Below are 288,358 nucleotides of genomic sequence, written 5' to 3'. Positions count from 1 at the left end.
GAATGCTGCTAACCAACCTACAGTGCAACAGACAGCCCTACAACAAAGACATCAACAATCACAAGCCCCAAAACCATCCATCACAGTCAGGATCACCAATCACAGAAAAATTTCCCTCACTGAGCTAACAATGGGTTCTGAACACAGAGTGGACTCCCCCTGCTACAGAGGCTCTGACTCCAGCCCACTCCAGCCCAAGTGAGTGCTGTCTGATTTCTAGGATTTCAGGCTGAGAGCCCAGGGAAAGGCCAGCAGGCCTGGGGCATCAGAAAAAGGACTGTGCTCCCAATTACAATGGACCTGCAAATGCACATGGTGGTCTCCCGCCCGTGGAGGTGCGCACGGGTGGGCGGTGGTCTCCCTCCCGTGGAGGTGCGCACGGGTGGGCGGTGGTCTCCCTCCCGTGGAGGTGTGCACGGATGGGTGGTGTTCTCCCATCTGAAGAAGGCTGGGTCAAATGCAGGGGCAACGCTTTTTACAGTGCTGGTGAAGAATAGTGGAACAACTAATGTAGCAACCTATCAATTATTCACTAGGCACTTGCCTTGTGCCAGGCTCCCTTCTAGGTTCTCTGGAATCTTTGGGTAGGATGGATAAATGTCTACCTAAGCCAAGGTGAAACAGCTGCATTTCTGCCTCCATCCATCCCCTCTCAGCCACAGGGGGACCTGGGGCCTGCCTCCCAGAGCAGCTGCTCCCCATGGCTGGTGTCATGATGTGGGGAGGTGGGCAGTGGGGCCACACCAAGCTTGGGACAGCTCTTGTTGACTAGCAAGATGGGGACTTTCTAAGAGAAATCAGCAGGAGGTGTCACGTAAGGAAAGTGTTCCTGGGTCCAACCTAACTGGAGACTGACTGGGTTCAGCAAGGGTAACAGTTCTCCCGTGGGACTTCTCGGGAGTCTCATGTTGTGCTGCTGTGCTGGGAATCTCACTGTACGGCAGTTCACAAGCTTATTAACTCCCAGGTTGTTTGGCTGTGGGGCAGGGAAATCCTGCGGGATGGGCATTTGTGGGCATAGGCTTTGGAAAATGCTGCGCTAAGTAGAGACAGCAGCAGGATGGGGCAGGGGTGTGTGGGCCAGTGAGGGGCAGAAAGTAAGTGTCGGGGCTAGACCCCAGCAGAGGCTACCAGTGAGCCCCCGAAGATGAGGCCATTTCTGCCAACCCCTTCTTCTCTCCCTACTCACATGGACTAACACAGAGCACTGTGGCTGGGCAGGCTGTGCAGGGTCACGTGGGTAAGGAAGGTAGGGCCCCTTGACCTCAACAGAGGTTCAAATGCCCACAATGGAACCCTTGAGGCAATACGTCAGTCAGGGGACTGGAGAGGCGATGGAGGCCCAAGCCAGAGGCACATCCCCATCAGATGGGGAAGATGCTGCTATGGCCCACTCTTTTTGTTTTTTTTTTTTGAGACAGAGTCTCATTCTGTTGCCCAGGCTGGAGTACAGTGGCATGATCTTGGCTCACCGCAACCTCTGCCTTCCAGGTTCAAGTGCTTCTTCTGCCTCAGCCTCCTGAGTAGCCAGGATTACAGGTGCACACCACCATGCCTGGCTAATTTTCGTATTTTTAGTAGAGACGGGGTTTCACCATATTGGTCAGGCTGGTCTTGAACTCCTGACCTTGTGATCCGCCTGCCTCAGCCTCCCAAAGTGCTTGGATTACAGGTGTGAGCCACTGCGTCTGGCCTTGCCAGCTTTTTAACAAGGGACGCTTGCACGAGATGAAAACCACTTCACCCTAAAGAGATGACGGTGTTGAGCAAGAGGGTAATATGATCGGACGCCTGTAAGACACCTGAGTCCTTCCTGGAACCTGAAGGGTACAAATAAACAAGACACAACCAGAAAGGCCACTTCAGGTCCCATGTGACAAATGACCAGCAAGGTAAGAGCTTTAAGACCAATTAGGAAATGTGACATTAAGCCAGGCGAGAACTGTGGAGAGCCTGAACAAACACAAAAACAACAGCAAGGTGGGCAGGAGGGGAGGAAGCTCCTTCCGATCCCATAACCAGGCAAAGGACATAGACAAACCTCAGAGGCTTCCCAGGTGTTCCCTGGAGTGTCTTTCACTGAGATAGGGAATTCAGGAGGGGAGACCACCTGTGTGGAGGAAAAGCTGAGCCCGATTTGGACACAAATCTGGTGAACCTGTCATTCATGGGGAGGCCAGGAAGTCTGGGTTTGGAGCTCCGGAAAGGTCTCCGCTGATGGCCGGTCACAGCTCTACCCACTGGCTGAGTTATTAATACAAAGGTGTTTTCTTTTTTGAGACAGAGCCTTGCTCTGTTGCCCAGGCTGGAGTGCAGTGGCGTGATCTCAGCTCACTGCAACCTCGGCTCACTGCAACCTCTTTCTCCCAAGTTCAAGTGATTCTCGTGCCTCAGCCTCCTAAGTAGCTGGGATTACGGACGTGTGCCACCACGCTCAGCTAATTTTTGTATTTTCAGTAGAGATGGGGTTTCATGATGCTGGCCAGGCTGGTCTCAAATGCCTGACCTCAAGTAATCTGCCTGCCTCAGCCTCCCAAACTGTTGGGATTACAGGCTTGAGCCACCGCACCCAACCTACAAAGTTGTTAAACCCTCTCATCACCAGGTTGGTCTGGGTATGCAACAGGCATTGGTATACAAGGTATAGCAGGGTCGGGGTGCTGGTTGGGAGACTCCTCAATACAAGGGCGTTGCACCAAGGAAGATGGCCTGGACACATGGCGGCAATGTGGGGAAAGCATAGGCATTTGCCAAGATGTAAGAAAATCACACTGGGGATAAGGCAAGGGCTGAAGATGCTGAGCTTCAGGCCAGAGCCATAAGCCACATAACAGGAAGCTGCTGACAAAGATGGCTGAAGTGGAAGCAGGTGCCTTACAAGACCCACATGTCCTGGGCCTTTTTACATTTAATGCTATAGCATCTATCACAAAATCAAAACCATTTTAATGCAAATTAAAATCACAAGGCTGGGCATGTTGGCTCACGCTTATAATTCCAGCACCTTGGGAGGCCGAGGTGGGAGGATTGTTTGAGGCCAGTAGTTCAAGACCAGCCTGGGCAACAAAGTGAGACCCTGTCTCTACAAAAAAAAATTTTTTTTAATTAGCCGAGTGTGGTGGCGTGTGTCTGTAGTCCCAGCTGCTTGGGAGACTTAAGGCAGGAGAAGCACCTGAGCCCAGGAGGTCGAAGCTGCAGTGAGCCTGGGCGACAAAGCAAGACCTTGTCTCAAAAACAAAAAAAACCTTGTATGTGTTGGTGGGAATGTAAATTAGTTTAGCCCCTGTGAAAAGCGGTTTGGAGGTTTCTCCAGAACTTCAAACAGAACTACCATTTGACCCAGCAATTCTATACCCAAAGGAAAATAAATCGTTCTACGAAAAAGACATATGTACTCATATGTTCATGGCAGCACTATTCACAATAGCAAAGCCATGGAATCAACCCAGGTGCCCATCAGCATGAACTGGATAAGGACAATGTGGTACATATATACAATGGAATACTATGAAACCATAAAAAAGAACAAAAGCATGGCCTTCGTAGCAACATGGATGTAGCTGGAGGCCATCATCCTAAGGAATTAACATGGGAAAAGAAAACCAAATACCACAGCTGTCACTTCTAAGTGGAAGTTAAACACTGAGCACTCCAGGACACAAAGATCAGAATAACAGATAACTGGGAACTACTGGCAGGGGGAGGGTGGGAGGGGCAAGGTTTGAAAACTAACTCTCAGGATTATGCTCACTACCTGGGTGATGAGATCATCCGTACCCCAAATCCCAGCGACATGTAATTTGCTCATGTAATTTGCTCATGCACAAACCCGCACATGTACCCGCTGAGCCTAAAATAAAAGCCAAATAAATAAAGTGTTTCAACTTTTATTTCCAATGGGGCCTTATCTGGAGTCATTGAAGAAAAAGAGCATTAATTCTCAAATGGGCCATCTTTCTAAATAAGGATGCATTTAAATGGAAACCTCCCCATCCAAGGAATCCACAAACCCAGAGGTGCCACTAGGTGGGATGTGGGACTCACTCAGGGGGCAGGAGCTCAAATTTCTACCTTAAGAGTTGGCACCAGACTCTGGCTCCTGGTCAGCCTCCCTTCTACCCACTCCTGCCCTGCCCTTAGGGCAGAGGCTTGGTGTGGGGTGGACGGCCCCCCTTCGTGGCACACCTTTTCTCCAGCGTCTCTGCATTCACGTTTGCCCAGGGGGAAGAGGGGGTGAAGAAGAGAAAGACCAACCAAGGCACTTTCAACTGCTCCTGGCAGGAAAAATGTGTACTACACCACTAGAAACAGCAGAAAACAGAAAAGCCACCTAAATGTCTGATGGAGGAATGCTGTTCTCAAATTAGAACTCTAAAAGATAAAGAAAATATACACATAAGTAAAAATTAATGATATATACTTAAAGGCTCTAGAAGGATGCACATGAAACACAGGCAACAGCTTCCCAAGGGAGGGCAGGATGCGCTGAGCGAAGGGAGGAGATGGATTTTGTTCCATTTACAGATAAAACGGTACACTTTCTAGCTAACACATTTGTGTAACGCTAGCCCTAACCTTAACGCTAACCCCTCGTGCCCAGGGCTGACTTTCAATACATCACAGCCAGGGAGCTGCTCTGCCACGGGCAAAACCACAACAGAAACCCCGACAGCAGAATGTCATCCAGGAACAGCCTAGCACTGCGTTTCCTGCAAACAAACACACCTGTGAGACTTGCGTAATCTTAGAAAACAAGAAACTCAGCCTCTTGTGCCCTGAGGGATAAGTTTCTTCCTTACTTCTTATCACTAAGTTGATGATAATATAAAATCTGATTTCTCTCCTATCCCAGCAAGCCACAGGCTCTGATAAGGTAAGGACTACAGTAAGACAAATGGGTTGGAACAGCAATACATGGAGTCAAACTCAAAAGGCCACCTGGGACAGCTCTTGCCTCAAAGAAATGAATCCCGTCATTACAAACCCTCTGGGAGTGCCTAGATACCTGTGCCAGCTTCGATAACATGGGCAGCTTTCTGAACACAGCTACCTGGGTGTGAACTAGGTGAGGGCAGAACCACACTTCTTTCCTCTTGTGGTGTTTCTACTGTGAGGTGCTCTGTCGGTGGGAGCCTTCCTCTCCAGAGAGGGGTGACTACCAGGACTTGTGAGGCAGGGGCAGAGCTGGCATCACTGCCCTGCCTGTCCTCTTCTGCTCCGGGCAGAGCCCACCAGAGAAGACGTGTCAACTCCGCTCCTCTGTGCCGCCCTCATGGCAGCCACAGCAATGGCAGCAGGCTAGGCTTGGCCAGAGCTGTCCAGGACTGTGCAAGAACGCTTCTGTAATTCCCAGGCACAAGAGTAGGACCCCACCTGCCTACAAACAAAATCCACATTCTCAGCCAAGTGTGGTGGCTCACACCCATCATTTTGGGTGTGATCCCATCCCATCATTTTGGGTGTGATCCCATCCCATCATTTTGGGAGGTCAAAGTGGGAGGACTGCTTGAGCCCAGGAGTTTGAGACCAGCCTGGGCAACATAGTGAGACCTCATCTCTACAAAAATAAAAAATAAAAATTAGCTGGACATGATGGTGCAGGCCTATAGTCCCAGGTACTCAGGAAGCTGAGGTGGGAGGATCACTTGAGCCCAGGAGGTCAAGGCAGCAGTGACCCCTGATCGTGCCAATGCACTCTAGCCTGGATAACAGAGCGAGACCCTGTCTCAAAAAAAAAAAAAGATCCACATTCTCCAATATAAGCTTTGTCAGCACCAACAGTGATATTTTCAGCTCCATTTTCCTTTCCTCTTTTGTCCTATATTTCAATCAGTTCAGAACTCAGGGGGAAAGAGGGGCTCTATTTAAGGGCCCTTTTGAATTTTGAACAGCAAGTAAGTTGGTAGGAGCCCAGATTCTTGTTAACTGCCAGATATAAAAACCAGTATCAAGTGTACCAAACTTTATAGACACCAACGGCTTTGTGGCAGGGCCCAGCCAAGCTCCTTTACAGTATGTAATTAGCAGTAACACTCAAGCTCAACAGAGCACCTGACGGCCAGCTGACCTGAGACCTCTCCGCGAAGGAGGCTGATCTGTGCCACGTATTTATCTTGAAATTGATGGTCTTCTGTTGGGCCCTAGAGTAGAATTTATCCCCTTAAAAACTTATTAAAAAAGCAAGCAATCTTCTCCTTCCAAATACTAAATCCTATCAGTCTAGTCACTGGACGTTGCATCTAAACTGTTTCTTAATTTCCTTCTTCATACATTGTAAATCTGAACTCGAGACAGATATCATAAATCAACTTTATATATGCATGCATAGTCAACAACAATATTCTGTTATATTTTGACAATGACCCCGCCATCCGCTTTTCATCATTTTGTTAGAGAAATCGGCTAGAATTTTTGCAGCTTTTATTGTGTGTTCCTAAGTCAATGATTCAGTAGAAGGAGAATGGTATCACTAAGCTAAACATAACTCATCCTCCCTTCCCTGGTTTCCAGTGGTTACACAGAGTCTGTATTTTGCTGCTAATGTAACAGTCAGGGGTGGTGGGACTGTCTCCTGACAGATGGCATTGATAACTTCTTGCAGGATAACCAGTTATGTCGTACTCCTGCTCCCTTTTAAACCGTGCTTAATAACATGTCATCAGTTTTTTCTTTCTTTTAAGACAGGTTCTCACTCTGTCACCCAGGCTGGAGTGCAGTGGTGCAATCTCCTCTTGCTGCAGCCTCCACTCCTGGGCTCAAGTGATCCTCCCACCTCAGCCTCCTGAGTAGCTGGGGTTACAGCCGTACACCACCAAGCCCAGCTCATTTTTTTCTTTTTTTGAGACGGAGTCTTGCTCTGTCGCCCAGGCTGGAGTGCAGTGGAATGATCTCAGCTCACTGCAAGCTCCGCCTCCCAGGTTCACACCATTCTCCTGCCTCAGCCTCCCAAGTAGCTGGGACTACAGGCGCCCGCCACTACACCTGGCTAATTTTTTTGTATTTTTAGTAGAGACGGGTTTCACTGTGTTAGCCAGGATGGTCTCAATCTCCTGACCTTGTGATCCGCCTGCCTCGGCCTCCCAAAGTGCTGGGATTATAGGCGTGAGCCACCACGTCTAGTCTAATTTTTGTATTTTTTGTAGAGATGGGTTTTCACCATATTACCCAGACTGGCCTCGAACTTCTGGGCTCAAGCAATCTGCCTGCCTTGGACTCCCAGTGTTGGGATTACAGGTGTGCACCACTGTGTCCGACCAACATCAGTTTTAAATAAACTGGATACATCACTTCTTCTATAGAAGATGGGAATATAAGGATGGCTTGTATATATAAGATACAATGGCTGGGCGTGGTGGCTCACGCCTGTAATTCCAGCACTTTGGGAGGCTGAGACGGGCAGATCACGAGGTCAGGAGATCGAGACCACCCGGTGAAACCCCGTCTCTACTAAAAATACAAAAAAATTAGCCAGGCATGGTGGCGGACACCTGTAGTCCCAGCTACTCGGGAGGCTGAGGCAGAAGAATGATGTGAACCCGGAAGGCGGAGCTTGCAGGGAGCTGAGATTGTGCCACTGTACTCCAGCCTGGGTGACATTGCGAGACTCCGTCTCAAAAAAAAAAAAAAAAAAAAAAAGATATAATCGGATTTTATAAACTGAACCTAGAAAACACTAAATATTTGATGAATTAACAAATAAATGGGAAGGAGCAAGAAAGGAGTGCTCCTAGTAGACACAGATCCTGCCGTGCTAATTGCTATGAGAAAGCCACAATTTTCGGTAAACGCACTCTGCGTCCTAACTGTCCGAATGTTAACTGGACAGTGGACAGAGGGTCAGCCATATTCTCGGGGATGTGGCTTAAAGTCCTTCTTCTGGAGGGCTCATGAGGAAGTTACTTTTCTAAGACTTGCATATCCAATGGTGACTTTACTGACCTTTTAAAAATGGCTGATTCTCTAAGATTTTAGCATGCTAAAATCACTGCGGCCATGTCCCAAAGACTCCGCTTCTACCATCTGTCTGTCCACGTGTGTGGAACAGCTGACAGAGCCAGCCATTCTGAGATATTTCTGTTAGGCTGGGAGGAAGTGGTCAAGGCCGCCTGCTCTTCAGCACATGACTATGTGCTTTCTATGAAGATCCATAGAAACTGCTGACTCAAGAGACTATCCCGGGGTCTTAGCACCAGGAATAACTGTGTGAAGCAGTTGTCTGACCATCCAGTTTAAAAAAAAAAAAAAAAAAAGCATTTAAACTTGTTTTTAAATTATATAGTAATACACCTACTTGGAAGAAGTCTGAAGGGTAGAAAACTTTAGCAGCACTGAAATGGTCTATTTCGGGCCACATGTGGCGGACTTGTGGGTGTTTGTTTTATTGTCATGGTTCCTAGCCTGCATATGCAGCACATATGTTGTTTTGGATACAGGAAATGTTACATAATAAAAGTTATGTAACTGCCCTCTCCTGCTTTATAAGCACTGGGAATCATATAACTGCTCATGTTTCCCTCTTTGCACAGACTGCTAGAAAGCTCAGAGCCTAATCTGCAGCCCACCTTTCCGGAGGAACAACTTGCAGCACGCATTTTTTGTACCAGTGTTAGTAGCCCTTGCTTACTTTCATTTTTCCCACCCTTATTTTCCCTTAACCACAATTTCTTTACTTATTTTTATTTTCTACATTCTCGTTTCTCATATTTATGTTTTCTCATATTATAATAAACTTCTTCAAATCTACCTGAGAATTAGGTAGGGTATAAATTTTCTTTAAAATACTAAAAAAAAGGCTTCTGTTTATTAAGACTCTAGTATTATATTAACGTGCAAACCCTTATTTAAAAGCTGTGGCTCTGACCCACAGGGGTACCTCAGGATCACACAGGAGCCTCATTCCAAATCTATACAGCCAGACTCCGTCTCAAAAAAAAATCTATACAGCTGACTTCATAGGGCTTCACTCACCCAGCCTGCGAATGCGGCAGCAGGTGGGTGTGAGCTCCTGGCCCGTGGGTTCCTGTACTTTGAAGAGTTTGAGAGACACTGGTGTCTCCCCTGGTTAAGAATGCCTGCCTCAAAACCATGGGCCTCCAGGTGTGCTAGCCTAAGGAGGACACACGATCACTGAGGTCACATTTGGCCTAGGTGATTCAGGGAACTTGACTCTAATTACAAGGACACATCAAACACAAAAGGAAAAATGTTCTATTTTTTTTTTCTTTCTTTTGAGATGAAGCCTCATTCTTGTCCCCCATGCTAGAGTGCAATGGCATAATCTCGGCTCACTGCAACCTCTGCCTCCCAGGTTCAAGCGATTCTCCTGCCTCAGCCTCCCGAGTAGCTGGGACTACAGGCACCTGCCACAACGCTCAGCTAATTTTTGTATTTTTAGTAGAGATGGGACTTCACCATGTTGGCCAGGCTGGTCTTGAACTACTGACCTCAAGTGATCCACACCCCCTTGGCCTCCCAAAGTGCTGGAATTACAGGCGTGAGCCACCGCACCCAGTGAAATGTTCTATTTTTTTTAAAGGGGGAAAATTATACTCTTCTAATATGTTAATGTTATGTAACTCAAAGAAAGGCTGAGGAAATGTTCGAGATTAGAAGAGGCTAGGAGCTGTGCCAACTCAATGTGACAATTGACCCTAGATGACCAGAGGACGGGAAATGCAATGAAGGACATTGTTGACTCAACTACCAAAATTGGAAAATGGACAACAGATAAGAAGGCTGTATCAATGTTAAATGTACTGAAGTTGGTAACTGCAGAGTTATATGAGAGAATATTCCTAACCTTAAGAAATACACACTGAAGTATTTAGGAGTAAAGAGTTTATCTTCAAATAGTTCAGAAAACAGATTGTGTGCCTATGTGTGCATATTCACGTATGTGTAGAGACACAACAAAGGAAGGGGCCAATGCTAACAGTTGGTGAATCTGGGTAAAGGGTATACCAGTGTCCTTTGTGCTACTTTTGTAATTTTGTAATTATTCCAAGTAAAAAGTTAGGGGGAAAAAAGTGCCCTTGCTTTAGACCACACAACTTCCACCACGGCAGTACTTTTAAAAAAGGAGAATAAAGTTTCCATCCATTCCTACTGATCCCCAACCCTGGGAGCCCCCACTGAGTGGCTGCAACTGGTAGCAGAACATGCCTCTCTCCTCACTCTCCCTAGGAGGCCAGCTTTCAGCTGTACCTTCTTCTAAAACAGATTTATTTTCCTTCTAGAAGTTTCTAGACTTCCAAAGGCAGCTTAAATGCAGTCTTTGGCATGTTATTTTCTCATGCTATTTTTAAAGTTACATTCTTTTTAAATTGGGGGGGATAGACCACAGGCACCCTGCCCTGAGCGCAGAGCCTCACCGTCCCAGGCCTCGTGAAGTCCACACTGTGCGCCAGGCTCTGCCGCATCTGGTTACTGAACAGGCGGACACAGACGCTCTGGAGGTACTCAGGGGTGATCTGCAAGGAGGACACAAAGACATCTGGTGACGGCATGAAATTCACCGAGGGACACCTGAGGCACGCTGGCAATTATTAGAGTGGTCTCTCAACAGCTTTCTGTAAGGCACGATGATGAGATATATAAGCTAGAAAAATACTGTAAGGCACGATGATGAGATATATAAGCTAGAAAAATAATCATTTGCTTTAACATCAGAGCTCTTGGGAGGAGAGAAAGCACTGGCCCTGACAGAACAAGGTGCTAACACACTGCAGGTGTGCTCATGAGACATCAGACGCAAATTATCTAACTCCACTTCAGCTATCTCCACTGTCATATAGAATAAACAGATCCTAAACCATTTTGGTAAATTACAAATAAATAACAAAGTCACTGGACAACCATAATGTGGGGGAAAGAGAGCCAAGCTTCATATCTGAAGATCAGGGCTCAAGTCCTGGACTCGAGAAGACCAACAGCTCTGCCTCTCGCTTTCCACACCGTTATTGTACAGTCGCAGTGAGCAGCTAAATGAGGTCACAGATATCCCTGGCACATGACAGGTGGCTCAGCCAGTGCTTGTTGAATGAGTGATGGAAACACTTTTAATCAACTATCCAGTGCTTGACCATGTGCGGCCAAGCTGCTGTTGCCATCAATGCTGCTGGATCCTGCATTCTCCTTTAGCATCTCTTGTGCCTCTCTCACCAGCTACGAGAATTCAGGATTGACCTACAACATCGAAAGTGGTCACCTTGGAATTTTTTTCATCTATTTTCTTTTTAGAAAAATAATGTATGCTCATTTCAACGTACAAGTACCACAACCTCTCCTGAATCCCACCCTTCCCCTACAAACCAATCCCTGCAGATAACGACTTCCACACTTTTTTTTAGGCATGATAATTGGAAAAGAGCCTCCTCTTCCGCATCTTCGTGATTCCACCAGGGGAAACTTCCACATGGCAGTAGAAGCGGCTGCTTTCCCACCCCTTGCTCATACCCTTGCATGGGAGGAAGGCCATCCCCCTGGCCTGCATGGGAAGCAGGGCTACTCCACCCCTGCGGAGCTGGAAAGGGCTGGGCCCTTTTCTCTCCTCCTGGGCCTCCTGCCTATCTGCTAGAAACTTCTGGTCTGCTTCAGCTACATAAAAGGCTCTGTCTAGCCGGGCGCGGTGGCTCATGCCTGTAATCCCAGCACTTTGGGAGGCCGAGACGGGCAGATCATGAGATCAGGAGATTGAGACCATAGTGAAACCCCGTCTCTACTGAAAATACAAAAAATTAGCCAGGCGCGGTTGCGGGTGCCTGTAGTCCCAGTTACTCGGGAGGCTGAGACAGGAGAATGGCGTGAACCCGGGAGGCGGAGCTTGCAGTGAGCGGAGATCGTGCCACTGCACTCCAGACTGGGCGACAGAGTGAGACTCCGTCTCAAAAAAAAAAAATTTTTTTTATCAAGATGTACAGTATACACACAAGGATGTCCACTGCAACATTTTTTGTTATAGCAAACAAAAAAACAAAAAATCCAAATGTTCATCACCAGAGATCTGATAATGATTCACCCTTATAATGGAATTGTATAAAAGAATTAAAAAGAATGAGGTGGATCTGGTCATGTGGAAAGATCTCCAAGATGTATTGAAAGAGAAATAGCAAGTTTCAGAAGAGTAATGAATCATATGATCCCAACTAAGTGTACAAATGCTGTACATGTGTGTGTACACACACACACACACACACACACATATGCAGAGAACTGTTCTAAAATAATATACAAGACAATGTCAGTCTTGAACATCAATAAGGAAATGAATCTACAACATTGTGGTGAAGGAGCTTTTGTTCCTTACTATACGCTTCTCTGAATTGTTTCAATCTTTTACTATGAGAACGCGGTTATCTTACATTAAAAAGGTTAGTAAAGAGTCCAGCTTTCCTCCTCTGACCCATCTTTTTTTAAATTAAATTAAATTAATTTATTTGAGACATAGTTCCACTCTGTCGCCCAGGCTGTAGTGCAATCTTGGCTCACTGCAACCTCTGCCAGCCGGGTTCAAGAGATCCTCCTGCCTCAGCCTCCTGAGTAGCTGGGATTACAGATGTGCTCCACTACACCTAGCAAATTTTTGTATTTTTAGTAGAGATGGTGTTTCGCCATGTTGGCCAGGGCTCTGGTCTTGAACTCCTGATCTCAGATGATCTGCCCGCCTTGGCCTCCCAAAGTGCTGAGATTACAGGTGTGAGACACCATGCCTGGCTAATTTTATTTTTAATTGTATATTTTTAGTGACAGAGGTCTCACCATGTTGACCAGAGTGGTCTCAAACTTCTGGCCTCAAGTGATCCTCCCACTTCAGCCTTCCAAAGTGCTGGGATTACAAGTGTGAGCCACTGTGCCTGGCCTGAATTATTTTTTATAACTGCAGTGTGAATCTACAGTTACTTCAATTTTTTAAATATCTGTATGTCCACAAATAGATTTTATCGTACTTTATAAAAAGACAGGAATGAGATAAAGATGCCCATGATGACATTATTCAATAATATCCCACAGGCCATAGCCAATGTACTAAGAAAAGTCAAGATAAATTTTAAAAGCAAAACACAAATACTATTTGATAACATGACTGTCAATCTAGAATACAGAAGAATCAATTAAAAAAACTCAAGATTAATGGGATTTAGAAAGGTAGCTGGATATGAAACCAATATTAGAAAATCAGTGGCTTTCCTATGTGACAGCAGGACATGTCCCCCTCATTTTTTTGCCAGCACATATTTTTCTGTCGCCAGACTTATCCTTTGCTAATATTAATAAGGTAGACGCTGGGTGCGATGGCTCACACCTGTAATCCCAGCACTTTGGGAGGCCAAGGTGGGAGGATCACTTGAGCCCACGTGTTCAAAATCAGCCTGGGCAACAAAGCAAGACCATGTCTCAATTTTTTGAAAAATATTTTCTCAAAAAAGGGCCAGACGCAGTGGCTCACACCTGTAATACCAGCACTTTGGGAGGCCAACGCTGGCAGATTACCTGAGGTCAGGAGTTCGAGACCAGCCTGACTAACATGGAGAAACCCCGTCTCTACTAAAAATATAAAATTAGCTGGGTGTGGTGGCGCATGCCTGTAATCCCAGTTACTCGGGAGGCTGAGGCAGGAGAATCACTTGAATCTGGGAGGTGGAGGTTGCAGTGAGCTGAGATCACACCACTGCACTCCAACCTGGGCAACAAGAGCAAAACTCCGTCTCAAAAAAAAAAAAAAAAAAAAAGAAAAAAAAGAATAAGGTAGAGAAATAAAGATATAGCAGACAGTATGTTAAGAAAAATGGATAAAACACTGCAAGAAGCTTGATAAAAACAGTAAAAAATATCGGCCTTATCTCCTTCATGCATGTTGGCTTTTGGAAACAGAGTGGCAGGTGCCAATGGCTTGGAATGGAGAGAGGCAGACTCCATCTGCCATATCAACATAGTCCATGCCCATAAGCCTTCTTCATTGCCAAACAGACATACACACAATTGGGGCTCTTCCTTACCATCTTGCCGCTGACTGTGGCCTCTAGAGAATCCACCAGTTCCGCTGTGACTCCAATAAGATTGTGGTAGTCGGCCTGGATCTTATTGTACCGTTTGAGGTATGTCATTGACCTACGTTCAGCTTCAACCAGCTGCTGGTGGAGCTGCTGCAACATTTCTAGGAAGACAGTTTATATTAAAATAAAACAAACAACATCAATACAAATCTACAATATGAAAAATAATTGTATTCTTCTCAAAGAACTATCATACTTACTGTCAGAATGTTTTGTTGTAACAATAAACTTGACACCATTTGTGTTTCACACTTACTTCTATTTTATGCCACATTTATTTACATAGTGCTGTAACCAACTGACTTAAAATTTCCTTTTCAGGAAGTTCAACTCAATCCTCACTGGGTTTCCTAAGAAAATCTATTCCCTTGACTGAACCTCATGCAATTTCTTTTAGTTCTTCTATGTCTAAGAAAATAAACATTTCTAGGGCTGGTGGTGGCTCACGCCTGTAATCCCAACACTTTGGGAGGCCAAGGTGGGCAGATTCCTTGAGGCCAGGAGTTGGAAACCAGCCTGGGCAACATGGTGAATCCCCATCTCTACTAAAAAAATACAAAAATTTGCCAGGCATGGTGGTGCTCGCCTATAATCCCAACTACTTAGGAGGCTGAGGCATGAGAATCACTTGAACCTGGGAGACAGCAGTTACAGTGAGCCAAGATCCTGCCACTGCCCTCCAGCCTGGGCAACTGGGCAACAGAGCGAGACTTTGTCTCAAAAAAAAAGAAAAGAAATGTTTTATTCTATACTGAGCTCACAAAATGCCTAAATCAAACCTGTGTCTTTTTCTCTGTTTTTGTATTATAAAGTCGTCTGGGGGACAATTCATATCTGCAGGACACTTCTTTATTTTAAATAAAATTTTGGACTACTTGACTCGTGCTAGGAAAAATAAGAATGCAGAAGAGATTCCATCATTCTGCCAGTTTGGTAAAGCATAAAACCACTCCCACCAGGCCTTAGAGCAGGTAGCTTGGAAGGCTCTAGGATTGTCAGCTTGGAAGCCCCCCGTGGGCAGCCCTAAAGACACTGAAGCCAAGCCGCCCTGGTCTCGGCAGAAACAGGCAAATCCCCATCGGTGTTAGCACTTCTTTGCCCATACCACCTGCTCTCTTTCTTGAAGGACATTTTAGACGAAAGGAGGTAGCACTGCCCCAAACCACAAGCCTGGCCAACATGGGGAAACCCGTCTCTACCAAACATACAAAACTTAGCAGGCATGGTGGTGCACTCTCTTAATCCCAGCTACTCGGGAGGCTGAGGCAGGACAATTGCTTGAACCCGGGAGGAGGAGGTTGCAGTGAGCCAAGATCATGCCACTGCACTCCAGGCTGGGCGACCAAGCCAGACTTCATCTCAAAAAAAAAAAAAAAAAAATTGTTTCAGATGGGGCATGGCGGCTTCATACCTATAATCCCAGCACTTTGGGAAGCCGAGGCGGGTGAATTGCTTGAAGCCAGGAGTTCGAGACCAGCCTGGCCAACATGGTAAAACCCCGTTTCTACTAAAAGTACAAAAATTAGCTGGGCATGGTGGCACGCCCCTGTAATCCCAGCTACTCGGGTGGCTGAGGCACTAGAATGGCATGAACCCAGGAGGCAGAGGTTGCAGTGAGCCAAGATCACACCACTGCACTCCACCCTGGGCAACAGAGCTGTCTCAAAGAAGTAAATAAATACAAATAAAGTTTTTCATATATATGCATAGTTCAAAATTAGATAAGCTAAAACTTCCAAAGATGAAAATTCTACAGAATAGTATTCATAATCCCATATTGCAGTAGTAAGTATTGGAGAACATCTATGCAAACTTTCTCAACACAGACCAAGTGGCACATGATGGATCGAGTACCAAAACCCATTAGCTAGGCTCAATGATCTCCCAAACCACCAATGTGAATGTCCCCAAAGCAGTCCCTCTGGACTGCACAAAGGAACCCTTTCCCCCAGAAGTTCATTCTGCAATTTACTAAACATAGAGAGATTATCTGTGGAACTTTTGCCTTGGGAACCGAGAATCAGAATTTACGACAATTTCAAAGTGTGGCACATCTCAGGGATAAAAGGCTGAACTGCCTGCAGCCTACTGGAAACAGAGAAGCAGGTAATAGGGCTGAAATGTTTGTGACCATTTTCAAATACAGTCAGCACTCCATATCCATGGGTACTGCATCTGTGGATTCAACCACCTCAGGTCAAAAATATTCGGGGAAAAAAGCACCTGTACTGAACACATACAGACTTTTTTTTCATATCATTTTCATGTCATAAACAAAACGGTATAACAACAATATACACAGCATTTACACTGCATTAGGTATAGGTAATCCAGAGATGATTTAAGGTATATGGGAGGACGTGTGTAGGTTGTATGCAAATACTATGCCATTTTATATAAAGGACTTGAGCATCTGTGGACTTTGGTTATCTGTGGGGGTCCTGGAAGCAATCCCTATAGAAACTGAGGGACAACTGTATACTCTTTAGGAGGACAGCCTGCTACCCAGAGACATCACCTCGCAGATACTTTAACTAGCTACAAACAAGACCTGTCCATGACTATAAGCTACTTGGGTGACAGCTCAAACACATCAGCTTTATTTCAGAGCATTAAACAGGACTTTCTATTTTCCCTGTCAAAAGTTTTATGAGACAAGAACAGCTAAGCCAAGATGCCTTGCCATGCAAGACCTCAACTTCCTCTCTTTTTTTTTTTTTTTGAGATGGAGTCTGGCTTTGTCACCATGCCAGACTTTGGTGCAATCATATCATAGCTCGCTGCAACTCCTGGGCTCAAACCATTCTCCCATCTCAGCCTCCTGAGTAGCTGGGACTTCAGATGGGCATCGCCGCACTTCATTAATTTTTTTTTAGTTTTTGTAGCAATAGGGTCTCACCATGTTGGCCAGGCTGGTCACAAACTCCTGGCCTCAAGCTATCCTCCCACCTCAGCCTCCCACAGTGCTGGGATTACGGGCATGAGCCACCACGCCTAGTGGCAAGACCTCAACTTTTAATGGAGATGTCTTATTATAACCTTCATGTTATTTTAATAAAACCATGTTAGTCATGCCAGTGAAATTTACTGAGACTCTTCATATCCCAAACTACTGACATAACAGTGATGTAAATATCTCCCCTGTCACTGAGACTTTCTTTTTTAACCTTTCTACTTCACTTAGGGCACTGCATTTTTTTTTTAAGGGTAAATGAGATTTTAATTGGCTGCTCAAGACAAAATGATCAACTTTTAAATATTGAATTGTTTTTCTCACCCACTGTGAAAAGCTAAAATTAACCCCTCTGTCTTTATAATGATATACTCTTTCCTGTTTTTATTCAGATAAAAATTATCTCTTTGCTACTTTGCTAATCCACAGATACTGGATGAAGAAAGTTACAATATATATATTATAACTTATGAATATGAGTCATTATTTTTTAAAATACTGTTTAGGGCTCCAAACTCCAGAAAAATGATCAACTGCTCATTTTCTGAAAGGGTTGAATCAATTCATGCTAGAAATGCCAAAAGATACTATTTCTGTATCCTTTTTAAGTGACTAGGTAAAAATAATAATCCGATGTTACTATATAGTCAACCTGTTTTTATTCCATACAACATTTCAAACGTAATTCCTTTTGAGACAAGTTTCTGCTGCAAGTACCTTTCTTTCCTTCTTTAAAAGCTTATGGCAATCTCACTTCAGGTATGAAAACTTCCTATCAAGATACACAGAACAATGATATCACGTAACCACTTCATTTAAAACAATGCCTGAGTCTAGAATTAAATTAAACTGGGGGCATGTCTGTGCCTTTGGTTACTGCAGCCTTAGCTGCAGGATGAAGAGACAAGGGGGTGACAAATGACTCTCATGCCTGGGCCCCAAATACGAATCTCCAATCTCCATAGCAACACCGCATTACAGAGTTCACTCTGCCACAGACGCACTTTGCTTGTGAGACTCAAATCCACAGCCATTCTGCTTGGCTTCCAGAAAACTCAGTTAAAATCAACCCTAAAGAAGGCTTAAAAACTGGTCTCCTTACTGAAATTCCAACATTAAAAACCTGTAGAGAAATACAGCTCTTTTATTTGCATTCCCCTTCCCATGTTTATTTGATCTGCAAAACTGGGCCACTTATCAGATGGACATAATGCTCCCAGAAAAAAGCTACGCTCAAAAATGCAGTGTATGCTAGCGGCACACAAGCGGCAGAAACTCAGGAACCAGGGAGAGTCTCTCACCACCTTCCCGCCCCCCCCCCCCCCCCCCCCCCGCCTGGGAGTCCAAAGGCTAGTTCAGAACAGCGACCTGGCAGATTCAATTAACAACTAAGGCAGTTCTCTAGGGTCCAGGGATGCAGAGTGTGGTGGCGGTTTTAAAATGCCTGCAGTCTTTGACACAACCTCCTTCCCATCAAGAAGAGGAATGTAATCTTTCTCTGAAGGTGAGGGGCCCTAAGTAATTCACTTGCATGAAACAGAATGCAGTAGAAATGACTGACTTCCTTCAGAGGCTGGGTTAGAAAAAGTGATACAGCTTCCTCCTGGCTCTCTCTGGGGACATTCATCCTTGGAACCCAGGCAACATGCCTGGAGGAAGCCCAGGCCACAAGGAAAGGCCACAGAGGTGTTCTCGTCAAGGGCCCCTGCTGAGACCCCAGGTGACAGCCAGCACCGAACACCACTCTGCGTGTGAGTGCCTGGAGTTGGCCCCACCCCGCTCCACCTGACTGCACAGGAGAGACATGCTGAGGGAGAACAGCTTCACTGAGCCCACAGCTCCCAGACCATGCAGGCTCATCACCACCATCATAAGTGAATGTCGTTGTTTTGTGCCACCAAGTCGGGATGGTCTGTCAGGCAGTAATGGAACAGTAGGCTGAGGTGCATTTCCAGGAGCTGCAGGGCGAGATCCAAATTCCCAGCCCAGTTGAAGATACTAGCTGTGTTGGATGTGAGCAAACTGGCCTGCGATGCACCCTGGCCAAGGCCTGGGCCCAGGTTAGAACTGAGAGAGCGGCCTGCAGGGCTGAGGATGCAGGCTGGGACTCTTCCTCCACATACTGTGCTGGGGACAGGGCAACCTTGGGGAGCTCCAAGACTCAGGGTGCTCCTGTGACCCTTGGAGCAGTCTAGGTTGATACTGTAGGGCCACATCTGTAGCCCTGCTCCTCCATGAAGGGTCAGCAGGGCCTGTCCCCTCTGAGGGACAGAAGGGTCAGCATGGCTGGCAGAACCAGTAGCACACTTAGAATGGCTGAGCTGGGGATACCTGAGGCTACCAAGAGCGAAACCAAGCATCCAAAGCCTTCTCAAAGGCTGATGCTGCCAAAGCCATCTTGAGTGACAAACCCAAACCCAAGCTCTCCCTGAGGTTGACAAACCCCACTGCTCAACTGCCAACTCCCTGGTGAGCAAAGAGCTAAATAATTTATTAATTAATGCTTCCTTTCTTTAAAAGAGTTTCATTCCCTAAAAAGAAACAGGAAAAAGCAATGGCAGGAAGTTCTGAAATCCTCTCTGACATGACTCTGCTTTGAAAGGGCAAATGTGCTGGTGCATGGAACAAGATCTCCTGTAATCACACTCCACCTGCTGGGAACTGAGGGTTATGCCATCAACATTCACCAGAAGGATGACACGCCATCACAGGCCCTTCCCAGCATCATCATTTAAGCAGCTTTCAAAATGTAGTATCAAAGGCAAAACTGAGGCACAGTGCCCCAGCTGTGGCCACCAACTTCATATTAACTATACTTTTTCTCACCTTACCCAAAAGTGAATAGTTCTGGTGAAAATGATTGACCATGGAAAAATAACACTTTATGCTACAAACTGAAGGCTGGAATTCCTACTTTGGAATGGAAAATGCTTGATAAGAATGGGTACTCCATATGTCTTCAAAGACCCCAGTTGACTAGTTCAAGGTAAAAGTTAAACATATTAAAATAATTAACATAAATTAAATTAAAAGAATTCTCTCCTTATCCATGCCGCCCTATGCCTTCTAGGGAAAATGTGTTGCTGTTGCAGTTACTTCCCTTTGGGACATTATTGGATTCTCTTCCTTTCCCCAAGGCTTAGCTATCTGATATATAAGGCGAAGATAACAATACTGGCCCTCCTGAAAATGGGCCTCAAGGAACTGCAGATCAATATGACTGCAAAGCCTTTCATAAATATTTAAACTCTTAAAGCCAAAATCATGAATTCTCTCCATCTTTGCACCGATTTTACTACTTAAAACCTGAACTGGTAAAGTTGTTTTTAGACAAATTTAAATCTAGATGATTCACCTTTGTTACTTTGTCCATTCTCCTTCTGGGATGAAAAAGAAGTTCAGGAAAACAGGCATTCAGGGAACAGTACTTGGGGTATCGGACATCCTGTGGCCAATGTGAGAAAGCACCTCAGCATGGTGAAACAGAGTTCTCGGGCCGGGAGGGCCAGCTCCACCTGTTGCTATAAATAGCTAAGCAACTTCTCCATACTCACCAGACTCACTCCCAAACAAGTCCTCTTCTCCCCATCTCAATTATCACTGTCTGAATTCAAGTCTTGCACTATTTCAAAAGCCTCCTATCCCCTTCCTATCCCCTTCCAAAGGCCTTCCCCACTGCTACCAAGCCATTCTACTAAAAATGGAAATCTGATTTTATACATACTTCAACTCTAACTTCAATTGAAAGCTTGATCCTAAGGAAACTGATATTGAGGTGAAAACAGCATAGCACAGTGTTGCTAAGACCACGGACACTGGAGCCAGACTGCCTGGGTTCAAATCTCAGCTCCCACATGTCTGGCTGCATGACTGAAGGCAGTTACTTAACATGTTTCTTTTCCCTTAATTTGTCTTAAACTTTTCCTCAATTTTTTGGTAATAGCTTTATTCACATACTGTACAATTCACCTATTTAAAGTGTACCTTTCAGGCCAGGCGTGGTGGCTCACGCCTGTAATCCCAGCACTTTGGGAGGCCGAGGCGGGTGGATTACCAGGTCAGGAGATTGAGACCATCCTGGCTAACATGGTGAAACCCCGTCTCTACAAAAATACAAAAAATTAGCCGGGCACAGTGGCTCACGCCTGTAATCCCAACACTGTGGGAGGCTGAGGCTGATGGATCACAAGGTCAGGAGACTGAGACCATCCTGGCTAACATGGTGAAAACCCATCTGCACTGGGAAAAAAAAAAAAAAAAAATTAGCCAGGCGTGGTGGCAGGAGCCTGTCGTCCCAGCTACTCAGGAGGCTGAGGCAGGAGAATGGCGTGAACCCGGGAGGCGAAGCTTGCAATGAGTGGATATCGTGCCATTGCACTACAGCCTGGGCTACAGAGTGAGACTCCGTCTCAAAAAAAGAAAAAATGCAAAAATTAGCCAGGTGTGGTGGCAGGTGCCTGTAATCCCAGTTACTTGGGAGGCTGAGGCAGGAGAATCACTTGAACCCAGGAGGTGGAGTTTGCAGTGAGCCGAGATCGTGCCATTTCACTCCAGTCTGGGGGACAAGAGCAAAACTCTGACTCAATAAATAAACAAATAAATAAATAAAGTGTACATTTCAGTGGTTTTCAGTGTTTTCAGAGTTGTGCAACCATCACTACAATCAATTTTGGAACATTTTCATCATCCTCCAAAAGAAACCCTGTACTCACTGGCAGTTACTCCCATTTTCCCTGCTCTCCCCAGCCCCTGGCAACCACTGATTTACTTTCTGTCTTTCCAGATTTGCCTCTTTTGGACATGTTATGAATAGAGTCATATAATGAACAGAGTCAGTGGCAGTGGTCCCTGCCACTGGCTTCTTTCAGTGAGCATAACGCTTTCAAGGATCATTCATGTTACAGCACGAATCAGTGCTTCATTCCTTTTTACAGCTGGATAATATCAAATGATATTCCATCATTTGGATAACACCACAGTTTGTTTATCCATTCATAAGACGATAGACATTTGGGTTATTTGCATTTTTTGGTTATTATGAATAATGTTACTATGAACACTTGTGTACACATTGTTGTGTGGACATATGTATGTTTTCATTTCTCTTGGGTATATAGCTAGGACTCCAATTCCTGGGTCATGTGGTAACTCTGTTTAAACCTCTGAGGGAACTCAACCTGCTTTTGAAGGCTATTTAATGATATGGGACGATGTTCTCTTCCTTTGATAAAAATACATAGAAATATACGCACACATACATTTACCTACATTTATTACAATTTGGGGGTATGTCTGTATCAAATACATTTCTGTACTTTCCAAATTTTGTATAAGTAATACAGTTGATTTTATAATCAGGAAGTAAAAAGTGATTTTTTGCAACACAACTATTCTCCTGCTTAAAATGCTTCAAAGGCTCCTTATTCCTTATAGGACTTTGCATAAACCTTTATGACCTAGGCCTTGCCTAGTCTCTGAGTTTGCCTACGTCAATACTCTGCTCCAGCAATATTAAATTATTTTAGTTTCCCAGGCACTGTCTCAGTGCCTTTGCACAGGCTGTTTCCTCTACCTGTAATTCCCATCCCTCCTGTGTTTGCCTCACAGACTCCCATTTTATTGTCCAAAGCTCCAATTTGGCTAAGAGAATTACACCTTGGCCTTTTCTTTATATCCCTAAATCCTAGAGCAATATTTGACTCATAGCAGAAGCTTAACGTATTGAACTGAACTGCAAATATTTTCATGTAACAAGGAAAATATTAGAATGTTATTTATAGTGACCTGCTATATTTCAGCATATGCTTCAAAGCATGTAGAACAGGATGAAAGGTGACAAGTACTTAAAAACTCTAATGCCAATAGCTAACAGTTATCAAGCACTTACTATATACTGGACTGTTTCACACAAGTTATATGTATTAACTCAATCTTCATAATCTTCCTATAAAATAGGTACTATGATTTTTTTTTATTCTTATTTTTTTGAGACAGGGTGTCACTATGTTGCCCAGGCTGAAGTTCAATGGCACGATCACAGCTCAATGCAGCCTCAACTTCCCAGGCTCAGGTGATTTGCCCACTTCAGTCTCCCCCGAATAGCTGGGACCACAGTCATGTGGACGCTACCAGGCTCAGCTAACTTTTTGTACTTTTTGCAGAGATGGGATTTCGCCATGCTGCCCACGCTGGGCTCAAACTCCTGGGCTCAAGTGATCCTCCCGCCTTAGCCTCCCAAAGTGCTGGGATTGTAGGCGTGAGTCACAGGGCCCAGTAAGCTACTGTTTTGAATATACTAATATATTATTAATATAACTAATATGATTTACCATGTAAATAATTTTGATTAGATTCTTAACATATTGGCACCCATAATTATTAAGCTGAGCTACTCTGGGCACACTGCCTATGGGGTAGCCCTGTTCCAAGAGGAGCAGTATCAAAAAAAAAAAAAAAAAATTAAGCCGAGAAACACTTTTTAAAAGCATGTTCAAATAATTATAAGTCAAATTGAAAAAGTTCTAGCTTCATTGAAAACCACTGTATATGAAACTCTAGGAAGAAAAAGGATTGGATACGCTAACATCATGGTATGTAGGTAAAGAGAAGAATTTAAACAAAAGCCTTAAGGATACAAAGGCAGAGAGGAGAGCTGTAGATCAGTCTGTTTGGCTCAGGCCAGGCTAAGGAATCTGAAGACGGGCAACAGGGAAGGCTTAGGAAGCTCAAGAAGAAAAGCAGCATAGAATCCTAGTGACAAAAAAACCTCAATTAGGTCAAGAAAGTCAAATGCTTTGGAGTTAGACACGAAGCAGAAGGTATTATGTGGCAAAGTAGCCTATATTTTTCATGAAAGAAAACAAAACAATCACCAATTTTATGATTCAAAACATTATATTCTTGTTATGAAATAACTGTGGCTACATTTTTCTTCCGAATAAAAGGAGACACTTGTCTTTAGAGACTAGTAACCTTTGGGAAACGAGGCTTCCATGGGTTGGGTGACCTCATGTTCTGCTCTTCCTGAAACAGGCTCTATTTACACCTGTCACCCTGGCACTTTGTCCAGTTAGTGCCCCATTTTACTCTCAAAAGTGTCCCAGTTTGAACTGGACTGTGGTGATACTGCACAGCTCTGTACATTTGCCAAAAAGCATTAAATTGTACACCTACCATGGGTAGATTTTACACCTCAATAAAGTTATTTAAAAAGAAATCCCAATTTGAATGACAAGTTAGATTGTTACCTGATCCATATGCCATGGCCTGAAGGCCTTAAAAGTGGTTAAGTGATATTTTGCAAATGGACAATTATCCCAAGGAGTTCTTTTACAAGAAGACAAACTTTCTTTTCTACCAAGACAGCTTCTAGCCACATGACATCAAAATAAGACCTCGCCATAAAGAAAGTCTCAGAGACCTAATGATAGAGAAGTTGATCTCTATAGGCCCTGCCACTAATGATTCTTTGATTTTGTAAATATGAAAGCAACACTATTAATTATCCCTATTTAATGAGGCAACCTAAGCCAGTGTGCTACTCTAAATAAAATCTGCTCTAAAACCATAGGTGGTCTCTATTTGCTTCAAAAGGATACATATATTGTTAAAAGCTTTGGCGTGTTGCTGGCTTTAAATATTAAAGCTAGAAACTTTTCCAACTTCAACTTTAACTCTGGAGTCCAGGAATCCTAAAGAAAAAAACAAGGGAACAAAAACACAAACATTAGATTACTAAGTACCAACAGTATCATCAAGTTGAGGTCATTAGGCCAAAAAACCCTGCACAGTGATTGAAACCAAAAGCAAAATGTCTTGCCAGTGATGTGAGGCTGTGAAAAACAGGTTTAGGACATCTGACCAACTCATTTATAGAAGATTCAAGTGTCCACAGTAGGAAGAAAAAATAGAGTTCTTTCATAAACAGGGAAAAAATAACCCTGAACATGATTTGAATATTTCACGTGATTTAAACACAATCGTGACAAGGAACCTTATTAGGCTGCATACCAAAAAGAGTTCAGTACAGTCTAGGCACGCACAGCACTGGGAGGCATAACATAAACAATTATCACTAAGTTACTGAGACTTTCCCCAAGAAAGGGACTCATTTCCACAAGCCTCATCTAGATAAGAAAAAAGGACAGAAGCTATTTTCTGCCACAAATACCCCATCATGTCAAGAATTATGATATAGTCTTAACATGATTTATCCTTTAAAAATAAATTATTTATCTCAAATAATGCTTATTAAGAAGAAAAAATTAATGACTTAAATAAGAAAAAAACATAACAAGTAACTGTCTTTGTCTCAGGACAATTTTCCTTATACTCTTTATACAGAAACATCTTCTACCCAAACCAAGAAGTTCCACAAAAAAAGCAGCTAAGCCACTAAAAATGCATACCCACCATCCTTTTGGATGCTGCCCTATGGCCCTTGGACCTTTCCATCCTTCTCCACTGTCTGCCTCTCCAGCTCTGTAACCTCCTCCACGCCTCCCACCCCCACCCAATCATTCTAGCCAGTATGTCATCTGATTTCTGGAAAAAATACTGCCAGATGAGCAGAAATTTTTTTTTTTTTTTTTTTTTTTTGAGACAGAGTCTTGCTATGTCACCCACGCTGGAGTGCAGTGGCTCAAGGTTCAAGCGACTCTCCTGCCTCAGCCTCCTGAGTAGCTGGGATTACAGGCGAGCGTCACCAAGCCTGGCTAATTTTTGTATTTTTTTTTTTGGTAGAGACGGGGTTTCACCATGTTGGCCAGGCTGGTCTCGAACTCCTGACCTCAAGTTATCCACCTGCCTTAGGCTTCCAAAGTGCTGGGATTACAGGCAAGAGCCACCATGCCCATTCACAGAGTTCTTACATTTTTAAAAAATTGTGTAATTCCCTTATACTGCATGATAACTTTGTTTATAACATGTGTGTCATTATGGATTGAACTGTGTTCCCTCAAAATACATGCTGAAATCCTAACCCCTGGTACCTCAGAACATGAGGTCGTTGGGAATGGGGTCATTGCCGATGTAATTAAAGTTAAGATAAAGGTCACACCGGAGTAGGGTGGGTCCTTAATCCAATATGACTGGTGTCCTACAAGAAGAAGAAAATTTAGACACAGACACAGAAGGAAGACCGCCACATGATGATGGAGACAGAGACTGGAATGATGCTGCCACAGTCACAGAACACCTGGGGCTACCAGAAGCTGGGAGGGGAAAGGAGGGATCCTCCCCTAGGATTCAGGGACAGCATAGCCCGGCCAACACCTTGATTTCAGATTTGTAGCCTCCAGAACTGTAAGACAATGAATGTCTGCTGTCTCAAGGCATCTGGCTTGTGGTACTTTGTTAGGGCAGCCCTAGGGAAATCACCCGAGTGCTACAACTCAAGGTAGTCTATGCTCAACCACACAGAGAAGAATCTCAGGAAAGGACTGCTACATCTCAAAAAACAAAACGAAATGCTTGGGACATGCAGACTTCCAGTTAGATTGCTCTGTTGTTGACTACTATTTTGTATAATCAACAAATATGTGTTTTCAATGTATTTACTAGCTTTATGATGCTCTGGTGATGACAGGGATGAGACTGAAATAAAGCCTCTCTGGACATGAGTCACTTATATTTTTTCTTGACCATTCTTACTTTTTCTGTGCTTTCAACTCTGAGAAGAAGAACATTTCTGAGCTGGGCGTGGTGGCTCAGTTTGTTAAATGAAGAGATGGTCAGAGATAGGAGGAAAATTAGAAGGAAAATTAGAGCAAGGAAGCCAAGGAGTTTTTTTTGAGACGGAGTCTTGCTCTGTCACCCAGGCTGGAGCGCAGTGGCACAATCTTGGCTCACCCCAACCTCTGCCTCCCGAGTTCAAGAGATTCTCCTGCCTCAGCCTCCGGCGTAGCTGGGATAACAGGCATTAGCTACCATACCTGGCTAATTTTTGTATTTTTAGTAGAGACGGGGTTTCACCATGTTGGCCAGGCTAGTCTGGAACTCCTGACCTCAGGTGATCCGCCCACCTTGGCCTCCCAAAGTGCTAGGATTAGAGGCGTGAGCCACCACACCTGGCCTAAATTTTTAATATGTTAAAGAAATAAAAGAGAGGAAGGAATGAGAGACTATAAAAATGTCCCAGCAAATTTGAATAAACAACAACAACAAAAAACTTCTAATAAAGAGTTAACTGAAATTACAAATTCAATGAAAAGGTTAAAGAATGGACTAAACAAAGCTGGAGGGTGAGTTTGTGAACTGGAAGGCAGATGTGAAGAGATCACCCAGAATACAGCCAGAGAGATTAAGAGAAGGAAAACATAAGATATTAAAATGTATGGCGAGCACAATGATGTGCACGTTCTTAGCACCACTCAGCTGAACCCTCGAAAATGGTCAAAATGGTGGCAGTGCATGCCTATAGTCTAGCTACTCGGGAGGTTGAAGTGGGAGGATCACTTGAGCCAAGGAGGTCAAGGCTGTAGCGAGCTATAATCATGCACTTCAGCCTGAGGGATAGAGTTTTAAGAGGCTCCATCTCTTTTTAAAAAAAAAAAAAAGTCAAAATGGTAAATTTTATGTTATGTGTATTTTATAATTTTTTAAATAAAAAAGACATGGAGAATATAATAGGTCTCATATACATTTAGTCAGATATCTAGGAGATAATAAAGAGAATGGTAATATACAGAGATACAAACTGAGCATTTTTCAGAGTTGTTGAAAGACACAAAACTTCACATCCAGGAAACCCAACAAATCCCAAGTAAAAATAGAAATCTATCCCTAGAAACACTGTAGGGAAATGATACAATCCCAGAGGCCAGAGAAAAGCGATGGATCACCTACAAAGGAACAGCAATTAGACTGACAGCCAACTTCAAAATAGCAGCAATGCGAGCTAGGAGACGGTGCAATCTAGCTAAGCTTTGTATCGTCAATGTACTAAGAGAAAATAACTGTAAACCTAGTATTCTAAATCCTACCTGAGAAAGCAATAAAGACACTGCAGTCAAACAAGAACTGAAAGAAGAGATCTTCAAGGAAAGGGGGTTTTAAAGACATGTACTTAAATAGGAGGAGACAACTATCCCAGATGGAAGGTCATTGACACAAGATGGAATGATGAACAAAAATACTAGTAGCTATAAGGGAAAATCTACACACACTGATTGCATAAAATAGTAAAACTTCCTAATTTGTACATTTTAAATATATAACTAAGATACTTGGCAGAAAAAAAAAAAAGCACATAAATTGCAAAGGGGATGAATGAAGTTAATGCATTCTGAGTTCCCTGAATGTTCTGGAAGAAAATAAAGATTAAATTTAGACTTTATGGCTGGGCGTGGTGGCTTATACATGTAATCCTAGCACTTTAAGAGGCTGAGGCAGGCGGATCATCTGAGGTCAGGAGTTCGAGACCAGCCTGGTCAACATGGTGAAACCCCGTCTCTACTAAAAATACAAAAATTAGCCAGGCATGATGGCACGTGCCTATAATCCCAGCTACTCAGGAGCCTGAGGCAGGAGAATCGCTTGAACCCAGGAGGTGGAGGTTGCAGTGAGCCAAGATCGAGCCATTACACTCTAGCTCGGGCGACAAGAGTGAAACTCCATCTCAAAAAAAAAAAAAAAAAAAATTGACTTTATTATGTATACATACTAAAAATATCTATGTTACCATTAAAAGAACATATGTAGACTAACAAAAGAAAAAAATGGGATAAAATCAATCTCCACGAATACAGATGGTCATTAAATTCCTTAAACCACCAGAAGCTGAACTCCATCTTGGAACACCAAACCTGAGCGAGTCAAGCTGCCAGCTGCAGCCTCTGCTAGGCCCCATCCCTGATTCTGCCAGCTCTGCTGCCACCTGGATCCAAGCTTTATCCATGCTGCTATGCCAGAATAGTCATGAACAGAATACTCAGGAACGGAAGTCTCACTGTGAGAAAATCTACCGTCCCCTTCCAAGATTATTTATTTTTAGAAATTTTTAAATTTAATTTTTAATTTTTTAAAATTTATTTTTATTATTTTCTTTGTTTTAATCCTCCAAGACATCTGAACCCTTCCAAATTTAACCACCTTCTTAATGTTTATTTCTTCAACTTTCTGGGAGAAGAAGTAGGTAAATCTAGAATGATCAAGAAAAAACAGCAAAAATTTCAACTTGGGCTACTCTACAAAAGGCCTGCTTTAATGAAAGCAGTCAACTAAGTAGCCTTCAGTTTAGCAGTTACTATTCAGGAGGGATGAAAGTTGTTTTACAGAATTATAACTGAACAGGATGCTGAAATGTACTGGGATTTGGAAGAATTGCATCAGTTGCTGTTGAGTGACAGAGTGACCTGGGTGACAGAATGAGACTCTGTCTCCAAAACACAAACAAACAAGGCCAGGCGCAGTGGCTCACGCCTGTAATCCTAGCACTTTGGGAGGCCAAGGCAAGTGGATCACCTGAGGTCAGGAGTTCAAGACCATCCTGGCCAACATGGTGAAACCCCATCCCTACTAAAAATACAACAATTAGCCAGCCGTGGTGGTGCGCACCTGTAGCCCCAGCTACTCAGGAGGCTGAGGCAAGAGAATCGCTTGAACCCGGGAGGCAGAGGTTGCAGTGAGCCGAGATTGCGACACTATACTCCAGCCTGGGCGACAGAGCGAGACTATCTCAAAAAAAAACCAATTAAACAAACAAAACATACTCGTGTTAAAATTCATGGAACTATACATCCTAAAAAGTCAATTCTATGTGTGAGAATGTAAAAAGTTTAAAGTTGCCATTCGAGCAGGTGAGAATCCTTGCTTGCTGTAATTTTTTTTTTTGAGACAAGGTCTTGCTCTATTGCCCAGGATGGAGTGCAGTGGCACTCTTGGTTCACTGCAACCTTCACCTCCCGGGTTTGAACAATTCTTCTGCCTCAGCCTCCTGAGTAGCTGGAATTACAGGTGCATGCCACCACGCCCAGTTAATTTTTGTACTTTTAGTAGAGATGGGGTCTCCCCATGTTGGCCAGACTGGTCTCAAACTCCTGGCCTCCAGTGATCCACCCACCTCGGCCTCCCAAAGTGCTGGGATTACAGGTGTGAGCCACCGTGCCCGGCCAACTTTCTGTAACATTTTAACACTGGTACACATATGCCTAAAAACTACTTTTGTTTGCTTTGATGTATATGTAAAGGGAATCACATAGCTTGTCCTCTCTCGTATCCAGCTTAAGATTTCATCATTGTGTGATTTAGTTCATTCATTCTCATTGATGTATAATATTCCATTGTGTGAATATAACACAATGTATTTATGCATGCTCCTGTTGGTGTACAATTGGGTTGTTCCTAGTTTTTGCTATTACAAAGTGTTAATTACTGCAATTCTTCCAGATTTAATGTATGTACAAGTCGCAAACCACTGCTAGTACAGGATGGCAAAAACCAAACCTAACTAACCATCTAATAGAAGACTGACTAAAAAATTATGGCTATAACTAAAAATAATAACAGAAGCAAATTTTAGTTTTTTAAAGCATCATTCAGAAACCCCCAGCTTATAGAAGATAAAACCACAATGTCACCCAGGACCTGACACAAGAGTTAAAAGCTGGCACTTGCCTGGAAGAGTTCTTTAAATGACGGGTGCACCATAGGGTTGGGAACAAAAGGAAGGGCATAGAAAGGAAGAAACTCTGTGGTCTGGCTCAAGGCTGCCCCTTTGGTCTCCAGGTAGGTTTTGAAGTAAGAAATCTTTTCATCCAGCTCCTCTTTGTCCTGGAGGAAGGGAAAGCATTTGTTTGAGGTCTCCAGCTCAATGCCCAGGCCATCTGCTCACCCCATCCTCTCTCTGAGGCTCCTTCTGTCCCAGTCATGTCGCTGGCATCCCCTATCTAGCCTGGCAGGTGCGTTGTCTCTAGAATTCTACCATCCACCCTAAATTTCCCCCTTAATGAAACTTAGGAAGATCAGAGAACTGTATATACAGTTCAATATGCTGCTTTTTAACTTTATTATTGCCATTTTCTCACATCCTTAAAATTCTTCATAAACATTTTCAATGGCAGGACAAAACCTCATCTTGTCTATCACATTTATTTAACTAGTTTCCTCATTATTAGACAGACACATGGCTTCTACTTTTCAGATATAAATAAGTATCTGTCTGCATTCCCATGCCTCCAGCAGGAGCGGTTTCTAAAGGTTAACAGGCATTTCTTTATGGTGTTTGGAAACAGAAGCTTCCATCTCGCTCCTTTCCTTTCTTGTGCTAAGGCCTGGGCTCGCTCCGTGTCACTATTCCATGTGTATCCCAGGCAAGTTAGTTCCCCTCTCAGGGTTCTACCTCCTCTTGGCCCTCAATGAGAAAACCAGAGTTGGTGAATGTGGGGCTTTGCTCCCACACTGGCTCTACCAGTCATGGCCTTCACAGTCTCGTACACAGACTAACCTGTTCCAGAGTTGGTGAATGTGGGGCTTTGCTCCCACACCGGCTCTACCAATCATGGCCTTCACAGTCTCGTACACAGACTAACCTGTTCTTACAGACACATCTCAGTTGACCTATACCAGGAGGCCCTCTTTTGACCCCCAGACGTAAAAGAAACAGAAACACAAACAGAAAATGAAAATCTCCTGTGATCTTCCCTGGAAGAGTAATAACCTGAGGAACAGCCTTCCAACAACTACTACAATGTACGGTCCCGCTGCTCCCTCCACCACTGTCCCCACCTTTGGTGTTCTGACATTCTCATGCGCTCACATTGGTCCACAGGGCAGTAATTAATGCACGGGGTCAAATGCCAGCTCGTCTCTGTTGCCCTTCTGTCATCAAAGCTCAGCCACCCCAGCAGCTTGACACTTCAGCCCTCTCCTCTCTTCCCATCTCCAACCCCATCTGGGAAAGGACTGCAGACGCTAAATTCAACCTATCACTCAAAAGGACTTTCCACAAAGAGACGTACCCTTTTCCACGACTTAAGTTTAAATGTGTGTTCTGGCCAGACACAGTGGCTCATGCCTGTAATCCCAGCACTTTGGGGGGCCAAGGTGAGAGGACTGTTTGAGCCCAGGAGTTCAAGACCAGCCTGGGCAACATAGCAAGACCCTTTCTCTACAATAAATATGTAAATAATTTTATGTTCTAATATAGGGTCTAATATGCAGCTGAAATATGGATTCTCTTAGACATACATGTCTACAGACGAAATTGCCAAATAAACTTAATTTTGATGAGGTTTCAAAAACTTGAGGTATTTAGGAAAACAATATAGCTTTGATTACAGAAATTATTAAGTCTCCATAGAAATTAGAATATAAGCTGCTGGGAATATGGTAGAAAATCACTCCTCAGGACAGAGGATGCCTGTACCTTGTAAGCAATATAACAAAACAGCCACATATAAACTCCACACCCATGTGGACAATGACAGCAAACACTGTTCATTAACACACCATTCAGACCCACCCGCAACACCAGGTAAACCCACCGGTCTCCCCACAGAGTGCTTCAGAAGATAGATGGCAAAATGGATGTGGAGATAGAATTCCAGCTTCTGGGCAAAGGAGTCCCCATCTCGGACGGAACTGGGAATGTGCTCCTCCCACAGACTGAAGAACACCTTCTGGTCTCCGTCGTCAAATGCAGCAACAAGATCCTTCTGTGGAGAAGACATCAGACTACACCTCGTTGTAAATTTCAACACCCAAAATTCTCACAACTCACAACACCACGGATTTCCCACATACTTCTTTTTAGAGGTAAAGGATAGAAAAACAGAGATCCCACAGGATTCAAGCTCCTGAGTCTGCGATTCCTGCAGACCAACCCTGGTTTCCCACACCTTTGCAATATCTAATCTGGGCACTATGAAGAACACACAAAACATTTAAGGTCTTTGAAACAGAAAGAATCAGGCATAGAACAAAGACTTGGGGCCAGAGAACTCACGGACACATAAATATACTGAAGTCACCCTTTGGACCTGCTGACCCACAGCATGCAACTGACAAAAACTATCCAGACCGAGTCTAGCCGGGCCTCCCAGGAACAAATCTCACGTGCACGGAAGGTTGCTGACAGCATTGCTCCACGTCCTGGAGTGGCCGGGAGCCCACACACACTGACCCAGTCAATCCTGGGCCTAGGCAATAGCACTGCCACTTGCCCCACTGCTAGAAGCACACCAGGCTGAGATGGAGCTGAAGGAAGACCCCAATATACCATAAGGTGACTGTCCATGCCTGCCAGCTGCAGCTGCAGCGACAGAGAAGGCTGGAGGTGGAGGAAGGAGCACCAGCTCAGTGCTGTTTGACCTGGGACAACGACAGCGTCATGATTTAGCATGCACTAGTTGAAAGAATTCTGGAGAAAGGAAGTGGCAATTATCACGTCACCTGTCTCACAAGGAAGATAATTCACCTGTCACAAATACCTGTGGCATAATTTTGTGGATTTAAGTAAAAGGCAGAAGTGAAAGAACTTCCTAAGAGTCTAAAACAATGCAGCTGCTGCTGTTCTTTTTGTATCGAATGCCCAAGATATTTGGACTTACATTTTATGCTCAACTGCAACAGTGTTTCTGAGATTGGATTTTCTATAGAATCCCCACTTCCGGCCGGGCGCGGTGGCTCAAGCCTGTAATCCCAGCACTTTGGGAGGCCGAGATGGGCGGATCACAAGGTCAGGAGATCGAGACCATCCTGGCGAACACAGTGAAACCCTGTCTCTACTAAAAAAATACAAAAAACTAGCCAGGCGAGGTGGCGGGCGCCTGTAGTCCCAGCTACTTGGGAGGCTGAGGCAGGAGAATGGCGTAAACCCGGGAGGCAGAGCTTGCAGTGAGCTGAGATCCAGCCACAGCACTCCAGCCTGGGCGACAAAGCAAGACTCCATCTCAACAAAAAAATAAATAAAAAAAGAATCCCCACTTCCCCACCCAATACCATTGTTACTTACCACCATTATTGGCCTTTGTTCTTTTATACTTCTAAAAATGAGTTCATGGGTGCAGTGGCTCACACCTGTAATCCCAGCACTTTGGGAGACCAAGGCGTGTGGATCATGAGGTCAGGAGTTCAGCCTAACCAACATGGTGAAACCCCGTCTCTACTAAAAATACAAAAACTAGCCAGGCGTGGTGGTACATGCCTGTAATCCCAGCTACTCCGGAGGCTGAGGCAGGAGAATTGCTTGAACCCGGGAGGCAGAGGTTGGAGTGAGCCGAGATTGTGCCACTGCACTCCAACCTGGGCAATAGAGCGAGACTCCATCTCAAAAAAAAAAAAAAAAAAAGTGAGTTTACATGGCCGAGCATGGTAGCTCACACTTGTAATCCCAGCACTTTGGAAGGTCAAGGCAGGCAGATCATTTGAGCCCAGGAGTTCAAGACGAGCCTGGACAACATGGTGAAACCCTGTCTCTACTAAAAATACAAAAATTAGCTGGGCGTGGTGACATGTGCCTGTAGTCCCAGCTACCTGGAGGCTGAGGTGGAAGGACCATCTGAGCCCTGGAGGTAGAGGCTGCAGTGAGCTGAGATTGCACCACTGTATTTAGCCTAAGCGACAGAAAGAGACCCTGTCTCAGAAAAAAAAAAAAAAAAGAAAAACGTTTACAGATAATTTTCCTTCAAAATTGTCATTTTTAAAAATTACTTGTTTTATCTGTTTATAAGCAAATTTTCTAACATAAAATGGAAACGTATAGAGAACAAATAATGTAACAGTGTTTGGTTACACATATGTCAAAGATGTTGATTGGTAAGGAATCCTCAAATCTGAATATTACAAAAATGTTCACTATGTCATGTGATCAAAAACTGTCTCTGAATACTGCCTGATGCTGGAAGGTGCCGGTTACATTTCAAGTAAACTCAGAATTTTTCTAATAAGCCCTACAATGAGCATCTACCTCCTCAAGGCTGGCTCTTCTGTTCCTCCTGGACACAGGCAAGGGACAGTCTGTTAGCAGCTGTGGGTGAGGGTTGCCAAAACAAAGCACAAGCAGCTGAATACAGCCACCTCTTGGAAGAATTTGGGGAAGCTGGCCAGAGACCTGCATGCTTGTTAATGACTGCCACAAAGGTGAACAGATCCTCCTGGGGCAGTGCTATGGGGCCAGGCTCACCCCCACGCTTGCCTCTGCCAAGGTCCCAAGCAAGCCCTGTGACCATTCCTGAGGAGGCCTTGCCACGAGAAGTGTGGTGACCAAGAGCTCTCTGACTGTGTGATTGAGGTGAGCGCAGACTCTTGTGAAATGTTATGGCTTAGAGAAAAGATATTTTCTTGGTCCGCAGTCCAGTGCTCTAACCCTGAGCTATACCCCCTCCTGAGAAAAGATATTTTCTTAACATGGCTTGGCAGAATCCACAAGTCAAAAGGCCCATCTACAGTTTGTTCTAAGGTCTCTATTTGTAGATCTGAAACCACAAACCTTTGCTGTCATCATAATCACCTCTATCATCCTTCCTAACTCATGACTCATATTCTGTACCTGGAAATGGTCCCTGAGCTTAAAATAATACCCACACATAAAAGAATCCACTATTATAACTTACAGTCACAAAATATTAGTGATGTTCTATAAACTATGATCAAAGCAGAATCAACAAGATGAGAAAATGTGTACACCATCAATAGTAACTTGTAAACACACATGCTTCTTACATCTCACAACAATGTAAACATACTTAACACTACTGAACTATACACATAAAACTGCTGGGGGAAACTCACTATTTTTTGAGTTCCACTAAAAATTAGCATATTTTGCTCAACCTCAGTTCTAGATGTATTTTTTTCTTCTTCTTTTTAAATTTTTTTCCCCACTCTTCTTCACTCAAACCAGACATTTCATTTGGGAAATCTACCATAGTGGGGGACACAGCTGTTGACTGGATGAGCAGAAAAGAAATGTTTGTGACAATCAGAAAGATTCAAGGTCTTTCAAGTTATATAAAAATGAACCTGAAGACATCAGAGAAATACAAATCAAAACTATGAGAAGATATCACTTCAAACCCATCAAAATGGCTAATATTTTAAAAACACACAGAGAGAAAATAACAAGCATTGGCAAGGAAGTAGAGAAACTGGAACGCTTAAGTACTGCTGGTGGGAATGGAAAATGGTACAACCACTTTGCAAAACAGCTTGGCAATTCCTCAAAAAGTTAAAAACAGAGCTACCATATGATCCAGCAATACTTCCTGGTATACATCCAAAAGAACAGAGAGCAAGGCCTTAAAGAGATACTTGCACACCCACGTTCACTGCAGCACTATTTTTTTTTTTTTTGAGAAGTCGTCTCGCTCTTGTCCCCCAGGTTGGAGTGCAATGGTGCAATCTTGGCTCACTGCAACCTCCGTCTCCCAGGTTCAAGCTATTCTCTTGCCTCAGCCTCCCGAGTAGCTGGGACTACAGGCACTGGCCACCACGCCTGGCTAATTTTGTATTCTTTTTTTTTTTTTTTTTTGGGTAGAAATGGGGTTTCACCATGTTGGCCAGGCTGGTCTTGAACTCCTGACCTCAGGTGATCTGCCCACCTCGGCCTCCTAAAGTGCTGGGATTACAGGCGTGAGCCACTGCACCCGGCCCTAACAGCATTATTCTTAATACCCAAGAGGTGGAAGCAACCCGAGTGTCCATCAATAGAAGAACAGATAAACAAGCTGTGGGGTGTGTGTGTGAATATGTACCAGAGAATATTATTCAGCCTTTAAAAGGAAAGGAAATCTTGTCATATACCGCAACATGAATGAACTCTGATGACATTATGCTGGGTGAAATAAGCCAATTACAGAAAGACGAATACTGTATAATTCCATTTATAGGACATATCTAAAGTAGCCAATTCATAGACAGAAAGTTAAGAATAGTGGCTGCCAAGGCCTAGGGGGAGGATAAAGGGAGAGTTGTTCAATGGGGACAGAGTTTCATGTTTGTAAGATGAAAAATTCTAGAGATCCGTTTCACAACAACGTGAACACATTTAACACTACTGAACTGTACATGTAAGAATAGTTAAGATGAGACATTCTATTTTATCTTTAATCACAATTTTTTAAAAAGACCTGAAGAGACATTTGAGTGTTCTCAGATGCAGCTGGAGCTGAAAGGCAATGGGAACCCAGTTGGAAAAGTGTACAGCAGCCGCCTCTGGAGGGACCTGATAAGCAAAGAAGCTTCACGACACAGGGCCTGTCGGCCTTACCCTGTATCATCACATAATCTGGTCACGTGTGAACTCCACAAAAGATTCTCACTGTTCTGCTAGTTAGGTATTGAGGATTTGCTACATTCCTCTCAAATGGTAGCTTTAATTAACAGATGCTCACACACACTTCCCACGTGTAGGGTAAAGGTCTTTTTTTCATCCAGAAAGAACCAGGGAAGCCAGGTGCTGGGGAGTGAAGCTGATTCCCCGAGGAACACAGTTCACTCTAAGAACCTGTTTTCGCCTCTAATAATGACCGTATTCTTCTATGTTCTGAACATATCTCTCTGGGGGAGGGGGTGCCAGGGAGGTCTGGCTCCTGTAGCATCCACAGAAGAGTCTGTGTTGACAGAAAGCAGCAGCAGCTCAGCATCCAGGGGCCTGCGGCCTGAAGGGGAGCAGGCAGAGGGTTCAGCCCTGCCTTGAGCTCCACAGGCCACTTCAAAAGAGCCCCTCTCTCAACAGTGCCCATGCCAGGCCACTAGGGAGTCAAGTACTGGGAGAAAACCAGCGGTGGCTGCCACCTGAACTCCAGCTACTCAAGGGGCTTGCAAGCCAAGCCTCAAATTATTTCTGGAAGTAGGTAGGTTAAAATTTAAAAATCTGTTGAAGTAATAAGGCCAGGTGCAGTGGCTCATGCCTATAATCCCAGTGCTTTGGGAGGCTGAGGCGAGAGGATCACTTGAGATTGGGAGTTTGAGACCAGCCTGGGAAACACAGCAAGACTCTGTCTCCACATAACTTTTTTTTTTTAATTATAAGAATAAAATAGACCAGGCATGATGGCTCACATCTGTAATCCCAGCACTTTGGATGGCTGAGGCAGGTGGCTCACCAGAGGTCAGGGGTTTGAGACCAGCCTGGCCAACATGGTAAAACCCTATCTCCACTAAAAATACTAAAACTAGCCGGGCATGATGGCGTATGCCTGTAATCCCAGCTACTTGGGAGGCTGAGCCAGGAGAATCGCTTGAACTCAGGAGGCGGAGGTTGTAGTAAGCCGAGATCCTGCCACTGCACTCCAGCCTGGGCAACAGAACGCAACTCCGTCTCAAATAAATAAATAAATAATAAAATCATCCAAAGGTGAAACATGCTGTCTCAGGAAATGGTCAGTGGAAATATTCTAGGTGAACTGATTACTTACCTGGCATATTACAAATGAGATCGAGACATCAAATAATGGTTAAAATAATGACTTTTTTTTTTTTTTGGAGACAGGGTCTTACTCTGTCACTACAGCTGGAGTGCAGCAGTATGATCATGGCTCAACGCAGCCTTGATTTCCTGGGCTCAAGTGATCCTCCTACCTCAGGCAACTAAGCAGCTACAACTACAGGTGCATGCCACCACGCTTGGCCAATTTTTTATTTTTTATAGAAACGAGGTTCCGGCTAGGCGTGGTGGCTCATATCTGTAATCCCAGCATTTTTGGGAGGCCAAGGCGGGAGGATCACTTGAGGTCAGGAGTTCGAGACCAGCCTGGCCAACGTAGTGAAACCCCATTTCTACTAAAAATACAAAAATGAGCCAGACACAGTGGCATCTGCCTGTAATCCCAGCTACTAGGGAGGGTGAGGCAGGAGTATTGCTTGAATTCCGGCGGCAGAGGTTGTGATGAGCTGAGATCGTACCACTGTACTCCAGCCTGGGCTACAGAGTGAGAGATTCCGTCTCAAATAAAAAGAAGAAGAAACGACGTACTACTGTGTTGCACAGGCTGGTCTTGAACTCCTGGGCTTATGTGATCCTCCTGCCTCGGTCTCCCAAAGCGCTGGGCTTACAGGAGTCAGCCACCATGCCCAGCCAAGGATTTTTAAGTTCCCTTCTAACCCTGAGAGTTGAGGTCTGTATAATCTCCCCTGCAGCCCACTGGTATTCACAGAGTTGCTCAGACTTCCTTTCATAGACCCACCTCGTCAGTCTCACTCTTGCTCCCTGTTCCCTCCAACCTCCCCAAGCTAGAATGCAAATGCTGTACTGGCAGGGGCTGGATTTCGTTTGTTCGCTGTTGGATCCCCAGCGCCTAGAATTAATAACCTGAAACTCCTCAGGAGGAAGGCTACAATTGTCTCAGTTCCTAAACATTGCATGTTTCTTCTTTTCCTTCTTCCCAAGAAATGTTTGTGAAAGATCTTATATAGCTACACATTCCCTAGGGAGGGTACAGAGATTTAAAATGACATTATTAGTTCATCTATAAACACTTGTGCAATCTAAAGTAACTCTGAGCAAGTGCTCAGAAACTATTCCAGCACTATCCAATGGCAGCATTTTCCACAAGCTGGGAGCATCTTGAATTATCTACAGGGATGAAAAATAAGCAAAATGTTACCTGAATTGTCAATGATTTGGAGTCTCTGAAAGATCCACCTACTGTTTTACACAATGGTTTTCCTTTTATTTTGCATTCTTTTGAAAATGTTTTCAAGGTGTCTTCAAATTCAGCAAAATCTAAATACTATAAAAAATAAATAATTCAATTAAACAGCAAAACAAACAAATAATCTAATTTAAAAACAGCCAAAGGATCTGAATAGATATTTATCCAAAGAAGACATTAAAAGGACCAGCAGATACCTGAAAAGGTGCTTAACATCACTAACAATCAGAGAAATGCAAATCAAAACCACACAGACATAATTCCCTCACACCCATCAGAATGGCTATTACAAAAAAGATAAAAGATAAAAAGTGTTGGCAATGATGTGGAGAAAAGGAAACACTTGCGTACTATTGGTGAGATTGTAAATTGGTACAGCTATTATAGAAAACAGTATGGAGGTTCCTCAAAAAAATAAAAATAGAACTACCGGCCGGGAGCAGTGGCCCACGCCTATAATCCCAGCACTTTGGGAGGCTGAGGTGGGCAGATCACAAGGTCAGGAGTTCGAGATCAGCCTGACCAACATGGTGAAACCCCATCTCTACTAAAAATACAAAAATTAGCCGGGCGCAGGGGCGGGTGCCTGTAGTCCCAGCTACTCAGGAGGCTGAGGCAGGAGAACTAACTGAACCCGGGAGGCAGAGCTTGCAGTGAGCCGAGATCACACCACTGCACTCCAGCCTGGTGACAGGGTAAGACTCCATCTCAAAATACACAAAAAAACAAAAACAGAACTACCAGATGATCCAGCAATTCCATTTCTGGGTATAGACAGAAAGGAAATAAAATCAGTATTTCAAAGAGACATCTGCATCTGCATGCTCATTGCAGCATTATTCATAATAGCCAAGATATGGAAATGATCTAGGTGTCTATCAATAGATGAATGGATAAAGAAAAAGTGGTGTCAGGTGCGGTGGCTCACGCCTGTAATCCCAGCACTTTGGGAGGCCGAGGTGGGCAGATCACAAGGTCAGAAGTTCGAGACCAGCCTGACCAATATGGTGAAACCCCGTCTCTAATAAAAACACAAAAATTAGCTGGACGTGGTGGCGGGAGCCTGTAATCCCAGCTGCTTGGGAGGCTGAGGCAGGAGAATTGCTTGAACCCGGGAGGCAGAGGTTACAGTGGGCCAAGATCACGCCACTGTACTCCAGCCTGGGCAACAGAGCGAGACTCTGTCTCAAAAAAAAAAAGAAAAGAAAAGAAAAGAAAAAGTGCTATAGACCAGGTGGCATGGCTCATGCCTGTAATCCCAAAACTTTGGGAGGCCGAGGTAGGATTGCTTGAGCCCAGGACTTTGAGACCAGCCTGGGCAACAAAGCCAGACCCCATCTCAGATAAATAAAATTTTAAAAGAAAATGTGTTACACAGGTAGGGTGCAGTGGCTCATGTCTGCAATCCCAGAACTTTGGGAGGCTGAGGCAGGAGGATTGCTTGAAGCCAAGAGTTCAAGACCAGGTTGGACAACAGAATGAGATCCTATCTCTACAAAAATTAAAATAAAACCTAGCTGAGCATGGTCATGCACGCCTGTAGTCTCAGCTACCTGGGAGGCTGAGGCAGGCAGACTGCTTGAGCCCAGGAGTTCAAGGCTACAGTGAACCATGATCACACCACTGCGCTCCAGCCTAGGTGACAGAACAAGACCTTGTCTCTAAAAAAAATTTTTAATGTAAATTAAAAAAAATATATATATATATATATATATTCACCATCACACCACCAAATTCCAAATCCGCATTTGCATGGTGGGTGCCTCATTCTTGCTCCAGACCCATGGCTCTCGCAACCTGCAGATGGTTACTCACACAGTTAAGCAGCAGCAAGCACCAACCATTTCTTTAGCACCAGAAAGTTTAAGGCCTGGGCCCTACTTGTCAAAGCTTTTAGTGTAGGAAACCTAGGCCATTACCAGACAATGAGTTAAAAAAATTATGATGCATCTACTCAATGAAACACTCTATGGCATTCAAATGTCTAGGGCAGATCATAGGCAGATGTTCATGCGATATTATTGTTGGCAGATAAAAAGCAAGCTACAGAACAATGTATCATCCCATTCTGTAAAACAAACTACAGGCATATGAACATATTTTTACTATTCATAGAAAAAAGTCTGGGAGGGAAATTTCCTTTTTATACTTCTGTAGTGCTTGAATCTTTTACCATGGACATGTATTGTTTTTATAATTTTCTTTCAAGGGACTTTTTAAGTGACTTTAAGATCTGTTTAGTTATAAAAACAAAATGTAAATGCATGGAATATTATATAATAGAAAAATAGCTCCAACATAACAACAGAAGAAACACTACAAGGCACTAAACAGTTGGTTGCATTTTAAAACACAAGTTTTCAAGATGTTTCTCTGTGACCTCTGTTTTGTATAATATACCTACCTCTCTCACTAGTCCAAGTAATTCAGATTCATGAGCCAGAATGTCCCCCATATTGAACTGTTACTGGTAATTAATTCTCACAGCAAAAATCTCTAGAAGGCAAAAATATAAGAGCTTTCATTTCAACCACCTGTGAAACCACAAAAAGGTGGTTGTGCTGAGCAGAATAATGGCCCCAAAGACATCCATGCCCCAATCCCCAGAACCTGTGAATACGTGAGGTTACACAGCAAGGGGGAATTAAGGCGCAGATGGAATTAAGGTTGCTCATCAGCTGACCTTTAAATTGGGGGATGATCCTGGATTACCCAGGTGGGCCCAAGGCAGTCACAGTAGAGGGAGGGGGGCAGACGGAGGCAAGAGCGTCAGTGTCAGGATGATGAGGTGTGAGAAAGACAACAGCCACTGCAGGCTTTAAAGGAGTGAAAGTGGCATAAACCAAGGAGGGTAGGTAGCCTCCAGAAGCTGCATAAGGCAAGGAACAGATCCTCCCAGAGCATCCAGAAATGATCAATCCCCGCAAACACCTTGGCTTTAGCTCAGTGAGAGCCATTTCAGACTTCTGACCTCCAGAACTAGAAGATAATAAATCTTTTTTGCTTTACACCACTCAGTTTATGGTCATTTGTTCAGCAGCACTAGGAAATACAATGGCTAAAGTCAAAAGAAACTCTTCCTACTCTTTCTACCAGCCCTCCCTCGAGGTGTACCCAAAGCAGTCATTCCCCACGGCCCACATCCCAGGCTCAGCCCAAACCAGTTGCCTGTAACCCCAGAGGAATTAAAAAGTCTGGACTCTAATGCTAACCATGCCATTCACTGGCACCCGATCTGGGGCAAATCACTGAAATGCAGAGCCTTTTTTCATCTATAAAATTCAGAATGTATCAGAACTCTTCCAATTTTTTTTTTTTTTTTTTTTTTGAGATAGGATCTCACTCTGTTGCCCAGGCTGGAGTGCAATGGTGCGATCATAGCTCACTGCAAGCTAAAACTCCCGGGCTAACGCGATCCTCCCTCCTCAGCATCCCCAGTGGCTAGGACTATAGGTGCAAGCCACCATACCCAGGTTATATATATATATATATATATATATATATATATATATATTTTTTTTTTTTAGGAGAGACAGGGTCTTACTAAGCTGCCAAACTCCTGGGTAATGCAATCCTCCAGCCTTGGCCTCCCGAAGTGCTGGGATTATAGGCATGAGCCACCACACCCAGTCAGATCTCTTCTAAGTCTGTAACCTTACATTTTTCTGGCAGTGCCTCCCCATCTCCTCTCTCTCCAATCCAATCCAATTTCTACACTTTTAACAATGAGCATTCTCCTCCTGCTTGGGACCCTCCTGTGGTTCCACCACCCTCCAGATGAAGGCAAGACTCCTTGGGCCCAACTCCCAAAGCCCTAGACAACGTGGCCTCTAACACACTCCCATTTGTTCTGTAAACCTGAGCCACAATGGCCACTGTGTGCTTCCTGTGGACAGCCACTGAACACCCAAAGCCCATGCCTGCCCTCGTGAACTCTGGCTCACTGCCCTTCCTTCAGATACTCACGTCTCATTCAGGTCTCTGCTTAACTGTCACCTCCTCAGTCTTGCCCTGACCACCCTTTCTAAGAGGTCAGCCCATCACTTCTCAGCCCTTTCTGCTGCTTGATTCTTCTCAACAGTACCTGGCATCCCCAGTGCCTAGACCAGTGCCTGGCACACAGTACGGACTCAAAAACACGGACAAAGTGGAAATTAATTCCAGACATGAAGAAAACAGTGCAAGGAAAGGGACAGAACCTGAAGGAGATGGGTACAGGGTTATTTTAGATGGAGTGGTTGACGGCCTCACTGGGAATGTGACATTTCAGCAAAGATTGAGCGCTTGGATCTGGGGAAGAGGGCTTTGCTAGGTCACAGGCCTCAGGCCGCAGACCTCTGCAGTCTTGGGTATTGGGATGTAGCTAGAGGTGAGGCAGAGAGCAGCAGGCAATGGGGGGCCGGAGCCAGGTCAGGTGGGCCTTGCAGAGCTGGTAAGTGGCTTGGACATTAGGCTGAGAGTAACAGGAGGCTCAGAGAGAATATGGAGGAGGGGACTGACACCACCTGTTTTTTTGTTTGTTTGTTTGTTTTCTTTTTTTCCTGAGACAGAGTTTCCCTCTGTTGCCCAGGCTAGAGTGCAGTGACATGATCATAGCTCACTGCAGCCTCAAACTCCTGGGCTCAAGCAATCTTCCCACGTCAGCCTCCTGGGTATCTGCGCCTACAGAGTGTGCTGCTATGCCCCAGTAATTTGTTTTCTGGTTTTTTTGTTTGTTTGGTTTTTGGTGAGGTTTTTTTGTTTTTGTTTTTGAGACAGAGTCTCACTGTTGTCGCCTGGGCTGGAGTGCAATGGCACAATCTCAGCTCACTGCAACCTCCGCCTCCCGGGTTCCAGCAATTCTCCCGCCTCAGCCTCCCGAGTAGCTGATATTACAGGCGCCCACCACCATGCCTGGTTAATTTTTGTATTTTTAGTAGAGATGGGGTTTCACCATGTTGGCCAGGCTAGTCTCGAACTCCTGACCTCATGTGATCTACCTGCCTCAGCCTCCCAAAATGCTGGGATTACAGGCGTGAGCCACCGTGCCCAGCCTTGGTTTTTTCAGAGACAGGGTTTCACCATTGCCCAGGCTGGTCTTGAACTCCTGGGCTCAATCCTCCCTTCTCTGCCTCCCAAAGTGCTGGGATTACAGGGGTGAGCCACCACGCCCGGCTGCTGATGTCCATTTTTTAACATGCATGTTGCCTGTTCTGCAGAGAAGACTGGAGGAGAGTGGGAAGAGGGAGATGAGTACCGCTCAGCCCATGCCATGAGCGTCATTCGGATAAGCAAAAGGGGCCATGAGTGTTGTGAGTCCAGATGGAAAAGGCAGAAGAGGCACAGTCTGCAGACGGGCTGGTTGTGGGACATGAGGGGAAGAAGGGAAGGAAGAACCCTGGGATCTGAGCAGCTGGCCGAATAGTATGTCATTTCATGAGTCAACGAAAACATAGGGAAGGACTGTTTTGAGGTCAAACCAAGAGCTCTGTTTTGGCTGTAAGTCTGAGCTGCCGGTTAGACATTCCAGTGGAGGTTCCGAAATGGTCAGTGGGTATTATAAGAACTAAAGAAAGAGGAGAGAGGAGAGAAACACGAAGGGTCACTCAACAGTCAACAGGTTTATTTCAAACCTGGGAGGGACTTCCAACCGAGTTAGGTCAGAGCCACACTCTCTTACAGACTAAGAGTTTTTAAGGATTCAGGGTGGGAGAGTTTATCAGAGGCTTGGACTGCTTCTGTCTCTTTGTTGTGCTTATCTGGGAGGGAGAGTTGTATGTCTGTTCCCATACATCTTTCTGCAGCTGGAGGCGTACCCCGCCAAGTCTGCTTTTAGCTTCCCTTAGTAGACCTGAAGGGAACAGAATGTCCTTATTAGGGCCCACTGTTATACTGAGGCCCATTGTAAGAGGGTGAAGTTTGGCAGGTACCCAAGAAACAAACCTGTTGACTGTCGAGTCACCCTTCGTGTTTCTCTCCTCTTTCTTTAATTCTTACAGATACATGAGCCTGGAGTTTAAGGGAGAAGCAGGAACGGCATTCAGAGGGATAGCAGAGAATATGGGTGCTGAGCAAAGACACAGATTTAGTGATTAGAAATGAAATAGGCTGGGTGCAGTGGCTCACACCTGTAATCCTAGCACTTTGGGATACCAAGACAGGCAGATCACCTGCGCTCATGAGCTCGAGACCAGCCTGGGCAATGTGGCGAAACCTCATCTCTACAGAAATACAAACATTAGCCAGGCGCGGTGGTGCATGCCTGTAATCCCAGCTACTGGGGTGGCTGAGGCAGGAGGATCACTTGAACCAGGGAGGTCGAGGCTGTAGTGAGCTGGGATCGTGCCACGGCACTCCAGCCTAGGTGACAAAGTAAGACCCAGTCTCAAAAAAAAAAAAAAAAAAAAAAAAAGGAAGCGAAACAAGAAATAAGGTGTGGTGGCTCACACCTGTAATCCCAGCACTTTGGGAGGCCAAGGCAGGCGGATCGCTTGAGGTTGGGAGTTTTGAGACCAGCCTGGCCAGCATGGTGAAACCCCATCTCTACCAAAAATACAAAAATTAGCCGGGCGTGGTGGCAGGCACTTGTAATCCCAGCTACTCTGGAAGCTGAGGCAGGAGAATCACTTGAATCCGGGAAGCGGAGGTTGCAGTGAGCCGAGATCACGCCATTGCACTGCAGCCTGGGCAACAGAGCGAGACTCCATCCCAAAAAAAAAGGAAAGAAAGAAACAAGGTCATCAGCTGCAAGTAAGAAGCAAGGTGACAGTTTGGAAAGAAGTGAGGGTGGGAACCAAAGTAACTACGCAACATGGCAGGGTTGCTGGTAGTAGAGTCCATTTAAGATCTCTGGACTGGAATCTAAAATAGAATCAGTCTGCACAGTTTTGCAGCTCTTCTCCAGGCACTTGCAGCTTTCTGAGTTTGGTTAACCAATGCGAGAGGTTCTTCTAGAAGAGAGAGGAAAGGGGAAACAGTACAACCATGATGGGACACTGGAACTAATCAGGTTACGAATGGGGGAGGGGAACACACATAAGGCGGCTGCAGGGCAGAGGAAGCGGTGGGGTCCGAGGCCTGCGGAAGGAGCCACATTCCAGTGAGCAGGAAAGATGGAAAGCAGTGGGCAGACAGTGGGACAGATGCCTGAAGGCAAGACTTTGAAGGTGACTAGTACTAAAAAGCTCTCAACCAAGGGAGTGGGTGGATGAGGAGGATGGAGGAAAGAGATGCCTGCAAGTAAGGAGGATGAAGAACTGGAGGGGCCAGGATGTGGAAACCCCCAAAAGTGAAGTAAAAGAGATGAAGGGACAGGCAGCCAGCCGGGCGCTAGAGGCTCCGAGGGAACTGGAGAGACTTGCCCTGGGAAATGGCTGCCTCGGGGAGGGCTGGCAAAGGGTACAGTGTCTGCCATGTGCTTCAAAGGAGCTGGGGTTTGTGAAGGAGAGGGCAGTGATCTGGAAGCAGCAATGAGGAGCAGGCAGGACACCTCCCCACGCACCAAACCAGCCCTGCCAGATGCAAAAGGTGACAGAAGAAGGCAGTTGCTGTTGGAGGACACCCACCTCGCCAGCCTTTCTCTGGACCTATGCCTCAAATCCATCCACCTTCCCCCTACCTTCTCCTGCTCCTTGCTCCCTTCCACCAATCCCACATTGGACCCTGCCAACAGCAAACTCCTGGCCATTTCCCCACGCAACAAGCTCTTCCAGGATCCTAAGCCTGTGGTTGATGTATGTTCTGAACCCCAGGTAAACATGACTCATGATTCCAAGCAAAGTCAGACTTAACCCCCTTCAAGAAGTCTTCCATGAACAACCCCTCCCTTCTTTCCCTACCAAGAATTTTTTTATATTTTTATTTTATTTTATTTTATTTTTTTGAGATGGAGTTTAGCTCTGTTGCCCAGGCTGGAGTGCAGTGGCAGGATCTCAGCTCACCGCAACCTCCACCTCCCAGGTTCAAGTGATTCTCCCACCTCAGCCTCCCAAGTAGCTGGGGTTACACACATGCACCATGACGCCCAGCTAATTTTTTGTTGTTGTTGTTGAGACAGAGTTTTACTTTTGTCGCCCAGGCTGGAGTACAAAGACGCAATCTCGGCTCACTGCAACCTCTGCCTTCCAGGTTCAAGTGAGTCTCCTGCCTCAGCCTCCTGAGTATATGGGATTACAGGCGCCCGCCACCAACGCCCAGCTAATTTTTGTATTTTTAGTAGAGACAGGGGTTCACCACATTGGCCAGGCTGGTCTCGAACTCCTGACCTCAGGTGATCCACCCGCCTCAGCCTCCCAAAGTGCTGGGATTACAGGTGTGAGTCAGCACACCTGGCCTAATTTTTGTATTATTTTAGTAGTGATGGGGTTTCACCATGTTGGCCAGGCTGGTCTTGAACTCCTGACCTCAGGTGATTCGCCCACCCAAAGTGTTGGGATTATGGGCATGAGCCACTGTGCCTGGCACTTCTTATAACCTGTTCACAAAGACAGGGAGCTGTATTTAAATTTCGTATCCCCAGAACCTAACAGAGTGCCTCGTAAGCAAGAAAGGTACTCAAGGCATATGATGAATAAATGAAGCCTGAGCTGAGGGGATGGCATTTTAAAGGCCCTGGAACAGGAAAAGTGAGTTTGTGAGAATTTGAGCTCCTTCCAACCTCAAGGCCTTTGCACATATTACTCTCTCCGCCTAGAACACTTTTCCCTCTCTTCACCTGGTTAACCACTGTGCCTAATAAACATCACCTCCTTAGAGTAGTCCTCCGTAAGCCATTTAAATAGCATCTGCTGTGATCAACTGTCATTGAATGTGAGTGCTGCTGGGTATCCTACTACTCTGACATTCTTAGAAATTACAGAATTGGCTGGGCGTAGTGGCTCACACCTGTAATCCCAACACTTTGGGAGGCCGAGGCAGGCGGATCACCTGAGGTCAGGAGTTCAAGACCAGCCTGATCAGCATGGTAAAACCCCATCTCTACTAAAAACACAAAAATTAGCCAGGCGTGGTGGCGTGTGCACCTGTAATCCCAGCTACTAGGGAGGCAGAGGCAAGAGAATCGCTTGAACCCAGAAGGTGGAGGTTGCAGTGAGCCGAGATTGCGCCACTCCACTCCAACCTGAGCGACAGAGAAAGACTCCATCTCAAAAAAAAAGAAAAAGAAATTACAGAATTTTCTCTAAACTTTCATATCATAATAGGTATCATTTATTGAGGGTATATTGTATGCCAGGCAATGTGCAAAATGCTTTACATTTAATCTTCATAGTAAACCTGAGAGGTGAATGTAGTTTGTATTTTCCCATTCCAGATGAGCCAATTTGAGGCTCAGGAAGTCTGACACACTCCCAACAGCCACAGTAAGTGACTAAGTGGCTGATAGGAACCACTACACAGTATTTCCCCAAAGTCTGGACCACCTAAATAAGAATCAGTTGGCACCCTTATGCAAATGAAAATCCCTGCCTCCACCCTGGTCTTCTGAACACCATGGCAGGCACCATGCCCAGAAATCTGCCTTTTAAACAAGCTCCCTGGGTGACTTTTATACACTCTCAAGTTTGAGAACCACTGCTCTCCTCCATGCAGAAACTAAGAAAAACTTTTCCAGTCACACTTGGGGACTGCAGTGGCAGCTTTTGAATTCCTACATAATAAAGATTTAGGGCCTACAAACGGGTGGGATTACGGGATTTGTATGGAAGCCGAATCTGCATAGCACGCATCCTGTTTTCCCTTAGATTAGGTGAAATCTGGACTTCACCTGGGTGCCTGAGAAACGGGGCTAGCAGATGGAGATTATGAGGGAGATCTAAACCCCGGGTAACCCGCTCGCACCGCCACCACCAGCTGGACGGGTTGGGGGTCCCCCTCCAAGTTTGGCCCGCTGCAGCAAAGATCAGGGACTACTGCTGCAGCAAAGATCAGAGAGTACTTGCGGGAAGCAGCTGCGCCTGTCCTTGCTTGGGATGTCCAGGAGGCCGCCTCGGCCCTCACCGGAGAAAGATCCCTGGACCGCAGGCGAGAAGTGGTAGCATCCGGCGGCGGCGGAGCGGGCGCGTCACGGTTTTTCTCGGAACAAGAGGTCCGCAGAGCCTCGGCCCTCCAACCCCACCGCTGCTCCTCCCAGCACCAGGACGGCGGGCTGAGGGTGACCCGGCTGCATCCGGGGACGCGCTTACCTGCTGCTCGGCCGCGGACACTCGCGCTCACCCAGCCCGGCCGCCACCTCGGCAGCTGTCACCCGGGCAACCGCTGCCGCCACCCCGGCATCACGTGGGGCGGCGCAGCCAATCGCGCGGAGCGCTGCCGGCGCAGAGCAGCCTGGGAGGGAAGGTGGGCGACCCCGAAACGTCCTGGCGGCGGAAGTGAGGGTCGACGGCGCAGCAGTGTCCGCCGTTCACGCGCGGGGTGTTCGCGTCTCGTGCGGTCCCTTCCACCACTCCACTTTTGTTCGTTCATTCATTCGTTCTTTTCCCCTTCGTTACGCCAGTCACTGTGCCGACTCTGGGGATGAGCCGGAGCAGGCTCAACCCCTTGCCTCAAGGAGCTCGTGGTCGCGTAGAGAACACAAACCAGGACCGTGTGGTGTCCGTGGGAAGAGTCAGGCGTGGTTATTCCCATCTTACCGGAGGGACCTGGGGCCACCTTAGAACCAAAAGTGACGCCCAAGATATGCATTGAAGCTCCGGGCACCAGGGTCCCGCCCCTTGCAGCAGTTTCCAGGGATTTCAGAGAAACTTTTTGTTTTCCATGTGACATGTGGGCTTCTAAAAATAAATCAGGAGCACCCGTCTTCCCTCTCTTTGCACTTGATGCTTTTGAACTGAAGTTAATCAGTACTGAATGAGCACTTGCTAGTCGCCCAACTTAGTGCTGGAGGGTGAGGAGGAGGAGGTGGCCATGGATGGAAAAGCCCTCCCCTCCAGGCGTTGAGGTTCTGTGGGAATCTCCCGTTGCCACCTCAGTGTTTCCACCTCCATGCTTCCAAGAAGGAGGAGGCTACCAGGGCCAGAGACAGGGAATGGGGCACGGAGAAGGTAGGTCAGCTCGCCTTTGAAGAAGCCCTAAGATGGGCTGTGGCCACCACCTCCCCAGTCCCCAGCCCTGCCAGTGGATTGTCTTCCAAAAGAGAAAAAAAGCTGTATTTAGTAGAAGAGAGCCCTACCTTCTGTCCAGGTAATATGGATTGAAAATAAATCTTCAATCCATGGCCATAATATTTATCGTCAACACAACTGTATGCCAGGAGTTGCCAGACAAAATACAGGACACACAGTTAAATGTAAATTTCAGATGTTTTAGTGTAAGTAGATCCCAAATACTGCTTCATTTTATTGTGCATGTAGGATGTTATATTGTTCTGTATTTTTGTTTGCAAAACGTGCAGCCTGTATGTGTGCCCAGCATTGTGCTAAGTGAATCATATGGATTGTTTTATTTAATTCTCACACCAGGCCGGGCGCTGTGGCTCACACCTGTAATCCCAGCACTTGGGAGGCCAAGGCAGGTGGATCACCTGAGGTCAGGAGTTTGAGACCAGTCTAGCAAACATGGTGAACCCCCCCATCTCTACTAAAAATACAAAAATTAGCTGGGCATGGTGGCAGTGACTATAGTCCCAGCCACTCGGGAAGCTGAGGCAGGAGAATCGGTTGAACCTGGAAGGTGGAGGTTGCAGTGAGCTGAGATCAAGCCACTGCACTCCAGCCTGGGCAACAGAGTGAGACTCTGTCTCAAAAAAAAAAAAAAAAAGTTTTTAATTCTCACACCACATCCATGAGATGAATAATATTTTCAGCATTTTACTGATTGACAATGTTGTTATTAACATGAGCCCTGTGCTCTTAGAAAATAGCCATATTAAGAAATCTCACCCACCCACCCTCAAACCTTTTGTTTTCTAAAATCCTCCACACTTTTGTGTTCTGGGAAGTAGCTTACCAGAAAGAACTACCCTTCCACATATGACTTCATCCGACTCACTGTCCTCTCTTTCTCATGCCTCCCGTATGATGCACGGATGACCCCCTTGTTTACCTGTGACAAGGACAAATGCAGACCTTTTCCTTTCTGCCCAAGCCTGCTGGCAAGGCCAAGTACAGACCTTTCAGCTTCTCACTCTTTGTCTCATAGTTGATTAGCTGAGATTACAGCTGTCTGTTTTGTCTTTGGCAAGATAAACAACATGAGGCATAGGGGATTAAGAAACTCCTCAAGTTTACACCGCTGAGGAGACCAGGACTAAACCTAGGTCTCTGTGTCTCTGGACCCTGGGCTCTGAGCCGCTGTGAACACCCCTCCTGCTTTGCTTTCCCTCCTGAGTGCATTTGCCTGACTGCTAGGATTATGGTCATTGTGGTGGCTATTGTCTTTGTCTGTCTACCTCCCCTCTCCCTTCTGGTAACATACTCCACTCACCCCATCCCTGACCACAGGATGGGCAGATGGTCCAGACTGGACCAATCTTACCCCATTCCTCTGGCCTCAGTGATGGGTCCAGGATGGGCATATGAGCCAAGCAAAGCCAATGACAGCCCTTCCCTGGGATTTTGCTGTTGAAGTGTGGTCAGGTTATTGTAAAATGAGACTCCAGGGCAGCCTACAGCCTTCACTACATGGGAAAGACTAAGAAGGTGAAGCCATTACCTAGAGAAATGCAAAGAAAGTGCTGGGGGCATCAAATCCCTGGTCCCAGGATCTGAGTTCTCTGGAGCTGCACTTGTTCTTATAGCTCCTCCAGCATCCTTCCAATCAACTGTCTTTTTTATTTTTTCTTTTTTTAAGACAGGGTCTTACTCTGTCACCCAGGCTGGAGTGCAGTGGTGCAATCTCAGCTTGCTGCAACCTCTGCCTCCTGGGCTGAAACAATCCTCCCACCTCAGCCTTCCTCATAGCTGGGATTACAGGCATGTGCCACCATGCCCAGCTAATTTTTGTACTTTTTGTAGAGACAGAGTTTTACCATGTTGCCTAGGCTGATCTCAAACTCCTGAGCTCAAGCCATCTGCCTGCCTCAGCCTCTCAAAAGTACTGGGATTACACATATTACTGCATCCAACTTCAACTGTCTTTTTAATTTCGACTGGTTTGGACCTGCATGGTGGCTCATGTCTATAATCCCAGCACTTTGGGAGGCCAAGGTGGGAGAATTGCTTGAGGTTGGGAGTTTCAGACCAGCCTAGACAACACAGCAACATCCATCTGTACAAAAAAAAAAAAATCCGTCTGTATAAAAAAAAAATTTTTTTTTTTTTTTTTTTTTTTTTTTTTTTTTTTTTCTTGCAACCAAAAGAGGCCAGATGAATATAAACTAATATAAACATAATTTCTATGTCTGAGATAGGAAAAATCAAACTGACTGTTTTTACTCTTCTCACACTCAACACTTTTTTTTTTTCTTTTTTTTTTGAGACAGAGTCTAGTTCCGGGCTAGAGTGAAGTGGCACAGTCATAGCTTGCTGCAGCCTCGACCTTCCGGGCTCAAGTGATCCTCCTGCCTCAGCCTCCCAACTAGCTGCTGGGACTACAAGCACGCACTACTATGCTCAGCTTTTTTATTTTTTTAATTTTTTTTTTTTTTAGAGATGGGGTCCCACTTTGTTGCCCAGGCTTGTCTCGAACACCTAGGCTCAAGCGATCCTCCTGCTTTGGCCTCCCAAAGTGCTGGGATTACAGGTGTGACACAACGCTTCTGACAGCAGATGTACGGAGGTTTTTCCCTACACACTAAGCAACTATCCAGCAGACACTAACTGATTGTCCTACAATTCAATTCTGATACTAGCTAATGACTGGAGTTAGAATCAGATCCCATAGGTCAAAGGCTCAGTCCCACAAGACTGTCCCCTACCTCAGATGCCAGTCAAAAGTAGCAGTTGTCATCTATACTTCTAGCCAAATGGCTATAAATGAGGGTTCCATTAATTTACTAGGATGGCTTATAGAAGGAAACACATGTACTGGCTCATTATAAAGAATGTGACAAAGGATACAGATAAACAGCCAGATGAGGCAGTACCCAGGGCAAAGGATGAGGGCGCAGAGCTTCTATGCCCTCTCCAGTTACCTCCATGGTTCAGCAGTCTAGAAGCTCTTCAAATGCTGTAGTTCAGGGATTTTTACAGAGGTTTCATAACACAGGCACAATCGATTGTTGTTGTTATTATTATTATTATTATTATTGAAACGGAGTTTCGCTCTTGTTGCCCAGGCTGGAGCGCAATGGTGCGATCTCGGCTCACTGCAACCTCCACCTCCAGGATTCAAACGGTTCTCCTGCCTCAGCCTCCCAAGTGGCTGGGATTACAGGCATGCACCATCATGCCCAGCTGATTTTGTATTTTTAGTAGAGACAGGGTTTCTCTATGTTGGTCAGGCTGGTCTCGAACTTCTGATCTCAGGTGATCCGCCTGCCTCGGCCTCCCAAAGTGCTGGGATTACAGTCGTGAGGCACCGCGCATGGCAGGCACAATCGATTATTAACTCAATCTCTGGCCTTTCTTCCTATCCCAGAAGATGGGGATGGGGCTGAAAGTTCCAAGCTTTTAACCATGGCTTGGTTTTTCTGGTGACCAGCCCACCAAGAGTCATCTCATTAGAATACTAGATGTTCCCATCACCCATGAAATTCCAAGGATTAGGATCCCTCATCAGGAGCAAGGGACAAAGACCAAATAGAACAAAAAGATCCACCTAGTGCCCCTATCACTCAGGAAATGACAAGAATTTTAGGAGCTCTGTGCTGGGAACCAGGGGCAGAGACCAATTATATATTTTTTTTTCTTTTCTTTTTTTTTTTTTAGATGGAGTTTTGCTCTTGTCATCCAGGCTGGAGTGCAGTGGTGCAATCTCAGCTCACTGCAACCTCTGCCTCTTGGGTTCAAATGATTCTCCTGCCTTAACTTCCCAAGTAGCTGGGATTACAGGCCCTCGCCACCACGCCCACCTAGTTTTTGTATTTTTAGTAGAGACAGGGTTTCACTATGTTGGCCAGGCTGGTCTCGAACTCCTGACTTCAGGTGATCCGCCCGCCTCAGCCTCTCAAAGTGCTAGGATTACAGGCATGAGCCACTGTGCCTGGCCTAATTATATATTTTTCTTATTTCACAATGTCATATCAACTAAAAGTGGCCTCAGCAATGGGGGGGGTGGTTCATTTTCTTATAGTAAATACAGAAGTAGCTAGCTTCTTACCAGTCGCTCAAGTTGTCAGGGATCTGGTTTCTGAATTGTATCATCCCTGTGACTAGGAGTGATATGGAACAAATAGGTATGGTTTGATACAGTTTAAAAATTATCAAACTGCTATAATTCCTTAGTTACAATTTAAGACTTTCTTCAAATCCTGAACAGTTGTGTAATGCATAATGCAAACATTAAGGTGGAAAAATCTCTGAATCAATCTCAGTCTATTTAACTTATTCGATGTGTTCTGGTGGGAGTACAAAGGATACTTTTGTCACAACAGGCAAAGCTGCTTAGATCTGAAGCTTCCTCCAGGAGGTCTCTAGGTTGGCTCTGCTGTGTACATTCCATGAGTTCATAGCAATACGTTGAACCAGCTGCCTCAACTTCCCCACTCTTAGGACCTGCCAAAGCATCGCATTTGGCCCAAATGTTCTTGTTTGAGCACCCCGGTTTTCCCAAAATAGGAAACATACTGCCAATGGGCCCAAGATGACTTTCTAAATTGTTTAATTATGAAAATTTCAAACATATGCAAAACCAGAGGATAGTTTAGTGAATCGCCATACACCCATCACTCAGATTCTAGGATTATAATGACACTGGTGCTGGGAAAAACTTAACCTCAAATTAAATACTTGGAATATGCAGAACGCTGTAGCCAACATCTTCAGCCTTGCATTGGACATCAAAGGGACTCACGGAGCTCTGCATTCCGGTGGGGGACACAGCTGATTCTTCTGCAGCCTAGAGCCCTCTGTGGGCCCCAGCCCTGAGCACTTTAGGGGCAGGAGGCCACACTCCTCTGTGGCCTGCTACACACAGTTCATGAATGAAGTCATCTTTGCAGGCATAGCAGGCATCTTCCTGGCTGCTGTCTTCATTGGAAGGCAGAGAGCTGAGACCACAAGCAAAGAGGGAGAGTTGGTAAACATTACTTTCCTGAGTTGCATGAAAGGGTGAAGCCACCTAAATCAAGCACAGTGAGCCCGACCCACCCAGGCAGACCAGCGGCCAGCTAGACTAAACACAGTTGCCTCGTCCGGGAGCTCCTGCAGGGGGAGTTCAGACCAAGAGTGTGTTTCTGAGCAAGCCCAGCGCCTGGATCTAATCAGTGGGTTGGAGGAGGAACGTACTGAAATGCCTGGCATAAATCAAGAGATGAATTACAAGACACTGCTTAAGCGAACAACGTTTCCTTCCAGGAAAGTTGGATCTTGGTCGCTGCTCAAAACTCATGACGTGTGGGGGATGCAGTTCCATCCATCTTCCCAGCCCGGAGTCCATGTAGAGGTGGAGGAATAGTTGTCTCCCAAAGGCTGCTTCTCCTCCCACTCCCCTTCCCAAAGCTGTTTATATCTGGAAGCTGAAGATTTCTTGGAAGGAGAGCACACCGGGTGGAAATATTCATCTCCCGAAAGAGCTCTCGGTGGGCGGTAAAGCAGGCAACCCCTGAAAGTCACTGAGTAGCCACCGTGGCCTCTAGTGTGTGTCCTTCCTCCCCTGTCCCAAGGATGTGAGCCGCATCACTGCCCCAGTTGTTCTGTGGCCTGGATGAGGTTGGAAGAAAAACTCAGGCCTCAAAATGAACATCTGGAAGAGCAAGACTGGATTCCCAGGTGGTTTCCAAGCAAGCACACTTGGAGAGATTGCTGGAGCTTTCATCAGTGGTGTTCATAGACATAGACACTTAAGACTTTTCATGAGGACTGTCACTTTCTGAGCAAGCTTAAAAAAGCACATCACAGGGCGCAGGATGTTAGCCCAGAGGGTGGCATGTTGGTTTAAGCTGGAGGAATAGATGCTAAAGTGACCACATTTGGGTAGTTTCCTGGCAGGTCAACACACCTGGGTGACCAGCAAGATGTGGCACACAGAAAGCGTCTTTTTTTTTTTTTGAGATGGAATCACGCTGTTGTCACCCAGGCTGGAGTGCAATGGCACAACCTCAGCTCACTGCAACCTCTGCCTCCCTGGTTCAAGTGATTCTCCTGCCTCAGGCTCCTGAGTAGCTGGGATTACAGGTGCACACCACCACACCCAGCTAATTTTTGTATTTTTAGTAGAGACAGGTTTTGACCATGTTGGTCAGACTGGTCTCAAACTCCTGACTTCGTGACCCACCAGCCTTGGCCTCCCAAAGTGCGGGGATTACAGGCGTGAGCCACTGTGCCTGGTCCAGAGAACATCTTTATTCATGTGGTCATCCCTTCCTTTCAGAGGCAGAAGGGATTTTTGCAAGCCACAAAGCATTTCCTGGCCTCATTGTCGACTTAGTCTAAACACTAGGCCTTCTTGCCCCAAACAAACGTTGCATTACGATGATTACTTTTGCAGTTAGACCCACATACGGTCTAGAGAGGGGGTGTGTATGAGACAAAGCGAGAACTTAGCTAACAAATGGTTGGTTAATCTTACCACTAAACAGAATTCATGCGACTAGAGGGTGCACATAGTAACCTTAACTCTCCCTTCACCCTTCTCCCCACCTACAATGAATGTCCCATGAGATCTGCTGAACCCAAAGTCAAGGGTACCCTGTAGAACTCCTTTCTGCTCCTGTCTTTTACTGGTGACAGAAATTTGAAACTGAAAGAGAAACCATAGGCCTGTTGAGGAGGGAGTTTGGAAGGACTGAACCACTACTGCCGCATTACCCAAGAACTTGCTAGAAATGCAAATCTGGGGCCAGGCGTGGTGGCTCATGCCTGTAATCCCAGGACTTTGGGAGGCCGAGACGGGCAGATCACTTGAGGTCAGGAGTTTGAGACAAGCCTGGCCAACATGGTGAAACCCCGCCTCTACTAAAAACAGACAAAAAATCAGCCGAGTGTGGTGGTGGGTGCCTGTAATCCCAGCTACTTGGGAAGCTGAGGCAGGAGAATCACTTGAACCTGGGAGGCAGAGGTTGCAGTGAGCCGAGATTGTGCGTCACTGCACTGCAGCCTGGTGACAGAGCAAGACTGTCTCAAAAAAAAAAAAAAAAAAGAAAAGAAAAGAAAAGAAACGCAAATCTTCTGGCTCAGCAGTCTGGGTGCCTCTGCTGGAACTCAAGGGTCCTAGGCAGGGCCCCGGCAGCATCTGCGGCCAAGAAAGCCCAGCTGCGGTCCCACTGGGTACCGCAGCCAACTCCAAGGACAGACCCGCAGCCAGTGCAGGCCGGGCAGCCTCCCCAGGGGATAAATGTCTCAGCGGGAGCAACCGGCCGGCCGAGCAGCCCAGGAAGCGGCCCAGACGCAGCCAGACTGGCGCGGGGGCCAGTTCCCGATCTGGGTCCTGGCGGGCGGGGGTGAGCCCGGTCCCGCGGCCTCCAGCCAAGAGGAGCGAGCGAGGGACTGGAGGGATTTTTACCCAGTAAACTTAACGAAGGGTGGGCCACTGCAGTGATCTCCGGCGTCGGAAGGATTGGGGTTGGTTGCCGCGGGGGACTCAGGTAGAGTCTTGGGGAGCAGCCAGCACAGCCCGACCCGGCCCCAGGTGCACCCCCTCCTCCCCTAGGCCGTCATTTCCAGGGACCCAGGTCCATCTCTGCCAGCCCAGTGGTCAGGAGGCGAGAGGTGCCCAGAAAACATACGCCCTGGAGTGGAGAGTCAGTCCCCATCCGGGCGTCCTAGGTTCACTGTTCTCCTTCCATCACCAGCCCCCAAGCCGCCCCCTCTCAGCACGCCCCGGCTTAGCCCCCAGCCCCTGACTGTGGAGCTGCCCCGCCGGCAGCCCAGGCCCACCAGAGTCCCTTATTGCAAGTTCTCTCTGGTCCAGCCCCTGGCCCTTTCCCTCCCTGCCTGAACTCCTTACAAAGGACAGATCAGAGCTGTCCGGTGTCTTAGGAAAGAAGAGATCCTCCATGTTCAGTGACAGGAACTTGTCTTGAAACAGCTTAAGCCAAAAGGGCCTTCCTTGGCTCACATCCCCGAGAAGTCAGAGGTGGAGCTGGTCCCGCTCTGCAGGGCTGGAAGTAGGACTTCACAGTGCCTTCGGCCCTTGGGCTTCCCTCGGGCTGTCTCCCTCTCCGCTCCGCTTTCAGCGCTGTGTGGGACTGCGACTGTATGTCAGCTCTGCCTGGGTAACCTTGGGTCTGCTGAGAACCAGAGAGGAGCCACCGAGGCCTTCCAGGGTCTTCCCTGGAGCCTGGTGACCTAGTCCTTACCCTGGCGTGGCTGCACCCTCTTGACTTTCTAAAATGCCTGTGAGCATATTGGGTAAAGGATGCCTTTTGACTTGAGCGCTTCACACTGATCACTTGCAAGGCAGAGTCTGCACTCTTACAGGCTCCCTGGCAGAGCCAGCCTCCATCCCAGGCCTCCCTTCCTGCCCAGGAGGCAGAAGGAAAGAACAAGTGGCTGCATCTCAGCTCTGGGGGCCCCCTGCTCCCTCCCTCTGTGATAGGGGAGCAGCTGTGTCCTCCTCTTTCTCCATGCCTAGACCAGGTCCTGGAAAGGGGCCCCGGGATCCTGGGGGAGGTACTGAAGGAGGCAGACGTGCTGAAGTTATGTGCAGTGTGGCGGCAGTTTGTCCAGGCTCAGACGCTTCTAGTAAATGGAGTCAAGTCACCCACTCCCCTTGGTATTTTTGGCCCCTGCTTTGAATCAAGGCTTAGAAGCTATCCAGAAAAAAGTGACATGAGCCCTGCCCACCCTTGAGATCTAAGCAAACCCTATCTGAGGGCTGGGGCTGTCTTGACAGAGGTTGGCCTGCAAGGGTCTGGTTACATCCGGAGGCTGACAGGAGAACACTGGCACAGACCCAAGGGGCAGCGTCATCAAATACAGACAGCTGAGGCTCAGAGAGCTGCTCCCTCGCCCGTCAGCGCCCCAGCCGTCAGGATGAACACATGGAGATAGCGTTCCCCACGTTGCGAGTTGAAGACCTGGCAGCCATCTTCCAGTCCCATAACTACAGGGTGCAGCGGGTCCCAGCTCCCAGGAGGCGCTCCTAGCACCGGAGTCCCATTTGGGAGCCAAAAATCTCTGGGATTCATCCTCCTAGAAGCAAGGGAGTCCCTGGGACCAGCCAGAAAACATGTGGAGAGTGAGAGAAGTCTGTGGGAAGGGCTTTGGGGAGGTGGAGACTCCCTGCTTTCAAGAAAGCCTTCAGGCCGGGCAAGGTGGCTCAAGCCTGTAATCCCAGCACTTTGGGAGGCTGAGAAGGGCGGATCACGAGGTCAGGAGATCGAGACCATCCTGGCTAACACGATGAAACCCCGTCTCTACTAAAAAATACAAAAAACTAGCGGGGTGAGGTGGCGGGCGCCTATAGTCCCAGCTACTCGGGAGGCTGAGGCAGGAGAATGGCGTGAACCCGGGAGGTAGAGCTTGCAGTGAGCTGAGATCCGGCCATTGCACTCCAGCCTGGGCGACAGAGCGAGACTCCGTCTCAAAAAAAAAAAAAAAAAAAAAAAAAGAGAAAGCCTTCAACCCACCCCTTGAGAGCTCTGAGGCTGAGGAAGCCTGCGCAGCTTGGACCTCACGGTGTCCTTTACTCCAGGCCCGTTAGCCGGCGGGGGTGGAGGGAAGAGACACTTTGAATTTGAGGGTTTTCTGGCTGTGGGCGGGGAAGCCCAACCCACCAAGCAGGCTGGAAAGGTAATGGGGTCCCATGGTAGCAGACGAAGGTCATTTCTTTCTCCAGATTTCCTCTTAGGAAGAGCAATGGATTCATTAGGAAGGAATACATCCATAAGTCCTCTAGGGTGAGGTGGGAAGAGGAGCAGGGTGAGACTCCGGGTCTCAGAACTGCCTTCAAGGAAGTGGGGTCCTCGTGCCTGGGAGCCTTTTACATTTCAGTGCCAAAGTGGGCGGAGGGTGTGTGGTCCCGTGGGGGCACTGGGGTTGACCTGGGGTGTCCTGGCCTAGGAGGGGGCCTAGAAGGAGCTTTGGAGTTGGGGAGAAAGGGAGCTAGCAAGGTGGTGAGCTGCTCATAGAGGTGCTGAAGGCACTGGCTCCATCAGGGGGTCTTGGGACTTGGGGGCCAGAAGCATCTAATAGAGGAAGGTTGTTTATTGTGGTGTGTGCAGTTTAGCACCTCCATCTTTCTTCTTCCCTTGTTCCAGAGGAGTAAAAGGAATAAAACCACATTTTGTGTGTGTGTGTTTTTGTTTTTGAGACAGAATCTCACTCTGTTGCCCAGGCTGGAGTATAATGGCATGATCCCGGCTCACTGCAACCTCCACTTCCCAGGTTCAAGCAATTCTCATGCCTCAGGCCTCGAGTAGCTGGGATTGTAGGCGCCTACCACCACACCCGGCCAATTTTGTATTTTTAGTAGAGATGGGGTTTCGCCATGTTGTTCAGGCTGGTGTCGAACTCCTGACCTCACGTGATCCGCCCACCTCAGTCTCTCAAAGTGCTGGGATTACAGGCATGAGCCACTGCGCCCAGCCAAACCAAACATTTTTAGCTGGGCACATACCACTAAGTGATTAATCTCTGGCCAAATTAAGGCAGAAATGATGTGCACAATTTCTGGGAAGAGTCCCTCAAGGGGGAGGTTGTGCCTTCAGCATTCTCCCTCCTCCCTCTCCTGATGGCTGGAACGCAGATATACCGTCTGAAGCCCAGGCGCCACATTGGACCATGAGGTGGCCTTGGGAAAGGAACCATGGCTGGTGGCTTATCAGTCTGCCGGGGCTCCCGTAACAAGTGAGCACAGCTGGGCAGCTGAAAACAGCAGCAATTGATTCTTTCCCAGTTCCGGAGGCCAGAAGCCTGACATCAGATCGGTAGCGTTAGCTCCTTCTGAAGGCTTGGAGGGAGAATCTGATCCCTGCGTCTCTCCTGGCTTCTGGTGCTGGAGAACCATGCTACTCCAGTATGACCAGATCTTAACTAATTACATCTGCAAGGGTCCTATTTCCAGATAAGGTCACCTTGTGAGCGCTGGGTGGAAATGAATTTTAGGGGGACATTTTCCAGCCCACATAGGAGCACAAAATAGTGGGAGCATGTCCCTGACATTGAGGTGCACGGGTGTCCAGCCACCTGTGGGACCCCTCAAGCCATCTGTGCATTTCCCCTGGGTGAGGGCACTTGCAGGGGAGTGGCATTCTTTTTATAGGTGGGCACAGCATAAAAAGTCAAGAGAGTTCACAGAAGGACAAACCTTGCACTTATTTGTGGGATCTGAAAATCAAAATAGCTGGGCGCGGTGGCTCGTGCTTGTAATCCCAGCACTTTGGGAGGCTAAGGCCGGAGGCTTGCTTGGGCTCAGGAGTTTGAGACCAGCCTGGGCAACATGGCGAAACCCCGTCTCTACAAAAAATACAAAAATTAGTCGCGCATGGTGGCACTCGCCTGTAATCCCAGCTACTTGGGAGGCTGAGGCATGAGAATCAATTGAACCCGGGAGGCGGTGGTTGCAGTAAGCCGAGATCACACCACTGCACTCCAGCCTGGGCAACAGAGTGAGACTCTGTCTCAAGATAAATACATAAATAAATATAATTAATAATTAAAAATCAAAGTGACTGATCTCATGGACATAGAGAGTAGAAGGATGGTTACCAGAGGCTGGGAAGGGTAGCGGGGGGCTTGGAAGGGGATGGGGATGCTTAATGGGTACAAAACATAGAATGATTGAATGAGACCTACTATTTGATAGCACAACAGGGTGGCTGTAGTCAATAACTGTACATTTTGGAATGACTTAGAGTGTAATTGGACTGCTGGCAACACAAAGGACAAATGCTCGAGCGGGTGTATGTCCCATTCTCCGTCATGTGCTTATTTCACATTGCATGCCTGAATCAAAACATCTCATGTACCCCACAAGTTGAAAATAATAATAACAAAATAGCTGATGCCTGTTGGCCAGAGCCTGGGGAGGATAGCTGACCCCCACCCAGGCCCACGGCGCTTCCTGTGCTGAGCACTTTGACTGGGGAGGTCCGGGCGAAGAACTTGAGTCTTCAGTGGCTGGGTCCAAGGGTGGTAGGACCTGAGAATGGCTCAAGGACTTGGCTGCCCTGGAGGTGGTGGCCATTCTGGGATCTCAGCTGTGTCTCTGCTGCTGGCCCTGGGCACACATGGCCCCCACACCATTCTCTGACCTTCTCCTGCACAGCCTGACCACTGCACCCTATCCAGAGCAGGTACCAGACCATCATCCCAGGCCAGTCCCACTCCTGAGCTGGAGGGACAGACTGGCAGCCTGACCCTACCTGTCCTTCTGTCCTGGCAGGTTGGTGAAGGCGGGTGGTCCCAGACACACAGATCCACAGGCTGGCTGAAGGCAGCGTCCCCTGGGGAGTCCACCAGGGCCCTAAGAGAGGAGGGGGTCCCGCTGACTGCTGGGACCCAGGCTCGCTTTGACATGATCTGGACCTGGGTTCCACACATGCCAGGGCTGGGCAGGGAGGCACAGGATGCCCCGGATGAGTTACCACCCTGTCCTGGGCCTCCATTTCCCCTTCAGCCTGCCCGTGAGCGTCCCTCCCTGCAGGAGCTACCACAAGACTGGGAAATAAACATTTTTGGTTCCAAGAACAACTGGGGAAGGAAGGCCAGGGCCAGCTTTTTCCCAGCCTCCCTGCAACCAGCCTGGAAGTGCTGGTGGGGCTGGGGACTGGAGCAAGGCCCTGGCCCTCCAGGGAGGTGGGGGCACGGTTGAACCCCCATTGCATCCAGGGGTCCCTGCAGACGGTGGTGCACTATGGGGGCCCCATCCCTGCAGCATCGAGGTAGGTCTGGAGCCCGAAGCCCCCTGAATCCAAGCTGTCTAGGCCTTCAGGTCTCAGGCCAGGCCAGCTGTGGCCTCACCACCCCCTGGGGAAGCCATTCGCCATCTCCACCAGTGACACCAAACCCAGAACACAGGTCTGGGGAAGGAGCCAAGACAAGGGACAGATTTCCCTCCTCTCCCCCCATTCTGGCCCCAGGAGCCTTCGAGGCTCTGATCTGTCCTGACTCACATTTTCTAGACCCATCTGTCCCGTGGGCATGTGTGTGCACCTGTCTAGAGGGAAGTAGCAGGGGTCACAGACAGGTCATTTTCCTTGCTTGCAGTTCAAAGTCTGGCTTGCCCAGCGGCAGCTATGGAGCCTGCCTCCAATCGGGGACTCCCAGGGCAGGGGTTGCTGTGGAGCTTCCTCTCCTGGGAGGCTGCTCAGTCCCAGCTCTCCACAGCCTTCCACTCCCTGTGCTCCAGGGAGCCGTGAAAGTCACCGGCCAGGGAAGCCCATTCATTCTGTCTGCTGCTCAGCCCTCACATGGCCTTATAGGGTAGAGGCTGAGAAGGGTGCGGTGGAGGCCAGGCCTGCGGGGAAGGATAGGCAGGGTGGCCTCAGAGGGGCTCCCCATCGAGCACGCCTGGCTGACCTGGGCGGTGAGTCTCCACCCTTCCAGACTCCCCCCTTAATAACATGTTTCGTAATATCCTCTTTCCTGTTCTAAAAGGAAATTCCCAGATATTTATCCACATGATTTAAAAATGACCCTTATAATGCCCTAACTCTAATGGAAAGAAGAAATAAAAGGCAAACAACTTATTTTAATAAATAAATTAATTAATTTTTGAGGCATGGTCTCTCTCTGTCACCCAGGCTGGAGTACAGTGGTGCGATCATGGCTCACTGCAGGGCTCAAGCAATCCTCCCACTTCAGCCTCTCAAGTAGCTGGGACTACAGGCAGACACCACCACACCTGGCTAATTTTTGTATTTTTTTTAGAGACAAGTTTTCGCCATGTTGCCCAGGCTGGGGAAAGCAATTATATATATATAATAATTTCCATGTGTAAGTGCTTAGGATGACTATACCAGAAAGCATAGAAAGATGCAGGTCTTTCTAGAAAGAAGCGAAGTCTGATGCAGGTGGCCTGAGGCAGAGTGGGTCATGCACACTCACACTGGCGTAGGTGTGTGGTGCTGGTGGTGACTTAGCAGAACAAATGGTGTGGCTGTCTTTGATGTGAGTTTTCAAAATGATGAACAGCTCTTGGTAAAGTTCTGAACCAACCCCAGGTCAGTCTCCGCCCACCCGCCACTGCAGGATGTCCAGCATGCCAGCTCCCTCCGGGAACGCTGGTTGGATGTCCCCAGCATTGTAGAAACCAAAAATGCCCCATCATTGTATGCGATGCTTCCCAGGGACAGTGGTGCCCACCCTGAGAATCTAAAATTTGAAAATGACCCTTAAATAGGCCGTGGAAGCTGAGGGGATATGAAAATAAAGGGATCCAAGTCCAGCCCCGGGAGCACATAATCCAGCGTGGAAAGAGGCACAGAGTGCATTGAGGACAGATCCAGGGAAGTTCACAGTCACCACTCAGTGCCCCCAACCTCCCTCCTGGTGGAGCCGACACCACCAGGCTCCAGGAAGAAGCCGATCTCCTCCCTACCCCGATGCAGTCAGCATCAGTGACCAAGTCTCAAGTCCATGTTCTCCCGATCACTCCTGCCTCCTCCTCAGCTCAAGCCTCACCTCTCCAGTGATGACTGCAGTGATTTCCTCCACCTGGCTCACCTCCTTCATGCCCCCTGCCCCCATTCAACAGCCCCACCTTTCTTCAGGTGAGCCCTCTGTGTTAGCCTGCTTGGGTGGCCGCAACAGCCACAGATTGGGTGGCTTCGATGACAGATGTTTGTTTCTCGCAGTTCTGGAGGCTGGAGTCCAAGATCAAGGTGCTAGCAGGTTTGTTTCTCCTGAGGCCTCTCCCCTGGGCTTGCAGGTGGCCACCTTCTCCCTGTGTCCTCACCGTGTCCCTCCATCTGCGTGTGTCTGTGTCCTAGTCTCTTCTTATAGGGACACTAGTCAGAGTGGATTAGGGCCCACCCTAATGGCCTCATTTTATATTAATCACCTTTTTAAAGGCCAGCTCCAAGTATAGTGACATTCCTTTTTTTCTTTCTTTTTTTTTTTTTTTTGAGACAGGGTCTGGCTCTTTTGCCCAGGCTAGAGTGCTGTGGTGCCATCCCAACGTATTGCAGCCTCAACCTCCCCAGCTGAAGTGATCCTCTGGCCTCAGCCTCCTAAGTAGCTAGGACTACAGGCATGCACTACCACGCCTGGCTAATTTTTTCAAAATTTTTTAAAGAGACAAAGTCTCAGTATGTTGCCCAGGCTGGTCTCAAACTCCTGAGCTCAAGTAATCCTGCCTTTGCCTCCCAAAGTGCTAGGATTATAGGCGTGAACCACCGTGCCCACCCAAATATAGTGACATTCTGAAGGTACTGGGGGTTAGGGCTTCAACATATGAATTTTGGGAGGACACAACTAAGTCCATGATACCCCCCATCAAGGCTCCTCTTAAAGTGCTCTTTTGGTATCAAGTGCCAGAAATTCACCTCCAAGTAGCCTGTGTTTTGCTTAAGCAAACAGAACTTGCTGCCTGGAACTACACAGTCTGGAAGTAGAGGCACAGCTGGATGTAGGGCTTAGGAGAGTCCGTCTGGATCTGCTTGTTAGCTCATCTTCTTCTGGGTTGGTGCCACATTCAGGATCTACATGGTGGAAGGAGCAGCTTCAGGCTACATCATCAGTGGAAGATAATAGATGGATAGATGATAGATAGATAGATAGACAGATAGACAGATAGATAGATAGATAGATAGGTAAGATAGATTAGATAGAGAGGTAAGACAGGTAGGTAGGTAGGTGGGTAGATCCTGATTGATAGAGATGGGTTCACAATAGCCAGAACAGATACCCCAGAATTGAGTCTTATTAGATCTGATTGGCCTGACTTGGTCACGTGCTCTTCCCTGAACCAATCATTGTCACCTGGTGGATGGAATGTGTGGGCTGGCATCTGGGCTGAGCTAGGAGGTGGCCACTTCCCTTAAGAAGAAATGAAGGTACAGATACCCGTTACCAGGAGTGCCAGTGGTTGCTGGGCTGCAGACGTTGTTGAAATTCACTACTGAATGTGCGAATGAGTGAAGGAGGCTCTTCCATCGCCTGTAACCTGATACAGAAGTTTGAGCTGGGTCCAGTCTGCTGACTGGATTCCCCACAGTCCGGTCAGGTCCGTGGGCTTTGCCCTGCGACGTGTTGCTTCTCCACGTTCATTATCCTTGTCAGTATCAGCTCCACCGCCAGAGTATGACTTTATCTTGAACCAGTGGCTTGAGAATGTTGAGGGACCAAGCACGGATTATGTGTCCCTGTTTGGGTCTGGATTAAGACATTTAAAGACTCTAAGCACTAAAAAGATTACGGTGCCTTCTACTCACCCCCCACTTCTTGTCCCTGTTAAAAACAACAACAGCTGTAAGCCACAGAATAAATACAAGGAAGTCTGATGACTTGTTCCTTTTTTCTCTTAAAGATTATTTCAATGACAGACAAATGTTGATCAAATTATTTTAAGAAAAATGAAATTATTTTTGTCGGGCCTCTGCTGTGCTGGCTCCAGCGTGTGCTTTGCCTGCTTATAGGAGTCTGGCCCTGCTGTCCTCACCTGCCCCTGGAGCGTGGCCCTCTCACTTCCCCCTGTTGCTGGCTTCCCCCTGTTGTGTGACTGGTGTGACTGAACAGAGTTCCCCTTGGAGAACCGACGAGAGGCTGAAGCACCTTTGTCCGGGCCACGATGGGGCAGGCCTGAGGCCTGGAGCTTCCAGGGCAAGGACTGACTCCATGGCACCCACTCATAGGCACTGTTTGCTTGCATCATCGGATGTGTATAGATCTCCTTGGGTTGCTGCAAGCCGTAGTCTCAGGCCAGGACACTTCCCAAGAGAAGTGGCGCGTTCTGGCTGCCCCTGCTGGCTCTTGTGGCCTCTGGGCTCCATGGTATGCCAAGCATGGGCTCCAGGAAAGACAGCCAGAAGCATCTCAAAATATGGGCTGCTGTTAGGGTCATATACACACAAAGCCTTTTTTTTTTTTTTTTTTTTGGGACAGAGTCTCACTCTGTCGCCCAGGCTGGAGTGCAGTGGCACAATTTCAGCTTACTGCAACCTCTGCCTCCTGGGTTCAAGCAATTTTCACACCTCAGCCTCCCGAGTAGCTGGGATTATAGGTGCCCGCCAGCACACCTGGCTATTTTTTGTATTTCTTTTTTTTGAGACAGAGTCTTGCTCTGTCGCCCAGGCTGGAGTGCAGTGGCGGGATCTCAGCTCACTGCAAGCTCCGCCTCCCGAGTTTACGCCATTCTCCTGCCTCAGCCTCCTGAGTAGTTGGGACTACAGGCGCCCACCACCTTGCCTGGCTAGTTTTTTTAGTAGAGATGGGGTTTCACCATGTTGGCCAGGCTGGTCTCAAACTCCTGGCCTCAAGTGACCCACCCACCTCGGCCTCCCAAAGTGCTAGGATTACAGGCATGAGCCACCGCACCCGGCCAGCCCAACGCCTTTTTGATGATGAACAGCAATTGCCATGGCGAGGTTAGCAGAGCCTGGAGATGGGGAATCTGGCAGGCCTGCTGCCATGTGTCACGTGTCCTACAGAGAGACCCGTCCAAGGGGCCATAGACAGCACTCCCACCTGCTCCCACTTGGCCAATCGGTTTTGTGGTTGGGGAACTCCCCTTGGGGAAGTATATTCTGTCTCTAGAAATGTCTTACTCTATTGGTGGTAAGACCCTGAGTACCGTCTGGAGAAAACCTGTTTTTCAGGGAGGCCTTTCGCTGATGTCTGCTGTCATCCATGCTGGTGGAGGGTCCTGGGGTGTGCACTATTCCTGTATCTGTGCTTCATTGAAATGGCCAGGAGACTCAGGTCTTCTGGAGGCAACTTTAGATGGGAGAGTTTTAGTGTGGAGGCCTCAGGGCCATCCTTCTCGGAATCATCTGAGTACCTGCTAAACTTGCCGGATCCCTGAGGTGGACTCCAAATCTGCCGAATCACTGCCATAGTGGTTAAGAAATAATTGAAAATAGGCCGGGCACGGTGACTCACGCCTGTAATCCCAGCAGTTTGGGAGGCTGAGGCAGAAAGACCGCTTGAGCTAAGGAGTTTGAGACAGCCTGGGCAACACAGTGAGACCCCATCTCAAATTAAAAATAAAACAAAAAAAGAAATAAAAAAAAGAGAAATAAGTAAAACAAAACCAAAAGAAACAGGTGTTATAGTTAGACAACCCTGTGTTTGAATTCCAGTCCTGTAAATTACTATGCACCCATAACATCTCTAAGCTCTATTTCCTTTATCTGTAAGATTTACCTCACTGTAGAATTGTGAGGATGAAGGGCGGCCAAGTACTGAATGCAGTGCCTAGCACACAGGAGCTAAATACATTTTCACCGCTATTGTCCATCCAATAACTATTTACTGAGGAGTCTACAATGAGCCAGAAACTGCTCCAGGCACTAGGAAAACAGCAGTCATCAAAAATAAACTCCTTATCCTCATTCGGTTTACGGGCTAATCAGGGGAGACAGACAATAACAGCTATGATGCCAGGTGGGTGTAAGCGCCATGAAGAAACTCAGTCAGGAACAAGGGCATCATCAGATTCCCCAGAGCTAACTCGATGATTTAATCTGGTACCAATAGGCCTCGTGTATCAAGCGCTGTGATGGGGACTTTGGGGGATACTTTGGGACTTGCCCTTCAGGAGCTTATTTATAGACTGGTTAGGAAACAAAAATTGTACAGACACAGGAAACCACAGGAGAACAAGTAATCAGCTTGCAAACCATGTGCCATATGTGCCTGAGAGCTGCTCAGACAAGAGATTACTGGGGACTGACAGTGAGGTGTAAGTGAATCCCTCCATCAGGCTTCTAATCCGGAACTAAGGAAGGAATTTCCCCAGGACCCATCCCTGTTGTTATTTTAGAGATGCTAGTTTATACTCTGCATACAGAAAAAAGGCTTAGACACTCGTAAACCTCTGAAATCTTTGGAACATGAATCAGAGTTCAAGAACTGCCAAGAATCAGAGGCTGCTCACACTAGGTCACGGGAATAAGACTTGATGGAAAACTCCTTATCTCTGTCTAACTCTTTGCCAAGTCCCAGCTCTATGTAATGCCCAGGATCTCTAAAGGTAATTATCTACCAGATATATATATCTATATAAATATAGATATTTTTGAGACAGAGTCTCACTCTTGTCACCCAGGCTGGAGTGCGGTGGCCTGATCTCAGCTCACTGCAACATCTGCCTCCCGGGTTCAAGCCATTCTCCTGCCTCAGCCTCCTGAGTAGCTGGGACTACAGGCAACCTGCCATCATGCCCGGCTAATTTTTGTACTTTTAGTAGAGATGGGGTTTCACCATGTTGGCCAGGATCTGTTGACCTCATGATTTGGTCTTGATCTCTTGACCTCATGATTTGCCCACCTCAGCCTCCCAAAGGGGTGGGATTACAGGTGTGAGCCACTGTGCCCGGTCTGGGATATGATTTTATTAAAAATAGGCCAGGCGTGGTGGCTCAAGCCTGTAATCCCAGCACTTTGGGAGGCCGAGGTGGGTGGATCACGAGGTCAGGAGATCGAGACTATCCTGGCTAACATGGTGGAACCCCGTCTCTACTAAAAATACAAAAAACTAGCCGGGCGTGGTGGCGGGCGCCTGTAGTCTCAGCTACTTGGGAGGCTGAGGCGGGAGAATGGCGTGAACCCGGGAGGCGGAGCTTGCAGTGAGCCGAGATCACGCCACTGCACTCCAGCCTGGGAGCACAGCGAGACTCCGTCTCAAAAAAAAAAAATAAAAATAAAAGTAAATAAATAAATAAATAAATAAATAAATAACTCACTGATTGGGAAAACACTGAGTACGTGCACCAAAGGTACTGCCCAGATTCCAGCGAACAAATGGCAAATGCCCATCACCAGTGGGCTACATTGTAGAGGGCAGTTGGAAAGAATGCTTTTGTTAAACATCTCTTTCTGAAAAGGCATACTGACTTAGGAGTATGGAGGCAGATGGAAATGTGGAGCAGAGTCTGGTATAGGATGAATGAGACACGGCTATTGGTGTGTTAGTTGATCCTTTGGATCAAACGATACCAGAAAATAAACAGACCAGAAGCCAGGTTAATGGAAAGATGAAGTAGAAACACAAATGTAAAAATGGCTTTTGATGTTGAACAAGGCACTTCAGTCTGCATGTTCTCACCTGCATGAGGGGTTAGGCCACATGATTCTTTTTTTTTTTTTTTTAGACGGAGTCTCGCTCTGTCGCCCAGGCTGCAGTGCAGTGGCGTGATCTTGGCTCACTTCAACCTCCGCCTCCTCCTGGGTTCAAGCAATTCTCCTGCCTCAGTCTCCCAAGTAGCTAGGATTACAGGCATGCGCTACCACACCCAGCTATTTTTTTTTTGTATTATTATTATTATTTTTTGAGACGGAATCTTGCTCTTTAGCCAGGCTAGAGTACAGTGGCACGATCTTGGCTCACTGCAACCTCCGCCTCCTAGGTTCAAGCGATACCGCTGCCTCAGCCTCTTGAGTAGCTGGGACTACAGGTGTGCACCACCATGCCTGGCTAATTTTTTTGTATTTTAGTAGAGATGGGGTTTCACCATGTTGGCCAGGATGGTCTCGATCTCCTGACCTTGTGATCTGCCTGCCATGGCCTCCCAAAGTGCTGGGATTACAGGTGTGAGCCATTGCGCCCAGCCTTTTTTTTTTTTTTTTAATATATTTTTAGTAGAGACAGGGTTTCACCCTGTTGGCCAGGCTAGTCTCGAACTTCTGACCTCAGGGGATCCGCCCACCTTGGTCTCCCAAAGTGCTAGGATTACAGGTGTGAGCCACCACGCCTGGCCCTTTTTTAAAAATTTGAGATGGAGTTTCACTCTTGTCACCCAGGCTGGAGTGCAATGGCGCAATCGGCTCACTGCAACCTCTGCCTCTTGGGTTCAAGTGATTCTCCTGCCTCAGCCTCCTGAGTAGCTGGGACTACAGGCATGCCACACGCCTGGCTCATTTTTGTATTTTTAGTAGAGATGGGGTTTCACCATGTTGGCCAGGCTGATCTTGAACTCCTGACCTCAGGTGATCCTCCCTTCTTGGCCTCCCAAAGTGCTGGGATTACAGGTGTGAGCCACTGCGCCTGGCTGGCCGCATCATTCTGATTCAGCTAAAATTTAGTGAATGCCTACTTGAGTGCAGGTTTCTTAATACAGATTTTCTCCATATAATAGCATCTACCTCTTTGAGTGGCTGTGAGGAATGAGGAACAATGCATGTGATTCTCATCAGTATTACATAGCCAGTGTATAATAACCAGCCATTCTTTAATCCCTGTAACAACCTTGAGGTCAACATGACTTCCTCTGTGCAAATGAGGAGCCCATGAAGGGATCCTCAGATGAGGATCTGAACTTAAATCTGAGGCCAAAGCCCATGATCTTCCCATTTACGTGGTTTGGCTTGGAAGGGCCCCTACAGCTTTAACAGTAAAGGATGAGAGGGTGGAACAGAAACTTGAACCCTAGAAACAGCAAAGTGCACTTGCCAAGGAAGTGGAAGTGTTTCATTTATAATCGATACAAGAAGGTTGGGTGTTGTCTGGGACAAAGCCACAGAATCTCTGCCCACGCTCATGTCTTCTCATCATCTCACGGCAGCTGGAGATTCCAGAGACACTGTTTGTCTGCGCACATAAAGAAAAACAAGGGTTTTTCAAAAGCAAAACTAATTGAAAAAGTCCTTAGCAGGAGCATTTAGTCACTGGAGGCGGAGTGAGAAGAGACATTTAGGTACTTGGGGAAGGCAGCCACTGTTAGCAAATGAATATGTGACCATAAATTATATGCTAGGGTTTATAATGGTGAATAAATGTGGGACAAGTTAGGCAAATAAACTAGGCGAATAATGAAAATATGGTGGGGCGGCAATGCGGGGCAACGTTGGGTACTGGGGAAACAGAGAACCTAGGTCAGCCTTGGTGGGAGAAATCAGGGAGGGCTTCTTGAAGGAGGTCTTTAAAAACCTCCTAAATAACTAGTAGATCTACCAGATCTAGGCAGAAAATGGCGAGAATCAAAAGAGGTGGGCATTTCAGGCAGAAGGAATGGTATGTGCAAAGGCCAGCTGACAGAAGGCCTGGGTCTTCGGAGGAAGTGAAAAGCAGTTCTGAGTGTGAGGTGGGAGAAGAATGAAGAGACAGGAGGCTGGAGAGGCAAGCAGCAGTTCAAGCCTTGGGCAGCCACGTGTACACATTGAAGAATTTGGGCTTTATTTGGTAACAAGAAAGCACAGAAGATATTTAAGACTAATATGCTTTTTTTTTTTTTTGATGGAGACAGGGTCTCGCTTTGTCATCCAAGCTGGAGTGCAGTGGTGTGATCACGGCTTACTGCAGCCTTGAATTCCTGGGCTCAAGCGATACTCCTGCCTCAGCCTCTGGAGTACTTGGGACTACAAGCATGCATCACCACACCCATTTAGTGTGTGTGTGTGTGTGTGTGTGCGCGCGCGCGTGTATAGATGGTCTCACTTTGTTGCCCAGGCTGGTCTTGAATTCCTGAGCTCAAGACTCCTGCCTCGGCCTCCCAAAGTGCTGGAATTACAGGTGTGAGCCATTATACCTGGCCTGATTTGCATTTTAGAGAGATCAATTTGGAGAATGGATTAGAACGGGTCAATTCTGGAAGTACAGCCCAGTTAAATGCTTCAGCTGAGGGTACTGAGCAGTGGGGAAGGGAAGTGGATGAACTGGAGAGATAATTGAGATGCCAAGCACTGAGTCAAGGTGAAGCTGGGGTTTCTGGTGTGGGCAACCAGATGGAGGGCTTGGTATTAGCCCAAAGTAGAGCAGGATGGGTGTGGAGTGTGGTTGGACATAATATTTTAAGTGCTTGTGCAGCAGCCCAGACAGGGACACCAGTGAGTTGTTGAATGTGCGTGCCAGCTCAGAGAAGGCCAGGTGCGGTGGCTCCCACCTGTAATCCCAACACTTTGGGAAGCTAAGGTGGGTGTTATCACTGGAGCTCAGGAGTTGGAGACCATCCTGGCCAACATGGTGAAACCATTTAATAGTGAAAACTATTAAACCGTGAGATTTAATAGTTTTAATCTCTATTAAAAACACAAAAAATTAGCCAGGTGTGGTGACGTGCACCTGTAGTCCCAGCTACTTGGGAGGCTGAAGTGAGAGGACTGCTTGAGCCAGAAAGCGGAGATTGCAGTGAGACGGGATTGTGCCACCGCACTCCTCTGCCTGGGTGACATGGGATGGATGAGGTTGCTTGGAGAAAGTAGACTGAGAAGAGGTTCAAAGACCAAATTCTGAAGGTTAGCAGTTAAAGGTCAGAGGGAGTGGGACTTGCCAAAAAACCAAAGAATCTCTGCACACAGATGCTCAAATAAAGATAACTACTATCGATTTGTCAAGTGAAGAGGAGGTCAGAGACAGGAGGAAAATTAGAGCAAGAAAGCCAAGGAGAATTTTTTCTTTTTTTTGAGACGGAGTCTTGCTCTGTTGCCCAGTCTGGCGTGCAGTGGTGCCATCTTGGCTCACTGCAACCTCTGCCACCCGGGTTCAAGTGATTCTCCTCCTTCAGCCTCCCAAGTGGCTGGGACTACAGGCACGTGCCACCACGCCCAGCTTTTTTCATATTTTTAGTAGAGACGGGGTTTCACCATGTTGCCCAGGATGGTCTCGATTTCCTGACCTCGTGATCCATCTGCCTTGGCCTCCCAAAGTGCTGGGATTACAGGCGTGAGTCACCGCGTCCAGCCCCAAGGAGAGTATTTTTAAAAGGAAGAGTAGGAAGTAGGCCAGCATGAAAAAGACTAGATTCTAGGATTGGTCCCATTTAAGAAACCAAACCATTCATTTATCACTTGCACCTGGTTTCAATGTTGTGCATCCCACTTACCTTCAACCCTGACACTGTGTGCCACAATGACACCATCTGGGAGTAATTGCTGCCACCCTCCCTTCTGTTTCTTCTATTGGTCGTGTCAACTCCAGCTCCTAGCCTGTTTTCGTATGACTTTCACTCTTATTTCACTGTAGACTTCCTTACTCCTTGGTTAGCTCTCAGTCCTATGCATTTCCCAGGACATCTAGGAAAAAAAATCTATCAGGAGGCCAGGCACAGTGGCTCACGCCTGTAATCTCAGCATTTTGGGAGGCTGAGATGGGCGGATCACCTGAGGTTGGCAGTTCGAGTCCAGCCTGACCAACATGGAGAAACCCTGTCTCTACTAAAAATACAAAATTAGCTGGGCGTGGTGGCAAATGCCTGTAATTTGCCAGCTACTCAGGAGGCTAGGGCAGGGGAATCGCTTGAACTCGGGAGGCGGAGGTTATGGTGAGCCGAGATCATGCCACTACACTCCAGCCTGGGCAACATGAGCAAAACTGCCTCAAAATAAATATCCATCAGGAAAGCAGATACTGACTGTCTCATCATAATCTGTTCCATGTAGATATTTTACTTTATAGCTTGTACTTTTTAATGCTATAACCTTTTTAAGATTTAAATTCTGAATTGCACTGCCTAATAGGAACTACTGCTAATTGCTCCCTGAAGTTCAGTCTATGATTTTGGAAGGAATGTGACAATGTTGGCAGGAGGCCAGCAAATGTACCACCTGTCCCAGACTACTCAATTTTGTACAGTGACATCCAGAGACTTCTGTTTTTTAAACATTTCGTATACTAGGGGAAACGTAAGAGAGAACTGTCTGAAATGCAAGCAACGTTAAAAGCTTGAACAGGAAGGACATAGCTAATGAGGCTAGGAAATGAGATAATCTCTTTTATAGAATCATCTGATACTGAGGAAACAAGGAATTTACAAAGGAGGGGATACAATGAAATTAACCAGTGAGTGGTTGATCCTTTGGGATTAGTAACCTTTAGACCTGGGCCTAAAAACAAGCCTGTGGTAGATGAATGTACTAGGGCTGATCTACTCAGGAATTTGTTTCCTTTAAGAAAAGTTTTCCCCCCCCGGCCCAAGACTCAGAAAACTATATCCTAAGTTAAGAAGTGAAAGAATCAAGGTAGGGGCAAAATGCCATTCCTGTATAATTTTCTAAGCTACCTACATAAAACAACACAAAACCCCTCAAATCCAGCGTTTTAATTCCATGTCCCAGTAAACCAGAAACATCCATTTCATATGCCAGAACATGAGGAGAAGGTGTGGTCGTCAGAGTATCAACCCTGACTGCTTATTCGAAAAGCCTAGCATCCAAGAAAGGCTTGATAATCTAGAAACCAAAATTGTACTTGTCAAAATTCATTATCCTGTATACACTTCAAATGTTTGCATTTTATTGCTTTTAAATTATACTTAATTTTTAAAAAACATGAAAAAAAGATTGGAAAATGAGAAAGGAATAAAAGGTACGTTATCAGATCCTGTGGCTAAATGAAACTAAATAATCTTCATCTATTGTCTTTAACAGGATCAAAAGCAAGAAACAATAAGCAAAGGCTTAACAAAAAAAGCTGCTGAGCTGCCTAAATACACAATTCCCTTGGATTATGAAAGGGACTTCAGTAAGTGGTGACGCCCCACCCTCTAATCGATTAAAAAACTGTAGTTCAGGTGGCTAAAGTGGGAGGATTGCTTGAGCCCAGGAGTTTGAGACCAGCCTAAGCGACAGAGTGAGACATTTTTTTTTTTTTGAGACAGGGTCTTGCCCTGTTGCCCAGCCTGTTGTGCAGTAGTGCAAACACAGCTCACTGCAGCCTCAACCTCCTGGGCTCAATTGATCTTCCCGCCTCAGCCTCCTGAATAGCTGTGACTACAGGTGCATACCACCCTGCCTGGCTAATTTTTTTTTTTTCAGACCGTGTCTAATTCTGTCACCCAGGCTGGAGTACACTGGCACGATCAACCCTCACTGCAGTCTCGACCTTCAAGCTCAGGTGATTCTTCCACCTCAGCCTCCTGAGTAGCTGGGACTACAGGCATGTGCCACTGTGCCTGTCTAATTTTTTTTTTGTAGAGTTGAGTTTTTGCCATGTTGCCCAGGCTGGTCTCAAACTCCTTGGTTCAAGTAATCTGCCCACCTTGGCCTTCCAAAGTGCTGGGATTACAGGCGTGAGCCACCCTGCCTGGCCTACCCAGCTAATTTTTCAATTTTTTATAGAGATGGGGGTCTCACCATATTGCCCTGGCTGATTAGACCCCATATTAAACAACAACCCACAACCACAACAAAACTGTAGAGAATTCTTGGGGGTGATGAGCAAGGTCTGATTTTTTTTCCCCCTTCCATTATTTTCAAATGGTCTATAATTTAAGAATACCTTGACTTTTTCATCAATATGAAAGTTGTGCATACTTATCCTAGCAAATCAAGACTCTGGCTCTTGGGATTTAGGCATTTCATGGTGTGGGGAGGATTAGATACATTTATTAAAAACCCAGGCTGAAAAACAAATGTCTTGTCCATCTGGAGATCTTATATTTATTTGAAAACCAAGTTCTGTGAAAGAGCACAATAAACAGTCATATATCTTCTCTTCAACCAAAGACTTGGAGACAGGGTTCTTCAGGTCAGCGCAGAGGCAACGATACATGCATTGAATAGCAGGTCTCAGCACGAATTTCCTCATAAGCATTCCCAATATGAGCCTGGACAATCTTCTTCTTCACATAAGCAAATGAGATGCTGGAAAAGGGAAGAGAAAATAGTAGTAGCTAGGGTCATTCTTAATTTCAAGACATTCTCTCTTTTCTCTTTTACCACTAATTGTTGAAATCTAAAACTAGGCCCCAACCCTGCCTCTGTAGTCCTAATATACCAGCTTCTGCCATTACAGATTATAGTTTCCAAACTCCTAATGGACTGAATACTTTACCCTTTTGAAAACGAGATTCCAGTTTCCAGCTAAAAGCCTCTAAGCCATTTTGTAGTTAACTGCCTTGAAAGCTGTAAACAAGGCTTTTCCATAAGGTATTGCCAAAGGCCGGAAGGGAGCTAATGTGAGTCACCTCAATTCTCCAACAGACTGAGTGATCATGATAGCCTACACTGTCCCGTGCAAGTTGGGTAAAGCTTAGGAAACCATCAAGGCTGAAAGATAATTTTCAAAAGTAAGTTTAGAAAACAGGAAGGTTAGTATAAATCTCCCTTTCTCTAAGGCCCAAACTAATAGTCTTCCTGAGGTATAAATATATTTTCCTACTAATGGCAGGTGTCTGCCTTAATATTTATCTGAGATTTCTGCAAAGCTTTTCCTCAAGTGCTGGTCAGTATCTAACACATAGCATGCTAGATTTGCAACCAGACCTTTAATATAACAAATGATACTGTCCTTATGTTTTTAAAAAAAGAGTGGAATGAATTGGCTGGGCGCGGTGGCTCACACCTGTAATTCCAGCACTTTGGAAGGCTGAGGTAGGCGGATCGGCTAAGGTCCAGAGCTCGAGACCAGCTGGACCAACATGGAAAAACCCTGTCACTACTAAAAATACAAAATTAGCTGGGTGTGGTGGCGCAGGCCTGTAATCCCAGCTACTTGAAAGGCTGAGGCAGGAGAATCGCTTGAACCCGGGAGGTGGAGGTTGCGGTGAGCCAAGTTTGCACCACTGCACTCCAGCCAAGAGCGCCAAGAGCAACAAAAGCGAAACTCCGTCTCAAAAAAAAAAAAAAAAAAAAAGTCTGAAAATGTGTTTTTGCTTGGGTGGAATTAGGAAACCTTGATTATGTCTCACAGTGTCTTCAAATATGTGAGGAACACTCAAAAGAAAATGGGGAAATGAAGAATAACAATTTCATGAAATTAGATTACTCCAATCTTTCCCATCTAAAGACTCCCTTTCAACAGTGTTAAGACCCTGGTATAGTAAATGATCTTTGTCAATGGACACAGGTTTGTGGTTAGTCTAACTGACTTCAAAGTCCCTATAAGCACTATGTCTTATACACAGATGTTCAATAGCACCATAGAATAAATGAATGTTAAGGCTCCTATGCCAAAAATACTGCCAAAGGAGATGGGGAGAGAGAAAAACCAGTGAGAAGCCTATATTTGTGCTACTCAAAAGTGTCACCTATGGGCCACTGCCAGTCCACAACTGTAACTGATCCACAACTGTAACTGATCCACAACAAGGAGCTTACATCAGAATGTAAATTAACTCTATCACTAAGCAAACTGCAGTTCAGCTGATGTTTTGGGGAAGACTTTCTTGATGAAAGAAGCATTGAGCAGATAGATTCTGGAGTAAGCTTCCTATCTCCTTATGGACCTATAAAAATTGTTCGCAGATCAGCCACTTTGAATAACATTAGTAGAGTACGAGTCAAAGAGGAAAGAAAAAGGAATTTGTGGTTATATATGCAGAAAAAGGTTGAAAGAGGGGGAAGTTTTAATACTGTTTAGGTAAACGAAGATTAAACACAAAAGGAAGGAAAAAAGTGAGATGATGTCCTGCAAAAAACATTTGTGAAGTATTGACAAAGAAGTTTCCCTTCATAATTCTGTTGCACACGCACCTCTGGTCCTTAATCATCAATATACTCAAATGGTTCTGGGGGTTCTGGCTCTTGTTCCTCCTCCTCGATTTTTGGGCCATGTGCTGCCACAGGTTCCACCAGCTCCTCAATGTCTTCACTGGTATCCTTCAGAATGATGATGCCTCCAATAGAGAGCTGAAAACACAGGGGTGTGCAGAAGCATAAGCTCCACTCATATTTCAAGCGTGCTCCACAATCTGAATACTTGTTAAATGGTACTTTAAAACTACTTAAATGATTTGGAAGTGAAAAACTGGAGTAGAACTTTACTGGGATAAAGATAACTGTGATCTATACGAGGTATTTGCAAACTGAACCCAGTAGTAGCTCTAGATAGTATAAGATGTGATGCTGTTCTACTTGGATGATGCATCCCAATTTAAGGATAGTTATTTCCCAGCCATAGCCATTGAGCCTATCAGCCTCAATCTCACTGCAGGGAGAATGCTTACTGTCCAAATACTGTATCCTAATTCCTTCCTACTCAAGATGTGGTCCTGGGCCAGAAACATCATTATCACCTGGAGCTTGTTAAAAACGCAGAAAAGCTGGCCCCACCCTAGATCTACAGAATCTGCATTCTAACAAGATCCCAGTCAATATGATGCACAGTGAAGTTTGAGAAGCACACCAGTCTAATGCATACTGTATTATTTGTGAGGTGATAATCATTTTGAACACAAGAGGAGTATATAAATTAAAAGCCAAATTTTTCTCCAGCAATTTCAGAATGGTGGAGAGAATAACATAGATATCCCAGATACCTGAGGGTTCTTCACTTTAATCTATAAATCCACGTGATGCAAGCTGATGAAAAAATACACGGGAAACAAAAGGGAAGTAGACTGTAGCAGCAATTCTATTAAGCCCTCTCCCAAACATATTACAGAAGGTAAATTCAAACACTAAACTATTCACCCCTCTCTGGTGTGCTAATCTTATTCTATTTGCTTGCCTGTGTCAAAGGAAATGGAAAGCTGCTCTATGTAATTAAATCAGTCAACAGTGGCAGGGCACATCTGGAAAAAAGCATATTTCTACCAAAGCACATTACTGGGAAGGAAAAGAAGCACAAGTACATTAGTTAAATGATTCACATATGTATAAGCATCTCTGCAGTTCAATCTAATCCGATTTTTACTCATCAGAACTCTGCCCTGCGATGCTGTAAAACTGGTGTGCTTTGTGAACTCCAAACTATTTCCCTTCTCCCAACACACACATATCTATATATTTTCCCTTCCCTTAAAGTTTGCTTTCCTTGAAGAGGATCCATTTTATGAATGGACCCTGCCTTTACTGCCAGTACTCCAAGAATGGAGTATAGGGCCACTGTCCTAATCCTCCATAGCCTAAAAGTTTACTTGAACCTAATGGACCAAATGGAGATGAATCTCCTACCAAACAGAAGAAAATACCCATGTTCACACGAGGACTTTCTATTTTTTGGAAAATGTGGATCCAGGTTATGCTATTTCATGCTTAACTGGAATGAAATAATCCATCTTAATCAAAGGAGGGCCTCATCATACAAAAACAATAACAACAACAAAAAATCCCAAAACTAATAATCCAAATCAATACATGGAAAGGGCTATTTATAGTTATACATGGTCTAGGTTTGTTAATGCTTTATATGTTGGTGAGAAAGTTCACACCCTCTATGCATAAGATACATGATTTTCTGTTCTCTGGGGAGGCTAATTACAATTGTAGATATAGGCAACAAAACATTTCCTCTTGCCTCATGGTGAACAGGAAGCAGGGTAGGAATGTTACATGTTTCCAAAACTATAGCTGCCTCTTTCAAATGCAGTGTCTGAGGAAGGGTCTCATGACCTTGCCACTGAGGGTAGGGGAGTGAGCCACTGGACACCCCTTTCTTCACTGCACATACACAGAGGCAGTGATTTCTTTTTTAAAATGAGATATATTAACATAAAATTCATTCTCTCAAAGTGTACAATTTAGTACATTCACAAACTTGTGCAGCTATTAATACTTCTGCTATCTAATTCAAAAATATCTGCCATCAACCTAAAGAAACTGTGCGCTCATTAGCAGCCACTCTTCATTCTCCCCTTCCCCTGTCCTTGGTAACCACCAATCTAACTCGTCTCTATAGATTTGCCTTTTCTGAACGTTTCACATAAAGGGAACCATACCATATGCAGTCTTTCATGTCTGGCTTCTTTTACTTAAAATAACATTTTCAAGGTTCACACACACTGTAGCATATACCAGTAAGTCTTTCCTTTTTATGGCCAAATAATATTCCATTTTATCTCACATTATTCATTCATCAGTTGATAAGACATTTAAGTTGTTTCCATTTTATGGCTATTATGAATCATGCTGATATGAGCATTAGTGTATAAGTTTTTGTGTGGGCACAGTTTTCCCTTCTCTTAGGTGTGGAATGGAATTGTTGGGTCATATGATAAGACTACATTTAACTTTTTGAGGAACTGCCAAACTCTTTTTCCACTGTGGCTGTAACTTTACTTTCCCACTATTACTCTATGAGGGTTCCAATTTCTGCATATTCTTGTCAATGATTATTATTGAGTGTCTTTTTGATTACAGCCATCCTGGTGGGTAGAACGTGGTATCTTCTTATGGTTTTGTGTTTCTTTTTAAATTAAGAGATAGGGTCTTGCTATGTTGCCCAAGCTGGTGTCCGGTGGCTGTTCATAGGCACAATTATATTGCTACACAGCCTCGAGCTACTGGGCTCAAGCAATCCTCCTGCCTCGGCCTCCCATGTAGCTGGGACTATAAATGGGAACCACTGCACCTGTTATGGTTTTTATTTGCATTTCCCTAATGAGTAATGATGTTGAGCATCTTTTCATGTGCTTATTTGCCCATCTGTACATCTTCTTTGGAGAAATGTCTATTCAAATCATTTGCCCATTTTAAAATTAGGTTGTCTTTTTATTGTTGAGTTGGAGGAGCTCTTTATATGTTCTAGATATAACTGTCTTATCAGACAAATGATTTGAAAATATTTTCTCCTATTCTATAAAGTTTGTATTCCCTGATTTGTGTGTCCACTAAAGTCAATGCTCAATTAACTTAGTAGTCAGCTAACAACTGGACAGGAATTTCCTTAAACACTTTGGAACATAAAGTCTCCCACTCTTTGAAGGAGTGTGTGTGTGTGTGCGCGCGTGTGTGTGTGTGTAGGGCTATAACTTCAACAGGACTCCTCACTTCTTCCTTGCACAGACGTAGGCAGTTTTTTAATTCATAGGTGGACCAACTGCTATAGCTATCTCTGACTTAATTTGAGCAAAGGCTTAGCAATCATTTAGTACTAATGATCACAGTACCACCTACTGTGGTACACCAGTGTGCTCATATGGCCTCATGGCATTGAGCATGTGCCTTACTATCTTACTTCATAATGATCAAAACCACTAGTTATTTCATGTGCTTAGAGTATGCACTAGTTGTGTCCTAATACATCTGTACTGGATTCCCATGCTACTGGCAAGATAAGTTTATAGACACAGTTAGAATATGTTCTCTGTAAAACCGCCACTGAGATGAACCAGGTTGCAGATGAGACAGTGACTGCATTAAAGGTATCCATTGATGATTCTGTTCATTCATTTAACACTACACAGCAACTACTATAGATCAGGCAGTGCTACAGATTAGCATTTACCATTGTTTTAGGTGCTTTACATGTAACAACCTATTTAATCTCCACAACATCAACAGAAGGTAGGTAGTATTACCATATCAATTTTACAGATGAGAAAACTGAAATACAAAGATTAAATGACTTGTCTTAGTCACACAGCTAACAGTAGAAATAAAAACCCAGTTATGCCAAATTCCAGCTCTAAACCACTACATACACTATCTTGCATCCCTTGGCTTTATCTCTTCTAGCTGATAAATTAGTCAGGTTAAGACCCCGGCTCACAATTATAGGTAGGAGTTGTCTTTGACCCACCATCAGGTTGATAAAAATAAGTTTACTCTTGTATAAGGATAAGGATCTAGAAACCGAATCTCTGACATTTTAGACAGATCTAGCATCAGGATGTCTTGGATGGGTCTACTGATGACCCCCTAGTTTTTTTACAAGAACCTGGAAGATAAAGGCAGTATCACGTGAGCTCATATTTCTGATAAGCATTTGTTTCTAACATGAAACACTCTGTCTTGGAATAAATTAGATTCCATGAAGATCCTTTTCTAACTAAAATGCAAGGCATTTATGACAATGGTGTAATAAAATAGAAAAAAAAAAAAAAGACAGTGGTGTAATTACCATAATAATCAACACTTATTGAGCAGTCCCAAGTCTTGTTCTCAGTGCTTGTTCAATCTGTGCCTCATTTCTGAGTCAGGGATGGTAATCTCTATTTTATACTAAAGAAAATTGAGGCAGAGAGAGATTTAGTACCTGGCCTAAGGCCACTTAGCCTGAACAGTATACTCAAGATTCAAATCCTGTATGCTTGGCTGTAGAGTCTATGTTCCTAATCACAATGCTGTATTAGGAACTCCTACATCGTATGTCTGTGGTAGAAGACAGGAGTTTGTAGGGTTACACAGGGAAAAGAAAAATTCTCCCAAATCTATATGAAATGGAAAATGACATGCTCTCTTTTGTTAAATAATTTCTTAGAACTAGTGAGCTTGCTCCAATGCTTTGGAGATTCATCATTCTCTATCGATATTCTATTGTCCTGTGGATTAATATCCCACTGGTATATACAGCTAAGAGCCACTGGTAACTTACTGGTTTGAAAGGCTGGTATCTACAGGTCTCTGGCATGGTTAGGACCTTAAGCTGGGCAGGCATAACTCGGGCTGGGTTATCCAATAACTGGAAGTTTGGCTCAGGTTCTTTTTTCTTCTCTTTTTCTTCCTTTTTCTCTGCCTCATCCTATAAAATAAAATTTAAAAAAAGCTCAATAGAAGTTCATTTCTGTTCCACAGAACTGAGTAACATCTGAAGTTTACTGAGCAGCTATACGGCACAAGAGGTAGTGGTAGGTAGTAATGGAAGTACAAGTAAAGTGCTATCAGACTCACAGGAGGGAAAAGTAACTCTGCTTAGAAATGAGAATGGTATTTGACTTGGTTTTAAAGGAAAAACAGGTTTTTCTACCAGCAGAGATCAGAAAAAGGTCTACCTAAACAAATGATAATCCCTTTGCTCGAAAGGGTCTGTCTTTCTCCTACCCTCATCATCTTGTCTGTGAAAAACCTACTTTGCCCTTCAAAACCTATATTTTAATTGTCATTTCCTCCAGGAACTTTTTACTGATTTGTACCCTTCTATTCTTCCCACAAATGGATATATTTTCTAGAGTTTCTTTCAAGTACAATTTGATGATTCTACATGCTGGGAGCAGGATAATTATTTGAAGGAAGCTAAGAGCAAGGTAGAATAATATTCAACTAAGGAAGAATCTTGACCATGACAGAGACAGAGATACTTCAATCCATATGACTACCAAGTTATACCTACCACTTCCATTTTCTCCTCCTCCTTTTTTTCCTTTTCTTTTTCCTTCTTTTTAGCCTTGGCAGTTATAGATAACACAGCAGTAGAAACCTAGGAGAAATGAACAGGGTAAATTGTTGCAATCCCTTATGGACATACAAACATGCAAGCCCTAGAGAACTCAGTCCTACAACACTATTCTACTTTCTAGCAGTAAGTATTTTTTATATATATATAAAAAAATAGAATATATATAAATATAAAATCAAATTTTATGTATATATGATTTTATATATATATATAAAATCAAAGAATAAAAGGGAAAACTAAACTAGGACATTTATTGAAATAATTTACTACTCTTGTCATCAAGTGAATCTTTAGTTCTTGGAGGCTTGTGTCCAATATAACTCTTCCCTTTTTTGAACTGTAGCCTACCTTGGATATGAATTTGCTATCATGTACTTCCAAAATTGAGATTTGAGGGTGCTTTTTGCTTTATGGGAAAGCAATGGGAAATAGAACAATTTCCTTCAGTGCTGGTTGTAGAGATATTCTCTCTGGACTACATGTCTTACAATGCCAATACACAGTGTGTGAGTGGTTAGTCTGTATTATTCTCCTTCATGGGTCTCACTGAAAACAAAGGTGAAAAGCTGCGTAATACTGGTGTAAAAGCTGACTGTTTCAGACCCAAAGGAGGGTCTGAAACATAGCTGATGAAACAAGATGCTGTCAAGGATATTCCTTAACTGCCACCCTCAAATTTGGTTAATTATCCTTACTTATACACAAAATTTACAGCAAATAATCAACAACTGGCCAATATGAAAATTATCATGAGAGAAAGAGCCATTTTCCTACATATAAGGTATCAAAAAAGTATAATTTTACTGAGTAAAACTTTATGGGCAAGTACAAGTCTTTAATGTATTATTCTTTGATTTAATACAGGAGTGTCCTCATACACAGTTGGTAGGAGTATAAAGTGATTATGTCCATTTTGAAAGGCAAATTAGTTAATAACTATGAACATAATGTGCATTACTTTTGATCCAGTAACCTCACATCCAGGATTCTAACCTACAGATATACTCACACAGTGCACAAATACATGTGTATAAAGACTTTCAATTTCAGGCTCACTTGTGTAGGGGTAACAAATGAGAAATAACCTTAAATGAACATCAAAGAAAAAACTGGTAAAACAAACAGTACTACACACAGTAAAGGCATTGTTTTGCAGCTCTGGGAAAAAATGGGATCTGTATACATTGAAAGTTTTAAAAATAAAAAAAAATATATGGTTAATGTGAAAACAACAAGATGCAGAAAAGTATGTAGAGAATAATTCTATTTGTGGTATAAAAAGTACTGACATGTGCAGAGAAAACCTTCAGAGGGATTCAGAAGTTGTGACTCCTGTGACAATGAGACTTGGATGACCAAGAGACAAAAAGGACTTTTACTGCATATTCTTGTGTAATGTCAAATGTTAGCATAAGAAGTTACTCTTAAAACATAAAACATATTCAAAGAAAAAGTAAAATACTCAGTGGCCTATATGTAAGTACAAATGCTGCTTAAAGGGAACAAAGAACCTACCTTTTCCTTTTCTTTTTCTTTTGGTACTTCCAGAGGGGCAGGATATGCAAATGTGGATGGTTTACAGTTCGATTTATACTGAACTTTCGGCATCTGAAGAAATTTCATTAAAATAACATTGGCTTTAAGTATTCTGTGCTCTCCACAAACATACAGATACAAAAGGAGACCAAAGTTTTAATGCAGGCGATAGGTTCTTTACAGAATTACCTGCAGTTCTCTACACTTTTCTTAATCTCTGTGCCTTTGAATGGGCATCCCTTTATCTTTCCGAACAAACCAACCTGCTTCAATGGGTAAGTCCTATTCATGGTGTGAGCATCAGATCAACTGTTCTCTCCTTTGTAAAGCATTTGATGGTCTATCCTGCATACAAACTGCCATTTCCCTTCTTTGTACCAGACTAATAACTTACACTAGCCTGTATAATCATGCCTTGTAAGAGTCTAACATGAGCCTAATAGAAAGTCAGCTTTACATTACCTACTGACCAGTTTTAAAGTTTTTTGGTCTGAATTTTTCCTTTCTTTCTTTCTTTCTTTTTTTTTTTGAGACAGAGTCACTCTGTTGCCCAGACTGGAATGCAGTGGTGCAATCTCAGCTCACTGCAACCTCTGACTCCCGGGTTCAAGCAATTCTCCTGCCTCAGCCTCCCAAGTAGCTGGGACTACAGATGTGCACAACCACGCCTGGTCTGAATTTTTCTCTATTTACCCAATCTGCATTGATGGAGGATGATAATAAACACCACCATAAGGACAAGGAAACTTATCTTCTCCATCCCATTTTCATTACAAAGAGTAAAAACAGCAATCATAAAACTGTTTGGCAGAGAATAAAATAGGTTATACAGGATGTTTAATTACAATGAGGGATTGGGAAACCAAGGGATTCTTGTTCTGACAATAAAGCTCCTCAATATTTACAAATGTGAGCAGTTTTAATATCAAAACACTTAACAAAGGATAACTGGCTGTACAGCTATACTGAAAAATCAATACAAAGAAATATTCTATTTTTACCAGTCAGTTTTAAGCCTAAAACTTTTCCACTCTCAAAATTTAGTAGAACATTTCAACAGTGATGACCAGATGTAAGAGTTATTTAAAGGTCAAAAAGCCTTTTGACTTTTAAAGAACAAGAAGATGAATCATCAAGTCACAGGACTAAGAAAGACCTAAACACAAACTCCATTAAAAAAATATGACTACAAATGTGATGTCAGGGCATGCAGTGCCTTAAATTTCTGACTTAAGTGAGCAGTTTCATTCCAACAGATTCCCTAGCTCTTCACTGTTGGTCTTGTTTTCTGCTTCTACCAAAGGGTCATCCTCCTATTTTGCCTTTTCCCTTTAGTAATAATTCTGTCTTCCATCAACCACTCGAGTATCAGATAACTCTGAAAAACTAAATCTGAAAGATTTAGTTTAGGTTCGCATTCTTCCTTGCCCAGATTACTACAATAGCATTGTAATGAGTTTCCACTGATACCAGAAAGATCTTTCTAAATGGAAATCTCATGTCCATTTATCATCTGAAATCCTTCAACAGTTCCAAGCCTTTAGTATTAAACAAAATTCATCAGATTGGTATATAAAGCCTCTTCATATCTTTATATTTAGCCCCCTTGCACACCATTATTTCTCAACTAATTACTTGAGGTTACACAGCTAGTAAGGAGATACGATTTTCAAAACTTTCAATGACATACTCCATTCAAAAAGTTGATGATTCAACTTGAAGGGAAAATGTTATTATAAGATGTTAACTCATCTTTAAAATTTAATGGAAATCCTTGCAAGTGGGTGGTAAATATGAATAAGATACGGTGAATAGGAAATACTACAAAGCTGAGGTCTCACAGACATACCTTTAAGTCCTTGTTAAGGCCAATGACACAGGTAGGGGTATAAGCCAATGACAGGAAGTGTGAAAGAGGAAACCAGAACCAGAACTGGGTAAATACAAGGACGCCAACCACAGAAGGCATATGAGTGTGACCAGTTCTGGACTGTAAGGAGATTGTGACATTATGACCACCTGTAGAAAAAGAGAGAAACCATGAACAATAATAATATTGTCCTATTATTATAGTAGGACAATAATAACGATATCTTTCTTTTTCTTTTTTTTTTTTTTAAAGAGACAGGGTCTTACTCTGTTACCCAAGCTCGGGGTGACAGAGTGAAACACTGCACCCAAGTGCAGCCGCACGATCATGGCTCACAGAAGCCTCGACCTCCTGGCCTCAGGGGATACTCCTGCTTTAGCCTCCCAAGTAGCTAGGACTACAGGTGCACACCACCACACCTGGCTAACTTTTAAATTTTTTGTAGAGATGGAGGTCTCACTATGTTGCCCAGGCTAGTTTCAAACTCCTAGCCTCATGTGATCCTCCCGATTCAGCCTCCCAAAGTCTTGGGATTACAAGCAAGTGAGCCACCACGCCCAGGCAATAATAAAGATTTGTAAGTGCTGCAGTAGGGAAACATCTGGTGATGATTTTAAAAGCACAATTCATATGTGCAGTCTAATATGCAGTTCTTGGAATTAGTGAGTTATCCAGGCTCTGCAAAATTGGAAGTACACTTTTAACTGGATTCAGCACACATCTAGACTTACTTTCTCTATAGGCAGGCGTTTTTCAAAAACTAGCCCTGAAGGGTATCAAAACTGTGATGCTAAATTAAGTATTAATCTGCATTATGTATTGGTTTTTCATGTGCTAATAAAAAGTAAAGTTTTAGTATATACTTTTTGCACACAATAGCAGAGGCAAGCATAGATATGTTTGCTTAGTTTTACTCTTTCTGCTTCAATCATATGCAAATACATATTTATAATATACTTACACATTTATAAAAATTTATATAAAACAGTAAAGAATATGTTCTGATTCTTGGTCTTTTAGGTGCTAAGCAGCATAAACATCAGATTTTTGAGAAATATCCCTTACAAAGTATGAAGATTTATATGCAGCTACATAAAAATCTAAGAAAGCACTGAGCATTACCCTGTGAATTATTAAACCACTTAAATTGGTGGGAGGAGCTCTGACATTAACTAGCCCTGTAACCACGGACAAAACACTTTATTTCTAAGTCCTTTTCTCCCATTAGCAAAATGAGGGGTTGAATTTGAACACTTGAACTAGAAAAAGAAAACTTAACCTCTAACCCTTGATTCAACTGAAAATTTTCTAAGGAAACACAGTATGTAAAAGAATGAAATCAGAGCTGCTTCTGTTTAATCAGAAGTTTGGACTGCTGGGAGAATATATGGCCTGGAACCAGGGGTCCCCAAATCCTGGGGCTGTAGACCTGTCCATGGCCTGTTAGGAACCAGGCCGCACAGCAGGAGGTGAGTGGAGGGCACGTGGGCATTACCACCTGAGCTCTGTCTCCTGTCAATTCAGCAGTGGCATTAGATTCTCAAAGCAGTGTGAACCTTATTGTGAACCGCGCAGGTGAGGGATCTAGGCCGAACGTTCCTTATGAGAATCTAATGCCTGCTGATCTGAGGTGGAAAAGTTTCATCCTGAAACCACCCCACCCTTCTCGTGAAAAAAACAATTGTCTTCCACGAAACCTGTCCCTGGTGTCAAAAAGGTTGCAGACTGCTGCCCTGGACTATTACTCTACAGAGTGATAAAGTTTGAAAGCCAGTGAACTAGAGCTAAGATCCAAGTCATCAGTTGGGGAGAGCTGGTGAGTCCTTGTAAGGCTGAGATTCTAGGAGGCTATGAGGGATTACAAACTCAAATGCCTTTAGGAACGAGTCAAGTAAACAAAGAAGGAGTAAGTGGGCTGGGAGCAGTGGGGATTGAAGCAAACTGGAAAGTACATGTCCTATTTAAAGGGAGCTTGTTACTAGGGGTGTAGGTCCAGGGTTACTAGGTCATTTTGTTTTTAAAATTGAAGCAAACTGGAAAGTACATGTTCTATTTAAAGGGAACATCTTACTAGAGTGTAGGTCCAGGGTCACTAGGTCATTTTGTTTTTAAAAGTAGACTCTGGATTTTGACCAAAATCTTGCAAATTTTGTTAGGCAGGCAAAACAAAATACACCATTGTCAGATTTGGCCCATGTGCTAGATGGTAACAGTGTTAGTGCTGGATCACAGAACTTTGAAATGCAAGTATCTTCATTTAAATAATATATCCTATAAAAATGGGGCTTGTCTGTGCCTAACCAGGGCCTTAACTTGAATTCCAACGTGGATTCCTGTTGCTCACATTTCTCTTCTCTTGATCTCAGTGTTTTACAGGCACCTTCACATTTTGCTTGGAGTCAAGAACCAAATACTGACTTGACTTTATTAAACCAAATAGCATTTTAATTTTTATAAGAATCAGGGTTCTACTGTTCAACCAAATAACCTAGATTTTCTTAATACTCCACTATAGATATTTAAAATTTTCATCTGAAAAAAAGGCCAGGTATACTTTAATTTTGTTTTTCCAATAGAAATGAATTATATACATTTATTGTCTACTTGTACTCTTCCCTATGCTAACCCCCATTCACTGAATGCTTACTATATATTGAGGATTGTTAATGACATACTGGAAAAGATCCTAAGGAGACTCCAGTCTCACAAAGAAGACAGATAATTCAATAATTAAAATAAGACATGAAACTATTATGATAGCTATAAACCTGGGTGCTAGTGGGAGCATTTCACTAAGACATAGTAACTAACCTGGGATGGAAGCTGGGGAGGGCAGAAGAGAGGAAAAGGATGCCTAGCTAACGTGCTATCTGATCTAACTTTGAAGCTGAATTTCCTTTTAGTTCAATGAAATCTATCTTCTTCGAACTTAGAAGCTAAATTAGTCCTTTGTTCTAACATTGTGAGATTTAATAAACAAGGTAGAGTTTATCATATTGATAATTTGCAGTTTAAAAAACTTCAATCATCTTCTTTATCTTCGGCTTTTCTCCCTGAAGAGACTGAATCACTGAGTGAGTTCTCATAAACTTCAACTTCATTCCATCCCTTGAAGTTGCTCTCTCTAGACTTTTCTCTACTACCAGTAATTTGCTTTTTCTTTTTTTCTTTTTTTTTGAGACGGAGTCTCATTCTGTCGTCCAGGCTACAGTGCGGTGGCGCAATCTCAGCTCACTGCAACCTTCACCTCCCAGGCTCAAGCGATTCTCGTGCCTCAGCCTCCTGAGTACCTGGGAATATAGGCATGCACAACCATGCCCAGCTAATTTTTGTATTTTTAGTAGAGATAGCATCTCACCATGTTGGCTAAGCTGGTCTCAAACTCCTGACCTCAAATGATCCACCCGCCTCAGCCTCCCAAAATGCTGGGATTACAGGCGTGAGCCACCAAGCCTGGCCTACTACCACTAATTTTACTGAGAGAAGATCAAGACTGTAAATTCTTCTAATGCAGTTACAGCATGGTGTTCTACAAGGATAGGTTATTAAAAAGTGAAAAAAGGACATGAGATTAATTTTATGCTCATAACAGTGAACACTACAGTATACAACTTTTATGTAGGGTTGGGTATGGTGGCTCACACCTGTAATCCCAGCACTTTGGGAGGCCAAGGTGGGTGGATTGCCTGAGATCAGGAGTTCATGACCAGCCTGGGCAACATGGTGAAATCCAGTCCCCACTAAAATACAAAAAATTCGCCAGGCATGGTGGTGTGCACCTGTAGTGCCAGCTACGGGAGAGGCTGAGGCAGAATTGCTTGAACCTAGGAGGTAGAGGTTGCAGTGAGCCGAGACCATGCCACTGCACTCCAGTCTGGGTGACAGAGTGGGGCCAAAAAAACCCAAAAAACAAAAAACTTTTATGTAATAAATGTCTAAAGCAAAAATTGTTATAAATAAAGAGAAATAGAAGCACCAAAACTTGATTGGTCCACAGGACAAAGAGATAAAGCAAAAAAGCCCCAAACAAAGAAAAAAAGAAGGAAAAAAAAAAAGAAGAAAAAGAAAAGATAAACAGAGGCTGAAAGAGGAAGGAAGGAGAACACAGTGAGATGACTTGTAGTAAATCTGGCAGAGAAGAGGCGAAACATAGAATTATGCTTCCCCAATTCTTTTTTCTTAATACGTAATTTCGTTTTTATATTTTTAATTAAAAATTTATTTTTCTTTTTTTTGTATTGTTCCTTGCAGAGCAGGGCTACCCTACAGGTAGTGTGCCCAGAGCAGACTCCTCCAATTCGTAACTAGTAACCCTAATATTGTAAAAACCAGCAAAAAACTGTGGTAGTGGTGAACAAACAAGTGAAGGGGTGCAGTCTAAAATCATACACTTTAAAAAGTGGCAGCTAAAAGAGAAAAAAAAGATTACAGAGCAGTAAAATGCTATCCCTAAATCTTGTTTTAACTACTCACCACCAAAAGAAGTAATCTGAAAAGGCTACATAATGTATTCTTCAAACTATGAAAATCTGGAAAAGGCAAAACTAAAACTGTGGAGACAGTTCAATTAGAATGAGTAGTAAGTTCAGGAGATCTACAGTACAGCATGATGACTACAGCTAATAATAATGTACTGTATATTTGAAAATTGCTTAAAGAGATCTTAAATTTTTTCATAACAAAAAATGATATGTATGAAAGGAGACAGATATGGTAATTAGCTTGATTTAACTATTTACTATATATATTAAAACATCATGTACACAGTATGTACAATTTCTATCAACCACACCTTAATAAAATAAATAAAAATAAATTTTTTAAAAAGAAAAAGAATGAAAAAGGGGACATCACTACAGATTCCACAGACATTGAAAAAGTAAGAGGATATTATAAAAAACTTTCAGTAAATTCATAACTTTATTTACTAAAACAAAATAAAATAAAACCATGGAGATAGTAAAAAGGTCAGGGGCTTATGGGGAGGGCAAGGAGGGATGAATAGGTTAAGCACAGAGAATTTTTAGGGTAGTGAACCTATTTTATATGACACTGTTATGGTAGATACATGTCATTAAAGATCTATCAAAACCCATAAAATGTACAACATAAAGAGTGAACTCCAATGTAAACTAGGGACTTTAGTTAATAATAATGTGTCAATATTGGTTCATTGATTGTAAGCAAATATACCACACTAACACAAGATGCCAACAACAGGGGAAATTGGAGGGGCAAAGGGGACATATGGAAACTCTGCATTTCTTACTCAATTTTTCCTAAAAATTTTTAAAAGCCCAATTAAAAAAAACTTAATTATTGATAAAATCCAGCCAATTAAGTGTCTAGACTTAGTATAGATAATCTAAGAATGAAAAAGCTGCAATAAAAGAAATGGGCACTGAATCCATTTAAATATGAAACTAAGACCATACAATTGTAAGATTATGATTTCTGAAGACAATGTAAATATCACAAACTGTTGACAACATAAACACATAATATAAAAATATTGGAAGGTAGTGAAGAATGAGAAGGGAGAAACTATGGATATCCATATATGTAGCTTGTAAATGGGAGAGAATCAATACCATCTAGAACTGAAATGGTTTTTACCTAAAATATTTCTAGAATATTTTCTTTATCTATAAACAGCTGCAAGGAAATATTTTTTAAATTAAAAAGAAAGAGAAAAGTAAACTATGCCTCAATATTAAAATTTTAACCAGAAAACTCTCAACTTCTTGGAAAATAAAAACCAACCAAACAAAAAACTCCATTAGACAAATAGGTTAAAAGAGAGGAACATTTGCCTCAAAAATTTAGAAAAGAACACCAAAGTTATAAAATAGCAAATAATAAAGATAAGATCAAAAATAAAGAATTTACAAAAAAAGAACAGAGTAAGTACACAAATAGAGAAATTACTGGCAAACCTAATAAAGAAAAAAGGATTAATCAAATTAGAAAGGAGATGTGGATTTTTTTTTTAAAGAAAGAGGCCATATGAGGGAGATTATCTAAAATTATAAAAGGACTCTGAAAACTGTAGTATGATTAAAACACTCTCAGCAAGTAGAAAACCCAACAACATTAAAAACAAAAATTTATGACAGTCATCAAATAACGGCAGCTTCTTTTCCTGATCTCCTTCACTACAAATATACACACATTCCTAGTTGACTGAGGAAAGAATGACTGCAACAAATAAGGCTAACAGTGTTTTTCTTAGAAGACAATGGCTAATAAATGTGGAAAAAATGCTTCCTTAATAATAGAACTACTATTAAAAACCTTGCAATGTTATTCCTCACCTTTCAAATTAGCAAAAATAAAAAGGATTATATTCACATGGATAGGGTACATCAAGAAAAAGAACTACATAGTTGAACAATGAAGTATGTATATGCTCTTCTCCTCTGATCCTATTGAAAGGTCACCAATAATAACGTTAAGGCATATGTCAAATGAACTCCAAGTCTAAGGAACTAAAGCACACCACTCTATCTTCTGAAACAGACTATGGTATTATAGTGGACAGTGAGAATTCTGGAGCCAGATGGCACAGCGTGCTCTGTATGCATTCATTAGGTAAATATTCAATTTATTTTATAAGTGATTTGGCTGCTAGAATTTATTTAAAATATGTTTTCCTCAAAAATGATTCAATGTCAACTTGTTTAAAATTCATATAATACTAAGAAAATTAAAGGAAAAATAAATTGGCTGGGCACAGTGGTTCACATCTATAATCCCAGCACTTTGGAAGGTCGAGGTGGAACACTGCTCGAGTGCAGGAGTTCAAGACAAGCCTGAGAAACATAGTGAAACCCTTAGTGAGATCCTATCTCTATAAGAAGTGTAAACAATTAGTTGGGTGTGGTGACATATGCTTGTAGTCTCAGCTACTTGGGAGGCTGAGGCAAGAGTATTGCCTGAGCCCAGGAGGTTAAGGCTGCAGCGAGCCATGCTCATGCCACTGCACTCTGGCTTGGGTGACAGAGTGAGACTCTGTCTTAAAAGAAAAAAAAAACAAAAAACCAACCAACAGTCACTTTACTAAGTGATAGGCACTGTCACCACTTTCAGTGTCACCAGGCTGGAGTGCAGTGGAGCAATCGCGGCTCACTGCAACCTCTGCCTCTCGGGTTCAAGTGATTCTCCTGCCTGTCTCCTGAGTATCTGGGATTACAGGCCTATGCCACTGCTCCTGGCTAATTTTTTTTTGTATTTTTAGTAGATGGGGTTTCACTATGTTGGCCAGGCTGGTCTTGAACTCTTGACCTCAGGTGATCCACCTACCTTGGGCTCCCAAAGTGCTGGGATTACAGACGTGAGCCACCGTTCCTGGCCAACAGCCTGCACTCTTTTTTTTTTTTTTTCTTTGAGACCAAGTTTTGCTCTTGTCCCCGTTGGAGTGCAATGATGTGATCTTGACTCACCACAACCTCCATCTCCTGGGTTCAAGCAATACTCCTGCCTCAGCCTCCCAAGTAGCTAGGATTACAGGCATGTGCCACCATACCCAGTTAATTTTGTATTTTTAGTAGAGACGGGGTTTCTCCATGTTGGTCAGGCTGGTCTCGAACTCCCAACTTCAGGTGATCCACCTACCTCGGCCTCCCAAAGTGCTGGGATTATACGCGTGAACCACCATGCCCGGCCTGTACTTTTTTTTTTTTTTTTTGAGATGGAGTTTCACTCTCGTTGCCCAGGCTGGAGTGCAACGGCACGATCTCAGCTCACTGCAACCTCCACCTCCTGGGTTCAAGCAACTCTCCTGCCTCATCCTCCTGAGCAGCTGGGATTACAGGCATGCGCCACCACGCCCAGCTAATTTTTGTGTTTTTAGTAGAGACGGGGTTTCTCCATGTTGGTCAGGCTGGTCTTGAACTCCTGACCTCAGGTGATCTGCTCACCTTGGCCTCCCAAAGTGCTGGGATTACAGGCGTGAGCCACCACGCCTGGCCAGGCCTGTACTCTTAAATGTACATGGTCTCTATGAACTGCAGGCTCCAAATTTTCTCCAGGAATAATTTGCCTCAGACTCAATTTCCATTATGTCATATAGTTAGAGCAGATAGTTATTTTATTAGATTTAGTTTAAATAAATAAATCATGAAGACTTAAAAACATTTACCTGCATCCAGTATGCCCTGGGCCAGAATAGCACCAAACTTGGCCATGACATCATCATGCTTATCATTGATGACTTTGGAATACAGCTGTCTGAACTGATTCACCTGAAGAAGCAACAGAAAGAATTACAGTCTAAGTCTATTCATTTGTGGTACCATTTTAGAACAGGGAATAATATTGCTCCAATGATAATGAGACTTAGTTCTGAGTTTTGTAATACTCAAGAGAGGGATATGGACCAGACTTGAAGGCAGAGCAGTTCCGTGGCTGAAATCACGGATGTTATGACCTTTTAGTGTGGGAGCACCAGCTCTGTCTTCAATCCTCATTCCACAGTGGATGTTTCAAAGTCAAAGGAATGTTGAATGCGATTTCATACATTACCACTGTTAGTCAGCAGGCCTAAAGAGTCCAGGCAAACACTAAGGCTTTCATTGCATTTTGAATTATAGCTATTCTGTTTACCACCAATCTTGCGGGTTTCCTACAAAGCATAGTCCTTCAGTTCCACCTTAAAGTAAATTACCCTTCACCAAAGCTGTGTGAGGTATCTTTTGGATTAAGTATATTCACATAAAGATCTCCATTATCTACTCACATTAATTTTCTGAGGACTTGTCAGAATCTGTACTCGTACCAAAAGGAGCGTATCAGAATGGAAAATGTGCTGACTCACTTAGGGTGGAATTACTGGTAATTCTTTATCCTTTCTGCATTTTCTAAAATTAATATGCATTATTTTTATGATTAGAAAATATATTTATAAAATATATTCTGTATGAATAAAGAGAATGATTCCTTTAAATCTGTTTGGGTGACAATAAGTAAACTATTTTATGCTTCTTCTATGTCTTACACTTCTCTGTTTTCCCAACAGTGCTTTTCAAATGGTAGGCACCCAGGAAGAAGTCGGCTTGTTCAAGAAGCACATAATCATGGAGCTCCCCAAATCTGCCAAAAGCAGAAAATATCAAATTTGAGTTTCCTAATATAATGACTTTATCTGCATTACATATTCTTTCAGAATCTTTTCCCCCTTTTCATTTGTCTTGGTCTGGGAGGCCACAATGTGATATAGTGGCAGAATAATAGAATCACACAACCCTGGCTTATAAGCTGTTCTTATAAGCGGTTTGGGTAAGTTACTACCTTTTATGAACCTCAGTATCTTCATCTCTACAGGGATGTTAGCACCTACCTTACATGGCTATTATAGGATTATATGAGGTAACATATATGTAGTGTAATGTATAAAGGGCATCTCATAGTTCAATAAGCATGACTGTTTCACCATATAGGGGAAGAATCCTACCAATCCCTCCTATTATCTCGGCAATCTAAATGCTACAAAGAAATAATATTCCTTGAACATGGTTCTCATTTTTTATTCACAGGCAGCAACAGAATATAGTGGGGAAATAATGAACTAACTACCACTACCTAGCACACAACCACTTAAACCACTTACTTCTCTAGGATTTAACTATAAAACCTAGCATGATTAAATCATCACTAAATTCCCCTTTGCTTTAAAAAATTCTCATGTGGCTGGGTGCAGTGGGTCACAACTGTAATCCCAGCACTTTGCGGGAGGCCGAGCAGGGTGAATCACCTGAGGTCAGGAGTTTGAGACCAGCCTGCCCAATATGGCAAAGCCCTGTCTCTACTAAAAATACAAAAAATGAGCTGGGCATGGTGGCGGGTGCCTGTAATCCCAGCTACTCGGGAGGCTGAGGCAGGAGAATCGCTTGAACCCGGGAGGCAAAGGTTGCAGTGAACTGAGATCACGCCACTGCACTCCAGCCTGGGCGACAAGAGCAAAATTCCATCTCAAAAAAAAAAATTCTCATGTTTGATGCTTTTATTCTGGTTCCACAAGTCAAATTTCTTTGATTCTGAACTTATTTTAGATGAACACTTACATTAGCTTATATAGGATGGAAATTTTATGTGCTAAAGGCTGAAGAAATATTTCATGAAATTATAAAAAGAAACATAGAAGAAAGCACTGAATGTACATTATAGGGAAGAATTTAAATATAAAATTACACTCAAAATAATGGAAAAGCATTCAGTAAAACTGAAAAATGGATAAAAAAAATCAGTGCAAACATATAATAGGCTTATCTAACTAATATTAAGTAGAATGCTTTAAAAAGCTAGTTTTTATCATTTTAAATTTTTTCTTACATTTTATTGCTTATGTATCAGTAACTTAATTTTCATTACTGTAATTCTTGGTAAAGAATTCCCTCTATTCACATCTAGTTACAGATATGAAGACTAAAGACAAGCAAAACAATTGGTTTGCTTGCTATCACAAGCAATTAATGGTAATCAGGGTGAGAATTAAGATTTTCCAACTCAATTTCATTGTTATGAATAGTATGGTTCCCCCTCACCAAAAAAACCAAAAAGTAGAATTTGCAGGAGAAAAATCATATTAGTTTCCCATTTTATTTCACGACAATCTCACAAAAAAAGACAATTAAAATTTTATGCAACTCTGTGATCCATGCATTGTACTATGTATGAGTATTTAAAATCTACCTTCTCAAAAAGCATGCATTTTTAACATTCATCAAGTTTTTACTTGTATACTGCTGGGAAAAAGCCGACTCTTAGATGTCAGGGAGGAAGCAATAACGTTCCTTGGAGTTGTTTCTGTTGGTACTTATCATCTGAATGTGACTCCTCCTTTCTATTTTTCTATCTTCCTGGTTATGGAAATGTAGCTGTACATCAAGGATCAGTTTTGGAGGTGTTTTTTCTTTTTCTTTATTTCTTTTTTGAGATGGAGTCTGGCTCTGTTGCCCAGGCTGGAATGCAGTGGCACGACCTCGACTCACTGCAAGCTCTGCCTCTTGGGTTTACGCCATTCTCCTGACTCAGCCTCCTGAGTAGCTGGGACTACAGGCGCCCGCCATCACGCCAGGCTAATTTTTCTATTTTTAGTAGAGACGGAGTTTCACCATGTTAGCCAGGATGATCTCGATCTCCTGACCTTGTGATCCGCCCACCTCAGCCTCCCAAAGTGCTGGGATTACAGGCGTGAGCCACTGCGCCCGGCCTGGAGGTGTTTTTTCTGTCTGTGAAATTATATTTGTGCTTATGACTTCAACTATACGTCTGTAATTCCTTCTATGAAATTCTTGAGGTGAGATGTATTTTGGAATTCAGAATTTAGAGGGCTAACATGATGCATATCTACATATTATACAATACACCCAGTGTAGTATTGCTCCATATATTATTATATCCCATAATAAATTATTTCTGAAGTAGCACAATATATGAATATTTATACTAAGTAGGATAAATGATAATGAATTAATTGCATCCAAATGAGTCTTTAAAAACAAACAAATCTCTTTGAATTTTCAGAGCTTTTTGGATTTTGCAATGGTAAAGGGCTATAAACACTCACACACACACACACACACGTTTTTTTTTCCGTTGAGACAGTCTCACTGTATCACCCAGGCTGGAGTGCAGTGGTGTGATCTCAGCTCACTGCAACCTCTGCCTCCCAGGTTCAAGTGATTCTCCTGCCTCAGCCTCCCAAGTAGCTGGGATTACAGGCGCCTGCCACCATACCCAGCTAATTTATTTTGTATTTTTAGTAGAGACGGGGTTTCACTACATTGTCCAGGCTGGTCTTGAACTCCTGACCTCGTGATCCGCCTGCCTTGGCTTCCCAAAGTGCTGGGATTATAGGCGTGAGCCACTGCGCCTGGCCTATATAATTTTTTTTATGGCTAGTTCCCAAATCTCCGTATTTAGCTTCTAATTTTTTTCCTATGCTCCCATGTTATTTCCAACTGACATGCTGTCATGTCAAACTGAATATGCCTGAAATGAATATTATCTTTATTCTTCCTTCAAAATATTCTTGTTGATGCTCTCATGACTTCCCCATTATCAGGATCCCAAATGAGTTTTCAGCTCCCTCCTCAATTTTATCAGCATTAATTTGCTTATGGCAGTTTTTGTAGCCTTTTTCTTTTTTATTACCACTGACACTGTAAGAGTTCAAGTCCCTATCTTAAAATGACAGTGTGGTAATAGAGATAGACTACTACTTACAAATGTGCTATGCTATAAAATTATATATACCGTGATTTATTTTAGAACTGCAGGAGCTTTAATTCTACTTCCAAAGAGGGTACTTGTCAATGATAGGAGAAGCTTTCCTATACCAGGCCTTAGGCCAAATAATATTGGTAATAGGAACATCAGATTCTATACTTACAGTGTAATATTTTGATGTGAGTTTATATATGATACTTAATATGTACATGTTCAAGTAACTGTTAATGGTGATTTTTTGTTTGTTTGTTTGTTTAGAGATAGGGTCTTGGGATGTTGTTCAGGCTAGCCTTGAACTCCCAGGCTCAAGCAATTCTCCTGCCTCAGCCACTGTGCCCATCTTAATGGTGGATTTCATTTAACAAGAATAACAAAAGATAGATAATTTAATAAAGAGGAGAGTTGGGTTCTTAGAGCAAAATAGCTCCAAGGACCTAAAAAAGAACATTACCCTTGTTAAATGTGAACCTTTGATCTAGGGATGTGTGCATGTTTCTGGGTTTATGTTTGTGAGCATGAGCTAGCGAGAAACTGAGAGAAACAAAGCAAAGATGTACTGGAAATACTTCAACTAAGAGGGCAATGTGTGGAGCTAAGTGTTAGGGATGTGACATATATTAATGGTTATATAAGACATTTCCTTTGGAAATTTCCATTGTGAATTTCACAAAATATCTGAGAAATTTCTCTTTTGAATTCCTTTGAGAGGGGTTTATAATTATTGATAAAATTTACATTTGATCTTTATTTTTGAGCCATTTCCACTTTATTTCATGGACTGGTTTTGCAACCTTGCAATTAAGACTCTATAGCCTTGAGAATCTACTCCTCTTCAGAGTTTCTCAACAGATTTTTCTTTTCGGCAACATGCTGTATACCATCCCCAAAATGTCAATTTTGTCTTGTTGGCAATTATCAGATAAAGGAAAGATGATATAAACTGTAGTCTATGAAATTCTTTATCACTTGCTTAATAACAGAAAACAATGAAATTAACTTTAAGAATTCTTAAGCTGAATAACAACTTCGCTCTAAAGAGTAGTGTTTCCTGAAATAATTTTTGAGTTTCATACTGTAAATTTTGCTTTTTTAGTCAGTGGCATATACATTTACATTTATCTACTCAGTTTATATTAATGGCAGAGGCTACTAGTTGTGACTTCACTTTGACATTTTAATCAGTGTCTAAGATTCTGGTACAACCTGAAGATGGGAGTGTGCCCGCGTATCTGCACCAGGTAAGACTTGGTTCAACAACAGTTCCTGGAATGATTATCCAACTCCCAAAGGACTCTGCCGCTTTTGGAACAGAGATAATAATTGTAAAATCAATGAAATCCTACAGCAGAGGATGGGAAGACAGAACATTTGTCTTGCTGACAATACAAGTAACATGAAAGCAACACGTGGGGTCAAAGTGAATAAATGTCTATGTATTACTGTTAGAGGAGGTGCATTCCATGACCAAAATTTGTTTCTTTAATGACACTACTCAGTGGATAACTCCAAAAGCTCAGTTGAAGATCAAAAGCAAAAATAAAAGATGTAAAAGCTACTTACATGATAGCTGCTATATTTAAAAACAAAAAGAAATGTGGTGTTTGGAAAGATGTTTATGTTCTAGAAGATGTAGTATATTAAGTAATACGTTATAAAAACAGGACGAGAAGTCAGATTCTATCTTTGTAATAATACAATTCTTGAAAGTCCTGAAAATGATTTTGAGACAGAAAGAGAAACACTAAATAAATGAAGCAAAGATGACAGCAACTGTTTAGAACTTGAAATTTATTAAACAAAGCTCAATAAAATTAGAATGAATAATCAATGAGTTCTGGAAATTTTTCTTTTCTCTACCTCCTCAAATCTACTTTGCTGAAAATGAGGGTGGTGTTCTATATTTGCTCGATTAGGCATAAGACTGAATGCCAATGGTTTTTTCTGTTATCAATTTTTCGACTACTTCTCATTATATGAGCAGAATTAATAAATGGATACTAAATCCCTAGCTTTAAGAATTAGAAGATCTGAAAATGTTGTGTAAGATATACATGTCTATTTAGTATATCAAGCATGCTAATTTAATACATGTATTAAAAACAAGATATATGCATTTTCTGTTTCTTAGTAGAATGAGAAGTTTTGGCTGAAGTGACGAGATACATGAGATATCAAACACTAACAACCTGAGGACTGAGAGATTGTCATGAGAGAATTTTATTTTATTTTTTGAGACAGGGTCTTGCTCTGTCACCCAGGAAGGAGTGCAGTGGCACAACCACGGCTCACTGCAGCCTCAGCCTCCTGGGCTTCAGTAATCCTCCCAACTCAGCTCCCAAATAGCTGGGACTACAGATGCATGCCACCATGCCCAGCTAATTCTTTTTCAATTCTTTGTAGTGATGAGGCCTCCTCCTATGTTGCCCAGGCTAGCCTTGAACTCCTGGGCTCAAGTGATCCTCCCACCTCAGCCTCCCGAAGTACTAGGATTATAGGAATGAACCACCGTGCTTGGCTCATCCGAGAATTTCAAAACAGGTGTTTCAAAACTATTATGGAGTCACCCACAAGGTGGGTGTGGATTGTGGAGGATATGTGAAGGGGATCTCTTTGGGGCAAGCTGGGTTGTGAGTCTTTCCCCCTCACTCCAAGTTTACAGAAAAGGGCTTCAGAGGGTCCACCTGGAGTGCACAATATGATCAGGGGCTGCTGTGCACCGAGGCATTAGCTATTAGCTGAGGTACTAGCACTGACAGCCTATTATATTCCTATCCAGAAGCGCAAAATGTGTAAGAGTATTTCTGTGGAGCAGATGTGGGTGAAGTCGAAAAGAAAGCTGTCTTGGAGCCATTTGGAACTCCACCCAAAAAGATCGCCTAGGAGGGCAATGACATTCCAAAAGAGAATGTGGATGTACTCATTTCTAAACTAAGATTGTATGTATGATACAAAGTGACTGCAGGCTTTTTAAAAAATTACCTTAGAAGGATAGATCAAAAAAGTCATGGACTGCCTAAGTTTACATCCTGTATTATCAGAGGAAAAAGTTATCCCACTGAATACATTTTTTTTTTTTTTTGAGACGGAGTCTCGCTCTGTCACCCAGTGGCCAGATCTCGGCTCACTGCAAGCTCTGCCTCCCGGATTTACGCCATTCTCCTGCCTCAGCCTCCCGAGTAGCTGGGACTACAGGCGCCCGCCACCTCGCCCGGCTAGTTTTTTTGTATTTTTTAGTAGAGACGGGGTTTCACCGTGTTAGCCAGGATGGTCTCCATATCCTGACCTCGTGATCCGCCTGTCTCGGCCTCCCAAAGTGCTGGGATTACAGGCTTGAGCCACTGTGCCCGGCCTGAATACATTTTAAAAGGATAGTGAAAGGCAAAAAAAGAGTTCATTTTATGATTTTAACACCCCAAGAATTCTAATTTTTCAAGCATGGTTATAAACTTAAATTAACAAAGGGACCATTAAGTCTGTAAAAAATATATTTAAAGAGCATAACATATTTAAATTTTTCCGATTCTCTTATACTCTAAAATGCTCTCTTTACTTTTACTTTCTGTGACTTCAGTGTTCACCATATTGAAGTAAAAAATGTCCTCAAAAGACGGTGAGTTACTAAAGAAAAGGCCAAACCATCTCTCTTCCAGGGAATTTCTTTGCTCACCTTTGGACAAGTGATTTCAGTCTGCTGGATCATGATGAGAGCTGAAGCTATGAGTGCCCCTTGCCTCACGTAGTTCACGGGGTCGTTTGTCATTGGTTCTAGCAAATTAATGGCTTCCTGAAAGAATTTAAAAAAACAAACACAACTTTTAAATAAAGCTGATATGGGTGAATTTTCAATTTATAGTCATATGCCATATAACAACATTCTGGGCAATGACACACTGCATATATGATGGTAGTCCCATTATAATGGAGTTGAAAAATTCCTATTGCCTGAGTGACTTATTGATGATACTGACCCTGTGCAGGCCTAGTATAATGTGTGTGTGTGTCTTAGTTTTTTACAAAAAAGTTTAAAAAATAAAAACAAATAAATCATTTTGAAAACAAAAAAACCTTCCAGAAAATAAAGAAAACATATTTTTGTATAGTGGTACAATTTTTTTTTGTTTTTTTTTTTTTTGAGATGGAGTTTCACTCTTGTCACCCAGACTGGAGTGCAATGGCACGATCTTGGCTCACTGCAACCCCTGCCTTCTGGGTTTAAGGAATTCTCTTGACTCAGCTTCCAGAGTAGCTGGGATTATAGGTGCATGCCACCACCCCTGGTTAATTTTTGTATTTTTAGTAGAGATGGGTTTCACCACGTTGGTCAGGCTGGTCTCGACCTCCTGACCTCAGGTGATCCACCCACCTTGGCCTCCCAAAGTGCTGGGATTATAGGCGTGAGCCACTGCGCCCACCCACGTTTGTGTTTTAAACCAAGTGTTATTACAAGAGTCAAAAAATTAAAAATAATTAAAAATTTATAAAAAAAGATAAGCTAGATCAATTACTGGAGGAAAAAATGTATACATTTAGTAGTCAAAGTATACAGTATTTATAAAGTCTATTACAGTGACAATAGTGTCCTAGGCCCTCACATTCACTCAACACTTACTCACTGACTCACCCAGAGCAAGTTCCAGTCCTATAAGTTCCATTCAGGGTTAAGTGCCCTATATAGTTGTATGATTTTTTATCTTTTATACTGTATTTTTACTGTACCTTTTGTATGTTTAGATACAGCAATACCACTGTGTTATAACTGCCTATTCAGTATAGTACCATGATGTACAGGTTTGTATTCTGGAAGCAACAGACCATAACTACCTATGTTTGTGAAAGTATACTCTATGATGTTTGTACAATCGCGAAATCACCATTTCTCAGAACACATCCTTGTTCTTAAATGATGCACGACTATATCTACTCTCACTCTAAGTCACTCAATATTTTCATCCAACTGTGTAGTAAGAAGTTAATTAACAACTACGTGAATGGAATAGTTTAGAACTGGTTATGCTTTACTTAAATTTCAATATAACTGAGGGTAAGTAAAAAGGAAGTTTTAGAAACTGAGTGCTCTTGTCTTGAGGTAAGAGGTCATAAAAAATTAAGAGAAATGGGATTAACATTTGATAAGCACCTATTACTTTTCAGACACAGTAGTAGGTATTTTATATATTATCCTATATAACCCTCTTACTCCTAAAACAAACAAAAACCAGCACAAAACAATCTTTATAAACAAACAAACTGAGAGTTAGGAAGGTTAAATAACTTGCCCAAAGTCGAGTAAGTACTGATAGCAAACCCAGGCCAGTCTGAATCCAAAATTTGTATAATTCAACTTCCCATCAGGCTGGGTGGGCGTGGTGGCTCATTACTGTAATCCCAGCACTTTGGGAGGCCAAGGTGGGCAGATTAATTGAGGCCAGGAGTTTGAGACCAGCCTGGCCAACATGGTAAAACCCCTTCTCCACTAAAAATACAAAAATTAGCTGGGCGTGGTGGCGTATGCCTGTAATCCCAGCACTTTGGGAGGCCAAGGAGGGTGGATAATCTGAGGTCAGGAGTTCGTGACTAGCCTGGCCAACATGGTGAAACCCTGTCTCTACTAAAAATACAAAAAAAAAAAAAAAAAATTAGCTGGGCGTGGTGGCAGGTGCCTGTAGTCCCAGCTACTTGGGAGGCTGAGGCTGGAGAATCACTTGAACACAAGAGGCAGAGGTTGCGGTGAGCCAGGATAGCACCACTGCACTCTAGCCTGGGCAACAAGAGTGAAACTCTGTCTCAAAACAAAAAAAAACGGAAATAAACCTCTTTCTAATATTAGCGTAAGGTTGGTTGCGATGGCTTATGCCTGTAATCCCAACACTCTGAGAGGCAAGGTGGGAGGATTGCTTGATCCCAAGAGTTGAAGACCAGCCTGGGCAACATAGTTGATCCTGTCTCTAACATAAAAAAGAAAAAATAAAAATAGTAATAAAACAAATATTAGAGTAAAGTAACATCTCAGATGATTTTGTAAGACCTAATTTTAAAAATTAAATCAAGACAAAAAAATTTAAACAAAAAACCTCAAATTTTCCAAACAAAAGATTTTACTAGCTAGAATAGCAAAACAAATGAAATCATAGACTAGAATTGATTTCATGGTTGCACTTCCTAAGACCACAGGTGACGAGATTTTCCAAAATATTTATCAGTATTTCCCCAATATCCTATTCTTCAGAATGTCAGTTCTATGAAAAAAGAAGTCCTTTATTAAATAAGTTTGAGAGTTCAGGCATACTGTATATACATCACCTCCTCTTGCAGACACAAAATATATGTATACACTGTATCAAAGGTTCTAGGAATGTACACATCATAACAAAGGTTCTAGGATGCCCTATTATAAACCACTCAACTATTGTTTATACCAGCATTTGTCCAATGTATTTGACCAAACACTCTTTTGCCCCATATAACTTCTATTCTCACTCTGCAGGACCTTTGGGAAGAGCCACTTTAAAACACAACGTTCCTGGCTGGGAACGGTGGCTCACACCTATAATCCCAGCACTCTGGGAGGCCGAGGAGGGCGGATCACGAGGTCAGGAGTTCCAGATCAGCCTGACCAACATGGTGAAACTCTGTTTCTACTAAAAATACAAAAATCAGCTGGGCGTGGTGGCGGGCACCTGTAATCCCAGCTACTAGGGAGGCTGAGGCAGGAGAACCGCTTGAACCCAGAAGGTGGACGTTCCAGTGAGCTGAGATCGTGCCACTGCACTCCAGCCTGGGCCTGGGCAACTGAGCGAGACTCTGTCTCAAACAAAACGAAACAAAACAAAACAAAACCCACAACGTTCCTTTAATCTGTCATGAGATTAGAGTTAAAACAAAAAAGTACAAAACAACAAGAAAAACAAACAAAAAACACCACAACATCCCTTACAAGGTCCTTAGGTAGGTATAAATCTGGGAGGAAAAGAGTAATAGGCTTTTAAGATTATCAGATATTTCTTAATTTGGTAGGATGTTTCTCAAGTATCCTTCATTCTAAGACCAAGGAAAAGAATAAACCGAATCCTTTGTTGGAAAGTGACTTTGGATTCCTCTACATGTAAACTTACATATATATATTAAAATGAGAGCTATTAACAGATAATACACACAGCAGATATGGGTATCCTTTCTCCCTACATTACTAAAAAATGTAATGACACTGTGCAGACGGAGTATATTTTTCAAACATATTGTCAATATTCTTTATGAAGTAGTCATGATAAAAATATAACCAAATTTCCAACTTAGAAGGTAAAAGACAGTAACTTGGCCTTTGAGGTATGTAATACAACCTCAATGGTATATTTTAGAATAAACAGATGTTTCAGGTTTTTAAGAAATAAAAAAAACAAAAACAAAGCCCCAATCCACAGTTAGACAGGTACTGATAACTAGACCACATAAATTATCTAGAAATAAAGCAGACTTGTTTAGCATGAGTAATAAAAATTTTTCCATTGAATTAACTTGTCAGATGCTGTGTTTCAAAGAACATTTGCTCCTAGATATCATATTAAGTTTACAATAATCTGAAAAGAAAAGAGAATCTAATTTACATTTAACTTATGAGGACTGACATAAATGTCAACTTAAGACTCAAGGGGGGAAATACTTAGTAAAACATACAACTATATTCTTCCTTTGTTTACAGAACAGTTGTGTTGTAGAAAAAAAATAAGGTCAATTTCTATAACTACATTTGATATACCCAATGACATCTCCAGTAAAATTGAAGATACATTCTCATGTAAGAAATTCTCCCCCAAAATAAATTAAAACATTTAAAAAAACTGGCCGGGCACGGTGGCTCATGCCTATAATCCCAGCACTTTGGGAAGCTGAGGCGGGTGGACAACCTGAGGTCAGAAGCTCGAGACCAGCCTGGCCAACACGGTGAGGTGAAATTCTGCTTCTACTAAAAATATAAAAATTAGCCGGGTGTGGTGGCACATGCCTGTAATCCCACCTACTCAGGAAGCTGAGGCAGGAGAATCGTTTGAACCCGGGAGGCGGATGTTGCAGTAAGCCGAGACTGCACCACTGAAGTCCAGCCTGGGTGACAGAGTAAAACTCTATCTCAAAATAAATACATAAATAAATAAACATAAAAATAAAAAACAAAACTCTGTAATGAGAGAGATGATGTCCAACTTGGTCACCATCATATCCTTTAATGATCTTGCCATCCATCATTCAAACAAAGGTTTAATTTTAGGTTCCAGCAGTGAACATTATATTCTCAGTGATCTTACATTTCGCCAAAGACAAACAATAAATAGGTGTAAAATATATCAGGTGGTTGTAAGTGCTATGAAGAAAAATAAAGCCCAGGCGACACAGCAAGACCTAGTCTCTCTTAAAAAAAAAAAAAAAAAATTAGCCTGGCATGGTGCCATGCGTTTGCAGTCCCAGCTAACTGGGAGGCTTGATTAAGCCTGGGAGATTGAGGCTGCAGTGAGCTATAATAGCCCCATTGTACTCCAGCCTGGGTGACAGTGACAGAGTGAGACACTGTCTCAAAAAAGAAAAAGAAAAGCAGGGTAAGCAGACAGAATAGGATGAAATGCTGGAAAGGAGGGATGTCTCTTTATCACACGATTGTTGCTATGTGTAGTGAAAAATAGCTTTTTTTTTTTTGAGACAGTCTCACTCTTGTTGCCCAGGCTGGAGTGCAGTGGCACAATGTCCACTCACTGCAACCTTTGCCTCATGGGTTCAAGCGATTCTCCTGCCTCAGCCTCCTGAGTAGCTGGGATTACAGGCGCCTGCCACCATACTAATTTTTTTTTTTTTTTTTGAGACGGAGTCTCGCTCTGTCGCCGGGGCTGGAGTGCAGTGGCCGGATCTCAGCTCACTGCAAGCTCCGCCTTCCGGGTTCACGCCATTCTCCTGCCTCAGCCTCCCAAGTAGCTGGGACTACAGGCGCCCGCCACCTCGCCCGGCTAGTTTTTTTTTTTTGTATATTTTAGTAGAGACGGGGTTTCACCGTGTTAGCCAGGATGGTCTTGATCTCCTGACCTCGTGATCCGCCTGTCTCGGCCTCCCAAAGTGCTGGGATTACAGGCGTGAGCCACGGCGTCCAGCCACTAATTTTTTGTATTTTTAGTAGAGACGGGGTCTCGCTATGTTAGGCAGGCTGGTCTGGAACTCCTGACTTCAGGTGATCTGCCCGCCTCCGCCTCCCAAAAGTGCTGGGATTACAGGTGTGAGCCACCATGCTCGGCTGGTTAATTTTTGTATTTTTAGTAGAGAAGAGGTTTCACCAAGTTAGCCAGGCTGGTCTCAAACTCCTGATCTCAGGTGATCCACCTGCCTCGGTCTCCCAAAATGCTGGGATTACAGGCGTAAGTCACCATGCCTGGCCTTTTTATTTGAGATAGAGTTTCACCCCTGTCCCCCAGGCGGAAGTGCAAGGGCATGATCTTGGCTCACTGGAACTTCCACCTCCCAGGTTCAAGCAATTCTCCTGCCTCGGCCTCCTGAGTAGCTGGGATTATAGGTGCGTGCCACCACGCCCAGCTAATTTTTGTATTTTTAGTAGAGTTGGGGTTTTGCCATGTTGCCCAGGCTGGTCTTGAATTCCTGACCTCAGGTGATCCAAACGCCTGGGCCTCCCAAAGTGATTATAGGTGTGAGCCACTGTGCCTGGCCAAAAATAGCTATTTTTATTCCCAGCCTCAATAATGTTTTATGTGACCAGGAAAACTTATTTGTACACAATACCAATACTCTTTTATTTACTTATTTATTTATTTTTTGAGACGCAGTCTTGCTCTGTCACCCAGACTGGAGTGCAATGGCAGGATTCTGGCTCACTGCAACCTCTGCCTCCTGGGTTCAAGCAATTCTCCTGTCTCAGCCCCCTGAGTAGCTGGGGTTACAGGTGTGTGCCACCACGCCCAGCTAATTTTTGTATTTTTAGTAGAGACGAGGTTTCACCATGTTGGTCAGGCTAGTCTCAAACTCCTGACCTCGTGATCTGCCCACCTCAGCCTCCCAAAGTGCTGAGATTACAGGTGTGAACCACAGTGCCCGGCCCACAACACCAATACTCTTTATTGGAAAAAAATTCAAGGAAATTAAAATTTTTAGATTCCTGGAATCAGTCCATAAACTTACAACTATGTTTTGTTTTGAGTTTGGACAACAGATGATAAAAAAGTGACTCTTTTCTCTCTGATGGAAAGGCACTAGGAGCATAGCCTTGCTCTCAGTCTTATACATACACACTTTGTTAAAAGGTTCACTTCTGGGAGATGGTCAAGGTTTGTGCATATGTGCTATGAGAGGCAAAGTGTCATGATTATGTCATTGCTGTGAATTATGAATACATGTTATTAATGCAAGAGCACATTTCTTTATGAATCTCATGATCAATTATGTTTTCAAATCATCACCTTGCCCCATTCAACTCTTTTTTTTGGAACTTTTGAGGCCTTAACAAATACCAGGTTACCTATTAAGGTTAGATATGAGAAAACACGTAAATAGTACATTGATGATTTGTTTAAAACAGAAAAGTTATCAAATCAGCTGATTTTAGTGGCTTCGGATGAGAACCTTGTTTTCCGGAACACTAATTATACAAATTAAACATGTAAAATAATCATATAAAATAACCTGAGTAGTTATTTAACAACAACAACAACAACTATTTTATTTTCTTCATTTTTTCTTTTTTTAAAGAAATCAATGGGCCAGGCACAGTGGCTCATGCCTGTAATCTCAGCACTGTGAGAGGCTGAGGCAGGAGGATCACTTGATCCCAGGAGTCTGAGATCAGCCTGGGCAACATAGTGAAACCCCTTCTCCATGAAAAATAAAAAAATTAGCTGAGTGTGTTGGCAGTGGGCAGTGTTCCTGCCACTGCACTTCAGCCCAAGCAACAGAGCAAGACTCAAAAGAAAAGCAAGAAAAAAAAAAAAAGCCTGGTGCGCTGGCTCATGCCTGTAATCCCAGCACTGTGGGAGGCCAAGGCAGGTGGATCACCTGATGTCAGGAGTTTGAGACCAGCCTGGCCAACATGGTGAGCTTGCGCCACTGCACTCCAGCCTGGATGACAAGAGTGAAACTCTGTTTCAAAACAAATAAACAAAAGCAAAAACAAAAAACCCAGAAATCAATGATTTCAAAAAGAAATTCAAAAGCATTGTTTCAGTTACAGCTATTGATGTAATGTGATGATTTATTCTTAAGCAGTTTTGGGCAATCCAGCATCACAGAATGAGGGAGTACTGGGAAGCTTTGTACGGCAAGTTCAGTCTTACAGATCATACTGCACTTGTATTTTTACAGCTGTTACATAAATTCTGCGGTGAGGGAAAACAGTCTGGCGCCAAGAAAGAACTGACCCCATTGGTTGTGGGCTTTACCTTGTTTCCTGTACCAGCACAGCAGATCCCCAAGGCCATTGCAGCTCCATAGCGCACATGAGGGTTGTAACTCTCTGACAACAAAGAGACAACACTTGGGCATTGTTCAGGGGTCCTGATAAACAGAAAGCGAAGTCAGTGTTATAGGTAACATTTTAAGTTAAGACAGAAGAGTTTTAACCAAGTCGTTTCTGAAAAAGTTATAGGTAACAATGGGCATTTAAAACATAAATTGCAGAATTAAAAATCTTTCACAGAGCTGGGCGCGGTGGCTCACGCCTGTAACCCTAGCACTTTGGGAGGCTGAGGTGGGTGGATCACAAGGTCAGGAGTTCGAGACCAGCCTGACCAACATGGTGAAACCCCATCTGTAGTAAAAATATGAAAATTAGCCAGGCGTGGTGATGCACACCTGTAATCCCAGACACTTGGGAGGCTGAGGCAGGAGAATTGCTTGAACCCAAGAGGCGGAGGTTGCAGTGAGCCAAGATCGTGCCACTGCACTCCAGCCTGGGTGACAGAGCAAAACTCAGTCTCAAAAAAAAAAAAATCTTTCACAGAGTTCTAATTACTGAATAGAAGAAATCTGATCTTCAATATTGAGAGAATATATGTATAGAAAGGGGACTCCTTTCTCAGTATAAATGAGTACTCAACCATAGGTCTGGATTCTAGTTATTCTCTGGTACCTCCTCCATGGCAAGAACAGCCATGTGGGGGGTAGCACACTGCTTAACATCAATTTTCCTATTTCTTGGTCATTTTGCATTTTGTTCAGAAGACAAAAGTCATTTATAGAAACTCCTGGACATTTCCTAAGTTACATGAAAGATTTAAATCCCCCAGTATTGCTTTAGTTGAATAATAAACTGATAAATAAGCCTTGATAATGAAGAAATTCTGACTTTTGCATTGTTGCCTTAGCAATTATTTTTGTATTGATAAGAAGAGAAATTATTTTTCATTCTCTCCATATTTGCAACAAGATAAAAAATAGGACAAACTTGACTAATGGTATACCCGACCCAATCTTTTAAAAGATGATCCTGGCTGGCACAGTGGCTATCCATGAGGAGCAGCAGGACTGGGGTAATAACTAGAAGAGAATGTAAAGAGAGCTTCTGGAAGGCTGGCAATGTTATGATCTTGAATTGGGTACTGGTTACACAGGTGTATGCAGCTGTGAAAATTTATCAAGCTGTAGGCTAATTATTTTGTGCGTGTCTTTGAATGTATATTAAACTTTAATAAAAAGATATTTTTGCAGCCATGAAGAATGAAATCATGTTTTTTGCAGCAACATGGATGCAGATGGAGGCCATTATCCTAAGTGAATTAAGGCAGGAACAGAAAACCAAATACTGCATGTTCTCACCTATAAGTGAGAGTTAAACACTGGGTATTCACAGACACAAAGAAGGCAACAACAAACACTGGGAACTAGAGGGAGGAGGGAAGGGTGCTGGGTTGAAAAACTATTGGGTACTATGCTTAATATTTGGGTGACGGGATCAATTGTCCCACAAACTTTAGCATCACACTATATACCCATGTAACAAACCTGCACATGTACCCCCAGAATCTAAGATAAAAGTTGAAATTATAAAAAAAAAGAAAAAAAAAGAAACTAGGCTCTTTCCTAGCCTTTGAAGCAGCATATACAGCTCTAGATTTTTCACCATCACCAAACATTTACTGAGACAAAACCAACACACATAAGAGTGTGCATTAAAGGTGGGCGTGGTGACTCATGCCTGTAATCCCAACACTTTGGAAGGCCCAGGTGGGCAGATCACTTGAGGTCAGGAGTTTAAGACCAGAGGGTCAACATGTGAAACCTCCTCTCTACTAAAAATACAAAAATTAGCCAGGCATGGTGGTGGGCCCCTGTAATCCCAGCTACCTGGGAGGCTGAGGCAGGAGAATCCCTTGAACCTGGGAGGCAGAGGTTGCAGTGAGACAAGATTGCACCACTGTACTCCAGCCTGGGTGAGAGAGCGAGACTCCATCTCAAGAAAAACAAAACAAAACAAAATATATATAATATATATTAGATATAAAATATGTATTATATAAAAAATACATTATAATATATAATACATAAAATATGTAATATGTATCATTTATATATTATATAATATAAAAATATATATAATATATGAATATGTAACATATATATTTATATTATATAATATAATACATAATATACATTATAATATAATATATAATTATATATTATATAAATAAAAGTGGCAAAGCGGCATAAACTACCTAAGATATGAATGCTAAGGAGGAAAAAATATCACAGAAAGAGGTAACAGTGGTCAGGAGACAAATTCACAGAGAATGCAGACATAAAAAGTGAGTTTGAAAGTATTGGAAGAATTGGACAAATGATGAAGAGGAATATAGGCATCAGGGTAAGGAAAGTAAGTCAGCAAAGGTCTAGAGATTGGAATTCACCTGGCTTGTCTAATTTGAACAGTCAATTTTTCTGTAGCACATGTAATAAAAAATAAAAGTGGAAAGGCAATTAAGAGCAAAATGACACAGTGTCTTGAATGTCAGGTTTAGCAATTTGCATTTTATTTTGCAGATAAATGGAACGATGATTTAGAAAGTTTAAGGAGATACCTGTGAACAAGACAGCCTAAAAGCATGAAGGTGGAAAAACCAGCCAGAAAACTATTTCAGTAATTCAAACCAAGAAAATAAAATTCATATACTATTGGCCCAAGGGCCGAATCTGGCCCGTAGCAGATTTTGTTTGGCCTACATCCTTTACAAAAATTCAAAGTAAGTTGTCAACATTTAAGATGGGAATATTTCACATTAAAACCCGAATTTCCAACTTCTCCAGAAAGGCTGTTTCAAGCCCTTCATAGTTCCTAGGGCCCAGGCACTGAGTTTGGAGGTCTTACCCTACTTTCTTTTAACAATACTAAAGTGAACCGAAATCCTACACTGAATATAATTTATATACAACTGTATAGAAGCTGACTTGCATTTAATTAATTGACATTTTAGGTTTTTCAGATATTTAATTAAAATTTATTTATTAAAAAGGCATTTAAAAAAAGACTATTGTTATGAATGATAGCAGTTATTACCACAAACCAACTCAAATCTGTAATTCTATGTTGGAACTGTCCTCTAGCCTCAAACTCCAGAGAGTGGTGAATTCAAATTTCAAAGGAATAGAACGAAGTTTATGAAAACTGTATCTGTTAAAATGAAATTTTGCAATAAGGGAAGGTTAGATTATTTTTCCCTACAATAGAGTCCATCACTCTTTCTTGAGAATGTTCTTAGTTTGCCTAAACTTCCTTGTATGAATAATTTGGAAATAATACTAACTGTCACTCGTATTCTTAGAAACAATATGGGAAAAACAGTATGGTGGTGCGAAAAAAGCAATATACTAGAAAACTAAAGATCTGGGTTCTAGTTCTAGTTTTGCTAAATTTGTTAGTTATATGACATTAGGCAAATCACTTGGGTTTTCTCCTTCATAATTAGAGAGAGCTTTTCTTGACTGTTTTACAGGAATAACAAAAACCAGATGAGCAAATAACTGAAAATACAGTAATAACATATATGCTATCAGTTAATATGTACTGAGAAAAATAACAATAAGTTATATAAGAGGGAACCATGAAGTCTAAAACTCATGTTCTAGTTTCTGTTTTGTCTCTAAATAGTTGGGCCAATTTAGACAATGTTCAATTAACCAAACATTCCAGGGTCCTTTCCTCATCTGAATAAGAGGAAGAATGGGACTAGACGTTCTGTAAGTCTGTTCCAACTTCATGATTCTACAGCATTTAAAAATGAACCAATTATTATAGGTTTAAATCAATGGCTATTATTATAGGACAACTTTTCTTCAATGAGTAACATTCCAATGAAATAAAAATAAAATTTAAAGTGATATTACACCAAAGAGGCTACTGAAAAGTTATTCTAAATCTTGTAGTTGAAACTACCATTTAACTTCTATTTTCACTCCTATAAGGCTAAGAACTTAAAGTTCTTTCCATAATTTGATACCCAAATTATCTAACAAACTCGCTCAAGTGTTCTGCCACCTAAGCATAAAGGCTGAGACTATATTTACTATCGCTCATAAATTATTGGCACAGTGCCAGGTGCTATAGGTAAAATAATTTTTATTACTTAATAAGAGACAAAGAGAGTTAAACTAAATTTATATTTAGAGACTTAGACAACAAGTATTTTCTACTAAGTTCAAGGCCTAATGGTTAAGCCCTAGGAAATATACCAAGCTCTTTCCTGTTCCACTTTTGCTTTCTCTCTTAAATTTATAATTCAGCTAGATAATCAAAACCAGGGAAAACTGACATACCTGTAAGTATTACTTTCTAAGGCTAATTGAGTCTTGAATGGGCACGATTCTGATAGCAGAGGGATAAATGTTGTTGGAAAGGAATGAACACTGGAATGTGAGAAACAAGTAGGTAGAAAAGCCATACTGATTTTGTGTAGAAGCATAATGAAGGTAACATTGGAATTAAAAATCAGGACTACTAGCACAATAACCACTTGGGTGTATGGCAGGAACCACAGCTTTCTGAAGGACCCTCTCTCTGTTTCTTAAGACCTGGTGGCTGGGTCTAGTCAGTCATATTTATTGAGTGCTTATTATACACGACACAGCGGGTGTAGACAGTAACAAGCATTTGGAAAAACTGGGTCTTGGTTTAGGCTCCCTCAGGACTTATTTATGTGACTATCTGCCAATTGTCTGATACAGCGGTTCTAAATCTTTTTTGGATCAGAGTCTCCTTCCTCCTGCCCCTCTAAACACACAGATAACACATAATTTTGGGAGTCGAACCTTTAAATGTAAAATGAGGGAATGTATCCCAAGGCTTTAAAATCCAGTTTATACAAGTATCATGTAAAGAAAATGAAAAAACAACTTTGTTGCTCTTTAGTATTACTATACTTGTGGTTCATCATAAGATATAACAGGCAGCAGTAAGTAAAAACTTTGCTTTAATCCAAGTATGTAATTCAATTTTTAATGAAAAAAAAAAGTTGTAATTTTCTGCTTTAAAAAATGAAATGCACACCAAAATAAGCTAACTACATTCTAATTTGTTGTTTGAATAATTTTTTTTGGCTTGTAGCTAACAGTCATCTTGCCAATGTTACTATTTGTACAAGCCTTCCACAGAGCAGGAATTGTGCAAGGGCATATGCATAAGTCACAGCCATATCATTGGACAATAAACTGCACATATGAATTCCTTTCTTTCAACACACTGGCTTTTAAATATTATTTCTTTATGAATATTTTGTGCAACCTCAACATTAATAAAACAAGATGCTTTCAAGAATATGGTGTCTTTCTTTTTCCCCTCTAATTCATCTTTACTAAAGGAGGAAAAACAGCAATATACATAGATAGGCAGAAACACTATTCTAAATGGGGCTATCACAGAGGGCATTCTTCCCCCAGACTCTAGGGAACTAACTACCTGAAAGTGGTCCCCCAACCCCCAATACCATAAATTACACAATCAAATTTTCCACATTTAGACACATCAAGGGGGTCAGCTTATCCAAAGTGCAATGGACAACCAGTGCCCTGGGAAAAACCACCTTTGTGGCTATGTGCCTATAATGCTAGGTAAGAATTCAGAGGGAATTTTTGAGGCTATAAGCCTTAGGATAGTCCCTTAGTAGAATTATGAATTTATAATTCTCATTAGGTAAGTGCCACAGTGTTAGAGGATTAACTCAGTACACAGCGATTAAGAATATATCTGCCCCCATCGCTTGAGTCCAGGATTTCGAGACTAGCCTGGCTAGCATGGTGAAACCCCGTCTCTACAGAAACTACAAAAATTAGCCAGGTGTGGTGGCGTGCGTCTGTGGTCTCAGCTACTCAGGAGGCTGAGGTGGGCTTGAGCCCAGGAGGTGGAGGTTGCAGTGAGCTATGATCACGCCACTGCATTCCAGCCGCGGTGACAGAGTGAGACATTGTCTCAAAAAAAAAAAAAAAGTGCCTGTCTCTCTTTAATTCCCATGTACTCTCTTAACAACAGATTCCAAATAATCTGAGTAGGAACCTGAAATTCTAAGTGCCTATTGGATATCTTTAACCAAATATACCACAAACACCTCAATCAAACATTAAAAACCCACAAAGATAGGAATAAAAAAGGGTATCCCTCTCCAGGTTGCTTTTCTCTTCCCACTATGACCATTCATTGACATACCTAGGAAACTCATATCTTCACATTTCTATTCCCTCACTCTCCACATATAATCTGCTGCCAAGTCAAGAGAACCCCTTAAATCTTATTTCTGTTTCCAATTGCCTTGTTTCAGTTCCTGATCACCTCTCACTGGAAATATAAATGATCTCTTGTCTTGACCTTTCTTCCATTTGTTGTGGTAGAGAGAACAGAGACTTAGAATCAGAAAGACCTGGATTCCAATTCTAGTGCTGCCATTTATTAGCAGGGTGACAATCACTAAATTTCTTTGAGCCTTAATTGCCTTATTCATAAAACAATACCTGCTCCTCCTTATGTATGCTGGGGACAGTTGGTGGAGTAGTAGAGTAAAATACTATATTATCATCACTGAAATCTAGATGCATAACCAGAAATTGGTTTTGGATCAGAACCAGAAATTTGGCTACTAATATTTGATGTCCAAGGGTTTATCAAAATATAAAACAAGCTGAATATTAAACCTAGAAAACTGGTTATATTTAGGGTTCAGACCTCCAGAATTTCATCATCAACTTGTTAGGGAACTAATGGCATGCAGAATACTTATCAACTTGCCCCTTGGCTGCAAGGGCAGGATATTCCAGGGAAAACTGACTCACAGGAAATAGTTTATCCTAAAATCTGTCTTAACATTTCATTTATTTTGTCATTTTTACCTGTTATAAAAGAGTAAATAAAAGATAACATATATACTATTCTTAAACCAATCACAAAACTCAAGGTTTTTTCTTTAGTAGAAGAGTCTTCGGAAAGGGGACAGAAGTTAGACTTAAGTTTTGTTTCCTAAAAGGCACTAACATTTCATGAGGTTTAGAAAAAATTTTGCCTGCAAACATAAATACCAGGAGCCTAATGCAGAACTTTACCTAGCTGATTGCAACAAAGACTGAAATAGACCATGAAGGCTATAAACTTAAAAGCATATAAAAAACCTGACAGTGTCTCAATCTAACAACAGTTCCAACTCTGACACATTCTTTAGAAAAAACAAGTGTTAAGACAAGGAATGACAAATTCTTTATTAAATAGTTTAGACATTCAATCTTTTCAAGAGTACGGTAAAACCATAATATTCTTATATGTTTACTTCAATGTTTCAGCAGGCAACTCTAAAAGGACAAAAAACCTTTCTAAGCAATGACTGGAATGCAAACATTCACTGAAAGCAAAACTCCTGCACATTAATCTTTATATACACACACAGAGAGATATATGACATAAACTTTTAAAGGAACAGTTAATAAATGATAAAATTGTATCACCATTTTGTAACATATAATGAACTAATAGATTGCAGCATGATTATCAACGACTGCTAACATCATGAAAATGGAAATAACTGTGCATACCACCAGCCCTACCCCACTAAAAATTTTTGAATGTGATCAAGCTTCTGGATTCAACTACCAATTTACAGGAAATATGAAGGACCAAACACCACATTAAACTACACATAAAGACGCAATCAGCAAAATTCATACCATGGGAAACAAAACAGAAATAACAAAATTTAGTGATTGTCACCCTGCTAATAAATGGCAGCACTAGAATTGGAATCCAGGTCTTTCTGATTCTAAGTCTCTGTTCTCTCTACCACAACAAATGGAAGAAAGGTCAAGACAAGAGATCATTTAAGGAATCACTGTGTTATTTCCAGTGAGAGGTGATCAGGAACTGAAACAAGGCAATTGGAAACAAACAAATGTGTTGTTTCTTCAACAAATAAATTGCAAGGAGAAAGAAAAGAAAGCGAAAGAGGGCAAGGCAAGAGATGAAGAGAGAACCTACAGGTTAAAAGAAAATACATTAAATCATTAGTAACAGTCCATTAGACTTTCTTTCATTTATATTCAGTAATTCTGACACTCCCTAAATCTTTCTTCTGTATAAACATTTGCCTCTTAGATAACAACACAAAACAATTCCTCCAGCTTGTTATAATACCTTGGATCAGCATTTATAACAAAGTATTTAAATGACTAATCCTTAATCAGCAATAAATCTTATTTCTATGTCTCCATAAACATATTTAGAAAAACTGGCCAAGCACAGTGGCTCATGCCTGTATTTTGGGAGATCGAGGCAGGAGGATTGAATGCATGAACCCTGGAGTTCAAGACCAGCCTGGGCATCCCTGTGAAACCCCATCTCTATAAAAAATACAGAAATTAGCTGGGGATGGAGGTGCATACCTGTCGTCCCAACTACTTGGGAGGATCACTTGAGCCCAGGAGGTCAAGGCTACAGTTGAGCCGAGATCACACCACTGCACTACAGCCTGGGCAACAGAGTGATGCCTTGTCTCAAAAAACAAAACAAAACAACATATTTAGAAAAATAAATGTTGAGAAATGGTCAAATCACAGGAAAAACAGTGGACTTTATTTTAGGGGAGGGCAGTAGAGAGGGAAAAAATCAATACTTGGTAGACCATTTTATTAGCACAGAATGTGTTACCTATAACTTAGCTCTTTCACATGTTTTGATATGTTATTTAAAAATATATATACTTAGACAATTATAAAGTTGCCAGCTGTATGTGTACTCAATGACAGAGCTACATGTTGTGGGAATCCAAGCAACTTTTCTTGTTATCCTTTATTTTATTCTTTGGCTAGTTTATACAACTTGTAATAATAAAAAAACAACAGTGCCATTGGCTGGGCGCAGTAGCTCATGCCTGTAATCCCAGCACTTTGGGAGGCCGAGATGAGTGATCACCTGAGGACGAGTTTGAGACCAGCCTGGCCAACATGGTGAAGCCTGTCTCTACTAAAAATATAAAAATTAGCCGGGCGTGGTGGTGGGTGCCTGTAATCCCAGCTACTTGGGAGGCTGAGGCAGGAGAATTGTTTAATCCCAGGAGACAGAGGTTGCAGTGAGCTGACACAATGCCACTGAACTCCAGCCTGTGTGATAGAGTGAGACTCTGTCTCAAAAACAAACAGTGCCATTACAGGTAAAAAAACAAAAAAGTAGGGGGAAGATATTATGCTTTTTTGAATTTTGTGGCATAAAACATTTTCAGGGAAAAAGCTGAGAAAGAAAACAATTTTCTTTCCCAAACATACTTTTGTTTTTTGTACCTCCATATTCCAAGATACTGCTATTTGTAGCTTTTAACTCTACCAGTTTAGTATATAGTGAATACATATAACGTACCATAAGGAAAAGCAAAAAACAAAACCACACAGACTGTGCCACAAACGTTACAAATTTACTGAAAGACAATGTATTTGTTGTCATCTTCCTGGACTTCAGAAAACTAAAAGTTAGTATAGTTTTAGGCAAGCTTTTGGTACAGTTCCAAAAAGACTAATTCTTTTCAGGTGCTGCTAAAATGGGAGAGGGAGGGAATTTTAAAGATGTAAGAAGAAGAGTCACAAGCTTTATACAAAGAAATTGCTGTGTCACCATAACACATAGAGCTCTTAAAAATCTCAGATTGCATTCCTGGACCCAGAGAAATCTGTAATATTCAAAGCTGCAGCATTATTAGCACACTTGTTTCCATTTCTCATCAGCAAACAAAGAAAAGTCTTGCAGTATGAGTGAGCTGCCATCAACTTATTGCTATTTATTGAGAACTTTATTGGCATTTGATTTTTATAATAATGTACATAAATGTACTCTGATTCTCAGAAAGTTTAAATCACTTCTGATATTTAAACAAGTATTCTAATGATAAAAGTCTATTTCTAATAGCTGATTACTGTGATTACTGAGGACATGCAGAGTTGAGCAAATCTACTCCAAAAGATATTTGGGTTATGATTATCAACTCTAATTCCAGGTATAGCAGTCTTTTGATGAAAGGACATCACCATTTCATGACATCAGGTTGTACTCTAGAGTTTCAATGACAAAAAAATCGTATTCTTTTATTCTGGCAATAACAACCTGGCAAAAGTTGTCTAGATCAACTTTTATACAGGAATCCAGTAAAAAACTTAACCAGGGGAGGGCTTAAAGAAGAAGGTGCTATTTTGTGGTAAGAGAACACTGTGGCATTTTAAACTGTCTGCCTACCACACCCCCACTCCTAGACTAGCCGTTGACAGTAGAGATGGCAGCCTATCACACTCTTGGTATAGGCTGCTAATGCCAGAGGAAGCAACACAGACTTCCTATACATATGAGTTGGGATCAAGAACCTAAGTAGAAGTCAATTGTGGAAAAGAATGATAACATGATCTCAAAGAAGGATAGGATGGATGAAAAGAAAGACATTTTGAGAAGACAGTGAAAGGTGAGGGAGCTTGTTTCTGATTTATCAAAGTCTTTCATTAAAATAACAGGCATTCAGGAGAGAATGAAGGAGTCTAACGAGAACAGATTAAGTTTGAAATAGCTATTCTTACAGTTTCAGCTCTTTCACTGATCTTGTCAAAGAGTATGGACATGAGAGGAATGAATAAAAAGAAAGCTGAGAAATATTTGAGCTCCACTGTAGGTCCTGTTGAAGTAAGCTAGTCTTAGCTCTACCATGTCTGTACTATAGTTACCAACATACTTGTTTGCATCCTCCATAAAATTATAAATTACATGAGGATAGAAAATGTTTATCTTATTCATTAATACATCTCCATGAGCATATGGCACTTAGTAAATACTTCACAAATGAATACATAGCAGATACAATCCCTGTCACGTTAAACATTCTTTAATGGTTACTGCTTAATAGGTATTATGACTGAGAGGTAAAAAAATGGGGGATCTTGGCTGATATTTAAGCTGTCTTCCTAGACCTATAAAGGATATTAGAGTGCCCTTTTCGGTCAAAGACAGAATCTGCTCAATAAATTAAAAAGGCCTCAGGGAGAAAATTCAATTGTCTTAGAAAAAATCGAGCCGATTAGGTTTTTTTGGTTATTGCTAGATTAGAGGCTGAGTCTGAGCTTGAAGTTATTTTAGTAAGAGTTACTTTACCCGAAGTTTTTGGGAAAGGAAATACTCTACACAAACGAAATTTCCAGATATTAAAAACTTCACTCTACCATTAAGACTCATACTTTCATGTTTATTATTATTTGGATAGAAATCTTTAAAAAATTCATTTCACCATTTATTGGCACCCAAAACACAGCTGAGTGAACGTGATCTAGCCTTTTCTTAAGTACACAGAGGTCATCACTATGCTATCCATCACTACGCCACATAAAATGTTGTCAAAGGGCGTGGGGTGCAGTGGCTCATGCCCGTAATCTTAGCACTTTGGGAGGCCGAGGCAGGTGATCACTTGAGGTCAGGAGTTCGAGACCAGCCTGGCCAACATGGCGAAATCCCATCTCTGCTTAAAATACAAAAATTAGCCAGGCCTGGTGGCAGGTGCCTGTAATCCGTTACTTGGGAGGCTGAGGCAGGAGAATTGCTTGAACCTGGGAGGCAGAGGTTGCAGTGAGCTGAATTGCGCCACTGCACTCCAGCCTGAGCAACAGAGCAAGACTCTGTCTTAAAAAAAAAAAAAAAAGCTACAAGCATCTACTTTGCGTAGACCTACATGTTTATATATTTAAATTCTTGGTTTTTTTTTTTTTGGGGGGGGGGTGTTGTTGTTGTTTCAGTTGACCCTATTTGCTATTATCAAAGTGCTTGTTCACCTTTTAACTTGTTACTCACATCTGGAGTAGGCAGGGAAACATGTTTATTAAAATTGTCTCAAGCGAATTTATCACTCAACATTCTTTTGTACTATCTACATTTACCACCATGTACAAATGTTATTTTCATTAAAGAGGGGGAGAGGCAGTTTTGTGTGTGTGTATACGTCTGTGCGCGTGTGTGTGCGGAGAGTGAAAAGATGGAGTGGGGACTTAGAGGCTACTTTCTACTTAAAGTACTTAGGGTTTTAAAGCACAGGTTCAGTTATTTGCTGAGACTCAACTATCCTTTTATATAACTATGTATTTATTATTATTCTGCTTTTTTCTTGATTCTCAGCTACGCTTCCCATAACTTGAGATTGCCAAATAAGTAGCTGTTCTAACTAGTTATGTTCCTTAGGCATTAAACAGACTTAAAAACACAAAATTAAAAAAAATCCAAGTACCAATCTTACTTTTACAAGTTGAGGCAAAAAATGAGTGAATGTGAGTAAAAGGATTAATACCAGCAAATACAATAATGACTGCATTTTTATAATATACTTAATATTTAAAAAATTTTATCTATAAACAAATCAATAAAGGCTTATTTCATACAAGTTTTTTCATTGGATATAATGGTGCTGCCATTTTCTTTTTTTTTTTTCTTTTTGAGGCGGAGTCTCGCTCTGTCGCCCAGGCTGGAGTGCAGTGGCCAGATCTCAGCTCACGGCAAGCTCCGCCTCCCGGGTTTACGCCATTCTCCTGCCTGAGCCTCCCGAGTAGCTGGGACTACAGGCGCCCGCCACCTCGCCCGGCTAGTTTTTTTGTATTTTTAGTAGAGACAGGGTTTCACCGTGTTAGCCACGATGGTCTTGATCTCCTGACCTCGTGATCCGCCCGTCTCGGCCTCCCAAAGTGCTGGGATTACAGGCTTGAGCCACCGCGCCCGGCCGGTGCTGCCGTTTTCAATCTGACATTACTTGTTTTGCAGATCCCTATCTGCCTTCACAAGCACAGATATCAAAGTGTAACTCACAACTAAGCAGTATTTAAAAATATTTTCTTTTCTTTCCTTTTTTTATCTTGGAGACAAGATCTCATTCTGTCACCCCAAGCTGGAGCACAGTGGTGCAATCTTGGCTCACTGCAACCTTGACCTACCCCAGGTTCATGAAATCCTCCCGCCTCAGGTCTCCCCCGACCCTCAACCCCCAACCCCCAACTCCTCCACCGCCACCCAGTAGCTGGGACTACAGGTGTGCACCACCACACCTGGTTAATTTTTGTGTGTGTTTTTTTTTTTTTTTTGTAGAGATGGGGTTTTGCCATGTTGCCTAAGCTGGTCTCTAACTCCTAGACTCAAGCAATCCACCTGTCTTGGTCTCCCAAAGAGCTGGGATTACAGGCACGAGCCACCGTGCCTTGCCTTAAAATATTTTCATATTCCTGAATAGAAATTCTGGTACATTAACAAACATCTGATTTCTATTGAGTATTATTTCATCTAGAATTCTTCACAAGTATTTTTTCTAATATAGTAAATTTTGAGTTTTTAAAAAAGCAGCAAATACTGAATAAAATCTGAAGTGCTCAGCAGAGCTAAAATGAACTAAGTATTTTCCAATAACATTCAACATGAGCAAAGGAATACAAATTTGAAACAAGGGCACAAATGCCATCACTGATTTATAAGTAATTAATTAAAAATATGCATCTATAATGATATTTTAAAAGGAAACCTTGAGAATGCTGAAGTTCTAATATTAAGCTAGTCTTAGAGAAAACTTAAATAGCATAACTATTAAGATTTAAACACCAATTTTCTGAAATAAGGCAAAAAAGTATTTTCATTACTTGTATTTTCTTCAATGTAAAATCTACAGGGAAAAAAAGCTGTGAACCACTCCTAAACCAAGAGATCATCTGTTTAAAAATAAGCAGTAAAAAAGTTTCTGCTAAAACCTATGTATACATGTAGAATTCAGGCCTTTCTGTGCTCTTCTATATAAGGTTGCAACCAGAGCAAATTAATGGTGTTCCACAGCAAAGGCACAAAAGCTAGATAAGAATCTTGTTTCACTGCTAGAAACAGAAACTGCAGAAATCACTATAGGCTTTTAAAAGGGCAGAATCTTCATAGAATGAAACCTCTACAATAGCTAGATTATATCTTATTTTTTCTCAAATGGGAAAAACAGCTCAGGCGTAATCCCAAACAAAACTATCTGAAGCTAAAATGATCAAGTTTATTACAGTCCCCCAAACATTAAAGAGAGCTCTTAAAAATATAACTTGAATAAGGGCCATGAACTGGTTCAACATGCTTAACAGTGATTTAAGAATTACAATGAATGCTGCTACTCTCTAAAAATGAATGTATCAAAGAGGAAATAACCTCCTTGGCATGCTTGCAGCTATCCAACATATTTGTTTCACTGCTTTCAACCGCCTGTGCTGGAGGCTCAGAATAAGTCAATGGGAGGAGGATTTCAGTCACAGCAGCAAGCAAGTCCAGTGAACACATAAGATGACATGCTCGGTAAAATAACAACGAAACCAGAGGTAAGCATTTAACAAACACATATGGAATTAATCTAAAGGTTTTTTTTTTTTTTTAATCTTCAAGAATTCTGCTATCATAAACTTTCATTTCTATTCAGCGGTTTAAAAATCAAAATGAAAAATTTAGTAATGCTAAAGGAGAGTTTTTTAAAATGTGATTTGTACATTTGATGAACAAATAAATGGTTTAATTTTCCTTTTGGTTTCCCTTTCTTCTCAAGGCAACTGGGAAGGTTAAAACAAAAAAACACTACTTAAAACAACAACAAAAAAAATTGGTTTGAATTTGGCAAATTTAGTGATTAAATTTAGAACACAATTGTTGCAAAAATACACCATGAGAGATGAAATTACTAAAAACAATTATATGGATCCTAGTAATATCTATTTATTCTCCTTCTCTCAAAATAAAGGAAATCTAAAATGACATTTATATTAGTACTTACAAACCTAGTCAGACAAAGCCAATTACATATAAGGATTCCTAGCTGGTAAATAATTCATTTAGACCCTTGTTGGGCTTGGAGTGTTTCCAGGTGGGTGGTCAGCACATACTAAAAGTTCTATTCTGAACTATTGTGTTTCGACTTTTCTATTCTTCTGTAAGTAAAGGTAAAAAGACATTGAAGGGTCAGGAAACACCTAACTTTTTATTACAACCATTGAAAAAATTAATGTGTCTTCTGTTTCATTAACTGAGGAATATCAGAAATATAGTATACTTGGAGAACTGGCTGCATTGTCACAAATGCACAACAGACTTACTAAGGGAAGGGCTATGAAGTTCAAGAGTTTTTACCACTTTCAGAAATGAATAAAATAATGCAATATATGCATTTTGTATCTAGGGGGAACTCTCTGGCATGCAAGTTCAAACATGACTCTACAACTACGGTAGAAAAAGAGAGAGAAACTAAATATATATATACATATATATATCCTTTTTTTTCCCACAGCTATCAGTTTCTTTTCACCGAGCTCTTCTAAATTTAAGCCTTTAGAAAATAATAAATACTTGGAGATCTTACCTACAAACATGGACAGATGTGTATATAAGCTCATTTTAGAGAACTTGGATTTTTTTTTTTTAAAGGAATGTGTCAACTGTGGCTTTCGAGTGTTTGACATGGGTACAATGCCTTAAAAAAACAGATGACCAGTTTAGCTACTAACCATGCTGACCACTGTTCGGAACGGGATTGAATCACAGAAAAACAGCAAATGGCTCTCTCTTACAGAGTGTCTGAACTTCAAAGCACAATGCCTGAGCACATTTTGCAGAGCACCTTTGTTCACGTTATCTCTTCTAACTGGTCTGGATTACAGACAGAATCAATACCAGAGGAAATGAAACAGATTGTTGAGGAACAGGGAAATAAACTGCACTGGGCAGCTCTTCTGATACTCATGGTGATAATACCCACAATTGGTGGAAATACCCTTGTTATTCTGGCTGTTTCGCTGGAGAAAAAGCTGCAGTATGCTACTAATTACTTTCTAATGTCCTTGGCGGTGGCTGATTTGCTGGTTGGATTGTTTGTGATGCCAATTGCCCTCTTGACAATAATGTTTGGTAAGTATTTCACTTTGTTTGTGCCATCAAACCACAGAACTATGATATACTATTAGAGAATGGGCACTCATTTAATCTTTATTTTTGTTGAAATAAAAGATGAACTTGGACTATTTAAAGATATGGCAAGTACACGGTCCCTTGTTTTACATCATTTTCTATGGTTGATCATCAGTTTTAAAGAGAAAAAAATATTTTTTGGAAGCCATTTTTCTCCCTCCTAAGCTATCTAATAAAATCATTTAAAAAGTCATTCAAGTTAGTGATATTTATAGATTCTGAATATATTATCTATAAATTACAATGAATAGGTCTATACCTTAACTTTTCTACATTGATACTTTTTTTCCTTAAAGCAATAACTAGGACACTTCCGGGACAGGTATGTGCTGGGTTAACGATAAGGTCTTTGAATCACTAAATCCCAATTTAAATCGCTAAACCTCAGTTTAAAATTGGAATTGTCCAAAAATCCTTATTATAGCTCTTAATAGTTTGTATATTATAAACTCGAACACAATTCCTTCGTAAGTGTCATGTTAAGAAAAATTATGTTTAGTTGCTGAAGGAAATGGTTTGGCTCAGAGTGTCCAAAGACATGATTCATCTATTTAATTTTTTATGATATATGGACATATGTGTTCTTGATAGACCTCTAAGTTCATAAGTGGATTAAAACCTAGTTATTGTGATAATAAAAGGTACAGTATAGTTTGACACTGAAATCTTAGTTTGTTATAATAAAAAAATAGATATAAGTAGTTCCAGATTCATGCATATTATCTCTAGTTATAAAATTTGGGTAAACACAAATAATTCTGCTGATGAATTATGAGGGTTCCTAGACCCTTGGAATCAGCATTAAAAGGATATTTAACTTATTCAGTGCTTGGTGTAAACTGATATTCCATTCATAAACTACCTAAGGAAAATGATTACTTTTGGCAGATATTGTTTCTTAGAATTATATTTACTTATATGAAGATAAAAATATTTTAAGTTATAGAAGTAAAATTTATTAAACCAGAATCCACTATTAGAAAGTAAAAAACCCCTGCTATTCCAACTATTATACCCAGGTTTTACACATTACAATTTTATAAGTAATAACAGAAAGATATCTAAAACTATTATCAGATGGTAACAGGTTTAAACCTTCCATTTTAAATCAACATTTACCTGGGCTTTAAAATAAATCAAGAAAATTATGTGGCAGGACAAGCAGTAATGAGTAAGGTTCTACTGCTTTAATTAGACTTTCTAATAATTAACAGTCTATCTCCCTCTGTCTTATAAATTTGTAATATTTTAAGTAATCTAACACTGCAGGAAACCATGAAAAATAATTAAGAAGTCTTACTATAATAGAGAACATAAAGTACCTTAATTCTGAATAAAGCTTAAAAGAAAGTATTAGGTAGAAATATATATGCATATTTGATAAATATTGTACAGGCATATGATTCCAGCTCTCATCTCCATGTACATAATAGTAGCTTAAGATGTAAAATCATACTTTTCAAACTGTGCTTTGCTAGGCAAACAGAGAATGTCAAAATGCTTATTTCAGACTACCATAACATTTAATACGTCATTCAATACATGCAATTGAAAGAATGATGCAGAAGTGAATTTTAGCTTTAAAATCTTTGAGCCCATAAATACCAAAAATATTTTAAGTTATATGCAAAATACCATGGTAGATATTTAAATTATCAGCTAAATAGTTAAGGAATCTTAAAAGGTAAAGTACCACAGAATTAAAGTGAGCTAACAAACAAAATACAAAGATAACAAAGATAATTCTATGTATTCTATAGAAAAATAGGTATCCAGCAGCCGAAAATTTTAAGTGTATATTTAAAAAATGTTGGTACCCAAGATAGCAATATAATTAGCAGAAAACCCAACATATGTTAACATAAAATATGTGAAATGTCTTCATATTTATGTCTTAAATAATTGATAGATATTTAATAGTATTTCATTCTTCCAAATGTTAAACTTTTAAATTTACTTTTATTTATTTATTTTAATACAGATGGGGTCTGGCAATGTTGCCTGGGCTGGCCTCAAACTCCTGGGTTCAAGCGATCCTCTGGCTTCAGCCTCTCAAGTAGCTAGGATTACAGGCACATGCCACCATACCTGACTCACATTTGTCAATTTCTAATTACAAAATAAAATCTTTTATAGCCACACACACTTTTACTATCAGAATTAAGTTGTATAGTGGGGTTTGTAGGTTTTTAAAAAATGAATAAATCTGGGAACCACTATCTAATACATTTTCTAATACATTATGGCATTAATTATTTAAAGCATAATTCAATTTCTATGAAAAAATGTAGGAAAAAAACACATGTTGCCCTCTAACAAACTTCAAAGGATGAATTTATAAATTGGGAACTGCATGTACAAATGAAAACCTGACTTCAAATACTAAGATATTTTTATAACCTTTTGCAAAGTAATAAACACTAAGATTTTTCTAAACTAATGCCTTTATAAGAACTTCTGATAACTTTAAAAAGCAGAATTAGACTTTATTTACACTCTTATTGTAGTGGTAATCTTTAGGACTTCTGACGTTTGTACAAACAAGTGTTCTTGGTTCTATGATAAAAGATTATCACTATGAACAATAATTTTAGCTATCTCAGGGGAATTCAATGAAAGTAACAGAAAAACTATACTAGCTAGTGGTCTAATAAAATGAAAATTTAAAAATAAGAGCAGTAAAATATAAAAGTGGCCCTTGTGTCCTTATACCGAGAGATATTTTTCAATCACTGATTTGTATACTATTTAGCAATACACAGTTTGAATTCCTATTTTCCCAAGATTATGACAACTTAGGCACAACATTGTCTTTCAAATGAGTTGTGCTAGGTCAATTTTTCTGCCACTTCTTCCTACCTGGGAGCACTGGACTTGATCTTTACAGTTCTAGTTTTTTATTGTCTTGTCCATAATTCCTAAAATCCATGATCACAAATCAACAACTTATAACATAAGGCTTGAAAATACCTATATTAGAAATACTTGAGCAAGAAAACAACATCTTATGCTGATATAAAAAAGACAGGATATTCACCATTTAAGAGTTTCTCTGAACCTTTCTTTCTTTCATTTTATAAGTGATTTAAAAAGTAACAGGGGAGGCTGGGCACAGTGGTTTATGCCTGTAATCCCAGCACTTTGGGAGGCTGAAACGGATGGATCACCTGAGGTCAGGAGTTCGAGACCAGCCTGGCCAACATGGCGAAATCCCGTCCCTACTAAAAATACAAAAATTAGTCGGGTGTGGTGGCACGCGCCTGTAGTCCCAGCTACTCGGCAGGCTGAGGCAGGAGAATAGCTTGAACTCGGGAGGCAGAGTTGCAGTGAGCCGAGATCGCGCCACTGTACACTAGACTGGGTGACAGAACAAGGCTCCATCTCAAAAAAAAAAAAAAAAAAAAGTAACAAGGAAAAATATGGCATCTGGCCATCCATTGGGCATCAGTGGCATGATCTCGGTTCACTGCAACCTCCATCCACAGGTTCAAGCAATTCTCCTGCCTTAGCCTCCCGAGCAGCTGGGACTACAGGCGCAAGCCACCACACTTGGCTAAGTTTTGTATTTTTAGTAGAGATGGGGTTTTGCCATGTGGACCAGGCTGGTCTTGAACTACTGACCTCAGGTGATCCACGTGCCTCAGCCTCCCAAGGTGTTGGGATTACAGGCGTGAGCCACCAAACCTGGCTATAACTTAAGTTTTAATTAATGCCTCATGATCTATAAGTTCAAACAGTATCCTTGGTATAGCTGAAAGAGAGTATATAAAATGGCTGAAAGACGGCTGTTTGAAGCACGGCATCCCAGGGTTTGAATCCTGGTTCTCCTGTGTTGGATCAGGCAAGTCATTTATTATTTCAGAGTTCAATCACGTTGACAAGCAGGGCCCAGCATCTTACAAGCACTAATAGTAATTGGTAGAGTACTGCATGCAAATTAAATATGATTTAGTTGAGATGTAAGTCTAATCAGAGATGAAACAAATGTATAGCAGTAAGAGAAAAATGGCAGTTATTCACTTATGCAGTAAAATGTTAGCCTACCCAGTTCTGAAATGGAGGAGAAAAGCAATTAATTAAAGTCACTTCTTATTATAAAGCGGAAATTTTAAAAACCAGGAAAAAATTTTGTAAGCATTAAATTGCTTAAAACATTTAAAATACTATCATATTAGACAATGAAACCCAGGATAACTCATATGCTCAAAAGGTAAAAGGTAAAAAACAAAACATAAACTTTTAAACAATAATTTGAACTGAACTATGTCCTTCCTGGAAGATAAAGACAGAAGCATTAGAATTTCTGAGATAAATGTATATTTGAAAATCATGTTCTTTTTGGACATAAGAACTATTTATGATTTGCCTGCTGCAATAAGTTCATGAACTGAGAACCTCTGTAAACTCTATAGGAACAGCCCACTTGGAATGCCTTTAAAAATAGTCTTTTACATCCTCCAAAGGGAAACATTTTATGTCCCAGATTTATGGACTGATGCTAATTATTTTCCGGACAAATGGTATAACCTAACTTTCCAAACTAAAAAGCCGCCCAAAGGTTAAGCAGGTTTCAGATAAAATAAGTCTGCCTCATCAAGATATGGGGTTTCTAGTAAAAATCCTCAGGTTTCTGTACTAATTCAAAAGAAAGCAAAAACAAACAAACAAAAATACCCAAACCAATAAAAAACCCAGGCATGCAATGCATACAGGTTATTTTCCTGTATCATATATAAAATAAACAGCCGTTAAAGTTCAATGTTAGTAAAAAACATACTTTGACAAATTTAATTCAAAGTTAAACAGAGTTAAACTGTTCTCAGCCCATCCTCCCTCACCCCCTGAAAGTATAGCTTAAAGTTTTAAGCTGAATCAGATGTATGCACTTTTGCTACAGCAGGTAGAAAAGACAAACACTCTTATTTCATACTGATGATTTGGCTTGTTGTTTCTATGTAGGAATGTTTTCATGGTTGAGTTAGCTGGCTAGTTTCTGTTAAATAACAGTAATAAGCACTAACATTTATTGAGTGCTCTCTTTATGCCAGGAACTGTTCTAAACCCTTCACGTGTATTTAATCATCATCCATATAAACTCTATTAAAGCAATCCTATAAAACAGGTACTATTATCCTCGTTTTACAGAGGACAGAGAAGCAGAGAGATAAGTAATCTGTTCAAGATTACAAAGTGGCAGAGACATGATTTAAACCCTGGAGGACTGATTCTAGAATTCACACTCTTAACCTTTATTACTCTGCTTTCTCAAATGCCAATGAGAAATGTGACCAGCTAAAACTCATATTTGGCATAGAGAACCAACAATTATATCTTAAATAACCCCACGTAACTGTTAAGAGGATCACAGAATTTTTTTTCCCCTCTTAGGGACAAGTTAGATCTCAATATTCTTTTCCGTTAAAGTTATATTTCATATTAAGTGGAAAAGAATACTTGAGCGTCGACCTATACTTGTACAAATCCTTCAGATGACTGCAAGATCTCTTTTCTGTGGAAGGTATTAGACCTGGGCCCATACTTATGAAGTTGTTGAACCTTGTCTGGGAGACAAATGACAATTTACATAACTGAATGACAACTCCTACCATCCCTTATGTATGGCAGTATTTAAAGCATAATCTTCATTTTAAACAATAAAATATTTGTGCTACTGATATTCTTTAGATAATTAAACAATTGTGTATAAGACAAGACCCATCTAGGACTTGTTTTGTTGCTTTAATATTCAGTTTGTAATTATTTCACGCATTTGCAGAAATGCTATTATTCTTTAATTTTAATGAAAAGAGTCTAAAGTAGAGCCCTAGAATAACAGTAATTAATTTAGTTGAACCTAGTAACTTATTTCCCTCAGACTGACTCTTAGATACACTTTTCTTTCTTTCTTTCTATTTAAATATGTAACTGTTTCACTTCGTTGTTTCAAATTTTCAATGTCCTAAGTCTTTGTGGAAGTACATGGGATATAATACATTACAACAAATAAATGTAATTAGAAATTCTTAAAACCAAAACTCCTAAAATAAATGTTTTGAAATAAAGTATTTCACAACACCAACTTAACCTTTAATTTAGTTATTCTAAATAGAAATAAACTTTTCTGACTTTGAGCTAACTAAATTAATACTAACTAAAAAACGATTTTAGAATGAAAGTCTCTAGCCTAGGAAAAGTCCCTTTATAAAACAAGTGTGTCTAGAACTGTTTTGTTTTGTTTTGTTTTGTTTTGAGATGGAGTTTCGCTCTGTCCCCCAGGCTGGAGTGCAGTGGCTGGATCTCAGCTCACTGCAAGCTCTGCCTCCCGGGTTCACGCCATTCTCCTGCCTCAGCCTCCCGAGTAGCTGGGACTACAGGCGCCTGCCACCACGCCCGGCTAGTTTTTTGTATTTTTTAGTAGAGACGGGGTTTCACTGGGTTAGCCAGGATGGTCTCGATCTCCTGACCTCGTGATCCGCCCAGAACTGTTTTTAATTTCTATAAATTCTTAGATTACCCAAATCTATTAGGCATTTACAAAAGCCTCTTTTTCTTTTTTGCATTGTATATAGGGTTTCTATTAATTTAATGCAGCTATCTTTTTGTTTTATGTTAGTTTCATAAAAACTATCCACCAGTGTTTCATGTAACTTGAAATCAGAAAGGCTTGGAATTACAAAGATTCATCTCTCTTAATCTTAAATTTCAGTCTCATTCTTTCTTAAAGAAAATTCTGTATCACATCTCAATATTTCTGTTAACAATAAAGCACTAACTGTAATAAGAAAATTCTAGTGAATTTTAAGTGAGAATGAGTTTATAAATTCTTTCTGCGTAAAGTGACGCTAACAGGGCTTCATAGGGTTACTTAAATCAGCGCTAAACAAACTTTCCTTCTTAGCCCACAATTAGGAGTATGTGCATCAGATGGTCAAATTCCAAAGACAAATATTTTTTATATGAGTTTTCTTATGGCTTCCTGCTTATGGCTACTAGATTTATGACTAGAATTTTCTAAACCTTAATCTTCAGAAGTATAATCCATAACTAGAATAGCTAAACAGACAAGTTTAAATAGTTGGCAAACCATTTTAAAACATGTTAGAGAGACTAAGGACTTAAAGGAAGGAAACCTAAGATACAACACAATAATTACCTGCCTTTTAAATCCTTAACTGCAATCAATATCTCTGATACCTTATGTGATAAATATTTATATATGATGTATGTTTGTCTCCCTCCTCCAAAGTAAGGAACCCAGCTGGGCATGGTTGCTCACGCCTGTAATCCCGGCACTTTGGGAGGCTGAGGTGGGTGGATCGCTTGAGTTCACGAGTTTAAGACCAGCCTGGGCAACATGGTGAAACCCCATCTCTACAAAAAATACAAAAAAATTAGCCGGATATGATGGTGTGTGCCTCTAGTCCCAGCTACTTGGGAGGCTGAGGTCAGAGGATGGCTTGAGCCCGAGAGGCAGAGGTTGCAGGGTCAAGATCGCATCACTTGCACTGCAGCCTGGGAGAGAGAGTCACATCTTGTCTCAAAAAATAAAAAATAAAAAAAAAAAAAACAAAGTAAGGAATCCTTTTAAAGCATGTTAAGAAAGTATTTTTTGGTATGAATGGGTGACGGGCCTTTTAATCTTTCAGGAATACATGTAAGCATAAGTACTTAGCCTGTATGGAGAAGATGTGTGAAACTCAAAGTTGCTAACATCATCTTCCTTATTTTCAGCCAGGGCTGTTACTGCATTTAGCATGGCTCTGATGAGACAGTGGAGAGTTCCTGACAGCATAGCATACTGCCTTCTGAAAGACTGGGTGAAGCTACCAAAAATTACAACCAGGGATTCAAAAAAAATTTTTGGTCATTAAATCGATTGTATATTATTACTTTTTAATCTTCTAAGTATTTATCACAGGACTTTAACATCATATATTTCCCTCCCAGTTTTTCTCCCCCTTTTGGTAAAACATTTTTCATAATTAGTGCTGTACATTTGATTGCAAACAATTTGGTGACACTTCTAAACTATAACTATAAATCTCTACAATTCTGTGAATTTCAACATTATTTGAAGTAGTTCTTCAGTTATATTCACATGTGTTGTAAATATGTAAATATACTTTTAGCTTAGGAAGTCTTCCAAAATACAAACTACTCCCAGAGTTAGATATCAGTGAGTTTGAATTATTGAAGAAATGTGGACAATGTTAAGTGTTTGATTTTATATAACAAGCTTATTAAATATATTTTGTGGAAAAAAATGCTCTAGACGAGTATTTTTCTACCACCCTACTTACAGTCGTAAATCTAGAACTTCAGCTCAGTTTAGAATGTACCCTCATTTTTAGTAGTTTCTACTACAAACTCTAAAATAATTCTTTTCACTCTACTTAGACTGTTAGTTCGCTTTAAAGCTGCCTGTGTCCAAGGTCCTTTTCCACTAAATGACAGAAAATCTGAATGCTACGGCTAAGAGTGAGAAAATCCAATTGATTAGATTTTCCCCAAACATCCGTTTCTCTGACTTAATTTATTCTGAGAGGCCTCCCATTAGTTCCTTTCCATGAGACATTTCAAGTGCCTATAACCAACCCTACAACAGCACACTAAGAGCATCTTTTAAGACTCAGACACAAACCTTCCCAGAAAGTCTTCCAAAGCACTGCTTCTGAAATGTTAATTTGCACACAAATCACCTGGAAACCTTGTTTAATTGCAGAGTCTGATACAGTAGGTCTGAGATGAGACCCAAGAGCCCGAATATCTAAGTACCCAGGTGATACCGATCCTCACTCTCCATCTTAACAGCAAACTCTGAGTGGCAGTTCTAAAGAACACTTTCAAATCATATTTAAATTTCAATAAATAAATGCCTCCCCTCCTTACCCCTACATTCAGACTTAATCATACCTGAATTTACTCATCTGCAAGATCAATGGCAATCTCTAAGGTTCCTTCCAGCTCAATAAATCTAAAATGTATCACCTCTATCTCTTCCTACCTCCCATTCAACAAGCATGAAAAGTTTACAGCAATACACTGAAAATCATGAATGACCCCTTCCACTTGATGCTTTCATCCCTTTTTAAGAAGCTGCTGAACATGGAACTAAGTCCAATCATTTATTCTTTTTGAGTAAAAGTTTGTGCTGATTTTGTTATTTTGTTCCTAGGAAGAAATATTTTAATATTCCTTTTCAGAATGCCACATACCAACTCTGGAAACAGAAGGCACCAAAAAGTGGATGTGTCAGACCTGCTACCTTTTGGATACTTTGTGAAGTGCCCAAATATTTTTCACTGAAATACTACCTGACTTTTAAAAAATATCCTACTTGATGCTTGAAAATAACATAGCCAGACCTATCTAAGAACTCTGCCCCTAAATTATGCTTTTTTTTTTTTTTTTTGTTCTGAGATTTTAATCTCTCTCCACCCCCAGGCTCCTTAAATTTAAACAGTTCACAATAGAAGGGTCTCTTGTTGTTCTGTAACCCTGAGATGATTATCCTGGTTTTCCTTCAATTATGACAATCACTTTGTACCTGTCAAAGTCAGATATACCTGCAATAGCCAGAAGAAAAGTAGATTATATATTATCAGTAGACATATAACAATCAAATCCTAAAAGAGACTTAGATAATCTCACATGCATGACATTTGTTTTCTACAGGCATTAAACTGGATTCTAATGGAAATATTCTAGGGGGAATTCAAAAATTTTAGTTGTTTTGAAACTGTAAACACACTTTGAAAAGTGGTGGGTGTATATATGTAACGCCTATTAAATTCACATATGTATGAACATCTGTGTAAGTAATTGATTAGAAAACTATGCAGAATATTCAGTATCACATTCACACCTAAAAATTTTTTAAGGTTAATATTTCTAAAGGGCTTAAGACTATATGAGATACGCAGTGTTTTGTAAAGAGTTTGTTAAATAAATTAAGTACTACATCTAACCCTGAGATTTTCTTTTTAAATCAAAAGTCTGTACTAATTATTATATCTCCAGTTTTTGGAGTGAATGATGGAATATAGGAAGGGAAATAATCTACTTTTCTTCTAGATAATCTGAAGCCATTCCTTTTGCAATCTTTATTTGAGAACTATTTCTGTCAAAACAATCATTCCACTATTTCATCAAACTAGAGAATGCTATAAACAAGGATCTTGCTGTTCAGTTATTGCTAGAAGTGAGCCCAAAACCCAGATGTCACAGGGACTCCCATTCTAATATGTTTTTTGTCATACCGTTTCCTGTATATGGTAAAATGTTTTCTTTTTATACAACATCAGCTTAAAAATAAATGTTATTTACATACCAAGGTTAAGTTCCAGTCACAATACTACATAAATTTTAAAAAGATCACAAATGGAATCAACAAAAGAGCAAAGGTCACAATAATGCTAAAAAGTTAAACTGTTGCCGACTTAGAAAAAAGGCATAACTATTATACAAAATAGAAAATGTATTTAAAAGTTACCATCCACAGAAATATTGAATTTAATGTTGTCTCCATTATCTGATGTTAAACATCATCTTGTTAAAGTTATAAAATTTTAGATGAGTAACAAAAAAGACAAAAGTTGTATCACCTGAAAAACTGTAGACTGAAGGTTGCCATTTTATAGGAGAAAATGTTTGTCTTGTTTTTGTTTCTTTCAGAGGCTATGTGGCCCCTCCCACTTGTTCTATGTCCTGCCTGGTTATTCCTTGACGTTCTCTTTTCAACCGCATCCATCATGCATCTCTGTGCCATTTCAGTGGATCGTTATATAGCCATCAAAAAACCAATCCAGGCCAATCAATATAACTCACGAGCTACAGCATTCATCAAGATTACAGTGGTGTGGTTAATTTCAATAGGTATGTAGAGAATGCCAGAGTATGGGTAGTATACAAAGTCTTTGGTTCCACTTGGCTAGGAGAATACTAGGTCTAGTAGGCAATGAAACTCAGCATGAGAGGTCAAGCCAGCCTACTGATATATTAACATAAGCTCCTTATGTCACTGCATTTATCATACGGCTTCTAAACCATACTATTGGTAAAAAGTGTGAAGAGTAACAAAGCTCATGTCCTCAGAAAGAACCATCTGCACAGTGTTTATTGAGATTTCTTTCTGCTTAGATATCTAACTTGCAGAAAGGTTAAGTTTGAGAACAGTTTTCATATTTCCCAACAGATAATTATGGTCTAGCTAGCATTTGGAATCCTGTAATTACATTAAAATAACAAGAAATGAAATGCACCTTAAATCACATTTTAAAAGATTGTAAGAGAAAAAACAAAAATCACAACTCAAACATTTTGTAGGCAGATATCAAAGAACACAAATTAATCTTGGAAGCCAACATTTCAGAACATATGTGTACAGATTAAAGGCAGTTAAGTGTCTGCTTAAGTGGGTTGTTTCTCGTTTTTTTCTTTTTTGGAGACAGGGTCTCGCTCTGTCACCCAGGCTAGAGTGCAGTGGCACAATCATGGTTCACTGCTGCCTCGACTTCCCAGGCTCAAGCGATCCTCCCACCTCAGCCTCCCAAGTAGCTGGGACTACAGGCGCACACCACCACGCCTGGTTAATTTTTATATTTTTGTATTTTTGGTAGAGATAGGGTTTGTCATGTTGCCCAGTCTTAAACTCCTGAGCTCTGGCGATCCCCCTGCCCCAGCCTCCCAAAGTGCTGGAATTGCAGGTGTGAGTCACTGCACGTAAGTGTTTTGAGTATGTTTAATTAAAAGCTTTAAGAGATGCAAAGAAAACATACTGATGTTCAGAAATGACTTATAAAAGAAATCCTTTTTCTTCTAAATCGTCTTATGGCCCTATACTCATCTATAATACTCAAAGTTATACTTCTTATCATGAAGTATGCGTAAATCATTCAAAGCTCTTATATGTTAGTATGAGAAAAACAAACAGATCTGCAAAAATTACAATGGTTTGAGCAGCAGATTAGCTTCCTCCTTGTAAAAATATTTCAAAGAGGCAAAAAATTAAGACACTGGAATACTTAAATTACTTCTCCCTAATCTGAGTAGGAGCACTGGGGCAAAAACAGCAAGAAAGCAAAACAATGAAATTGACCTTTATATTCCTGAAATGATGATATAAATAAGGGCTGGACCTCTTTGAAGTTCGGAGGTAAAAGTAAGCTGTGTTACTCCTCTGGTGTGGGAACAAAGCAGGGCCAAGAAAAAGTCTATTCAGAATGAAGAGATTTAAAAACAGCGAGAAAAGGCTAGTTTAGGAAGCAGGTGCCGACAGAGCAGAACCAGTCCCCCAAAAGCAGCTACAGAAAGGGAATGGGAGACAATGGGTGAAAATTAAAATTTGAAGCGGAGAGGAGGAAAACTATAACAAAGTCATTATGTGAGATGACTCACATTTGGTAAGCTCACTGCAATGAGGGAGAGGGAGAGGGAGAGTGTGAGGTATGTGTATATTGGGGTGGGGTGGGAAAATAAGATAGAGAAAGGGAAAAAAATTGAAGAAACGGATCCTTAAGAATAATTAAAATATTTGAAATTGTGAAATATGATCAAGCTAACAAGGTAAGCAGCCTACTGGTATAAATGGTATCTAAATTAAGGCTGGATACCATCAATTTATAAATTGATCACATTTTACTGAGTGTAAAGAATATACAGATGATCAAGAAAAAGAATCTTTGCACTCAAGAAAGGCAGACACATAAACAAATTACACTAACACAAAGTGATGAGTGATGCAGGAGAAAAAAGAATAAAAGGAAGACTCATGATATACAGATTTAGAAATCCACCTTCTTCTTTTTATAGGTAAGAAAAAAGAAACCTAGAGGTTTTAATCAGTTGGCTTAAGAACTCTTACAGCTTTTCAGCACCAAGGCCAAGATCAATGCTCTTTCACTTCATTGGACTTTGTCTTGTAGAACTGATCACAAATTAGTAACTTTGAAAAAATGAAAATGCAGATGACAATAAGCTCAGTTTTGAAATTCTACAAAATGCTGAAGAGAGCTCACTCTCTTCTTTTGGATTTACAGTTATCCTAGGTAATAACCTGGCAACAGAAAATATGATAATATACAGGGTAAGGGCATAAAAAGTACCAGTGAAAACTTTTAGTTATTGACCAACAAGCTGGATAGGAAAGTAGTGTGTCTTGATATTAATAGAATGTAAAAATTGAGACGAATGAATGAAGTCTCATAATAGAATGAGTTAAGAGAATGTGAAAATTGAGACGAATGAATGACCTAGAGGTAAAAATAACAGTAAACAAAAGTTCTTTAGGAGTGAAGGGTAGCAGGACAAGGAAGGGAAATATTAGAGTTCATAATCTTAGATATGGGATTGTTTTAAGTAGACCTGTGGATGGCTTTAGTGCAAATAATAATAATTAGAGTCAAAGAGTTCAAGAAACATAAAATTAAGGTCTTAGAAGGGTCATGAATGGGATGAAGTTGTGGAAGATGCTGGCACTGGAGCAGTGGAGAGAAGACTATAGCAGGTACTGAAGCCATTGACAAAGATGAACAAATGTCATGGAGGTTAGCAGAAAAGCAAGATGGAGAAGAGAGTATTAAGTAGATAAAATAAACTTCAAAAGGCAAGTGTTTTTGGGGAGAAAGAAACAGTGGAATGGTGATCTGAAAGTAAGAGGGTAAAGCAGGGGTCAGTCAACTTTTTCTATAAAGGGTAAGACAGCAAATATTTTGGGCTTGCAGAGTGTGTATGGTTTCTGTCACAGCTCCTCCACTCTGCTGCAGAACAAAAGCAGCCACAGACAATATGTTATTAACAAATGGGAGTGGCAGTGTGCCAATAAAACTTTTACAAAAACAGAATGTGGGCCAATGGTCCTCAAATTGTAGTATAATGACCCCTGGTGTAGAACAAGTATACAGAATCCTCTTTGTGGTGGTGTACATGAGGAAAAGTAGAGAAAGTAATGACCTCTGTTAGAAAGGGTTTGAGGAACGTATTCTTGTCAATGGCTCTTAGCTACCATAAAAAGGGTGTGTAGATGAGTGCTCTTGGATTCGCAAAACAACACAAGGATTCCAGAGGTTTCTAAAGATCAGTTAATTCAGACATTTAAAAAATATCTGCTGCTTCAAAGGAAAAAGATTCAGGTTAACCCCTGTATTATTTGTCTTTCTAATAAGCTACTTCACTAAGCAACATCATATTAAATACTTACTTCATGGTATTTAAAGATCAGAAAATTAACATGAGGTATATTTCTTTCCTATGTCATAGAAGAACTCTTTTTTTTTTTTTTTTTTGAGACAGAGTCTCACTCTGTCGCTGAGCGTGGAGGGCAGTGGTGTGATCTTGACTCACTGCAACCTTGGCCTCCTTGGTTCAAGTGATTCTCCCACCTTCTTCTTCCAAGTAGCTGGGACTACAGGCGCATGCCGCCATGCCTGGATAATTTTCATATTTTTAGTAGAGATGGGGTTTCGCCATGTTGGCCACGCTGGTCTCAAACTCCTGACCTCAAGTGATCCACCCCTACTTGGCCTCCCAAAGTGCTGGAATTACAGGCATGAGTGCCGCTCTGCCCAGGCTTCCACAGAAGAAGAAAGATTAAGAACTCATAATCTCTCAATGTCACAATTCACACACACTCCAATTTTAAGTAGCACTTTTTAATGAACTTTGGTTTTCCCTAAGAACTTATATGGAAAGGATTAAAAGACATTCACACATATCAAAAGGTAAAACTGTTAAATGAAACTGTAACCTCAAAGATAAAACAGAATAAAGATACTGAATAAATGTACTCTGAAGTGCCTCTAGATTAACTACACTGGATAATAAGAAAAAAGCAGCTTCTCTTCTGAATTTCTCTTCCTTAATCTGAGATAGCTTAAAAAACAAAAATAGATTATGAGAAATGTAGAATAAATGAAGACATTCTCCACCATATCATGGATATACTACAGCTTTAGGGGAGCTTTCATTATAAATCTGAAATTACTAACCAATCTCTTTGTTTAAAAACAGATGTGCTCACTTAGGTTCTGTTTGTCAAATCTTCACTGATGAATGCTTTGACAAATCCTGCATTGTGGGTCCCATAATGCATCAACAAGCATAAAGTTATAAGGATGCAATCTAAAAGGATCTAACCTAAGAGTTACAGGTCGTAAGATGACTCAATTTATCTTGTTTTCCTCTTCCTTAGGCATTGCCATTCCAATCCCTATTAAAGGGATAGAGACTGATGTGGACAACCCAAACAATATCACTTGTGTGCTGACAAAGGAACGTTTTGGCAATTTCATGCTCTTTGGCTCACTGGCTGCCTTCTTTACACCTCTTGCAATTATGATTGTTACCTACTTTCTCACTATCCATGCTTTACAGAAGAAGGCTTACTTGGTCAAAAACAAGCCACCTCAACGCCTAACATGGTCAACTGTGTCTACAGTTTTCCAAAGGGATGAAACACCTTGTTCGTCACCGGAAAAGGTGGCAATGCTGGATGGTTCTCGAAAGGACAAGGCTCTGTGCAACTCAAGTGATGAAAGACTTACGCGAAGAACATCCACAATTGGAAAAAAGTCAGGGCAGACCATTTCCAATGAACAGAGAGCCTCAAAAGTCCTAGGGATTGTGTTTTTCCTCTTTTTGCTTATGTGGTGTCCCTTCTTTATTACAAACATAACTTTAGTTTTATGTGATTCCTGTAACCAAACTACTCTCCAAATGCTCCTGGAGATATTTGTGTGGATAGGCTATGTTTCCTCAGGAGTGAATCCTTTGGTTTACACTCTCTTCAATAAGACATTTCGGGATGCATTTGGCCGATATATAACCTGCAATTACCGGGCCACAAAGTCAGTAAAAACTCTTAGAAAACGCTCCAGTAAGATCTACTTCCGGAATCCAACGGCAGAGAACTCTAAGTTTTTCAAGAAACATGGAATTCGAAATGGGATTAATCCTGCCATGTACCAGAGTCCAATGAGGCTCCGAAGTTCAACCATTCAGTCTTCATCAATCATTCTACTAGATACACTTCTCCTCACTGAAAATGAAGGTGACAAAACTGAAGAGCAAGTTAGTTACGTGTAGCAGAACTGGCAGTTGTCATCAAACATAATGATGAGTAAGATGATGAATGAGATATAAATGTGCCAAGAATATATTATATAAAGAATTTTATGTCATATATCAAATCATCTCTTTAACCTAAGAGTTAAGTATTAAGAATATCCAATTTTCCTAATTTGGACAAGATTATTCCATGAGGAAAATAATTTTGTATAGCTACAAATGAAAACAATCCAGCACTCTGGTTAAATGTTAAGGTATTCAAATGAAATGAAGTCAAATCAATAAATTTCAGGCTTTAAAAAGAACCACCATCATCATAAAATTTATTCGGTTCCTAATTATATGCAAAGTTGTGCTAAGAATGAAATAAAACAAAACAAACATTAGCCTTGCCTTCCAGGCCTTGAAAGTGTAAGGCATGATACAGAACAAAAGGAACACAGAGCTAAAAATAAGTGCACAAAACAGTGATCACAATCTGGATGTGAGTTAAGATGACCATTTATAGTCTGATTTAGTTGAATGTAGTCATAATTTTCCTTTGATCAGGAAACTGTTTTGATGGAAGGGATAGGGAGGATAGTAGCTGGATATCACACAAAATAACAGGAACTTGGAACTAGACCTGTTCGTTAAATGACTACTATTGGGCATCTCCTCAGCACAGGTGGGTCTATTGGAGAAGGAGGAAAATGCAAATAAAATCGTTTGGGTACCTGAACCATATTAGGTTTCTTAAAGATATTAATTAACGTGCACAAGCATGGGACCTTAATCAGGGATACAAACTTTAAGTGAGATCATGCCTGCCTATCTATGCTTGTCCAGTGACTCAAGTGAACTTCCAGCACAAAATTTTTTATTCACCCTTTCAGCATATTATTTTGCACTGTTAGGTCTCAACCTGTGCCACATACCAGACAGCTGATTAAATTTAGGAAAAATACTTAATTTTCTTCAAGCCCCAGTATTGTCATCTACATTTTATACAATTCTTATGAGGATGAGTACACATAAGCCACTAAGTAAATGGTAGACAATACAATCTACTTTTGATATACATTTTAAATCTCCTGTTATAAGTGCAAATTTAGGCTAAGGGGATCTGCAGTGAAGACAACTCATATTTAGCTTTTCCTTTTCAGGTTCACCCATATTTGTCCCTCAACCTATGACTCTATTGCTGTCCTTCTGCAGGCAACTCAGTTTAGGATAATTACCTCAAGAAATGTATTGGCTACAGAGGATCTCAGCTTATAAGTGAACAAGGCATATATTTTCACAGTGGTAGAATCCTTTGCTAGAATACGGCTCTAATACATAAATCCTGATCTGTTACGATTCCTTACTGGCTATATGCAATCTGCTGGGAAGAGTATATAATACACATTTAATTCCTAAATCATCAAAGCTTTAGGTATGTTTCCCTACTACTAGTCTAAGATTTTTCAGCAGTATTAGGGGTGGTTATCTCACACAAGAGGCAAAATAATTTACATTCCTTAAAAAAAATCATTCTCTATTTTGGTTTTTGGTTCTGGTCTCTAATATGATGGATTTGGCATATGTTAAGATTTATATTTTTGCCAAGGTACGTTGAGATTAAATTTTCAGTTATCACTATGACAGAATATTCCAAATTCTGTATTTTATGTATCTGAAGGCATACATAATTGTTTCAGGAAATCTATATACCAGAGTTGGCAGGCAATCACATTGCCAAAGTTCTACCCATAGACAACAATCTAGAGCAAAAGAACTATCTTCTCACATGCTTTGTACTGCCTCCAAATTTGTGTGCTTAAATACAAGCACACCTACAGAATTAGCCACAACACCTATAAACTGTTTCACGTCAAAACCTTAAGAAAAACTTCCTTGCTTAAATTTTTTTTTTTTTTTTTTTGAGACAGATTCTCACTCTGTTACCCAGGCTGGAGTGCAGTGGTGCAATCTTGGCTCACTGCAACCTCCGCCTCCTGGTTTCAAGCGATTCTCGTGCCTCAGCCTCCTGAGTAGCTGGGATTACAGGCACCCGCCCCCACACCCGGCTAATTTTTGTATTTTTAGTACAGACGGGGTTTCGCCATGTTGGTCAGCCTAGTCTCCACTCCTGGCCCAAAGCTATCTGCGTGCCTCAGTCTCCCAAAGTGCTGTGATTACAGGTGTGAGTCACCATGTCCAGCTGTTGCTTACAATTAACCCAGAGAGCTTTCTATAGTTAATGAGAGACCCTTCTACTATTTCCAGAATATCCTAGAAAGTGAAACATAACTCCATTATTGACTATTTCTGAAAAGTACAACAAAGCCACAAACTCTTACCACCTTCATGCAAAACTGGTATTTCCATTTTATGAATACTTTAAAGAGATGTATAATTTGAAAGCAAATCTCAGCAGTTAAACACTCTTATGTAACAAAAGAACTCCAGTTAATAGTCTTATCTTAGAAGAAAAGGAACAGATTATAACTATTTGGAATAATTTTGAAAACAAAAAAAAAAAGGCTTTCTATTCCATGTTACTGCCAATTAATGAAGAGAAGAAAACAAAGATGTAGAAAAAAAATGAAAATGACAAAAAGTAAGGAAAGGTCACAGCACCCAGACAGAAACACAAAGATACTGGGGCAAAAACAGAGAATAGTATACAGAGAATATGCATCAAGTTGATATAGAATTGTGAATGGAATTGTTGTAAAGATGATCGTGAATTTAGTGGTAACCGGTTAACTAGGAGGATTTCTTCAAATTATAAGGATCAATGATGATGTAACATTTTTATATTCAAGGAATCACTTTGTGTGGTCTAAAAACCGGCTGCACAAAGAATCTGTTGTTCATCTTGCAAGATCCGTATCTAAAAGCTTATGAATGTATACACTGAGAAACATTTAATGCCATGTTATAACAGCCTAAGTCATAGCAACCTGCAAGGGACCACCAAGACTGTCTAATTTTAAGAAAAGTCCATATCAGATTATTAATTTGTTCATTATAGCAACTTAATTTCAACAGATATAAAACACGAATTCCTTTGACTTTCTTCATTTTCCTTTCCAGTGTCAAGTTAAAATAATTCAGATTCTACTGACTTCCAAATGAGTTTTCAGAAGTCAGTATCATGAACAGTACTGTATAAGTTGTTATAATAATAAAATCTGCCAATGAAAGTACTAACAATGGGCCCAACAATCACTGATTTATTAGACGTTCCACTAGAGAACATTTATTTAGATAAAAAATTAACGTACTACATTCATTTCAATTAAGCAAGAATAGTTATCAAATTAATTTTTTACTTTTATTATAAGCATTATGAACAAATAACAATCTACAAATATCAGAAGGAAGAAATAAAATACTCTAACACCCTGGACTAACCTATGAATAAAGGAGATAATATACATGAGAATTTTACACAAAGACAATTTTATCTTAGTTGTTGAAGTACAAATATGTGTTTACTAACATGTTTTTAGCATTCATATCCAATAAGTATACTTAAAAAGAAGTTTTTAAAATTTATGAAGAAATAAACTCTTAAAACATGGTATAAGACCAAATGTCCACAAATTCATTTTAAAAGGGAAATCTAAAGGGGGTAAAAAAAGATGGAGAGCATGCTAAGACAGTAAATGATGTCACTTCAGAAAACATGTACTATTCTTAGGAGATAGGACAGAACTTCTCAAATATTAAAGTTAATGAGGAAAATTGAGAATAGAGCTGTTCTATCAGAGCCTCTCAAAAAGATGGTGCTCCGACTGAAAGCATGGTGGAGAAAGCACTGGTCTATCATGAAGCCTGTTTAGAATCTCAGTATTTAGCTTTACGACAGTGGGAAATTTTGTTAAACATTTTGGAATTCAATTTCCTTATCTTTAAAAAAATGAGAACACTGGTTTCTTCTACTTTAAAAAATTCTCACTCTAGGGTAATGGCAGTAAACTAAAACTTAGAGAACATATAGAGGATTTTAACTCCAGCTCCTTAAACAAGTCAATTATATTTAATTTTCATTTACAAAATAAATTTTAGACAAAATTTTTCCAGTTTCCACTTCTTAAAGATTCATTTTCTGAAAAGAGAACTAAGAATGGTCCCTTAGAAATAGCAAGCACATAAATAACTTATTTGACTATCCTCAGCAAAACCTCAGCAGCTCATGGGAGACATCTGCTGCTGAAACAGGGAACTTAATGTGTGTTAGCTACAGGAAATAAAAGGGCAGACGTGAATTTTGTTAATTAGAGAGCAAAGCACCATTAGGTTAAAAATGGAAGAAAAACAGTTTTACATGCCCATCAACTTCCTATGTGGCAGAATATAAACACTAAGCCATTGATTTATATTGTTATAAAATATAAGGCCACTGACAATAGAAAAAAATAACAAATGACAAGAAACAAAACAACGTAAGAGTCAAACATGAGTAGGATGCTTTACAAGAGATAATAAGGGTACACCTGGAAGAATATACTTTCCATACTAAAATTATCTAGTTCTTTGATAAGAAACCAAATTTTGGAAGAAAAACAGAAAATGGCAAAGTACAAAAAGAATGTAAATGATGAAGTATTCCAATATTTTAAAAGAGAAAAGAAGAGATAGGGTTCAAGAAGTTCAAAGTGTGGAGTCTGTGGCAGATCTTCTGACAAAATGCAGAATAGCTTAATACACATAGGTTTTGCCAGATCTCAGAAGGGGCCTCGAAGAACACTGGACACTTCTATGAAAAGTATAACATAAGAAACAATCAGGCGCAATAAGTTACATCACCTGTTTAGAGGCACCAGACTAGCAGACTTGGGTAAATATTATGTCATAAGGAATTTGTGAAAATTGTCTGGTGTCTTTATGAAAAAACTGGCAAAATGAGAGTTAGAGGATAACACAGTGAAGACTAGTATTTGTTTAACAATTGTATTCAAGAAAACTGGTGTAAGAAGAAATACCACGCTATATGGGTCTGTGTTTTGTTCTGTTTTATTCTACATTTCCATCCACGATAGGAAAAAAATATTTTATAGTTTGTAGTAAATGGATGACTTCCTATCTGGGATATTATGGAGAAGACCCTGTACCTAGTTCATAATGGATGTTCAAGAAATTATCTGTTGGATTTCCATACAATTTTTATAACAAAGATTCACTCCCAGGGAACCTGGGGTAGAAAATCTCTTCTAAAGTTGAAAAGGACATAAGAGGTATGACTCATCTAACATGCACTTTAGCAACTTACTGTGTAATTTCATGACAAATAAGCTATAACAGGCAGTATCCATATAATAGTGAGTCTTGAACAACATGAGCTTGAACTGTGCGGGCCCCCTAATATGTAATTTTTTTTTTCACTAAAAATTACACTGAGTTTACCTACCTCTTCTGCCTCCCCTTCTACCTCCTCCACCTCTACCACCACTGAGACAGCAAGACCAACCTCTCCTCTTCCTCCTCCACCAACCCAATGTGAAGACAACGGGGTAAAGACCTTTCTGATGATCCACTTGCACTTAATAGTGAAGACAGGTGTTTTCTCTTCCTTATGATTTTCTTAATAACATTTTCTTTTCTCTAGGCTACCTTACTGTAAGAATATAGCATATAATACATATAACAAAAAAATTATATGTTAATTGACTATTTATGTTATCCGTAAGGCTTCTGATCAATAGTAGGCTATGTGTAGTTAAGTTTTGGGGGAGTTAAAAGTTATACGTGAATTTTCGACAGTGTAAGGGTTGTGGGGTCAGTGATGCTAACTCCCGTATTGTTCAAGGGTCAACCGTACTTTTAACTTTATTCTTTAAGATAAAGAACAGGCATACCTCAAAGGTATTGTGGGTTTGGTTCTAGACTACCGCAATAAAGACAGTGTAGCAGTAAAGCGAGTCACACGAACTTTTTGGTTTCCCAGGGCATATAAAAGTTATGTTTACACTATACTAGAACCTATTAAGTGTGCAACAGCATTATATCCAAAAAAATGTATATACCTCAGTTAAAAAACATAGCCAGACTCAATGGGTGGCTCATGCCTATAATCCTAGCATTTTGGGAGGTGGAAACAGGAGGATCTCCTAAGGCCAGAGCTCAAGATGAGCCTGGGCAACAGAGTGAGACACTGTCTTCACAAAACAAACAAACCAAAATTAGCCAGGGATGGTGGTGAATGCCTGTAGTCTCTGCTGCTCTACAGTTTTGCCTCAACCCAAGCTCAATCAGCTCAAGTATGCCTCTGAGCAATGATCGCACCTCTGCACTCCAGCCTGGGCAGCAGAGCAAGACCCTCTGCATTTAAAAAACAAACAACCCAACAATCTTTATTGCTAAAAAGTACTACTGACCATCTGAGCTCTCAGTGCATATTCATCTTTATGCTGGTAGAATGTTTTCTCCTGATGTTGATGGCTGCTGACTGGTCAGGGTAGCGGTTGCTGAAAGCTGGGGTGGCTGTGGCAATTTCTTAAAACAAGACAATGAAGTCTGCCACATTAGCTTTTCCTTTCACAAAAGATTTCTCTGTAGCATAAGATGCTGTATGATGGTATTCTACCCACAACAGAATTTCTTTCAAAAGTGTAGTCAATTCTCTGGAACTCTGCTGCTACTCTATCAACTAACTACTAAATATTCCCAATTCTTTGTTGTGATTTCAACTATGTTTCTTTTCACTAATTTTTTTCTACAGCCTAATCTTGGAAGTGATTGTAGATCGGTCAGGGTGGTGGAAAAAGTTATAAAAATTATAGGGAAAGATGCAAACCTTTCTGGAAGGCCGGGAGGTTTTGCAAAAGCTTCAAAAGAGGATTTTAGCTGAAGGCAGTTAAACTCTCTTAAGAGCAAGGGTTAGATAACAAGGAAATGTAAAGGAACTTACCTAGATAAATTTGTCTATTCCTGTCCCCAGAAACTAACCTTTGATCATTTGTGTGCAGGACTGCTCTCTACCTGGGGGGTCAACAATGTTAATTACCCACAAATTGTGTTTGCTCCAAGCCTTTCTCATTAAATCTGTGCTAAACAAATGCAAGTGTCTGGTTTATCAGAGTGGCTAACTCTCTTCAGCCCCTAGTGCCAGCAGCCCCCTAGCCTGCTTTTCACTGGATATCCGTGTCTGAGAACTTCTTTCATCCATCGCTCGGCCAGAGTCCCCAGGACAGACTCGGCAGGTGGTTCCCCCTGTGAGGAATGCTGCAACGGATGGCGGGGGAACCCTCGAAAATGAAGGCAAAGAGACTACGCAGTCAGTAAGTCAGTAAGTCATTGGTGCCCACTGTGGATTTCCAAGTTTGAGGGGATTGTTCAGGCTAGGGTTTCATCATGGGACAACAGTTATCAGCTCAATGGCAACAGTATATAAAAGTATTGAAACAGCTGCTTAAAGCTAGCGGAGACTCAGTTTTGCAGGCTCAATTAAGGGACCTAATGCAAACTTCTGTTAGATGAGTTCTAAATTTCTTTTCAAAGAATTAGTATGTCAGTACGTTCAATTCTTTGCCTTCTACTTTTAACTTTTAAACTTAACTTCCTCGTAAAGCAACCTTTTTTGATTACCTACTCCACCCTGACTCATTCCGATTACCTGCTCCACCCTGACTCATTCCAATGACCTGCTCTACCCTAACTCATTCCAATCACCTGGTTCACCGTTAACTCATTCCAATTACCTGCTACCTGCTCTGCCCTGACTCCCGCCAAAGCACTCACCCCGTCATTCTCTTTAAATTAGCCAATGAGAATTAGTTTAGCCTGTGCGGTCTAACCCTGGCTGACAGGGGAACGACACAGCAGCAGGGGCCACGTGTGTCAGGGATAAGAACCCCTTCCCCTCCCTTGTCCAAGTGTGCGCTCACCATTGCTCCATCTGTAAGGGCGCACCTTTCTATAGAACTAACTTGCCTTGTTGAGAATTAAAAAGAAAATTTTATATTTGAGTGCTATTCCTTTTGCGGCACCGAAACTTTATATGTAACAATTAGGGGTCTTGCCCATGATTGCATTCCCCTCCAGGGATGGTCTCTGGTTCTCTCTTGTGAGGAGGCATGCCCTGCCCCCTTGTGGTGGCCTCAGGGGTGAGAAATCAAGACCCACCCAGTTCGAGGAATAACCCCAGCTCTCAGAAACGTGGAAAAAAATAAAAAATAAAAATCTGGCCAGCAACCTAGCTTAAAGGATTCTCACATACTGCAGCGACGACTCTGTGCACAGACCAAGGAAGGAGAAGCCGTGGGAGCCGCTGAAGTATTTCCTTGGTGGTCAGGACCAAGATAAGAAAGCTGCAAGGGGTGAGGGGGGGTGAAGTACTCCTTGGTCAGGGTGGCTTAGAGGTTAAAAAGAGGCGAGACATCCCCATTTCTGGGGACTGAACCTCACACAAACCTCCAGTAGTAGAAAAGGCAAGAAATTTCCAGTGCGGAAACTGAGCCTCACCCCAAAAGGTGAGAAATTTCCAGAAAGGAAAATTGAACCTTGAACCTTACCCCAAAACCATCAAGATGGGAAATACCCCAAGCAAGACAGGGAGCAAGGGAGATAAAGATGGATAGCCCCCTCATGCTAATAACACTGGAAGGATAATGAAAGGACTAAACATAGGAAAAAGCAACAAATGATAACAATATTGCTGTTTTATTTGGACTCAGGGACCCATCCTCAAACCCTCAATCTTCTGACCAAAGTTGGGTCGAATGAGGATGTAACGTGTCAGCTTCTAATCCGGTATGTTAATGATAAAGGTCCAGTGTCTCAAGAAGAACTAGGCTATGCCCTTTGTTGGGGGCAAAGACCTGCCCTCCTTTTTCCTTTAAAAACAAATAGGGAAGAACCCAATCTGGTATCTCAAAATGAAAGGTCAGAGGAACCAGCTCTCATGCCTAAAAATTTCAGCACATGGGATTCCCTAGACTATCTTCCCCCGTTCAGTGTCCCCAATCTTTCCCCTCAGACAGCCCCACTGCTGCCTCAGATCCCATTCCAAATTCCCTCTCTACTCAACGTTATCCTTCCTCCTTATAACCCTGACTCTTAGGAATTACCATCCCATCAGCCTGTTCCCTCCCAACCTAAATACCCCTCTCTAAAAGGACTCCAGTGTGAGGTAGAACAATGTAAAAAAGATATTCAGAATTTCCCATTTCCCTCCGTACCTAAGAGATCAGCCCCAATCTTCTTGCCTTTGAGAGTTACCACAAGGGGCGGGAGCGGGGGGGCACTGGCTTTGTAAATGCTCCCCTAAACGGTTCGGAAGTCCAGAATTTTAAAAAGCAGCTTAAATTGCTACTAGATGACCCTTACAGAATGGCAGACCAAATTGACCCATTCTTAGGACCTCGGTTGTACACTTGGGTCGAGTTAATGGCCACCTTGGGCATCCTCTTTTCAGGAGAAGAAAGAGTAGCTCTACTCTCGCTGGTCCCTCCCCTAGAGGAAGGGGAAGGAAAGGGGAGAACAGCAGTGTAAGTGGCTGGCAGAGGCAGGGAAAAAAACAGTAAAGAGGAGAGAGGGAGGGAGAGAGACAGGAAGAGACAGAGACAAAGAGGGAGTGAGAGAGAGAGAGGGAAAGAAAGAGAGAGAGACAAAGAGGGAGTCAAAGAGAGAGAGAGAGAGAAAGAGAGAGACAGAAAGTCAAAGAGAGAGAGAGATAGAAGTAGTAAAGAGAAAACAGCGTACCCTATTCCTTTAAAAGCCAGGATAAATTAAAAACCTATAATTGATAATTGAAGATCTTCTACATGATCCTGTAACCCTCCAATACCACCTTGTTGTCAGTGTAAACAAGGGCATAGCCTGAAAGCACTGAGGCCACTGACAACCCTAGCTTTCCTATCAAAAATCCTTAATCAAGTAACCCGCGGATGGCCTACATGCATTTAATCTGTAGGGGCAACTGCTTTGCTAGCAGAAGAAAGTAGAAAAATAGCTTTTAGAGGAAACCTCATTGTGAACACACCTAACCAGTTCAGAACTATCCTAAGTAGGGGGGAAAAAAAAAAAAAAGCAAAAACGTAGCTTACTAACTCAAAAATCTTAAAGTATAGGGCTATTCTGTTAGAAAAAGATGATTTAACATTAACCACATTAACCATTCCTTAAACCCAGCAAGTTTCCTAACAGGGAGTCTAAATCTTAATTAATTACCATACAAAAGTCTGACCAGACCTAGGAGGAACTCCCTTCAGTAACTGATAGGGAAACTCTTGTAAAAGCAGTTAGGAAATTGCCTAATAATTGGTCTGCTCAAACCTGCAAGCTGTTTCCACTCAGCCAAGCCTTAAAATACTTACAGAACCTGGAAGGAACCCTCTATACCAATTCTAAGTTAATTTGGACTAAACAAGGTCTTATTAACAGAAAGGATAATTGAAATCCCAAACTTACAAAGTTTTCAACAAAAGTAAAGTTTGCTAAAGTTAACAGTGTAATATGTATTATCCTAACTTCTAATCTTATGGCCTTAGGCAGTCTAGTCCACAGAGGTAAAGGAAGTTTGCTTTGGAAAAGAATGGTTATTATCTTCAGGGAAAAAGAAAAAGGGGGGCGGAGAATTTATGTAAAAAGAATGTTATATGGTAAATTCTTGTCCTAAAATAAATTAACTGGTTGTTTAAAGAAAGGGATGCTTGCAACAAGTCAGAAAGTTGAGGCATGTCGAAGAATTGTCTGTGAAAGTTGTGAAAAAAGTTATAAAAGGGAATTTATGCAAGAAATGTTGTATAATTTAAAAGTAATAAGGTCTCCTGAATGTAAAACTATTGAAGAAACAGTTTATGTGCAAGGTGTATAAAGAAAGTAAAACATACCTTTGGTAAAAGGATTATAAGCAGGCATAAGAATGTGGATTTTTACCTACATTAAAAGGTTAAAAAAAGTAAACAAATATTTTGTTTTAAAGGTTTAAACAAGTTTTGAAATGTTAATTGTAAAGGAAATTTATTGGCTAATGTTAAAGAGGTATCATCCAGTTTTTCTCTGAACTGGACATTAAAATAAAAGCACAACAGGTTTTTCTTAAAGCACTAACGTGCTCTTTAACAAAAATTATAAAAGGTTAAAAAGAGTCTATAAAAATCTTACCTTATGGTCAGCCATTAAAAATTGAATAAGTATGTCTACAAAGTTTTATTAAAACTAAGTTTAACATTAATAACACACTAATATAAAGGTGAAATTTAGCTTTTCTGGTATAAAAATCATACAGGAAGCATTGTCAAATATAAAATGGTGTCTGACTTTCAGTGATCTAAAAACTAATAAAAATAGGTGCTAAAGGAAATCTCTCAGTAAGAAGGCACCAAGGACTATAAAGTCCACTGCTAATGTCCCCACATTTAGAACAAAAGATCAGCTTCTTAGAAATTATATACATGGTTTATCTTCCACTTTCCTTTCCCTCAAAACTAAAAGTCTTTTAGCACAGGTACCACCCCTAGAATTTCTGGTAAACAAGCACCAGCCTAAAGATCACATTCTCATCAAAGGGTGGAAAGAAGGAAAACTTGAGCCAGCCTGGGAAGGACCCTACCTTGTGCTGCTAACCACCGAGACTGCTGTTTGTACAGCGAAAAAGGGATGGATTCATCACACCCGAGTCAAGAAAGCGCCACCCCCTCCAGAGTCGTGGGCCATAGTCCCAGGGGAAAACCCTACCAAACTAAAGCTAAGAAAAATTTAACTCTCTTTCATCTATTCTATTACTCTTTCTTCTTTCAACGCTCTACTGCTGACCATCTAGTTATTAACATAACCAAGTCAATTTTGCCTCAAACTATTGCATTTAATGCTTGCCTTGTTATACGCTGTGGGGACTTGCCAAGTCAAAGACAGCTCTCTACTTCAGAAAAGTACCCCTGTCCCTCCTGACTCTCCACAGACTGGGCATTAGTAAATTGGGACCATTTAATCTGGGGAGATTTCGATAAAGACCCCAGTGTCAACCAGGAGTCTTGCCTCCCCTCCCACCCGAGATGTAGAGCTTTTATGCCGTAGTTGGTCCACCGTTCTGTGGACCACTAAAGAGCAAGGATGGAATGCCCCAACTGGTTTTTGTAATTTCCTAAAACCATACATTCATTTTACTAGAGGATCATAGAAGTTAAAGAGTTAAAACAAACTTCAGCAATTAAGACAGGATACCAAGAGGCAAATGCCTGGTTGGAATGGATCAAATATTCTGTCCACATATTAAACAAAAACAATTGTTATACTTGTGCACAAGGCAGGCCAGAGGCCCAGACGGTCCCCTTTCCACTAAAGTGGTCCTCCCGTTGACCAGGCATGGGTTGCATGGTAGCTCTTTTCCTGGATTCTACAGCCTGGAGTAATAAGTCATGCCAAGCTCTCTCTCTGCTATATCCTGAAGTCCGGCAGGCTGCGAGTCAGCCCCTGAGGGCCATCCAGCTTCCGTCTCCCAACACTAAGTTCACTTCATGTCTCTCACGACGGGGAGGAAACTTAGTGTTCCTTGGAGACCTGAAGGGATGCAGTGAGCTTAAGAATTTTCAAGAGCTTATCAATCAGTCAGCCCTTGTACATCCCCGAGCGGATGTGTGGTGGTATTGCGGTGGACCTTTACTGGACACTCTGTCAAATAACTGGAGTGGCACTTCTGCTTTAGTCCAGTTGGCTATCCCTTTCACCCTGGCATTTGATCAACCAGAGGAAGGAAAAATAAGACATCGTAAAGCGAGAGAAGCCCCTTATGGGTCTTTCGACTCTCACATCTATTTAGACACAATTAGAGTCCCACAGGAAATACAAGATCAATTTAAAACCCCAAATCAAATAGCTGCAGGATTTGAGTCAATATTTTGGTGGGTGACAATTAAAAAAAATGTAGATTGGATAAACTACATCTATTACAACCAAAAGCGATTTATTAACTACACTAGAGATGCTGTTAAAGGAATAGCTGAACAATTAGGGGCTACTAGTCAGAAGGCCTGGGAAAATAAGATAGCCTTAGACATGATATTAGCAGAAAGAGGAGGAGTTTGCATCATGATTAAAACTCAATGTTGCACCTTCATGCCAAACACCTCCCCAATGGAAGTATAACAAAGGCATTGCAAGGTCTGACTGCTCTATCCAATGAGTTAGCCAGCAACTCAGGGGTAAATGACCCCTTTACAGGATGGCTAGAAAAGTAGTTTGGTAAATGGAAAGGAATAATAGCCTCAATTCTTATTTCCCTCACAGTCGTAACAGGTACTTATTCTTGTTGGGTGCTGTGTCATACCATGCATCTGTAAGTTGATGCAGAGGCTCATAAAAACAGCACTTACTAAAACTTCCCTTAACTATCCTCCACCTTATCCAGAGAAGCTTCTTCTTTTGGAAAATCAAGCAAAACAACTAGGCCAAGTTTTGTTAAAAAAGTTTGAAAGAAAGCTGTAAGGAAATACAAGGGGAGGGGTTGTTAGATATAAGTTCTAAATTTGTTTTCAAAGAATTAATAAGTCAGTATGCTTCTTACTGACAGTTCTGGTAAAAATGGAAAAGTGGCAATTTGGTAGAAACCACACAACTCCTTTACTCATTCTGGATTTACTAGCACTTAGAGCGCTAAGGTTGGAGCCTTAATACTGGCCCTGGAAACTTTTTCTGTTCAGCACATCAATATTGTTAGTGACTCTGCTTACTCTGTTTATTTATTGCAGAACTTTGAAACAGCTCTCAAGTCCACTCTCGAGCCCACCCTGTGTGCACTTTTTCTTAGACTTAGCAATTGCTGGATCAACATACACATCCTATTTTTATCACACATATTCGAGCCCACAGCTCACTGCCTGGTCCATTGGCTGATGGCAATGAACAAGCAGATCTGCAAGTTATGACGCCACTGCTTGACCAAGCCACCCAATTTCATCAATTTTTCCACCCAAATTGGAGAAATTTAACGAAACAATTTAAACTCACCCAAAGACTAAAGAAATTATCCTGCAATGCCCAGATGGCCAGCTCACAGGCACCTCCCCTCCTTCAACAGGTGTTAACCCTAGAGGACTAGAACCTATCAGTTATGGCAAACAGATGTTACTCACGTCCCTAAATTTATAAAACTAAGATATGTACATGTATCCATTGACGCCAATTCTCACTTAATTAGTGCACATACTTTTCTGGAGAGTCTACCCAACATGTTATTAAACATCTTCTCTTAACTTTTGAGTTTATGGGGCGGCCCAAAAAATTAAAACTGATCGTGGACCAGCTTATGCCAGCTCACGATTTCAAAAATTTTGTCACACGTGGAACATCTAACATTCCACAGGCATCTCATATAACCCCCAAGGACAGGCCATAGTAAAACATATCCATTCCACTCTTAAAAATATGCTCAAAAAAACAAAAAAGGGGGAATATCAGTAAGAACCTGGCAACACTATTGGCACAAGCCTTATCTACCCTTAATTTTTAAAATCTAGATGATAAATTTCAATCAGCCATAGAAAAGCACTTTGCTAAAACCTCTCAAGACATAAAACCTGCAGTTTAATGGAAAAAAGTAAATAGTAATGTATGGTATAGTCCAAATGATTTGCTAACATGGGGAAGAGGATATGCTTGTGTTCATACCCCCTCAGGTCCTCTCTGGATTCCAGCACGACACATCAAATCATACCATGGCGTGGCTAGGACTCAACCTGGTACCAGAAATGAAGGACTTGTCCCTGCAGGACCCGCAGCCCTGGACGACGCGGCTCCCTAGGATAACACGATAACGGAGCCCCGGACATTACCTGGGGGATGCTGAAGAAGACAACTCAGAAGGGTGAGCGAATCCTGCTCCAGACACAGACACCATTCACTCCAGATAAAAGGTTCCTTGCTGTGCTTTCTGTTGTACATTGCAACTCTCGTAGGGTTAACCCTTCTTATTTTCTCACTCTGCCTGCAACTTGCACCTGCTACTCTCTATTGGGCTCATCTCTTAGATCTGCTTTTCTTTTGCCCTGTTACTTGGGCAGACACCCCCTTCTCAGCCTCTAACAACGTAACTGCTTGGCTAGGAGGGACTGACTAACCCCCACTGGGGTCCCTCATTAATGGCACACATTGGATTAAGGTGCCAGGTAACACTATATATCACTACACTATCCTCCCACTGTGCATTAGCTATAAAAGTTCTAACCCTTACTGTGTACCGCCCAAACTCAAGTATGGCTACATCGTGGCAAAGGAAATGCCTTAACATTCTTGGTTGCAGACAGACTCAAACCGGGCAATACAACCAACACCACTTTCCCCAACATTCCTTCCTGTGCTAAAGAACGTAGCCGGGAAAGTAATGGATTCCACTTTGGCTGGGAGGTCTGTCATGGAGGACAAGCCTGTAGACCCCCACTTAGGCTATTATAACATCTTAGACTGGAGCCCTCACTGCCACTTGCAGAGCAACCATACTAATGTCTGCATCCATCGTGGCATGAATCACAGTTTTGTAGCCACGTCCTGTTCCCCTATAATTTGGGCCGATGGAGGGATAGGATATCCCAGACCTCAAGTAGAGTCCATGCCACCCCAAGACATTTTATGGTGCCTGGGACATCTTAGCATCTCCCTTAACACCTGGTATGGGACATATCGTAATTCCAGTAACAACTATACTGTGACTTTTATTCATAATTACACAGATCAGTGCCTGATTTGCACTACCCATCCATATGTTTTCCTTATCAGAACCAATATTTCCATTATACCCCAAAACTCCACATTTGTGACCTGAGTGCAGGGACAGGTTTGGTTCGCCTCATGCATCACTAATTACAACATACCTAATTTAAATACTACTAGTGTCATGGTATTAAGGAGACAATCTGAAGCTTTCCTACCAATTTTACACGTGATTGGCAAGGTTCCTCTGCTCTTGCCACCTGAGAATGTGCCCCGTACCAGGTCAGACTCAAAAGATTTACAGGCACACTTATCATCTGTGTAGTCTCAGTCATAGTCATCTTAGCAACTGCTAGTATTGCTATGGACTCTATTACTGAATCAACACAAACAGTTACCTTTGTAGATAACTTGGCCAAAAATGTGTCTAATGAACTTCTCTTACAGCAGGGTATAGATCAAAAGATTCTTGCAAGCCTGCAAGCCCCTGAGGCTGCCTTAGAGTATGTAGGGGAGCGGCAAGATGCACTGGCATTCCAATAGTACTTAAACTGTGACTGGGAGCATAAGCATACCTGTGGTCACCTCTCTACCTTGGAATCAATCAATACATAGTTGGAATGAGATGAAACAACACCTCTGGGGAACCTTACATGATAATTTAACAGCAGACGTAAGGCAACTTAAAACTAAAATTCTAGAATCCCTAAACACCGTAGATCTACAAACCCAACAAACAGCCATATGGAAGGATGTGCGATAACATCTCTTCTGGATAGACCCCCACTCCTGGGGGGGTCACTCCTTGATTGAAAAATAATGTTACTGATTATACTCATGTTTGTCTTATGTTATTTACTAATTCTAGGATGTGAAGCCAGAAAACGAGTTATAACCGCTATGCCTAACAAACCTGTTGCTGCACACATCTGTACTCCTCAATCAACAAAACCTGATGCAAAACACAGAAAAGGGGGAGATGTAGGAGATCAGTCAGGGTGGTGGGAAAAGTTATAACAATTATAGGGAAAGATGCAAACTTTCTTGGAAGGCCAGGAGGTTTTTAAAAAGCTTCAAGAGGATTTAGCTGAAGGCAGTTAAATTCTCTTAAGAGCAAGGGTTAGATAACAAGGGAAAGTAAAGGAACTTATCTAGATAAATTTGTTTACTCTTGTCTCCAGAACTAACCTTTGATCATTTGTGTGCAGGACAGCACTCTACTTGGGGGGTCGACAATGTTAATTACCCACAAATTGTGTTTGCTCCAAGCCTTCCTCATTAAATCTGTACTAAATAAATACGAGCATCTCCAGCTTATCAGGGCAGCTAACTCTCTTCGGCCCTAGTGCCGGCAGCCTCCTAGCCTGCTCTTTCACTAGATATCCATGTCTGAGAACTTCTTTTACCTATCGCTTGGCCAGGGTCTGCAGGTCAGACCTGGCAAGTGATTACTTCTTTTATACTTTTTCGTATGCCTAACATGTCAACAATGTTGACAGCATCTTCAGGAGTAGGTTCTATCTCAAGAAACTACTTTCTTTGCTCATCCCTAAGAAGCAACTCCTCAGCCATTGATGTTTTATCATGAGACTGCAATTCAGTCACATCTTCAGATTCCATCTCTAATTCTAGTTCTCTTGTTATTTTCACTAATTCTGCAATTCCTTCTTCCACTAAAGCCTTGAACCCCTCAAAGTTATCCATGAGGGATGGAATAAACTTCTTCTAGACTCCTGCGAATGTTGATATTTTGACTTCCTCCTGTGAATCATGAATGTTCTTATGGCATCTGAAATGGTGACTCCTTTCCAGAAGGCATTCAATTTACTTTGCCCGGAGCCATCAGAGGAATCACTTTCTACGGAAGCTAGTCTTTTTTATTTATTTTATATATTTTTGAGATGCAGTCTTGCTCTGTCGCCCAGGATGCAGCGCAATGGTGTGATCTCAGCTCCCTGCAACCCCCGCCTCCCAGGTTCAAGGGATTTTCCTGCCTCAGCCTCCCGAGTAGCTGGGATTACAGGCACCTGCCACCATGTCCAGCTAAGTTTTGTATTTTTAGTAGACACAAGGTTTCACCAGAGACAGGGTTTCACAATGTTGGCCAGGCTGGTCTTGAACTCCTGACCTTGGGTGATCTGCTGCACTGGCTTCCCAAAGTGTTGGGATTACAGGCATGAGCCACCATGCCCAGCCTATGGCAGCTATAGTCTTAAGAAATGACTTAAATAATACAACTTGAAAGTAAAAAGTACTCCTCGATCCATGGACTGCAGAATGGATGTTGTGTTAGCAGGCATAAAAATAACATTAATCTCCTTGTACAACTCCAACAGAACCCACGGGGGACCAAGTACACTGTCTATGAGCAGTAATATTTTGAAAAGAATCTTTTTTCTGGGCAGTAGGTCTCAACAGTAGGCTTCAAATATTTAGCATGCCATGTATACAGATGTGCTGTGTGATGGTTAATACTGAGTGTCAACTTGACTAGATTGAAGGATGAAAAGTATTGATCCTGGGTGTGCCTGTGAGGGTGTTGCCAAAGGTGATTAACATTTGAGTCAGTGGGCTAGAGAAGGCAGATCCACCCTTAATCTGAGTGGGCATAATCTAACCAGCTCTCAGGGAATATAAAGCAGGCAGAAAAATGTGAAAAGGGGAGACTGGACCAGCCTCTCAGCCTACATCCTTCTCCTGTGCTGGACGCTTCCTGCCTTCAAACTTTGGACTCCAAGTTCTTCAGTTTTGAGACTCAAAGTGGCTCTCCTTGCTCCTTAAGCTTGCAGACAGCCTATTGTGGGACCTTGTGATTGTGTAAGTTAATACTTAATAAACTCATATATATATATATGATATATATACAGGATATATATATATATATATCCTATTAATTCTGTCCCTCTAGGGAACCCTAATACATGCTGTCATCCAGGCTTTGTTGTTTCATTTACAGAGCAGAGAATAGCTTTAGCATAATTCTTAAGGGTCCTAGCATTTTCAGAATGATACACGAGCATTGGCTTCAACTTAAAGTTGCATTAGCTTCCGACAAGAACAGCCTGTCCTCTGAAGCTGTGAAACTAGGAATTGACTTCTCCTCTCTAGCTGTGAAAATCCTAGATGGCATCTTCTTCAAATAGAAGGCTATTCTGTCTACATGGAAAATCTGTTTTTAGTGTAGCCACCTTCATCAATGATCTTAGCTAGATCTTCCCGGTAACTTGCTGTAGCTTCTGCATCAGCACTTGCTGCCTCTCCTTGCACCTCCATGTTATGGAGACGGCTTCTTTCCTCAAACTTCATGAACCAAGCTCTCTGCTAGCTTCAAACTTTTCTTCTGCAGCTTCCTCACCTCTCTCAGCCTTTCCAGAACTGAAGAGTTAAGGTCTTGCTCTGGATTAGGCTTTGGCTTCAGGGAAGGTTTTGGCTGCTTTGATCTTCTCTCCGGAGCACAACTTTTTCCTTATCAACAATAAGGCTGTTGTGCTTTCTTATCATTTATGTGTCCACTGATGTAGCACTGTTAATTTTCTCCAAGAACTTTTTCTTTGCGTTCACAACTTGGCTGTCTGTGATGCAAGAGGCCTACCTTTGGCCTGTATCGACTTTTGACATGCCTTCCTCACTAAGCTTTAGCACTTCTAGTTTTTGATTTAAAGTGAGAAATGTGGGACTCTCTCTTTCACTTAAGCACTCAGAGGCCATTGTAGGGTTATTAATTGGCCTAATTGCAATATTGTTGTGTCTCAGGGAATAGGGAGTCCCAAGGAGAGGGACAGAGATGGAGGAATGATCGGTGTGTGGAGCAGTCAGAACACACACATTTATTGATTGAGTTTGCTGTTTTATATGGGTGTGGTTCGTGGTGTCCCAAAACAACTACAATGGTAATGTCAAAAATCACTGATGACAGATTACCATAACAGATACAATAATAACGAAAAAGTCTGAAATATTGTGAGGATTACCAAAATGTGACACAGAGAAATGAAATGAGCACACACTGTTAGAAAAATGGTTTTGATAGACTTGCTTGATGCAGGGTTCTCGCAAACCTTCAATTTTTAAACAAATGCAGTATCTGCAAAGCTTAATAAAGCAAAGTGTGGTAAAACAAGGTATGGCTGTATCTTAGCTAAGAGAAACACTGATGTCTGAGATTGAATCTAAGTAGACAGAACTACTGGAAGAACTACTATTACATCTATTAATACTACCACCAACTCCACAACTACAACTCCTACAATTACCATTATTAATACAAACTTAGTGCTTATTAGTGCCAGATACCTCTCTAAGGGCATTGCACATATATTAATTCACTTGTCAAAAACATCTTCTCAGATGGGTATTATGATTATACTCATTTTAAAGATGAGGAAACTGAGGCGCAAAGAGGTTGAGCAACTTGCTGAAAATCATTCAGCTAGTAAGAAGATGAGTCAGGAGTCAACCCAGGCAGATGGGTTTAGAATGTGACTCCTTTTTTTTTTTTTTGGGAGGGAGTCTCACTCTGTCGCCCAGGCTGGAGTGTAGTGGCGCGATCTCGGCTCACTGCAACTTCCGCCTCCCGGGTTTAAGTGATTCTCCTGCCTCAGGCTCCCAAGTAGCTGAGATTACAGGCGTGTGCCACCATGCCTGGCTAATTTTTTGTATTTTTAGTAGAGACAGTGTTTCACTGTGTTAGTCAGGATGATCTCGAACTCCTGACCTAGTGATCCGCCTGCCTCAGCCTCCCAAAGTGCTGGGATTATAGGCTTGAGCCACCATGCCTGGCCAAGAATGTGACTTCTTAAACACAACTATATCATACTGCCAAGGATAGCTCCATGACTACAAGTAAAAAATAATGCTTAAAAATTTTCACTCTGGCATTTAAACAAAACCTATTACCTTTCACTTTCATTAAAGACCTTCAAAAACTTTACAAACCTATGTAAGAGATAATGCCCATTTGAACTACCAATATACACAAAGAGGAATACTGGATGTGTTATTTGGATTTAAAAAGTTAAACGAATAAGCAGAATGCTACCAAAAAATGAACAGAAATAATTAAATCATTTTACTACTTCTCAAAGAGGTTCTCAGAATCCCATGATGTACTTTTTTCTTTTTCAGATGAACAGTACTAATCTTGCTATTAAATGGTCCTCACTCTGAACCCAGATATACTCCTCAGGTATTTAGCTTTTGTTTAGTGACTAACTACTGTTTGGTAGTTTCGGTAGTGACGACAACATTTCCAAAAAAAAACCGAAATATAAATAGAATAAGAAGTTAGAAGTTATTACCTGAATAGAATGAACCCAAGTGATTCTACTGCTGCCCTCCTGACATCATCATTAACATCACTTACCTAGGGGGAAAAGTTTAAGATTATATTATACCATGTAGTATATCACTAGACCAAACTGGTATGAGAGGTCAGCAACATTCAATAGTGAGTGTATACCTCACTATTGATAGGTATACCAAAACATTATGTTGCACACCTCTAAACATATACAATAAATGAATATATTCAAAAAATAGACACATGTATTTTTATTTTTATAGAGACAGGGTCTCCCTATGTTTCCCAGTCTGGTCTCAAACTTCTGGGGCTCAGGAGATCCTCCCACCTTGGCCTCACAAAGTGCTGGGATTATAGGCATAAGTCACTGCACCTGGCCACATGTATTTTTGAAGAATAAATTTCTGTACCCAATTTAGAAAAAGTTATTGAAAAATTTCAATTCAGGGGCTTAGAAGTCTTCACAGCTTGGTAAAGTTTAAGATTCAGGGTTACTTCTCTCTCTCTCTCTCTTTTTTTTTTTCTCCTTTGAGACAGAGTCTTACTCTTATTTAAATTCACTCTGTCGCCCAGGCTGCAGCGTAGTGGTGCAATCTTGGCTCAATGCAACCTCTGCCTCCTGGGTTCAAGCGATTCTCCTGCTGTAGGCTCCCAAATAGCTGGGACTATAGGCGTGTGCCACCATGCCCAGCTAATTTTTGTATTTTTTGTGGAGATGGTGTTTCATCATGTTGGACAGGCTGGTCTTAAACTCCTGACCTCAGGTGATCCACCCACCACTGCCTCCCAAGTGCTGGGATTACAGGCGTACGCCACCATGCCTGGCCCCAGGGCTACTTCTTAAGACTATTTCAATTGGCCAGACACAGTGGCTCATACCTGTAATCCCAGCACTTTTGAGAGGCCAAAACAGGAGGATTGCTTGAGTCCAGGAGTTCGAGATCTGCCTAGGCAACATAGCGAGACCCTGTCTCCATAAAAAGTTAAAAAATCAGGCAGGCACGGTGGTGTGTGCCTGTAGTTCTAGCTACATGGGAAGCAGAGGTAGGAGGAGGATCGCTTGAGCCCGGTAGTTTGAGGCTGCAATGAGTTGTGATTGTGCTACTGCACTCCAGCCTGGGTGACAGTGAAACCCTGTATCAAAGTCTCTAAAAAGAAAAAAGAAAAAAAAAAAAAAAAGAAAATTTCAGCTGCATTATAGCTTTTGCAAAATACGAACATTTAGAACATACTGTACTGCTAAAAAAATTATTTATTAATTACTAATAAATATTGTGGAAAATATTATCTCTGGGAAAAAGGAGTTAACAATAGTTTTAAGTCTTTCTGCATAGAAAGATACCCTTAGTTTACTTTTGCCCAGCACCATGATGACAAAAACCTATTAAGACATGTGGAATGTCCACTGTGTGACCAGGCAGTATTACTTATTGCTGATAACTATATTTGGATTAGGAGAACTATGAGTGGAAAAAGCATTTTGGAAAACATGGGCATTGGCTTTCCTGTGCAATGCATCTCCTGTAATAGATCACGTTCCTTAGGGGTCCCGGGGTGTGTGTGGGGGGGTTGTTTGTTTTTAGAGATACGGTCTTGCCCTGTCGTACAGGCTAGAGTGTGGTGGTATAATTATAGCTCATGGTCCACTTCACTTTCCAGAGCAGCTGGGATTACAGGCATGAGCCACTGCACCCACTAGGGGTATGTGGAAGCTAACTTCACTGGCCGTAAAAATAAATAAATGGTTCCTGTTCTTCACTGGATTTCCCTATCCTAGAGCGGCCACACACACTTACAAGGTCTTGTCCCTTACAAATGAGGGTGCTCCTTGCAGTAGGATTTTAGAAGTTGTACCTGAATGGCTTTAAGGACTTCCATTTATATAGGACTGTTATCCCGTCCCATATCCTTCTGAAAAGCTAAGTGAACCTAGTGCTAGGTTATGGCCTGTTGGGTCCAGTAAATGACAATCACAACCTAAGACCACTGGTGGTGGTCATGTGCTGGGGATGCTGGAGTCACCTAGACACTTATTGTCTACCTGCAAGCTTTTCCATCCACCCTACTCCCAAGAAAGGTCAGAGTACTTACAGCAACATGTAGCAGGCGTCGAATTGCTTTGTTGTTACCAGAGCCACAATAAGCCATGGCTACAGTATACATTCCAGACCTTCGAAGAATTGGGTCCTAAGAAAAATAATTTAACATTAATCATCAACTTATTTCAAACAGTAACTTCTACAGTCTAACAGGCATAGAGGCATCCACCAAGTAAGCTGGTCTCAGGTAGGAAATGATGAGCTCAACAACTCTTGTGGTTGGTAGTTTTTGAAATAAATGGGGCAATAAAACACATAAATACAGAAGGAGGTAGCTGCTCTTAATTCCCACTACGCTATGCAATATGCCTGCCCTGCTTCATACTTTTTAGGAAGTATAAAGTCAAGTCAACGGCAACAGCCACTCCTATGGCAGTCCACTTCCTTTTATCAATCAAGCAAGGAAGTTGGCTTCTAATTCTACATTTTTACCTTATTTAAATTCCTGGGTACTGAGTGCTGAGTGGAAGAAAGATGGACCCTGATAACTGAACAAATTAATTAATAATTTTATCAATAAACTATAACAGTTCTTTTTATCAGATTATAGAGAACAGTTATTACCTGCCACTAACTACCTACCATATACAACACCATTATAAAAACAAAACAAAAGGCAATGGAAAAAAAACCTCATCCAAATAAACAAATATAGAGATTGGCACTGTTTTCTGATAAAAGAATAATGAAGTAAACTTTGTATCTTATTAAATGACTACCAAATCATTCCAAAAATATTAATTTCTTTTTTTTTTTGAGATGGAGTCTCGCTCTGTCACTGAGGCTGGAGTGCAGTGGTTCGATCCCTGCTCACTGTAACCTGTCTCCCAGGCTCAAGTGATTCTCGTGCCTCAGCCTCCCAAGTAGCTGGGATTACAGGTGCCCACCACCATGCCCAGCTAATTTTTTTTTCTATGTTTAGTAGAGACAGGGTTTCACCATGTTGGCCAGGCTGGTTTTGAACTCCTGACCTCAAGTGATCCACCTGCCTCGGCCTCCCAAAATGCTAGGATTACAGGTGAGAGCCACCGCACCTGGCCCAAAAATATTATTTCTAAAAGAAATCAACTCGTGAATTCCTAAAGAACTATGCTGAATCTGCTTATGAGTATCACCGATCTGAAGCTATAGTAAAATTTAAAATCCTCAAATTACTCCCATGTACTTTTCTAATCAGTGCTTTTATTTCTTAAATTCTATTAGGCTTTATACACATTGCAAGAAGTTTTATGAATAAATGTACCTACATGTTCTGATGGGAACAGAGTTAATTTCCAGTGAAGTTAAGTGTTTTTTACATGCTGGAGATAAATGGACAGTGAGGGATGTATGTGATCTCACCTTGTCACGACAGAGAGATTCAATGAGAGCATCAGCCTCTTCCATCCTCCCGTACATTACTAATGCAATGCCAACTGCAAGACCACGCAGAATCTTCTCATGTTGAGTTTCTTGTGCATAACCGACCATGTCCTCAATAGCTTGGGCATTTTTAGAGCCCAACATAACCAAACCTAGGGCCAGGCCAGCTGCTTCCCCTAGCAAGTAACAAGTCAAATGTTAACAAAGAGTTATGTTTTTAAAGTCAATGAAACATCCAACTGAAAGTAGCACGTTTTTTGCATAAACTGTCAAAAAACCACCAGCTTCTGACAGCATTTTTTTAAACCATCTGGTAAAAAGGATACTTTATGTGGAAGCACAGTCATACATTTATGGTTGTTTTCCTTTTAAACTTTGACAGAATATACCATCAAATCCTACAGTGATTTCAAAGGAGACATTTAGATAACATTTTTTCTACATTATCACCAAGCAGTATGGAGTAAGTAATCACTCTAATAAATTCCTATTTGCAAAAGTCAGTTATGCAAGTGGACACACAGGATATACCATTTTAGAAAGCCTATATATCATAAAACTTGTTTTAAAAGATAACTTTGACAAATGGAGCAAAATTCACTTCAAGTATAGAAATCCATCGTAATTTTAAGAGGCTACAAAATATAGGTAGAAACTAATGTAATTATATTTACATTAATTAATACTTAAGTTTGTTAGCTTTAGAAAGAAATGCTTACCTGTCACTGCATCATCCTGATAAAGGTTTGTTTTTAGCAAATCATAAACATCTTGACGTGCAGTTCCCATGGCTGCCAAACCAAGGCCCAGACTGCCACCATGTCTAACGATCTAAGGAAAAAACATAGATTCCACTGATTTGGTACACTATACTTAACATACAAGCTCTTATTCTAATTTCAAAATATAGTTTCACATTAAATATGCAGAGGTGGGCTCAGTAAGAATGATCAAAGGATTTGATAATCAAAAGGTCAGTGACAAACTCAGCAATTTCAGTTTTTTGTTTGAGACGTAGTTTCGCTCTTGTCACCAAGGCTAGAGTGCAATGGTGCAATCTGGGCTCACTGCAACCTCCGCCTCCTGGGTTCAAGTGATTCTCCTGCCTTAGCCTCTCGAGTAGCTGGGATTACAGGTGGCTGCCACCACACCCGCCTAATTTTTGTATTTTTAGTAGAGACAGGGTTTCACCATGTTGGCCAGGCTGGTCTGAAACTTCTAACCTCAGGTGATCCGCCTGACTTGGCCTCCCAAAGTTCTGGGATTATAGGTGTGAGCCACCGTGTCCAGCCCAGCAATTTCAGTTTTAATAGAATGATATTTGCTGATGCCAAAAAATAATGAGCTGAGGCTGGATTGGTGGCTCATGCTTGTAATCCCAGCACTTTAGGAGGCTGAGGTAGGAAGATCACTTGAGCCCAGAAGTTTGAGACCAGCCTGGGCAACATACGGAGATTCAGTCTGTCCAAAAAAATAAACACAAATTAGCTGAGCATGGTGGTGCATGCCTGTGATCCCAGCTACTCAGGAGGCTGAGGTGGAAGAATGGCTTGAGCCCAGGAAGTTGAAGCTGCAGTGAGCCATGATCATGCCACTGCACTCCAGCCTGGGCAACACAGCAAGAAACTGTCTCAAAAAATAATGATAATAAATTAAAAATAGTGAGTTGCAAAATGAACGTGAGAAAACACAGTGGGCAGAGAGAGGCCAACTCTCTTTCAGTAGGTTTACATGAGAAGGGGAGGAAAAAGACTGAACAACTAAGAGGGAGATGTCAAGAAAATAATTTTGTTTAGGATAGATGAGACCTGAGTATGTTCATGGGTTGAGGGAAAGGAGGCAGTACAGAGTGAGAGGCTAAAGACAGAGGAGAAAAAGGTATCTAATGGAACATGGTTGTGAAGAAAGTGGTTGAAAATGAGGTCAGAGTACATCCGAAATATATACATTTGAAAGAAGAAACTTTAGTGGTCATCTGTCATTTTTGAATGCACGGCATCCTTCTATTGGTGACAGCATCCCAACATTCCCTTGGTAATACTCCTCCCCACTGGTTAGAGTCTTGGTGGGACTGTCATTTAAGAAGCTCCCACCTTCTCCTAGCCAAAGTGTGACCCAACCCAGAGCAATACAATGCTCCTTCTTTGGAATTTTTGTCTTTCTTAAGTGGAATAACCCAATGGCCAGAAATGTTTCAAGTTCATTCATCCTGAAGGTAGGGTCCTGAAAAGGCTATTTCATTAGTTCCTGTTATCTAGCATCTGTGGTGTTGCTCTGGCTCCTTAACCTTTGTGAGAACTAGTTTATCAGCCTTTCTGTTAATTATATAAGGTATTTCCAATAAACTTCTTATTTGAGTTAGTTAGAAATGGTTTTTAATGCTATCTATTGGTGTTTCTTTTTTGTAACCATAAACCCTATCCGATAAGACAGTTTTTTACCTGAGACCAGAGGAAATAAGGTAAAAATGTGTGTACTTGCACACATGATTTGTGGCTAAGGGGCTTATTAATTGAGACAGATCATCCTATTGGCTTCAATCTTTTCACTAATGCATGAGGGCAAGGTTTTCTGGATCACTTAACTACTCTCCTGATGGCCCTCACTCCAATATAGAAGTCAGTCTAAAATTGTATTTTAAGGTTCCTTAAAATAAGAACAGGGCTACTTAGTAAGCTTTTCCAAAAGATTTACATTTTAAACAATTATCAAAGATCAAAACAAGCAAGGATTCTAACTTCTGAGAGACTGCAATTTCTTTTTTGTTGTTGTTGAGATGGAGTCTCGCTCTGTCGCCCAGGCTGGAGTGCAGTGGCGCGATCTTGGCTCACTGCAAGCTCCGCCTCCCAGGTTCACGCCATTCTCCTGCCTCAGCCTCCTGAGTAGCTGGGACTACAGGCACCTGCCACAGCGCCCGGTTAATTTTTTGTATTTTTTAGTAGAGACGGGGTTTCACCGTGGTCTCGATCTCCTGACCTTGTGATCCGCCCGCCTCAGCCTCCCAAAGTGCTAGGATTACAGGCGTGAGCCACCGCGCCTGGCTTGCAATTTCTTTAGGCCTTAATTTCCAGCAAAATGTTAGGGCCCAAACTAGATGATAACTAAGGTCACTTGTAGTTGCAACATTTTAAGATGAAAGTGTGGGAATACAACATGTTTTACAAATACATGCAGGGCTTAAAGGAGCGAGAAACACAATTTTAGCTCATCAAGAAGGAAATGAAATTACCTTAAAAAAAAAAAAACAAAAAAACAAACCCCCCCCCCCCAAAAACCCAAAAAAACCCAAGATAATAGTTGTTTTGGGTATTCCTAAATCCTGTGAAATCTCCAGTCACTAAAATAATTTGGCAAATATGTTATCCTGGATTCCTGAGTTTTGGAAACTTAGTTTTCCATTTTAGTACTTACATCATTGCTGGCATTCTTAAGCTGATTAAGCAGATAGTCAATTATATCACCACCATGATTGGCATGAATAAGACCTAGTGCATAGAGACCTCCACCTTCCTGATAGGCTGATCCTGGAGAAGTATCCTTGGGAAGGTATGTTGCCATTAACTGTAATGCTTCTTTTTCATGACCCTATAAAGGTAAGCCATGACAAAGCTGTCAAAAAGAGAAAGTAAGAAGAAAAAAGACACAATGTTTTCTATGACTACTGCCTTTTCCCCAGAATGTTCACTTGCTAAGAGAGAAGGAGGTAGTGGGGCTCTCTCTCATATAATTGTATCACTCAAACAAGAGGACAAGCCTTTAAGAGACCCAGTTACACTCTGGTTAGAAAAAAAAAATCACAAATGCTTCAATTTCTTTTCCCTTTGTTTTATAACATTTGCCCAAATCCATCTCAGATCTCAGACTATGCAAATAACATTTCAATTTATCCTTTCAATGGCTTATACAGTCTTTATAGAAACAAATTTCCACTTTTTATTAAAAACAAACACACATATAAATATTTTAGTATCTTATTTACTTTAGGCTTCCCTACAAGATGACTTATCTGACTTAACAAAGTATACTTGTTAATGAATTATAATAAACTTTTACTTTTTCTTAACCCCAGAAAAATTACTTCTTTTCAGATGCCTGTTTACACTGACCAATATATGTTACCTTATGAATTACACCCAAACTGGCTGTAGCAGTAAATTTTGCCCAGTTAGTGGCTCTGGCCAACCATTCCAAGTTATCTCTGTAAAAAAAGAAGATGTAGTTATTTTAATTAGTATTAAAACAAATGAATTCCTTAAAGCTTTTTAACACTAAGGTCAAAAACATTAAAATTTTACCTTGAACACTTTCAAATTACTTTGTGGATCTCAAGTTACTACTGATTCTATTTTCCCTCTTAAGCTGTTCTTAGTATTTTAAGGATTTTTTAAATGCATGATATGTGATTCTACTATAAATAAAAAAAAAAATTATATAAAATTTTAGAGCTTAATGTATTTCCTTCAAGAGCCTACAATCAAGCCAAGTAATAAAAGGAATTAATTTTACCTTAAAACAAGTAGAAATACGCAATAACAAATACATAAAATAGCAAAAATATACTTTAGAATTAAGGACTGGTTAACAAGGGAACTACTGTTAACACAGTGTCCGTTAAAAAGGATTTTAGGCCGCGTGCGGTGGTTCACGTCTGTAATCCCAGCACTTTGGGAGGCCGAGGTGGGCGGATCACCTGAGGTCAGGAGTTCAAGACCAGCCTGACCAACATGGCAAAACCCCACCTCTACTAAAAATACAAAAATTAGCCGGGCATAGTGGTGTGCGCCTATAATCCCACCTACTTGGGAGGCTGAGGCAGGAGAATCGCTTGAACCCAGGAGATGGAGGTTGCAGTAAGCCCAGATTGCATCACTGCCCTCCGGCCTGGGGCACAGAGTAAGACTGTACCCAAAAAAAAAAAAAAGATTTTAAACCAAAGTGGAAATCACCAAGCATATTTACCTAAGAAACTGGTCACTGGTTGTCCCACAGTGCATAAAAGAGTTTGCTATAACGGTTGCTGTATGACATACGGAATTCCGTACTGCATCCTGAAACAACAAATAGAGAATTGTTTCATCACTGGCAAAGTATTCATATATGCACACCCTCACACACACAGTCAGAGGTCCTATTTTGTGGTAAAAACATGAACAAATTGAACTGAGATTTAAAATATGGATTTTGGCTATTTCTTTTATAAAGACTAAATAGCTAGTTTACACAAACAAGCAAGTCAAAGTTTTATTTGCAGTTTTAACAGAGCTTAACGGCAGATTTTAGGTGGGGAATTTAGACAGCGGATTTTCTATCCTTTGGTTTAAACTTGCTTTTTCTCTTCTGCATCTTGCCGAAGGTCTCCAAGGTATTGCGATAACCTGAGGAGCAGTGCTGCACCTCTGACAGTTACCAAATAATTTTGTTTATTTTTAGTTTTTGAGACAGAGTGTTGCTCGGCTGCCCAGGCTGGAGTGCAGTGGCGTGATCTCAGCTCACTGCAGCCTCCACTTCCAGGGTTCAAGGGATTCTCCTGCCTCAATCTCCCAAGTAGCTGGGATTACAGGTATGTACCATCACGCCTGGCTAATTTTTGTATTTTAAGTAGAGACGGGGTTTCACCATATTGGCCAAGCTGGTCTTGAACTCCTGACCTCAGGTGATCCGCCTGCCTCGACCTCCCAGAGTGCTGGGATTACAGGTGTAAGCCACCGTACCTGGTCAAATTTTGTTTATTTTTAATGAGACTATATTATAAAGACTAGCTTTAAATTCTCATGAATGGAGACCATATGATTCTGCATATTTTTTGCCATTTGCAAAGACTATATTAAAAGTTTCAAAAAGCATTCTTACATATGTTTCAATCAAACAACTATTTAACCATCTACTAATATATGGCTATAAAAAAATGACTTTGGGAAGGGGTATTGGGTAAATAAGAGAAGGAAGATTTTTAATGTTATATATCTTTTTATATTAAAATATTTTGAATCAAATATATTCCTTGCTAAAAAATTAAAATTAGTATTAATAACTGTTAAGATCAGTATCTCAAAAAACGTTGCAACAAGATAAGAATTGCTGCTCTCAAGGACATCATAGTTCAATGGGAAATACAGACACATAAACAAACTGAATTAGTATTCTTTTTTTTTTTGTAATAAAAGGAAAGCACAGATTTATTGAAATGAAAGTACACTCCACAAAAGTGGAGCAGGCTGAAGCAAGCAGCTCAAGAGCCTATATTAATATTCTGATTGTGCTATTTGTCTAACTGCTCCATGTATACATTAAAAATGAAAAAATGAGTTAACTAAGCTTCCCAACAAGAGACAAACATAAAAACAGGAGCTCAGGCCGGGCATGGTGGCTCATGCCTGTAATCTCAGCACTTTGGGAGGCTGAGGCGGGCAGATCACAAGGTCAGGAGATTGAGACCATCCTGGCTAACAGGGTGAAACCCCGTCTCTACTAAAAATACAAAAAATTAGCTGGGCATGGTGGTGGGCGCCTGTAATCCCAGCTACTCGGGAGGCTGAGGCAGGAGAATGGCATGAACCTGGGAGGCGGAGCTTGTGGCGAGCAGAGATCACACCACTGCACTCCAGCCTGGGCAACAGAGCGAGACTCCATCTAAAAAAAAACAGAACAAAAAACAAAAACAAACAAACAAAAAACTGGAGTTCAATCATTGCTAATTTTCTTCCTTTCCAACAACTTCAAAAGGATCATTGATTGCTATTTTTTCAAAACTTACTTTTTCCTTAATTAGAAATAAAATACAAGAAAGTATCCAACAAGAAATATTATAATTACTTACATTCAATGAAGAAGTAAATATTTATAAAAACCCTCTCTTATTGATGAATTTCTTACCTTCGTGTTTTTTAGAATCATGAGGTCTGTATTATTGTTTCGTATTAAGAACTGCAGATGTAACTCAATAGCCATTTCACCACTTAAAATTTTAATCATTTTCAAAGTCTGGTCCTTAGGCTCTGGACTCTGCCAAATCAAACAAAAAAAAATGAAAACTCATAAACAGTATTACTATAATCCACTAATCCAACTTTTTTCATCAGCCCTAAACCAGTGAAATTCAAGCAGTCCATTTTAAGAGAAAGGATAATTTATTTCTTTATTAGATGCTACTGAGATAACACACTAGCTCGATGGAAGAATACAATTCATCCCCCACTGGCTTTCAACATAAAATGTTTAAATATTCAAAAAAACTGGGAAAGAATAATTACTGATGACATGCAGGAAAATTACTTTTCATTAAATGAGTCCATTTATATTTTATTTTATTTTTTTTTATTTTTTTTTTTTTTTGAGACGGAGTCTTGCGCTGTGTCACCCAGGCTGGAGTGCAGTGGCGCGATCTCGGCTCACTGCAAGTTCCGCCTCCCGGGTTCACGCCATTCTCCTGCCTCAGCCTCCGAGTAGCTGGGACTACAGGCGCCCGCCACCACGCCCGGCTAGTTTTTTGTATTTTTAGTAGAGACGGGGTTTCACCATGTTAGCCAGGATGGTCTCGATCTCCTGACCTCATGATCCACCCGCCTCGGCCTCCCAAAGTGCTGGGATTACAGGCTTGAGCCACCGCGCCCGGCCCCATTTATATTTTAATTGAGAAACTTCCTCCTTGAAATTGAGAAAACTGAATAATCAACATATATATATACATGGAGTATAGTGGTGCAATCTTGGCTCACTGCAACCTCTACTTCCCAAGCTCAAGCGATTCTCCCGAGTACCTGGGATTAAAGGTGTATGCCACCATGCTCAGTTAATTTTTGTATTTTTAGTAGAGACGGGGTTTTGCCATGTTGGCCAGGCTAGTTTTGAACTCCTGACCTCAGGTGATCCACCCACATCGGCCTCCCAAAGTGCTGGGATTACATGCATGAACCATAGCACCCAGCCTTGATTTTATGTATGAACTACCATGCCACCAACACAACTTTCCAACCAGACGAAGAACAGCTGAAGTTTATATACCTGAGCATCAGGAACCAAAAGTCCTGATACAGGAAGCATTTACATCTAACAGACCACCGCTGTAATATTTACCCTACCCTTCCAATACACCACAAACATTAAAAACAACAAAAACAATTAACCTCCCTCCCATATATGTTGCCATTTGCTAGAGACCATACCTTTTTCTCACTTTGTGACAGCTAATTTGGAGTTGTTTCAGACAGAAATAACTTCTGCCTGAAGTAAGGATCTAAGGATTTGATTTCTTCTAAATGTTTTTTTGGGACCAATTTTTAAAACTTTAATCTTTACAGAAATTCGTTTTTATAAAATGACTTTGGTATCAAACTTAACAATACACTTTAATAAAAGCAGGTATATAATACATACTTAAAAGAATTTACAGGCCGGGCGCAGTGGCTCAAGCCTGTAATCCCAGCACTTTGGGAGGCCGAGACGGGCAGATCACGAGGTCAGGAGATTGAGACCATCCTGGCTAACACGGTGAAACCCCGTCTCTACTAAAAAATAAAAAAAAAAAAAACTAGCCGGGTGAGGTGGCGGGCACCTGTAGTCCCAGCTACTTGGGAGGCTAAGGCAGGAGAATGGCATAAACCTGGGAGGCGGAACTTGCAGTGAGCTGAGATCCGGCCACTGCACTCCAGCCCGGGCGACAGAGCAAGACTCCGTCTCAAAAAAAAAAAAAAAAATTTACAGTATCCTATGGAAATATATATTAAGTAATAATCTCAACTTCAAAAAGCACACTCACTGGGCATTGTGGCTTGGCTCGGTGGCTCATGCCTGTGATCCCAGCACTCTGGGAGGCCAAGGCAAATGGATTGCTTGAGCTCAGGAGTTCATGACCAGCCTGGGCAACACAGCGAACCCCGTCTCTACAAAAAATACAAAAATTAGCCAAGCATGGTGGTGCACGCCTGCAATCCCAGCTACTTACTTGGGAGGCAAAGGTGGGAGGACAGCTTGAGCCTGGCAGGCAGAGGTTGTAGTGAGCCAAGACTGTGCCATTGCATGCTAGCCTGGGTGACAGATCAAGACCCTGTCTCAAAGGGGAAAAAAAAAAAAAAGCATACTCACTGCTTCTGGTGTCTTTCCTACAAATGCACTGCCTGTCTTTTCTTCTGTTTCCATCGAGTCACTGAAATGAAAAGAACCAACAATCAATAATTTTTTCTAAAGAGAAGTACAATTTGTTTATACCACAGATCTGAACCATGTCCAAATTGAATATTTTGCAAGAAAATAATGTTTACTTAAGTATTACCACTAAGAAATAAAAAATTCTACACATCTCTAAGATGGAGGCAATCCAGTTATTAAATTTCCTCCAAATAATAAAAACATACAAAGTAACTAGGTTAGCAAAACCATGGACAACAAATACAATAAGAACAGGTGACAAAATACCTCCTTCATTCACAAAACACAGTCAGGTAAAGTAAAATCACCACCAGTTACAAAATGGGCTTGAAAAGAAGGGGTTGAGACCCCAACTACTCTTAAATCTAATCAGCCAACACTCCCTTGTAGGTCAAAGCACCATACTGAGGAAAAAATGCTGGGCAGAGAATCCAAGTTAAAAAGGCAGGGACAAAGATAAAGAAGGTACCAATAAGCCTGGGCAACACAATGAGACCCTTGTCTCCACAAAATAATTAAAATAATGAACCAGGTATAGTAGTGAGTGCCTGTAATCCCAGCTACTCCGGAGGCTGAAACGGGAGGACTACTTGAGCCTAGGAGTTCAAGGTTACAGTGAGCTATGATCGCACTACTGCACTCTAGCCTGGGCAATGGAGAAAGGAAACAGAGCCAGGAGATCCTAAAACAAAAGCCATAATTTTGTATAGTACTCCACAAAAGCAACAGAAGAGGAAATACTAGAGGGCAGTAAAATTGGAAAAACTATCCTAAACAAGCCTCCTTTGGAAAAGTTTAGAATAACTAATTTTAGTAAAAATAAGCTACAGAAAAGCATCAAAGTAAACTCATAAAATATTAGAAAAAAGTTATTTCAAAACAAGAGAAATTAGGAAAATTATATAAAATATACCAGAATATTACATATTAGAATTACAAAAACTCAGAAATTAACATGACAGAACTAGGGAAAATGAGAAATAAAAGAGAAAAAAAATCATTTCAGAAATGAAGATTAACTCAGAAGGAACTTGTAACCACCACACATAAACCTTAAGAAAAGGAGAAGGCAAGAAGAAAGAAAACTTGTTAAATCAAAAATAAATAAATAGGCCAGGTGCCATGGCTCACACCTGTAATCCCAGAACTTTGGGAGGCTGAGGCTAGCAGATCACCTGAGGTCAGGAGTTCGAGACCAGCCTGGCCAACATGGTGAAACTCCATCTCAACTAATAATATAAAAATTAGCCGGGCATGGTGGCCTGTGCCTGTAGTCCCAGCTACTCAGGAGGCTGAGGCAGGAGAATTGCTTGAACCCAGGAGGTGGAGGATGCAGTGAACTGAGATCGTGCCACTGTACTACAGACTAGGTGACAAGACTGAGACTCTGTCTCGAAAATAAATAAATAAATAAATTATATCCCCCTAAGATTGAGAAAAAAGTAAAGATGCTGCCTCTTATCACTTCTATAATGTATTGGGAATCCCAGCCAATTCAGAAAAAAACAGAGAGGGAAAAGGTATAAAGATTACAAAGGAAGGAGTAAAATGGTCTCTAACTGCAGATGACAAAGATGCCAATAAAGAAAATTCTATAAAAGGATCTACTTTAAAAAATTTACTTAAAAAAATCATTTATAAAGCTATAAATATAAATGATTTTATCAAGGTCATAAGATTCAATGTTAGTATATAAAACTCAATTATATTTCTATATACTACCAACAAAAAAAAAATAGAAATTTTAAAATACCACTTCACAACAGCATCAAAAAACAAATTATACTTAGGGATATAAGAAAATTAATTTAAGAAAAGATGTGTAAAACCTCTGCACTGAATCTACAAAACACTACTGAGAAAAAAAATAAAAAACCTAAGTAAATGAAAAAGATCACCATATTCCTGGATTACAATATTCAATATTATCAGGATTTCAATGTGCCCCAAATTAAAGATATTCAACACAATCCCAATCAGAACACCCACAGACTTATATAACGCAAAAAATCTACAATAGCCCAAAGAATCTTGAAAAAGAAAAAAGAATCAAAATTGTAGGTCTTACAATACCTGGTTGCAAGACTTACCATAGTTTTAGTAATAAGGAATGAGGTAGTGATATAAAGAAAAACAAATATAGGCCAGGCGCGGTGGCTCAAGCCTGTAATCCCAGCACTTTGGGAGGCCGAGACGGGCGGATCACGAGGTCAGGAGATCGAGACCATCCTGGCTAACATGGTGAAACCCTGTCTCTACTAAAAAGTACAAAAAACTAGCTGGGCGAGGTGGCAGGTGCCTGTAGTCCCAGCTACTCGGGAGGCTGAGGCAGGAGAATGGCATAAACCCGGGAGGCGGAGCTTGCAGTGAGCTAAGATCCGGCCACTGCACTGCAGCCTAGGCAACAGAGCGAGACTCCGTCTCAAAAGAAAAAAAAAGAAAAACAAATACAGGCATACCTTTGTTTTACTGCCCTTCAAGGAAGTCTATTGGAGCCACTTTTCCAAGAGTATGTGATCACTTTGTCTTTCTGTTACATTTTAGTTATCCTTGTAATATTTAAAACTTCTTAATTATCATTATATCTGTTATGGTAATCTGTCATCAGTGATCTTTGATATTACCATTGCAGTTGTTTTGGGACACCACGAACCACGCCCATATAAAACAGCAAACTCAAAAATGTGTGTGTTCTCACTGCTCCACACACCAATCATTCCTCCATCTCTGTCCCTCTCCTTGGGACTCCCTATTCCCTGAGACACAACAGTATTGAAATTAGGCCAATTAATAACCCTACAATGGCCTCTGAGTGCTTAAGTGAAAGAGTGAGTCCCACATTTCTCACTTTAAATCAAAAACTAGAAGTGCTAAAGCTTAGTGAGGAAGGCATGTCAAAAGTCGATACAGGCCAAAGGTAGGCCTCTTGCATCACAGACAGCCAAGTTGTGAACGCAAAGAAAAAGTTCTTGGAGAAAATTAACAGTGCTACATCAGTGGACACATAAATGATAAGAAAGCACAACAGCCTTATTGTTGATAAGGAAAAAGTTGTGCTCCGGAGAGAAGATCAAAGCAGCCAAAACCTTCCCTGAAGCCAAAGCCTAATCCAGAGCAAGACCTTAACTCTTCAGTTCTGGAAAGGCTGAGAGAGGTGAGGAAGCTGCAGAAGAAAAGTTTGAAGCTAGCAGAGAGCTTGGTTCATGAAGTTTGAGGAAAGAAGCCGTCTCCATAACATGGAGGTGCAAGGAGAGGCAGCAAGTGCTGATGCAGAAGCTACAGCAAGTTACCGGGAAGATCTAGCTAAGATCATTGATGAAGGTGGCTACACTAAAAACAGATTTTCCATGTAGACAGAATAGCCTTCTATTTGAAGAAGATGCCATCTAGGACTTTCATAGCTAGAGAGAAGTCAGTTCCTGGTTTCACAGCTTCAGAAGACAGGCTGTTCTTGTCAGAAGCTAATGCAGCAGGTGACTTTAAGTTGAAGCCAATGCTCGTGTATCATTCTGAAAATGCTAGGGCCCTTAAGAATTATGCTAAAGCTATTCTCTGCTCTGTAAATGAAACAACAAAGCCTGGATGACAGCACATCTGTTTACAGAGTGTTATACTAAATATTTGAAGCCCACTGTTGAGACCTACTGTTCAGAAAAAAGATTCCTTTCAAAATATTACTGTTCATGGACAATGCACCTGGTCCCCCATGGGTTCTGATGGAGTTGTACAAGAAGATTAATGTTATTTTTATGCCTGCCAACACAACATCAAGTCTACAGTTCATGGATCGAGGAGTAATTTTTACTTTCAAGTCATATAATTTAACTCATTTCTTGAGACTATAGCCGCCATAGAAAGTGATTCCTCTGATGGATCTGGGCAAGGTAAATTGAAAATCTTCTGGGAAGGATTCACCATTCCAGACGCCATTAAGAACATTTATGGCTCACACCTGAGATGGGTGGATTATCTAAGGTCAGGAGTTCGAGACCAGCCTGGCTAACATGGTAAAACTCTGTCTCTATTAAAAGTACAAAAATTTGCCAGATGTGGTGGCCCACACCTGTAATCCCAGCTCAGCAGGCTAAGGCATGAGAATCGCTTGAACCTGGGAGGCAGATGTTGCAGTAAGTCGTGAGCCGAGATTGCACCACTGCACTGTAGCATGGGCAACAAAGCAAGACAGCCTCAAAAGAAAAAAAAAACGAAAAAAGGAACATTCATGGTTCACAGGAGGAGGCCAAAATATCAACATTAATAGGAGTATAGAAGAAGTTGATTCCATCCCTCATGGATGACTTTGAGGGGTTCAAGACTTTAGTGGAGGGAGGAATTGCAAATGTGGTGAAAATAGTGAGAGAACTAGAATTAGAAGTGGAATCTGAAGATGTGACTGAATTGCTGCAGTCTAATGATAAAACATCAATGGCTGAGGAGTTGTTTCTTAGGGATGAGCAAAGAAAGTAGTTTCTTGAGATGGAATCTACTCCTGAAGATGCTGTCAACATTGTTGAAATGTTAGGTATAGGAAAAAATGTAAAAGAAGTAATCACTTGCCGGGTATGAACCACAGACCCTGGCTGAGTGGCAGATGAAAGAAGTTCTCAGACAATGGATATCCAGTGAAGGAGTGGGCTAGGGGGCTGCTGGCATAAACAGGCATAACTAAGACACACAGATGTTTTTAGTAAGTGATCTAAATGTGTAAAATACAGAAAAATAAAATTTTAATATCATATCAATTTGTACAGAATGCAAATTGCTAATACTATAGAAATCTGTGTATTTAGTTCTAATAAAAGCAGAAAAAGCTGAGAATGTTCCTTACTTTCTAAATATCTAACGCAGATATATCTAACCCAAATATCTAAAAGGTAGCCCTGACCTAACCCACCTGAGTTTTTAAATTTACTTGATTAAATAGTACACATGTTGTCTGGTAGGTCCTCCCTATGAGATAATCACTTCTATTTCTTTCTAGAAGGGTCAATTTCTTCAGTTTTCCTTACCACGCCCAGCACAGTACAAAACAGAGCAATAGCCTAATAAGAATTTACAATCTATGAAAGCTAGTGGCAAAATTTATTCTTAGAATATGCTTCCTATAAATATTCTACCTGTCCCCAAAATGAAATAAAGACTATTCAATTAGTTTTCATGCAGAAAAAGGTACTTATACCTGTCTTTCTCTGATCCCGGAACAGTACCCGTATTGGTGGATCCAGGCACAGAAGCAATAGGGGTGCCAACAGTTCGAAGATTCTGGATTACAGATGACAAAAACTGCTGGCTAGCACTTTCATACAAATCAAAACAAATCTGATATGCCATCAGGAGGTTGTCTTCCTTTACCAGCTTCTCTAAGATATCACTCACAGCCTGAGGATCATCTAAGAAAATTAAGCACTGAAATGGAGAAAGAAAGTTTTAAAATTATTTAATAATTAAAAACTTCATCTACAAGGTACTTAAAGGGGTTGTTGAATGAATCCTGGCTTCTTTAAATCTTATCCATAACTTATACCTAAGTGCTCCTTAATTTGTATTTTTTGCCTTACCATATGTTATGGAAGTTACTCATTGATTTAACATACATTGTGTTGTGTTGGGCCAGGTCATGAGACACTAAAATTACCATGCTGAAGCATTTCTCTTACTATTCTTATGATCTGCCATTGTTTTAACAAAATTATCCAAGAAAGTTAGAATTTTTCTTTTAAAAACTCAATTTAAATTTTCTTGTTCTCTTAGGCAGCAAGTAACTCAACTTCAAAATAAACACATTAATCAAAGTTATTATAAATTAAGAACAGGAAATAATAGAAACAAAATAAGTGGTCAACAATAGGGAAATGATTAAGTAAGGCAAAGTACGTACACTGAATGATTACAACAATCAAGGAAGAGAAGAAGAGTCTACGAAGAGTTAGAACACGGAAAAATGTTAAAGGCTATATACAATTAATCTTGTTTATCCACAGAGAAAAGAACTTGGTAGCTGGAGCCAAGTAATAGGAAGACTTCATTGTATACCCCATAATTCTTTTTGAATTTGAAATCACATGAAAATATTATCTGCTCAAAAAGATATTCTTTTAAAAATGAACAATAAAGTTTTTTAAAATAATAAAAGGATAAGGAATAAAACAGCTGAAAGAAATAAAATTGCCTCTAAGGAATAAAACTGAAATACAGACAGGAAGAGGGCAGGGAACTACTATTTTTCATGTGAGTTTTAAAAAAACTATGAAAAATATTTAGAAACAACAAAACTCCAAAAACCTACGTAGAGAAAACTGAAAGGAAATACACTATTAAATACTAAATTGACTTTGGGTGATGTAAAAAATCAAGTTAGAATAGTAAGTTGACTTTGGGTGATTTAAACATGGATATTTCTTCTTCTAGTGTTTTGTTTCAAATTTGCTTTAAAAGGCATTGTAAAAAACAGTGTTTTAATCTAAATTTTTAAAGCCTAGAGGATGAAAATACACAGGAGCACATTATAGTTAATAACAAAATGTAAAATAAAATGCTATGCCCTAAACAGAATACAAAAAATGTATACAATATACCAATTGTTAAAAAGTAAACCCATGCACACCTCCAGTCAATAAAATACAATACAGTCATTAAAAGAATGCAACAGATCTATGTGCAAATAAGTAGGGAAAAATATCTATGTCTTACCTTTGGGAAAAAGCCCAAATGATGGGAAAGGGAAGCTTTACTTTTCATTTTACATATTTTCTGTACCATCTGAAATTCTTTTTATGGGTAAGCAAATTCATATATAGAAAGAAATAAAGATACCCAACTATTTTGTTGTGTATGGGTAATGAAACCATACATAATTTATACACTTTGAATTCTCTTTAGAACAACATAGTATAGCATAGGTACTACTTTAATCTTTTCTTCTAGCTTTTTAAAAAACCCTCTTTATTTCTAAAAATTTCCTTAAATGATTGGATTATTTTCAAAAGAAAAAATACATAGAAAGAATGTGTTACAACAAAATAGCTTTTTAGTGTTGTGAGATTTAGTTTATTAATAAAAAGGAATATAAAGCACATACCTTATCTTTACAGGGCTGCTGTGAAGATCAATTGAGATACATGTATAAAGTCCTTATAGTAATATAAAGTAATGAAATGTGAAGTGGTGTAACACAGTACAGCGTGGAGCAATGCAATGAAACATAATGTAATATCATTACCTGACAAACATTGATGAAATCAGGTTTCTCCAAGTTCATGTAGATTTTAACTAGAACTCTTAGTACTTTATTCCGAAACTGTTTATTCTGCATTAAAGACATACAGAGCTTAAGGCTATAAGCTAACATTCCTGGGACATCATTCTGAAAGAGATAAAGATACAATGTTATCTAGTTATTGGATATTATGTTTATTTACATATTGAATTATTTTAATCTTGCTTCTTTAGTCAATCTAAGAAGACAATTATTTAAACCTCTTAAACAATAAAAAGAATTTTAAACCATTTTAGATGAAAATCTTAAAAGAATTACATATTTTCACATCATCATAAAAAATGTATTAAAAACAATATTTAGTGGTACTCAGAATCAGCATTATATGAACATAGTACACTATAATAAAGTGATGCTGTTAATTACTATAAAAGATATACAACTGTCCATACACTAAGTAGCTATGTTTTCCAAATGTGTCTGCTGAAGTCTTTCTGCTTTTTACCTTGCTACTAGACTGCCTCATGACTTACTGCCTACACTTAATTGCTGGCCAGGAAACACAACACAGCTCTGAGTGACTCAAGCATTGAGTGCTGTTACATCTGTCTGATGCTATCCCTATGAGACAACTTTGATCCAGGCTCTATGTGTTTACTTGGTGATTCTCTAAAGTACCCCCAATATTTGAGACTTCACCTTGTAAAAGGCCTTCAACATAAATTAGCACACTGAAAGCTACAGGAATGTTTCTCAAAAAGTGAGCTGTGACTTCCCACTGCGTAATAAAATCAATTTAATGAAGTGTGATTAGCAAATTAAAAAAATAAAAAATACAATTTAAAAACAACAGAGTTATATCACAAGTAGTAAGGTAAGTATTGGTTTCATAAAGCTTAAATTACATCTATATGTATGTGTGCACTGGGATGCAAAATAAGATGCATTTATTACTCTGCTTTATTTTTTTAAAAACATTTCTCATTCTTTTACTTTATATACTTATTTGTTTGACTGCTTGTTCCCCTTCTAGATTCCCCAATGAACTGTTTGCTTTGGGCAGGAAATTTGCTGGTCTTGTTTGCTACTATAGTAGGTGCTCCTTCACCTGAGAAGAATATGTTCCAGCAGCCCCAGTGGATGCCTGAAACCACAAATAGTACCAAACTCTATATAAATTATGCACAAATTTCTGTATTCTTCTTCACAATTGTATGGATGGAAGATTCATTCTTATGTACATTGTAGCACAGCCTCAGCATACAATGCTTTTTTCTTTCCTTAATAAGTTGGGAATTTTCACTTTTTCAATTAAAGGAAGCAGTTTAAGGCTTCTCTTTAGCATATCTGAATTGCCAACATCACTATTCTTGTGCTTTGGGGCCATTACTGAGTAGAATAAGGGTTATCTGAACGCAAGCACTGTGATATTGCAACAGTCACTCTGATAAGCAAGGTGGCCACTAAAGTGACTAATAGGCAGTGTATACAGCATGGATCTACTGGGATGATTCACATCCCATGTGGGATGGAAAGAGACGGTGAGAGATTTCATTGCGCTAGTCAGAATGGTGCACAATTTAAGACTTATGAATTGTTTATTTCTGGAATTTTCTATTTAATATTTTCAGTCTGTAGTTAACTGCAGGTAACTGAAACCACAGAGAGCAAAACATGTATGAGTGGGAACAATGCACATCTCCAATGCCTAGAACAGTATCTGGCAAACAGTAAGCATTCAAAAAATATTTGTTGAATCAATGAAAGCAAAAAATTTAATCTTATACACGCGAAGACAAGGATGGGCTACAACTGTACAAAAATGAAACTGAGAGGGAAACAAAGGCCATTATATCACATTAGGCCATTCATGCATTCACTCATTTAAACAAATCGTATTATTGATGTTAAACACTGACCTAGGTTTTGGGGATACAGTGGTGAAAAAGGCACAAATACCTGTCCCGATATAGCTTACACCTGGTGGGAAAGATAGCTATTAACTATTTAATAATTATCAAGGGATAAACACCATGAAAAAATATATAGGGCCCCATAAGATTAACACAGAACTGGACCTAGTCTTTGCTGTAGGGGTTGAGGAGGGCATGGGTATTGGGATTAAAGTTCTGCAAACAAGTGATAGTTGAGCTAAGTTCTGAATTGTGAGGAGAAATAAAGCAGGCAAAGAAAGGAATGGAGGCCGGGTGCGGTGGCTCACACTTGTAATCCCAGCACTTTGGGCAGCTGAGTCGGGTGGATCACTTGAGGTCAGGAGTTCGAGACCAGCCTAGTCAACATGGTGAAACCCCATCTCTACTAAAAATACAAAAATTAGCTGGGCGTGGCAGCACACACCTGTAATCCCAGGTATTCAGGAAGCTGAGATGGGAGGATTGCTTGAACCCCGGAGGCAGAGGTTGCAGTGAGCCAAGATTGTGCCACTGCACTCCAGCCTGGTTGACAGAGCGAGACTCCATCTCACAAAAATAAATAAATAAATAAATAAATAAATAAATAAATGAATGTAAAAAATATTTTTGGAAGGAGGAATGAGGCAGGGTTCATCTAGATGAGAAGACACCAAAATGGCTAGTGTACAGAGAGCTAGCTCATGGAAAGAAATAGTTGGTGAGGCCAAGTAAGCCTGCAGATCAATGTCCATTTTACTCAGCTTTGTATCTTTCTGACCACTTCGGTTGGTGACTTAAATTGTGTTAATTATTGCAAACACTGCAAAACAGGAATATAGTTGAGTAGTTTTAACCCTAATAAATGAATTAAAATAGTAGTTTATTGTCTTTTTTTTTTTTGAGACGGAGTCTCGCTCTGTTGCCCAGGCTGGAGTACAGTGGCATGATCTCTGCTCACTGCAAGCTCTGCCTCCTGGGTTCATGCCATTCTCCTGCCTCAGCCTCCCGAGTAGCTGGGACTATAGGCGCCCAGCACCACGCCCAGCTAATTTTTTGTATTTTTAGTAGAGACGGGGTTTCACCATGTTAGCCAGAATGGTCTCGATCTTCTGACCTCGTGATCCGCCCGCCTCGGCCTCCCAAAGTGCTGGGATTACAGGCACGAGCCACCCACCACGCCCGGCTATTCTCAAAAAGGGCAGAGTAATTAATACAACTTCCCCATGCAAGACTTCAAAGGATTATGTGATAAGATAAAAGCAGATATTCCATGAACACAAAACACAACCAAGGTTCATAAATAAATATGAAAATAAGATATTTGGCAAAAGAGCATCTTATTATTTCTAAACTAGATTTTCTTTTCATGCCTATGAAAGTTTCAGTTTGAATAACTTGCTTTGCTGATTCCCCATCAACAATAATCTCTAAAATAACATCATCTACCTACCGACTCCAGTATGGTCTTCTCAAAGACGTCCAGTCTTCGTGTCTCCAGAGCAATGCCAATAGCCTGTTTATACTTGTGATCATCTAGACATCGCTGGAACATTTTATTTACGATGCCTTCTAATCTCTGGTCAATTGGTTTTTTTTCTCCTTCAGGCAAATCTGCATTTTCCACACACTGTTTGGTGTAGTGATCAATGCATTTTGCTGTTGAGGAAATAAAATAACTGATTATCTTGTGGGCTAAACTATCAGAAAGGGCAATGCCTACATTTATAATCATATATACTTACGGGATGACAGTAAAGCACTAACCAAATTTTGAAATGCTAGAACTTATAAATTTGAATTAACACTGTTCTCCCATAATATTTACACTGGAGAACTATACACTAATTCCAATCCAGCTGACATTATTCAAAACATTTCTATCTGCCAGGTATGGTAGTGCTCACCCACAGTCCCAGCTACTCAGGAGGCTGAGGCAGAAGGATCACATGAGCCCAGGAGTTTAAGGCCAGCCTGAGCAACACAATGGGACCCTGTCTCTTATTTAATTTATTTTTAAAGTTTTTATCTTGTTACTTCATTTTGATCAAAATTCTATTACTCTACCCGATTAAGCTGCTTATTCAAAAGAATTGGCTACAAATAGCTGCTGTTTCACTTTCAAAAAACAAACATTTGCCTTTGCTGAAGTTATTTTTAAAGGCCTATTATAGCAATTATCATATAGTAGTATATCGGACTTCTTCGCATTAATGAAACTATTAGCAACCTCAGAGTAAGAACTATGTCTAAATTGTCTCTGTAGAGTAATGGTGAAATGACTTGCAATGTGCCACAGGTTTAAAAGGCAATTCCAAAGATTTCCAAAAACTTTTCCAGTAACTGTAGCAGATCCTTTGAAAAACAGTCCTGTGTCGCTTAATGACAGTAATACATACTGGAAAATATATCTTTAGGTGATTTCATCATTGTGCAAACATCATGGACTGAACTTACACAAACCTAAATGGTATATAACCTACTACATAGCTAGGCTATATGGTATGGCCTAGTGCTTCTAGGCTGCAAACCTGTATAGCATATTACTGTCCTGCATACTATAGGCAATAGTATTTGTGTCTAAACACAGAAAAGGCACAGTAAAAATATGGTATTGTACTCTTATGGGACATCTGTTGTCTATGTAGTCTGTCATTATGTGGTTCCTGACTCTATTTATTGTCTCAGTGTGAGGGAGGTGGAACCTATTTCTCCCAAGGTGTCTGAACATTCATGCATAAGTGTTTGTGCCCAATTTAGCTTCCTATTTCACAATGATTTGGGTGCATGGAGGGGAGGGTGTGACATACTGAAGGATATCAATAGCACACCTGATAAGAAACATTTATTTGCAATTTAGCTATATTTCTTTGCAATCACACCTTAAACTTTCTTTTTTTTTTTTTTTTTTTGAGACGGAGTCTTGCTCTGTCGCCCAGGCTGGAGTGCAGTGGCGCAATCTCGGCTCACTGCAAGCTCCGTAAACTTTCTAAGTACAACCAAAAGAAGGGCATTTCCCTAAGCCTTCCATCTTCATAAGGAAGATAAAACAGTTACCCAAGAGGAATGACATATACATTAATTATCCTCTCCATAATTCATTGGCTTGTCTCTTTCCCTTTCAAAGAGAAGTAAGGAGATGAGGGCAAGATTTATTACTTACAAACCATACCCCAAGAAATAAAAATAATTTGAACTAGCAGAAATGATTGTTGGCCTAATAGATGACCCGGGTTAAATGGGTCTATATTTTGAAGGAAGCAGAGGACTTTTATAAATTGGAATATACTACATTCAAGATTCAGGTAGAACCATGAAGGTTCAGGTATAGTTAGTAAGAATACAGTGGTCTGGGTCAGTGGCTCACATCTGTAATTCAAAAATCCTGGGAAGCCAAGGCAAGCGGATCGCTTGAGGCCAGGAGTTCAAGACCAGCCTGGCCAATACGGCAAAACCCCATCTCTACAAAAAATACAAAAAGTAGCCGGGTGTGGTACTGTGCACCTGTCATTCCACCTACTTGGGAGGCTGAGGCACAAGAATCACTTGAACCAGGGAGGTGGAGGTTGCAGCGAGCCAAGATCGTGCCACTGCACTCCAGCCTGGGCAACAGAGAAAAACTCTGCCAACAAACAAACAAACACAGTGGATGTTATAATACAAAATAGACCTTAAAGAATTCCAGTTGTAGAAAATGTCCACCAGGCCCTAATGTGAGCTTTTTGAACCAACTGTAGTTAAGTGAGGAAACATTACCCCTGCCGCATCAGAGAGGAACCTCAAAATTAGAACATCTGGGGAATTTTCCTTAGATTATATAACTGAGGGGGAAAAATGTAGGTCCCAGATTTCAAATGAGATTCATGTTCTCATTCACCAGGTTTACATATATGTCATAAATATATCCCAGGTTTATAACTAAAACTCAGCCTCATTTCCTGCTAAAGCCTTGTCATAACTTGGAGATTTATGAGTCCTGGATTTTCTGGAGGTACTGTTTACGATATTCACTAAGACATTAGAAAGCCTTTTCCAAATCCTATCTTGCATATCCCCTCACGAATCTCACTGACATCTTAAAAAATGTGCCCTACAAAACTAGAGCAAGGGTGAACCCCTCTTTTAAGTAAATAAATGCAAACAGAACTGGTCTATTGATCAAAACTCACCTTCCAAAGGTAAAATCATACAGTGTTTAGAGACAGAGAAAGCATCTACCATGCCATAGCACTTCGTACCAACAGTCCAGTTTAAAAGCACAATTTGTACAATGGTGGCACTGTAAGCATTTGTAGATCACTGTTGTAAAAAACCCATAAACTTTCATTAAAAAAAAAAAACAAAAAAAAAACAGGCTGGCTGTGGTGGGTCACGTCAGTTAATTCCAACACTCTGGGAGGCCAAGGCAGGAGAACTGCTTGAGGCCAGGAGTTTCAGACCACCCTGGTCAACACAGTGAGATCCTGCCCCTATTTAAAACACAAAAATCCATCAAATAGAAGAGGTAAGTAAGGTATTTCACCCCCTGCTTCTAGCTTAAAGTGAAGAAAGTACTCTAGTTTCAAATAATATGGTCCATCCTTTTAAGCCATCAGTTCTTCCCACTGGATTCACAGATGACAGCCCAATTCAATGAGCCTCCGACAGCAATAAAGTAACTTGCAAAATTTTATCATCATCATAGCAAAAACTTTAAAAACATGAACACAGAATCCCAGGGACAGATGAAGATACCTCCATCAACCCCCTTGTGCAGCATTTCCCAATTTCTGAAAGAGAATACCAACTTCCTCCTTGTACGTGTTCAAGTGAATAATACAGATCTTCTATTAATCAGCAATGTGAAATATCTACACTGTACAGTCCTGACAGAACATGCCCTTGAGCTCTCTGTACTATGAATCCAAAGTTTGATAAAGACATGTCTGAAGGGTATGCAGTCCCTTCTTTCATTTACTACATCAAGAGTTTTCAAGCATTTTTTTACGCTATAAAATCTTTGTATAAAATCTTACATAACTGGTTGAATTTACAACTCTGGTTGAAATATGTGTCAGAAAATTCAAAGCCTTGCCTGTGTGTTATCCCCTTCCTTCAAAAATAAGGAAACAAGTAAGAAAACAATGGTTACAGGTAGAAACAGTATGGGTTTTGGAGTGAGTAAAACCAGGTTTTAAATTTTATCCTCCTATTTAATAACCATGTCTTTATCACCTCAAAACCCAAGTTGTCTCATTTGTAAAACGGCTAGCTCCTTCCTCACGGGGTAGTTGTGGAATAAACCATGGTATGCAGAGTGACTAGCATGGTGCCTAGCACAATGCGGATACTCAATAATGGTTTCTTGTATTCGAAAAAAAACTACATAAACTGGTACCACTTGTTACTCATAGTAATCTGATTTAATCTTTTCCTCTAACAGTATGCTTATTGGACTGGTGATCATCACAACCGCTGAGAACCAGCACTCAGTTGAAGGGCAGATCTAAAAACTCAGCCTGCATAAAATTATTACACAAAGATTATGAACTTCCAATTAAAATGAAATTTGGCAACATCAAACTCAGGAAAAAAGCTTCTATGTGCACTATAGCAAGAAAGAAGCCGACAAGATAAAGCCTTACCAGATAAATGATAATTACCTATAATAGTCTCCACATATTCAGAGTTATCATTGACATTGAAGAGGTCCCCCGCTCCAAGAGCATAATTCAGAGACTCCTCAAAAGCCCCCAGGTGATAAAATACTTTAGATGCCACCAAGGCTGCAAACTGCCGACTCCGGAAACCTTCATCTTCGTATAAAACCTCTCTGAAAGAAATTAGAAGTACAGGTCTAGTTCAAACTGTGGTTTTCCCTAAAAATCCCAAATCTAAATATTCAAGCCACAATTCAGTTAACAGCAAATTTCTAAATGAATCAATAAGCCACAAGACCCACATTGACAATTAAATTTGATCTACCTTATTCTGATTTATAAAAATAACTTCTTACATTTTGTCTACAGACTCGGAAATCTCTGCCCAGAAGTCATTAACAACTGCATTCAATTTGTGTAGTGCAAATTCCTGTAAAAGACAACCAAAATCCTATTTTGAGATAGACTTATCATTACACTTCCTTAAAAAATTATTTTCAGCAAATCAATGATCAAATCCTCAGTAATATTTACTCAAACTTTTACTCTATGACAAATATAAAAATTTATCAACTTATACTTTTTCTTGAGTTTACACATTTCTTTTCTTTTTCCAATCATCAACATTTTTCTTCTTTGAATATAAACAATTAACTCCAGGTTGCTGGTTTAGATGTATAGGAATCAAGTATCTAGAGCCACTAGAAGTACATCCCAAATTTCCATCAAATAAAAAACTTTAAATATGTGAAAGAGAAGCAACACCTTTTTGTGTTTTCTGTTGACAACGAAACTGGGGTCGGGGGAGGGGAAGGTGTGGTGGCTCAAACTCGTAATCCCAGTACTTTGGGAGGTCAAGGCAGGGGGATCACTTGAGCCCAGAAGCAGGAGTTTGAGATCAACCTGGACAACATAGTGAGACCCCATCACAACAAAAAAATTTAAAAATAGCTTAGCTGAGTGTGGTGGTGCACGCCTATAGTCCTAGCTACTTGGGAGGCTGAGGTGGGAGGATCATTTGAGTCCAGGAGGTCGAGGCTGCAGTGAACCATGACCACACACTGCACTCCAGCCTGGGTGACAAAGTGAGACTCTGTCTCAAAAAAGGAGAAAGATTAAAAAAAAAAAAAAAAAGGAAATTAGGGGGCTATTCAAGTGCCGTAATGAGGTTTATTTGTCTTAGCTTTGTTAAACTCAAGGGAAACCAACTGCTGTGGCCAAAATACTATCCTCTCTGGCTAGGTTACAATAATTGGGTACAAGTCAGCTAGGATAGCAACTTTAAATGATGGAAGATTACAGACATCACTAAATTCAAAAGGCTTCACAGTATTCACACTAAGCCTAGTTACTTTTTCTTCAATTCATACCTTAAGCTGTGGTTCATCTTCATCCAGAAGAGAAATAATTCCAGCTATGAGAGAAAAGATGTAACATGATTATGAAACACATTCTCATTAAAGTGGAAATTAACACCTGGTCAAAAATATATGATGGCTGAAAAACAATTTTTTTGAGGGGTAACTTCTCTAGGGGAATGATTATTTTTCTTTGAAAGTGTAAAGGTTTATATCTCAAGTTTAAGACTTAACTATATTATCAAACCCTCATGGCACCACATATATCACATCACTTGCCTAATTCAATGGTTTTCAAAGTGTGGTCCCTGGAATAACAGCATTAGCATTGCTTGGGAACCTGTTAGAAATACAAATTCTTGGCCCCACTCCAGATCTACTGAATCAAAAATTATGGAGATGGGGCCCAGTACTGTGATTCTTTTGCTTCCTATAGTTTGAGAACCATTGGCCTAATTTACTGATTAAAATGGGAAACTTTCCTGTACAATTTTAGAATAAAATTATTCATACAAAATAAATCAACAGTTATAAGATTACTTACAAAAATGGGAGCATTTAGTCATCAACTCAACAAGGTAAAATACTTCAATTATTTCAAGGTGTGTATATTATGGCACCTCTTTCTTATCACAAGTAACCTGGGTTTTACTAAATGATGAACAATCATACTCATTCTGAATTCAATTACCCAAGCACAGTGTTCTCCATATGGCTTCTCTTAGCCTCAGGGTATTACCACTAACATAGGAGAGTAAAAGGAATAATTGTCCTCTCCAAAAGAACACAGCTTGAAATATAGTCAAAGGTCAAAGGGATTATTGGAAAAATGATACGGGAAATTATTGTACTTAGACCACAAAGGAAACCACTCTCAAATGTTTTCCATGTGGGTTTTAAAATCATTCCAGAACACTGAGTTGAAACTGTGATTTGATTAAAAAGTGTCAAGGCAACTTAGTTAGATGTAGCCATTTCTAATGGACAAGTATAGGTTTGCCAAATAGCTTAAGCAGTCTTTAGAGAGCCATACAGGAAAAGATACAAAATCTACCAAGCAAAACTAAAGTAGCATAAAAGCAGATATAAAGAACCTCTTGGTACTCCAGGTTGGTATGACAAGGCCAGAACAGGGATTCTGAATGGACAGCACAGGGAACAGATAAATTTCAAAATTCAATCAATGAAAAAGAAAAAATTGCAAACTAGTGATAAGGAGTAAGAGGACAGGCCAGAACGCTTTAAATGTAGAACAGATCTTAAATAACAGAACATCTAATACTAAAACCGCTACCTATCCTCAATCAATGTATCTGAACGGCTTTTACCAAAAAGGGAGATGGATTTTTACATTCTTTGGTTTGGTTCCACTTATGACTAACCGGTTACATGATTGTCCTGGCTTGGAAACTCAGCCTCTGGCCATGGACCAGAACTAAATAAAATACACTCCATACATTAGTACTTCCCATCTTAAAAACAAAACAGAACTCTCTTCTGGAGAGGGGAGAGAATGGGAAAGGCCTAAGGATGCTAAAAACTTCTTATGCCATTATAGGAACTGAGCAGATACTGGTCTAAACTTGTTGAATCACTTGACAGAAATATTTGGATATTATTTACAAATATGGAGATATGTTCCAGAAGACACAGCTTAAAAGTTGGGAATAGTTGCCTCTGGGGATCAGGGGAGGGAAAGTGAGGTGGGGGACTATTGTTTTAAAGCTTTTTAGCACAACTTGCCTTTATGTGTCTGTATGATGTTTAAAAAAAAAAAACACAAACTCACTCAATTTCACATCTCCTGCCTGTAAGTACCTCTCTCTCTCTCTCTCCACTCCCCTGCATGGTCAAACCTCTTGAAAAAAACTAATAGAACATGTTGAGCTCTTATTCACCACCGTATGCTAGTGCCTAGCAACTGCCTGGTCAATAAATGAATGAACAAATTGACTAGTCCACACCAGAACCAGGACACTAGCCTGTTTAGCACCTGGGACAAATTCTAAGCCAACGTGAGCCATAGGACAGAAAACAAAGTGACAAAATATTTTAAAGACAGTTGACAAGTAACCCAATAAACTTCAATGGCATTAATAAACACGTACTATATGATCACCACAGAATCTCAGGAGAGGACCTCAAAAATTATTAGTTTTGCCACCTTAAAGAGGCTTAAAGTCTATTATATTGTCACCAAGTGCTTTTTCAGCCTCTATTTTAAAAACTCAAGGGACTGATGAATTGCTTTGATTAGCTGACTGAGCTCTTCAGTCAAGACATGCAAGTAAACAAACAAGGTAACTACAGAGTTGTGGTGGAGAGAGAGTAAGCGTGTTTCAATAGAATGATCAGGGAAGGATAACATTTGAGTGAGAGGAAAGACTGAGAAGCTAAGGGAAAATCTGAGGAAAAGAAGACTAGAAAGGAACAGAATGTGCCAGGGCCCCGAGATAGGAAAGAAACTGACATATTCAAGGAACAAAAAAGCCAGTGTGATTAGGATGTATTGAGTGAAGAACAGAGTACTACAAGACAAGGTGGGAATCAGATCATGCGGGTCCTTGGTTAAGAGTCTGGATTTTACTGTATGCCAGGGGTGTCCAACCTTTTGGCTTCCCTGGGCTCCAGTGGAAGAAGAACTGTCTTGGGGCACACATAAAATACACTAACACTAATGATAGCTAATGAGCTAAAAACAAAAACAAAAAACAAACAAAAAAAAACTTTGTGTATAATTTTCACGATATCCGCCACCACAGATAAGAAAAAAAGTCCTTGACAAAGGGTTGGACACGGCTGCTCTAAACACAATGGAAGCACTGGTGGATTGTAAACGAAGAAGTATTACGTGATTAAAGTTTCAAAAAGCATACTTCACAAGAAAAACGGACTGTATGGAGGTAATGGTCGAAAACAAAGCCTTAAGGCTGATATAGTAACCCAGACAAGAGATGAAGGTGGTTTGGGCCAAGTTAGAAGAAACAATGGTAATGGATGGATTTGAAATAGAATGAGGCCTATAAGCGGCTAGAAACTGAGTGTTTATTTGATCTGTACAAAGCTCTGACTGGAAAAACTTCCTGATACCGAACTAAAATTCATCTCGCGATCACTTGTATTCCTTGGGGACAAAAAGTCTTATTCCAGGTACAAGTGACAGCTCTTCAAATGTTTGAAAGTAACTATGTCTCCCAGTATCTCCAACGATCTCCTTAACCAATCCTCGTAAAAATAAACTTTCGATCGCCTTACCATTCAGATTACTGTCTTCTGCTCACCAGTTTGTTTACAATAAAATGCTTTTTTTTCGTGAGTCAAGCACAGAGTAGGAAAATGAGAAAAGGGTATGTAAGCAGGCAAGGAAAAAAAGTACCAAGGCTCTGGACAGCTACAAGCAAGTCAACCTGTCGGGGGAGCTGAAGTCTCCATTGAAACTTGATCTCTGTAACTTACTCCATTGCAAAAGTCACTACGTGAATCTACCTATGCAATGGTTTGCGTGTATGAAACCTGCTCCGCAGATCCATCCACCTTTCTTGAATGTACAATCAACAGACTGAGCACATAACCTCGAAAGGGTAAGTAGGCTCTCAGTATAAAGTTATCTCCAAGGCGTCTTCAGGGTCTTCACCGAACGCAAAAGTTATCTGTTTTGAATGAACACCCTTGGGTCGGACCCAGAAATGAGCCATCTCAAACCTAATTCCGGGTTTCATTCTAAGGAGAAAGGAGCTCGGCCACGTCCAGAAACACTTCTGTAGCTGTTAGGCTGCCTGGCCAGGGGGGTTGCCTTACTATTCAATGGCACAGGAGCCCATCCCACCCCGACCCCCTGCGGGGAAGGACTGGAGCTGGACGACCTCACACGGCCAAGAATGGGAGGCAGAGGAAAAAAGGGAAACCCTTTTGGGGTAGGGGGAAGGCCCAGGAAGCCCCTTGGGTCCTGGCGCTGGGGTGTGGTTGGGGAAGGATGCCAAGGCGGTCGACCCGGCTCGATTCCCTCAAGCCAGAGAAGCAAGCAGTGGCCTGATCAGACTCCCAGCCCCCGGCCCGGAGGTGGGCCTTAGGCAGCGAGAAGCTGCCCAGGCCAGCGCTCCGCCGGGAGGTGCCCAGTCACCGGCCCTGACTCAGCTAAAAGCCGGCGCGACGGCGGCTCCTCCCTCCAGGCGCTGGCTCCGAGCCGCACTCACCGGCCGAGGTGATCATGGCTGCGCCCCTCACTCGCCCGTCGGCTCCCTCGCCGTTTCAGCTGCGCAGTGTATCTGTCAGCTCAGGACCCGCTCAGTTCACCGCGCCTCCTCGCTCCGCGGGTGCGCTGCTCAGTCAGTCGCCTCCTCAGGCCGCCGGCTCTCTTCTCGCCAGGACCCCTCCCGCCCCGGGGCTGCCCGCCGCCCCGCCTGCCGCCCCGCCTGCCGCCCGGCGCGAATTCTCCCCGGGACTGCGTCTTCTGCGCCGCGGTCTACTCCCCAGTTCTCGCGGAAGGGTAAACGGAGAACACCACTGTTTTCTGTAAACCTCCTCGAGGTCAGGAGTACCGCGCGGTGGGAATACTGGTCTGCACCTGAGGTCAGGCATTAGAATGGCCACACCTATAAAGAGAGGACCCCATCATCACCCGCCGTTGCTGAGAGAAAGGGTGTTGAGGGGAGGTGCGAGCATTACGCGCAGTGCCACCTGCTGGTGGGAGGTCTCGCTGCAGCACATCTCCCACCAGCCAATACTTGGGGAATTGGGGCAGCGGCAGACAGCGTTTTTTTAGAAAAGTGGCTTTCCATTGTTTTCTAAAGCAAAACCCATCATAAAAAAAAAAAAAAGAAAATCCCCACAGAAGTGCTTTATTATCATAATGAATCCACAAGTAATCATTGGCTTATTATAAAGTTAAACAATGAAGGTTTTTACTTACTTTTGGAATAATGTCCAGTGTTGTCAGTGTATTAAAATGTGCAGTAGTTACATGGTGAAAGCCTTTCCAAGAGAGAAAAAATGTCTTCCATTCTTTCCTTCTATCTCCCTAGGTCCTCTTTTCCCCTGACGGCAGTGGGTTCTTCGCTTCTAATACATCTTCAGAAATTTGAAATGGCAGTTGCAATGGCCATTTGCAGTCTTATACTAGCTTCAGTAAGCCAATTTATTTCAAGAGTCAGTACTGAGAAAGTCTTGACAAAGAATAGTGGCAAACGGTAGCATTTTTTCAGCCACTGGCCATGCACTATCAAGTTAAACTCTTCAATCGGACAGCGATGGCAAGTTCATTTCTATGGCCTTCTACCTAACCTAGGGGCACAATCAATGTCTTGTGGCTGCCAGCGAATTAAATGTGCTTGATAACACATTTTGTTCTATGTGTGAGTTTTTTTTTTAAAAAAAGTTAGAATTCTTAAACTGTGGCTGTTTAAAATATATTAAACATAATTATTGAACACTTTTGAAGAGCCTGTGGCTCGGATTGAAAGGCAGGGCTCGAGAAGATGTGCATGCAAAGGAAACAGATTACTTGAGGTGTCATTCTACAGAGGCACTTCTGTTTTTTTGAGACAGAATCTCTCTCTGCTACCCAGGCTGGAGTGCAATGGCATGATCTTGGTTCACTGCAACCTCCACCTCCTGGGTTCAAACGATTCTCCTGCCTCAGTCTCCTGAGTAGCTGGGACTACAGGCACGTGCCATCACACCTGGCTAATTTTTGTATTTTTAGTAGAGACAGTGTTTCACCGTGTTATCCAGGATGGTCTCAATGTACTGACCTCATGGTCTGCCCACCTCGGCCTCCCTAAGTGTTGGGATTACAGGCGTGAGCCACTGCACCCGGCTCTACAGAGGCCCTTCTACCAAGCCCTCACATGAAGACACCTGTGTGCCCCAAACCCCTAGAGGATTCACAAACAAATGCCAACGGGTAATGAAAATGAGTAAAGCAGGCCCAGCAAAAGAAAATACAAGCTCCACAGGATGGCGAATGGCAACTAACAGTGTCAAGGAGGCACTAGGGGGTGGTGGGGACTGTGATAAAGAGTGAGTGACTGGCAGGGCACAGTGGCTGACAACTGTAATCCCAGTACTTTGGGAGGCCCAGGTGGGTGGATCACCTGAGGTCAGGAGTTCGAGACCAGCCTGGCCAACATAGTGAAACCCCATCTCCACTAAAAACAAAAATTAGCCAGGTGTCGTGGTGGCTGCCTATATTCCCAGCTACTTGGAAGGCTGAGGCAGGAGAATCGCTTGAACCTGGGAGGCGGAGATTGCAGTGAGCCGAGATCGCACCATTGCACTCCAGCCTGGCGATAGAGTGAGACTCCATCAAAAAAAAAAAAAAGTGAGTGTCCCATCTAAAGAGAGCAACTGCTACTCAGTTCCTGCTAAGAATGCAGGGTGACAGTTGGAAGACCTATGTTTTTTTCTAAGAGAAGCCAGAAATGAGAATTTCATGCAGTATCTCCAGAATTTTAAATGTTGGCTACTAATTCAACATGTTTTAAAACAGAGAGGTGGTCAACGTGCCACCTCTGCTCTTCAAGGAGAAGGCATTCTGCATGAGAGGACAATCCTGTCTTCCACTTGGATGTTGTGTGTGTCATTGCCACAAACCCGTGTGAGCCTCACGTGAACCTGTGAGATGGGCAAAAGGTAAGAAGCTTGGACGCAGACATCAGGCTCCTTCCCCCGGAGGATTCTGTTCTCCCTCCTGGGTGACTGGCCCAGGCCTGTGGCTTCTCCCTCTCCAGTCCATTCTGCATTCTTTAGCCAGAGCAATCTTTTTGAAACTCAACTCTGATTAATTCTGCTCCTTCAAACCTTCAGTCCCCATCTTGGACTCTATTTTTTTTTTTTTTTTTGCATCTTTCTTCTGTGTTTCTGTCCATAGCCTTCTTCTCACTCCCTGCATCCCCTGTGAGAGTGAAATGCCATTGGCTGCTGTGCACAAGGTGGTGGCTCATACAACGTGTCTCTACTGCCCTGCCCTCTCTCCTGAGACTCACACACCTCCCGGGCATCTCTGCTTGGTGGAGTCACAGGCTCCTTCAACTCGGTGACCTCAAAGTTGTGCCCACTGTTGTGACCCCGGAGTTGTGTGTCTCCTTCCTTGACCTCAGTGTGGGTGAAGGACATCCATCAGCCACTGCAACAGAAATCTGACTCTTCTTTTCTCCCACAACCGTCAGCACCAGATCTCCTCTTTAATCTCTCACACCGGCCTCTCCCATCCTCACTCCATGACCCAATAGTTGCCTCCCCCTCTTCTTTCCAGACCACGACTGCCTCCTACAGCCTTGACTTCCTGCTTACAGTCCCAGAAGCCTTCGGTCCACTCTTCACAGCCAGCCAGGAGCATGATCAGAACCAACATGAGCACGACTTTCTCCTCCAGGATGGTGGGACTATCTTCATGTGTCTGCAGTGTGGCTCTGGCGTGCCACACTCCAGCCATCCTGAACCCCTGAAGCTCCCAGAGTGGCCACATGGCCATGTACCTTGTCGCTGACCTTTGTACCTGCTCGTGTCTCTGTCGTCAAGGCTCTCTCCCCCACACTCCAGGTTAACACCACTTACTTTGAGTCTCAGTCAGGCGGCACCTCCTCCAGGAAGCCTTTCTTGGCCCAGCCCACCATGGGCTCTCTTAAAGCCTTTACTCCACACAGCTGGTATCACATCTCCTTGCCCCAGTCCCAACTAGGCAAGGAACTACTCAAGGGCAATGCCACATCTTGGGTAATTCATCTCACTGCCCACTAGAGTAACTAGCAGTTATTGGGCACATAATAGGTGCTCAATAAATGTTTCTCGGATGATCGGATGAATACCCGGTCATTTAGTTATTGGCACAGGGCTAGAACTCAGACCTACGGTTCTGAAATCCCTGCCGTGTCCAAGACTCTAAAATGAGCTCTATTTTTTAGAACATAGTGAAATCACGGAAAGAATTCTTAGGATGCGCTCGGTTTAGAAACAACCTCCCTCCAAAGTTGAGTGACACAAAACTTCTTAAAGCCCAATCAAGGTCAGCTGTGGCCTTACACAGGTATCGGCTGGGCTGGGAGCCTTGTCAGGGTTCGGGGAGGAAATCGCGGCGGTGCCTGACCCTGGGTTGTGCGCTCTCTTTCCCGGCGAGGCCACTGTGGTTTCCGAGCTGCCCAGAGCATCTCCCCGCGGCGCCCGCTAGTGGGCGCAATGCCTCCTAGGAGGCGGGCGCTGGGGAGGAAGCTGTGACCGCCCCTACCGCACCGCGCAGCCTGCAGGCATTCAAGTCCCGGGTTTTAGAAGGGCTCGGTTCTACCGTCAAGAATCGAGCTCGACTGCCTCTTGAGCTGCACGGAGATAAGGTGGAAAGGGGAGGCCCGTGGAGCCCGGGAGCCCGGGAATCAAATCCGTGCTCTGCCACTTCGCAGCTCAGCGCTGTGGCCGCGGGCGTCCCCCGAGCCCAGCTTCTCCCGCAAAAGGAAAAGGGATGGCTGGATCCTCCTACCTGGCAGGGCCGCCGGGACGCGCAGCGCAGCGCTCAATACACCACGGATTTTATGGCTACTCAGCACGAGGCTGGTGGCTGTTTCACGTACAACACGCGTGCCACATATTTTTAGAGTAAAAGCATTTATTCATGGGAGCAGAGATGCGAAACGCAGCCGGGAGACACGGGCCTCCCATGAGTGGGTGCTGGGTCAGAGGGAAACGCCTCATCAAGGCTGGAATTGGTCTGGGTGGACTGAGGTACGAAAGGATGGGTAAGGAACTAGGTTCTCTTCCAAGGATGATGTCCAGGAGGGCGCATATTTTGGGCAATTGGAAGGCTGCCCTTCACAAGCCGACTCCTGGACGCCGCTGTCCTGCCCTTGCCCAAGGGTCTGGGGTGACTAGCAAGCTCTGGGTGACTGTGGAGGCAAATGCCGCAGGAATCACAATGAACCCCAAGACAGGTCTCTCACCTGTTTCCCGTGTTTGTTTTTTTTTTGTTTGTTTTTGTTTTTTTGATACGGAGTCTCGCTCTATCACCCAGGCTGGAGTGCAGTGGCGCAATCTCGGCTCACTGCAACCTCTGCCTCCCGGGTTCAAGCGATTCTCTGCCTCAGCCTCCAGTAGCTTGGATTACAGGTGCCCGCTATCATGTCCGGCAAATTTTTGTATTTTTAGTAGAGATGGGGTTTCACTATCTTGGCCAAGCTGGTGTTGAACTCCTGGCCTCAGGTGATCCACCCACCTCGGCCTCCCAAAGTGCTGTGATTATAGGCATGAGCCACCGCGCCAGGCCTCCCCTGTTCTCGAGGGGTGCTGTCCAATACAGTAGCCACCAACCATAAGTGCTATAGAGCAGCTGCAATGTGGCTAGTGCATCTGAGGAAATGCATTCTAAACTTTAATTAATTGAAATTTAAAAATAGATACTAATTCCATAGCTGCAAAACCTTTGAGTATATTTGAAACAATTTGAGGATGTGTACATTTAATGAAATCTAAATACAGATAAAGTTTTTCTGATGAAAATGTAATATCTGAATTGGGCTCTAAGTTTAAACTTCTCATGGGATTCCAAGACAATATGCAAAACAGAGGGCAGAATGTCTCGATAATTTACAGTTGAAATGATATTTTAGATATGTTGGGCTAAATGAAATGTATGATTAAAATTAATTTTATCTGTTTCTTTTTACTTTTTTCTAATGTGGCCACCATAGAAAGCTACCTACGTGCCTGCGTTAGATTCCTTTTAGACAGGGTTGGCTTAGACCTTCTCCTGGGCCTTCTTCCCTCTGACCTCCCATTCAGGCCTGGCCCTTTGGCCTTGCTTCAAGGTTTTGTCCGCTCTTTGGAGCTGCCATATGCTGGGTCAGACCAGAACCGGGGGCAGAGGCTAAAGGTGAGACCCACTCCCTCCTGTCTAGGAGCAAGGGGCTGGGGGCGGGGGCTACCCTGGCAGCCAGGAGTTCTGGAGCCAGTGCCTGGGACAGTGGTGGTCAGGGTGAGCTTAGGCTGGGGTTGGGGTAATGATTCAGGACAACACCCTGCTCTGAGATATTGTTGACTGGTGAGGAAGAGGAGGAACTCAGGGCTACAAGACACAAACTAAGTTTCTGTAACCACGACTCAAAATCAGGCTTGGTCACAGGACTAAGCGAGGCACCTAATTACTAAGCGAGTGCAGACGAGGACAACAACAAGCCTTCCTTGAGGGTCTCTGAATTTCACTGGTCAAAGAACAGGCAGTCCTCGGTCTGCATTTGTGGCAGGAGTCCCAGCTGGGGCTGGGGAGCCCAGGGAGGACACCACAGAGGGTTCTCACCCTTGCCAAAACCACAGCCCCACAGTGGCCTCAGCGCCCAGCCCCGGTTTGGACCTGAGCTACCCCACATCCTGGTCCCCACTAGTGTGAACCATGACATGTCCCAGTATGGCTATCTCTGCCTCCAGTCCCAATTAGGCAGCCCCAAATATAAGCGACCCAGAGGGCTCTGGCTCAGACCAAAAGCATCTGAAGGGTCCATGTGGGATCCTGGCTATCCACCCTGCCTTGCACCTCATTTCTTCCTGAGCTCCAAGGTTACACAAGTGGCAGGCTGCTCAGGCCACATTCCGCCTCTGTCCCAATCCTTGATCCACTAACACACAAAACCAGGTCAGAAGCGGTTATGCAGCCCCTGGATACAAACAGCCAGCTTCCTGCACTCACTCACTGGGCTGGCTATGTTTGCCATACAAACAGGACAAAGTCCAGGCCTCCTGACCCCAGGGAATAAAGCCTGCAGCTTTGCTTTGCTACACTTTAAAGCACAGGCTGCTTTCAAGTTAACTAGGCACTCCTTCGCCTTCTCCAGCAAGGCTGAATCCACAGTTCTCTGCTAGGGTAGGTGGGCTCAGCTCCTGGCCCCTTTGCAGGCTTGCCTTAAGTTTTGGGTTTGACAACCAAGGGACTCTTGTGCACTAAAGTTTGGAGACAAACACTTTGAGAGGAGAAAAAGTGTGACCCAAATAGTAGAAAGCATTCTCTGAGACTCAGTTAAGGTTGTTTTAGCTCTGGTTAAACATGCATGTGTGTGCTCACACGCTCACACACACACCGTTGTATCCTAAGCTGAATGCTATCTTTTCAAAAATCTGGCCAGTAGCTCATGCCTCTCATCTCAGCACTTTGGGAGGCCGAGGTGGGAGGATCACTTGAGCCCAGGAGTTTGAAACCAGCCTGAGCAACGTAGTGAGACCCTGTCTCTATAAAAATGTAAAAATCGTTTTCTAAATACGTACTTATGCTTTTGGCTACGGGTTTTTTAATCCCAGCTGGCAGGGCAGGGGAGATGTCATCCAGGGCAGAGGTTGGGAGGCTTTCAGGCCACAGATTTCCACCATCTGCCAAGCTTCCCTGCTCTCCAGGGTCCCGGTTAGGAGCCCCTTATGAGAATGAAGAAGATCCATTTTGCTTTCAATAAGATATCAACGAGGTACTTCTTGGTTTTATTAGATATGGGAATTTCCAATTCAAGTCAGAAGCACCACAACCACTGCCATATTAGAAAGATTAGTACCCGAGAGCCCAGACTGTCACCCGGCTGGAAGCCTCTGGAAGAGGGCTCCCAGGGACCACTGACCTAATCAAGGGCCTCCTCCTTCACACACCACCCTCCACCCCAACCTTTATGCCTTCTTAGGGTCCTTCAGGGAAGGGACCCACCGTCGAGATTGTCCTTTCTGGCACCTAATTCTTCTGTCTGCTAGAAGACAGCAATGAGACTGCCCCTACAATGATGATGCCTATGGTGACTATATCTCAAAGAAGCTGAGATGGATCTCAGCCCTTTATTGTCACTTGGGAGGGAGAACCCAAATCTTAGTAAACAAAGACTTTCTCTCTTGAACCATTCACAGGAATACTGAAGGTAATGAAAATGAAAATGTGTAAACCATCCTTTGGAGCAGAGGCTACAAACTCACCTGCCCGCCTGGACCAGCACCAGGCAGACGTCCTCCATGAGTGAAGTGCAGTGGGGGATGGGAAGGGTGGGGGAGGGGGTAATGGTGGTGGGGGTGAGCCGCAGCAGACTTGAGATGACAGCATGCCCCATCCTCCACCCAGAAAACTAGGTATTTTTTATACGTAATCTCCCGAGTTTCAAATATTGTCAATACATACAAAAGGTTATGAAGCCTTATAACTTCTGCCCTAGGCAAATTCCACACTTAAACAAAGCTCCCTCTCCCACCAAATAAGAAAACTTTAACAAGGTGATTACAAAGAAAATAAGAAACAGAAAATGATAGCAGCTTCAAACATACCAGTCTCCCTGTTTTAAAACAAAATCAATAAAATCAGTGAATCACAATTCATTGAGCTCATTCTTGTCTACAAGGAAGCAGCTGGATGGATCTACTGGCAGGTAGTCCTGCAGGATTAAAATGAGGCCCACTGCCAAAAAAAAAACCCCAAATAAGATGCCGTCCTGCTCGTCCTCATACCATCCTCATCAGGCAGGGAAGGAATAGGATTAGACTCCCTATTAGGGAGAATAGGTTGAGGCACAGAGCAGGAAGGGCCCCTCCTCAATATCACAGAGCCCCTCTGTTGGGTCAGACCAGAACTGGGGGCAGAGGCTAAAGGTGAGACCCATTGCTGTCCAGGGGCAAGGGGCTGGGGGTAGGGGCTACCCTGGCAGCCGGGAGTTCTGGGGCCAGTGATATAGAGCCCCCCAACCAAAACAGGTTTCCCATTGCACCATTTGGCACCATCTTGGAGACAGCTGAAATAACGAATCAAAGTTAGGCAGCACCTTGCAGGGCACTGAGCAAATAGTAGGCACAGTTGTGTATCTGCTGAGTAAACTGTGCATCATGAATGAAGGGAGCTACTTCCCTCAGCTGGTGCCTCCCCTCCAGGGAGATCCAGGAGCTGCCTTTGCCATTCCGAAGACTCTGGATTTCTCCAAGGCAGGCAAAGAAGACAAGGGAGGTAATGGTGAGTTCCCTCTGCGAGTAAACACATGGATTTCCCAGCTCTAAGGGAACATCATCGATTCTGTCAGACTCACGGACACACAGGAAGGAATTCCAGAACCCCACAGAAACACAGAACCCAGCAGGGCTGTGTCTGCAATGAGCTTAGGCTCAGACCTGAGACCTACAGCAAGTCCATACCCAGTAGTCCAAGCCCCTGGCTTTCCTTCTGTTTGGTGCCTATAGGAATTCCCTAGCATCCTTATACCCAGAGGACTTGGCACAGAAAGTCGATGTCAACATGAGAAAGAAAGAGGCTCTTTGTTCTCCCAGGCATGCATGGCTATTTCTGTCCCCACCCTGCAGCACACAGACCTTCTTGGCCCTGGCCCGACAAGCCCCCAAGGCAACAGTGTGGTCTTTATTTTGGCTTGCTCTGGGAGCCAAGGTCCAGGGAAGCCTGACCCTCTGTGCTCTGGGGGACCGTGACAGGGAGAAGGCATTGGCTCAGGCAGAATGTCTCAAAGGTACTACAACTGGCATTGAATGGACCAATTCTTTGCTGTCGGAGACTGTTCTGCACATTGTGGGATGCCCACTAGATGCCAGGGGTGCCCCCACAGTCACTGTGACCCCCTCAACACACACACGTTTCCAGTGCTGCCTGGAGGGACAAGCTGCCCCTGGTTTAAAGTCACTGGGCTGGTGGCCCCCTCATGCATTTGTGAAACAGAAGGCCCAGAGACTAAGTGACATGTGTAAGGCCACACCTCAGCTCTGATGACTTCTGGCCCAGAATTCTTCCCAGCTGCACTCTCAATGATTGGTGCCCATGCATGTGCCCGGAACACTGCAAACACACCATGGGATGCCACAGCTCTGTAGAGCCTCAAAGCAGAGAGCCATCTGTCTCAGTGGCTCAGAGAAACCGAGCAAGAGAGACAAAATAACCTCCCTGTGATCAGACTCAGCAAATGCTGGGTGGGGAGTAGGTTCCCAGGGGAGACACTGTTTTAGGTCCTGCTTGTCCTAGTAAGTCCCACCGTCTAGCTGGTAACTGTGAGTGTGGCAGGCCTCCAGCAGGCGGGGCTTTCTGTAGTCTCCATGGAGACCTAGGGGCCAGTGAGAGGGCACCAGCCCCTAGCCTGTAGGTTAAACGAGCCAGGGACAGCCCAAGGGTCCAGCCTTCATCTTGAGTCCCCGGTGGGCTCAGCAGGAGTGTGGATGACTCCATCACAGGCTTTTGACCCCCTTCCAAGGTCCTCACAGTCTCCATTGGGAAATATGGCTGTTAGTGCCAGCTCCTCCTCAGGTTCCTGGAAGTTTTCTGGAACACAGGAGAAGAAATCACTGAATCAGAAGAGAAAGGTTATGAGTGAGTTATCTAGGAAGGAAAAGGAGAAAGTTGGCCCCAGCAAATATCTACTTAAAAACCAAAACAAAATACATATCAAAAACCTTAACAATGTACATACCCTTTGACCCACAAATTCCACTTCTAGGATTTTATCCTAAGAAAATAATTAGGAATAATTAGTGGACCTGCTGGAGCTATCTTGCTACTGGCCTAAGGATGAAACTGACACTGAAGATGGCCCAACAGAGAGAAAGAGCAAGCCTGTGTCCTTGCTGGGGTCCCTGACCCCCTGAATCAACCAACTCTGAAGCTGACTCCACCTCTGGACTGTCTTTTAGGTGAGATAATGATTTCTCTTACTGCTTGTGCTAGTGTGAGTCATGGTATCTTTACTTGCAGTTGAAAGTGTCCTGATTCAATGTCCAACAATGGGACTGGTTGAGTGAACTATGGCTCACTCATATAATGGGATTCAGGCATTAAAGATAATACATAAAATTCCACAGATCTAAACACACACACATACACACACACACACACACACACACACTGAATAGAAGTAAAATTGGGGAAATCTGAATAAGATCTGTGGACTGTGCCAATGTCAATATCCCGTTTGTTCTATTGCACTACAGTTTTGCAAAATGTTACCATTGGGGGAAACTGGGCAAAGTGTACGCAGGATCTCTCTGTGTGATTGCCTTTTTTGTTTTTTGAGACGGGGTCTCACTGTGTCACTCATGCTGGTCTCGAACTCCTGAGCTCAAGCTATCCTCCTGCCTCGGCCTCACAAAGTGCTGGGATTTCTGTATGATTTCTTGCCACTGCATGTTAATCTAGAATTACCTCAAAAAAGAAAATATGCTATTGACATATAATTATTGCTGTGGAAGGCAGTTATAGTATGTTATTGATGAAGAAAGAAGATTCCAAAACAGTAAGTACAGTCACGTGCAACATAATGACATTTTGGTCAATTATGAACCTTAATAAGAGAGTGGTCCCATAAGATTGAAACACAGCTGTCCGGGCATGGTGGCTCATGCCTGTAATCCCAGCACTTTGGGAGGCCAAGGCGGGCGGATCACAAGGTCAGGAGATCAAGACCATCCTGGCTAACACAGTGAAACCTTGTCTCTACTAAAAATACAAAAAATTAGCCAGGTGTGGTGGTGGGCGCCTGCAGTTCCAGCTAGGAGAATGGCGTGAACTTGGGAGACGGAACTTGCAGTGAGCCGAGACTGCGCCACTGCACTCCAGCCTAGGCAACAGAGCAAGACTCCATTGCAAAAAAAAAAAAAAAGATTGAAACACAGCTAAAAAATTCCTGTCACCTAGTAACCTTGCAGCTGTCCTGATGTTGCAGTACAAAGCGTTACTCACATGTTTGTGGCAATGCTGGTGGAAACCTACCGCACTGCCAATCATACAAAAGTCTAGCACATACAGTTATATACCGTGGACAATGTAGACAATACTTGATAATAATAAGAAATGACTGTTACTGTTCTCTCTCTCTCCATATATATACATGTATATACACATATATATGGAGAGAGAGAGAGAGAGAGAGAGAGAGAGAGAGAGAGAGAGCAATGCCGCTGGAGTGCATTGGCAAAATCTCGGCTCACTGCAACCTCCGCCTCCCAGGTTCAAGCAGTTCTCCTGCCTGAGCCTCCCAAGTAGCTGAGATTACAGGCAATGCCACCACGCCTGGCTAATTTGTGTATTTTTAGTAGAGATGGGGTTTCACCATGCGGGCCAGGCTGGTTTGGAACTCCCGACTTCAAGTGATCCGCCAGCCTCAGCCTACTACATGTTTTAACATTATTTTAGAGTGTACTCCCTCTACTTACGTATGTATATATATAAAGATATATATATATACACACACATATAAAGTTTACATATATATATAGTTAATTGTAAAACTGCCTCAGGCAGGCCCTTCAAGAAGTATCCAGAAGAAGGCATTATCGTAGGAGGTGACAGCTCCATGTGTGTTATTGTCCCTGAAGACCTTCCAGTGGGACAAGATGTAGAGGCAGAAGACAGTGATACTGATGATCCTGACCTTGTGTGTAGGTGTAGGCTAAGGCACATGTTTATGTCTTAGTTTTTAGCCAAAAAAAAAAAAAAAAAAAAAAAAAAATTAAAATAGGAAAAGCTTATTGAATAAGGATATAAAGAAAGAAAACATTTTTGTACATTTCTGCAATGTTTTGTGTTTTAAGCCAAGTATTACTACAAAAGAGTCAAAAAGCTTTTAATAATTTAAAAAGGTTTTTTTTTTTTTTTTTTTTTTTTGAGACAGTCTCACTATGTTGTGCAGGCTGCAGCCCAATTGCAGGATTACAGCCTTGAACTGTTGGGCCTGAGCGATCCTCCTGCCTTGGCCTCTGGAGTAGCAGGGACTACAGGCACGCACCATCACACCTGGCTAAAAAATCAAAAAGTTTATAAAGTAAAAAAGTTACAGTAAGCTAAGGTTAAGTTATTATTGAAGAAAGAACTATTTTACAATAAATGTAGTGTAGCCTAAGTGTGCTGTGTCTCTATAGTCGACAGTAGTGCACAGTAATATCCTAGGTCTTCCCATTCACTCACCAGTCACTTGCTGACTTAGCCAGAGCAACTTCCAGCCTTGCAAGCTTCATTCATGGTAAGTGCCCTAAGCAGATGTACCATTTTTTGATCTTTTATAGCATATTTTTACTGCGCGTTTACTATGTTTAGGTATGTTGAGACACACAGCTACTTACCACTGTGTTACAGTTGCCCACAATATTCAGGACCGTAACCTGCTGCACAGGTTTGTAGACTAGGAGCAACAGGCTATGCCATGTCGTGTAGGCGTGTAGTAGGTTGTACCATCCAGGTTTGTAAGTACGCTCTATCGTGTTCACACGACAAAATCCCCTAAAGATGTATCTTTCAGAATGTATATCCCTGTCATTAAGCAACTCATGATTGTATAAATGCATGTGATTATGATATCCTATATTTATCATATAGTATCAATGTGTGTACATAGTCCATAAATGCCATTTGCATTTTAACACATTCACTTCTACATGAGATTTGTACATACCACAGAGAGAGAAATTATCCAAAATTTATGTAAAATGGTTAATGATTCTGTTGCTTCATCTTTTCTCCTTTAGTTTCCAGGTATATCCAAAATGAAGGCAGAGGGGTTGAAGTTAGCATTTTTGCAATTAAACATTTTAAAAATCTGCTGCATTTTGAAGATGATATAGGAGTTTATTAAATTTTAAATAGCACAAGGAGAGATAGGTAAATAGAATGGTGTACCCCAAAATATAATTGTAGTTATCTCTGCATGATGGAATTAGTGAATGGTATTTCACATTTGTTTTCTTTCTTTTTTTTTTGTTTATTTTTTTTTTGAGTTTTCAAATATGATAGGCAGAATTCTAAGATAGCCCCCAAGATTCTGGCCCCTTAGAAAGCCCTTCCTTGAGTCTGATGGGCTCTGTGAATGTGACAGCTTAGTCACTCTGGGGCGTAGGGTGCCTCTCTGACAAACGCAGTGGCTAGTGACTCCCTTGACTCCTTAAGTTATATGAACTCCCTCCTAGCAGACTGGAGAGGGGGTTCTCCTGCTGGCTGAAGGAGGATCTCTTGTGAGAGGGCTTGTGAGAGCAAGGAATGGCAGGGGCCTCGGAGCTGAGAGCAGTCCCAGCTGACAGCCAGCAAGAAGTCAGGGACCTAATCAGTGCCTTTGAAGCTGTGAAGCTTGCAATTATTTATTTATTTATTTATTTTGAGATGGAGTAGCTGGGATTACAGGCATGTGTCACCACGCCTGGCTAACTTTGTATTTTTAGTAGAGATAGGGTTTCACCATATTGGTCAGGCTGGTTTTGAACTCCTGACCTCGGGTCATCTGCCCACCTCGGCCTCCCAAAGTGCTGGGATTACAGGCATGAGCCACCATGCCCGACTTGCGATCATGTCTTATGCAGCAATGAAGACTGACACATCAACTAATGGTTTTCTTTCTTAAACAAGAGACACAATGAAAGTTAATTTTGAATCACCGTTCATTGTTTCTTTAACAAAGCTATACTTCTCAGTGCACTTTGGGACAGGGCTATGTCCATTCAGCAGGCTACAGCCTTCCGAGTACTGTAGCCACTCCCATCCACGGCATAACTATCCACAGTTTCAGTTACCTGCGGTACAGTCCAATAAGATATTTTCAGAGAGATACCTCATTCATGTAACTTCTATTATATATTGTTAAATGTCTTCACTGTGCCTAGTTTATAAATTAAGCTTTATCATAGGTATGTATGTACAGGAAAAAACAGCGTATACGTCAGGCTTAGTGCTACCCATGGTTTTAGGCATCCGCAGGTGTCTTAAAGCATCTCATGTGGCAAAGGGGAGAATCAGTGCGCTTCCTATGTCCCTAACATCAGCATTGACATCTAGGGGTGTCTTCCCCTTCCCCTTCTCCCTCACTTCCATTTAGTGGCCTGATGATTCCACCCAGGTGTGGCTCCTGGCTGAGTTTTCTCCCCTCCATTCCCACTGCCCAGGTCGGGCCCAGGTCACCTGTTACCCCTCCTGGGACATGGCAGCCTCCTCCTAGCTGGGCTCTGCCGAGGTGTCTCCCTCTCCTGGAGTCCACCTCTCTAAACACACCCCAATCTCTCCACTCAGCAATCGCTCACGGCACACTACTTCTGAAGGCTGCACATCTGGGACCCTGATTTGGTCCAAACTCTTCCCTTCAGCCTTGGCCCTCACTGGTTTCCTTCTGCACCTTACCCCTGGGGCCTCTCGATGGTGGTCCCTTTTCTGATCATGACGTCATGCTGTCACTCCTTAGCTCAGTGCTCCTTTTCTAAATCTTCCTATGAAAATCCCTTCATCCCCCAGTTCAAATGTCACTTGCTCCAGGACACTCCCTGGATCCTCCAGGGAGACTCGCTGTGTTTGGTCCCATGCACCCCAGCATGCACCTGGAGACACCTTTGTTACAATCCTCCCCATACTGTCTTTATTAGGTGGAGACTCCTGGGGAAAGAGCCCAGCCTGATCGAGCGCATGTGCCCACTGCCTGGCATATGGGCACCTCACATTGCTCACCCCCACACCTGGCACATGGCAAGCACTCCATAGATGTTGGTCCACTCTGTCCCTAAGGTCCCCAAGTTCACGTGACCACTCCCATAATTCCGTGCACCTGGCCTTCAGGGTGCAGGAAGTCGGGGAGCACTCACCATGAGCTGGGCTTCTGCAGGCAGCAACATCCTGGTCCTTCCTCCGGCTCCAGGGACCCCAGGAAAAGCAGGCCAGCAGTCCAGGGAGGCCTGGTCTCTCCCAGGCTCCTTCCACTAGGAAGAACACAAAACCTGAGTCAGAGGGTCACATGGTTTCCACTTCACAAGACTGAGAGATTTTGTTTAGCAAATCAAGAGCCTCAACTGTCAACTGCCCTAGTTTCAACTGTCTGATTAAAAACACGAAGTCTGACTTGCAAAAGTGGGTGGGTTTTTGTACTTTAAAAACGAACTTTAAAAATGATTGCTTTACTTTATCTATGTTATCTCATTTAATTCTCACAAAAACCCTATGATGTAGGTACCATGTTGGGGAAACTAAAGCATTGAAAATGACATGAAATTAATTACAATTACATAGCACCAAACAAAATACTCAAAGAGCTGCACATTCCCTCTGATTTTAGTTCAAACTCTTTCTTGGCAGGAATAGATATATGTTTTAGTAATCTATAAAGTCAACAGGAACAAGGCTGTTTATTTGTTTGGTTGGTTTTTTTTTAAAGACTTCAGGCAACCAAAACAAGGAAAATCCTTGTTCATAATCTTTGTTCAGGACCTATTTACTCTCAACCTGCGCCTAAATGTAATGAGACTGTATCCTTAGTTTTTCAACCCAAAAGCAGCTGGATTAGGTACCACAAACTGGGTAAAAGGGCACTGCCAAAAGGCAAGCAACCTACAATAAAAATTATCATCAGACGGTGAGGAAAGAAATCAGAAAACTTTAAAAAAACAGATGCAACCACTAGCGAAATCTTAGTGACATGAATCCATTTGATGTGAGGATAATAGTGCTGTCCATTGCAAAAGCGGCAAAGAAATCAGTGGGCTATAAGTTATAATTACACTCGTTACCTTTAGTCATTTGTGAGGTTTAATTTTGTTCAGTATGTTTTCATAAAAGTAGGAAAGTGCTTAACATAGTAGAGAACAATTCCTTTGCAAAGTGTTAAAATCTCAAAAGTATTAGTGTTTATTTAAAAGGAAGGGAGGATTCATTCAGTCTTTCTGCATGCCAGGCATGGTATCAGGAAATGGGACTGCGGATGGTGTTTAAACCCACAAGAGAACAAAATCATGTTCACAAGGGAACGAAAAATCATGTGGTAAGAGCTCAGAGAGCAAAGCGATAAAGGGTTCTGGGATTTCGCCAGTGAACTTGCAAATGGGAGCAGGGAAAGTCAAGGAAGCCTTCCTGGAGGAGGAAGTCCAGTTCTGAATGCACAAATGGGATTGGCCAGGTGAGGAGGAGGGAGGAGAAAAGGCTCTTCAGGCTGAGGCAACAGCAATGTGTCTACAAAAAGTTTAGGAGGGACTGGGCGTGGTAGTTCACGCCTGTAATCCTGGCACTTTGGGAGGCCAAAGTGGGTGGATCACTTGAGGTCAGCAGTTCGAGACTAGCCTGGTCAATATGGCGGAACCCCGTCTCTACTAAAAATACAAAAATTAGCTGGGCGTGGTGGCAGGCGCCTGTAGTCCCAGCTACTTGGGAGGTTGAGATGGGAGAATCGCTTGAACTCGGGAGGCGGAGGTTGCAGTGAGTCGAGATCGCACCACTGCCACTCCAGCCTGGGCAACAAAGCAAAACATCATCTAAAAAAAAGAAAAAGCATGCACTCTTTAGGGTACAGAAAATGTGTGTGAATTCCCTGCTTTCCCTAGGAGGCCAGGTCAGCAAAGCGGTTGAAACCAAAATCAGAACAATCACAACCTCAACAAAAAAAAGGGATTGCGCCCTAAGGGAGGAGGGTTAGGGCAGGCGCACCCGCCTAGGCAGGCCAGGCTGGCAGGTGAATGTGACATTGGTAGCATCACAGGTACCAGGTCTCCTTGCTGGGACCCCCCGCCCCCCGACCAACGCCAATACCCCAGGAGACACACAATACAGCCACTCTCTGCATTATCTACTTAAGAGGAAGAGGCTGGAGGGCGTGAAGGGCTGCCCAGCTGGGCAGTGAGAGAAAGCAAAGATCTCCCGGGTTTGCCAGATGCAGCAACTCCTAATGTGCATGTTTTCATCCTAGAACACGGGAGAGTTCCCGTAAAGCCTTGCGTTCCAGGAGGAAGGAGATCCTGACCCTTTTGCTGATGGCAGCAGTCACGGGGGCTGGGAAAAGACCCTTAAACCCCTTCCACCTTTTAGGAGAATGTGGAGGGAAAAGGTGGCCTCAGCAGACCTGGGGGAGGCAGAGAGACACAGCAGTTGGGTGCACAGCCTTGGTGGGCGGCCAGAAATCACTAGAAAATGTGCTCTTAGTCCCTCTCACCTCCCCACTCTCCAAGTCCCGAGCACCCGTTCCTTGCCCTCTTAATAAAACCAGGGCTTCCAAGAAGCCTCCACCGCGCTGGACATGCCCCTCCGCCCCTCCGCCCCTCCTAGGGCTCCCGACGCATGTCTAGCTGCACAGCGTCCTAGAATTTAGCTCCTGATACCGCCAATCTCCTTAGCCCCTATCCACCCCCTTGAAACTTTCCCATCCCAAGGCTTTCCCATTTCCTTCCCTAACCCTCTTTTCCTCTCCCCGCCCTCACCCACCCCCTAACTCCTAGATCTCGGCCCTGCCCGATTCATCCCTTCTCTCTACCCACTCCCTCTGCCTTCTGCTCGGCCTCTCAGCTTTCCCACGCCCCCTAGGCATCTCCCATGCACTCGGGACCCTTCCGGGACAGACTCGACCCCCTACGCAGGGCCTGTTCTCTGCTAGCTGCGCGGCCTGGCTCTAGGCACCTCCCTGCTCTGAGCCTCAGTTTACCTCGGTGCTCAATGAGGGGGACTGGCCAAAGGGGTCCAACTTGGGGTACGTGCCCGAGCTACCGCCCGCCCGCGCCCCGCCGGGCCCCGCGCAGTCTCACCTGGTTGCCCGGCTCCTGCGGCTTGCAGGGCCCTGCAGGCGGCCGCCTGGACGGCCAGGCAGGAGGCCGGGAGGCCGGGGTGGTAGGCGGCCGCCTGCACTGGACCTCCCGCCTGGCGGCCGAACACGGCGCGCAGCAGCGCCTCCAGCAGCCGCAGCCCCGGCGCCACCGCGTCCTCCGGCCCGGCCTCGGCCACCAGCACCCCGACCAGCGCCGCCCCGGCCCGCCGCCGGCCGCGCACGTCCCGCAGCATCTCCCGCAGGCGGCGCCGCGGCTCCCGGGCGGTCAGGGATGACGCGCGGCACAGCACGAAGACCAGCTGCGAGCGGATGGCGCGCGCAGCCGCCGCCCCCGCCGTCCTCGCCGCCCCAGTCGTCCGCGCAGCCCTCTGCGCCCCGCGCGCCGCCCCGGGCCCTGCGCCCTCTGCAGCCGCGCCGCCTAGCTTGCCCGCGCCTGGCTCCGGCGGGAACACCGCTCTTGCGAAGTCCTGCAGGAGCGCGCGGCTCTGCTCGCGCTCCCACAGCTCGCCCACCAGTAGCACCTGCCCGCGGCCCCCAGCCGCCTCCACCAGCGCCTGGAAGGGCGGCTCGGCCGGGCGCGCGGGCCGGGCCGACAGCGCCTCCAGCTCGCGCTCCATGCTGGCTGCCGCCTGCCCTCTGCGGCCGCTGCGGCTCGGGCGCACCCGCTGCCCGCCTCTCGGGGCGGTGGCGCCCCGGCACGGAGGACACGCCCCGGAGGGCCGAGCCCAGCCGGACCCCCGGGCCCCCGGACGGGGCCTCTGTGTGCACGCTCCCCTGGGCGCAGCCCTCATCGCGGGCCCGGGTTGGAGAAGAGGGCTTTCCCCCCAGCCCTCCAAGGGTGGCTCCTCCCGAAGTCCCTGCGCAGACGTGGGAAAACGGAGAGTCATTCATTCATTCATTAATCCATGCCACACATACTCACTGAGCACCTACTAGGTGCAGGCGCTGGGCAGCCGAGGGTGGGAAGACAGACAATTAATCCCATCACTAGATAAGATGGTTTGGAGACCTGGAGCAGAGTCCCGCACAGTTTGGGGTTTTGCGGAGGTGGGGTGGAGGGTAAGGGGGTAAGGGGCGGAGGGCGCAGATAAGTGGGTAGGAAGGTGAGATAAAAGAGAGCAAGCAGGGGTTATTTCTGCCACCCAGCTTTCCCTCTGGTCTTCAACATTTAGCAAAAACTGACCGAGGGTCCACTATTTCCACAAATATTTATTGTACTGCCCTAGGCGCTGGGGGTGAAACCCAGACTGTTTCCGTAAAGCAGAAAGTCAAGGGGGCCAGATGCAGGACACCGATGGTGCTCTGGTCTGCGTGGGGGGCAAGGGGCCAGGTCAGAAGCAGGAATGCATTTCCCTTCCTTGTAAGGATCTAGGTCAGCCTTGTCCAATAGAACATTCTGCGATGATGGAAAAGTTTTATATTATCTGCACCATATGTGACTATTATTGAGTACTTGAAATCTGGCGAGTGCAACTGAAGAACTGAGTTTTACATCTCACATAATTTTTAATGAAATGTAAAATTAAAGCAGAAAGTGACAAGATGATAATGTACTTAAAGGGCTGGCGCCTTCCTCTGAATAGTACCCTAAAGATGCCGCAGAAGGAAGAGGGGAGTTAGTAAGGACTCTGAGAAACCAGTGTAAAACCGGGAAAGGCCTGTTGCCTCCTTCCCTCAGTGCTATAGAAGGGGGATGGGCTGAGCGAACACTATACACTTATGCTCTTTTCTTTGCCTGCATTGGCCTGAGTAGACCATTTCTTAACCCCATCTCCACCCCCCACCACTGCCATGGTGCTAGGAGGCAGAAAACAGCTGTGCTAGCCAGGGATGGCGATATCAGGCTGGGGCTAGCAGCACGGAACAACCAGACCGGGCAGCCTCTTCTTCTCACTTCATGAGTCAGGAATTCCAACCACAAGACCCACCATATGAAAGAGCATTCATTGGCCAGGGGAGAGTGCCCAGAAGTTCCCTGAGTGGGGTGTCTGGTGTGTGTGAGGGTGGTACATGGGGAGTGGCTACATTCACATTTGATGCCAGAGGCAAGTCCCATCACACCCCTCTTCCTTAAGCTCCCAGGTGGGATATAGGAAGAGCCTAGGTTTACTCATCCCCAGCCAAGGTAGCTGATATCTAGGGAAACGTGAATTCACTGGGAAAAATAATTAGACTTCTGGGGCCGGGTGCTGTGGCTTATGCATGTAATCCCAGCACTTTGGAAGGCCAAGGCGGGTAGATCACCTGAGGTCAGGGGCTCGAGACCAGCCTGACCAACATGGAGAAACCCTGTCTCTACTAAAAATACAAAATTAGCCGGCCAAGGTGGCGCATACCTGTAGTCCCAGCTACTTGGGAGGCTGAGGCAGGAGAATGGCTTGAACCCAGGAGGTGGAGGTTTTGGTGAGCCAAGATCATACCATTACACTCCAGCCTGGGCATCAAGAGCAAAACTCTGCCTCAAAAAATAAAATAAAATAAAATAAAATACAAAATAAAAATAATTAGATTTCTGGAAAGTATAAAACAAAGCAGGTTTAATGGATATATGAATTAAGATTCATTTCTTAATGACACAGACAATACTAATAACAATGAAAACTTCTTTTTCTCTTTTGTAGAATCTGGAGATGGACAGTTTGTGGCTGAAATAGTATAATAGTTCTGCTTTACTAGGTGTTTGAGGACTCAAATTTCATACCAGGTCACTGTTGCCCTCTGACATCTTCATGATCCAAATTGGCAGCTAAAACTTGGGGCATCACACCTGTGTTCCCAGAAGCTGGATAGTAGAAGGACTAAGGAAGGAACAAAAATCTGGTTGACTTCAGATTTCTTAGCAACAACATTGAGTTTAAGAAAAAATGGAAAAATTGTTTTAAAGTATCAAAGAAAAATAACTTTGACCCTAGTTTTGTATTTCTAGCTAAATTATCAGGTATGTAAAGAATCAGAAGGCATATCACATATAACCCCTCTTTGAAAACACTATTGGAGGAAGTACCCCATCAAAAAGGAAACTAAATTGGGCTGGGCGTGGTGGCTTATGCCTGTAACCTTAGCACTTTGGGAGGCTGAGGCCGGCAGATCATCTGAAGTCAGGAGTTCGAGACCAAGCTGACCAAAATGGCGAAACCCTGTCTCTACTAAAAATACAAAAATTAGCTGGGCATGGTGGTGTGTGCCTGTAATCCCAGCTACTTGGGAGGCTGAGGCAGGAGACTCGCTTGAACCCAGGAGGCGGAGGTTGCAGTGAGCCGAGATTACACCACTGCAGTCCAGCCTGGGCAGCAGAGTGAAGCCATGTAAAAAAAAAAAAAGGAACTAAGAGTGCTCAATAATAGCAAGTAAGAGGGATTAAATCACTTGTCTAAATAACAGTGCAAGGCCATACCACCAAAGCACAGCCTAAATGGGTATAATAGACTGGGAGTATGGGTGGCAGAGCCGGGGCGAAACCTACAAGTTGACCGAAAAGGGAATTAACCCCATGTAGGCCACCTCTGAGGAAGAGAGAAAGACAAGTTCTAGAGAAGAACTGTCAGGTATACTGGGATTTTTAGCACATTCTTACAAGGCTTGTCTAAAACCAACATGCTCTGCCTCCTAAGCTATATATTCTCAGCCTCTAAATCTCCACAACTAATTACAAATTTCCATAGGTGGGATGGGGGATGGATCAGAGGGGGGTGGAATGTTAAACAAAGGTTGGAGTCCAGGGCTAGTACAGTTTATCTTTATCTGTGTTATTTACAAAGCAAAGGTTCTGGTATTAAATTAACAGGAAATTGCAAAGATCCTTTTTTTTTTAAAAAAAAAGGCAAGATGCCAAGAATATTTCTTCCTCCTCTCCCTTCACACCCTGAAAACATCATAAAATTAATGGACTTCTTTGTTCTCTGGTGTTCAATGAAGATATAAAGTAAACTGGGATTTCTGAAATACTTTACCTTTTCATGTTCACTTAAACAGAATTTGATGGGAATCAAGTGATAAGAGGCTGGTGTGGTGGCTCACACCTGTAATCCTGGTACTTTGGGAAACTGAGGCGGGAGGATTGATTGAGTCCAGGAGTTTCAGACCAGCCTGGGCATCATAGCGAGACCCCATCCCTATACAAACAAACAAACAAAAATCAAAAAGCTAGTTGAGTGTGGTGGTGTGTACCTAGTCCCAGTTACTCCTTGGGAGGTTGAGGTGGGTGGATGGCTTGAGCCCAGGAGGTTGAGGCTGCAGTGAGCCGTGATTGTGCCACCGCACTCCAGCCTGGGTGAGAGATCAAAAACAAAACAAAACAAAAAAAACAAAACCAAAACCAAAACAAACCAAAACAAACAAAAAAACAAACCAAAACAGAGTGACCAGAAAGTGCTGGTTTGGAAAACAAGGAGTATTCTCCCTCTAGTTGCTTGCCAGCTCCTTTCTCCTCTTTACTCACGCTCTGTCACCCTATTCTCCTCTCCTTCTTTCTTCCTTTCCTCCCTTCTCCTCTCCCCACCTTGCCCTTTCTCTCTTCCTTCCTTTCCTTCCTCTCTTGTTTCCCTGTACTTTCCCTCTTTTTCCCTAAGATGTTTGATGTGGGGGCTACAAGGAAGCCTGGACCAGGGGAGGCTTTCTGGCTTCCTGGGGAGCCAGGTAGAGGGAGGAAGAGCTTGAATGTGAGGAAGACCTCAGAGGGAAAAGAAACTGGAGGAGGCCCCAGGACCCACGGAGGAATGAGGCTGAGGTGGGGAGAGGGGCTGGAAACTTGAAACTGGGTGTGACAAGCGCTGGGGGCCCCCGAGGTGGAGCAGACCTGCTCGCCGATGTGCTGGGGCCTCGTTTCCTCCTCTGCCAGGCCCAGGCTGGTTCCCATCAGGGCACCAGGAATGCAGATCTCTGTGCCAGCTGGTGTTCTTATGGCGGTTAAATATCTCAGTTTCACCTGAACTTTAGGGGTCTGGTGAAGGTTTGTTAACCCACTTATGCAGGAGGTTGCAATTTTTTGAATTGCTGACGTGTGAAAAATCAGACTTTGGCAATGACCTTGAGCAGTAGGCTATAAATAACTCCCGCATGCTCAGCGTTCCAATAATGGAACACTAGGCATAAATGGGATTTAAGAAGCCTGCAGGAAATGCTGAGGGGCAGAAGTCAGGCTTCAGTGCCTATCATGCTCCTGCTGAGCCCTGGACTAGTCAGTGGTGCCAGGAGGAGGGGCAGGCAGGCCCCCAGGACACACCTGTACTGGCTGAGGGCATCACAGTGGGGGCAGTCCTCCATCAGCAGACACCTAGCACATAACTTGGGGGAGAGTGTGTGCACCTGTCACCTTGGTGGCCACAGCTGTAAGGTGATTTTGTGGGGATCTGTGAGCACCTGAGGCCCCAGTAGGGGCAAGGAGGAGAACAGCAGCTCATCTGTGCTGCAAGGACATATGGTGACTTTGAAGCCACTCAATTTGGACCTCCTTTCAAATCTCCCAGGCCAGATCAAGTGACAGCTTCAGTGTAAGTCTCCCAAGGTCCCCTCCTGGGAGAATGGCACCAGCCAAAAGTGGCCAGGAAGAAACCATGGTCTCTAAAAGCTGAATGGGGCCCCGGTTGGCCTTTCCCTCCCCAAGGACAGGGTTGCACCAACTGCACCCAAGCTGGTACGTCAACTGTCAGGCCCATTGAGGTTAAAGTGGAGCAAAGGGCAGTTATCACTGGAGGCAACCTTATTCCTCCCCCAAGTCTTACAGCAGGTGCCCTTTTACAGAGTATCAAATACAATGTGAGCTGTATCTGTGGGGTGGGCATGAGGGTTGTGCCCACCACAGGCACCCTGCCCCTGTACCTATATATCTCATTCTATTCACTTTCTGCAGCCCCTCAGCCCCTGGGTGATGAAAAAATAGGAAGTGTGCGAGCTTTGGGGCAATGGGCAGTGGGTGACTTCATGATCGTCATTCACAAGGTGCCTGATATAGAACAAGGTAACCATTAAAATAATCTTATGATAACCTTAGTTGCTCAAGCCATCTCCTGGCCAGCGCCTCTCTTTCCCAGAGGAGTGGATCAAGAACTGGGTCAGGAAGATGGGCTAAGTGCATGGAAACATGAGGCTCCTCTGCACCAGATCTCGTCAGGAAGCTTCTGTGATCACTGGCTAGAGGATGTTCAGCTTACCAGTTTCGGGTTGCACTGGACAAAGATGATGGCAGTGTTGCTAATGACAATATGGTGGCATGACATTGAGGAGACAGTGAAACTCTCACCTCACCGCTTTAGAGAAGCCTCTTATCAGTGGTAGTGGCAGATGGACAGGCAGTGGCTACCAACAGAGCTTTCTGCAACGAAGAAAATGTTCTAAATCTGTGCTATCCAGTACAGTAGCCACTAGTCACATGAGGCTCTTGAACCATTGAGATGTGGCTTGTGTGACTGAGGAACTGCATTTAAAGTTTTATTTAATTTTAAGTAATGTAAAGTTAAGTTTAAATGGCACGTGTGGCTAGTGGCTACCATATTGGACAGCACAGGTCTAGAAGGCATGCTATCATCATTCTCTTCCAAGGTTGATTTATTTCCATGGCCTGATTATCAACTTAGTTTAGATTGGTTTTCAGCTTTAGACAGTGACAGGACAAAGGTACTGGCTGTGGCAGACACTGTTGGTTTTCTGCTTATTGGTCACTCATGCTTACTGAGCCCTGATTTTGGTATAAAAGCAATGGACCCAGCCTCAGGGGTCGAAGCGTGAATAGAAGAAGCCAACTGTTCTTAATTGCTAGTGACTGGTCTTGAGGTAGGCATGCTGCTCAGTTCTAGCCAGTCCAAGATAAGGAGAGATTTCCAGGAAAGATTTCCTTCCCTGACTAGGGAAGTTGACAGGCCCTTTTGGGGCCATCCTCTTCCTTGCTTCACAGAATGTTGTGTGAAGTCCTGATATTTGGAGCTATGGCAGCCCTCTTGCTACCATGAGGGAAAGGCCAAAATAATCAGTATCTTTCTATGAATTGTTAACGCTATTTGGAAAAGCTCAGTGAACACTTCACTTCTTTGGTGTTGTCAGTTTTCACTGCTTTGAGAGTAATTCTGCCCTTCAAATTGTATAACCCAACATCTTCCTTAAATTGTTTTATATTGAGATAGGACATAAATTATTAAATAAAATATTTAAAATAGCTCAAATAATCAATTGCCTTTAGAAGGAAATCCAAGATACCTGTAACAGGATGGCTTCTGACAAAGGGAACTGACAGGTTAAGATTTATAGGTGGGAGGGACATTTAACACTGCCTACCCATTTGTTTCTTTTGAATTTTGTTCCACAGGAATGAACTGTCTACTCAAATATAGGTTTATTAAAGTTAAGGCCAGGTGCAGTGGCTCATGCCTGTAGTCCCAGCGCTTTGGGAGGCAGAGGCAGGCAGATCACTTGAGGTCAGAAATTCGAGACCAGCCTGGCCAACATGGTGAAACCCCATTTCTACTAAAAGCACGAAAATTAGCCGGGCGTAGTGGTGTGCTCCTGTAATCCCATCTTCTTGGGAGGCTGCAGCAGGAGAATCACTTGAACCCGGGAGGCAGAGGTTGCTGTTGGCTGAGATAATGCCACTGCCCTCCAACCTGGATGACAGAGCAAGACCCTGTCTCAAAAAAATATATATATATATATATAAAATAATAATAATAATAAAACAAATAAAGTTAAAGTTGTATGTGAGGATCTTATTTTGCTACTTGGAAGTAACCACCCAAAAACTCAAACCTGAATTGTTCAAAGTATGTGTTTTTTACATAGGTGTGTTCACTTTGTAAAAATGTATTGAGCTGGTCACTTATGATTTATGTCTTTCTCTTAATATAATAACAAGTTTACATTTTGAAAAGTGGTGGCGTTTTTGGAGTGGAGCTCAGAGTTGGAAGGAAAACCAGGGGGCAGCTTTGTTTCCATTATAAAAGCCATTTTACTTGCCCTAAAAAAAAACTATGTATATTATTACATACTTTGATCAGAAAATACATTAAACAAAGTAGAAAAGAAAAAAGCTAAACATCTTGCTGCTATTTGGGATTGCTATCTTTAAGAGCCAAGCCTTGTCCAATCTATTTGTATAAAATACTGAGTAATTAATCTACCCATTCACTTACTTCCTTTTGGAAGCCATAAGGAGGCCATTGGTGAATATAAGTAACTTCTGGAGCATCTAAGGCACCTCACCAAGTCCTAGGCCTGATACAGTCTGTGCCGTGGGCCAGCGCGATGTCCTGCAGGATGGTGAGGTGGTCAAGATCCACCCAGCACAGAGCCCAAGAGCAAGATGCAGACAATGTGCTGTTGTCCACCCCCTCCAGGACCCACTATTCTGCACTGGCCAAAGACGGGAGAGTTATGCAGGCCGTTGTGAGGGGAATCACCCACCGCTTCCACACGTGCACGTGCGTGTGTGCACACACACACACACCCCCCCACACACCCCTTTTGACTCATTCACAGTGATACCAACATCTGTGTTCCCACCAGGGGTGCAGTGTTCCTCTAGATTTGCTATTTTGTTGAAGGGACTGGGGTGGGTCCTCCCTCTGTCATGATAGCCCTTACTCTTTGGGTCACAGAGCCGGTGTGGGGATTCCACCTGTAGCTTAGGGGATCTATTCCAACTCTACACCCAGGTACTGGAGAAATGATGGGTTCAGGATTCCATCAGGCCTACCATGAACAGGAATCCCATCAAATTTGTCAGTAGTGTTCTGTTCCCCAGGAGGTCTATGTCAGTTTAATGTCCCATACCCCCTCAAAGGTCTGGATCATCCCTTTCCCCACTGTAGTTTCCCTGGTCCATGGTCAGTTCCCCTGTGGGAAAGACAGGGCTAAAACAAAGAAAATACATTTTTGATGTTATCACATGGTCTTTTCAAGGGGGACCTGGCATCCACTTAATTCAAGGGACATATCAAAGAAGTCCCTCTGGGATGTTCTGTTGGAATCAGGGAGACCAGGAACAGTCAGCTTGGGATGTTGGCCCTGGCATTATTGCTGCTGGCCCCTCAGGACCATGCTATTGGACTCTTGACTCTGTGCAGCCTTTGTGAAAAATCTCTGGTTGACCACAGGGCCTTTGCATCACTTCCTCACAATCCAAAGTCCTTGGCAGGAGCATCTGATAGGCTAAGCTCAGATCACATGACTATGTACTAGTTATAAAGAGACTGGAAGAGAGAATATTTGATTCCCTGTTGGCTTCCCTAGAGAGAAGTAGATAGACCCTGGCCCCCCACCTGCCCAAAAGACCTCCCACTCCAATAGAATGATACCTGTCTGGGCATCAGGTAAGCAAAAAGGTGATTTAAAAAAAAACTTTGATTTTTGCGTGGTTGAGTTTTCTACAATGAGTATTTATTATATGCATAAATTTTAAAAAGGGGTCTGTCATTGTGCATACTTTTCTTTTTCTTTTTTTATTTTTATTTTTATTTTGAGATGAAGTCTCGCTCTGTCACCCAGGCTGGAGTGCAGTGGTGCAATCTTGGCTCACTGCAAACTCTGTCTCCTGGGTTCAAGTGATTCTCGTGCCACAGCCTCCTGAGTAGCTGGGATTACAGGCACCCACCACCATGCCTGGCTAATTTTTGTATTTTTAGTAGAGATGGGGTTTCACCATGTCGACCAGGCTGGTCTCGAACTCCTGGACCTCAAGTGATCCGTCCACCTCGGCCTCCCAAAGTGCTGGGATTACAGGCATGAGCCACTGCAGCCGGCCATTGTGTATATTTTTCAGTCAACCAATTCCAACAGTATGATTACTATTATACACATGGGGAGCATTAAAAATGGTTCTTGAACAGGGCTCGGTGGCTCACGCCTGTAATCCCAGCACTCTGGTAGGCCGAAGCGTGCGGATCACAAGGTCAGGAGATGGAGACCATCCTGGCTTACGCGGTGAAACCCCGTCTCTACTAAAAATACAAAAAACTAGCCGGGCGTGGTGGCAGGCGCCTGTAGTCCCAGCTACTCGGGAGGCTGAGGTAGGAGAATGGCGTGAACCCGGGAGGCAGAGCTTGCAGTGAGCCGAGATTGTGCCACTGCATTCCAGCCTGGCAACAGAGCGAGACTTCGTCTCAAAAAAAAAAAAAAAAAAAAAAGGTTCTTGAACCTGAAAAGCTCGGGAACACTGACACAAGAATTTGGAGTCCAGTCATTTGTGTGTGAGTCTGAAGCTGAAACTGGAGTGGCCTGTCTGCTTGGCCCCACTCTGTGAGGGTTCCAGTGGCCTCTATTTGGGCCCCTTGACTTTCAGAAGAGGTTGTTAACCCTGCGTAGCTGTCTATTCAAACACTGAGATTTACACTTAACCAGCAATGTGGAATGTTCTGGATCCTTGTTAGATCAGAGCCACAACCTCAAACTCACTACTGTTCAATACTTAGCAAACATTTGGTGGAATTAAAGAAACATGTAGGAAGACTTGTCTCGATGGCAGTACAAAGAAAAAGCATGCTCTCTACTAACAGCACTTCCGGCACCAAATATGTAGCTTTTCCATATCACGAAACTCTCCAGTTCTCTGCGGATACCAGCTGTGTGTCCAGTGATTTGATTCTAGCATGAACAAACTAGAGTTCCATCAAAGCATGCAGGTTAAGGGCTCAGTCCCACAAGCCTGCCCCCCACTTCAGACGCCAATCTCAAATAGTGGGTCCCCAGGTTATTCACACTTCTGTCTGACTTGGCTACAAATTGGGGACCCCTATGAACCCTTGCTCAGGTCCTGTAATTTGTTGTAACAGCATTTGTTTTAACAGTGTTTCTCAGGGAAACACTTGATTTCTGTTTACTGGTTATTATATGGGATATAATAAAGGGCACAGATGGAAGCCAGGTGAGGAGCAGGTACATAGGGAAAGGTCCCTCAGGCTCCTGAGCAGAGGAGCTTCTGTCCTCATGAAGTTGGAGCCTACCCCTCTCCCAGAAAGGATACTCACCCACCCAGAAGCTCTCCAAATGCCTTTGTTTTTTGTTTGTTTGTTTGTTTGTTTTTGACAGTCTCTCTCTGTCACCCAGGCTGGAGTGCAGTGGCATGATCGCAGCTCACTGCAACCTCCACTCCACGAGTTCAAGTGATTCTCTTGCCTCAGCCTCCCAAGTAGCTGGGATTATAGGTGCAGGATACCACGCTCAGCTAATTTTTGTATTTTTAGTAGAGACAGGGTTTTGCCACGTTGGCCAAGCTAGTCACGAACTCCTGACCTCAAGCGATCCTCCCACCTCAGCCTTTCAAAGTGCTGGGATTACAGGCATGAGCCACTGCACCCAGCCTGTTTCGGGTTTTTGTGGAGGTTCTGGTTATGTGGACATGACTGATTAAATCTTTGGTCATTAGTGATTACCTCAATCTGTAGCCCCTCTCCACTCTCTGGAGGTTGGGGTGAACAGGGGAGTAGGGGGTAGGGAGTGGGGGTCAGGGGAATAGAGAATAAGGGAGCTGAAAGTTGCAACCCTTTAAATACAAGGTTATTTCCTCTGGCCATCAGCCCCAGCCTCCAAGAGTCAGCTTATTAGCATAAACTCAGGTTTGGTTGCAGAAGGTTTATGATGTGTAACAAATACTCCTCACTCCTATCACTCAGAAATTCGAAGGGTTTTAGGAGTTCTGTGCCAGGAACTTGGGATGAAGACTAAATGCATATTTTTTATTGTATCACGATATCATGGGCAGTCACACATTCATTCATGCACGAGAGAGCTCCATTCCTCATTAGCATTTATTCTGGGATTGAATGTGGTGGCTTGGATAACCCCATGCTTTCCCACCCCGGTAGGATTGCTTTATTTACACTCACATGGGTTAATGTGTTAACTTAAATAATGGAGTTTAGCAATCCTCGTGGTACTCATTGTTTTGTTTACTGTAAAGATGGTTTTAGGGCCTTGTTTACTATATGACACAGGCCATTTGGATAGAAACACGTGGAAGAAATACCTTTCTGGTCTTGGAATTCGTCTTCTGAGCAGCGGATTTGTTTTCATCCAATGGACATTGTGAGTAATACAGCTGGTCTTTTTTCTTCTTTGCATAGGCTGCTGGGAAGTTGAGTCAAATTGTGACCCATATCTAGCAAGTGTAAAGGACTTTCAAGGCAAACATTTTGTGTATTAATCTCATCCCTAGATTCACTTTCTTTCTTTGGACCTAATTTTCTTCCCTGTCTTCCTAATGTCCTCCATGTCTTTTTTTAAAAAAAGTATTTTGTGAGCTAACTTAAATATTTTTTCTTTATTTTTTAGTCAGTGCAAAATAAAAAGAAAGGTATACATAAAATATTTAAAATCTTATATTTTCTCCTGGCCTCTTATACTGCTTTCTGTGCCATTCTCTGATCCTGGAAGCTCAGGGATTTTATTGGGTTTTTTCATTTTAGTTTGAGAATAATCATTTTGTTACCACTCCTGTGATTACTGTGGTAGAAAGAATTGTCATCGGCCGGACTCAGTGGCTCACGTCTGTAATCCCAGCACTTTGGAAGTCTGAGGCTGGAAGATCATGAGGTCAAGAGATCGAGACCATCCTAGCCAACATGGTGCAATCCCGTCTCTAATAATACAAAAATTAGCTGGGCATGGTGGTGCACGCCTGTAGTCTCAGCTACTTGGGAGACTGAGGCAAGAGAACTGCTTGAACCTGGGAGGTGGAGGTTGCAGTGAGCCGAGATTGCGCCACTGCTCTCCAGCCTGGCCACAGAGCGAGACTTTGTAAAAAAAAAAAAAAAAAACACAAACAAACAAAGGAAAAGAAAGAAAGAATTGTTCTCTACTTGCATCCTTTCAAAAGTCTTTTTCCGGTATGTGCTTCATACTGGACACAATAATTATGAACTTATCTTTATTCTCCGGAGAGTGGAATGTGACTCAGAAATCTATTCAGAAATTCATATCCTTGTGCAGTTTTTTTGTTTTGTTTTCTTTTTTGAGATGGAGTCTCACTCTGTCACCCAGGCTGGAGTGCAGTGGTGCAATTTCGGTTCACTGCAACCTCCATCTTCTGGATTCAAGCGATTCTCCTGCCTCAGCCTCCTGAGTATCTGGGACTACAGGCACACACCACCACACCCAGCTAATTTTTGTATTTTTAGTAGAGATGGGGTTTCACCATCTTGGCCAGGCTGGTCTCAAACTCCTGACCTCAGGTCATCCGCCTGCCTCAGCCTCCCAAAGTGCTAGGACTACACACATGAGCCACCATGCCCAGCCCCTATGCAGTTTTATAATTCTCTAAGAATTCTAAGAATTTTGACTTTTTCAGCATTATTTTTTTCTCTTTGGCCATGGACCTGGGACAGATTGACATCACAAAGTCACTAGTTGGTCCCTAGAAACAAACTTGTGAAGACAACTCTGCGGTCCACGGAGCTCAGTAGAACCTCAGTGAACCGCTGACTGCCTCCACCACTGACAGATACAACGAGGGGCTTTTGATACAATAGTGTTCGCTTGCTTACACTACGTATGTATTTATTCTGGTGTTATTTTGAAAGCAGCCTGTGCAATCCTCTTCTCAGCATGTTTCTTGTGGAAAAAAATAAAACTTAAAGTCATTAAAAAAGAAAAAATTATCATCCATTGTCCTATTACTAGTAACTAGGGGGTTAGCAGTCCAGATTTTTAATTAAGTGTATATTCAACAAATATTTATTGATAACCCACTACGTGTTAATCTGTTAATCACTGTGTTATGTCCTGGCATATAGCAGGGTTCAAAACTAGATGCCGTCCATACTGTACACCTTATACTGTGATCTCATTGCCCTTAATACATTTATACAAACGAGATTACCCAGTACATAGTGTTCAGTGACTTGCTTTTCTCACTGGACATACACATTCTGGATATCCTTCCATGTCATCTGTAGGCCAACATCACTATTTCAAAAGGTTGAATAGTATTATGCATATAATTAACCATAGTTGATTCGAATCAGTCCCCTAATAAAATGAACTTTCATGCAATTATAAAAGGCACTTCTGTGCACATCCTTACACATATAGATCTGTGCATTGGTCTTATTATTTCAAGGTGCTGTTAAAGCATCCTCAAAGGCACCAGTGTGGAATATTGGTTCCATATCACCCAGGATCCTTCCGGCTTTTCTAGTTCAATGACTGCAGCCAGACCCGGGTGATCTTTTTGTGCAGAAGCCCACAATGTTTACATTTAGGTCTATCTGACCAGGAATGCTTGTGAGACGATGGAAGAGTGAAAGAGAGGGTTGACTTTATCCTTTTAAAAACAAAATTGAGACACAGTCTTACTCTGTCACCCAGGCTGGAGCGCAGTGGCACGATCTCAGCTCACTGCAACCTCCGCTTCCTATTTCAAGCGATTCTCCTGCCTCAGCCTCCTGAGTAGCTGAGATTACAGGTGTGTGCCCCCATGCCTGGATAATATTTGTATTTTTAGTAGAGATGGAGTTTCACCATGTTGGCCAGGCTGGTCTTAAACTGCTGACCTCAAACGATTGGCCCTCCTCGGTCTCCCAAAGTGCTGGGATTGCAGGTGTGAGCCAACATACCTGGCTAATTTTTGTATTTTTAGTAGCGATGGGGTTTCACCATGTTGGCCAGGCTGGTCTCAAACTCCTGACCTCAGGTGATTTGCCCGCCTTGGCCTCCCAAAGTGCTGGGATTACGGATGTGAGCCACTGTACCCGGCCTGGCTTTATCCTTATAATAATATTGTTTACATCAACAGCATCATCTCAAATTGGTCTTGTAGTTAATAGTTAATGATTAAATTGCCTTATCACTTGTCACTTTTGGTGGTGGAAGGAGCCAACTTCCCTTCTATTTCTTGGTACCTTCTTCCTGAGCTAGTGTGGTGCCCAGTAAGTGTGTATCTGGTAGGCGAATGCATGCAGGAACAGATCCCAGGACTGGAGAAATGGTGTGGACGAGGGACAGACAATCCACAGTGGGAGGTGACACATAGGAGGCAGAGGGGGTATGCTGGCAGGCAGGCTGGAGTTTGGTAGCATGGACAAGTTAAAGATGCATGTTTCAATTTTTAGAGAAAATTCTAGAAACAACACCAAGAGGCTGAGCTAAAATTTAATAAATGAAGTCAATGGCATACTGCATGATATTCAGTTCACCCAAAATAAGAGTGAGAAGGGCAAGCAAAGAAAAAAGAAACATGAGACAAATAGAAAACCAAACCAAGATAGTAAACCCGACCATATAGTAATAGTTATCTAATATCAATGACCTAAATACTTTTTTTCTTTTTGAGACGGAGTCTCGCTCTGCCACCCAGGCTGGAGTGCAGTGGCGTGATCTCGGCTCACTGCAAGCTCCGCCTCCCGGGTTCATGCCATTCTCCTGCCTCAGCCTCCCAATTAGCTGGGACTATAGGCACCCACCACCATGCCCGGCTAATTTTTTGTATTTTTAGTAGAGACGGGTTTTCACCATGTTAGCCAGGATGGTCTCGATCTCCTGACCTCGGTGATCCGCCTGCCTCAACCTCCCAAAGTGCTGGGATTACAGGTGTGAGCCACCAAGCCTGGCCCTAAATACTTTTATGTAAAAGACAGAGATTGAGAGACTGTGTAAAAAAGCATATAGAACATTCACCAAGTTAGACCATATGCGGGGCCCTCTTAATAAACAAACCTTAATAAATTTCAAAGGATTGAAGATACACAGAGTACATTTTCTGAGGTATTAAATTAGTAATCAATCACAGAGGTATTAAATTGATCATCATTAACAATACGATACCTAGAAATTCCTGAATATGGAAATTGAGCAACACATTTCTTTTTTCTTTTCTTTCTTTCTTTCTTTTCTTTTTTTGAGACGAAGTCTCACTCTGTTGCCCAGGCTGGTGTGCAGTGGCTCTATCACCATTCACTGCAGCATTAACCTTCCAGACTCAAGAGATCCTCCTAACTCAGCCTCCGGTGTAGTTGAAATCACAGAACAATTAAAAAGGCCTTGCGACTTTTTTATTTGTCCCACAGGTTATTTAAAAGTGCACTGCTCAGGCCAGGCATGGTGGCTCATGCCTGTAATCCCAGCACTTTGGGAGGCCTAGGCAGGAAGATCTCTTGAGCCCAGGAGATTAGGACCACCTGGGCAACATAGCGAGACCTTGTCTCTACCAAAAAAAACAAAACAAACAAAAACCAAAATGAGCCAGGTGTGTTGGCATATGCCTGAAGTCCCAGCTACACAGGAGGTTGAGGTGCAGAAATCACTTGAGCTCGGAGATGCAGGCTGCAGTGAGCTGTGATCGGGCCACTGCCTTCCAGCCTGGGTGATAAGTGAAAGCCTCTGTCTCTAAAAAAAATAAACATTTTTAATGGGCTAGGCACAGTGGTTCATGCCTGTAATCCCAGCACTTTTGGAGGCTGTGTTGGGAAGATTGCTTGAGCCCAGGAGTTCGAGACCAGCCTGGGCAACATAGTGAGACCTTGTCTCTACAAAAAATTTAAAAAAATGAGCTGATTATGGTGGCGTGCACCTGTGGTTCCATCTACTCTGGAGGATAAGGCGTGAAGATCACTTGAGCCCAGGAGGTTGAGGCTGCATGAGCTATGATTGAGCCACTGCACTCCAGCCTGTGCAGAGACTTGATAAGTGCCCCCACAAAGGGGCTTGTCCTCTTGAAACACTCCTCAGAATTCAGCTGTGACACATAAAGAAGCCCATATTAGACTACTGCACAAGGAAGGCAATGTAGAGAGAGACTCTAGAGGATGAGAGGCAATTAATCTTGGGTGCTGTAGTTCCCACCAAACTCCCAACTGAATGCGTTTGCATGAGTAACTTCATCTCTACCACTTAGAGCAGAAGACCCACCTGGTTGAACCCTGTCAATCCAAAGAATCACGAAAAATAAATCATTTTGTTTTAAGCCACTAAATTTTGGGGTGGTTTGTTATGTGACAGTAGGTGACTGAAACACATAAAAAACATCATGGGATGATCTTTCAGAGTCTTCTCAAAATGAGACATGAATTTCGAGAAGACATTTTCCAGGCATTTTTTTCCCTCACATGTCCCTGTCATTGATTCATGTTGCCTTTGGGGAAGTGGTGTGATCTTGGGGTGAGGCAGCTTACTTTAGCCAAGGGCAATGCCCAGAGACAGGCATAACTACAAGCAGCCAACCCTCTGGCATCTGGGGGAATGAAGGCCTTGATCTGGGTAGCACACTACAGCATTCACTACAGTCATATTTCTGCAGACTTCCATGATTTTCCCATTGGTGGGATACAGGAAGAGTAATTTATTTGATGCCAAGACAGCCTCTTGGAAGGCTGTGCCTGCTTTAAAGGAAAGAGTGTCAGGCCTCTGAGCCCAAGCTAAGGCATCATATCCCCAGTGACCTGCATGTATACATCCAGATGGCCTGAAGTAACTGAAGATGCACAGAAGTGAAAATAGCCTTAACTGATGACATTCCACCATTGTGATTTGTTTCTGCCCTACCCTAACTGATCAATGTACTTTGTAATCTCCCCCACCCTTGAGAATGTACTTTGTGAGATCCAGCCCCTGCCCCCAAAACATTGCTCTTAACTCCACTGCCTATCCCAAAACCTATAAGAACTAATGATAATCCCACCACCCTTTGCTGACTCTTTTTGGACTCAGCCCGCCTGCACCCAGCTGAAATAAACAGCCATGTTGCTCACACAAAGCCTGTTTGGTGATCTCTTCACACAGACACGTGGGACAAACAGCAAATAATTAGTTTAAAGACACATGATAAGTGGGCCAAGGAGGGTATCTCACTGGAATTTCTGGCCCTAGTTGAGTACTCTACTGCCACAATTGGCCATTGTGGAGTGGGAACTGAACGCCTTGGATTTCCCAATTTTAGAAGGCCTTCCTGGTGGAGGTTGCAGTGAGTTGAGATTGCACCACTGCACTCCAGCCTGGGCGACTGAGAAAGACTCCGAATCAAAAGAAAAAAAAAGAAGAAGAAGGCCTCCTATCTCATTTCTGTCTTCGTTACTCAGGCTATGGAAATGTAAGGGCCAGGGGGAAAACTTCCCCTTTGCCCTCTGAAAGTTCGCTGAAAGATCAACTCACAAAGGGCAGATTAATTGGAGAAAAGGCATATAAATTTATTTTAATATGCATAGCGTAGGGGAATTGCAGGAGAATGATTATCCATTAATCCAATGGGGTGCAGATGCTTATATACCCTTCTTCTTAGGGGAAAGGAAGATGGGGAAGTGTGGATTATTTTAGGCGGATAGCAAATGATTTTTAGGGGAATTCAATGTGCTTGAAGAATATACTGTGGTCTGGGACCAAGTCTGTTGGGCCCACAGAGCAGATACAATGGTTTGTGGGGGAAAAAAAGTCCATCTAGTGTGTTAACAGACTTTATTCTTTCTTCCTGAGATATGAGTACGGTTAATGAAAACTCAAGGATGGGACCAGAGGTAATTGTTTTTTGTTTTTTGTTTTTTGTTTTTTGTTGTTCCTTTGGTGTGTCCAGACTTTAAGTAGATAAAGGAACTTCAGAGAACAACTTCTTCCTGTATTTTGAGAGAGACAAAGGATTGAGGGTGGGGAGGTGAGTTGGATGGGGAGGCCAGAGAGAACTTGCCTTGAGGCATCTTCTTCAATTCAGGATGTCCAGGCACCATATTTTGGGGTATTGGTTTCTGGGCCCCAACAGAGGTAATGATAGTAGAGGCATCAGGCAGCTTGTTCTTGGGACCCCAAGTATGGAACAAGAAGGGCAGGGCAAATCTGAGGAGGACATTGAGGGGGTCTGGAAATCAGGGGAGATTGGCACTGAGAAGGAATCCTTGGCAAAAATATGTGTTTAAGGATGTTCATTGCAGTACTATTTATAAAAGTGAGATTGAAGAAACTTAAATATCTGTTAGTAGGAGAATGGTTAAAAAAAGAAAAATCAGGCCAGGCATGGTGGCTCACGGCAGTAATCCCAGTACTTTGGGAGGCTGAGGTGGGTGGATCACCTGAGGTCAGGAGTTCAAGACCAGCCTGGCCAACATGGTGAAACATCTCTACTAAAAATACAAAAAATTAGCTGGGTGTGGTGGCTGCATACTGTAATCCCAGCTACTTGGGAGAATCCAAGGCAGAGATGCTTGAACCTGGGAAGTGGAGGTTGCAGTGAGCTGAGATCATGCCACTGCACTCCAGCCTGGGCGACAGAGCAAGACTCCACCTCAAAAAAAAAAAAAAAAAAAAAAGAAGAAAATAAAGAAAAAGATAAAGAAGAAAACCAGTACTGAAAACAGACATGTGTTGATGGCCTTCTCAGCAATCCTTGATTCTGGGGTGTAGAATATCTCTCGCTCCCCTGCTGAAGGTTTGAGTCTTTAAGTTTGCTGAAATAAATGGGCAATAGATAAATAGGAGAAAAGGCACACAAATGTATTAATACGAATGTGTGCATAGGGGCAACACAAAATATGAGACTAAAAGAAGGCCAGATGGCTGAAGTTTCTATACCGTATGGAAAGGAAGAGAGGCTTGGAGCATATTGGGGGAGGTGGCGATAGGTTATGGGAAGGAGAGGGGAGGAGATGCATGGTGAGCTAAGGCTGTCTTATTATGCGGATGAAGGCTCACAAGCAACAGCCTCCAGAAAGAGTAGATGTCCAGTGTGTTGACAAACTTCAGTCTTTCTTCCTGCAATATGAGTTCAGATGGCAGCTTGTGGTAAAATTTCTCTGTCATAATGGGCACGGTGGCTAATGCCTGTTGTCCCAGCACTTTGGGAGGCTGAGGCAGGCAGATCACCTGAGGTCAGGAGCTCAAGACCAGCCTGACCAACACATTGAAATCCCATCTCTACTAAAAATATAAAAATTAGCTGGGCGTGGTGGTGCACTCCTGTAATCTCAGCTACTTAGGAGGCTGAGGCAGGAGAATGTCTTGAACCTGGGAGGTGGAGGTTGCAGTGAGCTGAGATTGTGCCACTGCACTCCAGCCTGGGTGACAGAGTGAGATCCTGTCACAAAAAAAAAAAAAAAAAAAAAAAAAGGTTTTTCTATCAGACCTTTAAAAGTGTCAGACTTTTAGTCTCTTTTTCCTGAGGGATCTGGATAAGGCAGATAAAGGGGTCTCAGAGGAAGTCTGTTTGCATCCACAATTTACTTCACTAATGTAGATTCCTACCACAGATTCAAAACTCCCCGCAAAAACACAAGTTTCCAGAGCTATTCCTGTGTCTGTAGCTGCTCTGAATAGCCATCCCAAAATATGCCAAAGAATATTTTTGGGTGGCATATTTTGGTTTCCCACACTTCTTTACTAAAATAACACAATTTTCATTAGGATATTCCGCCTTCTCTCACACAGCCTATTCACTTCAAGGGAAGCTAATCCCTATCCGACTCACAGGTGGCCCCTAGGTGGCCCGCAAACGGCCTCAGCCAGTCAACACATTCCCAGTTCCCTGGGGCCCAGTCATTGGTGGGGATGTGGCCTGAGTTGGTCCAATTAGAGTGAATTATAGGACTCTTGCTCAGAATGCTGGGAAATTCACAGGCTTGTGGGCACTCTCTCTAGATGTAGAGAAAGTCCCATTGTACCTGTGGGTGCTTTTGGCTCTGTTCCAGGATCTGCCATCTTACAACCAAAGGGGAGGGAAGCTGATATCATGGAAGGCAAAGGGGGGCAGTGGGAAAGAAAAGAGAGTGTCAGATTAAGCTCCCCCAAAGCCTGTGTTACCTTTAGACTTTACAGTGACATAAACCATTAAGTTCCCCTATTGTCTAAGCCAGATGGGGCTAGGTTCCCTGCTCCCTGTAAATGGGTCTAACCAATATCGTAGCCAGGATTCTTTGAGCAGTACCATGGGCACTATGGTAAGCTCTGTAGAATCTCATTTGATCAATTATGAAACAGGCATATGATGGAACGCCACACAGCTGTTTAAAAATGAGATATTACATGGAAAGATTTCTTTGAGAAGTGGGTAAAAAAGAGCAGACAATAAATATGTGGTATAAAATCCTGTATCATCAGGGTGGGGAAATGTACATTTTAACAGAGTGATGTCTTGGTGGTGAATGGGGAAGGTATTGAGAGGAGAGGATTCTGTTGCTTTCCGTTGTTTTCATGTTTATCTCAGCTTGAATCCTATCTGATGCCTGAGAGGAGAGAGGAGAGGGCACCCGCTCCTCCAGGGGAAGCCTGCAGGGGAGGGAGGGGCCCCCTAGAAGGCCTGGCTGCAGGCTAGAGTCAGAAGCCAGGGAAGGGACCTAGCCTTTGTTTTTTGTTTGTTTTTCTTTTGAGATAGAGTCTCATTCTGTTGCCTAGGCTGGAGGGCAGTGGCACAATTTTGGCTCACTGCAACCTCTGCCTTCCAAGTTCACGTGATTCTCTTGCCTCAGCCTCCCAAGTAGCTGGGACTATTGGTGCCCACCACCATGCCCAGCTAATCTTCATATATATATATATTTTTTTTTTGTAGAGACAGGGTTTCACCATGTTGACCAGGCTGGTCTCAAGCCACCTGCTTTGACTTTCCAAAGTGCTGGGATTTCAGGTGTGAGCCACCATGCCCCGCCAGGACCTAGTCTTTGAAATGCCAAGGCAGAGAATTTGGGGAGGCGTGGGTGGTAGGGCATAGACAGAAATGCCCTGTGCTTTTCACCACAGTGGAGATCTGCTCCTCTGAGGAGAGTTGAACCCAGAACCTCCTGGTTCTATGGGGGAAGGGAACAGGCAGACCCAGGGTCCCTGGAATGGGAGCGGAATTGACTCATTTAGAGGCTTGTCCAGCTCACTAGATTTGAGCTTCTGGTGAGCAACAGCTCTGTCTTGTGAGTCCCCAGTCACCCAGGGCTACTATGGGCACTCCTAAGCTAGCACTGAATGAAAGGATGGAGGAGGTAAGGCCAAGGTGGCGGTGGGGCACAGACAGGGAAAGTGGGGGCTTCGTGCCTGCACATGCCGGAAGAGGTGAGGCTCCCACCTTCTATTTTCAAGCCGGACTTCACAGCTGGAAGTTCTGCTTCCTTGAAATGCAAATGTTATTTTTAAGGCGTCTCCTGCCCAGGGAAATCTTGGTCTGCTTCACAGCTCCGTGGGAATATGCCACTTTAAAGTGTTTGAAAAGAAGAAGCCACTTCTGAGACATTTGCATTTGCAGAAAGCTTTCGGTGGAGGGCCAGGCCTTGGAGCTTGTGAATGAGGCCTTTCTGTGTTTGTGGCTCCCTGTGAATAGTGCAGAGGGGAGAAGAGAAAGGAGGCACTTTCCATTCCCCCAGCAGCTGCAGGCTGAGGGTGCCTAGAGGCCCAGAGGGTTTGGGATGTGTGTGTTCAGTCGCTTCTCCTCTGGAGGTTTCCAGGGAGCTGCTTTGCATGAGTTAAACATGTGGCCTGATTCCCAATTCCACAGGCCTCTGTTTCAGGCTTTGCTGCCTCCTCTTGCCTCTAGGATACGGCCTTGTGGGTCAATCCTGCAAGGGAGGCCACTGGCCAGTGCAGGAGGATGGAGCCCGGCTGTTTGGTACACGGGGCATTTCTGTCTATGCCCCACCACCCACACCTCCCCTAATTCCCTGCCTTGGCATTTCAAAGACTAGGTCCTGGCGGGGCATGGTGGCTCACACCTGAAATCCCAGCACTTTGGGGGGCCAAGGCAGGTGGCTCAAGACCAGCCTGGTCAACATGGTGAAACCCTGTCTCTACAAAAAAAAAAAAAAAGAAAGAAAGAAAAACCCAAAACAAAAGTTAGCTGAATGTGGTGGCGGGCGCTGATAGTTCCAGCCACTGCCGCTCAGGTGGGCTCCCTTTCATTCCATCCTTCACACCTCAGTTGGGACTCTGTAGGGTTTGCTGGTGCTGCCAACTGAGGGACTCCCTGTAGGATTTTCTGGTGCTCCCTTCTCATCTCAGTTGGGGGTCCCTGTAGGATTTGCTGGTGCTCCCCTCTCTCCCCAGCTGGGACTCCCTATAAGGTTTGCTGGTGCTCACTTTGGCCCATCCCTAGATCATCTTTGCTCTGAGGAGGCCAAGAGAGCCTTGAGAAGGAAGAGCACCTTAACCCACCTGACCCACAAAAGGCTTTGACCCCCTTTACAGGAGCCCACTGAAGGTCCTTGGCTCACTCCAGGGAGGTAACTTGAGAGGTCACTGTGAGAAAGATGGAAGTGTTTGGCCAACACCTCTCCCCCATTCTCACCCTCTCCAAACACACAGTCCTCCCAGTGCTCCCCCTGTGGCCTGTGGTCAGCCTCTTGGGGAGTGTCCTTTTGGAAGGATGGAGACCAGTAGAATACCAGGGGTGCCCTGGAACGCCACCAGGTTGCTGTCCCAATCTTGCACCTGGGATCACAGAGCTGAGGGGTCCATATGGGCAGCTTCCGTCCCCCAGGATGACCCTCAAAGCCAGCAACACACAGTGTAACTGGAAAAAGCAGTCTTATCCCAGACTCCAAGAGCGAGTTCCTGGATTTCATGTGGGAAAGAGGGCGAGTCGCAGTGCATAGCAAAGGTGGAACAGTTTACTAGAAACTACTCTATTACAGAGTAGGGTGTCCTCAGAAAGCAAGAGAAGGAATTCCCCTAACTTAAATGTAACACTTGCTTACATGGGATGTTAAGGCTAAGAATAGCAGACTTTATAAACAAAGGCTTGTGATCAGCTTGTGACAGGCTATTAGCATTGTTATTTTCCTATGTAACTATTGATTTTAGCAAGAATTTATGAGAGTACTATTACCTTTAAAGTGAAACTTATTCTCAAATGAAGGATGCTTTGTTCTTTAAATACCGGGACATTCTGGGTCTCCATTTCGTTAGCATGACTAACCCCTTCTTTGAACTACAAACATCTTCTGATGAAGGGTGTCTAACTCCCAGGGAATGTAACCCAGCAAGTGTGGCTTTATCTGGCCTTTATTCGAGGTGGAGTCACTCTGGTTAAGATGTCCCTGACAATAGGACACCTTTGCAGGTGAGCTGATTCTAAGGCCAGCCTATAGCCTAGAGCAAGAAATGTTCCTTCAGTGAGTTGATCATGCCCCTGCACTCCAACCTGGGTGACAGAGCAAGACCCTCAAAAAAAAAATTACCCTTGATTTTATGTCGGATATTAACTAACCAAACAAATTAATAAAATGGACAGCAAATTAGCCAAAATAAAAATGCCAGTAGAATTAAAAACATGCCTTTGAGACTGAGGTGGGCAGCTCATCTGAGGTCAGGAGGCCAAGACCAGCCTGACCAATATGGTGAAATCCCGTCTCTACTGAAAATACAAAATTAGTCGGGTGTGGTGGTGCGTGCCTGTAATCCCAGCTACTTGGGAGGCTGAGTCAGGAGAATCGCTTGAATCTGAGAGGTGGAGGTTGTGGTGAGCCGAGATCGCCCCATTGCACTCCAGCCTGGGCAACAGGAGTGAAACTCTGTCTCAAAAGAAAAAAAAAAAAAAATCCAAAAACTGGAACCAATCTGAATGTCCATTAACAGGTGAGCAGATAAACATGCTATGGCATTTTCACACAATGAAATACTTCTCAGAAATAAAGAGGAATAAACTACTGATATATATAGAAATACGATTTAGGTTTAAAATATTAAGATGAGTGAAAGAAGCCAGGTAAAAAAGGTTCAAACTGATTGAGTCAATTTATGTTGATTTCTAGAACAGGCAAAATTATGTGTCTATGCGTCTCTTGTGACAGAAATCAGATCAGTCATTGCCTCGGGTGAAGTGGGGTGGATACTCAAGAGGGTCCTGGTAGGTGGGGAGACTCGGTGGTGAGGCTTGGAGGTCCAGTGAAACAGGGAGGAGAAGGGGTAGGTCTGAGTACAAAGAGAAGTGTCTTGGGGAATAAAATGTGATTTGATCCCTGGCAGCATCGAGGCCCACTTGGAGCCCATGGTCATGAATTTCAAGTGAGTTTGGCCTGCAGGGCTGAGCTTCCCAAAGTTTAGCTGTACGAGTCCAAGTGCGCAGGAGGCAGAGAACTGGATTTGCCCCAGGGTTGTGGTTTTGCCAAATGAATGGGATGAAGGGAGATGGACAAGGGAGTTGGAAGTTTCTTTCACTGAATTCATTCCTAATCTCATCAGAACAAAACGATTCTTTTGCTTGTTCCCGCAGAGAAAGCAACGTCCCCAAATACATTTGAAACACTGACCGCTAAAGGCACAAAACAGACACCACATGATCCTCTATTCCATTTCTCTTGGGCAGCTCTGTTCAGCTACGGGGGCTCACCTAGTTCCCCGCCAGTAGCCCAAGTCTCTTTCAGCAACTGCAGCCTTGGGAATCTTCTGTACGTAATACCTCCCTGAGGTTGGTTTATCAGCGCATTAAAAGCACCTCCTATCAGACTCACAGAATGGAGCCCCATTAGAAAAAAACAGCTAAACTCCCATGTCATCCTGCAGCAGACTGCAATCCACACATCAGTGTCCAGGGTGTCATCAGATTCCCCGGAACATGGTACACACAGTCCATGTTTGACTGCTGGCAGTGGCAGCAGGAGAAGGGCAGAACAGAGGAAGAGAAAGGTTTAAAGGAGAACTCAGTCCCAAGGGGTCGGCTTCTTCTGGAGCTAGTCAGCCCAGACCCTTCATCCTGACCCCAATGGGAGACAAATGGGCTTCTCCACTCATCTCCTTGATGCACTCCTTACATAAGATCAGACACTCCCCAGACCTGAACAGAACTCTTCTTTTTTAATTCTCAACCTCGAGGCCCCTCCTGGAGGAGCCTGAGCCTGGATCTCTGGCTCAGCCCTGCTGCTGGGACCAACCTGGCTCTCTGCCTTGGACACTTTCCTCCTTGCCATTGGCGATTGGCACCTCCTTTCCTCCAGACTCCCAACAAACAGGCACCTTCAGCTCCTCTGTACTCCTCGTTCATTTCTCCTGACTTTGGCCAGGAGAAACATCTTGGGACATTGGCAAGGGCACTTCTCCAGTTCAAATCCCTGCTGTGCTCCCCCGCTGTGACTGGCTGAGGTGTAATAAGTACCTGCTGTGCTTGCACATGCAGAGGGGGAGCTGCCTGGGGACGGAGGGCCTTCCTGAGTTTCCCAGCGAAGCCAGAGCCTGTACCAGCAGCCTGAAGCACTGTCCTTCCTCTGATGGATCACTGGTGGCTGCAGGCCTGGTTGACTCCAACATGGCCCTGAGCCTGGGGCCTTGGCAGGACAGGTTGCATGGCAGGTATCCCCTGAGTCTCATGGCTGCCTTTACCTGGCAGTTTGGTTCCCTGGATCCTGGGTATTTACTTACTCTGTGACTGAGGGATTGCCTGGGTGCCAGGCTTCATGGCCAGTGGGAGGGTGGCTGTCCTCAAGGGTGGGGGTGGGGAGGATGAAGACCAGGTGGTATCTGAAAAGCCAAGGACTTCTCACCCGGTCCTGTGTCCCTGGCACAGTGGACTGGAGAGACCAGACAGGCAGGTACGGAGGATGGGGCTTCCTGGACTTTCTTCTGCATTTGGATGGATCACTATGCTGGGACCAACCTATCTCAAGAATAACCAACTGGGCTGGGTGCGGAGGCTCCCAGCACTTTGGGAGGCTGAGGTGGGTGGATCACTTGAAGTCAGAAGTTCGAGACCACCCTGGCCAAAATGGCGAAACCTCATCTCTACTAAAAATACAAAAATTAGCCAGATGTGGTGGCATATGCTTGTAATCCCAGCTACTCAGGAGGCTGAGGCAGGAGAATTGCTTGAACCCAGGAGGTGGAAGTTGCAGTGAGCTGAGATTGAGCCTGGGCAACACAGCAAGACTGTCTCAAATAAATAAATAAATAAATAAATAAATAAATAAATAATCAATTGATTGATGACTTTTTCTTTTTTCTTTTCTTTTCTTTTTTTTTGAGACAGAGTCTCCTTTTGTCACCCAGGCTGGATTGCAGTGGTACAATCTCAGCTTACTGTAGCCTTGACTACCCAGGCTTAAGTGACCCTCCCACCTCAGCCACCCAGATAGCTGGGACTACAGGTGCTAATTTTTGAATTTTTTTTTTTTTTTTTTAGAAAAATACAAAACACGAGTTTTCACCATGCTGCCCAGGCTGGTCTCCAATTCCTGGGCTCAAGTCATCTGCCTGCCTTGGCCTCCCAAAATGCTGGGATTACAGGTGTGAGCCACTGCACCAGGCCAACTGACGGTCTTGAGACAATGTTCACAGCCAGGGTTTGAGCTAAGCCTGGTGAAGATGCTAGACTCTGCTGGAGCTTAGACAATCATACCCCAAAACCAAGGCCTCAGAAGGGAAAGTTTTTCTCTGATCTCCTGCCCTCCTATCTCTCAGTCCCATCTCCCCCAAGGCTAGCCATACAAACTCAATCCTTTCCCAAGGGGCCATAGAAACCAGAACCCATTCTCCCCAAAGCTAGGCAGAAAACCTAAAAGTATTACTTGAATTTTCTCCCAGCCTTGTGTAAGAACTGGCCATAACAAAATGATCTGATCTACCTTGTTTGCCGTCAGTCATGAGAGCCCCATTCCAGAGAAGACCTTGCCCCATGCCCCAGAGGAAGGAATGCTGCTCAGAGAGGCCGAGAAGAATCTAGACAGACAGGCCTTGCTGGGTTCCCCACACAGTCTGTCAGCATTAAATCTGACCCTTTTGTCCAGTCCTATTTCTACAAGGCTGTCCATCTTTGTTGAAACTAAGCATGAAGACAGTTTCCTCTGTACCTCTGGGTCTTCATTCTGAAGGCTCCCATGTGTATACATTAATGTGTACGCCTTTCTCCTATTAATCAATTTGCCTCATGTGAGTGTTCAGCGAACCTTTAGGGGACCAAGGGCCTTGGTCCCTACAACTTGCAGGCCCGGCCTCAGCCAGACTGTCCCCAAACTCACAGCCAGAGCAGTCTCAGCTACTGCATGGTGATAGGAAATATACCTGCTCACTCTTCTTTCCAGCTCTAAACTTCCCTCTCAAAAGCCCCTATCAGGGGCTGTTGCTTGAAATTGGCTATACTTAAAACAGTCCTCTCCAGTGATCACATTTATAAACCATTCTGAATACAATGGCCTAAGCCAAATCTTAATGTATCCCAAAATGCTCCTGATGGTGACAGGTCTACTCATTCATGTGCTGGGAAGGATTTGAGAAGAAAAAACCTGCTCCTTGCCTCCAGGACCTAACCAAGAGTAGTGGATGTGTCAACAGAACTGCACTTGGCAGGATGAAGATGGGGACTCTGGCATGTGGCTGTTTAGCATGTGCGGTTTCCACTCTTCAAGAGGGATCCCTATGGTCCACGACAGGCAACGTGAGCCACAATGCAAGGCCAGTGTGGGAGAGCATCCACAGATCCACAGATGAGCCCAGGTGACAGTGACTGTCCAGGAGGATGCCCTTGGGGTTTTGATGGGATGATTCTTTATTGTGTGGTCTGTCTTGTGCATTGCATTCTTGACCTTCACTAGTAGCCCACAGCATCCCCCAGTTACTGTGACAACCAGCAGTGCCCACACATTTCCCTGGGGACGGGAGGCTAGTTTTCACTGCTGCCCGGGGGATCCAGCTGCCAGGATCCACTGCAAGTCAGCGGCTTGAGCCAGCTGAGAGTTCTCTCTCCTGGCCACTTGAGCATTCATTCTGGTGAGGAGGTGGTGATGGGGGAAAAAGGGGAGAAGCAGAGGGTGAGCACAGGTCCTGGCTGCAGACCCACAGCCAACTGGAGGGGGCATGTGCTGTTTTTAGCTGCCCAGTGTCCATTCCCAACCCTTTTGGTAACAGGTTACCCACACTGCAGTTGGAGAATCATTTTCTTCCCTGCTCAGTGCTCACGGTTTCTGTGGATTTTATCCTCATGTTCCAAAGGAGGCTGTGCAGCTCCAACCTGGGCAACCAGCCCCCTGCATTTTCCTGGGCACAGTGATGGCTACCAGGAGGGATACAGGACCTAGTCAGAGCTGTGATGCCTTTTGCTGCGGGGAGACGGGCGGGCTCACCCTCTCTGCTACACTTGACCTCTGTAGGCTGGGAGCTGTTGCTGCTGCAGCTAGAATGGAACTAACTCTGCTGCAGAGAGAGGGAAACGGCCCATGCCCCTGGAGCAAACCACATCTGAACCAGAACTCTCTCCTGACTTTTATAGGAGCTAATACATTCTCATTTTGCTTAAGCCTAGTTTGGGTTAGGTTGTCCAACATTTACAATAAAGGGGGACCTCAATACGCCAGAAAAAGGAAGTGTCTTCAGTCCAGAAGCTGCAGCCATGGAGTACCCAGTCCCTTCCACCATGTCTATAGGTCCTTTCATTGTCCCTGCAGGACAGGACCACAACATGACCCCACGCAACTCCCACACCTGTTTCACAAAGGAAATCCTGGGACTGGGAGGTGGAGAATGGGCTCCAGCCTGGCCCATCCTGGCCAATCACACCAGTGCTGTTGCGGGTAAACCAGCTCCTCGCCTCCCCAACGGCTGCCCTGCTGGGTCCCAGTCTAACTAATTCTTAGAGGCATAGCAGGTCACCTGGGCATGGGTCTGTGGATGCCTCACAGGCATTCAGCATTGTCCTCCCTCCACCCCTACACCATATGCCACTGTCACCGCTGTCAGCTGTCACTGTTCCAGTGCATGTGGGCTGACCCCCACCTCGCATCTGCATTTCTTTGCCTGGGGGCTTCCTCTCCAGAGTGGGACAAAAGTGTGGAGGAATTAACCACCTCCCTCCTCACAGGCTTTCTCCAAGACCAACAGGTTACAAATATCTCAGCTCCCTGTCAGGTGGGATGACTACGCTGTGTGGTGTGTGTTCTACCTTCTCCCATCCCATGACGCCCCAGCAGGATCAGGCTTCAGCTGCCCTCAATGGCCACTGCATTAGGACTCACCAGTACTGGCTGTCCTCCCTTCCCTGGTGGTTCCTTTTTATTTTGTTTGAGACAGGGTCTTGCTATGTCGTCCAGGCTGGAGTGCAGAGGCGCAATCATAGCTCACTGCAGCCTTGACCTCCTGGGCTTAAGCCATCCTCCCGCCTTGGCCTCCCAAAGTCTTGGGATTATAGGCATGAGCCACCAAGCCCAGTCTCCTTCCCTCGTTTACACTCCTCTCCCCTACTGGTGTTTGCTGGGATCACCTTGAACTAAGATTTCAAATCGGCTGTTCAGGAGCTGGAGGTAAAATCCCACCGGGCACTGGCTGGGTGTAGCCACATCACCAGCACTAACCACAAGGCTGCATGGCAGGCCACTCCCCATCACAGGTGACCCTAAAAGAACCTATTTCTACAGATGGTGTTCCTGGGCACAGGGCCTCTGTCCTCTGGGGTGCAGGCCTGGAGGCGAACCGGTACATTTCTCCTATTCCCACTAACTGGGATTGCCCTGGGACACAGGTGCAGATGACTAATTACGTTAACTATGGAGTTAAGCTTTATAATCCCTTCCTTTAGAGTGAGAACATCTAAAGCAAACACTGTGTTCTGTGAGTGTGTGCAGAGAAAGCTGCTCCACCGGGGGTCTGTGGCTCTGAACAGGAATGACAGGCACCAATTCTGCTTGACCTGCGGCTCAAAACGTCACCGGGGTCCCCACACCTCCCTTTCTAGCCATTTGCCAAGTCCAACTTTTATGTCTCTAAAGTAAAACATGCTAAAGAAACAGAATTCTTTTTTTTTTTCTTTTTTTAAATTTTAGTGACAAGACAGGTCCTTTGATGGAAACTGGATCTGTAAGAAAAACAAGGACAGACCAATCAGCTTAGACAATACCCCATGTGACCCGGAATCCTGTGGCTTTCCAGTTTCATAGCCTCACAGGTGAGGGTTCAGCAACTGTGATCCTTCTGTGGAGAAATAAATTATTTAGGATTCAAATTTCTTCCATTCCTTGCATCCACTCTTTCTTTCAGCCACACACCTCAGGCTGTAACGCCTTTTGCCAGGCGCTTGGCCAGGCTTGGCTCCTGCTCATCTCATTGGTGCCAGCGCCTTCCCCGGGTCCCCTGCAGCTATGATGGAGTCTCACCCCCCAAAAGCTACACTGCAGTGGTTTGACCACATTCAATGCCCAAAATGGCTGGGAAAGAAGTCCTTTGCTTTCAGGGCCTTATCCTCAGCTGAGGAAGATGCCAAGGAAGAGGTTCACCAAACTTTAGGAAAGAACATTTTAGAAGCATCTTTCCCCAAAGAGGAAAGACACCACTGTCGTCAGATGGTTCTTCGCTCCCTGGACAGTGAAGGATGTCAAACTGCCTGTTAATTAAGAGCTGAGCCTACAAGCTCAGCACGACTTAATGTACCCCCACGATGCACTCCCATCGCCCTCCCTCACCGTGACTCTCATACAGGTGCCCAGGAGGCTTTCATTGGCTAAAGTTCTTCCCTGGGCAGTTAAAAAGTAAGCTAACATTCTTTTATTTTTTTATTTATTATTATTATTTTTTTTGAGACGGAATTTCGCTCTTGTTGCCCAGGCTGGAGTGCAATGGTACGATCTCAGCTCACTGCAACCGCCGCCTCCCGGGTTCAAGCGATTCTCCTGTCTCAGCCTTCCGAGTAGTTGGGATTACAGGCATGCACCACCACGCCCTGCTAATTTTGCATTTTTAGTGAGACAGAGTTTCTTCATGTTGGTCAGGCTGGTCTTGAACTCCTGACCTCAGGTGATCCACCCACCTCGGCCTCCCAAAGTCCTGGGATTACAGGTGTGAACCACTGTGCCTGGCCTATTTTTTAAAATTTTTTGAGACAGGGTCTTGCTCTTTTGCGCAGGCTGGAGTGCAGTGGTGTGATTTCGGCTCACTGCAAGCTCGGCTTCCTGGGTTCATGCCATTCTCCTGCCTCAGCCTCCTGAGTAGCTGTGACTACAGGTGCCCGCCACCACGCCCAGCTAATTTTTTTGTATTTTTAGTAGAGACAGGGTTTCACCATTGATCTCCTGACCTCGTGATCCGCCTGCCTCGGCCTCCCAAAGTGCTGGGATTACAAGCGTGAGCCACCGCACCCGGCCTTTTTTTTTTTTTCTTTCTTGAGACAGGGTCTCAAGAGTTCTGTCACCCAGACTGGAGTGCATTGGTGCAATTATAGCACATTGCAACCTCCAACTGCTGAGCTCATGCAATCCTTCCACCTCAGCCTCCCAAATAGCTGGGATTACAGGCGTGTGCCACCATGCCTGGATAACTTTTTAATCTTTTTTCTTCTTCTCACTCTTTTTTTTTTTTTTTTTTTTGTAGAGACAAGGTCTTGGTATGTTACCCAGGCTGGTCTCAAACTCCCAGGCTCAAGTTATCCTCCTGCCTGGGCCTCCCAAAGGTCTAGGATTACAGGTTTGAGCCACTATTCCCAGTCAAAAAGTAAGCAAATTTAAAGAAAAATATCAAGTGATTTTACAGGTATCAAAAGTCACTGATTTAACAAATAGTAATGATGATAATGATGATGATAATGGTGATGATGGCAACTACCCGCTGACGATGGTCGCAAAGATCGAGGGATGTGCAGAACTACAGGCACAGGCCCGGTGATAGAGGTGGGTGGTGGTGATGATGGTGGTGGTGATGATGATGGTGATGACGGTGATAATGATGATGATGGTGATGGGGGTGGTGATGATGGTGATGATGATGATGGTGATGGTGATGTGATGATGGTGATGATGGTGATGGTGATGATGGTGGTGGTGATGATGATAGCGATGATGATAGTGGTGATGATGGTGGTTGTGATGATGATGATGGTGATGATGATGGTGATGGTGATGATGGTGATGGTGATGATGGTGGTGGTGGTGATAATGGTGGTGGCAGTGATGATGGTGATGGTTATGATGGTGATAGTGGTGGTAGGGATGATGATGGTGATGGTGGTGGTGGTGATGAAGATGATGGTGATGATGGTGATGACGGTGGTGGTGATGATGATGATGACGGTGGTGATGATAATGATGGCAATGATGACAGGATGGTGATGATGATGGCGGATGGCGGGGATGATAATGCTGGCGGTGGTGATGATGGTGATGGCAGATGATGATGGTGATGGCAATGATGGTGATGGTGATGATGGTGATGGTGATGGATGATGGTGGCAATGATGGCGATGATGGTGATGGTGAGGATGGTGATGGTGATGATGATGATGATGATGGTGGTGGTGGATGATCGTGGAATGGAAGATGGATGGATGATGGTGGATGGATGGTGGATGGAAGATGGTGGACGATGGATGGTGGATGATGGTGGATGGTGGAAGATGGATGGTGGATGGATGGACAGATGGATGGTGGATGGATGGATGGTGGATGGATGATGGATGGTGGATGGATGGTGATGGTGGATGGTGATGGTGGATGGTGGATGGATGGATGGTGGATGGATGATGGTGATAATTGTGATGGTGCTGATGGTGGTGGTATTGCTGGTGATGTAGCTTTCTTGAGTGCTTATCCTGTGCCAGGAACTGTGCTAAGTATTTTACATGCATTTTTTCCACTCAATCTCCCCAACAATCCAATGAGAGCTGTGCTATTATTATCTCCATTTAACGAAAAGAAAATGAGACATCAGGAGTTAGGGTACTTGCCCCAGGCCTCAGAAATACTGGGTTTTGAAGAGGCCTCTGACCTCAAGCCTGCCTGCCTCCAGAACTCCAGCTCACAACCATTAGATTCTGCTGCAAGGAATTTTGAAGAGAAAATGCTTTAACTCGGGTGCATTTGTCACATTGTCAATGGCCAGCATCCATCCACCCCTGTCACCAGGTCCTGTGCCTGGCACTTCTGCATATCTCCTCAGTTAATCCTCAAAACCATTGCCCATGGAGGTAGTCATTATTCTCCCCACTAGATATGACACTGTCAGAGAAATTAAGAAACATGTCCCTAAAACCCAGCTATCAGGCAGCAGAGTCAAGAAATGAGCCGGCAGCTCTAACTCCAAAGCTGGCATCCTTCCCACCACGTCCATGTTGACAACAGCAACAGGACCCCCCAGCAATGAGCTCTGTCCTCTAACACTTTATCTCACCCCTCCCAATAGGCTCAAGAGGAAGGTACTGTAATTTTCCCTATTTACAGATGAGGAAACTGAGGTTCTTGCCACTCAGGAAATGCCTCAGGAAATAGCATAGCAGCTAAGGAACTACTATGTCCTCTGCCACAGACATGGGACATGGCATCACAGAGCACATGAAGGGATGGTAAGCTGTCCCTGGAGTTTACCTTCTGGGTTTGGCTTTTGAGATATTCTGAACATCTTCTCCCAGTCCCATCACCTATCAACTCTTGGGGCTAGTGGAGGTCTGGAAGTAGGGTGAAATGCTTCTCATTACCCCCATGCTACCATCCCCATTGTCACTTATTAAGCATTTGCTAAGTGTGGACGTGGCAAGGGGATCATTGTGGAAGTTGTTGGCGCCCCCCCAGACCCTCACACCTCAAACCCAATGTCTTCTTCAAGCCTCACAATAACCCTACAAGGTAGGTTCTATCATTTCACTCCATTGAGAGAGAGGAACCTTGGGAAATAATATATTACGCCCACTGCAAAGGCAAGGAAAACCGATGATTATCCCCTTTCTGGGGCTGGTGCATCCACTGCTCAACTCCTGCGAGTTGTGAGTGTGCTGCTAACAGCTCAGAGCTGCCCCTCCTCTAGGGAAGTGCCCTCAGCCCAAAGGGAGCTGCTCTTTCCACAAAGACATGCAGTCCCTACCCAACCCTTAGAGCCAAGCACTGACAAGGAGGAGCACCAGAGGGCAAGCTTCTCCCCTCTGCTGAGACTGTGTTGTAATTCTTGTTCTAGGGCTCCCACAGGGTCAAGCTGAGGTCTGGCCTCCTCCTTCTCAGCTCCTTCCCTTGCCTCCTCTTGCCTCCCTCCCTCCCTCACTCCCTGAGAGCACCTCCTCAATAAACCCTGTCCATCCAACCCCAGTCTCAGGCTCTGCTTCCAGGGGCGAGGGAAGATGGCTGTGTGAGCCATGCCCCTTGCCCTCAGGGGTCTTGCAGGACACCTGGGAGACAGGCCACAGGCAAACAACAGCATAATCCACAACACAGGAGGCACAGGTGGAGAGGACAGGGGTTGAGAAGATGGAAGACATCATTGAAGTTGGGAAGATGGAAGAAGGTTTCATGGAAGAAGGGGGCTTTATGGGTGATGGACCAGTAGGACTGGGTAGGAGACAAGCTTTCAAGGCAGGGAGAAAGGTCCGAGATGGGTAGGAACCTTTGCCCCCATCCCTCCTATTTCCTCTCGTCCAGGGTCCATGACCAGGGAAACCATCCTAAGGCAGCGGAGGTGGGGGCTCTGTTCAGATGATTATAATAATGAGTCTAGCATCTGAGAGCATCAGGTCTTCCCTAGAGGGCCATGCTGGCTGACTCTGAGGCCAGGAGGGGGTCACTCCACTGTCAAGCTTCTCTTGAGAGGCCGGGGCTTGCTCCACCTGAAAAGACCACCTCCATTTGAAGGGACAGAACGCTCCACATACCTGCCGGACCGTGGGCCTAGGGTCTTGTTCACAAGGATTCAGTGATGTAGTAGGCAGCTCCTAGAGCCCCCAGAGCCACAGCCACAGTTCCGAGGGCTTGGAGGACACGTGTTACGATGACTGGAGGGTTTTCTTGAAGGTTTTCTGTAGAACAAAGCAAAAGTGAGGGTGGTGGGAAGCTGGGCTTCGGTGCCTCTCTATGAGCAGGAGAAAGTGGAAATTAAGTGGCCCTCTCAGGATTGCAGGAATACCCATCTTCCCCCTCTCCAAACTCCTTTTAAGAGAACATTTAATTCTTCCCACCCTTCCAAAAAGTCCCTGCCGAAAGACCCCTGAGGATCGGAGGGTGAGCTGGCCTGGGATGCCAGCTGCCCTGAACACTCAGAGGGGGACCAGGTTAGGAAGGTGGTCAAGTCTGCTGTGAGCCAGGCCTTGTGCTAAACACCTCACACCCAGTGTCTTCTTCAAGCCTCACAACAACCCTATGAGGTAGGTTCTATCACTTGACTCCATTGAGAGAAAGGAACCTTGGGAAATAATATATTACACCCACACAAAGGCAAGGAAAACAGATGATTAAGGCAATAATGGTGAGGAGGGCATTCAAAAAATGCAATACCCATTTTGATAAAAATCCTACAAAAATAAGGATTCTTGTTTAATGTGAATGTGGATTGAAAGACAAAAGCCAACATTACACTCTGTTGAGAAAAGCATGCGGGTACTAAAATTGGAACAGCATTAGAACTGTATGTCTTGTCCTGACCAGACATGGTCCCTGTCCCTCCCTGCTCTCTTTCCTGATTCTGAGCCTTGTGTTTGCCTTTTCCTGCACCTAGATTGCTCCCGCTTTTCATCTTAAGCCAGAGAGGGCTTCAAGAACCTTTTGGACTTGGCTCACATACTGCTGACAGGAACCTTTCAGAGGTTCCTGTTGGAGCCTGTTCCTGTTGGAATCTTTCAGAGGTTCCTGTTGGAGCCTCTCCCAGAGGACACACGGCTCTTTGCATCTTGCATCTTGGTTTCTAAATGCACGGGTCTTAGCTCTCCATGCACACTGCAACGATTTTAGGGGTAAAGTTCCCTGTTCTGGTTTCCCTCACAGTCCCCCATGTCTTCTGCATAGTAAGTTTCGCTCAATAACACTTGCTGGTTTTAAAACGATAAGAACCCATGGCACAATTTGGCCATGGATGGATGGAAGTACTAAGTGTATGGGCGGGGTGTGGCTAACAGTGGCAGGTAGACCTTTCCTTGACGGGGCTTACTGGGTGGCGGAGTATTTCTGGCTCCAAGCATGTTTTCCCCACACGCCCCGGTATCTATTTGCTTCTCTCCATATGTAGGAGAGATGGAGTTTTTCAGCTCCAGAAAGGAGAGGGGATTGGGTAGGGAAGAAGATGGGAAGTGGAACAGGATGAGGATGGGGGTTGGGGGGGCTCAGCTCCTGGGGTGGGGGTATGAAGTCGCCAAGTGGAAGGGCCTCTATCATTGAGATCTGTAAGGCCCTCAGGTGGTACAGATGGCAACCCTTCTCCCGGCCCATGCATGTAACCTAGCAGCGCCAAAGATGGGAACATCTCCAGTCTGTTCCCGGCAGGGATAGGGTCTTCCTATGAGGGCAGTGGCAGCCATGACACTGCTCCTGGTGGCTTTGTGGGAAGAGGAAGGAAGGACAGATACTATGGGTGATGTCATGGGGGCTGCCACCAGCAGACCAGCCTGGGGGCACACGTCGCCTATGGGGACCCCCAGAAAGAGCTCAGCACACTCTGAAGGGGGCTGAGGTCCTGCTATTGTGTGGAGGAGGCATATGAGTTACAAGTAGTTTTCTATCATTAAATTCTAGGCGACATTCATAGGCAGATCAGGAACCTAAGGCCCCAGCCTAAGACACAGGCCACTGAGGGGCCACGGAGGTGCACGGCCAAACAGCGTTTAAACACAAAGGCCCTGAGCGACTCGGAATCTCTGAAGGGCTGAGAGGGAGAGTGTTCTGAGGAGGGGAGGGCATCTCTGGAGAAAATAAAAAGGAAGCCACTGAGGAGGCAAATCCCAGTGAGGAAGAAAACTGGCACCTCTCTGTACAGGTGGAGAGGGTACCCAGTGGGTAGGGCTGGTCAGAAAGGGCCCTGCCTGCCAACGTCTAGGAAGTGGCCAAAGGAAAGAGGAAAAGGCTTTCCGTCGGCCTGGGATTCCCAAGAGGAATGATACATGATTGCTAATAAGGTCTGGGGGCAGAGCCTGGCCCTGGGAACTGTGTGCCCTGAGGTTCCAGCCCCTCACGCTTGGAACCTGTAGAAGGTGAGCAGGTTGGGGAGTCCTCTCCCTGGCGCCATCTGCCAGTCCCGAGGCAGAAGGACATCGAAGATGCGGCTATGGCACAGCCCCAGACGACGCCAGCAAGCAGAGCTGCAGGGGCAAGTGGCACAGGAGCAGGAATGCGGGCCAGCGCGAGTCAGAGGCCCTGTGGGGACAGAAGGAAAGAGGTGAGGGAGGTACCTGCTCTGGGAGGTGGGGGCAGGGGAGCCTGGAACACAGTCTGAGAAGGCCCCCCAAAACAGCAGCAGCTGCAGGATTACCAGGGCAGATCCTGGATTTTTTCCAGGCATCATTGAGGATTTGGGAATGAACTACCCAAGGAAGGCAGTTCTCCCACAAAATGTTCTCTAACCAAACAGAAGTGAAGACTGACTGCATGAGAAAATGGCTGTTTTATACTGGTGCTACCTGGGAGTAGCAACAACAACCGTGATGATGATGGAGGTGGTGCTGATGGTGTCATGGCTTATGCCTTCAGGATGCTTTGGACTTAGCGTGCCCATCTCATTTAATTTCACAGTAATCCTGTAAAGGGGATACTGTTGCTCTTGTTTTACAAATAAGGAAACTGAGGCTCAGATAATTTAAGGGATATGCCCTTCTGGGGAGTAGATTGCAGAAGCTGGCTTTCTCAACTCAGGCTTTCTCACATTTAATTCAGTGAAAATGGAATTTCAGGTGACTGCCCACCCCAGGAGAGGCTGCACTGGGATTCCTGGAATTGGAGCTACCACGTTCCATTGATCTAGAGCATAGTGATCCATCCGGAAGACAACCACAGCTCCAGTTTCCAGTCTCGATCTTATCTTCTGTTTCTGTCCTCCTCTGGTATGGATCCCAGCAGAATGTAGATGATACCCTCTGTGCTTGGGCAACATAATTTCTGGCTGGATTATTCCCTCCTGTTTCCTATCTGTAGCCCTGTGGCTTCTTGACAGAGCTACAGATTCTTCTGACCCTAAGCTGCGTGAAACAGAGAGTCAACCTGGCAGACTCGGTACACTTTCTGCTTAGACTTGCCCATGACACATACTTTCCCGGAATGAGGAGAGGGGATTCTAAAGGCAAGACTTATCTCTTTTTTTAGTCACAGAAAAGTTTTTAAATTGAGACATCATTCCCAGGCAATAAAGTTCACCCTTTTACAGCGCTCAGTGGTTTTTAGTATATTCACAAAGTTTTGTGGCCATCACCACTAATTTCAGAACATCTTCATTTCCCCAAAAATAAACCCCATCTCCATGAGCAGTTACCCTCCATTCTCCCAGTTCCCCCAGTTCCTGGCAATACATTTGCTTATTCTGAACATTTCATGTAAATAGAATCATTCGATGTGTGGGTTCTTGGGAGACTGGACTCTTTCACTTAGCCAAATGTCTATAAGGTCCATCCATGTTGTCCCATGTATCAGGACGTCATCTCTTTTTATTGTCAAATAGTATTTCACCATATTCATTGTACTGTGGTATTTCATACCACGTTTTGTTTATCCATTCATCAGCTGATGAACATTTGGGTTGTTCCCACTTTTTGGCTATTACAAATGCTGCTGCTTTGAGCATTTGTGTACAAGTTTTGGTGTGCTTCTAATATGCTTAATAATATGCTTCGAATTCTCTTGGCTATATACCAAGAAGTGGAATTGCTGGGTCATAAGGTAACTTCATGTTCCTCTGAGGAACCACCAGACTGTTTCCACAGCAGCTGCACCATTTTACATTCCTGCCTACAGTGTATGAGGATTCCAGCTTCTCTACATCCTCACCAACACTTGTTATTGTCCATCCTTCTGATTATACCCATCCTAGTGGAAGACTGGCATTTTCTTGAGCTACAATATTTCTGCACACAAAAAGGCTTGGATTTTAGAAAATGGCATGCTTTACTTGCAGGCCCTTATCCTGCATCTCCAACATTCCTTTCTACTGCAGAGAATTCCTTTGGAAGAAGTATAGGGTGTCCGCTGTAACCACTGGTGAGCCACCACCGTTTCTTGCTTTGCCTCTTCAATGGGCCAAATTCCTCTCTGAGTGTGAGTCACATGTGATCATTAAAAGACTTGGGAATGGAAAGTTTTGCTTTCTACTAGTTCTGAAGACCATAACCCGGAAATGTTTCTCTCAGTGGCTGATGATCACAGTCTTTACAACATATAGTATGGCGCTCAAAATCATTATCATATGTCAAGAAGGGATTGATTCCTGGCCATGGAAGGATCATTGGCATGGCATGCCTTGCATTTAGCACTCTCATCTCCAACTCTTCTTTCTTTTATGCTCACACAATCCCGGGGGGTAAACTGTGGCCCAGGGAGTGTGTCCTGTTCAAGGCTGTGGAGTCATGGGCACTGGCTCACAGCAGATCCAGGAGCTGCTCGGACAAAGATATTCTTCCTCTTGTGGAGACTCCTAGGCCTCTTGGAATGGAAAGGTCAGTGCTGTGGTTTAGAGTGAGGGTTCTGGAGTCAGAATAGAGCGGGTTTCCCTTCTCAGGGCTACCAGCCTCTGCTCAGGAGCAACTTGTTTGACTTCTATGAGCCTCAGTTTCCCCATCTATAAAATGGAGATGATATGGAAGAACTTTTATAGGATTGTCACATGTGAAAATTAAGACACCTGAGCTGAATGCTAGGTACACAGTAAATGCTTAGTGATAATGTTAGTTTGCTATCACCATTATTGTTAGCAGTATAAACCAGCCCACCTCCTGAACTCCACTTGAATTCCCTCTACACAATCCAGTGCTTATTCAGACACTGTTTGGCTCCCAAGAAGATGGGGAACCACTTTTCCTGACAGCCATTCCATTTTCAGACAGAGCTAATTGTTGGGAAGTTTTTTATGTTGAGCCAAAGTCTGTCTGTCGCTAATGTCTTCCATGGGTAAGGTTGTTAATTTAGCAAATAAAAATACAGGATGCCCACACAATATTTGGGAAACACATACTAAAAATATTATTTGTTGTCTACTAAAATTAAAATTTAACTAAGAGTCTTGTATTTTGTCTGGCTATCCTATCCCTGGGCCTGTATGTGTCTGTTTTCACACTGCTGATAAAGACATGTCTGAGACTGGGCAATTTACAAAGGAATGAGGTTTGTTGGACTTACAGTTCCACGTGACTGGGGAGGCCTCATAATCATGGTGGAAGGTGAAAGGCACATCTCACGTGGCGGCAGACAAGAGAAGAGAGTTTGTGCAGGGAAACTCCCTTTTTAAAAACCATTAGATCTCATGAGATTTATTCAGTATCACGAGAACACCACGGAAAAGACCTGCCCCCATGATTCAATCACTTCCCACTGGGTCCTTCCCACAACACTGGGAATTCAAGATGAGATCTGGGTGGGGACACAGCCAAACCATATCAGGCCCTTAGACTTCTCAGGACAATAAGGAACAAGTCTATTCACATCTTCCACCTGACAGACAGACATCCTCCAACTCCTTCAATCGGCTGTCATACACTAAATGGCCTCCCTGATCCCTCTCATCCTCCATCAGCCTGGACTATCTTCCTTGGACTAGTTTGTCAGGCATCTTTTATAGCCCAAAATGATAGCTTGATGAGGACAGAATAAAGCAGGATCATCACCTCCCTTATTCTAAACCATATGCTTCTATTAATGCATCCTTGGTTTTTATTTTTTAGCAGTTGCATGGCACTGCTGATTCCTAGTGAGCAAGTATTACTATAGAACCAAGTTAAATGTTTATACGTATGTGTGGCTGTCTTCAATGAGACTCAGGATGATGAGAAATAACAAAACCCAGGAACCCTGGTCTCTTGGGTAGAAACAAAAACAAAAACCTTCACACTCTACAACACAGCTCCAGGATACACTTTAACCATGTATCACTATCCTACAAGAACCAGCCTCTGGGATGACCTGGAACTCCATCAGCAGGAAGCCTGGAACTGCTGAAGCTAGAAGACAGCCCACCTGCTTTCCTGGATTGAGGGGCTGCCTTCATGTTAGCATCTGGAGATAACAGGCAGCGAGAGGAGCGGCGGATTTCGGGTGCTGGAAGGGCTTGGGATGCTGGCTGCTGGGAGTTGGTTTCAAGGCTGGACTGCTGTGGTGTGGATTCAGGGCTAGGCCGCTGTGGCGTGGATTCAGGGCTAGGCTGCTGTGGTGTGGATTCAGGACTAGGCTCCTGTGGTGTGGATTCAGGACTAGGCTGCTGAGAGGTGGAATTGGAGCTAGCATGCTGGGAGGTGGAGTCTCGGTGGCGTTTGGCCTCTGACCTTTTCTTCTTGACCTTCTTCATAGTGGATCCTCCCAACCTAAGCGTGGACCTACATGGAGCTGCGTAATCTTCTGGCTCCCTCCTGGAGGGGCCGTTCGCCCTCTGCCCTAGAGGCCTGGCTCTGGCCTCCAACTGGACCCAGGCCCTACAGAGAACAGTGACCCACACCTCCTGTGAGGTCATAAAAGCCAGGGTGGCTCCTATGGCAGGGCCGCAGGGACAGTCTTCTCCACAGACACCAGCCTGGCGTTCTCCCTTAGCCCAGGCCCTGGTCCTCACAGACCTGGTGATGCCTGGCCACGGGGCCCATGAGAGCCAGATCCTCACGCTTCTGCGAACAGAGCGCAGCCTTCAGTCACCTCTCTGCTGGCGTGTTCCTGGGTCCATGTGAGCCACCTGTTTTGCTCTAAGATACCCTGGATGTGACGCTCAGCTCTGTCACTGGCTTCCACATACCCCCTATTCCTAGACCTCAAAAATCCATGCTCCCCACGCATTCATCTTCATGTCAGCTTCCTGAAGATTTGGAGCTTCCTCGAAGGCTTTACCTCCCATGGCCCAGAGCCTGCTACCATCTCAGAGTAGCTTACCCCTTCCTGCAAAGCCTGCCCTCCCCCACTGTGGGAGGGGAGTTTGGGGGTTGATCTGACTTTTATAAGAACCTTTGCATTTGGCAAATAATTTTCCTTGAGAACATAACAGCTGTTCAGAAAACGAACATTTGTCTCAAACTCACGACAATGGCAACCACAGACCATCCCCCAAACCCCAACTGGTTGGGTTAAGCAGGTGACTGAATCTTTCTCTCAATTAATTAATGTGTTCATTAAATGTGATTTTTATTTTAGGATGGAAGAAGGAGAAGTATTTTTAAAAGACAGTCTAAAGCTTACACTGTGACTGCAACATAAAATGTGTTCACCTCAGGAGACACTTCCGTCGCGAGTGCATCTCAGGTGGGTGAGTGTGGGACCGGCAAGTGCAGGAGCTCCTGCCCCAGGGAAGGTTTAGAGCAGACCCGGGCTTCGGGCCACATGAAGTCAAACCTCAACCTGGTTTAAATCAGTGTTTTTCAACCTCAGCCCTGTTGACATTTTTGGGCTGAGTAATTCTTTGTTGTGGAGGATCATCCTGTGTATTGTAGGAAGTTTACCAGATCCCTGGTCTTTATCCAGTCTTTACTCCCCCCTACCCCAGGACAACCCAAAATGTCTCCAGATACTCCTAAATGTCCCCTAGAGATGGGTGGTGGGGGTGTGTGTGTCAAAATTGCCGCTGGTTGTGCCACGTTGGTGTAAATGAATCAGATAGGAGCAGACACATATAGGTGGAACTTCCTGGTAGCAATGAAAGAAATATTCCATTTTACCAGAAGAAGCCAAACAGGGCACAGAGAATGGGTCTTTGTCTTCCAGTAGAAAGATGGAGGAAGCACAGAGGGCAGGCCTAGGGAGGAGTAGGGAATTTCCCTGTGGCAGCAGTAAAAATATGGTGTGAATTCTTTAGTAAGAGTGGTCCCAAGAAGCAGAGAGAGGGCACCTGTGGAAAGAGGTTGTCCCAGAAGAATGAGGAAGAATGGCGCCTCAATAGCTCTTTGCTAGAACATCTTCCCTGCACCCGCTCCCTTCTTCTTCTTCTTTTTTTTGTTTTTGTTTTTGTTTTTGTTTTCAGACAGAGTCTCACTCTGTCTCCAGGAGTGCAGTGGCCCAGTTTTGGCTCACTGCAACCTCCACATCCCGGGTTCAACTGATTCTCCTGCCTCAGCCTCCTGAGTAGCTTACAGGCATGTTCCAGCCTCCTGAGTAGACTACAGACATGCGTCACCATGCCTGGCTAATTTGTATCATTTTAGTAGAGACAGGGTTTGCTCTGTTGGCCAGGCTGGTCTCGAACTCCTGACTTTAAGTGATCTGCCTGCCTTGGCCTCCCTACGTTGGGATTACAGACATGAGCCACTGCGCCTGGCCCCACTGCCTTCTGCTTGAGCACCTGTTCCTAGTCAGGAAACCTGGCTCTTCCATAATACAGTCACAGCCCACTGCCCAGGACTTATCAGCCACCACTACTACCTGGGTCCAGCTCTAGCCAACTGTGAACACCAGCGGTCTCATTAACAGGCTGAACATTCCTGCATTTTCAGAAGCCCTTCTCCTCTATCACCCCTCTCTGTACATCTACCAAAACATTTTCTGGTCAAGCCCTATCTCAAGTGGATCCATCTTTTCATAAAGCCTTTCTAAGCTGCACACGGTGGCTCATGCCTGTAATCCCAGCACTTTGAGAGGCTGAGACAGGATCACCTGAGGTCAGGAATTTGAGACCGGCCTGGCCAACATGGAGAAATCCTGTCTCTACGAAAAATACAAAAACATTAGCCGGGCATGGTGGCACATGCCTGTGGTCTCAGCTACTCAGGAGGCTAAGGCAGGAGGATTGCTTGAACCCAGGAGGTGGAGGTTGCAGTGAGTGGAGATCGTGCCACTGCCCTCCAGCCTGGGCAACAGAGTGAGACTCCATCTAAAAAAACAAACAAACAAAAAAACTATCTTGAGATCTCCAACTGGAAGCCATCCTTCCCTCGCTGCTGAGCTCCAGGGCACCTCTTTGTATGAGACTGGTCATATTCTGAACGGCATTAGAATTATTTCTGTCTTTGTCTTCCCTCTCATTCCCCAACCCCAGATGGTGGAAACCTCAGAAGGCCACAGTCTAGAGTAGGGGCTCAATGCAAGCTGCGGGAACTGAATGAAGGTGAAGGTAGGAGGACAGAGAAAGCAGGAAGCTGCGATGGGGGCAGGTGGGCATGGGTGGTGGGGGATCAGGCACCTCCAAGGCTTCATCACCAAGGGGTTGCTTTCAAAAATGGACTGGGACTTCTCTGGCCTCAGCTGCGGATCACCGTTGGACTAGTCCACGGGCAAGGGAGTTTCCTAACCAGGCGTGCCAGTCATGTGAAAATGCAGACTAGGTAGGGGAAGGGGATTGGAAATTAGACAGTCAGAATAAGGTCTTGAGGGGGTGAAAATTTCCTCCCAGAAGGTCTCTGATGGTTCTGGTGTCCTGGGCACCCAGAATAAGTGTGTCACCATTTGTCCTGAAGCTGACTTCTCTGAGCTGGATGGCACCCTGGACATCAACCGGCCCTTCACCCTCACCTCACACAGGAGGGACACTGGGCCATAGACAGGATGCCTGCTCTGGTCACCAGCTGGAGGGTGGCAGACCTTGGGTACCTGAGCTTTGGACTCTGCCACACAGAGCACTTCCTCAGTCCCTCCTGCTGCCCCTGGCAGGGTGGAGCTGGCAGGTAGGTACGGGACTTGGAGCTCCCTCAAGAGCTCACTGCCCAGGGACCTTAGACTGGCAAATTAATCCCATGGGCCACAGGCCTGGGCTCAGTAACACGAAGGGTCTCAAGGGTTGCGAAGGAGGATCCTGAAGTCAACCAGCTAGCTAGTCTGGTGGAGTTCTACCTGAGAGGGTTGCCATGAGGATCCAGGTGAAAAGTCCTTAGAACAGCGCCTGACTCACAAGAGGCAAGCTTTTAGTGTTACTATTCTTCCCTGGAGAAGATTAAGAAGCAAGCAAGGAAGAGGACAATGTGGAGAGGAGGGAGTGGGGGCCCCGTTTCTCCAAAATCCCACATCAATATCTTACAAAAGCGTGACCCCAAGTCATGGGAACCAATGCCCCAAGTTGTAGGTGGGGCCAGTGACTGGGGGTCGTAACCCTCCGAATTCGAACACGTCTGACGCTGAGATTGTCCCAGTGAGCACACCGGGAGGAACTCTAGCTCCTCCCCACCCAAAACAGTACCCAAAACTCCTAGAGGCGCCAGGAGAGAGGCCGTGATTCCGGGGCTTTGTCGTCTACCCCGCGGGGCGGCAGGGTCGGGGTCCAGGGCTGCCTGTTTGAGCGTTCTCCGCCCCGGGGCTCCCCCCTCCCCGCACCGACCCCTCACCATCGGTCTGCGTCTCCCGATCCACCAGGGAGACCCTGTGCGCTTGGCTGCCGGCGCGCTGGATGTCCAGGGTGCCCTCGGGGCGGCCGGGGCAGAACACGGCCGTGTGCACCTCGACGGCGGGGCTGTGCGGCGCGAGGACTCGGCTGAGCAGGGCCTCCATGCGGCGGCGCGCCTCGGCCGCCTCCTCCTGCCGCGGCTGCACCACGATCCCCACCAGCGCGGCGGGCGGGCGTCGGTCCCGGGCGCGCAGCTGTTGCAGGAGCAGCTGCAGCCGAGGCAGCTGCGTGAGGAGCGCCGGCGCGCGGCACAGCACCAGGAGCAGCTGCGCGCCCGGCTCGTGCGGGTGCTGCGGCGCCAGGCGCCCAGACGCTGTGTCCTCCGCCGCGGAGGCGGGGGTCCCAGGAGGGGCCCCAGGCGCCTCGCGCGGGTCCTCGGCCTTGGGCCCGGAGCACCGCGGCTTCTTGTTGAAGCGCTTGGACTTCGTGGCCGGACAGTCGTCGCGGTTCATTGAGCCGTCGCCCGAGCGCTTGGGCCGCCGCGCGGTGCAGTTGCTGGCGCTGGTGTGGCCGCTCCTGGCTGCGGCGGACGAGGGCCGCGGGAGCTGATCGGCCTCGGCGTCCACCGGAAAGCTCTGCAGGCTCGGGCCGTCCTCATCCTGCTTCCAGAGCTCGCTGATCAGTAGCACCTGGCCGTGGCCCTCGATAGACTGGGCTGGAGCCTGTGGCTGCGCCTCCGCCTTCCTCTCCTGGGCGGCCCTGCAGGGCTGGGCCCCAGGCCGCTGCTCCATGTCCGGTCCGGCTCCCTCGCCCCTCTGGGCTCGGGCCTCGGTTGGGAGGGAAAAGCTGCCCTTCTCCGGAGCATGTCACAATACCCCTGAGCCCTACCTTTTCCTGTCGTGGCCAAGCACCTCCGCCCCGCTATTCCTTGGAAATCTAATATATAGGAAGTTGCTGTTGGACGCTGGTATAACGCTGGCTGTGTTCAGTTTCTCCATTTTCTACTTCTGTGGTTTCAAAAGGTGCATCCTTTTATACCATGGATGAATCTTCGTCCCTAAGGCTCTAAGTAAGGCGAATTTTTATGCACCTGGGCATTTAAAAAGCAGTGGACCAGATCTCATTGCACCTGCAACTCTTGAGAATCAGCGAAGAAGAGTGGAGGCCTGGGTGGCTGCGCCCCGGCTCGGCCAGTCGGCTCTCTGGGTGATTTGGGCGCCAGAGTCTTGCGCTATTATAGTAGAAATGGGTGCTGTTGCAGGAGATGATTTTGGGTCCCCTTAGTTCCAGGCTTCTGTGGGTCCCAGTGGCCTGTCAAAACGCCAGGAAAGGTCCTCAGGAAAACAAGACAAAAAGCAGAGAACTCCTTTGCTGCCCAGCACACGGGGTGAGCAGAGTGGCATGAGGAGGCAGCACAGAGGGACCCAGGTCACAGGTCACAGACTGGAAACCCAACGGTGGGGAAAGTTGTTCCCTTTTGTTATTTTTCTTAAAATGAGCTTTACCAAGTTACGCTAAATTATTTTTTAAATATAAACATTAAAGACTCTGAAAAGCAGGGTGTCAAACAGAAACCTCTGAGCTAGAATCCCGCTAAAAACTCCAAGATCCTCGGGCGCGGTGGCTCACGCCTGTAAGTCCAGCACTTTGGAAGGCGGAGGTGGGAGGATTGCTTGAGGCCAGGAGTTCAAGACCAGTCTAAGCAACATAGTGAGACCCCCGTCTCTACTAAAAATACAAAAATTACTCGGGCGTGGTGGTGCACCTGTAGTCCTAGCTATTCCGGAGGCCGAGGCAGGAGAATTGCTTGAACTGGGGAGACAGAGGTTGCAGTGAGCCAAGATTACAGCCACTGCACTACAGCCTGGGTGACAGAGTGAGACTCTGTCTCAAAAACAAAACAAAACTAAACAAATCTGTTGGAGTGCAGTGGCACGATCTTGGTGCACTGTGAGCTCCACCTCCCAGGTTCAAGTGATCCTCCTGCCTCAGCCTCCCAAGTAGCTGGGACTACAGATGCCTGCCACTCCAGCCTGCTGTGGCAGACTTGGTCTAAAAAAAAAAAAAAGAAAAGAAAAGAAAAAGAAAGATGGATACTAGACTCATTCAAGATAAATCAGACCTGCCAACTTCACCATACAGGAATTGACCTTTCCACAGGTATACCCTACTGTGGGAGTCTCAAGATTGAGATTACTAGGTTTCACTTGCGTCCGTGTGAAGAGACCACCAAACAGGCTTTGTGTGAGCAATAAAGCTTTTTAATCACCTGGGTGCAGGCGGGCTGAGTCCGAAAGGATAGTCAGCCAAGGGAGATAGGGGTGGGGCGGTTTTATAAGATTTGGGTAGGTAGTGGAAAATTACAGTCAAAGGGGGGTTGTTCTCTGGCTGGCAGGGGTGGGGGGTCACAAGGTGCTCAGTGGGTGAGCTTTTGAGCCAGGATGAGCCAGGAAAAGGAATTTCACAAGGTAATGTCATCAGTTAAGTCAGGAACAGGCCATGTTCACTTCTTTTGTGATTCTTCAGTTATTTTGGGGCATCTGGATGTATACGTGCAGGTCACAGGGGATATGATGACTTAGCTTGGGCTCAGAGGCCTGACACTAGGGGAGGTAGGAGGCCCTACCTGGGACCTGGGCTTGCCCTTTGCCTTCTATAAACTAGCTTTTATCAAAATGTCCTAAACTGGGGAGTACCAGGAAGGAATAGAGGTTCCAGACTCCCAAAACATAGATTTCAGCTACTCTGTCCCTCCTGACTGGGGAAAAGGAGCCCCAGTGTGTATCTTGTTCATTGTCAGTTCAACCTGCAGTTGTTCAGTCACCGAAGAACCCTTGTACTAACTGTCCAACACATTGGACTACCCTTAATCAGCCCCTGGCACACTGAAGCCACAGAACGGGGAGAGGAGCAGAGAGAGGTGGTGGGGCAACAAGTCTCAGTGGGACATCAGGGAAGGGATGATCCAGGTGGTGGGGCTACCAGCCTCAGTGCGACCTCAGGGAGGGGATGATCAGGCTGGAGTTAAGCCATCCCTAGGGTTCCGTGGGTCCAGACCTTGTAGGGGCTTTTTTTTGTGTGTATGGTGGGGTGGGGTGGGGGGAGACACTAAAGGTAACAAGTGGCACTAAAGGCAGAAGCTCTGTCAGCTGGTGTTCAGAATGAATACCAAGACTCCTGGGTGTACACTTGAAATGCCATGATTATATCTAAGTTGATGTAACAAAGAGATCCAGAGATACATTGGCTTAGGAATATTTATTTCTTCAGATGTCGGTGGTTCTGGGGTGTCAGGGAGACCCTGCCATCCTCAACATGTGGCTTCCTTTTCTTTCTCCAGGGCAGCTGATCCTCGATCTTCCGCTTCCCAGCCAGCAGGAGGATGGAAAAGCAGAAGGGAGGGAGAGACAACCTCCTTTGCAGGGCGTGACTCGGAAGTTGTACACATCATTTCCAGTCACATTCCATGGACCAGAATTAGCCCTGTGACCAACTGTGGCTGCCAGAAAGTCTCTGCTTGGGCGATCAGGCAGGCAGTTACATCTTTGGGAACATCTCTCACCCCCTGGGAACACCTGAGCAGAAACTGAAGGGCATTTAACACATTCTCCTTTGTGTCTAATAAGAATTGTCCCCATCAGTCAGAGCTCTGTGCTGGGTATAGGTCATCTTTACACAACCCAGCAATGGAGAGCACACCATTCCCAGACTGCAGATGCAGAAACTGTGGCTCAGAGAGTCAAGCGACTTGTTCAGATTCAGTCAGCTGGTAGATGGTAGGTCTGGGATTGAGACCCAGGCCTGGCTGGTCCTGCCAGGACACAGTATCACAGCTTTAATTGGGGGCGTCTTTTTGTTTACATGTATTTTTTATGCTCAATGTACATTACTTTTGAAATACACAGAAAAGGGAAAGAAGCTGGAGTCCTGCCTTGTGTAGGAGGGATAAGTTAGAGGTGTACACTGGGATAAATCTCCCTCCCGCCCTGGCCCTGGCCCTGACCCTGGCCCTGACCCTGGCCCTGGCCCTGCACCTGCTCCTGCTCCTGGTTCTGGTCCTTGGCCTGGGCGGCGATTCCTGGCGCTGCCTGAGCGTCGTCGGCCACCAGGGGGCGCTGCCGGGCTACCGGTCCGGTCGACCCGGGATCACAGCCTCAGGGGACAGGAAATGATCAACAGCATCTCCTCTCCAATCCAGGTGGCCTCAAGGAATCTCCGGGGGACAGGACAGGTGCTGAGCCGGGTGCAAAGGTGGAATTCTATCCCCAAAGCACATCCTGCACCCCTTTCCTCTGCAAAGTCCCGGAACCGCGTGACTCCGGATGAGTCCGTGGGGCTGGAACCCAGGGTTCAGCCCCCTGCGCCTCTGTGTGTCCTGGTCCCTTTCCTCCAAGTAGACAGGAGGCATCGCCTCATCAGCTCAGTTCACATTCCTCCAGGGCTCAGAGAGAACCCAGTCCCTGTCTCGGGACACCAAGTCAGGGCAGACTGCAGGAGAGAGCAAGGAAGATGATTCCTGCGCTCAGGTAGGGAGGGGCTCGCCTCTAAGAAGAGAGAAATGAGGGGTGTACAACGTGAGAGTGGAAATGCTCAGAAATAGTCAATGACCTGGGCAGCTGAGCTTTCGTCCACGCCCTGGCACAGTGTGTGTTGCACAACAGAGGTGTTCAGTGAATGTTTTTCATTCAATCAACAAACATCTCGAGTGCCTCCGTGTACAGGTCCTGGGCTAGGCTCTGGGGATGAAGTCCCTGCCCCCTGGAGCTTATATGCCGGTAGGATAGAAAGAGTAAACAAGGTCGGCCACTACTATAACCTCACATAGTGCTGAACTCTAGAGGAAATTAAAGCAAGATAAGGGCTCCCAATCCAGGGCTTATATTCCTCCCACCCCCCACCCCCGGTCCAGCCCGGCAGTGATGCAGGCGGAAGGGGACAGGGGTGTGGGGGGTGGAGAGGGCAGGGAAGCCACCCCCATCCTCTGGGCACAGCCAACAACCCCCAATTTTATACAGGAGAGGCTTCTTGGGGAAAACGTCATTCTAGGAGCCCTCAAAGTGATGGGATCCACTGACTGGAAAGAGAAAAAGTCCAAAAAGGAGGAATTCAAGCCCCTGAGGCACCTTTGGGTAGAACAAGGCAGGGAAGAGCCTCAGGGTCTCACAGCTTGGAAGCGGGAGGGCAAAGAGGAGGAGATGGAGAACCAGACTCCTCAGAGAATACCGGAGGGCCTTGAAGGGGCCAGGGGTGGGGAAGTGGGAGGATAATTTTATGCATCAATTTGGCTGGATCATGGTACCCAGATATTTGATCAGCCATTATTCTAGATGTTTCTTGAAAAATATATATATTTTTTGAGATGCAATCTCGTTCTGTCGCCCAAGCTGGAGTGCAGGGGCACGATCTCGACTCACTGCAAGCTCCGCCTCCCAGGTTCACGCCATTCTCCTGCCTCAGCCTCCCCAGCAGCTGGGACTACAGGTGCACGCCGCCACACCCAGCTAATTTTTCGTATTTTAAGTAGAGACAGGGTTTCACCATGTTAGCCGGGATGGTCTTGATCTCCTGACCTCGTGATCCGCCCGCCTTGGCCTCCCAAAGTGCTGGGATTACAGGCATGAGCCACCGCGCCCGGCCCTGGGAAAGTATTTTTTGATAAGAGTAACATCTGAATCAGTGGATGAGTGCTGAGTAAAGCAGATTCCATCACCAGGCGGGCGGGTCCTGCTCCCTCTGCTGAAGACCTGAAGACCAAGATTAACCCTCACCCTTCACCTCCCACCTCTTCTGCACCTTGGAAGAGAAAAACATTCCCGAGAGGGGGGATTTGTCAGCAGATGGCTTTGGGACTGGAACTGCAGCATCAGCTCTTCCTGGATCCCCAGCCCCCGGGCCTACCCTGCAGATGTGGGCTTGCCGGTCTCCACAATCAGTGAACCGCTTCCTTAAAATCAACCTCTCTCTCTCCCTCTCTCTCCCTGTTCACATCCCATTGGTTCTGTTTCTCTGGGAAAACCTGACTAATACGGGGACTCTCAGACCCCTGGCTGAGAATGGCAGGCCTGAAGATTCTCGGAGGCATTCAGCATCGAATGAGCACCAGCTGGGCTTGGAGCTGCGTCAGGCACCAGGCACAGGACTCAGCCCTGGAACCGACTGTGGGCCCACACGGTGTGGGCCTTTGTCCCTGTCATGGCTTTGGACAGATGTGTGGCCCAGAGGGGACAACGGATCTGGGTGGTGAGGTGGGAAAGCTCGCCCCAGTATTCCTCTTGGTGAGAGCAGTCCCTTAAGGGGTCGCCTGAGTCATGGGACCCACAGGTGTGGACCTTTCGCCTCCTTCCTCCCCTCTCCCCCAGTGACTTTATCCAGCACCTGCCCTGCCCAGCCTTGCACAGGCTACCTTGTGACCCACTCACGGGGAGATAGTGGAGCTTCTTTCTGCCCTCAGGAGCCTTGTTCTCAGGGCAGCTCATCCAAGAGAGTAACATATAGTAGATTGCCACACACATGCCTGGTGCTTAGAAAAGCCGCTTATAAAATCCAGAGGTGAAGGAAGAAAAGATTGAAATCTCTTTGACGAATACGTATCCCTCCCTTCCTCCCTCCCTTCCTCTCCAAAGTAGACCTGCCCCAGGGCCAGGAATCCCCTCCCTACAAGGCTAGGTAACAAGTGGATTTTTGCTTTTGAGCTTCAAAGTCTTGGCTTCTGGTGGTTTATAGGTGGTCTTTGAGGGTGATTTTGACTGGAGGCTTGTTAGCTTCTCTATGCTTTTGAAACGCCCACTCTTCCCACAAGAATCTGGGACTTTGCAGGACTGGTCCAAGGTGAGTGCAGGATTAATTGCCAAATGAATTTTCTCTTAAGCCTGGGGTCCAAAGTACAATGGACAGCCAGCGAACACTTATGAGGGGTTTGAACAAGTGAAATCAAGGCCCAAGGTCATAGGACCCAATGGAGAGTGAGGCAGCTGGGGTCTGAGATGACCAGCATGGGCCTCAAAGCAGGGGGCTTGGAAATAGGCCCTGAAGAGGGGGTCGCTTGCGTGGCTAGGAAGGGGTTGGGGCCCACTAGCATTTCCCAGAATGCCTATTTTCTTCAGCAGTGAGAGCTGGAGGGAGGGATGGGTTTCTCAGCACAGTTCCAGTATGAGTGGCCCTCACCACAGGGCGCCATTGCCAAGTCAGAAAGAAACCAAGCTTAACCGCTGCCTCCTGTCCCCATGGTCTGTGAAAGTCTCATACTGTAGTGTGTTGAATGGTAGCCCCCCAAAAGATACATCCACATTATAATTCCTGGGACCAAGAAGTGTGACCTTATTTGGAAAAAAGGTCTTTGCAAACGTAAGTGACCTTATTTGGAAAAAGGGTCTTTGCAAATGTAATTTACAACACTGAATGAGTACCTGTTGAGTGTGGAGCTCCCTATGTTGCCCAGGCTGGTCTTAAGGATTGTTTGTGTGTGTGTGTGTGAGATAGGGTCTCACTGTGTCATCCAGGCTGGAAGGCAGTGGCATGATAACGGCTCACTGCAGCCTCAACCTCCCAGGCTCAAGCGATCCTCTGGCCTCAGCCTCCCGAGTAGCTGGGACTAGGGTTGCACACCACCACTCCTGGTTAATTTTTTGTGTATATCTTTTGTAGAGACGAGGTCTCCCTAAGTTGCCCACGCTGGTCTTGAACTCCTGGGCTCAAGTGATCCACCTGCCTCGGTCTCTCGAAATGCTGAGATTACAGGCGTGAACCACTGTGCCTGGCTCAAGTTAAAGATCTTGAGATGAAATGATTCCTGGGATCATTATCTTGGGATCATTATCTGGGATGGGTTGTAAATCCCAGGATGAATGTCCTTATATGAGACGTGCAGAGGAGAGACCCAGAGATAGAAGAGGAGGCCACGTGAAGACAGAGGCAGCGACTGTGTGTTGCAGCCACAAGCCAGGATGGCCTGGAAGAGGCAGGAACAGACTCTTCTTAGAACCTCCAGAGGGAGTGTGGCCCTGCTGACACCTTGATCTTGGACCCCTGGCCCATTAGAGCTGTGAGAGAGTAAGTTTCTGCTGTTTGAGGTCATCTGCTGCAGGAGCCCCCAGGAACAAATACACATCCCAATCCCATTTTTAATTCCCAAGGGTTTCACCCCGGGGACACTTCCTCCACATGTGCCCTGTTGTGCTCCGTTTTGCCCTGTATTCATCTGCGAGTGGTATTGCATCCTGTTGATACGTTCCACATGGAATATACTTGTACCAAAAATGTCTTGTTTTTAGGAGACTGTGGGGGATGGGAACTGGGGGAAGGTTTCCATTTTCCGGGGCAAATATAGCTGTTCCTCAGTGTCCTAAAGGAATTGGTTCCAGGACTCCTGGAGGTACCAAAATTCAAGGATGCCCAAGTCTCTGATATAAAATGGCATAGTATTTGTAAATAACCTATGCACATTCTCCTGTATACTTTAAATCATCTCTAGATTATTTGTAATACCTAATGCAAGTGCAGTGTAAATAGTTATTGTACTGTGTTAGTTTTAAAATTTGTGTTATTTATTATTATTATTATTTTGAGAGAGAGTCTCGGTCTGTCGCCAGGCTGGAGTGCAGTGTTGTGATTTTGGCTCACTGCACCCTCCGTCTCCCAGGTTCAAGCAATTCTCCTTCCTCAGCCTCCCAAGTAGCTGGGACTACAGGCGTGCGCCACCACGCCCAGCTAATTTTTGTATTTTTAGTAGAGATGGGGTTTCACCATGTTGGACAGGATGGTCTCGATCTCTTGACCTCATGATCTTCCCACCTCAGCCTCCCAAAGTGCTGGGATTACAGACATGAGCCACCATGCCTGGCCTATTGTTCCTATTATTTAAAAAAAAATTGAGAGATGAGGTCTCAGTCTGTTGCCCATGCTGGAGTGCAGTGGCATGATTATGGCTCACTGCAGCCTGAAACTCATGGACTCAAGCTATCCTGCCACCTCATCCTCCCGAGTAACTGGGACTACAGGTTTGTGCCATCACACCTAGCTAATTTTGGTTTGTTTTTTTTTTGGTTTTTCAGAGCTGTGATCTCATTATGTGTTGTCCAGGCTGGTCTCAAACTCGTGGCCTCAAGTGATCCTCCCACCACAGTACTGGGATGACAGGTGTGAGCCAGTGTGTCTGGCCGGTTGTTATTTTTTAATTGCTTTTCTTTTTTCAAATATTTTTGATCCATGGTTGACTGAACTCTTGGATGTGGAACTGGGGGTAACTGAGGGCCAGTTGCACTGGGCTTTCCCTTGACTAAATTTGGGCAAAATAGAATGATCTCTAACCTTTACAAAGCTAATCAGACACCTCTAGGGTAGCAAATCCTAAAAGAAAAAGATCAGGCATATGAGTGCGTGTGTGTGTGCATGTGCACCTGTGCTGCCAAGCTGTTCCCTCCCCCACCCCCACCAGTTTGCTTTTGGAGGCAAAGGAAAGGCACCCTCCTGGCTAGCAGGCTAGATGAGCCTTGTCACCTGGAGCATAGGATGCGGCCCAGATCTTCTCCTGAGCACAAAGATGAGCAAAATCAAAGGAAACTGTATGAGACTGAAGACCTTTTGTGTGGTCTTCCCGGAAGTGGCAGAAGTTTCTGGTGCAGGAGTAAAACAGGCTCCTGCTACACATAACTTCCTTAACCACCAATCCACAGACAATCCACCCACCCACACCACATCCCAGGCCTCTCCTTTTCGTGCCTGACCTGTGCTCCTGTGGCCTGCATGGGTGTGAGTCACCTCCTTCTCCACTGCAGGCCTCTTCCAGGATGTCCTGGTGAAGACCACCACTGTCTATCCAGTTATACTAGCCGGAACCCTGGGCGTGTCTCTTGACACTCCTCATTGTCCCCCAAACCCAGCCTGTCCCCAAAGCCTGTTGATTGTATTTCCTCCTTGTCACACAAATGTCACCAACTCTGATGGGCACCTTGTTTCTCCCCTTTGTGGTACCTGTCACAGTTGCAGTTTGCCTGTGAGCTCCACGGAAGACAGGCGCCATGGCGGCTTATTCCTTGTCGTGTCCCTGGTGCATAAAACAGGCATTTGGCATCACTGTTATTCAAGAAATACTTGCCAAATAATTGAATAAATAAGCAAATGAAAGAAGGAATGCAGTTTTGAGTGAGGATGGTGTTGAGCAGTGCCTGAGGTTCACGTAAGAATGTCCTAGATGGTAAGACAGGAGACGCACGGGCACGGTAGGTGGGCTCTCCCCACCCCTCCCATAAGAGTGCAAAGCTGGGACAAGCCAGAGGCTTCACAGGCCTGGTAACTGGGGGGTAGGGTTTGGTGATTCCTACCCAGGGCTGGGGGCATCGGGAGGCTCTTCCTCTCTACCTGGGCAGTGTTTACCAGGTGTGTTTCCCATTCATTATTTTGCAATGGGTACTGGGTTCAGAGTGTCCACAAGCAGTGGGCGCTTGGAGGTTCAAGGAAAGTGTAGTGTAGCTTTCTCTCCCTTTTAGGAAAATTTCTGTTTTTCTTTTTCTTTCTTTTTTTTTTTTTTTTGAGACAGAGTCTTGCTCTGTCACCCCAGCTGGAGTGCAGTGGCATGATCAAGGCTCACTGCAACCTCTGCCTCCCAGGTTCAAGTGATTCTCATGCCTCAGCCTCCTGAGTAGCTGGGATTACAGACATGAGCCTCTGCACCCGGCCTAGGAAGATTTCAAAAGGAAGATGAGTCTATTGTAATTTAGAGGGCCATTTTACACTCCCTGTGTGGGTGGCAGATGCTCTGGGTCTGGCAGCTAGCTCTATCCCAACCTTCTCTATCCACCCTGCAATTCCCTCCCCTCCCCCTGACACAACTTTCCCTGGATTCTCCAACTGTTAACATTTTGCTGCAATTGCTTTGTCTCTCTTCGTCTCTTTCTGTGTGTGTGTATTTCCACATACTTTTATTTTGCTGAGCAATTTGAAAGCAAGTTGCTGACATCTTGACACTTCACTTCTAGATATCTCAGCATCTCCTAATAAGGATATTCTCCCACAAAACCACAATACCATGATCACAACCATAAGAGCACCCAGGATACTATCTGTATTCAAATTTCTACAATTGTCCCCGGAAGAGCTTTTAGCACTGGATTTTTTTTTCCTATCCAGGATCCAATCAAGATAATGTATGATATTTGGTTGTTATGTCTCTTCAGTCTCTTTTCATCTAAAACAGTCTTTCGGCCGGGAGCGATGACTCACGCCTGTAATCCCAGCACTTTGGGAGGCCAAGGTGGGCAGATCACGAGGTCAGGAGATGGAAACTATCCTGGCTAACACGGTGAAACCCCGTCTCTACTAAAAATACAAAAATTAGCTGGGCGTGGTGGCGGGAGCCTGTAGTCCCAGCTACTGGGGAGACTGAGGCAGGAGAATGGCGTGAACCCAGGAGGCAGAGTTTGCAGTGAGCTGAGATTGCGCCACTGCACTCCAGCCTGGGTGACAGAACGAGACTCTGTCTCAAAAAATAAATAGATAAAATAAAGCAGTCTTTCACCTTTTTATTGCTGTTATTGTTCTTTGTTTATGTGAAATTAGCTTTTGATAAAGAGTCCAAGCCAGTTGTCTTGTACAGTGTCCCATATGTGGGTTAATCTGGTTGCTTACACAAGATTAGATGCAGGTTGAATATTTTTGGCCAGAGTTCTGTACTGCATAGATGCCACTGTAGACTTCCCTGTCAGGTATCACATCTGAAGTAAATAATGTCAGCTATCACGCCTGGAGTAAATAATGTCAGTATCATATCTGGAGTAAATAATGTCAGGTATCAGTATCACACCTAGAGTAAATAATGTCAGTATCACATCTGGAGTAAATAATGTCAGTATCACATCTGGAGTAAATAATGTCAGTATTACACCTGGGGTAAATAATGTCAGTATCACATCTGAAGTAAATAATGTCGGTATCTCATCTGGAGTACATAGTGTCACTATCACATCGGGAGTAAATAATGTCAGTATCACGTCTGGAATGTATAGTGTCAGTATCACATCTGGAGTAAATAGTGTCAGTATCACATCTGGAATGTATAGTGTCAGTATCACATCTGGAGTAAATAATGTCAGGTATCCGTATCACAACTGGAGTAAATAATGTCAGCATCACATCTGGAGTAAATAATGTCAGTATCACATCTGGAGTAAATGATGTCAGTATCACACCTAGTGTAAATAATGTCGGTATCTCATCTGGAGTACATAGTGTCAGTATCACATCTGGAGTAAGTAATGTCAGTATCACATCTGGAATGTATAGTGTCAGTATCACATTGGGAGTAAATAATGTCAGGTATCAGTATCACACCTGGAGTAAATAGTGTCAGCATCACATTGGGAATAAATAATGTCAGTATCACATCTGGAGTAAATAATGTTAGCATCACACCTGCTGTAAATAATGTCGGTATCTCGTCTGGAGTACATAGTGTCAGTATCACATAGGGAGTAAATAATGTCAGTATCACATCTGGAATGTATAGTGTCAGTATCACATCTGGAGTAAATAATGTCAGTATCACATCTGGAATGTATAGTGTCAGTATCACATTGGGAGTAAATGATGTCAGTATCACATCTGGAGTAAATAATGTCAATATCACATCTGGAATGTATAGTGTCAGTATCACATCTGGAGTAAATAATGTCAGTATCACATCTGGAATGTATAGTGTCAGTATCACATTGGGAGTAAATAATGCCAGTGTCACATCTGGAATGTATAGTGTCAGTATCACATCTGGAGTAAATAATGTCAGTATCACATCTGGAATGTATAGTGTCAGTATCACATCGGGAGTAAATAATGTCAGTATCTCATCGGGAGTAAATAATGTCAGTATCACATCGGGAGTACATAGTGTCAGTATCACATCGGGAGTAAATAATGTCAGTATCACATCTGGAGTAAATAATGTCAGGTATCCTATCTGGAGTACATAATGTCAGTCACTCTTGGTGATGCTGAGTTTGATCACTAATCCTCACTCTGTTTCCCCTTTTGTAAGTAATTTGTAGAATCCTCACATGGTCACAGGATTAACTGAATATCCAAGTCACCAAATAGTTTTGGCAATGCTTGGTGATGCTTACCCGAAGGAAGCTTTACATTGGGAATTGCAAAATGTAGTTTTTCATTCTTTTATTCCTGCTACATTTACTAGCTGGCCTTTTATTCTGTAAGAATTTCCAAATCCCACTATATTAAAAACACTAATCACTGTGGGTTCGTGGAGTTTTAAAAATGCTATAATTGAAACTACAGCTATTCATTTTGATGTTCAAATCATCCCACATTTGAGCAGTGGGAGCCCTCAGGTCAGCTCCTGAATCCTTTTGACATGATCATATTTATCTTCCAAAACTGTTTTGCTTTCTGGTGTGGCAAGAGATTCCTTGCTCACGTTGTGCATTTTCACCCCCAGCTTAGAATCAACCATTTCTCTAACGAGCCCTGGTACCTTTAGTGGTGAATGATATACAGAAAGAAAGAACCTGGTGATATATGTGCTCATTGCTACTGGGCTGTCATTCAGTGGAAAGGATTAGAAAATTCATTTTTTAAAAAATTACAAGTTCAAACTGATATTTCCAACTCAAATTTAACGTTACAGAGTTTTTCTTTCACTTCTTTACTTATTACTAGTATCTTTTTTCCCCTTCAGTAAAATATATATTTGCTTATTTGCTTTCCACTATACATGCATAAAACAGTTTCAGAATTACAAGGCCAATATTACTACTAACAGTAAATCTACTAAATAGAAGATTTTCTGTAGTTCTTCTGTTCTTAGAACAGATCCTTCTCTGCAATCAGAGTGCTTGCTCTGTGTGGTTGTGGTATCAGTTTGAGGCGTTATCAGTTTGATTTGCTTCTTTTGCATTCTATTGTAGGGTTTTCTTTATCCCATCTTGTTAACATTTAATTTTATTTTTTAAATACATAAAACATTTATATCGTTAAAAAGTAAAAATGGGTTGAGAATAGTGCCTCACACCTGTAAACCCAGCACTTTGGGAGGCCGAGGTAGGAGGACTGCTTGAGCCCAAGAGTTTGAGACCAGCCTGGGGAACATAGGGAGACCTCATCGCTACAAAAATAAATAAATAAATAAATAAATAAATAATTAGCTGGGTACAGTGGTGTGTGCCACTGGGAGGCTGAAGCAGGAGAATTGCTTGAGCCAAGGAGGTTGAGGCTGCAGTGAGCAACTGCACTCCAACCTGGGTGAGAGAGTGAGACCCTGTCTCCAAAAAAAATAAAAAAATAAAAAGTGACAATGATATAAGATATACAAGAGAAGCCTCGCTGCCATTCCTATCCTTTCTACCCCATTCTTTCCCACCTCCATCGTTAATGCCTTCCTTTAGTGTCTGTTTAACACTGTATTTCTTTTCACAAAAAGTAACACATACGCATACTCATTGTCTCTTCTTTCCATATGAAAGACAGTATAATGTATATCCTCTTTTGCATCTTACCCCAAACCTCATTATCTGTTTACACAGCTCTCTTGTGCTCACATTCATTCCTTCCCATTTCGGGACGTTCTGCTGTTACATGGAACATGTTCCGAGTTGTTTTTTGTCTAATCTGTATTAATGCCAGTTATTTCAGAAGACCACGCAATACCCATGAAAACTTCCCCTTCATTCTCAGAAAGTGTGCACAAAAACCAACTCACAAAAGGCAGATTAATTAGATAAAAGGCTATGAATTTATTTTAACGTGTCAAGCATGGGAAATTGTAGGAGAGTGATTACTCAATAACCCAGCGGAGTACATATGCTTATATAACCTTCTTCTTAGGAGAATGGGAGATGGAGAAGTGTGGATGACTTTAGTGCAAGTGATTTTTAGGGAAATAACTGGGCTTGAAGAACATAGAGTGGCCTGGGACAAAGTCTATTGTGCCTGCAGAATATACAACGGTTTGTGACAAAAGTCTGCCTAGCTTGACAGATGTCAGTCTTTCTTCCTGGATATGAGTTCAGTTCATGACAATTTAGAAAGGGACCAGGAGTAATTGTTTTCTTCTTTGGTGGGTTTGGGCTTTAGGCAGACAAGTGAGAACAACGCTCGGTGCCTTGAGAGAGACAGACAGAGGCGGGGGTTGGGGGAGAAATCTTGTGGCTTCTTTTTCAGTTCAGCATGTCACAGAGCCATATTTGGGGGTATTAGTTTCTGAGCCCCAGTCTCCGTGATACCGGGTCCTTTTGAACTGGCATGACCTTTGGATTCTGAGAGTGTGAGAAGGCAATAGGTCGAAGGTCCAAATGAGGGTGAAGGACACAATGCAGGCTGTCCCATCCTGTCTGACCTCTAGTGTTCATGTGTCTCTTGGTACGTGGGTGGCTTGACAGATGGGTTTGTGGGGAGGGCCTTTAACACTGGAGGATAATGAAATGTTGCCAGGAAAGAAGTGGTTTCTTTGTCAAACACTTGCCTCACTCAAAGTGTATACTTTAAAAAAATTAAGGCCCAATTTATATAGCATAAAATTTGTCACTTTAACCATTTTTTTTTTCTTTTTTTTGTTTTTGAGACAGAGTCTTGCTCTGTCAGGCTGGAGTGCAGTGGCTCAATCTTGGCTCACTGTAACCTTGGCCTTCCAAGTTCAAGCGATTCTCCTGCCTCAACCTCCTGAGTATCTCGGATTATAGGCATGCATCACCACGCCCAGCTAATTTTTGTATTTTTAGCAGAGGTGGGGTTTTGCCATTTTGGCCGGGCCAGTCTCGAACTCCTGACCTCAGATGACCCACCTGCCTCGGCCTCCCAGAGTGCTGGGATTTCAGGTGTGAGCCACCGCGCCCGACCCACTTTAACCATTTTGAAGTGTACAGTCAGTGGCTTTAGTACATTCACCATCTCATTCAACCATAACATTTTTATCACCCCCAAAGGAAACCTCATACCCATTAAAGAGCCATGCCCCTTTTCCCCTTCCCCCAGGCCCTGGCAATCACCAATCTGCTTTCTGTCTCGAATGGATTTGCCTATCCTGAATATTTCACATATATGGAATCATACAATATGTGTCCTTTTACGTCTGGCTTCTTTCACTTAGGTTCATCCAAGCTGCAGAATGTGTTGGTACTGCCTCCTTTTTATGATGAAATATTCCGTTTTATGAATGTACTACAGTCCAGTTTATCCGTTTACAGCTTATGGACAGAGGGGCTGCTTTTACATTTTGGTCACTGTTTTAACCTGTGTTTCTATTCTTCTGGGTACATACTAGAAATGGGACTTCTGGGTCATATGGCAACTCCATGTTTAAATTTTTTTTTTTTTGAGATGAAGTATCACTCTGTTGCCAGGCTGGAGTGCAGTGGCATGATCTCGGCTTACTACAACCTCTGCCTCCCGGGTTCAAGCGATTCTTCTGCCTCAGTCTCCTGAGTAACTGGGACTACAGGCATGCGCCACTACGCCTGGCTAGTTTTTATATTTTTAGTAGAGACGGGGTTTCATCATGTTGGCCCGGCTGGTCTCAAACTCCTGACCTCATGATCTGCGCGCCTTGGCCTCCCAAAGTGCTGGGATTACAGGCGTGAGCCACTGCGCCCGGCTCCATGTTTACATTTTTGATGAACCAACAAACTGTTTTCCACATCAGCTGCACCATTTTACATTTTCACAAGCGAAGTAGGAGGATTCCAGTTTTTCCATGTCCTTGCCAATGGTTATTTTCCATTTAAACAATTATAGTCATCCTTGTGGATGTGAAGTGGTCAACTGTTAATACCCTTTTTGACACAAGCTTAAGGTGTCAAAGGATATGCTCTAATGTTGCCCTTTGGCTTCATGAGGCTACTTAAAGCTTCCAATTTCTTGTAAATAACATTAGACTTTGTTATTGTTACATGAACTTGGTGACCCAAGGGATTCATGGCTGTAGGAGGGGATTCCTGTTATATTCTAAGTGCTGTGATTTGAATGTGTCCCCAAAGTTCATGTGTTGGAAACTTAATGGCCAATGCAACAATGTTGAGAAGTGGCATCTTGAAACGGTGATTAGGTCATGGAAACACAGCTCTCATGAGTGGATTCAGGTCATTATTGGGGGACCGAATTAGCTATCACAGGAGTGACTTAGATATAATATCAGGGAATTCTGCCCCTCTTTCCTTCCTCTCGCATGTGTTCTCTCTCACGATGTGATGCCTTCTGCCGTGGGATGGCCCTCACTAGATGCCTGCACCATGCTCTTGGACTTCCCAGCTGCAGAACCATGAGCCAAATAAACTTCCGTGCTTTGTAAATTACCCAGTCTGTGGTACTTTGGTATAGCAGCAGAAAATGAACTAAGACACTACACATGATGTTACCCTGAACGTTTGCATAAAAACAGCTTTTTACATCACATAGCCACACTCAAAATGTGTTATGGGAATACAGTAAAACAGAGATGGGGGAGGTGACATTAACTGTGGTGAGGGGGCGAAATAATCCTTGGGACCAATGACTTTTAGGGCTTTGTTAAAGTGATTTCTGTGCTCAAAATAACTGGCCCAGGGCTGCGGAATCCAGGCATCCTGGCAAAACCACATGAATGAGGAAAACAGCACTTTTCATGATCAGCCCCACCAGGGGAATTTTTCAGGCACGCATCTTACTGTGTTGCTCAGGTCAGCTGGCTACCACTTGTGAGCTCAGGCCCAGAGGTTGGGGCACCCCAGTGAGTCAGAGCCCAGATCAGGGAGGATGAGAATTACCACTTCCTGTCTATGAAAAACACTTAGATAAATGTTGGTTCCCACCATGGCTAAGAATCAAATAATATTCTTTCTCCGGGCCTCAGCCTCAAGTGCCTGACAAACTCTTGAAAAACCCAAGGCACTACTCAAAGTAGTTTACACGGGGAGGTCCAAGGTGGTTTCCCTATGGCTGATTGATGATGTTAATTACGGTATTTTTCAGGATTGACAGCCAAGCAGATGTTATTAACATTAACCAATTAATCCAGGTCTTATCTCATGTCATCCTCACGCTAAGTAAAAGCACCAGAGAGTTTTGGAAGTGGAGGAATGCCACAGGGTGGATCAGGAAAGACAGGACAGAGGAGGGGCCATTCGTGTAAGACCTACCTGAAAGGATGGATGGAAGAGGACAGTGGGAGGGAAGGGGAGGATGGAGGCTAGGAGGTAAGTGTGCCACCCCCGCACAAGCACTGAGCAGTGCCAAGTGTGCCAACATAGAATAGACTTCTGCATACACCCACTTTATCTTAAAATTATTGTGACAATGTGATTACAAGAAAATTTTGTGGCCAAAATGTTAAAGTTTGACATTCCAGAACTGGAATAATTATATCTTGGCACTGTTCATGGTGACGTTTCTTCCATAGTTACTGAACTGAATATTTGCCAGGCTAAGAAGATACTTTCAACTGAGGTAAGTGGAGAAGTGGCTATTTTGAGGACTCCCCAGGCTACCTAGGGCAGTCTCTTTAACCCCTAGGATCCAGGTATAGTTATTAAAAGCACCCACTTTCATTGCCCAAAGTGTCCCAGTTTAGACAATAAATTATACAGTCACTCTATCGCGGATTTTAAATGATTAAATTGTGGTAAAATAGGCGTAACCTAAAATTTACCATTTTAACCATGTTAAGTGTTGAGTTCAGTGGAATTAAGTACGTTCACCTGGTACAACCACCACCAACTCCCCATCCTCCCCTTCCCCCAGCTCCTGGCAACAAACCACAATTCTAATTTCTATGTCTATGCATTTGACTACCCTAGGTACCTCTTTAAGTGGAATCATACACTATTTTTCTTTTTGTGATTGGCTTATTTCACTTAGTATAATGTCTTCAAGTTTCACCCATATAAGAGCATGGGTCAGAATCTCCTTCCTTTGTAATGTTGAGTAATACTCCATTGTGTGTGTATTAGTCTGTTCTTGCACTGCTATAAAGAAATACCTGATACTGGGCTGGTCATGATGGTGCACACCTTTAATTCTAGCACTTTGGGAGGCCAAGGTGAGAGGATCACTTAAGTCCAGGAGCTCAAGGCCAGCCTGGGCAGCATGGTGAAACCCCATCCCTACAAAAAATACAAAAATTAGCTGGGCATAGTGACCCATGCCTGTAGTCCCAGCTACTCAGGCGGCTGAGGTGGGTGGATTGCTTGAGCCTGAGAGGTTGAGGCTGCAGTGAGCTGTCATGCCACTGTTTTATAGCCTGGACAACAGAGCAAGACCCTGTCTCAAAAAAAGGAAAAAAGAATAAAAAAAGAAATAACTGAGACTGGGTAATTTATAAAGAAAAGAGGTTTCATTGGTTCATGATTCCATAGGCTGTACAGGAAACATGATGCTGGTCTTCTGCTCGGCTTCTGGGGAGGTCTCAGGAAACTTACAATCATGGCAGAAGATGAAGTGGAAGCCAGCACTTATCACGTGGCCAGAGCAGGAGCAAGAGAGAGAGGGGGGAGGTGCTGCACACTTTTTAAACAACCAGATCTTGTGAGAATTCACTCACTACACAGTACCAAGGAGGGATGGTGCTAAACCATTTATGAGAACTCTGCCTTCATGATCCAATCACCTCCCACCAGGTCCCACCTTTAACACTGGGGATTATAACTGGACAGGAGATTTGAGTGGGGACACAGATCCAAACCATATCAGTAGTTTATCAATGGATAAACACACTGTGTTATCCATTCATCCATTGATGGAAGCAGCAGTTGGGCTGCCCCTACCTTTTGGCTATTGTGAATAATGCTGCTATGAACATGGGTGTACAGATAGCTGTGTGTGACTTTGCTTTCAGTTCTTTTGGGTGTACACCCAGAAGTGGAATTCCTGGATCATATGGTAATTCTTTATTTATTTATTTATTATTAGTATTTTTGAGATGAAGTCTAACTGTGTTGCCTAGGCTGGAGTGCAGTGGTGGAATCTCGGTTTATTGCAACCTCCACCTCGCAGGTTCAAGAGATTCTCCTGCCTCAGCCTCCCGAGTAGCTGGGGTTACAGGCTCCTGCCATCTTGCCTGCTAATTTTTGTATTTGTAGTAGAGACAGCGTTTCACCATCTTGGCCAGACTGGTCTCAAACTCCTGACCTCTTGATCAACCTGCCTCAGCCTCCCAAAGTGCTGGGATTACAGGTGTGAGCCACTGCGCCTGGCCTCTATTTAGAATTTTTTGAGAAAATGCCTCTCTGTTTCCAATAGTGGCTGCACCACTTTACATTCCTATCAGTACAAAGATTCCAATTCTCCAACATCCTCTCTTTCTTTCTTATAGTAGCCATTCTAGTGGGTATGAAGTGGCATCTCACTGTGATTTTGATCTGAATTTCTCTAATGATTAGTGATGTGCTGAAGTGCATGGCGCCATCATAGCTCACTGTAGCCTCAAAATCTTGGCCTCAAGTGATCCTCCTGCTTAGTCTCCTGAGTAGCTGGAAGTATAGGCATGTGCCACCACACCAGGTGAATTTTTAAATTTTTTAAATTGTTTATAGAGATGGGGTTTCACCACGTTGTTCAGGCTGGTCTTGAACTCCTGGCTGCAAGTGATCCTCCCACCTTGGCCTCTCAAAGTGCTAGGATTACAGGCATGAGCCACCATGCCTGGCCAGTCATTCTTCTCTAGAGACACATCTATTCAAGTCGTTTGTTCATTTTTGTATTGTGTTACTTGTTTTTGCCATTGTTTTTGAGTTTTAGGAGTTCTCTATATGTTCTGGATATTAATTCCTTATCAGATATAATCATGTTTTTTTTTTTTTTTGTAATGATTTTGAAACTTTTCTTCCTTGTACAATTTTGAGATATAAAAAATTCCCAGACTGGGCATGGTAGTTCATGCCTGTAATCCCAACATTTTGGGAGACCGAGATGGGAGGATTGCTTGAGCCCAGGAGTTCAAGACCAGCCTGGGCAACATAGCGAGATCTCATCTCTACAAAACATTTTAAAATTAGCCAGGCGTGGTGGTGTGCACCTGTAGTCCCAGCTACTCAGGAAGCTGAGACAGGAGGATCACTTGAGCCCAGGAAGTCAAAGCTGCAGTGAGCCATGATCACACCATTGAACTGCAGCCTGGGTGACAGAGCAAGACCCTGTCTCAAACAACAACAACAATAACAACAACAACAATGATGACAAAAGAATTCCCAAACTGGACTCTTACTGGAATGACTTATGGTCCAAACATATAACTGAATTGTGTAACTAAGAATTAAAGAGCCAGGGTGCACCCAAGATGGCCGAATAGGAACAGCTCCAGCCTCCAGCTCCCAGTGTGAGTGACACAGAAGATGGGTGATTTCTGCATTTTCAGCTGAGGTACCGGGTTCATCTCACTGGGGCATGTTGGACTGTTGGCGCTGGTCCGCGGGTGCAACCCGACCAGGGAGAGTTGAAGCAGGGCGAGGCATTGCCTCACCTGGGATGTGAAAGGGGGAAGGGAATTCCTTTTCTCAGTCAAAGGAAATTGAGACACACAACACCTGGAAAATCAGGTAACTCCCACCCTACTACTGTGCTTTACCAAGGGTCTTAGCAAACGGCACACCAGTAGATTATATCTCACACCTGGCCCAGAATGTCCCATGCCCATGGAGCCTCCCTCATTGCTAGCACGGCAGTCTGAGATCTAACTGCAAGGTGGCAGTGAGGCTGGTGGAGGGGCACCCACCATTGCTGAGGCTTAAGTAGGTAAACAAAGCTGCGGGAAGCTGGAATTGGGTGGAGCCCACCACAGCTCAAGGAGGCTTGCCTGCCTCTGTAGACTCCTCCTTTGGGGACAGGGCATAGCTAAACAAAAAGCAGCAGAAACCTCAGCAGAGGTAAATGCCCCAGTCTGACAGCTTTAAAGAGAGCAGTGGATCTCCCAGCACGAAGGTTGAGATCTGAGAACGGACAGATTGCCTGTTCAAGTTGGTCCCTGACCCCAAGTAGCCTAACTGGGAGACATCCCCCACTAGGTGCAGACCGACACCTCACACCTCACATGGCAGGGTACACCCCTGAGACAAAGCTTCCAGATCAAGAATCAGACAGCGACATTCGCTGTTCAGCAATATTCTATCTTCTGCAGCCTATGCTGCTGATACCCAGGCAAACGGGGTCTGGAGTGGACCTCAAGCAAACTCCAACAGACCTATAGCTGAGGGTCCTGACTGTTAGAAGGAAAACTAACAAACAGAAAGGACACCCATACCAAAACCCCATCAGTATGTCACCATCATCAAAGACCAAAGGCAGATAAAACCACAAAGTTGGGGGAAAAGCAGTGCAGAAAAGCTGGAAATTCAAAAAATCAGAGCGTATCACCCCCTCCAAAGGAATGCAGCTCATCACCAGCAACGGAACAAAGCTGGATGGAGAATGACTTTGACGAGTTGAGAGAAGAAGCTTCAGTCAATCAAACTTCTCAGAGCTAAAGGAGGAACTACGTAACCAGTGCAAAGAAACTAAAAACCTTGAAAAAAGAATGGATGTATGGATAACTAGAATAATCAATGCAGAGAAGACCTTAAAAGAACTGATAGAGATGAAAACCATAACACAAGAACTACGTGACAAATGCACAAGCTTCAGTAACTGACTCGATCAACTGGAAGAAAGAATATCAGTGATTGAAGATCAAATGAATGAAATGAAGCAAGAAGAGAAGTCTAGAGAAAAAAGAGTAAAAAGAAATGAACAAAGCCTCCAAGAAATATGGGATTATGTGAAAAGACCAAGTCAATGTCTGATTGGTGTGCCTGAAAGTGATGGCAAAAATGGAACCAAGTTGGAAAACACTCTGCAGGATATCATCCAGGAGAACTTCCCCAACCTAGTAAGGCAGGCCAACGTTCAAATTCAGGAAATACAGAGAACACCACAAAGATACTCCTCGAGAAGAGCAACTCCAAGACACATAATTGTCAGATTCACAAAAGTTGAAATGAAGGAAAAAATGTTAACGGCAGCCAGACAGAAAGGTCGGGTTACACACAAAGAGAAACCCATCAGACTAACAGCAGATCTCTCATCAGAAACTCTCCAAGCTAGAAGAGAGTGGGGGCCAATATTCAACATTCTTAAAGAAAAGAATTTTCAACCCAGAATTTCATATCCAGCCAAATGAAGTTTCATAAGTGAAGGAGAAATAAAATCCTTTACAGACAAGCAAATGCTTAGAGATTTTGTCACCACCAGGCCTCCCCTACAAGAGATCCTGAAGGAAGTACTAAACATGGAAAGGAACAACAGGTACCAGCCATTGCAAAAACATGTCAAAATGTAAAGTCTGTCGATGCTAGAAAGAAACTGCATCAACTAGCAAGCAAAATAACCAGCTAATATCATAATGACAGGATCAAGTTCACACATAACAATATTAACCTTAAATGTAAATGGTCCAGTTAAAAGACACAGACTGGCAGATTGGATAAAGAGTCAAGACCCATCAGTTTGCTGTATTCAGGAGACCCATCTCACATGCAGAGACACACATAGGCTCAAAATAAAGGGATGGAGGAAGATCTACAAAGCAAATGGAAAACAAAAAAAAAAAAGCAGAGGTTGCAATCCTTGTCTCTGAGAAAGCAGACTTTAAACCATCAAAGATCAAAAGAGACAAAGAAGGCCATTACATAATGATAAAGGGATCAATTCATCAGGAAGAGCTAACTATCCTAAATATATACGCACCCAATACAGGAGCACTCAGATTCATAAAGCAAGTCCTTAGAGACTTACAAAGAGACTTAGACTCCCAAACAATAATAACAGGAGACTTTAACACCCCACTGTCAACATTAGATCAACGAGACAGAAAGTTAACAAGGATATCCAGGAATTGAACTCAACTCTGCACCAAGTGGACCTAATAGACATCTACAGAACTCTCCACCCCAAATCAAGAGAATATACATTCTTCTCAGCACCACATCACACTTATTCCAAAATTGACCACATAGTTGGAAGCAAAGCACTCCTCAGCAAATGTAAAAGAACAGAAATTATGACAAACTGTCTCTCAGACCACAGTGCAATCTAACTAGAACTCAGGACTAAGAAACTCAATCAAAACTGCTCAACGACATGGAAACTGAACAACCTGCTTCTGAATGACTACTGGTACATAATGAAATGAAGGCAGAAATAAAGACGTTCTTTGAAACCAATGAGAACAAAGATACAACATACCAGAATCTCTGGGACACATTTAAAGCAGTGTGTAGAGGGAAATTTATAGCACTAAATGCCCACAAGAGAATGCAGGAAAGATCTAAAATTGACACCCTAACATCACAATTAAAAGAACTAGAGAAGCAAGAGCAAACACATTCAAAAGCTAGCAGAAGACAAGAAATAACTAACATCAGAGCAGAACTGAAGGAGATAGAGACACAAAAAATCCTCCAAAAAATCAATGAATCCAGGAGCTGGTTTTTTGAAAAGATCAACAAAATTGATAGACCGTTAGCAAGACTAATAAAGAAGAAAAGAGAGAAGAATCAAACAGACACAATAAAAAATGATAATGGGGATATCACCACCGACCCCACAGAAACACAAACTACCATCAGAGAATACTATAAACACCTCTATGCAAATAAACTAGAAAATCTAGAAGAAATGGATAATTTCCTGGACACTTACACTCTCCCAAATCTAAACCAGGAAGAAGTTGAATCCCTGAATAGACCAATAGCAGGCTCTGAAAGTGAGGCAATAATTAATAACCTACCAACCCAAAAAAGTCCAGGACCAGACGGATTCACAGCCGAATTCTACCAGAGGTACAAGGAGGAGCTGGTACCATTCCTTCTGAAACTATTCCAATCAATAGAAAAAGAGGGAATCCTCCCTAACTCATTTTACGAGGCCAACATCATCCTGATACCAAAGCCTGACAGAGATACAACAAAAAAAGAGAATTTTAGACCAATATCCCTGATGAATATCGATGCAAAAATCCTCAATAAAATACTGGCAAACCGAATCCAGCAGCACATCAAAAAGCTTATCCACCATGATCAAGTGGGCTTCATCCCTGGGATGCAAGGCTGGTTCAACATATGCAAATCAGTAAATGTAATCCGGCATATAAACAGAACCAAAGACAAAAACTACGTGATTATCTCAACAGATGCAGAAAAGGCCTTTGACAAAATTCAACAGCCCTTCATGCTAAAAACTCTCAATAAATTCAGTATTGATGGAACGTATCTCAAAATAATAAGAGCTATTTATGACAAACCCACAGCCAATATCATACTGAATGGGCAAAAAATGGAAGCATTCCCTTTGAACACTGGCATAAGACAGGGATGCCCTCTCTCACCACTCCTATTCAACATAGTGTTGGAAGTTCTGGCTAGGGCAATCAAGCAAGAGAAAGAAATAAAGGGTATTCAGTTAGGAAAAGAAGAAGTCAAATTGTCCCTGTTTGCAGATGACATGATTGTATATTTAGAAAACCCCATTGTCTCAGCCCAAAATCTCCTTAAACTGATAAGCAACTTCAGCAAAGTCTCAGGATACAAAATTAATGTGCAAAAATCACAAGCATTCTTATACACCCGTAACAGACAAACAGAGAGCCAAATCATGAATGAACTCCCATTCACAATAGCTTCAAAGAGAATAAAATACCTAGGAACCCAACTTACAAGGGATGTAAAGGACCTCTTCAAGGAGAACTACAAACCACTGCTCAGTGAAATAAAAGAGGACACAAACAAATGGAAGAACATACCATGCTCATGGATAGGAAGAATCAATATTGTGAAAATGGCCACACTGCCCAAGGTAATTTATAGATTCAATGCCATCCCCATTAAGCTACAAATGAATTTCTTCACAGAATTGGAAAAAACTGCTTTAAAGTTCATATGGAACCAAAAAAGACCCCACATTGCCAAGACAATCCTAAGCCAAAAAGAACAAAGCTGGAGGCATCATGCTACCTGACTTCAAACTATACTACAAGGCTACAGTAACCAAAACAGCATGGTACTGGTACCAAAACAGAGATATAGACCAATGGAACAGAACAGAGCCCTCAGAAATAATACCACACATCTACAGTCATCTGATCTTTGACAAACCTGACAAAAACAAGAAATGGGGAAAGGATTCCCTATTTAATAAATGGTGCTGGGAAAATTGGCTAGCCATAAGTAGAAAGTTGAAACTGGATCCTTTCCTTACTCCTTATACGAAAATTAATTCAAGATGGATTAGAGACTTAAATGTTACACCTAAAACCATAAAAATCCTAGAAGAAAACCTAGGTAATACCATTCAGGACATAGGCATGGGCAAGGACTTCATGTCTAAAACACCAAAAGCAATGACAACAAAAGCCAAAATTGACAAATGGGATCTAATTAAACTAAAGAGCTTCTGCACAGCAAAAGAAACTACCATCAGAGTGAACAGGCAACCTACAGAATGGGAGAAAAGTTTTGCAATCTACTCATCTGACAAAGGGCTAATATCCAGAACCTACAAAGAACTCAATCAAATT

At 43.3% G+C, this 288,358-nt stretch overlaps 5 protein-coding genes, 1 long non-coding RNA gene and 1 pseudogene across 10 annotated transcripts in view; 2 read left to right on the top strand and 5 right to left on the bottom strand.

Annotated features, from left to right (window-relative positions):
* Positions 1–49,869, bottom strand: part of ARMC9 (armadillo repeat containing 9) — a 178,995-nt gene extending 129,126 nt beyond the window's left edge. For 2 of the 3 annotated variants that reach the window (XM_031651602.1, XM_031651600.1), the window contains exons 1-9: positions 49,757–49,869; positions 42,001–42,092; positions 39,549–39,674; positions 32,487–32,657; positions 30,619–30,774; positions 24,603–24,695; positions 20,360–20,384; positions 13,995–14,152; positions 10,371–10,469 (exon numbers count right to left, since the gene is read on the bottom strand). In XM_031651602.1, coding sequence (XP_031507462.1) covers positions 10,371–10,469; positions 13,995–14,152; positions 20,360–20,384; positions 24,603–24,695; positions 30,619–30,774; positions 32,487–32,657; positions 39,549–39,674; positions 42,001–42,051 — 879 coding nt within the window. In that variant the 5' untranslated portion in view covers positions 42,052–42,092; positions 49,757–49,869. Of the gene's footprint in view, positions 1–10,370; positions 10,470–13,994; positions 14,153–20,359; positions 20,385–24,602; positions 24,696–30,618; positions 30,775–32,486; positions 32,658–39,548; positions 39,675–42,000; positions 42,093–49,571; positions 49,714–49,756 lie in introns of those variants that run through there. The other variant, XM_031651601.1, reaches the window with a different exon arrangement.
* A 27,131-nt stretch (positions 49,870–77,000) lies between these two features.
* Positions 77,001–197,816, bottom strand: PSMD1 (proteasome 26S subunit, non-ATPase 1). Its single transcript, XM_003908061.4, has 25 exons — positions 197,644–197,816; positions 193,463–193,506; positions 192,449–192,522; positions 192,096–192,265; positions 187,907–188,112; positions 184,547–184,690; positions 182,507–182,733; positions 177,265–177,325; positions 175,057–175,185; positions 173,143–173,231; positions 172,303–172,381; positions 171,595–171,768; positions 168,903–169,014; positions 168,163–168,359; positions 166,814–166,909; positions 164,721–164,785; positions 111,695–111,809; positions 103,945–104,061; positions 96,190–96,292; positions 88,029–88,198; positions 86,159–86,251; positions 84,578–84,664; positions 83,843–83,989; positions 79,060–79,215; positions 77,001–77,229 (listed from the first exon to the last, which is right to left on the bottom strand). The coding sequence occupies exons 1-24, from the start codon at positions 197,657–197,659 to the stop codon at positions 79,069–79,071; spliced, it is 2,862 nt and encodes a 953-aa protein (XP_003908110.1). The 5' UTR covers positions 197,660–197,816; the 3' UTR covers positions 77,001–77,229; positions 79,060–79,068.
* Positions 117,184–117,358, bottom strand: LOC116269325 (annotated as a pseudogene).
* HTR2B (5-hydroxytryptamine receptor 2B) lies at positions 126,017–144,110 on the top strand. Its single transcript, XM_003908063.5, has 4 exons — positions 126,017–126,110; positions 127,067–127,683; positions 138,418–138,618; positions 142,931–144,110. Exons 2-4 carry the CDS (start codon positions 127,332–127,334, stop codon positions 143,821–143,823), a joined length of 1,446 nt encoding a protein of 481 aa, XP_003908112.3. The 5' UTR covers positions 126,017–126,110; positions 127,067–127,331; the 3' UTR covers positions 143,824–144,110.
* Positions 197,817–204,864: 7,048 nt separating the features above from the next.
* C10H2orf72 (chromosome 10 C2orf72 homolog) lies at positions 204,865–216,568 on the bottom strand. The gene is made up of 3 exons (XM_003908060.4): positions 215,894–216,568; positions 212,978–213,091; positions 204,865–207,692 (listed from the first exon to the last, which is right to left on the bottom strand). The coding sequence occupies exons 1-3, from the start codon at positions 216,528–216,530 to the stop codon at positions 207,553–207,555; spliced, it is 891 nt and encodes a 296-aa protein (XP_003908109.2). The 5' UTR covers positions 216,531–216,568; the 3' UTR covers positions 204,865–207,552.
* A 29,919-nt stretch (positions 216,569–246,487) lies between these two features.
* SPATA3 (spermatogenesis associated 3) lies at positions 246,488–258,057 on the bottom strand. Of its 3 annotated transcripts, none has more exons than XM_003908059.5 (4): positions 257,580–258,057; positions 253,610–253,781; positions 251,315–251,458; positions 246,488–246,550 (listed from the first exon to the last, which is right to left on the bottom strand). In XM_003908059.5, exons 1-3 carry the CDS (start codon positions 257,905–257,907, stop codon positions 251,353–251,355), a joined length of 606 nt encoding a protein of 201 aa, XP_003908108.2. In that variant the 5' UTR covers positions 257,908–258,057; the 3' UTR covers positions 246,488–246,550; positions 251,315–251,352. The 3 variants fall into 3 exon arrangements, with proteins under 3 accessions (XP_003908108.2, XP_009181545.2, XP_017802544.2); XM_009183281.4 differs by lacking the exon at positions 246,488–246,550 and adding an exon at positions 246,557–246,666; XM_017947055.3 differs by lacking the exon at positions 246,488–246,550 and adding an exon at positions 249,350–249,496.
* Positions 258,058–258,152: 95 nt separating this feature from the next.
* Positions 258,153–265,764, top strand: LOC103876588. Its single transcript, XR_002516301.2, has 3 exons — positions 258,153–258,273; positions 258,735–258,842; positions 265,187–265,764. It is a non-coding gene; the product is annotated as an uncharacterized LOC103876588 (long non-coding RNA).
* The last annotated feature ends 22,594 nt before the right edge of the window (positions 265,765–288,358 follow it).

The sequence above is a fragment of the Papio anubis genome, chromosome 10, assembly GCF_008728515.1.
Source record: "Papio anubis isolate 15944 chromosome 10, Panubis1.0, whole genome shotgun sequence".
Lineage (NCBI taxonomy): Eukaryota > Metazoa > Chordata > Mammalia > Primates > Cercopithecidae > Papio > Papio anubis.
The sequence above is the reverse complement of the archived record's forward strand: the minus strand, read 5'-3'. Positions and strand labels throughout refer to the sequence as shown.

Bases quoted from the DNA above. Each gene is read 5' to 3' on its own strand.
- SPATA3 (XM_003908059.5), bottom strand. From the start codon at position 257,907: ATGAAGAAGGTCAAGAAGAAAAGGTCAGAGGCCAAACGCCACCGAGAC. The intron at 253,782-257,579 runs GTGGGCTGTCTT...CTGTCCCCACAG, and splicing joins CCCTCAATCCAGGAAAGCAG to GGCCTCTGACTCGCGCTGGC. The intron at 251,459-253,609 runs GTTCCAAGCGTG...TTTGTTCTACAG, and splicing joins AACCTGCTCACCTTCTACAG to AAAACCTTCAAGAAAACCCT.
- HTR2B (XM_003908063.5), top strand. From the start codon at position 127,332: ATGGCTCTCTCTTACAGAGTGTCTGAACTTCAAAGCACAATGCCTGAG. The intron at 127,684-138,417 runs GTAAGTATTTCA...TGTTTCTTTCAG, and splicing joins CCTCTTGACAATAATGTTTG to AGGCTATGTGGCCCCTCCCA. The intron at 138,619-142,930 runs GTATGTAGAGAA...CCTCTTCCTTAG, and splicing joins GGTGTGGTTAATTTCAATAG to GCATTGCCATTCCAATCCCT.
- PSMD1 (XM_003908061.4), bottom strand. The intron at 171,769-172,302 runs GTAACATATATT...TTACCTTTATAG, and splicing joins GTTTGGGTGTAATTCATAAG to GGTCATGAAAAAGAAGCATT. The intron at 111,810-164,720 runs GTAATAACTTCT...TCTGTTTATCAG, and splicing joins CTTGGGTTCATTCTATTCAG to GACCCCTGAACAATGCCCAA.
- C10H2orf72 (XM_003908060.4), bottom strand. From the start codon at position 216,530: ATGGAGCGCGAGCTGGAGGCGCTGTCGGCCCGGCCCGCGCGCCCGGCC. The intron at 213,092-215,893 runs GTGAGACTGCGC...TGTTCTTCCTAG, and splicing joins CGCAGGAGCCGGGCAACCAG to TGGAAGGAGCCTGGGAGAGA. The intron at 207,693-212,977 runs GTGAGTGCTCCC...CCTGTGTTCCAG, and splicing joins CTGCAGAAGCCCAGCTCATG to AAAACTTCCAGGAACCTGAG.